The sequence below is a fragment of the Rhinolophus sinicus genome, linkage group LG01, assembly GCF_036562045.2.
Source record: "Rhinolophus sinicus isolate RSC01 linkage group LG01, ASM3656204v1, whole genome shotgun sequence".
In the NCBI taxonomy this organism is placed as follows: domain Eukaryota; kingdom Metazoa; phylum Chordata; class Mammalia; order Chiroptera; family Rhinolophidae; genus Rhinolophus; species Rhinolophus sinicus.
The window spans coordinates 180,578,857-180,867,214 of record NC_133751.1 but is presented as its reverse complement, the minus strand read 5'-3'; the positions used below and the strand labels follow the sequence as shown (position 1 = coordinate 180,867,214).

The 288,358-nt window shown below is 35.6% G+C and overlaps 3 protein-coding genes and 1 pseudogene across 11 annotated transcripts in view; 2 read left to right on the top strand and 2 right to left on the bottom strand.

Annotated features, from left to right (window-relative positions):
• The window catches only part of ICA1L (islet cell autoantigen 1 like), a 59,983-nt gene extending 31,694 nt beyond the window's left edge, over window positions 1-28,289 (top strand). For all 7 annotated transcript variants that reach the window (XM_019726840.2, XM_019726842.2, XM_074340354.1 and 4 more), the window contains 4 exons: window positions 3,223-3,300; window positions 13,515-13,769; window positions 15,536-15,625; window positions 23,428-28,289. In XM_019726840.2, the coding sequence (XP_019582399.2) occupies window positions 3,223-3,300; window positions 13,515-13,769; window positions 15,536-15,625; window positions 23,428-23,543 (539 nt within the window). In that variant the 3' untranslated portion in view covers window positions 23,544-28,289. The remainder of the gene's footprint in view (window positions 1-3,222; window positions 3,301-13,514; window positions 13,770-15,535; window positions 15,626-23,427) is intronic.
• A 2,827-nt stretch (window positions 28,290-31,116) lies between these two features.
• Window positions 31,117-96,119, bottom strand: FAM117B (family with sequence similarity 117 member B). Of its 2 annotated transcripts, XM_019726839.2 has the most exons (8): window positions 95,322-96,119; window positions 61,707-61,858; window positions 53,023-53,115; window positions 51,948-52,061; window positions 44,519-44,662; window positions 43,043-43,268; window positions 40,581-40,701; window positions 31,117-35,046 (listed from the first exon to the last, which is right to left on the bottom strand). In XM_019726839.2, the coding sequence occupies exons 1-8, from the start codon at window positions 95,923-95,925 to the stop codon at window positions 34,728-34,730; spliced, it is 1,773 nt and encodes a 590-aa protein (XP_019582398.2). In that variant the 5' UTR covers window positions 95,926-96,119; the 3' UTR covers window positions 31,117-34,727. The 2 variants fall into 2 exon arrangements, with proteins under 2 accessions (XP_019582398.2, XP_074196431.1); XM_074340330.1 differs by lacking the exon at window positions 53,023-53,115 and having other exon boundaries at window positions 34,585-35,046; window positions 95,322-96,062.
• A 30,829-nt stretch (window positions 96,120-126,948) lies between these two features.
• Window positions 126,949-262,176, bottom strand: BMPR2 (bone morphogenetic protein receptor type 2). Of its 2 annotated transcripts, XM_074340314.1 has the most exons (14): window positions 260,961-261,097; window positions 260,779-260,856; window positions 191,741-191,911; window positions 190,455-190,625; window positions 160,283-160,393; window positions 159,414-159,505; window positions 157,374-157,604; window positions 156,556-156,670; window positions 152,504-152,664; window positions 151,401-151,548; window positions 146,818-146,954; window positions 135,992-136,164; window positions 132,514-133,793; window positions 130,850-131,178 (listed from the first exon to the last, which is right to left on the bottom strand). In XM_074340314.1, the coding sequence occupies exons 2-14, from the start codon at window positions 260,852-260,854 to the stop codon at window positions 130,928-130,930; spliced, it is 3,117 nt and encodes a 1,038-aa protein (XP_074196415.1). In that variant the 5' UTR covers window positions 260,855-260,856; window positions 260,961-261,097; the 3' UTR covers window positions 130,850-130,927. The 2 variants fall into 2 exon arrangements, with proteins under 2 accessions (XP_019582395.2, XP_074196415.1); XM_019726836.2 differs by having other exon boundaries at window positions 126,949-131,178; window positions 260,779-262,176.
• LOC109445081 (calmodulin) lies at window positions 176,243-176,616 on the top strand (annotated as a pseudogene).
• Window positions 262,177-288,358: the final 26,182 nt, after the last annotated feature.

The following is a 288,358-nucleotide window of genomic DNA, read 5'->3' as shown; positions in this document are numbered from 1 at the left end:
GTCAAGTACACAATACAGTACTGTTAACTATAGTTACCATCTTCTACATTAGATTCCCAGAACTTATTCATAACTAGATATTTGTACCCTCTGACCAATCTCCCCATTTCCCCTACCCCCAGACCCTAGCAACTACTAATTTACTCTGTTTCTATGAGTTTGGCTTTTTCAGATCTCACATTGAAGTGAGATCATACAGTATTTGTGTTTCTCTAACTTATCACTTAGCATAATGCCCTCCAGGTTTATCCATGTTGTCGCAAGTGGCAGAATTTCCTTCTTTCTTTATCGCTGAATAATATTCTATTATTTGTATATATGTATTTTCTTTTTCCATTCATCTGTGACAGACACTTAGGTTGTTTCCATGTCTTGGCTATTGTAAATAATGATGCAATGACCATTGGGTGTAGATACCTCTTTGAGATACTGATTTCATTTCCTTTGGGTATATACCCAGAAGTAGGATTGCTGGACTGTATGGTAGTTCTACTTTTAAGTTTTTGAAGAACCTTCATACCGTTTTCCACAATGTCTATACAGTACACAATCAACAGGACACAAAGTTACCCTGTTCTCCACATCCTCACCAGCACTTGTTCTCTTATCTTTCTAATAATAGTCATTCTAACAGGTGTGAGGTGATGTCTCTCATTTTCTTTTTCTTTAACTACAGCTTTTAGTTTAGAAGTTAGTAAAAATGCCATGGTGGTAAGCTTGGCTTATGTTTGTTTGGAAATATTGTTATTTATCACTTTTTAAAGACAGTTTTATTCAATAAACAATTTTAGATTGGCTTTTTCCTTCAGCACCTTGTAAATATTATTTCTGCTTTCCATGTACTGTTGAGAAATCTGTTAATCTAATTATTGTTTCTTTATAGTGAATTTTTCTTTTCTATCTGTCTGCTTTTAGGATGTGCTGTTTGTTTTTGGTGTTCTACTGTTTCAGTACAGTGTATCTAAATGTGTGATTTTCTTGTGGGTTTTATTTTTTTTTCATAGTATAAGTTGTGTTTCCTGTATCTGTGTCTTTTACCAGTTCTGGAAAATTCTCAACCATTACCTTTTTTTCTTTTCTTTTTTTGATGTGATAAAATATGCATAGCTCAACCATTATCTTTTAAAATATTGCCTCTCCTCCATTTTCTCTATCCTTTCCTTCCAGAACTCCAATAAGGTTATGTTGGACCTTTTCATTAACCCTTCATATCTTTTATCCACTCTTTTACATTTTCTATCTCCTTTCCCTCTATGCTGGTTTCTAGGTGAGTTCTTCACTAATTTTCTTTTTTGGCATTTAATCTACTGTTTAATCAGTATGAATTACTTTTCCTCATCAACAACTTTACTTTTTATTTCTAAAAGTTCTATTAATTTCTTTTACAAATCTGTCTAATCAGTTTTTATAATCATTTGTTCTTTCTCACCTTTTTGACTCAATCTGTATCTAAAATTGTAAGTATTTGAAGTCCTTGATGGGGATGTCTTTATCTATTATTAGCTGGATTATCCCAATTATCTTATGGTAGTTTAGAAGCTTGTTTTAGTGATTTCTGATTATGACCTAATATTTGTTTGCTCTTAATTTGTGGGAATCCTGGAGGCTTAGAAGATTTTTCTCTAGTTAAAATTCATTTGCTTCTTTCCATAGGGAACAGTACCAGTCTGGTGACCCCTTTAACCTCCTTCCAGAGCCTTTAGTTCAATGTAGGAATCCTGGGCTCAGCTTAGTTTCTTTATGTTTGCTGAAGGCTTTGTCTCCAGAGAGCAGTGTGGTATGGGCATCTGCCCACAGAGCATCTCCCTTTCCTCTTCGCTTGCTATGGTTTCAGCTTAGTGTTCGTTTCTAACAAGTCCAGCACTGCATTAAAAGTATATTTCATAGTTTTAACAAGGATTTTTTTGTAAAGGAGGGTGCTTCTGAGTATCTAGTCCATTATATTTACAGGTATCATTTTTCATTGGTCATATTAATCAGAAAATTTTGAAAATATTCAGTGTCCTTGGGACCAAGATAATACCATCACTACTTATAGAGTGGAAACTGGAATAACCTTTCTGAAAAACATTGCCATCCCAAACTTTAATTGAATAATGTAACTTTTAGAACTATCTTGAAGTAATTTGAAATGCCTTCAAGCATTTTTTTATTCTCTGAAATATTTACTCAAGTGGTATTTCATATAATGCAGTAAAACTATGCATTCTGAGCTAGCCGTTTCTCATATGCCTATGTTGATCCCAATCTCACATACATCTGTAGATTAAAATAAACCTAAACCCCACACGAATCCATATCAAATGCAAAGTGGAGTAAAGCAGATCATTGTTAAAGCTCTCTGGGGAAGAGAGAGGGGAGGTTACCGTGCATCTTATACAGCAACAATTCCTTAAAGGTCCTTTAACACAATCCTCTATTCCCCAAGCTCTATTTCTGTCGCATAACAAAACTTTCCATGGTGTGACTCTGCTTGTCTGTCTCCCCCATTCCTGCCCTCAAACCCTGGTTCTCCACCTCACTTGTTTCTCTAGCCATCTCTAGAATCTCTTTCCCATTATCTGATTTGCCATCCACTTTTTTCCAATGTTCAACTGAATTCTTTACTAATAAAGCCCATTTTTTCTTTATCTTCTGTACTTTTCACCATCTTTATACTAACTGTATTTGAACTTAGAACTTGATTCATTCTTTATCTTTCTTATCTTAAAACTAAATAACCTTGTGTTCCTTGTATTCCGTATACCTTTCTCTTGAATTTTTCCTTTTGATTACTTTAGTTGAATTAAACTTTTTAACTTTTTTTTTGTAGTATCCCAAACTGAGCATTGCATTTTAATAAGAGTGTGATAGAGACATTACTTCCCTGTCCTTAGATGTATTACAGCCTCTAAGGTCTCCATACAGAAACACTATCCACTTTTGTATGTAGGATACATTTACATTTCATTTAACTTTTTTAAAATTGGCCATGATAATAGTTGAAGATATGAAAATCTTGGATTTTTTTTTAATCTCTGCATCTGTATTGGGTATATGTGTACACAGAGATATACACACACAAATGTGATTTTTATATTTGATTCTTTAAATTTTTACATCTCCCTTCTATAATCTGATTAGGTTAATTGAACATTTTGTTCAAATTACAAAATATTACAGTAAATAAGCATGCTAAATTTCTTCTTGTTCAACTTATCTTTTTATGTGCTTTTGTTTCAGCAACTGAATATCACAAGGAAAAACATTTTCAAATAAGAGAATGTGGAGCACCTCAGTTTTCTAACTCTGAAAAAAATGGTAAGAAATTATACTTTCAACTATATATGGATAATTTATTTAAAATTATTTCATTTTTATTTAATATTTATTTCTTTAACCTTAAAATCTGTATAGGTCTCTATACAAGTATGCAATCCTGTATTTCTACTCGGTAGCACATCACAATGGGAATTAAGTTATTCTTTTTTTTGTATTATTTTGGCCTTGTCAGAATGTATCTGTATCACTGAGGACAGGTAGGACTTACAATTTGATCTAACTCCACTATCCAGCAGTGTAGGCGTTCAGTAAATACTAGCTTGAATATCTTCCCCAAGCAATTATGTTGGAAACATTTTCTCCCAATCTGTCATTTGTTGACTTTTCATATAATTTCTTATCAGATAAATTTAAAAAAAAAGTTTTTATGTAGTCAAATTTATTACTCTTTTCTCTTATTGGATCTGGATTTTTATCATATGCAAAACCCAAGTTAGAAGAATCCACTTATGCTTTCTTTTAGTATTTGTATAGTTTTAATTTTACATTTAGATCTCCAATTCATTTGAAGTTTATTCATGCATATGATGTTAGCAATGGATTAAAAGTTATCTTTTTGCAAATGGCTATACTTTATATCAAATTTTTTAATGCCTTCTTTGCCACAGTAATTTGAGATAACTTCCAATCACATGCAATATTTCTATAGGTTCTTAGGACTATTTTTGAACTTTCTTTATATTTCATTGATATTTGCATGCACCAGTGAGTGCCACAGGGTTTTAATTATGGCTTTCTTGCATGTTTTTGTATTTGGTAGGTCTATATCCTCCTTTTCTTTTCTTTTTCTTAGCTATTCTTGCATGTTTATTTTTCAGTAGGAACTTTACAAGCATATCAAATTGTCTAGATCCATAAAAAAGCTCATGGATACTTTTATTGCGATAACATTAAATGTGAAAACTGACAGCTTGATGATGTCGAGACAGTCTAACCAAAAAACAAGAAACAGCTTTCTATTTGTTAAAGTTTACTTGTATAGCTTTCAGATGTAGTTTTTTTCAAAGGTTTTGAACATTTTTTATCAAGGTTATTTCTCTGTACTTATCTTTTTGGTTACCATTTTTGAAAGGTTTTCTTTTCCAGTATATCTTTTAACTGGTTATTGTTTTGTATACATGAATGCTATTGATTTTTGCATGTTATTTTTATGTCCTGCTACCTTGCTGAATTTTTTTATAGTTTGAGGTTTATCATTGGGTTTTCTAGAGTTTTCCAGGTATACCATCATGTCATCTGCAAACAAGATAGTCCTGTTTTTTCTTTACCAATTGTTATGACTGTAATTGATTTCTTTTGTTTAATTGCATTGGTTACTACCTCCAGAACAATGTTAAAATTGTAGTGGGCATTTCAGTTATAAGTCCATCTTTGTCATTGTGCATTAGCTCAGTGATATTTTATTTACTATTTTTGCATTGCTGTTAATTTCTATGTGAAAACATGTAGGCCTGGTTCTTTTTTGTGTTTTCTTCTCTATGGAAATTGGTCTTTTTAAGCTTTCTATCTGTACTGGGATCAATTTTAGTAAGTATATTTTTCTCAGCTGTTGTTCATTTTCTCTAAATTTTGAAATTTATTTGCAGAGTTGTATACAAATCTCTTTTGATTGTTTAACAGCTTTATTGAGGTATAATTTAAATGTTGTTAAATTCACCCACTGTAAGTGTAAAATTCAGTGATTTTTAGCAAATTTATAAACTTGTGCAACCAGCACCGTAATGACTATTAGAATATTTCCATTACCCTGAAAATTATCTTATGCTTGTTTGCAGTTAATCCTTGCTGCCACTCCTTGCACTACGAAATTGCTAATCTAATTTCTGTCTCTATAAATTTCCCCTTCCTTGACATTTCATGTAAATTAAATTATACAAAGGTAGTCTTTTTTGTCTGGCTTTTTGTGCCTTTCATTAAGTATAATGGTTTATCGATCCTCTATGTTGTTATAGAGAGCAGTAGTTCATTACTTTTTTCTGAAATCTTAACTTTTTTTATATGGTAAAATACATATAACATAAAATTTACCATCTTAACCATTTTTAACTGTACAGTTTTGTGGTATTAAATACATTCATAATGTTGTGCGACCATTACAACCATCCACCTCAATAACTATTTTCATGTGTAACCTGAAATTCTATACCATTAAACAGTAACTCCCTATTGCCCGCTTTCCCCAGCTTCTGACACACACCATTCTACTTTCTGTCTCTATGATTTTGACTACTCCCAGTACTTCATATAAGTGGAATCATACATTATTTGTCTTTTTTACTTAGCATTGTATCCTCAAGGTTCATCCATTTTGTAACATGCTGCAGAATTTCCTTCTTTTTAAGGCTGAATTATAAATATATACTTATAAGTATAATTTCTATTATTATACCACATTTTGCTTATTGTAGTTCACTACATTTTGTTGATGAATAGTATTCTCTATTATAGATATTAGATATATTGTATTTACCCATTGATGGACATTTGAATTGTTTCCAGGTTTTGGCTATTGTAATATTGCTGCTATGAATATTCAAATATTTCCCCTTTTATGGACATATATTTTCATTTTCCTTAATCAGATTTCTAGGAGTGGAATTGCTAGATTATGTTATAAATTTGAATTTAACTTTTTAAGGAACCCTCCAAACTGCTTTTCAAAATGGCTGTATCATTTCATTGCTACTTACGAAGTATGAGATTTCTAGTTTCACCACACCTTTATCAGCATTTGGTATTGTCTGTCTTTTTATCATATACATTCTAGTGCTTTTAATTTGTGGTTTTAATTTGTATTTATCCAGTGACTTATGATGTTAAGCTTCTTTTCATGTGCTTATTGGCCACTTATATATCTTCTTCATTGGCAAATCTATTAAGACTGATTAACGATTTTTTAATCAGGTCATTTATCTTATCACTAAGTTGCAATTTTTAAATATATTCTTAAAACAAGTACTTTTTCAGATATATGACTTGTAAGTATTTTATCTTTGTCTTATTTTCTTAGTTTTGCTCTAAAAACATAAGTTTGAGAATTTTATGCCAAGCAACTACTAACAGAACTAAAAGGAGAAATTGACTGAAACACAATTATAGTAGGGAACCTAAATACATCATTGACAGCTATGAATAGATCATCCAAACAGAAAATAAATAAAGAAATATCAACCCTAAATGACACATTAGGTGAAATGGACATAATTGACATATATAGAGCACTTCATCCTAGAACATCAGACTATACATTCTTTACTAGTGTACATGGAATAGTCTCAAGGATAGACCATATATTGGGACATAAAACTAGCCTCAGCAAATTTAAGAAGATTGAAATCATACCAATCATATTCGCTGATCACAAGGCTTTGAAATTGGATATCAACTGCAAAAAGAAAGCAGGAAAACCCACAAATATGTGGAGATTAAACAATGTACTTTTAAAGAATGACTAGGTCAAAGAAGAAATAAGAGGAGAGATCAGAAGATACATAGAAACAAATGACAATGAAAATAAATCCTACCAAAATTTTTGGGATGCAGCGAAAGCAGCTTTAAGAGGGAAATTTATATCATTACAGGCCTATCTCAAGAAACAACAGAAATCCCAGATAAATAAACTCATTTTACTTCTTAAAGAACTAAAAAAAGAAGAACAAATGAAACCCAAAGTCAGTAGAAGGAAGGAAATAAAAATCAGAGCAGAACTAAATGACATAGAGAACAAAATACAATAGAATAAATTAATGTGACAAAGAGCTGGTTCTTTGAAAAGAGTAATAAAATTGACAAACCCTTGGCTAGACTCACTAAGATAAAAAGACAAAAGACACAAACAAAATCAGAAATGAAAGAGGGGAAGTTATCACGGATGCCACAGAAATACAAAGGATCATCCAAGAATACTGTTAAGGAAAACATACCACCAAATTTAGTATCCTAGAAGAAATGGACCAGTTCTTACATAGAAACATATAGCCTTCCTAGGTTGAATCATGAAGAATTGGAAAATCTAAATAGACCGATCTCCAGTAAGGAAATTGAATCAGTCATCCAATACCTTCCCAAAAGCAAAAGTCCGGGACCAGATGGCTTCACTAGTGAATTCTACCAAACATTCAAAGAGGATCTAATACCAATCCTGCTCAAAGTCTTCCAAAAAATTGAAGAAGAGACAGTACTCCCTAACTCATTTTATGAGGCCAACATTACCCTGATACCAATACCTGGTAAGGATAACACAAAAAAAGAAAAGCACAGAGCAATATCTCTCATGAATACAGATGCAAAAATTTTTAAATTCTAGCAAATCGAATGTAACAATGCATTAAAAAGATTATACATCACAACCAAGTGGTGTTGATCCCGGGGGCACAAGGATGGTTCAACATATGCAAACCCGTCAGTGTGATACACCACATAAAATAAAGGACAAAAATCATATGATTATATCAATAGATGCAGAAAAAGCATTTGACAAGATACAACATCCATTTATGATGAAAACACTTAATAAAATAGGTATAGAAGGAAAATACCTTAACATTATAAAGGCCACATATGATAAACCCTTAGCTAATATCATAATTAATGGTGAAAAACTGAAGCCCTTTGCTCTACGTTCAGGAACACAACAGGGCTTTTCAACGTAGTATTGGAAGTCCTAGACAGAGCAATCAGGCAAGAGAAAGAAATAAAAGGAATCCAAATTGGGAATGAAGAAGTTAAATTGTCACTCTGCAGATGACATGATGCTATATATAGAAAACCGTAAAGACTCCACCAAAAAGCTATTCGTAACAATCTATGAATACAGTCAAGTTGCTGGCTACAAAATTAATGTACAAAAATCCATTGCATTCCTATATACTAACAATGAAATCTCAGGAAAAAAAATTTAAAAAAACAATTCCTTTTGCAATTGCAACAAAAAGAATAAAATACCTACGAATAAACTTAACCAAGGATGGGGAAGACCTATATACTGAAAACTATAAGATATTTTTGAAAGAAATTGAAGAAGACACAAAGAAATGGAAAGACATTCTGTGCTCATGGATTGGAAGAATCAACATAGTTAAAATGGCCATATTACCCAAAGCGATATACAGATTTAATGCAATCCCCATCAAAACCCCAATGACAATTTTTAAAGAAATAAAACAAAAAATCATCAGATTTGTATGGAACCACAAAAGACCCCAAATAGCCAAAGTAAACCTAAGAAAAAAGAACAATGCTGGAGGCATCACACTCCCTGACTTCAGCTTGTACTACAGGGCAACAATAATCAAAACAGCATGGTATTGGCAGAAAAACAGACACACAGACCAATGGAATAGAATTGAGAACCCAGAAATAAACCCACATAAATATGAACAGATAATTTTTGACAAGCCAAAAACATACAATGGAGAAAAGACAGCCTCTTCAATAAATGGTGCTGGGAGAATTGGAAAACACGTGCAAAAGAATGAAACTAGACTGCTGTCACCGTGTACCAAAATTAATTCAAAATGGATCAAAGACTTAAGCATAATACCTGAAACAATAAACTGCATAGACGAAAACATAGGTACTAAACTTATGGACCTTGGGTTCAAAGAGCGTTTTATGAATTTGACTCCAAAGGCAAGAAAAATAAAAGCTAAAATACATTAATGGGACTATGTCAAACTAAAAAGCTTCTGCACAGCAAAAGAAACTATCTATAAAATAAAGAGGCAACCAACCAAATGGGAGAAGATTTTTACAAACAATGCCTCCGATAAGGGGCTAATATCCAAAATATATAAGGAACTCATGAAACTCAACAACCAAAAAACAAACAATCTAAAAACTGGGCAGAGGACCAGAAAAGACATTTCTCCAAAGAGGGCATACAAATGGCCAATAGACATGAAAAAATGCTCTATATCCCTAATTATCAGAGAAATGCAAATAAAAACCACAATGAGATATCACCTCACCCCAGTTAGAATGGCTATCATCAACAAGACAAATAGTAACAACTGCTGGAGAGGCTGTGGAGAAAAAGGAACCCTCATACACTGTTGATGAGCTGCTATGGAAGGCAGTGTGGAGGTTCCTCAAAAAATTAAGAATAGAATTACCATATGACCCCCCAATCCCTCTCCTGGGTATCTACCCAAAAAATCTGAAAACATTTATCCATAAAGACATATGTACTCCAATGTTCATTGCAGCTTTATTTACGGTGGCCAAGACATAGAAACAACTAAAGTGTTCTTCAATAGATTAATGGATAAAGAAATTGTGATATATATATATATATGTACAATGGAATACTATTTGGCCATAAGAAAAGATGAAATAGTACCATTTGCGACAACACGGATGGATCTTGAGATTATAATGCTAAGCGAAATAAATCAGACAGAAAAAGTGGAGAACCATATGATTTCACTGATATGTAGTATATAAAACTGAAAACAAAAGAACAAGACAAACAAATGAAGAAACAAAAACTCATAGACATAGACAATAGTTTAGTGGTAACCGGAGGGTAAGGGGGTAGGAGGAACTACAAGAGGGTAAACGGGGTCAAATGTATGGTGATGGAAGGAGAATTGACTCTGGGTGGTGAACACATAATGTGAGATGTAGATGTAGTACAGACTTGTACACCTGAAATCTATGTAACTTTACTAACAATTGTCACCCCAATAAACTTTTAAAAAATTTTATGAAGTCTAATTTACTATTTTTTCTTCTCTCGATTGTTCTTTTAGTGTTATATGTAAGAATTCTGCATAACCCAAGGTGACAAAGATTTCTCATGTTTTCTTCTCGACATTTTATAATTTTAGCTCTTACATGTGAGACTATAATTTTGAGTCAACTGTTGTATATGGTATCTAAGTTTTTTAAATTTGTTTTTGTTTGTTGCATATGCACCAGTTGTTCCAGCACCGTTTTTTGAAAAGACTCCGCTATCTCCATTGAATTTTCTTGGCATTTTTGTTGAAATCAAGTTACCAAAACATGTAAGAGTGTACTTCCTGATTCTAAATTCTGTCCCACTGATCTATATACCTATCCTTGGTCAGTACCATACCATCTTGATTACTGTGGCTTTATAGTAAATTTTGAAATTAGGTAGTGTAAATCCCACAACACTGCCCTTTTTTCAAAATTGTTGTGACTACTCTAATCCCTTTGCATTTCTATATAAATTTTACAATTAGCTTGTCCATTTTTACAAAAAAAAAAAAGCCTACTAGGATTTTCATAGGTATTATGTTAAATTCACCCATCAATTTGGAGTTAATTGCCATGTGGACTATATTGATCCTTGCAGTCCATGAATGTGGGGATTTTGTCTTTATCTTTGGCTTTCAATAGTTTGTCAGTGATGTGTCTAGATAAGGATCTATTTGTATTGATTCTATTTGGGTTTTTTAAAGCTTGTTGGGTGAGATTGTTTTCAACAAAGTTGGGACATTTTCCATTATTTCTTCAACGCCAATCCCCCATCCTTTTGAGACTTTTATTATGTGTATACTGGTACTTTTGATATTGGCCCACCGTTTCTCTAAGGCTCTGTTCATTTTTCTATATTCTTTTGGTCTCTCTGTTCTTTGAATTGCATAATCTCTACTAGTGTGTCTTGAAGTTAGCTAATTCTTTCTTACGCTACTTCAGATCTACTGTTGATCCTCTGTAGTGAATTTTTCATTTCAGTTACTGTACTTTTCAATTTCAGAATTTCTATTTGGTTCTTTTTTGTGATCTGTTAACTGTTTATTGATATTCTCTATTTGATGCAACATTGTTATCATACCTTCCTTTTTTTAAGATTGCTTTTTAAAATTTTTCTGCTTTATTGAGATAAAATTGTAAATTATTGAAAGTATACATTTGTGGATATATATATACATTGTGAAAAGATTCTCTCCATCTAATTAACACATGTATCACTTCACTTCCTTAATCATATTTTCCTTTAGTTCTTTGAATATGTTTATAAGCACTACTTTGAAAGCTTTGTCTGTTAAATCTGACATTCGATTTCTCACACAGGCAGTTTCTGTTGCTTGCCTTCTTGCTGTTAAAATGGGTCATACACACACACACACACACACACAATTTATTTATTTATTTATTTATTTATTTATTTATTTATTCATTCATTCATTTTTTGCATGCCTTGTTATTTTTTGTTGGAAACTGGACATTTTGGATGATACATTTTCACAACCTTGGCTACTAGTCCTCCCTTCTGGGGCTTGTTATTATTTGTATATTTGTCTGGTGAAAGGCTGGATTATTTCAGTGGAATCCGTTCCTCCACTAGTGGAACTCCTCATGGGATGCAGGCTTAGTTATACTTAGTCACCCTGGAGTGACAGTGGTTTTGGAGCAGTTCTTTTTAAGCCTCTTTCCCTGATTACACCCAGCAGTTAAACTCTGGTAATTTCCAGCTGTTTGTTCTATTGTTTTCAAAAATGCCCTGGACCTTAAATTGTTCTACAGACAAAAATCAATCAAATTTGGACTTCTATGAAAGGATAGTTCCTAAGGTAAATGTTTGAGATTTGTTATTATAGGCATGCTCTTCCCTGCTGGCTTTTCCCCCTAGTTCCTCAGGTAAACTGGTTAGCCTACAATAAATCTAATTCATTGTCCAGTGAAATCTACCAATCTCCTCCCAATTGCCTTGCACCACAATTTCCACTGTTTTTGAGAGTATCCGTAAGCTTGAATTTCTTCAAACTCTGTTGCAAGTGAAGTCAGTTCCTTTGGGAAAAGATTAGGAGCTATCTACTTCGCAGTTTCTCCCTCCAGGCAAAATCCCTGAGTCATGCCTTGATGCAGGGGTGGACACATATTTTTCTTTGAGTGACATCCTGTTGTAGGAGCTGAGTGCTAAGTGTGGAGGGTGACAGTAGTCTTAGGTATTTGGGGCTTGCCTCTTCCTGCATGAAACTACCACCTATGGGCAGGGTCAAGTGATTGGGGCCTCCAGAGTTTCAGCATGCCACACCCAAATCAGTCTCCAGCCCATGACTGGGGTCTTGGTGTCTTGGGAAATAAGAGTTTCTACCTCTTGACTGTACTCCCCTGGATTTTGCCTTAGCGACAGGTAACCAGGTACAGGATATGAAATGCTGACATCTACCCCTCCTGGGAAGATAGCTCTTGGCTGAGAGCTGTAGGGAAAGGGAGCCCTATGTTCTTGGCTGCACTAGGCTAGAGCGGAACTTCCATCTTCCTGAACTGCGAGTTGGAAAGAAGAGAGTGGTTCTTAGTTTACATACCAGTCTCTCATTATTGCTAAATATTACTAGACTTCCTTGAACAAACATTTCTTCATTTGATGTGTGTCCTTGGAACAACTTCTAAGAGACTTTAAATGGCTGTTTTTAAAATAATTTCCACCAGTTATTTAAAAACTGGTGTGCAGGTTCATAGACCTCCTCACTCTATCATATTGGAAGCCCTTCTCTTTTGTTTTTACTTAATAAAGGTATTTAGGGTCATTATTTTTCCTCTGTTAATTGCTATTTAAGTATCCCATGGATTATAATTTGAAATGTCTTCTTTATCACTATTTTTCAGAATTCCATTTCCCTTTCAACCAAGAGTTAATACAAGGTATTAAAATTTACAGGTGGAAGAGCCTTTTAGATTTTTTCATTTTTAAAATTATTTCATTTTATTGCATTGTAATCAGAATATGTTGTTTGTAATATTTCTTCAAGAAACTCTGACATTTTTGTGTGCCTTAGTATAATTAATTTTTGTGAATTTTCAATGTGTGCTTGAGATGAAGTTATATTTTCTATTAGGGTTTGTATATATTCAAAATATCTTATTGATTATGCTGTTTAGATCTCTTACATCTTTACTTTTCTCGTGTTTTTTTTTAACTGAGTGATATATTAGAGTTTCCTATAATTAATTTGTTTGTATTTCTCCTTGCATCTCCTGTAGTTTCCATCTTACATAGGTGGTTGTTTATTTCTTATGTAGATATTCATATATCTTCATTGTTTACTGTGGTCATTTTGATCCATAGCTTACCTAATTAGAAGTAATTTTCACATAAACTTCCAGTTTATTAAAAATTAATAAAATATGAGAGCAATCAAACAAATTTGATTTGCCCTATATCCTACTCTCATTTCCTCAAAAAGAAAAAAGCCATTGTTTTTATTTTCACTCAACAGTTACAAGAGATTTACCTGAGGATTCATTGGAAGACGATTTTGAGAAGGAATTCTCATTTCTGAACAATCTCCTAAGTCCTGTTTCTTCAAGTACTAGTGAATTTACCCAAGAATGCCAGGCTGCCTTTGGGAGCCCCAATGCCAGTCTCATGTCCCACGAGCAATCTGTGGGATCTGAGCCTCTTGCTCATTCTGCACGATTCCTTCCTTCACATCTCTTTGACCTTGGCCTTCATGCTGCTGGAGCTTTCAACAGTAAGTGTCTATGAAACACTTGGACACCGTGACTTATTTTGTCCTTGTGAATCAAAACTATGTTCATGTGGATGCTAAAATCAGTAGGATTGATTTTAAATACTACTAGATAAAACCTGCAGTCACACAAATCAACTGGAAAAATAAAAACTATTATCACCCTTGGAGTCTGCCAATGATAGTATAACAAGGGCTGCTTTCCTGCCACCTCCACCAAACCCCACATTTTCTTCACTGACTTTACCAGGTGTCTTCTCTACACAGAAAATCAGTGTCTTGTCTGAAATTCTTGACCTGCTGTTACCCCTACCTAGGACAGGCAGGTAATACTGTTTCTTCTGCCTAGCAAAACTTGGTGTGTTTTCTTCCTGTGGGTTCAGAGTTGACAAGAGACGGAGTTCTATGGCAGCCTTCTGGGAAAGGCTGCAGGAGTGGGGACTAAAGTAGAAAGCCAAGGGCAGGGTTTTTTCCTGAGGAAGGGGTCATCTTCTTTGTTTATATGTCAAGGACTCCCTCTACTCACCTGCTGTTCTACCATCCTGTGTCCAACCCAGCACTTTGGGAGTCATTTTGCTCCCCAGTTCCATATTGGTTACTAATCCTGTCAATTCTTTTTCTAAAACGTCTCAAATTTCCCACCGCTCCTCTCTGCCTCCACTACCAGAGCCATTTAGAGCCTCATTTAGGGTCCTGGGTTGCTGCAAGAGTCCACTTTACAGATCTCCCAACCCCCAGTTCACCGTCTAAGCTTCCTCCAGAGTTTATTCTCCAAGCAAATTCTGATGTCAGCACCCTGGTTACATTTATTAAAAATGAAGCACCATGGGCTCAAGGATATAACCTGCCTGTCCCTGCATTTCTATCCTTATCGCCTACCTTTCTTCTACATACTTACCATTTTCTATAACCATATTGAATATTTTCAGATCTCTCTGAGGAATCTTTGCTTGTGTCACTTTTTTTTACTTATGTTCAGTATTGGAACTTGGGCTGGAGCCTGAGTATTTTAGAGTCCCAATCCAGTTATTTCCTTAAAATAAATTTGTAGGAATTGGATTTCTGAGTCCAATGGCATAAACATAATTACTGGTTTCAAGATTCTAATTATCAGGTCTATTTCCTCTCTGATCCTTAGAACTTCTTCTCTTTCTAAACCTTATCCATTTGCAGTTGTTTAAAAAAACTTGTGTTTGCACTCATGTACCCATTAAACATGGGGAAATGTTCAGAGAAATGTGTCATTTAGGCAATTTTGTCATTGTGCAAACACTATAGAGTGTATTTACACAAACCTACAGGTTATATAGCCTACTACTGCAACTTATGTGCTATACTTTTATACAACTGTCTGTGCAGGTTTGTTCACACCAGCATCACTACAAACGTGGAATGCATTGTGCTGTCACATTACGTTAAGACAGCGAGGATGTCAGCTTGGCGATAGAAGTTTTTCAGCTCCATTATAATCTTATGGGACCACTGTCGTAAATGCAGTCTGTCATTGACTGAATCTTCATTATGTAATGCATGACTGTGTTTCAAAACCACTTTGAAACTGTAAGGAAGTCTAATCTAACTCTAGTTGGGACTAAACTGATATAATTTGAATAAAATACATAATTGCAGATAAATTCTAAGTGTTTTATACCTCTATACTGTACCCTGGTACAAAGCTTGGAAGATTTATTAGATACTTTTCTTGTTTTTCTGATGCTATTTCTTATTTGATTAACAATGGATAATTCATGACTTCTCTCCCCCCCTAGGCTGGGCCTCCAAAGGGGGATTCGAACTTCCCCTTTCACACACTGATAACCAGCCGGTGCCTTCACAGAGTCCAGAGAAATTAACAAAGTGTAAGTTGTTTATATTCTTTGCCACTATGTTAACAATCAGTTGAATTTAGATAAATTTAGAAAAGGATCATTTTAGAGTCCTTGTCTCACATTATCCAGAAAAATATTTTGTTAATAATGAATTAAAATGAAAGCTGTACCTGGCTCTCCCTCAGCATACAAAGAATTGGATAGAAATTGTGAGCTTGTCATAGTAAACTAAATTCTGTACTTTAGTCTTTTATATTTTGTGTTAAGGTCTGTTGATAGTGGATAATAGCACTGGGGATAGAAGATGCTGCTTGACTACAGCATGACTATACACAAACAATGCATTCAGGCACTTAGCATGGGCCTGGGACATGGTAATTACTAACATATATGGAATATTCACCATATTGTCTGCAGAGCTGGTCCATGTTGTAATTACCATGTATAGTATACATAGAAAATAGATACATTCTGTCTTGCAGTATTTTAGATACATATTAATCTTGGTCACTGATGTTGATTTTTTTAAAACTTTTAATTAGAAAGAATTTCAAATGTACATAAATATTGCATAAATGAAAATAGCACAAAAAACACTAGTATACCCTTTACCTAGGTGGTATACCCTTTACCTAGATTCGCCGATTGTTAGTATTTTACCCCAATCGCTTTATGCAGGCCTCTGTGTTCTTTTGTTCTGAACCAATTGAGAGTGAGTTACATACATCATGACCTTTTACCCCTAACTACTTCAGTTTGTGTTTCCTAAGAACAAATATATTCTCTTGCATCACCAGAATATGATTGTAAACTTTGGGAAATATAATATTAACATAACACTTTTCTATAATCTACCATTTATTATTCCAATTTTGGGAGTTGACCCAGTAATGTCCTTTATAGCACTTTCCCCCTCTGGTATGTCAAGTCTAGGGTCATATGTTGTATTCTTTTGCCATGTCTCTTTAGCGTCTTTTAATCTGAAACTGTTCCACTGATTTTTTGTTTTTACTAGAATGCTCCTTATTTCTGTTTTAGCTGAAGTCTCCATGTGATTAAATTCAGGTCTTTTTTTTTTCTTTTGTTCTTTCTTTTACTAAATTCTTTTACATAAGAATAGCTGGTATACAATATTAGTTATATCAGTTTCAGGAGTACAATATAGTGATTTGACATTTTTATACCTTACAGTGTGATCATCCCACTAATTCTAAAAACCTGTCATCATACATACTTATCACCATTTTATTGTCTAGAATCCCCTTCATCTTTTCACCCATCCTCCTTTTCCCTCCTCTCTGGTAACCATCCCTTTGGTCTCTGTTTGTATGAGTCTGTTTTTGTTTTGTTTTGTTTTTTTTAGTTTCCACATAGTATTTGTCTTTCTATGTCTGAATTATTTCACTCAGCATAATACCCTCTAGATCCATCCATGTTGCAAATGGCAAGATTTCGGTTTTTTATAGCTGTATAATATTCCATATTGTGTGTGTGTGTGTGTGTGTGTGTGTGTGTGTACACGCACACACCACAGCTTCTTTATCCATTCATCTATTGATGAAAATCTAAATTGCTTCCATATCTTAGCTATTGTAAATAATGCTATAATGAACATAGCGGTGCATATATCTTTTCAAATAAGTGTTTTCAGGTTTTTTTTTTATAAATACCAAGAAGTGAAATTGCTAGGTAGTATGGTACACCTATTTTTAATTTTTTGAGGGATCTCCATACTGTTTGCTGTAGTGGCTGTAACAATTTGCACAAGGGTTCCCTTTTCTCCACATCCTGTTATTTGTTGACTTTTGGTAATAGCCATTCTGAATGGTCTGAGGTGGCATCTCATTGTGGTTTTGATTTGTATTTCCCTAATGATTAGTGATGGTGAGCACCTTTTCATGACTGCTGGCCATCTTTATGTCTTCTTTGGAAAAATGTCTTTCATGTCCTCTGCCCATTTTTTTATCAGATTGGGTTTTTTTCATTACTGAGTTGTATGAGTTCCTTATATATTTTGGGTATCAACCCCTTATCAGATGTATCACTTGCAAATATATTCTCCCTTTCAGGAGGTTATCTTTTCACTTTGTTGATGATTTCCTTCACTGTGCAGCAGCTTTTTAGTTTGATGACATCCCATTTGTTTACTTTTGTTTGTTTTCTTTGCTTGAGGGGACATATCCAAAAAGATATTACTCAGACTGATGTCAAATTGTTTATTACCTATGTCTTCTTTTAGGAGTTTTATGGTTTCAGGCCTTATATTTAAGTCTTTAATCCATTTTGAGTTTATTTTTGTGTATGGTGTAAGGCAGTGGTTCTTTTTTTTTGCATGTATTTGTCCAGTTTTCCCAACACCACTTGTTGAAGAGACTATTGTTACTCCATTGTAAATTCTTACCTCCTTTATCCTACATTACTTGACCACATAAGTGAGGACTTTCTATTCTGTTCCATTGATTTGTCCACGTTTGTGCCAGTACCCTACTGTTTTGATTATTCTAACTTTGTAGTATAGTTTGAAATAAGTTAAGTGTGATATCTTCAACTTTGTTCTTCTTTCTCAAGATTGATTTGTCTGTTTATGGTATTTTGTGGTTCCACATAAATTTTAGGATTATTTGTTCTAGTTTTGAGAAGAATGCCATTGTATTTTGATAGGAATTACATTGAATCTGTAGATTGCTTTCAGTAGTATGGGCATTTTAATGATATTAATACTTCCAGTCCATGAACACAGTATATCTTTCTATTTATTTGTGTCCTCTTCACTTCCTTTCTTTAACGTCTTATAGTTTTCAGACTTTTACCTCCTAAGTTGAATTTATGCCTAGGTATTTTATTCTTTTGATGCAATTGTAAATGGGATTGCTTTCTTAATCTCTCCTTCTGATTGTTCATTATTAGTGTACAGAAATGCAATGGATATCTGTATATTAATTGTGTATCTGGCTGCTTTACTGAATTATTTTAATTCTATTCGTTTTTGGTGGACTCTTTAGGGTTTTCTATAGATAGCATCATTCCATTTGCAAATAGTGACAGTTTACTTCCTTTCCAATTTGATGCCTTCTATTTGTTTCTTGCCTGATTGCTGTGGCTAGGATTTCCAATACTATATTGAATTACAGTGGTGTTATTCAGTTTTTCTCTTATATAATTACTGTTTTATTTTATCCTCTCTTGCAATTACTAAGCAGTCTGTGGAGAGACACTTTGTTGTGACCATGCACAAGTCTTCTAGCTCTTCATCAGAATTTCCACTTAGATTTAAGAATCATTGTTGCTTTTTGCCTGATTCAATCTTTACTGTAATGGGTGAAAAATGATTTTTCCATTCTTGTATTGTGGTAGAAAACATATAACAAAAATTACCGTCTTAAAACTATGTTTAGTAATGTTAAGTATATGCAAATTGTTGTGAAACAGATCTCCAGAACTTTATAACTTTTAATTTTTACTTCTTTAAGTAGAAAAGATCAAAGATATCAATAAGAAAATATACAAAAGAAAAAAATGCTCACTGACAAAGGCAAAGAGTAAAAGCAGTGGATCAACCAAATGTAAAGCTAGTACAAAGGTGAAAAGACAAAAGTGTGAAGACCATGTGTAATTACAACAGTAAATTAAGGGATAAACACACACATATGAAATAAAAAAGGACAAAAACATAAATGTGGACAGGGTGAGTAAAAATGTTAGTAATTGTAAAATGTATTTGAACTTAAGCAACTATCAAAACAGAATGCCGTAAACAGATTGGTATATATGAAGCACATGGTAACCACAAACCAAAAGTCTATGAGATTTACAAGAAATAAAGAAAAAAGGAAATCAAAATAACACTATAGAAAATCATCAACGTACCAGAGAAGAGAGCAAGAGAATAGGAAAGGAGCAGAGAACTACAAAAATGATCAGAAAACAGTTAATAAAATGGCAATAACTACATACCTATCAATAATTACTTTAAATGTAATGGAGCAAATGTTCCAAATGACATAAGGGTGGCTGAATGGACAAAAAAAAAAACAGACTCTTACATCTGTGCCTACAAGAGACTCACTTCAGATTGAAAGACACACATGGACTGAAAATAAAGGGACAGAAAAAGATATTTCATGCAAACGGAAACAAAAAAGCTGGAGTAGCAATATTTTTAACAGACAAAATAGACCTTTAGCCAGACTCATCAAGGAAAATAAAAGAGAGCCCAAATAAATGAAATTAGAAATGAAAGAGAAGTGACAAATGTTACCACATAGAACTCAACACCAAAAAGAACCAAAAAATCCAATTAAAAAATGGGGAGAGGACATGAAGAGACCTTTCTCCAAAGAGGACATACAGATGGCCAACAGAGAAGTGAAAAGATGCTCAACGTCACTAATCATCAGAGAAATGCAAATTAAAGCCACAATGAGATACCATTCACTCCTGTTAGAATGGCTGTCATCAATAAATCAACAACAAATGTTGGCGAGGATGTGGAGAAAAGGGGAACCCTTGTGCACTGTGGGTGGGATTACAAATTGGTGCAACCACTATGGAAAACAGTATGGAGGTTCCTCAAAAAATTTAGAAATAGAACTACCTGTGTATGACCTAGCAATTCCACTCCTGGGTATTTATCCAAAGAAATCCAAAACACTAATTCAAGAAAAATATATGCACCCCTATATTTACTTCAGCATTATGCACAACAGCCAAGATGTGGAAACAATCAAAATGCAGATCAACAGATGACTGGACAAAGAAATTGTGGTACATTTATACAATGGAGTATTACTCTGCCATAAAAAGAATGAAATCTTACCATTTGCAACAACATGAATGGAAGTGAAATAAGTCAGAAAAAGACAAATGCCATGTGATTTCAGTTATATGTGGGATTTAAAGAAAAAATAAATGAACAAACAAAGCAGAACAGACTCATAGATACAATGAACAAACTGATGGTTGCTAGATTGGGGGGGGTTGGGGGAATGGGTGAGAAAGGTGAAGGGAATAGGAAGTACAAATTAATAGTCACAAAATAGTCACGGGGATGTGAAATACAATATAGGGAATATAATCAATAATGTGAAAACTATGGTGTCAGATGGACATTAGACTTATCAGGGAATCACTTTATAAATTACACGCATGCCTAACCATTGCACTGTACACCTGAAACGAATATAAAATGTCAAATGTCAAATATATATATATATATATGTATTGATATGTATGGGATGTAAAGTACAGCATAGGGAATACAGTTAATGGTATTGTAATAGCTATGTACGATGTCAGATGGGTAGTAGACTTCTTGGGGTTATCACTTTGTAATGTATTTGAATGCCTAATCATTATGTTGTTTTTGTACACCTCAAACTAATAATACAAAAATTTTTTAAATGTAAAAAATATATTCAGAAATCAGTTGCATTCTTATATACCAATAACAAAATATGAGAAACAGAAATTAAGAAAACAATCCTATTTACAACTGCATCAAAAAGAATAAAATACCTAGGAATAAGTTCAACCAAGGAGGTAAAACACCTGTACTTAAAAAAGTATAGGAGGTTAAAAAACAAATTGAAGAAGATACAAATAATGTAAGAAGATATTGTGTTCATGGATAGGAAGAATTAACATCATTAAAATGTCCATACTATCCAAAGCAATCTACAGATTCAGTACATCCTTACTAAAATACCAATGACATTTTTCACAGAACTAGAACTAATAATCCTAAAATTTTTATGGAACTGCAAATGACCCCGAATAGCCAAAGCAATCTTGAGAAAGAAGAACAAAGCTGGATATCAAACTGTACTACAAGCTATAGTAATCAAAATATAGTATGGCACTGGCATCAAAACAGACACATCAATCAATGGAACAGAATAGAGAGCCCAGAAATAAACTATTGCCTATAGTTAGTTAATCTATGACAAAGGAGGCAAGAATATACAATCATGTAAAGACAGTCTCTTTCATGAGTGGTGTTGGAAAAACTGGACAGACACATGCAAAAAATGAAACTAGACCACTTTCTTATACCATATACAAGAATCAACTCAAAATGGGAAACCATAAAACTCGTAGAGGAAAAAGAGGTAGCAAACACTCTGACATTGTTCTTAGTAATATATTTTTTTAGATATATCTCCTCGGGCAAGGGAAACAAAAGAAATAATAAACAAATGGGACTACATCAAACTAAAAAGTGTTTGTACAGGAAAGGAAACCATCAGCCAAAGGAAAGACAACCTACTGAATGGGAGAAGGTATTTGCCAATGATACATCTGATAAGGGGTTAACATCCAAAATTTAAAAAGAACTCATTCAACTTAACACCAAAAAAACCCAAATAATCCAATTAAAAAATAGGCAGAGGAACTGAAAACACATTTCTCCAAAGAGGACATACAGATGGCCAACAGACATATGAAAAGATGCTCAAAGTCACTAATCCTCAAAGAAATGCAAGTCAAAACCACAATGAGATATCACTTCACATTTGTCAGAATGGCTATCATCAGTAAATCAACAAACAAATGTCGAGAATGTGGAGAAAAGGGAACCCTTGTGCACTGTTGGTGGAATTGCAAGGTGGTACAGCCACTATGGAAAAAGTATGGAGGATCCTAAAAATTAAAAACAAAACTACCATATGACCTAGAAGTTCCAGTTCTGGGTATTTATCTGAAGAAATCCAAAACACTAATTCAAAAAGATAAATGCATCCCTATGTCCCCCTATGTTCAGTGCAGCATTTACAATAGCCAAGAAATGGAGGCAACCTAAGTGTCCATGGATAGACAAATGGACAAAGATGATGTTGCACATATATAAAATAGAGTATTACTCAACCATAAAAAATAATGGAATCTTCCCATTGTGACAATGCGGATGGTCCTAGAATGTATTATGCTACGTGAAATAAGTCAGGAAAAAACAAATACCATATGATTTCCCTTATATTTGGAATTTAAAAAAACAAAATAAATGAAAAAACAAAATCATAGATACACAGAACAAAATGGTGGTCACCAGATGGGAGGGGCTTAGAGGGGTGAGTTAAAAAGGTGACGGGATTAAGAAGTACTAATTACCACTTATAAAAATAGACACAAGGATGTAAAGAACCACACAGGAAATATAGGAAATAATATTGTAATAAATATGTATGGTTCAGGTGGGTACTACACTACTAGACTTAATGGGGGGATCACTTCGTAAGATAAATGTCTAATCATTATGTTGTGTATCTGAAACTGATATAATATTGTGTATGAACTGTAATTGAAAAATAAATATATGCATATAAATTTGTAAAGCACACAAAGAAAACAACTAAACCAAAATGACAATTGTTAGTATGTTAATGGATAGAATTAGGGAGATTTTTTTTCATGTTAGCATTTTAACATTGTTTTTATAACATAGATTTTAAGCACCAAGTTTACAATGTAACATTTCTACTTTGTAGGAGCAAAGGTTACTTTTAATTTTGAACCTTATCTGAGAGCCTTCTATAAATTATCTTAGTGTTTCTAAGAAAACTGTACTACTGCCTGCCTTTTCATGTCTAATCAAGTCCTTTCTCAGAGAAACATGTAATTACTTAGATATTAGAGCCTCAGCAAAGCACAAGGTATCTGCACTAGCTTTAAAAATTATTCTCATGGGGATATAATTGATAGTTAATTCTTGTCAGTTGTCAGAAATTTTTTTTATTCAAAAGAAGCATCTATTTTAAAATCATAAAAGAGGTACAATAATATGAATTCAGAAATCTGAGACTCTTTAACGTGTTTTTTTTTTTTTTCTTTAATAGCTCCCAACAATGGTAACCAAGACATGTCAGCTTGGTTCAATCTATTTGCAGACTTGGATCCACTTTCAAACCCAGATGCTATTGGACACTCAGATGATGAGCTTCTTAATGCTTGACTGAAAATATGAAATAACTTCAATGGCCTTGAGATATCAGTTTTGTAACATATTGCCTGGGGGAAAGTTTATATTGTAACCCATACTCAAAAGCATCGTGTTTGTGAATATAACACTTGTCAGCCAACTTTAAACAGATGGCAGTGATCACAATGGAATAGATTAAGTGTCTTTTTAATATCTTAGATTTGCAGCTGTTGATAATACATGGAAAATTTTAGAAACTGTTGAGTCTGAAATAGATAAAATTTCAAAATAACAACTAGGAACGATTCTGTCAATAAGGAGTTGGGCTTATCTTTTTAGAAAGCCTTTTATGTAAGAGTTGCTGGCTATGAGAATCTTTATGTGGATAAAGGACAGCATGTAAATTGGATGGTGATTTGGGGTTGGTTTTTAAATAAAATAGTGGCAAGCAGAATGTTCTGTTTTGGAAAATAACACTAGAACCAGTCCAGTTTCATCTTTAGTTAGAAAGGTAGAAAAAGATTTGAGAACCCAGTTTGCTTTAATGAAATCAGAGAAACAGAAACCTGGTGCTTGTTTTCTCCACTTAGAGGCTAAAATGTTATACAAATATTACTCAGTTTTTTTTCCTTTATAGAAAATCATGGACCCCTCCCCCCCAATTCCATTATCAAATTTTCATGAAGTAGCAGGATGGTGTATTTGCTAAGCACATCCTCCGTAGAAACAGAAAAATCTCTTCCCATTTCACAAATCAGAAGAATATCTAGTAATATTCAAGACATTGTACAGGTGTTTTCAGGCTTGATTTTTCACATTGCTACCATAACTTACAGTATTCATATTCTTCCTGAAGAGTGTGGGGGGACACTCCCTAAGCAATTGTCAATAGCAGTCCTGAAATTACCCACAAACTTCCATCTTAATGAGGGATAAATTCTAAACACCTTATGCATATTTGTATAATTACCCATATTTCTTGATGTGATTTAACCCAGAATACTTCCTGGCAGAGTTACAGAAAACTCGACATGATCAATAAGGAGTGTCTTATTTTTCCACTTTTCCCTTTCTTTGGGTGACATCATCTGAGGCTCTATTTGGTTACTAAGGAAAAACTGTTAACCCATAGAGGGTTTTGAATCTGAGTACTAGGGGGGGTTATATAACTGAAAATAGTGCAAGTTAATGAAAATAGCCACTGTATACACACATCAATCACTCAATTTCCTATTTGTTTTCCCTGCCCACCCCTTCATTTTGAGGCAGTTCTCCAGGTGTCTCATTTTTGTCATCCAGCCCATGGCATCTCCATAATAAGCATTTTAACTTAATTGTCCACAATAGTTTCCATGTGCTTAGTTCTAAACAGGCTTATTATTTATAAGAGAACTGTTTGTAATGTCTGAGTCATTGTATGTAGAAAAACATTTTTCAGGAATGGATCAGAGTAGGTAAAATGTAGTCCACCTCCCAGCCATAGCAGGCCTGCCTAACTACAATCTGAACTGCCCACAAGTTCTCCAGAAAAGCACGACTATGGCCAAGTTCTGCATACGTTGGAAAGACCTTATCTGAGGGTCAGAAACACAGACCCACGAAGTCTTTCCTTAAAATCTTTTCAATGCTTATTATTTTTATTTGGTTAACCCTTCAGAAGCATTTTTTAACTCTTGCTTTTTATTCGTGAAATTCCCAAGAATGCAATATTGTCTTTGTTCTGCCAAGATGCAATCACCAAGGGTATCGATTATGACTTGCAATCTAAGTTCTATACCCAAGGTGACTCTCCTGTCAGCTTTGAGTACCTCCAAAAATGCTGACTTTATACCATTGAGTTTGTGCCATTTTTCTGTTACTAAGTTCTTTCATTAATGCATTAGTTCAAACTATTTATCTCCTTGATATGCATGCAAAGCAGTCCGTTATCTCAGATAAACAAAGACACCATAACTCTCAGAGGAAAACCATAGTCTCTCCAAGCAAGAAGTATGAATCCCAGACTATGAATGTGAAGGGATACTGCCCTCAGTTTTCCAAGAGCAAAGGGTTTCAAAAAATAGAAACAAACAATGGATTTTTATTATTCAGTTCTCAGTGTCTCTAACATTGTCTTTCAACAGAGTATGTAGTTGCCCATTTAACCCAATGCAGCATTAAATGCCTTTAGCAAGTCTAGTTAAGTACCGTGTTTCCCCAAAAATAAGACCTAGCCGGACCATCAGCTCTAATGCGTCTCTTGGAGCAAAAATTAATATAAGACCTGGTCTTATGTTGTGTAAGACCCGGTCTTATATTTTAGTAAAATAAGACCGGATCTTATATTAATTTTTGCTCCAAAAGACGCATTAGAGCTGATGTCTGGCTAGGTCTTATTTTCGGGGAAACACAGTAATAACTTCAATAAGTCCAACAACTTCATTTAAGAGTACATTGAAAACTTAGTTATTAAAATTAAGGCAACCATTCATATTTTCTCAAGATTAGTTATTTGAAGCTCATTCATTCATTTAGGGACCAGATACAAAAATTTGGCTATTATACACCTAGATTGCTAATACAGGAAACCAACCACATATTCAATAGGGAGTGAAGGATGGGACAGAATAAACAGAACAAAAAGGTGACCAGTTGCTATTTGTCTATATCTAGATCTTCCATTCAATAAAAAGTAAATTAATTAACCTTAAACAAAGGTAGGCTAAGAACTCTTTCAAATAGATGCTTTTTATATTCAATGGAAATACCTATCTTTTACCTTTTAATAGCAAATATGAATGCATTTAACATTAGAAAAGCCCAGTTCTAAAATCTGCCTAATCTTTCTACAACCACTTCACTTGAAAGTCAGGAATAGCAGGGCATATTAAGATAAGTGTAACTTTATATTTTTGAAATTTTTCATTAATTGTAAAACATAGCTTTGATATGGTTAGAAACAAACTGTATTTTAACAAAGTACGTTTCAGTATTGCACAATGAGAAAAGTGTATTTCAACTGTGGATATTTATTTCACATAACTATCTTTACAGACCATCTGGAAATGTAGAGTTCTTACAGCATAAGAACAAAGGAAATTTGAATGTGCTCTGTTTTTCTGGGCCTTTTTAAATAAAGATTACAAGATGGCATAAACAAAAAAGTTTATTTCTTAAAGTACTCAATACAAATCCAATTGTTTCCCTATTAAAAAACTTGGGTTTTACCTTAGGAACATAGTAGTAGTGAGGAAGGTAGTTTGAATTGATCTATTAGGTTGGTGCAAAAGTAATTGCGGTTTTTGCAATTATTTTTAACCTTTTAAACTGCAATTACTTTTGCTCCAACTAATGAACATAAAACCAGGGCAATTAGTATCCTTGTGAGACTCATTCTTTCTAATTTACTTCTTACATAAAGGACTCTGTAAGATACAGGAAATAACAGAATGTGTGTTCTTTGTGTAAATACTCAGTAACAAAATACAAATTATCAAATATCAAAATGTGGTGCCTAGAAGCAATAACCGGTGAAATATAAGCCATAGTATTTAACCTGATTTCCTGAAGGCAGGAATAAAAAGAAGAAAGTCAGAATTGATCCAGCACATTGGCAGGGCCCTGCATTTCCTTTCCTTGAGCAATGAAGCAGCCCCAGAATCTTCGGATATAGAAATTAAACTAGGGAGGAAATTCAAACTTGTTTAAATACGGCTAAGAAAACCTATGGCATAGGATGGGAATAAAAATGTGTGTTGGTCAATATGGGTCACATCCATACGCCCAACATAAAATTTCTCTTTCCATTGTTAAGTGCCATTTAAAAGGAGACTAAAGAGTTCAATAAAAACAATCCGTGGCATTAATAGGTAAGATTTTGAAGTGCATTGTTTTTACATTAAAGAAAGTTGTTTGCTTTTTCCCATTTCACATTAATACCCTCTCATTTAAAAGTCTGAACACTAAAAAGAAGAAAAAGAAATTGTCTGCAGCCCTACCAACTAGGAAGAACCACTGTTAACATTATATATTATTTTGTAGTGCCTTTGAGCTCACGTATGATTTAAATTGAGATCCAGGTGGTTTCGTTTTGTTGTCTTCTCTGTCTGAAATGTGTATAACCAAGTTAGTTAGAGATTGAAGAAATTACTTTTGTTAAACATTTTCCTCAAAAATTAAAAAAAAAAAAAAAAAACCTACCAAAAATGTAACTGCAGTCACTTTCTGCCTCTCTAAAAGATGCACTCTCCACATTAAAGAAAATATTTCTCTTGAATTTCTACACCTATAACAACCTTAAATCCAGAGCGTGAGGACTTGTGTCACTAACTTGCTTGGTCAGGAACTGGTGTCTGACCAGCTTACTTTCTCTTTGCTTTCTGAACCAAGCTGCCAGCAGCTGAAGCAAAGACGTCCACACAGGAGAACACACAGGGCAGTGAGTAGCAGTAAGGTTTTGTGGTTAAGTTTGAGTTCTCGAATTGTTCTTGGTTCAAAGCCAGACTTTGGCATTTCCCAGATGTATGACCATGGATAATTCCAATTTTCTCATAAGATAGTAAAAATAGCAGTACCTGACTTCAATAGGGTTATAAAGATTAGGGTAAACAGTAACATATAATGTGCCTGGCACTTGGTAAGCTACCAGTAAGTGTTACCTATTTTTATTATGATTTCAGCTTAACAGTCTTGACTATAATATACTTGACGAGATAAAATTAATCCAGTGGGACTATTTTCTATGACCAAACACTGGCGGCTTTCCTAAAGAATGAATAAACTTACCTAACAAAAAAAGGAGGTAAGTGTTTGCTTCCAGTTTTGTAAGTTAAGCTATTTTCATATTTACTAGCCATTTAACTCATAGTATTATCATCAGTACTTCCTTCATCATATAATTAAGAAAATAGGTTCAAAGAGGTGACTTTTTTACCCAATATTCCATGACCATGTACTAGCACCAGAACTAGTACCTAAATTGTAGCCCTAAATCCAGGGCTTTTCTGCATCTTGGACTCATCCCAATGATCTCAAAAATAAATGCTTATTAATACATGGAATTGAGACGAATGCTTATACTCCAGGTTTTCAACCATCAGAACCTCCTAAGAATCTTCTATAAAATGTTTAGCAGGAGATAAATTCTCAGTTTGAGGAAGATGCAAACTGTTGAAAAGACCAAGTACTTTATTTTTGATAAAACCAGCCATTTGGAGATACTTATTAAAGGGATGTAGTAACAATGTCTTAAAAGACTCCAATCTCATCTTTGTGTTTGTGTTAAGATACCAGACTATCCCAAAGGCACATACACAAATTATACCTAACAGTACTTTTCAAATCATTTTGTTTACAACACACAGTAAGAAATACATCTTACTTTACTACCTAGTATGTATGTAGTCACACGCTGCTTAATGACAGGGATACCTTCTGAGAAATGCGTCTTCAGGCGATTTCATCATCGTGTGAACACCACAGAGGCACTTACACAAACCTAGTGGTACAGCCTACTACACAGCTAGGCTCCATGGTACAGCCTGTTGCTCCTAAGGTACAAGTCTGTACAGTAAGTTACTGTACTGACTACGGGAGGCAATTGTATTATACAATGGTATTTATGTACCTAAACATATCTAAACCTAAAAAAGGTACAGTACAAATACAGTATAAAAGGTAAAAAATGGTATACCCATATAGGGTACTTACCATGAATGGAGCTGGCAGGACTGGAAGTTGCTCAGGGTGAGTCAGTGAGTGAATGTCAAGGCCTGACTACTGTACAGTACTGAAGACTCTTTATAACCACTGTACACTGAGGCTACACTAAGTTTATACAACATGAGATTAAATTAAGCACAAGAGATCATGCAATCAAAAGGCACAGTAAACAGGAGATGTATGAAGTTGTTACATGTAACACGGCATACTGTTTTACAGAAAACTTCTATAATAAGGAGAAATACTCTAAAATAAGACAAAAAGTGTATTCTAGCAAATACATAAGCCAGAGACACTGTTATTTATCATTATCAGGTATGTACTGAACATAACTGTATGTGCTACACTTTTTGTGTGTGTGTGCTACACTTTTATATGACTGGCAGCATAGTAGGTTTTACACCAGCATCACCACAAACACGTGAGTGATGCACTGCGGTAGGACATTGCAATGGCTAAGATGTCACTAGGCAAGAGAGAGTGTTCAGCTCCATGACACGCTTATGGGATCACCGCCATATATGCCGTCCATCATTGACTGGAATATTGTTATGCTTTGCATAACTGTATCTCTTTGTCTAGCAGAAGTTTTACACACAAATACTCTCATATATGAATATACTTGTTTTCTATTCTGCTTCATATTTTTTTAAAAAGTTGGCTGGGCCCATTTAATTCATTTCAATACCCAAACAGTTTGAAAAACACTGAACCAAAGAGATACAAAGGCTATTTATATTATCATACCATGTTCTGTAAGTTTAAAATAAAGATATTTAATAAGCACACCTAACCTTAGCAAGAAAAACTGGTACTGACATACAGCAGGTCCTTGAATAACATCAAGTCATTATAACTTAACTCATAGGAACTTAACTCTTATTTGTATCAGCCTATAGTAAAATTGGTTTCGTTATAAATCATTTCTCTGAAGTCACAGAGCCTTTTGATGACAGTAAGCGAGGAGGACCTTACTGTACATTGCCAGGAAACGGCTATGAAGAGAATACTCTTAAGTATTTCACATCCAACCACTTAACAGTAATTGAAGGGAAAGGATCATTACAGACCTAAAAACTTTTGTTTGGTATTATTTAATACTAATGCAAAAAAACAATAAATGAGGGAACACTCAGCTTGAAATCTAAATTTGCTCCTTTCAATCTCTTTCAAGGTGGGAGGGATAAAAAAAAAAAGGGAGAAAGTTTGAGCCAGTTTGAGATTCTCTCTGCATTTGATGTTATGTTAAATATAAATATATATACATTAGTTATCCCCAAATTCTGGTTAATCTTTTCCCCCAGAAATAATTTTTTCAAAGTAATTGGTGACCACTTTTTATGACTGACAGCTGTGATGACTTTTAAACTTAACAGGTGTCCCTGCTTTTTAAAGTGGTTATCCTGCACAAAGTCTTCACTGGGTCATATCTGATTGCGTCTGTCGTGTGCATCCAGACTAAACCTCTCAGCCTGAACAACTGTCTTGCATAAATAAACCACTGTCACAAAGGAAGAATATGGCTGGGTTACCAAGAATGAACTACCAACACAAAGGGAAAAACAATCCTCTTCTGTGTTCCTCAGAATGAAATTAAGTGACTGCCCAGCTAAATCGCTTAAATTTCAAAGCACTGAATTACTTATAAACACACATATCCTTCAGTGTACTTGCTTATACTTCAATGTTTGCTTAGCATTTACCACAAAGATCAGGAACTTTAAATTCTGGAGCAAGTAAGGAGGTAGCATGGAAATAACTGACAATATTATATATCCTACTTCACACGCTCATTTTTCTATCAGTTTGTGAACAAAGAATATACTATTTATAAGTTATTTCAGGTTAGATGTGTCTGGAAAAAATTTGAATTTGAGGCAAGTCATAAAAATACACAGCAAAGAACTCAAGAAGAACAGACTTTATTTTTAACATAAAAGTTCTATTTTCTTGTGAGGCAGCAACAAGTGTTCAGATACAGGGAATACATAAGTACATAGTAACAATATTTATCACCATTGGAAATGCTATTTGGGGGGAGAATTCTGTTAGAAAAACAAAATTTTTAAAAATTGCATTTTAAAAAGATTTACACAGCTTCAACAGAGATGAAAGATACAGACTTTAAAAAAACATAAATTATATTCAACAGGATTGTATAAACAAAATATTGTTCAGGACTGCTCTGCTTATCATTCATTTATGCAGAGTAAAACTTAAACCTTAAAGTGCAGAGTTAAGTATTCGTAGCTTAATGCAAATTCAGCACTTCCACTGGTCCGGTTTTGAGACATTAAAATTCCAAGTATTAAGGAATGAATCTTAAGTTTAAAACAGTAATGTAAATTCAGTAGCGGCAATTTTTCTTTTATTTCCTTTAACAAAAGAAAATCTTGACAACCCAGGCCTAATCTTGCACATACAAAAGGCTACAAATTCTGCCATTTTTTTACCTTCCAGTAAAGGCTAACCATTAAAAAGAAAGAAAGAAAAGCATTTCTTGTTGCCAGTAATTCCACAGCTAGCAATAGCACCTTCTAAAAGGCTGATTTGGCTTGTCATAAGTGTAAGAAATATTTTAAACAAAATGAAGAATCAAGATCAAAAATAATTTTGGCATCCATGCTCACCATATTAACCAAAAACGCAAAACAGGGGTTTTTAAACCATAATTGCTCACAAAAGCCATGACAAGTAATAGACTTAATCATGATCACAACCAGTAAATTTACATATTTTATCATCACAAAGAAGGAATTGTTTAAGGGCAAAAAAATAACTTAAGACTGACAAAGTGAATAACCACAGACTAGCTCCTTTTCCCGAAATATACATGTCACCTATTTCTTTCTTTTACTGCAATGGAAATAAATTTATTTAAAATTAAAAAAAAATTAAATTATATTCCCATTGAAGCTATTCTAATTTATTTACCTTCTGTACAGTTTTCTACAGAATAACAAGATAATTATGGAATGCAATTTTAGAAAACAGTATTATGTATTCTACTGAGATCCATCTTAAAACAAAAACAAAAAGTCCAACCACCTGTGAACTAAGGGTTAAATAAAAACTCTGAATGGACCTATGGTTAATATTTTTTCAAGACTGCGATAAAGCTCATATGCTTAAAAATTAGCCCTTTGGCACTGGCAGTTAGAGTTATTTGTACCTTGTACCATTTTTTTTTCCTTCAAATCTCAGGCTCTATTTCTCCCAAACCCAAGGGATATGTTTGGTTACCATACAATTCATTTATCTGCAAATTCACATTCTCCTTGTAACCAAGCATTAGAAGTTCCATTTATAAGACTATGTAAATAATAAATCTTAAACTTGTTCTCCCATTCTGATTTTAAGTTACTTTAGATTAAGGATATATGAAATTCTACACAAAATGTGAATTAGACAAACACACACAACGGAGTAAAAGGAAAAACTGTTAAGAAAGTGGTATTCTAGTTGTAAAATCCCCTTGTGACTTATAGGGATGGAGACAGAAGAAACTAAGTGTAAGGCAAAGAATATAATATAGATTTAACAGAACTCAGGTAATCCAAAAACTGAAGGTTTTCATTTTAAATCTTGTTTTAACTTCCTTCTCCTACCATTCAAACCAACTCGTCTGATTTGTTTTGCCTTTTCTTCTTCTGTACTTTTGATGCAGCAGTTCTCAGTGGTGAGATGGTCAAGCCAAAGGCATAACAAAGGCAAAGAATCAAGATTCTCAAGAAACTCAGCAGAAAAGTTGATCCTGAGTAACTGAGCTTTTACTGACTTAGAAGCCACAATGTACTAATTCCAGGTAAATTAGTTCGGGACAAAAAAGTTACCAAAATTTATCGGTCCCACCAACTGAAACCTGACAGACTTATTCAAGTTTCAATTTATCTAACTTGCCTAAATATACCTCCATTTTAAACTTAACAGGACACATTTTTGATTACTTACATGTTTTAAAGGTGCGTGAGTATAAGAAGTCCTTTCAGGAGATTTATTGCTACCACTAAGTTTTCTTTGATGGGATATGTCGGGATAAACTGATATATTAACCCTCTAAACTGTATCCCTTTTACAAGTATTTAAATTTTTTCCTCCCTTTAATATGTAGAACATTAAATTATTGCATCATAAGGTAGTATATGAAGATCTTAGAAGGATGCTTTTTTATCAACACAGTTTGCTGAAACTCGTTTTAAAAAAGAGCTGCTCCTTAAATTTCATGACCGCATAACCAGACATGAAATACTGCTGTCATGTGATATTGGCAGTGATTTTATTAGCATGAGCCTAAATCCAAAACTGTACGGATTTTTCAAAGGTTCCTGTTGTTTATGCTCCAAAGCTCCCCTTGCCTGTTTCCCCACTGTGTGGAATGTTGGAGAGACAACTAGCAAAATCTGTAGGCAACAATGTATCTCAGTGCCAACCACCAAAAAGAAAAGGTCAGTCACAAGATTCCGTGACTTCGGATTGCTATTCAATGGGTTACACTCCTGGCAAACTACTAACCCTGACCAAATCCACAAGACAACGACATCACAAAAGCAAAGGAGGAAATCCATGCAGTCATTTTAGGATCTCTTGGGACTATGATACAGCAGTGATTAAAGACAGAATGACACCTGTGGTAAAGGGAGATCGTGTGATAAATACTGCGCAGAAAACCAAAAGGGCTCCTTACTCCTAGCTATCAACATCTACTCCTAGCTTCCTTTTGGCTGACTTTTAAACCAACTTCCAATGATGGGTGAGAACATATTAAGCACTTGTCTCCATATTTTTCTGACCACATGGTGAAATGTGTACAGGAGTAGTGAAGAAAACAGCAGTTTTACAAATAGTTCACCCAAAGCACAAACTTCTGACATCAAAAAACATAAATCACATAATGTACTAATATTGCTTTTTATCTCTTTTTATATATACTTGTTCAATGCATTTACCTATCAATTCTTGTTTGGGAGAAGAACACAGTCATGAGATTAAGATTGCTGGGAAAATGTCAACAATCCCTTTGGTCCCAAAGCTGAAAACAGCTGAGAAAAGCACACATCTAGAAAGGGAAACAAGAAACAGAGGCCACCAAAGAATCTTTTGAACATCCTGTTAACTACGTTTCAGAAAATGTAACATTGGTAATATAAAATAGTCATCTTCATATAAAAGATGGTTCTTGCAGCATCATTCATGTCTCCAGGAATCATGTTTGTAGGGATCAGGTTTTTGTTTCTAAAGTTTAATTTGAAAACAAGCCCTCCAAAAGTAAAGAATGAGACCTTCTTTGTTTCAACCAGCGCTTTAGGAAAATGCAGGCTAAGTACTTAGGGCAGGCCTTCACAAGTGAGCAAAGCCATCAGAGGGGCTGCTTTCTTCCAGAAGCTGTACTGTGACGTGTCACTGTGGAAAGCTGGAGCACGTCACAGCCAACTGGGAGTGCACGATGCCATCCATCACAGTCAAGTAGTCTGAGGAGGTTCCCAGTTGCCCAGAACAATGGCTATGCAGCACTGGGATCTAGCCTTCAGCTTCCTCAATCGGTTCTGGTGGTGTGAGGAGAGAGGCCGATGGCATGACCGTACTTGTTCCTCGAGAGACTCGGTCTTGCTCTGTGTTTGTAGATAGGGAGGCCACAGCGATAGGCTGCAGTAGAGTGGTTGTCATGCCAGTAGTGACTGTCAGACTGTGGCCAGAGCCCTTGAGGGTAAGATCTGGGGTGGGAAGGAGTGGCTTGAGGATGCTGACAAGGCAGAAAGCAGAACCGCTTTTAGGAATGAAATTCACCTTGTTTTTGTCAGGACAGTAAAAAGCTGGAATTTCGTGAAGTTGTTTTGGCCTAGACAGAACAGACAACCCAGTACTTTTAAGTCACGGAACACTGGAAGGAAGCTCTTTTATTTTTTTTTGATACATAAAAGGAATACAAAATTCAGGCTATGTCAGAAGTTTTAAATGCTATGAACAAAAGTAGAATTAGACATATGATTCAAAACACGTATCTTAGAATGCCAGAAGGCCACCACTCGCTACTGCTGCTTTCAGGTCCCTGGCGAGCCCTGGGCTCCACATCGGCATCTCAGGCTGTATCAGCGCAGCTCAGTAAAGATCAAAGATGGCCAATATAAACAAACTTTCCTAAAGCCAAAGAACTTCTAGATGTTCATAGACAAAATATGTCCACTACCATGATTTTCCAAAGTTTGTACTATTTTGAATGGAGAAGGCAAAGAAATTAATGACATACAATGTCCATCTTTTGCTAAGTTCCACCACGGCATGACTCAACTTTGGTAGGCTCTAGTTTTCTCTTGAAATGCACTTAAAAATCTCTGATTGAAACAATTCCTTGAGTTAAACATGATGGTTTTCTGAGTAATGTAACAAAAATGTGAAATCAAAATAAAACTTTGCTCTGAAACTTCTATAAAAGCCAAATCCTTTCTTGTCCCCGGTAGCTCGAAAATTAACCCACGTAAGTTGCAAAATACTAGTATTAACTGTATTCTATGAACATAAAATATAAAACAAATGTTAAAGTAACATGGAAGTGCCACAAAACGAAAAATAAATTAAGGTGGGGAACCTAAATAAATCAAGATTCAGGTGGAAAAACGTCATGTGATCATCATATAATAAAAGTATGGTTCTCATCTTCCAATGAAACAACAAAAGAAAAAACCTGCGTGTGCCAGGTCTGCACTAGATTCTGGGGACCCAAAGATGAAACAATCTACAAAGAGACAGAAGTATGTAGATTTTGGGGGGAGGAGTACTAAGGACTGAACTATATTTCAACAGTTAGTCTTCTTTGTAATCTTGTGTGTTTTATACATTTAAAAACATAATTCAGAGAAACTATAGATAACTTCAAAGAATCCATAAGCTTTACCAGATAGCCAAAGGTGTCCACAGCACAAAAAAAGTTAAGAACTCCTGCAAGAGGGTCTCACAAATGTGATAAAATTGGCTTGTAAAAGGTTTAGAAGTAGCACAAAGGAGGGGATAACCTGTACAACAGAGGAAGAGGGAGAGTTTGGTAGGAAGAAGCTTTCCAAAGAAATCACATCTGAGCTGAGTTTGAAAGAATGAATAAACAACAGACCTAGGGAGTGGGTGCCAAAAAAAAAAAAAAAAGTTTCAAGTAAACAATGCTTTAGGTGGGCAGATTTTACTGATTAATAATGAATACATGGACAACTTTGACAAATATAATAATTTAGGATCAAAGAAATTACACCATTTGAATGTTTTATCTGTACACTATTCTTTCTTGACTGCAACAGAAACTTAACACGTTGAGTACTTTTAGGGCCACAAGTGAATTTGGACTTATGACTGATAAGAGCACATATCCCTCTATTTTTCACTACAAGTATGGTTTTCAACTGCATAAAAGCAGACAGGAAGTTAAATAATGCCTGAATTTTCTTTTGAAGACACAATTATTAGAAATAACTTTCTTATATTAGGAAAAAATGGTTAATCAATTTTTACACCCTCCTCCAAAGAAGGCCTAGGTTTTTAATTAATTTGTTTGAGGTTAGCATGTTAAAAATGACATGTGGCTGCTAATGGAGCTTGAGAATAAAACCTCACATTTCTGAAATACAAATCAACTTCCTGACTCTGACATATCTTAATTACAGAATCTAAAAAGTTGAATTTCTTTGCCGTTTTCATGAAAACTTATTAAAATTTCTCACACAAACTATAAACAGTAATAACTTGTCTGACTAGCACCCAGATGAAGAAACAGAACATTAACATAAAGAGCACCAACACTGCCCCACCATCCCCACAGCCAGTCATGACCCCAACCCACCAAGAGGAATTACATTTAACCTCTAACATTTAACTTCTAGGAGTATATTACCCAAGAAACACATTACCCACCCCTAGGGTGTATGATCTCTACTTATGCTAATAGAATTTTCAAGTACTACTATTACTTCAAAGCTTTCTTCAACTTAAAAACCATAAATTAAAAACAAAAAAATCTCAGAACTAGTTTTAAAGTTTTTTTTTATTTTTCCTTATGAAGCTATTCCAAAAGGATTGTGTTTCAAAATAGATGTAACTGTTTGCTAGCTGACTTTCTGAAAAATGGAAGAACAGGCTGGATAATTATTATAGGTATTTTTATATTGATGCAAGGAATTCTTTGGCATTATTTTTTTAAAGACGTAACCTTGTCTTTTTTAATTCAGGCATAAATTATCAGCAAAGAAAATGGATCCAAGTTACTTATAATGGGGAGGGAGAGAGGAAAGAAGGATGGGTCATATTAATTTTTTTAAATACCTCTATACTGCAAAAAGGCCGTAATACCCAAAAATCTAAGATAACTGAGGTCAAGGAGTTCATTAGTTGGCATCAGGAAATAGCATATCTGACTTCATTAAAAAGGACTAAATGCAGGTGACACAGTTATGGTATACATGTATCAAAAAGAATACAGAGACAGAAGTGTAAAACCTGGTCTTGCCTTTTCTGAGCTCAAATCCAACTACTTATTTCCTTTCAGGTAAATATATACACATTTCTGGAAAAGAGATCATCCTTCATTCCGCTCCTACCTCTAGTTCAAGTCAGAGTTAGTACACTTAAACCAAAAGTAAGACTTAGAAAAGTATTCTTTAAAGAATAATTAAAAAAGCTAAAAATTTTAAATTAGGACCAATAAGCTACCTTTGCTTTAATGCCCATGAGTTCAGTTGATTTTGCTCTACTTTTGACATAGCTTGGGCAAAAGAGACTAATTTTTTTTTCAGACTTTGAGTAATTTGTTGTATTGATAAAAGGTTAAAAACACCTCTGAGAAATCCACTCTTGGGTAACTGCTGTTAATTTGTTTTTGAACATAGTGAAAATTTTAAAAAATGAACAGGTTTTTGTGTGCTACATAGCCTTTACATCACTAAAATTTATAATAAACTATATACATTTAAAAAAGAACAGGTTTACCTTCTAATAACAGATAGATGAACCATAAAACATGTTAGGGTTTACCTTATGTATCTTTTATCTATCTATCCATCCATGCACATGCACGTACACACACACACACACACACACACACCTGTCCTTTCTTCCCTCCTTTTTAGATACAAATAATGTAGTATATGTATAGCTTAGATATTCAGTCTTGAGAGAATTTCCAAATGCTATAATAATCTAAGGCAGGTACCACAGGATACCAACCTACACAACATATTCACTCAAAGTCATTTATAAAAGAAACTCAAATTGCTTTTGAGCCAATTAACCATTTCTCTGCATTTAGACAAATATTAACTATCATTAAGTAAATCAAAAGAGCTCAACTCCAAAAAGGTCCACTTGGACCACCTGCTTTTTACTTCATAGAATGACTCTATTTCTTAAGAATTCTCTTGAGGTTACTAATTGCTTTCTAATCCCCTCACCTTCCCCCTTATCCCCACCTCACCCCTCCCATCTAGCAACCCTCAGTTTTTCCTCTATGTCTCTGAAACTGTTGCCATGGGGTTACGAAAGTTAATTTGGGGAATGTAATCAATAATGTTGTAAAGATTTGGTGGGGTATCCAGTGGACACTTGTCTTATTAGGGAGACCACCTCAGGGATGATGTAGATGCCTGATCACTGCACTGTACACCTGAAGCTGAAGCTGAACAATAATGAATGTCAACTACAAGTTTATATACATACATACACACACACACACACACACACACATATATACACACACACACACATATATATGTATAAACTTACAAGAAGCGGAGTACAGCATTAGGAATAGAGACAGTGGAGACGTAATGGCTGTGTGCGATGTCAGAGGAGTAGTAGATGGGGGAGGGGGGTTGACACAGTGTGAGGGATATAAGTGATAAACGTCTAAATATTACATTGTTTTGTGCACCTGAAACTAAAAAAAAAAAAAAAAAAGAATTCTCTTGAAAAAGTCTAAGCCAGCATTTTCAAAGTGAGCGTAAAACTCATATGAAGTATTTGTTAAAGATGCATAATCATGGTCCTACGTCCACATTTACCCTGTAGGCCTGGGAATTTGCAGTTTCAACTAAGATCCCAGATGGTTATGATGCCAGGAGTCCAAGAAACAGATCCGGGGAAATACTGCTTAAACTCTCAGCTAGCACCAGTCAAGTTTAAGACTGACATGGTGGAAAAAAACCAAAATAAGCAGTTGCTAAAACAGAGTTTTCAGTTACTGTCAGAAAAACAGGAGGATGACAACTGGGATTTCCTAGTAGAGAAGTAGAAAGGATTCAAAATCAAAACTACTCTTTGTGTAGCAAGAGTATTCAGAATTTAGGTTAAAGGAAGCACTGACAAAACGGGCACATAGAGGAACAAAAGGATGTCGTATTTCAAAATGATTCTAAGATTTGCCTAAATAAAGAAAAAAATTATGTGTATCAGACAATGTAAGACAGTATCTACATCGTATTTTAGGTTTCATAGTGGGAAAAGGCCAGAAGCGTGGCTCTTAGACTTGCAGCCATAGTGAGGAAGGTGAAGGCTAACTAAATACGATCATATCCTTAAATGATGTTCACCACTTAATTTACACAGTCTCATATACACCTACAGCCCTGCAGCTATCGCTTGTAAAGGAACCACAGCTACTGAAAACACAAGGCTGTAATATTTTCTAAACAAATCCTGAGTCTAAAATTGGAGTACTTGACTAGAGTACCATCCAACAGAAGTATATGAGCACAGATCACATACCAATGGTACTAGACACTGTTTAAAATCCCCTTCTTATATTATCTTCATCCCAGTAACATGATTCTGCGAAGTGATAGAATTTTGTTTCCTACATTGGCACACAAAATATATCTTTTATAATATTTATAGAACTGGAGACTAAAAGCAGATAAAACCGGAAAGGAATTCGATCCTTAGAAGAAGAAACCACACTAGGTGAGATCTGTAGTCTATCATGAATAAATATACTGCTAAATTCCATGTGTGATGTGAACTGCATACAGGTTCAAAAATAACAGCCACAGATGATTATGTTGGAAACTGAGGCAATGTGAGCAACAAATGGATGTTAGTGGACAGTAAGCATTGCTGCTAATTTTCTTTGGTGTGATAACAGTATTGTGGTAATGTAGGAGTACTATGGTTACTTTTAAGAAACAAAAATTGTATTTAAGGTTAAGTGTCATGTCTGCTACCTTACTTTCAAACGGTTTAGCAAAAACTACCACCACACCACAAACAAAGAAAATATGGCAAAACGTTAACTATAAAATCGAGGTGGTTGTTATATGGGGAGGTCACTGAATTGTTCCTCAACATACTTGAAGATTCGCATTATAAAAGTTAGGGATTTTTTTGGAGGGGGATACTTACGAGCATTCCTCAAACACTTTGACCCTTTCACAGCCCTCAGGAGGTTCTCTTTTGAACATGTAACTGTTGTTAGGTTTTGGTGAAGTTGCATATTTGGGTAAAGGAGAGTTGTTCCCATTCTCTGCAATAAATGACATGCTGGGTTACCAAGAAATACTACTACATAAATGTACAGTCATTCTGTATTTAATTGTTCTTGGCCTCCCCCAACTCCATGAACTGTCTGAGGGTAGAAACAGTGTTTTACTCATCAATATCTAACACAATTCCTGGTAAATAATTATTATTAGAGAAACAATTGTAAGATAATTAATTTTTTTTGTTTCTTCTCCACTTACAATTACCACAGCCGATCACTTAATCCGCAGTACTGAACACTGAACTATCTCACTGCTTTATTTCTATTCCATGCACAGTGAACAGATTCAAACGTCACTTCCATTGACCCCAATACAAATAACTGAGATGGTTCTTCACTGGTTGCTTCTCATTCTCTTGGTCTGCCCTTCAGAATTTCTCAATTTGATTTCTCTGTTCCTCAGAGTTTTACTCTCTGCTCCAGGTAGTTGGAGCCATATACGCGCTGGACGCCAAAGACTTCCTTTTGCCTAAGAACATCTCCACACCTAAAGGATCCTTCTCTGTTGATTTCCCAAAACTGCCTTTAAAGTATGACTCGAAGTTTTTTAAATCTTTCTGAATTAACCCTATCAAAGGTTACTCTGATATTCCTGTTCAGTGTTGAGATCCTCAGTTTATATTATATTAACTTAAAATTCGCGATATGTTACATAAGTGTTCTAAATTTTCAGTCTGACTGTGACAGCTAAGCTACAAATTCCTTGGTGGCAGTAGCACTGTGGCCCTATTTTCTCATAAAAGAAATTCAGAGAAGCTAGCCAGTCACTAGTCTCCTAAAGTCAAATACAGCAGGACACAAAATTTATGGAGTTCCTATACACTATTGAAGTAAAACTAGAAAGTACTGGGAAATCAAGGGCAGATTTAATAGCCATGGTTTTTTAAATTGGGGGGGGGGTGTACTTCTGATTGAGCTCTAAGTACCAGCAGCTGTGCTAAATGGTATGCAATGACTACCCCTTTTAATCCTCCAGTAAATACAAGAAGTACTTAATTATGCCGATTCCTGACAAGAAACACAAAGGATTTAACTGAGTAGGTGTTAAATTTGTATGCACACTGGAATCATCCTGGAGCATCAGAAACTCCCACCATGTTTCCCTGAAAATAAGACCTAGCCAGACAATCAGCTCTAATGCGTCTTTTGGAGCAAAAATTAATATAAGACCCGGTCTTATAGTAAAATAAGACCGGGTCTTATATAATATTATATTATATTGTCTTATACTAAATTATTATACTAATTTTTGCTCCAAAAGACTCATTAGAGCTGATTGTCCGGATAGGTCTTATTTTCGGGGAAACAAGGTAGTGCCTATGTCTACCCCAGGGGTTGTGATTTAATTGGTCTTCGGTGTTGGCCTGAAATAGCCATGTGTTACTTAACCTAGAAGCTAGTAAAAAAAGGTCCAAATAATAACATTTTAATGGCCCATAGTTTGCGGTGACCTCTTCAGAAAATCTTATGTTCTCTACAAGTGCTAGTCTCAATAATTTAGGTGATTGGTAGCAATGGCCAGTTGTAACAAAGGAAGATGAATACTTTAGGATGTTCAATACAACGTATGAGATCCTAAGTAAATAACTAATGAACTGAGCTGTAGAATTTATACGTATATGCATCTCACTATTGTTCTCTAGTACATGTGTAACTAGGATGAGGCTAACAAAATATTGCCCTGATATAGACAGATGAAAAGTCCTACTTGTTTTAAAAATTAAGAATATTAGTAATCAATATTCAAACTGCTTATGTCTCCAAGTTATTTTTTTAAGTTGCATAAATAGTTTAATACTATAAGTATCCCTCCAACTTTTTACTCCAGGCTTGCCTTGAATACTCATTTTATATTCATATAAATCAGCTTAATTCTAGTTAGAAATACCACAAATATAGATCCTAAAAATCTTTAACTTGAAGGTTTCACATTTAATTAAAAACTAGTAAGGCAGTAAAAACATGGCAACTATGGTGACAGACCAGTCTGTCACCATTTTCAGGACAAATGGTCACCTCATTTATACCAAAAAGAATGTTTCTCACTAATAAGGAACTTGTATTAACAAGTGCAAAAAAAAAAAAGTTATAGATAAAAGGTCCTAAACCCACTCACCAGACCATCACCTGAGCACCACAGTAAACTCTACTGTTTTGTACTCCAATTTTTTTAAATCTATGTTTTGAAACATCTCAAATTAACTACCTTTGTAGCCTTAAGTGTGTGTTAGAAAATGAATTTATGCTAGAAAATGAACAGAGAGACAGATAAGCTAGGTGGTATTCCCTTATCATCTGGTAACAAAATGCTCCTGCACTGTACCTTTATCCCTGGGATCACCAAGCAGGTCATCAGCTGAACAAGGGCTTTCCTCGCTCCCTTCATTGGATATCGTAAGGAATGACGTGGGGGATACAGACTGCGAGCGGCTGCTGTTGTTGCTTCCCCTGTCTGCCCCGCCAGGGGTCTGCGTGTCAATGCTGCGTGTGCTGCTACTTCTCTGTACCAGCGGGGGAGGTGCCCGATGGCCATCTGGAATATCTTGTGGCTGTTAAAAAAATTTTTTAACAAGTGTATATTTACCACTGATTTTGAAATTCACCCAGAAATAAACCCAATGTCAACTTTCCCTTGTTGTTCCGGAAGACTCATAAATCAGAATATCCCTATTTATTAGGCCTAACAAGAAAGAAGCTTCTCTATTGTTGCTCTATTAGTGACAACTGTGTTTAATCACCTCCCCCTCTAGACACCGAGCAGCATGGGCAAATACTTTGTATTTCCCGGGTCTGGCAGGTGACAAGTGGTCAATGCTTCCTGAATGATGAACTGCACTGATTTACTTATATGGTAAATATTATTTTAAAAATTATAAAGAAGAGGAGAAATCTAGCTATAACACTAGGTTCCATATTAGAAGAAAAGATTATCCACTGTGGGAACTCATGATACTTGCTGTCGGGCCCTATTACCTTCTCCTGCTGCCAATTTCCCCATAAAGGGTTTTTTCAAAGAAACTTTCCTTCATGAGGAAAAGGTTAATCACAGAAGTGCTAATTATGGGGGTGATAAAGGAGAACAATCCGTAAAAAGCTTGTGTGGCTCACTTAGCAGGGAAACCAGCCCCCTATTCACCTTTGGCTCATTTACCTTTATTACATCAGGGAAAGTGTCCCCCATCATGCAGCACGGAGATGGAGAGGGCGTGGGGAGTCCTGTTTTCTCTAATCGAAACCAACTTTTGATCTTAAGGGAGAGGATCTTAAACGTCAACAAAATACTACATCAAACTACTCAATTCTTCTTTCACTGAAGAATGAAGCTTAAATATACTTTGATGTGGTTTTAAATATAAACAGGAAATTTTCTCATTGTATCTTACATGTGAATCATTCTTATGTGCATTATAGGTAAGCAGAACTGCACTTCATGATGATACAGTTAACCAAATAGTAACTCACAAGTAGTAATAAACAGATTCATGCTTAGAAAGTATCTGATGTCATATCCATCCCACTCCAACAAATTCGCAAGCTAAACTTTTGTTAAATGGAGTTACAGCAATTAGAAGTATACCACCTGTCTAGTGCTTTTAAAATACAGATAAACAAAAAACAGTTTCTGTTCAAGGATCCAAATTTAAGTCATATCAGTTGTCTCTATGAGATGTACAGAAAACTTCATTTTCTCTCAACACGAAGGAAGAAATCTAAGTAAATATTGAAAACAAAATTGTGAATTTTTAAAAAATAATTGCAAGAGTTAAGTGTAAGGATGATTTTAAGATACATTACTTACTATAAGTTGCTCTTCCTTTTCCCCAGTCTCTTTAATTATTATTTCAATCTCCTGATTCAATCCTTCCACACTATTCCGGAACCGGGAGCCTGTTGATTTGGTGATAGGAATTACTGGAATAAGTGCACTCTTTGGAACAGGAGCCTTGAGAAAAAGTGGTGGAAGGGGGAGAAGAGAGTTTTAATATTACCTTTTAATTCTCTAAATTAAAACATAGTTGACATGAGTAACTCAAACAGAAATCAACATAAAGTTTATAGGCCGTGCAAAAAATGTGAATAACCAAACCTATTGCTTGGTAAACATTAAATATAATTTAAAACCAAAACCCCAGACAATGAAGGCAGACTTTCAATTTATTCCCATCTATGAAGGACTGTAAAGGGAGTAGGGACAAAGGAAAACACTTAAAGAATGTCTATCTCAGAAATTTTTTATGATTCTAACAGAGTTCAGATTTCAGAATATAACTTTAAAGTCCACTAGTGCTATAATTAACTAACTATACTCCAGTAAAGAAACAAAAAGAATTGACTTATCAAAAAAAATAATATTTTGGTTGGAAAAATAAAATTACTTCCAAAATCCATATATAGCAGCAAGACTGAAATAAGAGTAAGTCTATAAAATATAATTATTTACAGTTTCATTGTAATGATTTTAATATGTTTTGTTCAGTAGTGAAAATGACATAACTCAGTTTTGTTTTTTTCCAAAGCCTATCTCTAATTTTTTTAAATACTTTTTTTTTCACTGACAGTATTACTTTTGAAATTATGTAATTACAGGATATTACTTGGTTTCCTGACAAAATACTGAAAATAAAACATGAAACAAGAATTGCAGAGGTAGCTGCCAAAGTTAATAGCAACAGTGCCAGAAGATCACCTTGTATATGGTCCTGCTGTCTGGTAAAGAAATGTGATTAGCCCACCCTTCATTTAGGGAGGTTTGTAAAACCTCACTTAGGGGTAAGGTGGGCAAGGGAACAACGGTAACAGGGCCTCTAATCATTTATCACTAGTTTCATTCAATGGATAACCTTGTCATCTGATAGAGAACTTAGTGTTAAACCTGTATGTCTCCTCTTTCATTCCTGCTCAACTTTATAATTGAAAAATTTTTTAAATAAGCATAACACAACAACAATATTTGGAAAAGGCAAGAAATTTGTCCGAAAAAAGCCAAGGGAAAGCTTCAGTCTGGAGTGCTGAGGCGGCACTTCTTCACTACTAAGTTATTGCTGGGCCCCTGGGAGTCTCACTTTCCTCACGTGGGAAAGTGGGAACACAAAGACCTACCTCAGAGAGTGGCCTTAATGAAATGAGAGAACACGTGGCACAGTGCCTGGCCCGTAATGGGTGGATGCTTCCAGTAAACAGCAGCTACAATTTTTATTTTGTGTTTTCCTATCATGTGTTTTATTCTTAAAATAATCCTTTGTCTTTCCAATTTTTTTCAAGTATCATTTATTTTCTTCTACATATGTCTTCTAATTTCCCCCTCTTTAATCACTCTGCCATACCCTCAAGCTTCTCATATTATTATTTATCCCCTCTTCAATTCTATCGTTTCTTTCTGTCCCCTTCTCTAGTCTCAATATCTATTATATCAAAGGAAGAAATATGAAAAATCTTAAGTTTAGATATTCTAATAGTTGTTTTATAGAGAAAATTCATATAAAAATTTTTTTGAAACCCACATCTTTGAGCCATTCTCTACAGTATAGATCCTCAGGGCACTGATATACCATTTCCGAAATTGCTCAGTAACTCTGAAGTTGTTTGAGATAGCACCTTAATATAAAACAAGTAAACCAGTTGGGTTTTCCACCAGGCTTCTCTGCCATTTTCTTATTGAACTTATTTTTTAAAGTTATTATTAAAGTATTGACATGCTCATTACAGAAATTTTAGAAACAAAAAAAACATCAATTAGAAAAATTATATTGAGGAAAGGTGTTATTAAAAAAAAAATCAAATAGAAAACAAATCATCCAGTGTCATACCCTCTAAACACAGCTGTTCGTGACATTTTTTCTTGTGGTTTTTTTTCTTTGCATTTCTTGTTGAGATCATACCATATGTTAGACTTCATATTCGTGGGGTTTTTTTGTATTTAACATGGTAAATATTTATGTTATTACAAACGCTTCAGGAACATTTTTAGTGTTTGGGATTCTGTAGGGTATTTCCCTATTTTGACCATTTAGTTGGGTCTAGTTTCTGTGTGCTTTTTTAGGGATAGCTTTTCCATTATTTGGTTAAAAAGCCATTAGAGAATGTGTATCTGGTCACATATCAATCTCCCTCTGCATTTTAAAAAAATATTTCCCTGGTGCCTCTATGACAAAGTCAAACTTCTTAACAACTGAGACATGAAGACTTTCAGGTTTGACTATTATTTACTTCTCTAGCATAATCTCTTACTACTACCCCTATCTGGAGCCATGATTTCTTCTCTAGAAGACTACATAAATCCTACTTATCCTTAAAGGATCAGCTTAGATACCACTTTCTCTGAGAGGCATTTCTAGATGGCTCCACAGCCAGTAAAAGGATAAATACCTCTCTATAACACTCTCAACTCTCCCCTATTCATATACTCATTACACTAGGTAATAATTAACTGTTTATTTATATCTATCTGAGACTTGGTAGGGGGCAAGCCCCAATATTTTCTTTTATCACTGCTTTCCCTAATGACTACTACAGCACCAGCCATATGGTAGGTATTTAATAAAAGCTATGTAGATGGAGGAACAGCCTCCAAAGTACACAAAGTGGTACTTCTCTCCACAAGACAGAGAACCCACTAAAACAAAGCCACATCCATGAGTTAATGCATAGTATTTTCATGTTCACAGTCTGAAAGTCTCAATTACACATGAATACCACTGTCATAGCTATCATGATGCACATGTGCCCAATCTCCGGTTGGCTATTAAAACTCAATAAAATAAGTCAAGCAGTCATGATGGTGTACAAAACTCAAGTTACATGAATTTATTTTTCAACTTAACTCTATTTTCTAGTCCTTCCCCTCTCTGCAAAGAGATGTTTTAGAATTAAACAAACATGAACGTTATGCAAACTCCAATAATCTTTATTACGAAAATTCAACTTAAAAAATGAAAATTTTGGATTTTACTAAATTGTTGATTTTAAAGCTACTTAAGAAAAATCACTTCAGAAATTTATAAACTCCTAAAACTTATCACTTAATTCAATTAATTTCAATCTTGAGCCCTATTCTACTTGAAGTAAAAATATGGGTTGCGAATAAAAAGTGGCCTTATCTCTTAGACATACATATAAATTATTTATGGATAAACAAGAGGGAGTCGAAAGTTGGTAAATTCACCTGAAAAACCAACTGGGTCTGTCGCCTTTTTAGAGTGAGAGAGTTTGGTTTTTAATCAGCATGCCAATTTTGATAGTTATTCATCTATTCAAATATTTCGTTTCTTATTTTGCCAATTTTACACTTTCTATTTCTCCACATATATATCCACTTTGTTTGGGTTTTAAAAATACATTTATGTACATTGTTATTTTATAATTAAAATGCCTTATACAGAAAAAAGCCATTGGAAATTACAACCGAACTATAATTATATGAAATCCAATTGACCCATGCGTCAATATTTTAGGAAAAAATTAGTTTGAAAAAATATATACCTCTACCAGTACAATCTCTTAAAAACAAGTCACATATACTTGGCAATCATCAAAAGCTATCACCCTATAAAGAGGGTTAGCAAAATTTTCCATGCTCTCTCTTTGCCAAGGGACCCTATCCAATTTCTTTTTTTTCCCCTTAAGGGATTTCTTTCTTTAATTTTTCTTTTTCTCAATTACAATTGATAGCCAATATTATACTATTTTCACGTGAACAGCACAGTGGTTAGACATTTATGTAACTTAAGAAGTGATCCCATTAAGTCTAGTACCTGACACCATACAGTTATTACAATTGTATTGACTATATTCCCTATGCTGTATTTTACATCCTTGTGTCTACCGTTTCCCCGAAAATAAGACCTAGCTGGACAATCAGCTCTAATGCGTCATTTGGAGCAAAAATTAATGTAAGACCCAGTCTTATATTATATTAATTACATTATATTATAGACCCAGTCTTATGTTATAGTAAAATAAGACCAGGTTTTACACATTTTTAATTTTTGCTCCAAAAGACACATTAGAGCTGATTGTCCGACTAGGTCTTATTTTCTAGGAAATATGATATTTTTGTAACTGGCAATTTGTACTTCTTAATCCCTTCACATTTTTCCCTCACTCCCCCAATACCCCCCGATCTGGTGACCATCAATTTGTTCTCCATATCTATGAGTTTGTTTCTTTGTTTATTCATTTATTTTGTTTTTTAGATTCCACAAATAAATACAATCACATGGAATTGGTCTTTCTCTGAATTATTTCACTTAGCATAATATACTCTAGGCCCATCCATGTTGTCACGAATGGCAAGGTTTCATTCTTTTTTAAGACTGGGTAATATTCCACTGTATATACGAGGTCGGACAATTACGTTCACAAACTCATCCTAGAAAAAGTGCCAAATGCCTCATTGCTGACTAGCACTGTGGTCACCTTTGAAGTACTCCCCTAGGGAAGCTACATACAACGCCAGCACCTAGTCCACCCTTCAAAGCAATTTTGGAACTCTTTTTCAGGAATGGCCATTAGTGCTGTCATCCTACTACCCTTGATGTCCTGAATGTCATCAAAATGTCTTCCTTCCAGTATTTCCTTTATCTTCAGGTAAAGAAAGAAGTCACTGGGGGTCAGATCAGGTGAGTAGGGAGGGTGTTCCAATACAGTTATTTGTTTACTAGCTAAAACCTCCCTCACAAATAATGCTGTGTGAGCTGGTGCGTTGTTGTGATGCCAGAGGATGAACTGTTGGAGAAAAATTCAGGTCGTCTAACTTTTTCCCACAGCCTTTCGAGCACTTCTAAACAGTAAACTTGGCTGTGTGTCCAGTTGGTACAAATTCATAATGAATAATCCCTCTGACATCAAAAAAGATTAGCAGCATCACTGCAACAAGTTTGCGAACTTAATTGTCAGACCGAATATGTACCACCTCTTTTTTATCCATTTGTCTATCGATGAACTTAAGTTGCTTCCATATCTTGGCTATCGTAAATAATGCTGCAATGAACATCGGGATCCATGTATCTTTTCAAATTAGTGTTTTTTATTTCTTCAGATAAATACCTATAAGTGGAATTACTTGGTCATAAGGTAGTTCTATTTTTAACTTTTTGAGAAACCTCCATACTGTTTGCAATCACAAATAACGGCTACATCAATTTACAATCCCAACAACAGTGCATAAAGGTTCCCTTTTCTCCATATTCTCGACATTTGTTTGTTGATTTACTGATGATAGCCATTCTGACAGATGTGAGGTGATATCCCATTCTGGTTTTAAGTTGCATTTCTCTGAGGATTAGTGACTTTGAGCATCTTTTCATATTGGCCATCTGTATGTCCTCTTTGGAGAAATGTGTTTTCAGGTCTTCTGCCCATTTTTAATTAGATTATTTGGGGTTTTTTGGTGTTAAGTTGAATGAGTTCTTTTTAAATTTTGGATGTTAACCCCTTATCAGATGTATCATTGGTAAATACCTTCTCCCGTAAAGTGGTTGTCTTTCTTTTCCTTTCTTGTGCAAACACTTTTTAGTTTTGGGGGGTATTTATTTATTTATTTATTATTTTATTGGGGAATACAGGAGAACAGTGTGTTTCCCCAGTACCCATCAGCTCCAAGTCGTTGTTCTTCAATCTAGTTCTGGAGGGGGCAGCTCAGCTACAAGTCTGGTTGGTGTTTTCAATCTTTAGTTGCAGGGGGCGCAGCCCACCATCCGATGCGGGAATTGAATCAGCAACCCTGTTGTTCAGAGCTCGTGCTCTAACCCACTGAGCAATCCGGCCTCCCCAAACACTTTTTAGTTTGATGTAGTCCCATTTGTTTATTATTTCTTTTGTTTCCCTTGCCCGAGGAGATATAGCCAAAAAAATATTACTAAGAGCAATGTCAGAGAGTTTGCTGCCTCTTTTTCTTCTAGGAGTTTTATGGTTTCAGGTCTTATATTTAAATCTTTAATCCATTTTGAGTTGATTCTTGTATATGATATAAGAAAGTGGTCTAGTTTCATTTTTTGCATGTTATCTGTCCAGTTTTTCCAACACCACTTATGGCAGAGACTGTCCATAGATTAATTGACCATAAGCAATGCTTTATTTCTGGGTTCTCTATTCCGTTCTATTGATCGATGTGTCTGTTTTTATGCCAGTACCATGATGTTTTGATTAGTACATCCTTGTAGTATAGTTTGATATCCAACTTTATTCTTTTCTCAGGATTGCTTTGGCTATTAAGGGTCATTGGAGGTTCCACAGAAATTTTAGCATTATTAGTTTTAGTTCTGTGAAAAATGCCATTGATATTGTGATAGGGATTGTACTGAATTTGCAAATTGCTTTGGATAGTGTAGACATTTTAAAAATGTCTATAGCATAGTGGTTAGACATTTATATTTCAATCTTCTTAAATTAGTGAGACTTGTTTTGGCCTACCATGGGGTCTATCCTGGAAAATGTTCCATGTACACTTCAAAATAATGTATATTCTGCTTTGGGGTGACATGCTCTAAAAATAGCAAAGCCATCTAGTCGAATATGTCATTTAAAGCCACTGTTTCCTTGCTGATTTTCTGTCTGAAGATCTGTCCATTGATGCCAATGGGGTATTAAAGTCCCCGACTATGACTGTATTACTGTCGATCTCTCCTTCTATGTGCGTTAATATTTGTTTTTTGTGTTTAGGTGCTCCTATGTTGGGTGCATAAATGTTTACAAGGGTTATATCCTCTTGTTGGGGACCCCACCCAATTTCTATTCAGTTAAAGAGAAATGCTCCCTGCATGAGCCATCAAGAGCAGCTCGTAGGGTTCTATCAAGGAATCAAAGCAGCTAAAGGTTTCCCTACTGAAAGACTTTAATGAGACAGGTTATCTTTATTATCCTCAATCTTCAGATAAGGAAACAGAAACTTAGAAAGAACAGGTTACTTGTCCAGAATTTGGTTCCAATGATTATGTCTCTATATTATTCTGCCTCCAATGTACTAAACTGATAAAGACAAAAATATGGTAAATCAAAATATGTAATTAGCTATATCTCCTAAAAGTTGTATCACACGTCACCAAAGGAAAATACCCTTTTGTCAGATTAATATTCTCTTCTTTTTTTTAATGAAGGCTGTGATTCAGTATTTAATCATTGTTTCAAATATGCTTTTGAACATTTTGTCCTAAACAGTTACCTATGAAATAACAAATCACCAAGAAAACAACAAATCCCTTGTCTGGATTTTGTGGTATCTCTGCTCCTACCTGACACTGGTTAATAGCTGCATGGTTGCCATGGAATGGAGACTGTCTTTCTTTATCTCGATGATGCCGACTGCTGTGTTTACTTCTCTGCAATTGCTGGCGTAATTTTGCAATCTGAAAAGCGGAAAAATAACAAGTGCATCAGAGTGTCTTCCACACTAAATAAAACATATCTTTGCTTAATAAAAACCAGTAAAATTCACTTTGAATAAATCTTTTGAATTTTGAAACCATAACACAATGTCTGATTTACTGTAAAAAATTTATATTTATATACATATACACACATGTGCATGTTTATATCTTTCTTTAAAAGAGAAACAAAAGTATGTTCCAACACTGTTCTGAGACTTCAAGCTTTCCAAGCACTAAACAAATGAAGTTTTCAGCATTTAGAATAAATTATAGCTTTCACAAATTCAAAAAGAATATTCTCTCATTGCCTTTACAAGCCACATTTTATTTAGATTTAGATTTCTTTATCAAACACCTAGCCTTTCAACAGCTCCAAAAAAATTAAACATTATTTAAAAATCTATTCAAGTCATGAATAGTATTCACAGATATAATCTTTATATAACACAATTTTGATCCATATCCCATATTATTCCTTGACTGAATTTTTCTGTTTTATTTCTACATTATGTGTAAAATGAAAATGGCATAATTATAGGAGCGAAAATCACAATCACACTTAGTGGCATAATCAACTTGGTTATACTGGGTTACTGAATTTCAGAAACATTACACTATATATAGAAATAATAAATGTGAATTTGTTGTATCACTACAAGTTCATACAGCAGGTATTTATATTATAGTAACACGTACAGACTCATTTAAAAAAAAAAAGACAAACACATAATCAGATAAGAAATGAGGACATTCAAATCTTTACCCACTCGACACATCAACTGTTTTTCTGTTATTTCTCAAGTAAACAAAACAACTAAACACACACACACACACACACACAAATGGAAATTGACTAATTCCTGCTGCCCAGAATTTCAAGGAAGTAGCCAACGATGGGCTCAACCTTCCACACCCACTTTCTTGGAACCATTTTCCTGACCTCCTTAAGTTGATCTGTACTGCCCCAGGATGCTGAACGCTTGTGGGACCCTTTCTTCTTTTCAGAGTATTCTTCAGCCCATGCACTCTCTGTCTATAATGGGAAAAAGAGGTAAGGGGTATTTTAATAAAATAGTCATTTAACAATAATGTATACTATACTTCAAACAACACAGATGGAACTTGAGGGCATCATGTGAAATGAAATAAGTCAAAGAGAGAAAGGCAAATACTGTATGATCTCATATATGTGGAATATAAAACAAACAAACAGAAATAGAGATCATATTTATGACTAGTAGAGCCAGGTGGTGGGTAGTGGAGGAATTGGATGAAGGTGGACAAAAGGTACAAACTTCCAGTTGTAAGATAAATAAGTACTGGAGCTGTAATGTACAACATGGAGGTTATAATTAACACTGCTGTATGGTATATTTGAAAGTTACTAAGAGAGTAGATCCTAAAAGTTCTCATCACAAGGATTTAAATTTTTTTTATAACTGTCTAAGGTGATGGATGTTAACTAAATTTATTGTGGTAATAATTCTGCAATATATGTATGTCAAGTCATTATGTTGTAACACCTTAAACTTATACAGTGCTGGGCTCGCTTCGGCAGCACATATACTAAAACTTATACAGTGCTATATGTCAATTATACCTCAATAAACCTAAAAAACATTCCCTTTCTTAAAAAAATAACATATATCATATTTCCCCGAAAATAAGACCTAGCCAGACGATCAGTTCTAATGCATCTTTTGGAGCAAAAATTAATATAAGACTCGGTCTAAGACCAGGTATTATATTTATTATATTATATTATACCCGATCTTATATAAGACCCAGTATTATATTATATTATACCCGGCATTTATTTTATTTTATTATATTGTATTATACCCTGTCTTGTTTATATCATATCATGTCATATCATATCATATCATATCATATCATACCTGGTCTTATAGTGAAATAAGACCAGGTCTTATAGTGAAATAAGACCAGGTCTTATATTAATTTTTGCTCCAAAAGATGCATTAGAGCTGATTGTCTGTGTAGGTCTTATTTTTGGAGAAACACGGTACCATACTTTTCTATTAGAAAACATGTTCCCATTACAGAAAAGTTAGATACCAGAAAATATTTAAAATGATACAAATAACCCATAATTCTCCAAGCACAAGTTTCCTAATTACAACATTTTAGCCTATTTCATTTCTATAACTAAAAATTAGTTATATTATTTTTATATAATTATAAGTACAGCACTTATTGAACAAATGCTTATTAGTAATAGCTAACATTCAACACACAATGTGATAGATGATGGATTACAGAACTGTACACCTTAAATCTATGTAACTCTGCTAACAATTGTCACCCCAATAAACCTTAAGTAAAAAAATAATAAATAAATAAATAAATAAATAAATAAATAAATAAATAATAGCTAACATTCTTAGTATCTTATTGTGTGCTAGGCACTGTGCTTTATAAAAGCATAGTGAAGGGTCTTCTTGTATTATCAGATTTAATACATACAAAAAGTTCTACAAGTTCTGCACATAAAGAAGCTGTGACAATGAGAGGTTAGGTCAGTTGCCTAAGGTCTCACAGCCAAGAAATGGCAAAGATGTAAACCAAAGTCCAGAGTTCATAATCTTAATCCCTATACTGTGTCTTGTCTTGCTTTAAAATATTTGTAGAGTACAATATAGCTTCAAAAGTGTTAAATCATTAGTGGTTATACAAAATCCAGAATTTAAAAACAGTGTATCAGAAAAAAAATACAAATGAGTTCTTGGCACATGAAAATATGCTCAACCTCACCCATTATAAGAAAAATGCAAGTTAAAACACAAATACTGGGTGATTTGATAACATACACTCTCCTACACCGCTGGTGGGAGTGTAAATTAGGACAGCCTTTATGGAAGGAGATTCAACAACTGTTGTCAAATTTATAGATGCACAGAGTAACCTCTCTTTTGCTAATTTATCTTGTAGATGTACAAACTATATATTGTTATCACAAAATGATGCATCATATGTTATTCCCCGTAGCACTGTTTTTACAAGTAAAATATTAGAAGAGTATAAACAGAAGATTGGCTAAATAAATTACGGTATATCTTTAGAACAGAACACTATGCAGCTATAAATAAAACAAGGAAATTCACAATGTAATGATACAAAAAATAATCTCTATGAGATACTGTTCAGTGAAAAACTCAAGACTCAGTACAGTATGTATAGCAACTACCTTTATATAGGAATGCTAGAAAGAATACATACATATGTAAAGTATCTCTGGAAGAATATACATGGTAACAAAAGAAACTGGTATCAGTGGCTGCCTTATGGGAGAAAGATCCTTCACTGTATACTCTTACATACCTCTTGAATTTGTGCTATATGAATGAATGCATAGCTTATTCAAAACAATACCTCTATATAAGAGGGAAAGAACCTTTTAAGATAATGGGGAATGTTTCTATATGAATAGAATGATGTCCATAAGAGGAAAATAAGGTTGCAGAAGATTGTATAGAATGTATGCTATCTTGTGTTTAAGGGAAAGAAAAAATTTTTTTTTTCTTTTTTTGCAGCCTCTAAAGAAATAACTGATTTAGGGGAGGATCATCAACGAATACTAAAACCATTAGGTGAAAAGTTACTAGGGAACAGAATATTCATGTGGAGCAAAAAAGTACTCCACAGATTACTTGCTAATTGCAAAAGGAAAAAGCATCTCTTTTACAAATACATGAGATAATTCATAAAATAACTTAACGTCATTAAGACCAAAAAAAGAAAAAAAAGTATGAGAATAAGCTCTTCTAAACTAACAGGGACTAAAGAGAAGTACAAGGCATGAATATCAGATGGGATCCTGGTTAAAAAAAAGAAAGAACTCATGGGGAAATTTAACATGGACTGGAAGTTATATGAAATTATGGAATTATTAATTTTCCTAGGTGAGCTAATGCTGTTGTAGTTAAACAGAAAGGAACCTTTTTATTAGAAGATATATGCTGAAGAATCTAGGGATAAAGTGTATGACATATGCAACATACTTTCAGAAAGAACAGTAAACACACACATACAAACACAAAGACTGGTAAAGCAAATATGGCTAATGTTCAACACTGTTGAATCTAATAGCAGCTCTACTATTCTTTCAATTTATTTGTATGTTGAACACTTTCTTAGGTAGAAAGAAAAGGGAAAAATACAGAATATGAAGTCGTATCAGTTGACGTTTATAAAATCCACTTCAGACAATTCTGTAAGAAATACTTCTATCAAGTAGTATTAGACCAAAAAATAAATGCAGAAAGAATGACAGGAGAGTTAGAAAATCATTGGGAACTACTACAGTAATTGCTGATTTAAATAAGAATCACCAATGAATGCTAAAACCAATGGGTGAAAGTGTGTTATGGAACAGGATATTTAGTTTCAAATATTTCCCCATGTGTTATTGACTAGTTACAAAGGAATGTGGCAGATCAAACTTAACATCACTGACAACATGCACCTGTACATGCACAGAGAGAAACACACATCACATACAATATTCCTGCCAAAAATGTGGTAACTTGAATCTAAACGTGAAAAAAACAGATAAACCCCAAATGAGAAGATTCAACAAAAATATTAGCTTATACTCTTAAAAAAGTATCAATGTCGTGAAAGAGAAAGAAAAGTTGTGGGGCTGTTCCAGATTAATGAACACTAAAGAAACATGACAATCTAAATACCATGTGTGCTCTTTTACTGGATTCTGGCTTACAAGAGAAACTGCTACAGAGAATATTACTGGGGAAAATGAAAAAAATTGTGTATGTACAACATATTAAATGGTATGTTATTTAATGCTAAATGTCCTGAATTTGGTAATTACATTGGCAATATTTTGAGTACTTCTTCATATACATGCTGAAGTATTTGAGAAGAATCAGAATGTCTCTGCCTTACTAATGATTAGCAAATAACAACAATATTAATAATAAGTATATATAAACAAAGAAATAAAGCAAAATATGGAAAAATGTTCTTGCAACTTCTCTGTAAACTTGAGACTTCTCAAAATAAAGATGTTTTAAAAATAGGGATATTATTAAAGATATTAATTTTAAGTATAAAAATTAATTTAATTTTAAGTATAAAAATTCAAGGAAAAACAAAGAAACTGAAAGTTTCCTATAGATTTGTTAAGAACAAGAGTAATTAATAGGTTAGAAAAAGTAGCTTAGAGATACAATCTGCAACATGGATGAATCTTGAAAATATTGTTAAGCAAAATGAGCCAGATATACAAGAACAAATATTTATTATTGCACTTACATGAAATATCAAGATTGGGCAAATTCATAGAAACAGAGAACAGTGGTTACCAAGGGCTGGAAAAGAATAGGGAATTAGAGTTTGTGTTTGGGATGATGAAAAAAGTTTTGGAAATAGATAGTGGCAACGGTTGCATAACATTGTGAATGAAATTAATGCCATTAAACTGTATACTTAAAAATGATCAAAATGGCAAATTTTATGGTACATATATTTTACCAAATTTTAAAAGTTGACATAATTAACTAGCATACATATATTAGGGAATCCAACATCTACAAATGAGGAATTTGAGAATGTCTCATTAACCACGCTGGTGCTAAATTCACTTGCCAAAGGCAGGGGCCCCACATGTGAATGAAAGACTAGAGTGCCCAAGTATTACTGCACTATGCTTAACGAAATTCTATCCAAGCTTTGAAAGCAAGATTAACAGTATGACAATTACAAATTTTCTTTACATTTGTACCCTTACCATTCCCATTTGGGGGACATTTAGAAGAAGGTGAAATCATGTTGAATAACTATGGTGTACACCTGAAACTAATATAATATTGTATGTTAGCTATATTTTAATAAAATCTTTTTTTAAAAGATGATGAAGAGAATATGAGACTTATACTTTAATTCATTGAGGTCAGAGCTACATTATAGAAACTTGCTGAAAAGACTTACTAAACTGCCTCCACAGATCAATGGACTCCCAATGGCTTATCTGCCTACGGTAGTACCTCAATTTTCGAACATCTCATTTCAGTTTACGAACGCCGTAAATTTTATGGATCTGTGGTATCATTAGATAGCAAAATTCATGCTAAATCTGCAGTTTTAGGGGTTGGTTTTAAAGGTCTGAAACGGATTAATCCGTTTTGCATTACTTTCTATGGGGAAACCGGGCCTCAGTTTTTGAACGTTTCAGAACTCGAATGGTCTTCCGGAACGGATTGCGTTCGAAAACCAAGGTACCATTGTATATATTCCTTCTAAGACAAAATCTTTGAACTCACTGAACCTGAAACCGCAGAGAAGATAAATAGGGTTGTAGAAATGTTCAAGGAAATACACTGACACTAATTTAAATATGACATGTAGATTAAGCAATAAAGCAAGTAAAGACTGTACTCATTCTCTATACCACGTCCTATTGTCAGCAAAGTTACAGATTTTGAATAAATGCGAGTTCTATAGAAGTCTTTGGTTAAAAAAGTCACAATTTCTAGGTTCCAGTCAAAATGGCAGAGTAGGTAAACGATGTGCTTGCCTTCTCTCATGATCACATCAAAATTACAACTACAAAACAATCAGCATTGAGAATTCCCTGAAGTCTAGCTGAATAAAAGTCCTGTAACTAAGGATACACAGAAGAAGCCACACTGAAACTGGTAGAAGAGAAGGAGACGTGATGTGGAAGGGGCTGGTCCCACACTCATGTGTGGCAGTTAAAAATTGGGAGGCGTATCTCGGCTACACAGGACCCCCTTAAGGAGCTAGGGGTCACAGCCCCACAAAGGCTCCACAGTCCAAGGTTCCAGTGCCGAGAAAAGAAGTTCCCCCATAACTTCTGTCTGTGAAAACCAGCAGAGATTGTGGCTAAATGATGCAGAGGGCAGATGGAGTCTCAAGCACTCCTCTTAAAGGGCCAGTGTGCAGCCTTACTGATGGACTCACTCAGAACTCCAGCATTGGTGCAGGAGCTCAAAAAGCACCAGGGACATATGGAGAGGAAATGAACTGTCTGGCTTTACTGCAAGGGCTGGAGCGGCAGCTTTCTCCCAGACAGAAGTGCTAGTAGAAGCCACTGTTCCTTTGCTGAGCCCTACCCCACACACAGCACACAGATGCAGGCGGGCACTATAACTGAGTCTCCATATCTGAGTCTGCATCACCTAGCTAACACTGTTTGTCCTGCCCTGGTCATTCCCTGAGACCCCTCCCCACCCAACTTACAGGCCCACCCAAGCTGCTTCCAGTGGCTTTTTCAAACAAACAGCGTGTTTCAGCTCATACTGAGGTCTTTCCCAAAATCTCTCAAAGGTTCACAAACCCCAAACAAGCAGAATTTGGCTTAAGTATGCCCCATACCTCTTGCTAAGCAGAGCCTGGCACGAATGCCAGGCCCAGTTCACAGCTTAACCTCTCCCAGGCACCTCCAAGCCCAGCAAAAGCGGCAACCACCTGCAGATCACTTTGTAGCTCATACCAAATGGCTCCTGGAAGGGCACAGGCAGCAGCTGATCTTGGCCAGCAAAAGAGCCCCTCGTAAGAGGCCTTAGAGCCAATATACCCAGTGGCCAGCTTCAGACCACACCAGAGTACCACCCAACCATCTCCACAAATATTATAATATACCCAAAGGGCAGATTGGGCAGACACCAGAGCCCGCTAAAACAAGTTCTGCTCCACAGGGACAGCCCCTGAACAATAGCTCTTCCACTGTAGTCAGGGCCAGTTCTCACAAACAATCTAGAGTCAATCCTTCCCAATGACATGCAAACAGCAATCAAGGCTCAACTACAACAGGAGGGCCCACACAACCCACACAAAGGACACACCTGCAGAACCCAGCTCAAGTGACCAGGGAGCCTGCACCACTGGACCCCACAGGACACCTACTACATAAGGTCACTCGACTAACACCAGGAGATGTAGCAGCTTTACCTAACACACAGAGACAAACACAGGGAGGCAGCCAAAATGGGGACATAAAGAAACACATCCCAAATAAAGTAACAAAGCTGCAGAACAAAATAATGCCAAGAGGATATTAGACTAATTGGGGATCACTTTGTAAATTATATAAATGTCTAACCACTATGCTGCATATCTGAAATTGATTAAAAAAAATAACACTGAATGTCAACTATAATTAAAAATAAAAAAAGAAGGGTTTCTCAAAAAATGTCACAATCTCTAGATTCATTACTTTTTAAAAATTTACTGGGGTGACACACAGGTTAAAAAGATTATATAAGTTTCAAGTGTACAATATTCATAACTTTTACTGAGTACAGACACTGTATTTTCGACTCTGTAGTTGCCACTGGAGTGTAAACCTCAAGGTAATCTCAAATCCCAAGCATCTACCCTAACAGTGGGGCTCAGTTTGAAGATTATCAAAACAGAAAGCAAACTAAACCCACCAAGAACACCTGAAATTTTGGAAACCAATATACAAATCCAAAAACCACTGCAAAATGTTTTCTTGGTTCTGTAAAGGGATGGTATCTCAAATTGCTGGGATCAAGCAACCATCAGTGATGTAAATTTAAAGTCTAAACTGAGATGTCCTTAGCTTATTTTCAACAATCAGTATAAAAAAATCTTTTAATATTTTAAGTGATTTTCATTCTTCACTAGCAATAAAGCTTTAACTGTTCTGCTCACTCATTCCTATGCAAATATTCCTTGAATGTGTCTTCTGTCAGGTAAAGTATTAAGTCCTGGGGATAAAATACAGAAATGGACAAGCCCGCACAGTTCCTGCCATCTAGTATGATACATTAAATAAATGAATATAAAAAGTTAGTTAATTATAATTGTAGTAAATGCTATGAAAGAAACTACACCTAACTGAGATGCAATCATCAACTGGCTTTATGATCTTGGATCTCAGCTTCCTCATTTGTAAAACTCGGAAATAGATCTAAACGATTTCTTAAGATCCTTTTAATTAAAATATTTTACAAATCTAAAAGTATAAAATTTTACTTCCAGAATACCTTTGTCAGGATTATTTACATTTATAGAATCTATTACCAATGTAATATAATCCCTATTTTCCAACACATAAAGATTTTTTGGCACAAAAATACAGTTAAGTCTCCACTTAACGTCGTTGATAGGCTCTGCGACCTTAAGCAAAACTATATATAACGAAACCAATTTTACCATAGGTTAATTGGTATAAACAAGAGTTACATTCCTATGGCATCTCATCAACAATATAATGAAAAGACAATATTCAAGGGCCTGCTATATAAGGTTAAGTGGAAAGTAAAGTAATCCATACTGTTATAAATTTTTACGCACAAATTCCATATATTAAACATACTGTGATGTTCTACACTATAGAGAGTAAGTGGGAGAAAAGTATATACAGAAATTACACGTATGTAGGGGAACTACTGTGGGAACTATTTAAAATGCACACTCCCATGCCTCAACCAAAATCTACTACAGTACATATGTACCAGCAATCTGCACTCTTGGTAAGCTTCTCAAGTTATTCTTACACTAATGTTTTAAAAATCTGAGCACACAGTAGAACAAATAATGTTATGAAAAACGGTTTCAGAGTAAAGCACTTCAGAAGAAGAACTGTAATAAACCTACCTGTGTAGCCTTGTCCCTCATGCAAGGAGCAGCCTGCCCATGACTCTCACGAGGCCAATGCCCTGCAAGGTACGGAGCAGCAAGCGTATCCAGAGAGGAAGTGCGGCGGATGATAGCAGAGGGGCTGGAGGAAGGTGGTCGCGTTTTGTCACCTGGATTTAAGACAAATATATTTATGTTAAAAATAGATTAGAAAGGAAACAAGGTAGAAACTATGTTTTCAACTATGAAGTTCTCTAACAAATATAAAAACAAGTACAAAAGGAATAAGCTATTGATTCATACAAACTTGGATGAATCGCCAAGGAATTACACTAAGTGAAAACAGCTGACCTCAAGTACATGATTTCATTTATATAACACTTTTGAAGTGACAAATTTTAGAAATGGAGGCAAGACTAGTCATTTCCAGGGGTTAGAGACAGGCAGAAAAAAATAAAGTGCTGAGAGAGAAGCAGGTGTGCTAAAAGGGCAACACAGAGACCTCTGTGATAAGGTACTATTTAGTATCTTGACAAAGTGGCAGATATACAAATATACAAAGAAAAAGATTAAACAGGATAGAATTACACAAACACACACACACGAATACAAGTAAAACTGAAGAAATCTGAGTAAGAGCAGTAAATTGTACAATGTCGATATCCTGCTTGTAACTTTGTAGTATAGTTCTACAAAATATTGTCATTGAGGGAAACTGGGCAAAATGTACAAAAGATCTTTCTATATTATTTCTTATGATTACAATTATCTCTACAGAAAAAAAGAGAAAATAAGACAAACGTATATCTATCCATTTTTAAATGATCATTTTGGTTTTAAGATTACAGAGGTATGATACGTAAAACACTCATTTATCACTATACCATCTATACTCAAAAGCATATAAGGCAGCTAAGATAAAGTTACTGATAAAATTCCACTGTAATCGGCTCTATGACACACGTATCTTAGTGAGATTTTGTTAAAATAAATAGACTGTAAGAAACCGTATTAACCAGGCTATAGGAGCTATAACTAAGGCCACATATGCAAAAATCTTTTCCATTCCAAGCTACATGCTATGTACTCAGATGTAAGCCAAAAATAAAAACTGAAAAAACTAGAGGTAATGGGAAGTTAGAGATGATGTAGAAGAACCACCCTCATATCTTCTGTTTTGGATAAAGGAAGGTAGTAGGCTTGGCTAATTTATGCTATAAAATAAAATTTTAAAAAAATTAAAGTGCTTTAAAAAATATTGAACATAAATATATGCGTAAGTATGATTATACTGCCATCATTCTAGTTCTATACAACAAACACCTTGCTCTTCTTAGCCACATATGAAAACACTTTAAGACACCTCTCTTCCACTTGTATTACATTATGTCTTAATAAGGGTCTTGCATAGCTACAAGTATAAAAGTTCAGTTGCTGTTATGTGACCCAGATAACAACAGATTTAATTCCACTAAGATTAATATTTACAGCAGCTGTTGCTGATAATCATTAAAGCTGCTTTACAGCTGTGCCTCAGATTTGCTTTTAAAATGGCACAATTATTTCAGTAAAACAATGCCTAATTGTTGCAAACACTAGCCATCTCTGCATAGTCTTCCTTTTATAGTAAACAGAAAAGAAATGCAGTACATACCTATTAACTTCAGAAAGAAAGCACGCACCCACATTACTGTGATAAGTGAAAAGCAATAAACATTCACGTTCACAGCTTTTCCTCTAAAAAAATTAATCTCTATTGGGACAGCCACAAGAAGACTGCTCTAAGCTAAGGAGGGAAAAGGCATACACACTATGTAAACTGATGCATATTCATTAAAACCAGATTGCTAAAAGTTGTCTGGTACTTTTCTTCCCTAACTATAATGCTGTTTCTACCACTATAACTAATCAAACATACCTTACTAATGGGTCTGATTCAACTTTCAAGATTTTTATTTATTTAAAGTTGACCTTTCAACTAGGCACTAAGACTATTAGATTTTCTATAACGAAATGGAGAATAGAAAAGTTATACATAGTCATATGTAAAAATACTAAACATTTTCTGTTTTGAACTCCCTTCCTGTAATTCATTCATTTAAACATTTACTAAGGGTCTGTGAGCCAGCACTAAGCCCTAGAAAGTAAACAGACTAAGTTACAGTCTGCTGTAAAGAATAGTCTATGTCTATAATAGCTTGTCATTCCATTTCAATCCAAGTTCCCAAAATTGATAGGATTTGGTGCCTAACAATGAGGGAGAAAAGGAGGGAAGGGAGTCTTAAGAGTCAAAGATGACTCAAAGATTCCCAGCCTACATGCACAAAGGCTATACTCTATTTATAAGGAAGTCCAGTGGAAGAGATTCTTGGACAACTGACAAGACCCTTCATGCTCTGGCCATTCCAGCCTCACTTACCTGCACTGCCTCAATCCCTACCATGCTGAACAACTTGCAGTTCCTAACATGTGCCATGCCCTTGCATGCCTCCAGGCCTTTGTCTCTACCTAGATTACCTTCATATTCCTTTCTTTGGTTTGGCTAATTCCTCTTTAAGAAACACATCAACATCTACGTTAAAAGCCCTCCTGTGTGCTGCCGTAGCGTGGTTCACTGAAATGGTTCCTTGACTGTTCCAGGGCTCCACTAGAGAGTGAGATATTGGAGAGCAATAATTTGACTTCCCCCCATCCCAAGGATTAAGACAGTACCTGACAGTTGGCATAGAAGAAACTGACTTCTAATGTTATTGTCACTATCAGCAAGGGCAGGTACATGCAATAAATTCATATACTCTCTTGTTAATCCAAAGTAAATCAATAAATGTGGAATCAAAAAAATAAAGAAGTGAAACTCATAGAAACAGAGTAGAAAAGAGGTTGCCAGGAAGATGGGGGGAAATAGGGAGAGGATGATGAAAGGGTAAAAACTTTCAGCTAAAAGATAAATAAGTAAGTCTGAGAATCTGATGTATAACATGGTAATTATACTTAACACTGTTGTATTACTGAAATGTGCTAGAGAGTAGAACTTAAATGTTCTCACCAAAAAATAAAAAACAAAAAAGATAAATATGAGTCTGAATGTGTTAATAAACTAAATGTCAGAAATCCTTTCACAATGTACAAGGTGTGATCAAAAGATACAGTGAATGTTTAAATTTTAAAAAAATTATTACAGTAAAAGACAGATTGCTATAAATCCCCCTCAAAATACCCCCCCTTCACTTTGAACACATTTATCCCATAGTTCTTGCCACTTTCTGAAGCAGTTCTGGAAGTCCTCTTTCGTGAGTGTCTATAGTTGCGCTGTCATTGTGGCCTCAATGTCCTGAATCCATTCAAAATGTTTTCCTTTCATGATCATTTTGACTTTGGGAAAGAGCCGTAAATCAGAGGGTGCCAGATCCAGTGAATAAGGTGGATGAGGACACAACATAATGTTTTTATTTGACAGAAATTGCCGTACCAGAAGCAATGTGTGACACGGAGCCTTTCTGTTGTGGTCACAAAATACAGTGAATGCTTCTGCCGAGTGCCATCCAACAGAAAGGCAGGGACCTTCAATATAGAAAGGGGTGCGTCGAACCTTAGTAACAGTGTATGACAAGTTTCAACTTGTTCTGTGTACTCAGTTGGGTGTGAGCTAGATTGAGAGAAGGTGTGTTTTAAAGTGTGCTTTAAATGATCCTCCATCATGACATCGCTCCATGTCACACACATCGCTTCTGGTATGACAATTTCTGTCAAATGAAAACATTGCAGTGTGTCCTCATCCACCTTATTCACTGGATCTGGCACCATGCGACTTCTGGCTCTTCCCCAAAGTCAACAGGATTCAGGACACTGAGGCAGCCACGACAGCACAACTAATGACACTCACGAAAGAGGACTTCTAGAACTGCTTCAGAAAGTGGCAAGAATGATGGTACAAGTGCATTCAAACTGAGGGGGAGTATTTTGAGGAGGATTAGTGGCAATGTGTCTTTTACTGTAATAATTTTTTTATTTAAACAGTCACTGTACTGTTTGATAACACCTCGTATATGGATATCAAATCAAGACTCTATCTTACAATTTTATTTGTTAATTATACCTCAAGAAAGCTAAAAAGTAAATCAAAACAATAAAACAAAGGTTCAAACTTGACTTTGTTCTTTAAAATCAAATCCTTATAGAAGTTAATAGCAGGGTGTGGCATGAAAAATTTCAGTCAATGCCTTGAGCTCTATCTAGAGTTCAGAACTTCCCAACGATCTGTACCAGTCCAACTGGTTCCCGTGTAGCTCAACAGCAGTCAGCAGAGCATTCCAAACCATGGCCCCTAGGTATTACAAAGGTTCTACAGACCTTGTTAGATTTAGGTGTTTGTAGAACTTGATCAGGTCCTGGCTTAAAGGCTGTCGTTCCTGTTATCCACAGTCATTTAACAAGAAGAAGGGATATACCACACATATTCATTTGTCGAAACAGGGTAGGAAAACACCTTTCCTTCTTGAAGTATAAAAATGATAAATATTCAGTATACAGAAATCTAGCAGCACCAAAACAAACCAAAATCCCAGTAAGGCACCACCCTGAGCTCACCATTTTCATGAATATTTCCAGAACTGTCTAGACTTATACACACGTACAATTTTATACAAATGAGGTCCTATTGGCATGCTATTTCTTATTGTTGAGAAACAAAAAGGGCATGTCAAAGACCAATTTCCATTGCAATAAATATAAATCTATAACACATCACTATTTTTAATAGCTGTATAGTATCCTATTGAATGGATACACCATAACTTAATCCCATGTTGATGGTCATTTTCAGTTCCGATACATATTTTTCTACACTTTAAAAAAACTTCCTAGATGTCAACTATCCAAGGATACACACAGATTAAAAATGTAAGTACTGTCAAATTGCCTTCTACCACAAAGGATTTTGACCTCACAAGAATACACATTTGTCCACATTCTGAAGTGCATTTTATCTCTTTCTGGCAAGCTATAGAAGATGAAAAATACCATTTTATTTGCATTTAAATTAGTGAGTTCTAAAATAATCATAGTTTACTGGCAATTTATGTATTTTTATACATTACCAGTATTTGAAAAATAATACTCCTAATCTCTCTTCTTAATCTTACAGAGATCTTTTCTTTTGATAAAGAAACATTTAAATTGAAGGAAGTTCCTTCAGTTTCATTTTAGTTTCTTTCTCTTAATAAATTCAACTAAAATTAAATATAGTTGATTTTATCTTAAATAGTGTGCATAGTATGATTAAATTTTTATAAAAGTATATGTCTATTTACCCACTATCCAAACTTCCTCCTACATGCCAGGCATGTACACATACACACACGTGCGTGCACACACACAAAATATCTCTGGAAAGAAATACAAAAAACTGATGACACTGGCTGCCTCCAGGAAGGGAAACTGGAAGGCAGGCAGACAGAGCGGTACAAGGGAGGTATTTCACTGTCTTCCCAAATGTATTAATATCTTTTAAATTTGACATGTGAAATTACTGCCTATATTTTGAAAATTCATAATCTTTGATTCAATGATTCTGTATCTAGGTATGTATACAGAATAACCAAATGTGGAAAAGGGCTTTAAATTCAAAGATATTCATTACATTTGCAATAGTAAAAATCATAAATAATGTTCAAAATTGGAGAAAAAGGAAAGTGATGGAAAATACACAACAGAATATTAGATATTAAAATTTACGTTTGTTTTGAAATGATAAACTTACATAAGAAAGAAGATTCAGGAAAAAAGTATTTCCATACTTTATTTATAATTTCATTTCTTCAGTTATTTCCTGTTTCTTTTCAGTTAATTTCTCCACTCAGTTTTCAATAAAACATTAACTAATAACTGATACAGGCACAGTAGCATCTAATTAATAATTAATCCTAATAAGAACTAAATGATTAATTTAGCCAAACTGATTTCCTATAGACATGATATCCAAAAAAAAAGAACTATTCTAGAAATTTAAAAATCCAATTAGTAATTATTATTTTGTTAAACATAAGTTTTCCTTTTCATAAAATAAACGACCCCTTTTTTAGTGTACAATTTAAAGAGTTTTGAGGAACAAATACACCCATTTAATCATGATCACAATCAAGATTTAAAATATTGCCATCAGTATCGACAAAACAAAGAGGCAACCAACCAAATGGGAGAAGATATTTGCAAACAAACAATGCCTCCGATAAGGGGCTAATATCCAAAATATATAAGGAACTCATACAACTCAACAACAACAAGAAAAACAATCCAATTAAAAAATGGACAGAGGACCTTAACAGACATTTCTCCAAAGAAGACATACAAATGGCAAATAGACATACGAAAAGATGTTCAACATCACTAATCATCAGAGAAATGCAAATAAAAACCACAGTGAGATATCACCTTACCCCAGTAAGAATGGCTATCATCAACAACGCAAATTAACAACAAGTGTTGGAGAGGCTGTGGAGAAAAAGGAACCCTCATACACTGTTGGTGGGAATGCAGACTGGTGCAGCCGCCATGGAAGACACTGTGGAGGTTCCTCAAAAAATTAAGAATAGCATTACCATAAGACCCAGCAATCCCTCTCCTGGGTATCTACCCAAAAAATCTGAAAACATTTATCTGTAAAGACACGTGTCCTCCAATGTTCATTGCAGCTTTGTTTACAGTGGCCAAGACCATGGAAACAACCAAAATGTCCTTCAATAGATGAATGGATAAAGAAGTTGTGGCATATATACATAATGGAATGCTATTCTGCCATAAGAAAAAATGAAATAGTACCATTTGTGACAACATGGATGGATCTTGAGATTATTATGCTAAGTGAAGTAAGTCAGAAAAAGTCAAGAATTATATGACTTCACTGATATGTGAGATATAAAACTGAAAGCAACAAAATAACAAGACAAACAAAAACTCATAGACACAGACAATAGTTTAGTGGTTACCAGAAGGTAAGGGGGGAGGGGTTGGTAGAAGAGGGTAATCGGAGCCAAATATATGGTGACAGAGGGAGAACTGACTCTGGGTGGTGAACACACAATGTGATATATAGGTGATGTATTACAGAATTGTACACTTGAAACCGATGTAATTTTACTAACCAGTCACCCCAATAAATTTTAATTAAAAAGAAAAGAAAAATAATATTGCCATCAACCTAAAACAATTCCTCATGCCTATTTGAAGCCACTGCTCTCCACCCTTGGACCTGAGGTAAACTCTGACCTGCTTTCGGTCAGAGGTTAGTTTTGCCTTTTTAAAAAGTCATATAGGGCCAGCCCAGTGGCTCAGGTGGTTGGAGCACTGTGCTCCCCGCACTGAAGTCGCCGGTTCGATTCCCACATGGTGCAGTGAGCAGCGCCCTCTACAGATAGATTGTGAACAGCTCTCCCTGGCGCTGGGCCGCCGTGGGCCGCTGTGGGCTCCCGGCATGAGCAGACGACGGCCTCAGCCAGGTAGAGAGCAATGCTTGTAATACCAACATGTGCCAGAGAGCTGTGTCCTCCACAACTAGACTGAGAACAACAGCTTGACTCGGAGTTGGGGGGAAAGGGAAAAAAAAAAGTCATATGGGGGTCGGCCAGATGGCTCAGTTGGTTAGAACATGTGCTAATAACATCAAGGTTGCCGGTTCGATCCTTGCATGGGCCACTGTGAGCTGTGCCCTCCTAAAAAAAAATGATTCAATGATTCATGTAACTATACATGTAATCACATAGTATGTACTCTTTTGTGTCTGGCTGCTTTCACTCAACACAATGTGAGATTGATCCTTTTGTGTATTAGCATTCCTTTTTATTGCTGAGGAGTATTCTACCGTATGGAAATATGTGATGGTTAATTTTATGTGTCAACTTGACTGAGCCATGGGGTACCCAGAAGATGGTTAAACATTATTCTGGGTGTGTCTGGGAGGGTGTTTCAGGATGAGATTAACATGTGGATTGGAAGACTGGGTAAAGCAAATTGCCCTCCCCAATATTGATGAGCCTTATCCAATTCATTAGAGACCTAAGTAGAACAAAAATGGCTGAATAAGGGGAAATTCCTTCTCTGTGTGACTGCTTTCAAGCTGGGATATTGGTCTTCTGCCTTCTGACTCAGGTTAGAATTTAGAGCATCTGCTCTCCTGGTTCTCAGGCCTTTGAACTCAAACTGGAAGTATACCATTGATAATTCTGGATCTCCAGCTTGCCTACTACAGACGGTGGGACTTAACTACAAGAACTGCATTAGCCAATTCCTTATAATAAATCTCTATCTATTGTCTATCCAATGTGTCAACAGGATGGGGGGGGAGAGGGGGAGAGGGAAAGAAGGAGGGAGGGAGGAAGGGAGGGAGGGAGAGAGGAAGGCAGAGAGAGAGAGAGAGACAGATCTCCTATTGGTTCTGTTTCTCTGGAGAACCCAGACTAAAACAATATACTATAATTTGGTTATCCAATAGCCTATTGATGGAGAGTTGGGTTGTTTCCAGCATTTCCCTATAAAGAGTAAAGCATATAGTCATGCACCACAGAACAACATTTCAATCAATGGGGCTGCGGTTACCAAGGTTCAAACAGAGGAGAATCTGCTTCCAAGCTCATTCATATGGCTAATGGCAGACCTCAGGTCCTTACCATTGTTGGCTGGAGACATCCATTTCTTGGCACTTGTGCTTCTCCACAGGACTACTTAAATATAGCAAGTTGCTACCCCAACAGAACGAAGACTCTGACAGAGAATAAGTGAGGGAGGGCGAGCAAGATTCAAGTTGTTTTTGTAACTTAATAAATGACATCCCTTCACTTTTGTTGTATTCTTTTGTTAGAATTGAGTCACTAAGTCCAGCTCACACTCAAGGGGAGGGAACTAAACAAGGCAGGAACACCAGGAAGTGGGACCAATCAGGAGCATCTCAGAGGCTCCCTACCTACAAGAGGTCACACCTACAAGAGGTATGACCAGGTGCTAGTGATCACAAGTGAAGGATACTCACGGAGAGAGGAAATGCCTAGAAGGACAGAGGTTATGTGAAAGGCGGCATTTGATCCAACCCTTAAATGTGGGTATTTGACAGTGATGGAGCGGGAAAGGGCATGCCAAAAGAACAAAAAAGAAATGGTGAAACATATTCTAAGAACTACATGTACATTGTAATGGCTGAAACAAAAGGACCGTAATTGGCCAGCAAAGGTCGTGAATGCTGTGCTAAGGATTTTGGATTTTATCCTGAAGGCAATGAGAGGAAATGAAATGAGATTTGCATTTTACAAATTTTTAGAAAGCAGTATAGATGGAGAAAAATTGAGTTAGGAAGATCTATTAAGTGGATTATTGGATTACTGCCATGCAATAATCCAAGTGAGCATGGCAACTAGAACCAAGAAACATAAAATATTTCAGAACCATTCAAGAGATCGCAGTATCGGGTCCTCGTAGAGGTGACTATATATACTGTGTTCATGTTGAAGGGACAGAGGCAGAAATGCAGCAGAGAGGATAGAATATGAAATTTGAAACTATCCTGATCCTGTTCAAATCCAACTCTATCAGTTATATTTGCCACCTGGTTAAGTTACTTAACTGTTCTGACTCTCTCTCACTGCATCTATAAAATAATGGGGTTGCTGTTGAGGATTAAGTGAGAAGGTTTATGTACAAAGCCCAGACACGTAAATAGCATCTAGCATTACTGTGCTTTCCCCAAGTCTCATACTTAGGCAATGAGGATATAATTAGTTCAGTTTCAAACTCACTGAGTTTGATACAGCTATAGGATATTAAATTGAGACTTAATAGGCAGTTTTACACTTTCATGTGTGTACAAGAATATCTAGAGCTCTGTGCCAGGAGAAATTTAGAAGTAATCTGTGTTAAACAGGTTAAAGCTAGGTGCTCAGCTGATGAAATGTTAAGAGAAGTGACTACTGAATGGAACCCCAGAAAACAAGAACATTTCAGGGACCTGCAAAGAAAAACAAGTTTGGGAAAGAGGCTGCCTCTGGATTGCTATGAGGATTAAACACAAGGAAAAACAAACATAAAATACCTAGCATGTAGAGGACACTGCACTCCCTTTCAAGAGCATTTCAATAAAGTCAAGTCAACAGCAGAAGACACACTGGATAGTTTGCGGCATGACCAGGAAGTGATAAGCTAGACATCATGACCCTTTAAAGAAGGTTCGTTATTAAAGGAAAAGAAAAAAAGCTTTACGAAATGGGAAGGAAGGAATGATTGGCTTTTAATTCATCACTCTAAAGGAAGCACTAGCAACTTTTTTACACTGAATTCAAGTCTGAAACAGACAGAGGAAATGCTTTGTGATGAAGCAAGGACTTAGCCCTCTAGCACACACATCACCCAGCTGTAACCCAAGTTCATGTTACCTTAGTTCATAAGCATGCTGTATCTCCTTTCTGGGCTCTCCAAAATAGTCTTTCCCATTTCTTGCAAACAATTTTTTTAAAAACTAAAATAAACAGATCCATTTGCAACTAATAAATGCTTGTTAACATCAATCTTCAAAGACTGACAATAAAACAACAAAATAAAAAAGGAAACAATTTAATTTGTTTCCTATTTCAAAAGGTACTTTAGAATTTAAGTATCAATCAGTGCATGCATCAAGCTGTACTTGTTAACATCCACACCATTAGCTTCAATTCTCCCCCGTCCCCCTCCTTGCAAGAGACATAAATTTAAAAATGCCTTCCATATACGTCTAGAAGGTCAGCTACAAGGAATTCTGAACCTATCATTTCTATAATTTTCTTCCTGTGTTGCGAACCTTCCACAAGACTCATGAAACATTTATTGAGTATGTATTATAGATATAGGAATGAACAAAACAGAAAGGTCCCTGATATTGTAAAACATGTATTCTAGTAGGGAAAGTGAGACCATAAAACCAGCAAGTAATATGTTAGATGCTAATAATAACAGAGAAAAACAAAGAAGGGCAAAGAGGTTTGGGGAGCATGTTGTACGGGTTACCATTTTGTACAATAGTTAGGGAAGGCCTTTCTGGTGAGGTGACATTTAGAGACCTTAGAACAGACACAGGAGAAAGGTAAGAGCATGTGAGTGATCCAGCTGGAGAGAAGAACAAGAGCCCTGAGGTAGAAGCACTCTTGGCCTCCCAAAATCACTTACCCTTTCCCCTCCTGTAACCCTCCTAACCAAAAACTGTAACATTCACCAAGACAATAGCTTTCTTTTTTTATTTAACAATTAATTCATTTAAACTATCTATAATAAACCCATTACATGCTTACATAAATAACAAATCTTTAGGAACATTGTTATAAAAAAAAATTTGTCAGAAGACTGGCACAGTTTTACATTTTTGCAAATCTCTTTAATGTCTGGCTTAATAAAAGACAGCTGGATTCTCCTAGCTGCTCCTGCAGTAGGTCTGTTGCGAAATGTTGTTTTGGTTGAAGTAGTTGAACAAAATCTGTCTTTATATAGATATGTAGTTGGAAAAAGCTCAGGAGTCTTTTAATAGCATTCTCAGAAAACTGTGGTTATTCTTTGATACTATAGCCAAATTTGACACTGGTGACTTAAGGGTTAGCTGCAATGTGGAATCTGAAATCACATTAGTGAGTTTTTCATACTCTATTACAATAAAATCTATTCATCCGTCTTGCAATTTATGGATATTCTATTCCTGTATGGTTTTTGTGACATGTATTGGTCATTTGGAAAATACTGGTTCACTGAGTTACGTAGATCTTCCAAATGTTGGTAACATTTCATTAAACAACAGCACAAAATCCTACTTATTAATATCACCACCTAAATTTATTAGAAAATTCTCTAAATGTTGGGAAGTAGTCTAACTCACAACGGCAGATACAAGTTTTCCAAATTTCTGATTTTCACCGAAAAGCTCAAATTTTATCATTAGCAGCAAATACTGTCAGTTGTTTCTCTTGAGGCAACAGGCTCACTTCATTTATGAAAAACCATCTGCCAAACACTCAAGGACAAAACCTTTCTAATCATTCCTTCCTCTGCATACCCATTACTACTGTCCTCATTTCAGATTTGGTTACTTCTTGCTCTGACAACCGCACCAAACGAGTCTGCCTCCCGCTTCTCCCTCCCTCCATCCCGTCCCACTGTTACCTTGTTCAGGTTACTATTTCTCTCAAAAGTTTTCAATGATTCCACAACACATATTGAATAAAATCTATAATCTTCATCTAGCATTTGAAAACTCCTCCAAATTTGCCTCAGCCTGTATTTCCCATTTTTCCTAGTGCTCCTAGGAACAGCCAGCAGAATACAGCGTCTAAAACAGAGCTCTGTCACCAGACTCTAGATTCAAAACCTTGATCTGTCACTTACTAACTGTATGATTTTACATGTTATTTACATGTAAAACTGTGCTTTCAGTTTCCCCATCTGTGAAAATGGGGATAATTACAATACTCCATTTAAGACTTCTGAAGATGGTTTTCTAAAAATCTATACAGAGCATTTAGTATCATTAGTACATTATACATACTTGATAATAATTTCAAATATTAATCTACATATATGCCTCTCCTGCCACCTCAATAAACATGTATTAAATTATGATACACCTACGTAAGAAATTCAATTTCAATAAAATGAAAGAAGTTTACTCTATGTAAGTTATATTGCAAAAAATTAAAAATATAGTCCTTCCAAAAGAGGTAGCTCTATGTGTAAAAATCTCTCCAAGTTTAACAATAAAAATATGTGTCACTTTGTATACAGTATGATACCACTCTACTAAATGTGTCAATAGTTTATAAAATATATGTATGTGTGTGAGATGTATCTATCACTATATAAAAATTCTGCAAAAATATTTTAAAAATTGTTAATAGGGGCCATGGAGAATATTTTTCACCTTAAATCCTCTGAAAGGCATGAACTTTATCACGTAGACATACTATTTTTAGTTTTTAAAATTAAAAATTATTTGAAACCAACATATCCCAGGCCCTATGCTTGTTTACAGTCTGATGGGATAGGCAGGTTCCAAACAGCAACCAGAAACCTAATGGAGAAGGGAGAAGTGCAGACCGCCCCATAAGCTTATGAAAGAGAAGTGTCACCAAGCTGAGACCTGAAGAATGAGCATGAGTTAGTTACCTAAAGAGAAACACATATCCTGAGCTGAGGCCTCATGTTCAACATGCCCTCCTCTACTGACTGTTTTCCTGGACTCGTGTTTTCAGCTGAAACTGAGGAGGATTTTCATGTATTTTGGAAAAAGGTGAGGTGTTCACTTCCTCAGCATTATGTGTTTGAAAATCCGAAGCACACAGGCCTTTTATCTAAACCACCATATGATGAAACTAATGCAAACCTTATTTTAAAAAGAAACTTTAGATTGGATTAGAAAACATACTATAATCCATGAAAATCATTAAAGTTTTATATGAAACTGTACTTTTAGTCATGTAGAATAAATCAGCCACTGGAAAAACCCTTTTGAAAACTTATATAACAAGTGGTGCCAAAACTTTAATTATAAAGAGGAAATTACAGAGGGTAAAGGGGGTGGGGGGTGGGAGATGAGGGTAAGGGGGATCAAATATATGGTGATGGAAGGAGAACTGACTCTGGGTGATGAACACACAATGGGATTTATAGATGATGTAATACAGAATTGTACACCTGAAATCTATGTAATTTTACTAACAATTGTCACCCCAATAAATTTAATAAAATATAAAAAAAATAATAAAAAAAAAAGAGGAAATTAAGAAATTCTGCATTTCTTTGCTAGATGCCAAATTAATGACTTAGGCAAGAATCTTCAATTTTGAGAAAATTTAAATAACTGCCATTTTTTTTTACTGTTTGTGATGTACCCTCAATAAAGGAAAAAGTAATTAATTGTACATGTGCAATATACAATTAAGGAAGAAGAAATGTGATTTACAGGCCTTGGAGACCACCATTAAAATTAATGAAATTTTGAAAGCTGAGTGACAATTCTTCATTGCTGAATGGGTCAAAGACAAGTTAGTGTCTCCTTTTCAGTCTAAAGTGTCACATCCAAAGCTAACGTAAGAACAGGTGGGTAGGTGTACCTTTCTTTCTCCATGTTTTCTCCTGTCTACACAGTAGACAGAAAGAACTCGGAGATAGTGGAGTTTTGGCTTGTGTCTCTGAGTCACTGGTTGGAGGGGAGCTCTGCCAAGCAGCTGCCCAACCTACAATGGCCATAATAAACCTTTGCTTTGTTGAGTGACTGACACATGTTTCAACAGACAGTCTTAACTACCATAATGTAAAGCAAATAAGCTAAACGAGGGTGAGAGGGGCATGGTTAGTATAGGTACTTACGTTGTTCTAGCAATATATGGCATATTGGTGAAAACCAAAGGAAAAACTCGCCTATTCTGAGGATATACAATATCTTTCACCATTTATAGCTAAATCTATCAATCGCCCACCCTACCCCTATACCCATTCAGAGCCACTACGGCAGGCACTTGAAATTTCTATGAAGTTCTCTGGGCAATTTCTCAAGCATCTGTACCTCTCGAAAAGAGAGTTTTCTCTAACTAAAGAAGCACATTCAATTTGGCAGCAGGGCAAGCAGCAAGTGCCTAGGAGTTAACACACCTAAAGCAAGAGATGGTAGAAAAATGCCCTAGCATCCTCGTCCCTCAATGGGACAATTCTGAGATATGTTCTACATGATCTACCAGAGGTGCTCAGCAAGATTGAGCTCCAGCTGCCCACTGTGGTATACCAGTTATTAATGCACCCTAAGGCTTTTATCCCTTCCCTGTCTCTTCCCTACTTATCATCCCTTCCGAGGATCAACCAAAGAAGTCTTTGCGTCAGGATCTTCTTTTAGAAGAACCTAAACTAAAACATCATGTAATCTTAATTTCCAAAACTGTGCCTTTATAATTTACAAGACTACAACTTTCCTGTCAATAAGATAAACTCTATGGGAAACTATGTATTAAATCATTAAGTTATTTGACTCTTTGGATTGAAGATCACAATTACCCTACATTTAATGGAGAAAGACCAATACTTTCACATTTTCAAAATTAGTAAAACGTTGATATGTGTTAGGTTTATTTGAGCATTGAATACAAGGAATCAAACTTCAAAATGCAAACACCAAGGAAGAGCTGCTAGCTTTGTCTAGTATACACTCTTTCCCCACCGCCTCCCTGCTTTTGGTAACAGACTCTGGTCCCTGAACAGCGTGTGTAAATGACTTAGTTAATAACAATACCTCATCCTCTGGGTGCAAGAACTGATTTTGGAGTAGGCACACAATCTGACATAGTCCTTCCCTGGAATTTTCTAGCTGGAATTGGTGGGGAAGAAACCCTCTTGCCTCAGGGGTCTTACAGACGAAAACGAGAATCTGGAATGGTCCAAGGCCTTGTTCCCTGCTATATAAAGGAAGTCCCTACATTAGAAAGTATGCTTCTTAAGGACATAGAATTAGTCTGTCTTATTTCATCACTTGTTTCCCCAACAACTAAAATCATGTCTAGCACATAATAGGTATTCAATAAATACTTGTTGCTTTGAGACAGTAGGACAAAATGAAGCTAACAGATAGAGATGAAAGATTAAGAAATTATGAGAAAGTATCCTGAAGACATCTCATCCTTGTGGGCAGTTCTATCCAAGTTCTTGATAATTCAGAATTTCATCAATTCTATTGTCATTCTACCTAGTGTTCAGTTGGGTTGTCATTTGCAACCATAATTCTAGGAAAGTACTATCTCAAGCAAAGAAAATATCCAAAAAGTGGATAAAATAAATTGGTGCTCTAGTATGTCTTCATTTTTGACCCAATAAAAGCATTCACAGGTAAAAATTTCAAAAAAAAAAAAAAAAAAAAAAGGCAATACTAATCTAGGATTTTTTCTGAAAGATTTAACGAAATATTTCACAATGACACACCCAAAAATTCTATTTGAAACAATGTGAGGAACATTTCTCTTAGTTATGTTCCCTCTTGGCCAAAATATCTCCAAGGATAGTTTTTATAATTTAAGCTTGATTCAGTTAAAGTAACTTTCAACAAAACAATCTGGAGCATTTCAAGAGGAAACATCTTCTGGTTTACACACCCACACACAAATAAGCAAACTTTATCCTCCTCTGACAATTTATTTTATAAGGCTGATATTTTTAATTGTACTTCTAGCAATAAAAACAGATTTCCATAAATAAAAAAACTCACAGATTTCCACACTATGTGAAAACAAACCTGTTGGCAAGTAAGCAGACCCACCCACAATGATATTACATGACATAAAAAAGTATGAATTTTTTTAACAATTGATATTTTTTCTCCTAGAATCACCAATGCTTTACTTCTGAAATCATGTATGTTTCGAAATTTCTAACAGCAACAAAGCATACTTCTGTTTACCAAGTCGTGATATGGATTTAAAACGCTGAAAAATATTTCTACTTAAAATGCCTGTTTTCCAACCTGTTCTACCAATTTTTTTTAGATCACGCTATCCACTGATTTACCAGGGAATTTTTCTCTATGCTCCCCTCAATACTAAAGATAATCCTATACCAGACAGTCTTAGAGGTGCTATTCAACATTCCTCCAACTTGAAGCAAGAGGGAGGAACTTCTGGTACATGAGTATATTATGCCTTATTTTTGTGTTCTTTTAAACCACCCAAGCTTAGTATGATACTTCATAACAGACATTCAGTTTGGGCTAAATTATATTACTAATACTGTGACAAGATTTTAAAAACACAGGCCTCAAAACTAAATAGACATGAGTTGAAATCCCACATTTACCAACTCTGAAATACTAAATTACTTAACTCTCAGGGCCTGAGTATTCTCATGTGTAAAATAAGAATAAATACAGCCTAATTTGGAGGCATGAATTAAAACATTACTTCTCTTTTAAATACATCTTAAGTCTGAAGAGAATTATTATTATTAATATCTCTTTAAAAATGAAAAATAGAACAATTTTAATAAACTAAAGGTTATGCATTTAAGTAAGGTAGTTCTGCCCACTGATGTAACAGGTGTTTCTCAATAAAATTTTTAGTGCCTAGTTGTTTTGATTAGGTGTATATGTGCTTATTTGATAGTGACTTTACTTCTAACATTACTACCTATTATCCCCTCTATTATTATTCTGTAACCTCATCCACTACTCTTCTCTGTGGTTCAGCCATGCCACATGTCCACTTCACTAATAATCCATTATCTCCTCACCAGCCACTATCCCAAGACCTCAAAAGACTGAAATCTAGCACAAATAAAACAGCCAGCATACCTCTTCAGCAAGATAACCCAACTTATTTAGTTTAGCTTGTACTCCCTAAATTATCTAGTGGGGCCCAATGGCTTAGGTTCATCTTGAAATTAGTCTAACACATAACATGAGAAGTACCATCCAGGGGCACCTTTACACAGCTGTTCCTTTGTTAATTATTCATAATAATAACTGGATTCATGAACAGAACATCACTTCTATGAAAACAGAGAACATACACGAGAAGTTTTTTCTGAGCCATCTCAAAAAGAAAAAGTAGGGCCAGGCGGGTGGCTCAGGCGGTTACAGCTCCATGCTCCTAACTCCGAAGGCTGCCGGTTCGATTCCCACATGGGCCAGTGGGCTCTCAACCACAAGGTTGCCGGTTCAACTCCTTGAGTCCCTCAAGGGATGGTGGGCTCCGCCCCCTGCAACTAGGATTTGAACACGGCACCTTGAGCTGAGCTGCCTCCCGGATGGCTCAGTTGGTTGGAGCGTGTCCTCTCAACCACAACGTTGCCAGTTCGACTCCCGCAAGGGATGGTGGGCTGCGCCCCCTGCAACTAGAAACAGCAACTGGACCTGGAGCTGAGCTGCACCCTCCACAACTAAGATTGAAAGGACAACAACTTGACTTGGAAAAAAGTCCTGGAAATACAAACTGTTCCCCAATAAAGTCCTGTTCCCTTCCCCCATAAAAATCTTTAAAAAAAAAAAAAGAAAAAAGGAAAAATTTCCTAAACAGCCCAAATAGAGGCTTACAGCAAGTCCCAGTGCTAACATTTTTACTCTATTTTTAATCCCCTTTTTTACATGTTCCATTGTAAATCACTGCTATACTACAAATGGATGGTTTGTTGTTGTTGTTGTTTTTTTTACTTTTATTTATTTTAAGTGTGTTTTTCCAGGACCCATCAGCTCCAAGTCAAGTAGTTGCTTTAACCTAGTTGTTGAGGGCGCAGCTCACAGTGGCCCATGTGGCGATCGAACCAGCAACGCTGGTATTATGAGCATCATGCTCTAACCAACTGAGCTACCCGGCCACCCCTAGCTTTTTATTATACAAATGAAACATGCTGTTTCAAAACAACTGAATAAAGCAGGAAGCGAAAATTATCAGTGCCATATTCCCCCATTCCATCAGTGAAAACACAGCTAGCAGGTAATACTGCCTGACACTTTTCAGAATATAAACATACATATGTACACTCAGATACAATTTTTAAAAAAAAGTAGATGTGGCCGTGAGCTTATCTGACTCTTCAAGCCTTTGTCCCTCCTGTCCTCATCCAAGGCTATGAGTGTGTATATGATATGTTATATTGTATGTTTGTGAGTATATAACACTAATTAATTTTTTACCAACAAAGTGCAAACTCTATTGAGTTAACTTAATTTTTTTTTTAAAGATTTTATTGGGGAATGTGGGGGAACAGTGTGTTTCTCCATAGCCCATCAGCTCCAAGTCCAGTCACTGTTTTCAATTTAGTTGTGTAGGGTGCAGCCCACTGGCCCATGTGGAAATCAAACGAGCAACCCTGTTGTTCAAAGCTCACGCCCTAACCAACTGAGCCATCCGGCCATCCCAAGTTGACTTAATTTTTTTGATTAATTTATTAAAGACCATAGGTAAACCATTTCTAATTTTTTCAATTTTCATGTTTATTTTGCTAAAATAATTTCTTCTGTTTCAACTGCTTTTAATGTAAAGCTTACGATAAAGATCCAAGTTGCTTTTGACTATATCAAATTTTATCAATTAGAGCCTTTACCATCAGGAGTTTTCCTTTTAACAATTATCACTATCAGCCCAATTGTATACAGGCAAATGGAGCAGATACATACATATGATAATATATATGATCTATATAAGGTTTGCAATGTATAGAAATATAATATACATGAGGACTTCATCATAAAAAGGAGAAGCTCAAGGGATATGATTGATTGTATGATTTGTACATTTCACCTGAATTATTATTTGAAAAGTTAGGTATGTATATTGTAATACCCAAAGCAACCAACAACGAAAATCTATACAAAAAGAGTCAAAAAGCCAATATATATCAATGAAAACAGATTACTAAAAAATATTCTAACATTCCAAAAGAAGGTTGACAAGAAGAGAGGGAGGAATAAAAAACAGAAGGGAAAACAAAGAATAATAGTAGACATATATCCAAACAATAATTTCACTAAATGTAAATGATCTAAACACAGTAATTAAAAGACAGAGATCATCAGACTAAATTTTAAAAAAAAGACCCAACTACATGCTCTCTACACCTTCAAATACTACACACACACACACACACACACACACACACACGATGGAAATATAGGAAGGATGGAAAAGCTAGACCATGCAAACACTAATCAAAGTAGACTTCAGAACAAAGAAAATTATCAGAGATAAAGGAAAATACATAATGATAAAAAGATCAATTCCAAAAACACACAATTCTAAATGTTTCTGCATATTAGGGGAAAAAAGCTTCAAAATACATGAAGCAAAACCAACAGAAATGAAAATAAAATCCACTATCATGTTTGGAGAATTTAACACTCCTCTCTCAGTAACTGATGAAACATGTAGACAGAAAAATCAGAAAGGATATAGAAGACCTGCAAACTACTACCAATCAATTTTACCTAACTGACATTTATAGAACACTTCACCCAACAACATCAAAAAATACAGAGCACATGAAACATTTGTAAAGTAGATCATATACCTTAACAAATTTAAAAGAAATGAAATCACAGAAAGTATGTTCTCTGACCTGGAATCAAACTAAAAATCAATAAGAGAGAGTTATCTGGAAAACCCTCAAATATTTAGAAATTGAACAAAATCCTTCTAAACAATCCATAAGCCAAGAAGAAGCCACAGAGAAAGTAAATATTTTTAACTGAATTAAAATGAAAATACAACATAAATTTTATTTTACGGGATACAACTAAAGAACTGATTAGAAAAAAAATGTACAACATTTAGTGCTTCTATTAGAAAAGAAGGTCTCAAATCAATAATTTAGGCTTCCATCTAAGGAACTAGAAAAAGAGCAAATTAAACTCAAAGCAAGTGGAACAAAGAAAATAATAAAGACAGGAGCAGAAATAAACAGAAAAATAACAATATAAATGAAACCAAAAGCTGGTTCTTTGACAAGATCTATAAAAGCATCTAGCCAGACTAAGGGGGGAAAAAAGAGAAGACACAAATTTCCAATATCAGGAATGAACCCCCCTAAATATCTTTCAACTAGTGACTGAACTAACAAACTGGGGTACATCTATACAATGGAATACTATTCAGAATTAAAAAGGAATGAACTACTGATACATTCAGTAACATGAATGAATCTCAAATGCACTATGCTAAATAAATGAAGCCAGACTCAAGAGGCTAGGTACTGTACAACTCATTTATATAATATGGTTCTGAAAAATGTAAAACTATAGGAACCAAAAACAAATCAGCGGTTGTTACAGCCTAGAGGTAAAGGGAGGGGAATGACTTAAAAAAAGCATAAGGCAACTTTACAGGTGATAGAAATTTTCTATACCTTAGTTATGGTTGTAGTTACACAACTGTGCTCTCTGTCAAAATGTATACAACAATATATCAACAAGGATGAATTTTAGTGTGTGTTAATTATACCTCAATAAACCTGACACCACACCCACTTGTCCAAATGAGTCAAACCTTTTAAAAACAGTAACAGCTAAAAATGTTAGCTACATCGTCAATGAATAAATGGTCAGTTAACAGACTTCACATAAACAGTGAACAAGCATTTAAAAAGAATATTTAACCTTGTTATTAATAACAGCTATTATTTCTTATTAAATGGAATTATGTAGCTACTCTATGAGGTGATTAAATATATTCTCTCAAATACTCACTATGACCCTAGGAAATATGTAAGGAAATACAAATAAAACTATGATGTATGTCTCACACAATGAATTGGTAAAACTAAAGAAAAGGCATGAAATCTAATTCTGACAAGGCTTTACAGCAACAGGTAGACACATTCCTTTCCGTTAACAGGATAAATTGATTCAATCCTTTTTTGGAAAGTAACACTACAAAGCATTAAATTATTTAAAACTTAACCAAATATTCTCAATCCTAGGGAATTTTTTTTTCTAAACTGGATACATATAAATGCACACTCATACCAGCCCCCAAACATATACATTTATAAAGATATTTTTACTAAAGTAATTTATAAGGAGGAAAATTGAAACAAATGTCCACTAAAAAGAATGAGTAAGCCAAAGTTCATAAATTTGATAAAGTACTCAACCCCATATTTAATAGCATACTATACTTTCTTACCTATTGGAGGATTCAGACTCTTTAAAAAATTGTATCACTTTCCTTTTTTTTTTTTCACATGGTTGTAATATGGTCCAAGTGTGACTCTATGTGGGCAAAAAAGCTTTACAGAGAGGAAGTTGTTCCATAACCTCTTGCTATCCTTAGCCTTAAACCCAGTTAGCAGTCAAAAGCATACTATTAATCAAAAAAGTATCAGATAAGAGTGTATAGATGGATCAGCATAATCTCATCAACCATTACTAGAAATATGAAACTTTCCAGTATTAAAGGGATTTCCTACAGAATTTCCATGGATCATTGAAGATACTATATTCAATAGTGAGCTAGCAATATAAGCATAGCTCAATTATAAGACAAGAAAATAGTACTCAAAACAGGCAAAATCCAGTAGTACCCAAGGCCTCCAAACCAACAAGAACAAAGAGACAAGAGAAAGGATGGGGCATGGGTCTTCATGCCCATATATATATATATATACATATACACACACACACATATATGTCTTTTTAAATAGGAAGCCATCCATTCATGCATTTGAAAAATAAATTTTATTTTGACTCATTTAAATCTTGCAAGTTCCCCCTACTCCCACTGAGGGGCGAAAGGGACAGACTAATTATAATTATGACAGAAGCACTGAGTGGGCCACGCAGTTTTTTTTTTAAGAAGTTTAATTGGTAGGCAGATTGTCCAAAGGTGTGGGTCCTAAATCTTCCTTGTACAATTAAGACATAACATCTCAAAAGTAGGATAGGAGCATTCCTGTGACACTAAATCAATTCCCAGGAGTAGACTTTCCAAGAATTCTTAAGGATAGCATTAATGGCAACTGCTTTCTAGAGAAATAAAGGATGTCTATCCTACAAGTCTCCTAACAATTCTGACTGCATACAAAGCACTCTGACTAGAGTCCCATAGGGATATATCAAGCTTTTGCCATTAAGTATGTACTACCCTTCTTAGTAATATTACGTATTTTCTTGTTTTTATTGTTAACCCCCAGATGTTACAAAAATATATTTTTTCTCTCTCTTTAATTCTCAAGTCCATAATGTCTTCTCAATACCTTATAAGCTGCTCTTCACATACTGAACATGAGTTCTAAAATAATACAAATAGACGTCACTGGTCCTCATCTTTACAAATATCAGTATATATACATAATGGGAAAACATATTTAATGTCAAACGGTTTGTCAGAAACTATGAGATAGATCTTAGTAAGTCCTAGTAGAACAACAAATAAAATAAGTTACAATTTTTTAAAGAATAGTAAATTGGAAGACACAAAAACAAAACAAAAAGCCTTTTTATCTTACAAAATTGCCATATTATCATATTATTTTTGAAATGTTAAAAATTTTAGTGCATTATGCCCCAAAAGTCTATGGCCTCTTCTGTATGCATACAGAATAGCATTTATGAAACCAATTATTAATGACATTATTAATTCAACCACCCAAGTATGTTCAAAATCTCAGCCATCATTATGCTCTCATCTCTCTCACCCCTCAAATCTAATCAGTTAACAGTCCTATCAATTTTTTGCTTCTCAAAAGCTCTTTTTCATCCACGTATTACAACCACCCTGTTTCACACGGAGAAATTAAGAGTGCTGAAAATGGTAAAAATGAGGGTAAATATGAAAATTTTTTTATTTTTAATTGCTCTAAAAGATAATTAACCATTTAAAGTAAAAGTAACAATGCATTGTGGGATTTTTAACAGAGAAGCAAAATATTTGACAAATAACAGCACAAAGTACGGGAGGCAGGAAATGAAGGTACAGTCATGCGCCACGTTAAGGACATTTTGGTTTATGACACACCGCCTATATATAAAAGGGTGGTATATCATATAGTCTAGGTGTGCAGGAGGCTAGACCATCTAAGTTTGTGTAAGTGCACTCCATGTTTGCACGACAAAATCGCCTTACAAATTTCTCAGAATGTACCCCCATCGTTAAGCAGTGCATGACTGTATATTGATATGTTTCTAATGTGAAATGTTAGAAAACACAGATACGGAACATTTCCATCACTGCAGTAAAGTTCTTTTGAACTACACTGCTCTAGCACAATCACTAACAGCATAATAGAGAAGTATAACTAATTACTAATAGTGAAGGTAAAATGGAATTACAAAAAATAATTAATCCAAAGGAAGATAAGAAAAAAACCAGGATCTTGGAATTTAAATATAAACTAATATCAAGTCCTGAAAACATATTTGACAAGAGAAAGAAAAATGTACATCTTTGACTAAGAAATTTCATTACTAAGCATTTATCCTACAGATAAACTAATACACAAGTGCACAAAGAAGTATAAACAAGAATATTCAACACAGCGCCATTTAACAGCAAAATGGAAATGATCTAAATGTTCAAAAGAAACCTGATGAAATAATGTAATAAATCTATAGGAACAGTCACGTATGCATAACTGAAATAATAAAGAAACAGCTAACTGGTTTCTCTAAGAATAAACTTAAAGACAAGTAGGGGGAAGACTGCTTATTATATTTTCTTTACCAATTTATAATTTTAATTTTTATCGTGTGTATGTATTACTTGCATAAAAAGAAAAAGAAAGAAGATAGGATGGGATGGAAGAAGGGAGGGAGGGAGGAGGAGGGGAGGGAGCGGAGAGAGTAAGGGGAAGGAAGGAGGGAAAGATGAATACATGCTGGTAGGTAGCCTACAACATTGTTACAGAATCAGCTCCTTGAGGGCAAGAATTCCCCAAAATTTTTAAGTTTACTTCCAACAGAATTTTTACATTAGTTCATAAAGAAGAATTAGTCAATTAAAAATGTCACGTAGATTTTTTTTTTTGGAATAAACTATAGGTGATTTCACCTTGCCCTCATGCTAGCCTTTACCAGAAAGAGTATCAAAGACTTCCTATTAAAATACTACTACAGAAATAAAAATATACCTTGAGGGTATAACTCACAAGGACGACAGACAGGAAAGAAGGCAACTGCAGAAAACAGGTTTCAACCAAGTCTGGGAAGCAGATGTACAAGTAGTAATTTAGCTATAGTCTGATTATAAAGCTCAACTTAAGATTTCCTGATCTGCCCTGATACAAGTTCTAGATTTCTTTGGAAAGAAAAGCGTCTTGCCATTCACAGAAAAGCAACGAATAATTTGCTTCATTTTCAACTTCTTATATGAATAAACAAACTTTTTCTTGTTTAACAAGCATCAAGAACAAGGAAAGAAATGTTTTATTTCATTTGAAAGAGAAAGGTGGTGGTGCTCATTTCAAGTTCAACCCAGAAATGACTATTTGTACAGCAAAAGGAGAAAAAAGAATCCAAGTACATGTTTCACCTTTAAGAAATAAAATTTTTATTTTTTAAAACATTGATTTTTATGTATAGGTGTATAAATGGGGTTCATAAATCAACATATGTGTAAAATAATTCTGCTAGACCTATATATTTGAGACAGATCATGTTACTCAGAATTTTTTCAAATTCTTAACACAAAATTGTGTCTCAGGCTAAATTTTTTTCACATTATCTAGTCTTATGGTTTTATTAGCTTTACTATACAACTTTGTCAATAAATTTTCATACTGTAAAAAAAAATAACTTTATTTAAATTAAATCTACGAACTTACCTTTAGAAAAATTAAATCCCTTTTAATCAAAATGTACTGTGGTTGCCTATGGATTTTTTTAAAAATCTATGAAAGGGGATTAATGTCAAGAAAGGTAAGCTAAGATTACCTACGTTTTTCCCCCAAGAATTAGAGGGGAAAATATGCAAAATGATAGGCTTATAATAAGTTGGCCAAATAAACTGTTCCACAGAAAAATTAAGTCTGTACTCAGAAGAGCATTAATTATTACAATATCACTATATCTCAATTCATAACAAAATTATTCCAAGGGTTTCTCCAGAGCACAAAGATTGGGAAAAAATGCTCTAGAGAGATTAACTAGACAGACTCTGGACTTAAGGACAGAAGACATATCTCAGGCAAAATATGTGTAGGACTCTTCCGTGGGGAAACTGGCCCAAGAGAAGGAAAAAACCTAAATTTGAGAATCCTTGCATCACTGTTTTACAGTAAGATCCTCCAGTCTACCAACCTGACCCACAAGACAGAACTAATCAGCATATATGTGTCTTATTTAAATGTTAATAGAAACTAAAGGAAATTTCCAACATGAAAGACAAAGCTCAAGACAAAAATGGCTCTGCGGACAAGAGGGCAAAAGAACACTTTGAGGGTAGTTATACTTTTTAATAACTATTTTTAGAAGACACTAACAAGGAACAATCAGAGTAAGGTAAGTTGTCTTGAAAGACGAAAATATAATGGCCAAAGGTTAAAAATCAGTTGAAAGGATAGGGGATAAAATAAATCTGCTAGGAAGAAGAAAAAGATACAGAGATGGAAATTAGGACAGAAATAAGTATAGGTTCAACCCAATAGGTTCCATACAGCAGGGGTTCCAAAAGATAAAGCAAAGATAACAGAAAGGAGAAATGATAGAAGAAAATTTTCCAGAAATGAAGAATCTCTAGATTGAAAAATTCCAGCATAACTAGCACACTAAATGGGGAGAAAAATAACAACAACAAAAAAACCCCTGACCTACACCAAGGCAATCATCGTTTCAGAATGGTTATAACAGTTCCATAAAGAAAACCACACACACACACATACACACACACATTACATATATAAAACTTAGAATCAGAATGGCATTAACAGCAATTCTAGAAGCTAAAAGATGAAGTCCTTTCAAACTTCAGTAAAAAAATTATTTCTAACCTAGGAGTCTATATCCAGTCAAACCATCAAGTATCAAGTATAAAGACAGATACCTGCAAACATTCAAGATCTTAATTTAAAAAAAAGAAAAAATACATACACACACACACACACACACACACACACACACACAGAGGATGCCAAAAAAATGTATACACATTTTAAGAAAGGAAAAGACTGTATTAAAATTATGCTGATGGTAACCACTTTGGGCACCTCCTGTAATTGCAGAAGTCAAACACTTGTATTCATCTTTTATCGGTATATATTGAGTATTACAATTTTAATACAGTTTTCCTTTTTTAAAATGTGTCTACATCTTTGTGGCACCCTCTGTATATATCCTACGTACTGTCTCAACCCAGAGCACCGGTGACCGGGTTCTAGTCTCCATGCAAGAAAGAATTCAAGAGCAAGACAGATGCAGGAAAGCAGAAGTGATTTACTGAAAATGAAAGTACACACTTGAGAGAAAAGTGTCGGAGAACTCAGAGAATTAGTCAAATGGAGGAAGTCACAATCGGGTTTTTATCCCTTCAAGGGCGGAAACGGTGACAACCCATAGACGCGGTTCATTCATTTCCTTCCCCTGAGCGGGACCATCGTTACTCGGTTTTTCCTCCTTATTTGGTTCCTCCGAAGTGTCATGGCATCAGATACAAGATGGAAGCCACAGTAACTACAATGTAAATGAGATTATAATGACCTTATAACTATCTAAAAAGGTCAGGTCCCAGTCATAGGGCTTAGCCTTGCTGGATAAAACTGGTTCTTATTTTTCTCCAGCTGCAGTTACTGAGACAGTCACTCGTTGCGTAACCAGTGAGGCACCTCGTGTTGTACCCTGGAGGGGGCTGTCAATTTCCTAGGCTACCTCTCCTACCTCAGTACCATCTCTCAAAAAATTACTGAAGGTTATATGCTCCAGCAAAACAAGATCCAGAGATCACAGAGTATCCAAAATAGAGGTGAAAGAATTCCCAGAGAAGTTTCAAAGTGATACTATACCAGAAACCTAGAGATCAATGAGCCAGTTTGAAATAGGATAGAAGACTCCAAAAGGGATATCTCCAACAAAAAAACAACAAAATACCTGATTTGTTTTAAAATATTTAAAAGAAAGGTTCTGTTACCAAAATTTGGAGGATGAGTTTGTTATATAGGTCTATAGAAAACAAAGTGACAAAAAAACAAAGCAATTTTAATTTCAAGGAGCACAAAAAGTTATAAAGGAAATGTAATTGTAGCATTCCACAAGGTTCTGCTGTAAACAGTATGTACATAGTCATAGTAATTTAAACAATAATGATTTAACCAGAAGAGTGCTACAACTATAAATGGGAAAACTGGGGAAGATGGCAATATAGGAGCTAAGTCTACGTTTTCCATAGCACATATATATGTATATGCATAGAAAGACTAATATATTACATAAAGCTGGGGAAAAAATCTTGAAGGAGTAGTACCAGCATGTTATTTAGAAATATGTAGGTAAACTCGAGGGAACCACGAAGAGTTGAAAGTGATACCTCTATGAAGCAGAAAGTGCAAGTGGAGAGAGATGTGGCAGACAAACATTTTATTTGATTATATGTTTAGTGCTCTTTGACATTTTAAATTACATACAAGAACTTTGATTAAAAAATTAAAGTTTAAAAATAAGACAAACATGCTATTTTTCTTCAAGTAGTTTAGAGATGAAAGTAGCTGACTTTCTCAATGTCCTTCCCTTCTATTGCGGAGTTATCTATCATCTTAACCCACCCTTACCTCCTTCCCATCCTCAGAGAAAGAAGTGTCCTTAATAGTTGCTGAGATTTCCAGACAATACCATGTGCTGGATACCACTTCCTCCCACATTTTCCATGACTTTGCTCCATCCACTATTTCCATCTTCTCTTGAACTTGCCATCATCTTTCATTCTCCTGTAAATCTTTTCCCCAAACCTATAAAGCATGCTTAGGTTTTCCCCATCCTATAAACAAATGAACCTTAGCTCAATAATTCATCCTGTTTTGTCACTTTCCTTCCTTTCAGTCACCTAAGACTAATTTATAATCCATAAGAGTAATTTATAATCATTACCTCTACCTCCTGACCCACCACTTTAATCCGATTTGTGCCACCAACATGCTACTCAAACTACTCTCTCTCAAGAGATCAACTGATCAAAATACCAAATTCAAAAGGCTCAGTCTACTTGTTCTCGTCACAGAATTTGAAAATCTTTAGCATCTATCTCCCCATTGAAATCTGCTCTTTCTTTGGCTTTCTCAACACTGTGCTACCATTTCTCCACCTATCACACATTCTCATGCTTCTTTCCTGGCTATTCTTTCTACCCTTAAAATGCTTGTTTTCTCCCAGAGTTCTATCTTCAGCATTCTCCCCATCATCTCATCCATCCTAGAGATTAGTCATTTCAAGTACTGTTAAATGAATGTTTATTGAATTGAAATCAATGAGTCCCAATTTTTTGCCCCCAGTTCAAACTGTACCTCTGAGTTCTAAAACTGTATTTCCCAAAATCTAGAAAATTACCTGGATTTCCTGACAGCACATACTAAAGTTGTCTAGAACTGAGTTCATTTTCTCTTCCTAAACTTGCATTCCCTGTGTTGCTTATGTACCACCAAACTACTATCTTCAACTCCCCTTTCTCAAACCCTGAATCCAACAGTTGACCATATCAAAGTCGCCTCAATCTCTTTTCCTTGCCATTCCCACCGCCATTGCACCTAAATTCAGGTATCCAATGCCTTTGTAAGTTACTTTCCTACAGTCTCTCCTATCTCAAATTCATAATCTACTCATCCTAAGTATTTATAAACTCTATGAATTCTAAGAATGCGAATTCTTATAACGAATTAACTTTTAATGCCTAAACAATTGGATGATTAGGATGATAAAGATGATATGAAAATAGCTAACAATGAGAGATTCCTATACCCACAGGAAGATTACAAGGATTTTATCCTTTTAACAATCCTCTATTATAGGTACTAGTAGTTACTATTCCCTTTGTAGAGGTGCAGTGAACTTGCCTGAAGTTAAACAGCCACTAAGTAAGTGGTAATGCCAAGATCTGAATCCTGGCAGTCTGGCTCAAGAGCTATCAACCATGGAATACATTCTATTCAAGGCCATTGTGATAACTTACCTTTCTTCTTTTTCCTACTGCCCCTCTTCTCCCCAACATGCTATACTCTACATTTTAAGACATATAGGACTGAATACGATATATTGTTACACCTCCATGATCCAACTATAAAGTTCTGCTCCTCCCTTTCCAACCCAAATCAAAAGCCATCTCCTCTGCCAGAACTTCTACACCCATCCTATATAGAATTATTCACTCTTTATGAGCCTATCATATTATATACTTATGTACCTGTCTTACGTGGCTGCTCTGTGAGTCAGTTCCCTGCTTCTTTTACATTTCTGTATTGAACACAGAGTAATCAAAGCTTACAGAATTGAACTTAATTAAATGTAAATTCTGCTAGCCAAAATGTTGAATTAATAGTAAGGTTCTACTTTACTTCATCTTCAAATATAAAATGCATACATTACAAACCAAAAGGATTCCTTGAAGGTGTGAATTTAGCAGCAATCCTCCGAATGCTGGAGAAACACTGAATTCTTAAAGCTGTGTACTTCACAAAGTACTAAAAAGTAGAAATCTAAGATGCCACAAATATGAAGTTCTGGTACTCTATTCCTGATTGTTAGTCCAAAGAAGGCCATCTCTTTTTGCTGCTCTTGCCACTTCCCCTACCCCAATAAACAACCAAATTCATACACAACATGATACATCCAAAGTAAGGGGGAAATTAGCATAAACACAACTTGCTATCTACATATCAGCCACACTACAAAAAAATAACTGATACATATTAATGCCCTTTCTCTAATGAGGAGTTTTCAAATATTTCCCTTTGGTGCTTTTAGAGACTGTTTTTTTAAATTTAGAGCACAAGAAAATCACAGTGGAGTGGAGTGAGACTTTCAAAGTCTGTACTAGGACCTGGGAACCTGCATTTTTAGCAAGGACACTAAGTGATTATGATACAGATGAACTACAGACCACACTTAGAGAAACAGTTCTAGGTGTTCCCGGGCAACGTTCTCTCCAATGTCAAATGCCATACAACCACGAAAACTAAGCCTACAATTATGTTATAGTCACTAAAACTAGAAGCAAAACCAAAATGATACACAATAGCTAATTTTTATACTAAGGTACTGTGCTGAGTATTTTTCAGTTTTCTTTCATGCAATCCTTACCACCATATGAAGTAGATATGAGGTATATAGATGAAAGTTAAGGGTCAGGAAGTTATTCACTTCCCCATATCACATGGCTTCTAAGTGGTGGAACACAGCCATTAAACCCACACTGTCTACTCAAAGCCTCTTCTCCTAGCCTGCTAATGCCACCTCTCCTTTTACAATATATCTATCTGATAATTTATGAAGACAAACTCAGGTAAAAAGAGGGAAGGCACAAAAACAAACCTCACCTTCTTCACCATTTTATCTAGTTATCACTGTTGCCTAGCTACCTTCTCTAAGCATGTCTTAGTTCCTAATGACAAACCACTTTGCCATGGAAACAACAGGCACTGAACGTGGGAAGTTTGAAATATCTGTCAGGGATGGATGCTTGGATTACCTTATAGTAGTCAAGAGAAGTAAGTTCTGGATCAGCTCTAATCCTGGGGGAACAAAGCAACTGGGTCGGGATCCAGCAGAATAGGGAAGACCCTCTAAAGATCCTGCGACCTTATTAGACTCAGGTACTCTTCGGATACTGGATCCCTAAAAAAGGTTATGACATCCAGTTCATCCAATAGACACCCAGAAGCTGGCAGCCTAATAAACATGAGGTTTACAGAACTAACATAAGGTAGACACTTCCCCTCTACCAGTAAGGATTTCTACATTTCATTGAGGGTGCAAACTAGTAGTAGTAATCTCTCTTTAATCAAAAAGGGAGTCTAACAATTGAAAAGACTCTCCTTTTTTCTTTTTCTCTCCTTCCAGTCTGAGAAAACAGCAAATAGTCTGGTTTGTGCTATGAAGGAAGATTCAAAATCCGAAAACATTTTGTCCCACTCTGCATGGAAGTTCACTGTAGTGAAACAAGAATTAAGTTATGCTAAAGTGGATGTCTTAACTTAATAACCAAGAATTATTAAATTATGAAGTGGATGTCTTGATAGCTTCCTGGGAAGGAAGCTATCAAGACATCCACTTCAGCATAACTTAATAATAGGCAGGATCCCTTTTCACACCTAGTAGTTGAGAGTGCTGCCTAGAGGAAAGAGTTTTTATTTTTCTGGAGATTTTTTTTTTTTTTTTTGGGGGGGGGGAATGGAGATAACAAGAATGTTCATTTTACAGCATGAATACTCTATGGAATGACAGATCTGGGGGAAGGGAGCTTTGAGAAACATGAAAAGTGGGCACATCAGGAGCCCAAGATCCCAGGAAATACAGCCCTTCTAGAGATCAGAAAAAATTGTTATCAGAATGGAGTAACCACCTCCTACCTACATCTCTACTGCCCACTAAAGCAGCTGTCCTACCTACCACACTATGCCAGCTCCAGAAGGTTGAAGGTAAATTGCAGCAATTACCTTCACCAAATATCTCTAAGAGTTGCTTCAAAAACTAAGCACACGTAATTTTGGTGTGTTATGTATTTCCCAGGTTTTATCTCACACATCATAAAGTTATCTCCTTGATAAAATATAAAGGACATGGTTTTGGAGTACCACCCAGCAAAACTCAAGTATCAACTCTATCACCTGTTACTTAACATCTCTAAAACCTATTGTGAGAATCAAAATGAGATCTTGTAGGTAAATCACCCACCACGTGGCAGGAGCTCAGTGATAGCTATTATTTGAGGGAAGAGGGGGGTTCTAGTACTTCTAACAAAGTTTTAAAAAAGCATTTTGCATTTTCAAAAGGTTTAAAACTGTCCTCTTGCTCTAATTAGAAAATACTATTGATCATTTTTCAGGATAATTTTCCATTTTCAGGATAACTTTCCAAAAAAGTTTCCATTGTCTAAATTCTTTGACAAAATACATAGAAAAACTCATCCTATTCCCTGCATTTCTGAATGAACTCTTGAACCACTTCATCTGTTTATTTGGTTAGGAAATACTGTACTGTTTCCTGAAATTCCCAGCCATTCTGCCTGAAAGATTTTAACAGAAATTCCCCAGACAGGGAAAGACAAAGTTATATATTGTCAGTATTTATACATAAGCTAAAAACCACCCATATCTTCCTTCACTAGACTCTAACAGGAGAGCGATCAGATGATAAATTTTATCTCTTTCCATTTCCACAATTTGAATCTCTTTTGAGCTATTCTTTATGAATGACTCCAGTGGAACCCAACAGCGCCATTCAGGACCTTTCCCAAAAAAGCTCCCAGATATAGAGATAAAACAATTTTGGGGTTCCTGAAGTAATAAGAGACAAACTTTGGATTTTGGTTTTCAAAAAAACAAATGAATGGCTTTACATCCTAAACACAAAATCAGTGTATCAGAAATACACCAAGACCCTCAGACAAAGCACATAAACTCTCTCTAAAGGAATCTCGCTTAATATACTTCTCACTTCTTGCTATCCACTTATCAAGTCTTAGGAAATGCTAATACCGTACGCTCCCAGGCTCACGTCTCTTCAGGGATCCAAATAAGCTATGCTGACGTATTCAGTCCCTCAAATCTGGAACTGTTTTGTGGAACAGAAATACTTAGCAGCAGACAGTGCTATACTAAATTAACCATGTCACTAAAACAAAGTGACAAACCACTCCTAGTCTCACCACCAAATGAGGGTAAGCAGTAACCAGCACGCGGCCAGAAAATCCCACGTTTATCATTAACACTTATCAGCCAAAGAACAAGGTTAGCGGCTGCACCTCCACTGCAAGAACAGGCGCGGAGCCGGCTGAGAAATGAATGAGACCGGCGGGGAGATACCGAGGCGGGCACGAGGCTGGCCCGGGGGAGGCGGGGCTGCACCACTCGGGCCCCGCCCCCAGCCCTACCCCGGCCACCGCGGTTCGGCGGCAGCGCCGCAATCCCCGCGCGGTAGCAACGCACGCGCGGGACCCCTTCCCAATACCGCCTTCCCCTCGCAGCGCGGCCCCCAGCACGTACCTGCTTTGCAAACGGGGGCGCTCGGGCTCCTCCTCTCCGGAGAGCATCGGCTCTGCTCCGGGGACCTCCTCCGGTGCCGGACGCGGGCTGGGGGTGGGGCCACGCTCACCTCGCCAGTCCACAGGTGGGTGGGCGACGAGCAAGGCGAAGACACGGTGCCCAGCAGCGGCGGCGGGGGCTGCGGCCGCGGGGGGCTCCCGCGAGCCCCGGCCGCGGCGCCGCGCGTGGGGCTGGTGCCTCGCGTGGAGGTCGCGGACGCGCCCGTCTGCGTGGCCACCGTGGGGCTGGTGCGCGCGGCCGCACCCCCGCTGCCGCGCGTGGGGCTCGTGCTGCGTGAGGCTGTGCGCGGGCCCCCTCCACTGCTGCCGCCGCCGCCTGAGGGGCCTGGGGCGCCGCCACAGCAGCCGCTGTTGTTGTTGCCGCCGCCGCTGCCGCCGTTGTTCCGCGTGGGGCTGCCATGTTGCTGCTGCTGCTTCAGCTGGAACGGAACCGTCGCCCTCATGGGCTGCAGGCGGCTCCCGGCTCCTCCGGGCGTGCCGACCGCACCGCCCCCAAGGGAGCCGGCCGGCGTGGGAGACCCATTACGCCTCACCCGCTGGGACATATCGGTCCACCCTCCCTGGTGACTGAGCGAGACGGGGAGTTTTGTTGTTAGGTTGAAGGGATAGGATGCTGGAGGCCGAAGGGAAGGTCCCCACGACAGGGTGATGAGGCCGGAATCCGGGGGACGCCCGAGCCACGGCCGGCAGCAACGAGGTGGTGTAGCCGCTGCCGCCGCCGCTTCTCCTCATCAACAATAGTGTCTCCTCCGTTTCCCCCGCCCCCGGCGAACGCCCATTGGTGCAGCGTCAGCCGCGCTCGAGCCGCTCCACCGCGCCCATTGGCTGCGAGCAGCTCGGGTCCCGGCCCCCGGGGCCTTAAGAGAGCCTCGGTTTGCGCGGAGACCGTCTGCTCTTTAAAGAGAAAGAGACCCGCCCCTCGGGGGAGGGGGAGCGGAGGAAACAGGCCGTGTGTATGTGTAATGGATGCGCGCGCGTGTAAGTGTGTGTGTGTATACACGTGAGTACGCGCGTTCTTAGCCAAGGCCGTATTTCCCTCCCTACTGCGGGGTGCCCTGGGTACTCAGACTGTGGAATATTGCCGAAGGGAATGTCCTGAATCATAGCGGTCCCCAGGGATGTCTTAAGTCTTACACTCATAACTCATTTCCTTACCTCAGTATTCACTGACAGAAGCCATGAACGTACCGGTACGTCTTTTTGGCTTTTTATTTCTTCATCTTGTTGTGTCCTAATTACATCAATGTTTGGGCAGAGCGCAAAGGAGAAGAAATTTAATTAATCTTACTGGCATTTCACACCTCGTCTCTTTTATTAAGCTCTACAAAGAGCCAAAACTCAGAAAGGTTAAAATTGCTTGTTAGAATGCAGTTTTAGATTGTATCTACAAAGTCCAGTTACCAAATGTTGTTACTGCCCTCCTGTATCTCAAGTAATCAAGAATATGTTTTAATCAGCTACTTCACAGTTCCATGATACCTTTGAAAAGATGTATGCTACCTTACAAATTTGTGAATGCCATAGTTTAGTGCCATAGTTTACAAAGGGCCTTATCTGCTCCTCACAATCATTATTTGAGACAAAACTGGACCAGCCATTCATATTTTTATCTAGTGGAGGAAACAGGGCTCTCTATTATGGGCAAGAACTCAGGAAGGCAGGCAGTAACAGTTCGTTCTGAAATAACCTTAGGGGCTCCTCATATAGACCAAAAATAAAAATAAAAAATGGTGGACCCTTATCCCACATACCTCTCAGGCTATCAACCTCCTGTCCATGACCTCTTTTCCCTTTACTACTTTATTAAATGAACATTCTAGACAGATTGCATCTTATAAAAAGTGGAAGGCACAGAGTGATTTGTTCTGGACCTGAAATTCTACTGGATCCCTGTGTATTCTGGTGGAAAGCCTTTGAAGACTTAGAAAAGAGATTCAGGTTCCCAGATATCCTACTTACTGTGTGGCTTTTTACAGGTCACTAGCTGTAAAATGCAGTTAAACAATGTCATCTTCATACAATTGTGAATATTAACTAAGGGTTAAATGAGAATGTGATATGTAGAGGGTACTCAACAGTTCCAGTCTCCATGTGATTCAGAGGTCCATATCTCTCCTTATCACCTACTCCTCCTCTCTCTCCCACCACAAAGAGAGGCCCCAAGCCCAGGAACTGCCTAGTGCTGTGAATAGACCTGACATCAGGACCCATCCTCATAACCTGGAGTGTTAACAAAAACAGCTTCTTACTAGACAGGACACACAGGAAACTGCCAACAAAATCCATACAGAGAGCTAAGGCTGGTCTTAAAACAATAGGTAAGGGAGGAGATAAGCCTTTAAGTAAGGATGTCATGGAAGCTGTATCTGGCACTTTGTCCTGCACAAAGTAGGAGCTCAATGTATATTTACTGAATTAAACCGCAGGAGTTCAGCAGGCCTATCGTCTTAGGTTTCCTGATCACTTTTGATGTTAGTAGAGACCTATTTGTTGGTGGCAAGAGACTTAATTTTTCTGAGCTAAAGTACTGATTTCAGCACAAAAGTTCATTAGATTAAAGAGTTAAAATGTCCTTGGCTCAATCCTGAGTTCATCCTTTGCTTCAAGTGATGTTTCCTATAGAAACTCAAACTCTACATTTCCAGAACATGCCTGTTTTTCATCTTATTTGACAGCTTACCTCACTCAATCAGTTTAGGGCTTAACTTTAAACAAATGACAGCACATCAACTGAAGCAGGTATTAACCATTTCAGCCTCCTCTGTACTAAAGGATATTTGTGATGACTTGTATTAGGTTGGTGCAAAAGTAATTGCGGTTTGAAAGGTTAAAAATAATTGCAAAAACCACAATTACTTTTGTACCAATCTAATAAATAAAACTTTGAAGATATGAAATCATCAGAGAATGTTTAAAAAATAAAACACTTGGATACCTTAGAATTCTTTGGTCTGGTTTTAAGATTTAATGGCAATGCATAAAAGCATCATTTACATGACTTCATTATCTGTTGTTGAAGATTCAGCATAATGTGCTTCAGGTTGATGTATTGGTTTTCAGTTTGCTAGTTTATCTCTGAAGAGAGTCCTTGTATTTCAGGGATCAATAGAGACATGTCTCCCTCTGATTTAACTTTGTTCTTCTTAGGATAGAATTCAAATTTCTCTCCAAGGTTGAAATGTGTCTATGAAGTTGAAGAAGCAATGTATTAGAATTGGTTTATCTGTATTTAAACTCCGGAAGACAAAATTGATAGGCTCATTTGCTTCTGTGCTTTTATAACTCCTGAAAATGATCTTGTTATGGTAAAGGAGGGTGGGTTTTTAGAAAAAGTTTATCTGTCTGTAGTTTTTTTCTTCCCACAGTTGTAGTAGAATCAGCCATATTCTTTTGTAAATCTCTAAAATATCATTGAATGGAACATTATACAGCTACAAAAATGATAATTATGAAGTCATGAATTCCTTTCATTTTAAAATGAAAAAAATTAATATTATGCATGTTACTGTACAAAACAACACGAGATTAAATCAAGCACAAGAGAAAATGATACAATCAAGAGAGAGGTACTTCATGGACTGTGTAGTTGCCTGACCACTGCACTGTATACCTGAAGCTGAAGCTGAATAATAATGACTGTAAACTATAATTTTATATATATATATGCACAGGGTGTGGAGTACAGCATAAGGAATAGAGTAACTGCTATATACGATGTCAGAAGGGCAGTAGATTGGGAGAGGGGGGTTATCACTTTGTGAGGGGTGTAAATGCCTAACTATTACATTGTTTTGTACACCTGAAACTAATAATAATTTTTTAAAAGAGTGGTAAAAATGAAATATATGAGGCTGCTGCCAGTGTAACACGGGATACTGTTTTGCAGCAAACATTTTTTTTTATACATAGAAAGAATACACTCTAAAATAACAATAGAAAGTATAATGTAGTAAATATAAAAACCGGTAACACAGTCGTTATTATCAAGAGTACACTGTATGTGCTATACAGGCATATGAGGTCAGACAATTAAATCCGCGACTCATCCTAGAAAAAGTGCTCCACACCTCATTGCTGAATATCACTACAGTCACCTTCGGAGTACTCCCCTTGGGAAGCTATGCACCGATACCAGCACCTAGTCCACCTTTCAAAGCAATTTTGGAACTCTTTTTCTGGAATGGTCATCAGAGCTGTCGTCCTATTACCCCTGATGTCCTGAATGTCATCAAAATGTCTTCCTTTCAATATTTCCTTTATCCTTGGGTAAAGAAAGAAGTCACTGGGGGTAAGATCAGGTGAGTAGGGAGGGTGTTCCAATACAGTTATTTGTTTACTGGCTAAAAACTCCCTCACAGACAGTGCCCTGTGTGCTGGTGCATTGTCGTGATGTAAGAGCCATGAATTGGTGAAAAGTCCAGGTCATCTAACTTTTTCACGCAGCCTTTTCAGCACTTCCAAATAGTAAACTTGGCTAACTGTCCAGTTGGTACAAATTCACAATGAATAATCCCTCTGATATCAAAAAAGGTTAGCAACATGGTTGCAACAAGTTCACATACTTAATTGTCAAACATCGTACCTCCGAGATATTTTGGTTTTGGGTTCCAGACATCACAATAAAGCGGGTATTGCAATAAAACAATGTATGCCTGTACTTGTATATGACTGGCAGAACAGTCGGTTTGTTTACACCAGGATTATCACAAACACGTGAGTAGGTTGCCCTCTGACCTTTCAATCACTATAATGTCACTAGGTGCTAGGAATTCTTCAGCTTCCTTATAATCTTATGGGAACATCATGGTTTTTTGGTCCGTTGTTGACCGAACCATCATTATGCAACGCATGACCCATAATGTAACCAATCTCCTACTGATAGACATTCAAGTTATTTTCAACTTTTTGATATAACACACAATAGTGTAATGATATCTTTACATTTACACTTCGAATTCTTTTAGAGTATTTAAAATTTAGTGTTGTATAAAAGCAATGTGTATACACAGATTAACAAATCGAATAGCTTTAGAAAGCTGATTTTCTTAAATAACCACTTGCTTCGTTTTCATTGTCCTTCACAAACCCTCCAAAGAATTGTTAAATCTCTCTGAAAATGATTAGTATTTTTTTGTTTTTTTGGTTTTTTTCCCTTAGGCACATCTGTTCTAGGACTTCTGCATTAGCTGTCAGCCCAGGGTTCCCCTTCACTTCTTCACTGTGCATACATCATGTTCCCTCTACCCAGGGTCTCCCATTTTTGTTTATTTGCTTGTTTACAACTATGTTTTGCAATAGTTTCCGGAGGGTGTATAGCAGATCAATTTTTTGAGACATTGCATGTTTGCAAATGTCTTCATTCCACCCTTAATGATTTGACTTAGAAAGAATGTTTCCTCAGTAATTTGAAGACATTACTCCACTGTCATTTGGCATTCAGTGTTGCTGTTGAGCAATCGTATGGCATTGTGACTTCTTATCCTTCATATATGATCTGGTTTTTTTTTTCAGGATCTTTTCTTTGTTAATGGTGTCCTGAAATTTCATTATGCTGTGCCTTATGTAGGGCTTTTTAAATTTTTTTATTTCCCAGGGATGGACACCAGATGTTTTTCAGATGGGAAAAAGTTATTATTCTTCTGTAATTTATTTCCCTTCACATACTAACCTTGCCCTCCCCGGAGAAAATGACACCTTTGGACTATAGACTGTATCGGCTAATTTCTGGTTTAGGTTTGGGCAATGTGAGATCAGATTGCAGGAAGAGAGCAGTCAGAGTATTTCTTTCTGCTGTATTCCTGATGCAGAGCCACATCTCTCAGACAGTAGTGTATCTTGCACTGGGGAGCCCTTCCTCCTCTACTCCAGTTCTACCTGGGCTCCATTTACACTGCCTCCTCCAACCTTGTCCCTTCAGCCCTGAGTATAACAGCTTCTCATTGTTGCTATCTGGACACTATACCACCTGCGTTTGTTCCCTTAATCTTTCCTGATTGTAATTCCATAAGAGTCACTTCGCAAAAATCTCTTTATCTGAACCATGTGGGGTGAACTGTGTTTGCTGTTGGGACTCCACCTGATACAGTCTGTTCTCTCTCTCTCTCTCTCTCTCTCTCTCTCTCTCTCTCTCTCTCTCTTCATTTTTCAAAAAATATTGAGCTTCTTGGACTAACCCTCTAACTTTTTCTGTTACCCATTTCTATATCATCTCTTGGATCTTCCTCCTGGGAAATTTCTTTGTCTTCATCTTCTAACCCCTCTATGAATTGCTTATTTCAGCAATCATATTTTTCATTTCCAAGAGCTCCCTTTATTCTCTGATCATTTGTTTTTATTTTAGCATTCCATTGTTGTTTATTCATATTTCATGGATCTAATTTATTTATCTTCCTGTATTGTCTTTGTTTTCCCAAAATTCTTTTGTTTTGGTGTCTGCCTTTCATGATGGAGACATTCCTCAAATGTCAAGTGACTTTCACTTAATAGCTGATTGTTAGCTCTGCGTACTCAAGTGTTGCTTGTCCCTTGGTGGGCTTTACTTTGGGGTCATTGAGCAGGAATCCACCTGCTTCATTGTAGGCCCCCGAATGTGATTTCTCTTGTGCTGTTAAATTTTTCCAGAAGAGAATCCACCAACCTCTTGTCTGGCATTCTTGAAGCCAAGTGCAGGAATTAAACTGAGCATCTTCAAATTCAGAATAAACTTTCATTAATGGGAATATTTTTAATGGGAAGAAATTCCTTGAATGAAATTGTGGTATCCAAGAGTATGCATTTCAAAATTTGATGGAGGCCAATGCAATTTTGGAAGGTTCCAAAGAAAAATGCTTAATATGGTTTAAAAGAACAAAGCAAATGCATTTTATAAGTTTTAAATGTCATCAGAACTTAATAAGGTGCTTTCCTTATGGAATTAATGTTCCAAGAGGTAAAAGAGACTAAAATAAATTCTTCTTTTCCACAGGTCCTACTTAGCTTCAGAATTGGTGCTAACGTAAGTTATTTAAAATATTAAATTTCTCATCTTTCAAGAAAACAAAATTAGATTCCCTAAAAATGCCATTTGATTGATATTGAAGCAGAGGCAAAAATGTCAATTGCAGTAGAGGCAAAAATGGAAACCTATAAAGAGGTGCTTGGTCTTATCTATCTATAAGGACCTAAGGAAGTAGCAGCTAAAAATAGTTGCTTAAACCGGATGATTTTTGGTAACTGATATTTGAGTTTATGACAACTGTGGGAGATCAATCTCAGGGTGGTGATTGCTCTGTAGGTTATGAGAATAATTAGGTTATGAGAATAATTAGGGCTAAAAACTATTCAACCATACTCCAGAGAGAGGCATTCCACAGAACATGAGGATAAGTTACTTCTAGACTACCTAAAGTATATCCTGGTTATAACTAAACTGTAGGATCTAGATCTATGCTAATCAAAGTAGGCTTTGCCTTTTTTCAAACTTGCTGATCATCTTACCCCATAAGCTTGCTCCATATTTTGTGCTAAATCCCTCACTACATAGCAGACAGTATGAAACTCTTCATAAACTCTACTCCAGAAAGGCAAAGTCTCAACCAGAAATAGACATTTCCCTTCCAAAATGATTGTAAGGAAATCTTTAAGTTTTCTGACTTTACGGTGACAGCTTGACAGAGATAAATGAGGATGGGTACATGAAATATTCCTTGCCCTTTCAAATTCTGTAACAACCACTCAACATGAACTCACAGATACCAGTTGTTGCTGTGTAATAGCAATCCCTTTACCATTGCTGAACTGGAGCTGGATTTCTTAACAGAGGGAAACAGAAGAGAGAAAATACATGCAATCTACATTGTACCTTATCATTCTTTCTTACCTATCCTTCTACTCTGTAGATGTAGTTGAATTTTCCTCAAAGAAATACAGTTAAATGCTGTCTATTGGCAAATCCAAGCACTGGTTCATAGTCAACAAAATTTAAGCTCCTGCTATATACTAGATACTGTGTTCTATACAGATACCATTGTCAATAAATATTTGTGAATGCATGATTTCAAGAGCACTAATATTACCAATGATTACTGCTCTCTTTTCTCAATATCACTTACCCATGCCAGAATAGAGAGTGAATTCAAAGGGCAGAGTGTCAAATCACTACTTCATGTTACACACAGTGAGAAGTAGCTTAGCCCCCAGTTATGTGTCTCTGGTAAGTTGGGAGAATTAGCTGAGACGTGGTACCTTGTGAGATGACTTAGGCAGCTCAGATGTGGATAAACTTAACCATTTACCCCTCCCAGGTAGTGAAAGCATAGGCCTGCCCAGACTTGGTATCCAGAAAACTAAAATAAGACTCCTTGGTTGACTCAGCTCCTAAATAGTCATTACACACGGAGCACAAAGACTTCTTAGCGATCTCTCTGGGGGAAAAAGACTTCAGATGACTAGCAGCTCTTTGACCTGTATTTGTAGGTCAAATGACAATCACCTATCATGTTATTGTTTTTTATATATTTTTAAAGCAATGTCCTTTTAAAATCTTTCCTACCAACTCCATTTTAAGTACATACCATTCTGAAGGAGACTTGCAGAATAGAGTGCTTCTCAATACATGCATAGTCTATTAATAGTAAGCATGAAAAAGAAGAAACCAAAAGGGAATTTAAATTCATGCTCAATATATAAGTTGATAAAATGGTGATCCTACTCTTCCCTGCCTACAACCAAGAGGCTCCACACTAACCAAAGTCTAAGCTTCCCTCCTTTCCCCTCACTTCTGGCATGATTTTTCTTCAGTGCTCTCTGTGACTGGCATTTTAGTTAATTCTTAGGAACTCTCACCCGTTTCTCATCACTTCCCTCAGTGTGATTCTACTGAACCCTAAATCTTCTGTAATCCAAGAGCAAGGGACTTGTGAGTGGTAAATAACCTTAAACTAAATGTCTCCTTTTTCTTATTCTGGGAATGATATCATTATTCTTCCAGGGTTCCAGATTCTAAAACATAGGATGATAATAACAATTTTATTGATAGTTACCATTTATTGAACATTCACTATGTGTCAGCCTCGAGGCCAAGTACTGTACACACTACAACACACTTATATTTTACAACTCTACACACAGGTACTACTATCCGCATTTTTGTGGATAAAGGAAAGGAGGGGTAATTTTAAGTGTATTTTCCAGGAACGTATAGCTAGTAAGTGCCATAGGCGGGATGAAGTCCCAGGGAGTCTGAATCTAAAGATCATACTCTCAGCCACCGCACTAGGATAATTTTCTTCCTAACTTTGACTTCAGAGACACAGTCTAGCATAGCAGTTAAATGGCTTTGGAGCCAGAGTTCTTGAGTTCAAATTCCAGTTCTCACTTATACTAGCATGACCTGGAGCAAGTCATTTATTTCTTCTCATACAGTTCTGCTGAGATTTGAACACATAAATTCATGTAACAAGCTCTCTATGTGACCAGCACATAGAAAGCACTCAGTGAACGTTAGCTGTTATTGTCCAAGCCTTGGTCACGCCCTGTTAAGTGATTCCATCTAATCCTTCCAGGTCATCTCCACGTCATTTTCACAACTGCAGCTTTAAAAGGGCCCTACCACTAACTTTTCTATATTAGTTTATATATAGCAGGAAGATTAATCTTCCTCAGTTTCATACATCATTTCCATGCTCAAGAACCTCCAGTGGCTCCCTATCACAAATTTTATCAGATCCAAATTCCTCAGTTTAGCCTCCAGGTGTATTTCTACAAATTCCCTTGTTAGGCTTCCTCATTCCCTCTCTACTCAAGCCCTTTTCACATAGCTTGCCATGTGATTTCTTCGTTTGCATTTTTTGTGTTCTCAGGAATATGATTCAGTGGGTTTTATCATTTAAACCCTTTGTAAAATTGTGCCTGGGCTCTCTAGGTAAGTATGTTAATATATTCAATTAAATTTGCAGTGACTATTCTTCTAAGAAGGCTTTTCTGATTAACTCCACCCAAGCCTGATCCTGCCAATTAACTCCTAAACATTTCTGGAAATACTTTGCATTATGTTAATTTGTACTTGTTTGTGTAGTACTTAGTGTTTTTATGCATTCAAGTCTTGTCTCAGCAAATTTTTAGTCCTCAAGGCCAGAGATCATGGTTTTTCTTCCTTCTCAATGCTGTTGAGTAATTGATGGTGTGAAACTCAATGCAAAAGAAAGTTCTGTTAGAGGCAAACAAAGTAATGTGGCACTGGGCCTTATGTTCCTTTAAGTGCAGGTAACAAATACCTTCGCATTCTACAGCTTTCCACATCAAGGTAATTTTCATAATAAGGCAAGCCACTTGCCTCTGACAAATAGGGCATCCTTTCAACAGCAGCCAGAAAGCTGATCTCTTGATTCTCCATTCCTGGGCGTGTAGGCATGTAAGCAGAAGGCGGCAAGGGATAGGCTGCCATAACATGTCTAGAGGCCTTTGCTGTGATAACACAAAGTCAGTAACCCTACAGTGGGGAACGGAGTCAGGTTGCAACTAACTCCATGTCACCTGCTACAGCAGTCAGCACCCTGGCAGCTTCCCTTTCCTCTACTTAGAGAAAATGTTCCCCCTTTCAGGCACCTCCCTGGATCCCTGCTCCGAAGGAGACTCTACACCCTCCCCATTTCCACAAGAAGCAAAAGAAGATAGGATCCATGAATACTGTCCAACTCCAGATGAGTGATAGAGAGAAGGGAGGAGGGCTAGAGGTTTTCAAAGTAACACTTGAAATGGGACCCAAAGGAACTGAGTCATAGATCACCTTTAACCATCATGCCAATTACTTCTTTGGTAGAATGACAAAAGGAAGATAATAACTGAAACCACTGAAATGAAAACTCAATCATCCCAGTACATCAAGCAGAGCAAAGAAGGCTTGTCAACATTCACACAAAAATGTAAGGGTGCTCAAATTCCATGAGGCTTAGGTGTGGCTTTTACTTTAAAGGTGGAAAATTTTTTTTTAATTCTTCATAATTCAGAATTAGAAACAGGTAGAATGATGGGATTTTAGAGATCATGTGGTCTACGTTCCGTATTTTATAAATGAGGAACTGAGATCCAAAGAGGAAAATTAACTGCCAAGCCCACAGGAGTGGTGAGAGAGCCAAGATGAGAGCTCGGGTCTTCTCATGCTCCAGTGCAAAGTACATCCACTGAGCAGTAAAGACATCTGTGCCTGGGCGAGGCTCTCACATTCAAGCATTCTACCAGAAAACATGCGTAAACACAATACATCTCTAGAAAGATAAAGTTCCAAACCCACCATGCTGGGCCACAACGCAGCATGGTTTTGTTAAAAAGTTCCAAGTTCTCTGATTTGCAAGTGAAGGAAATAATGTGAAAAAAAGAGAAAAAGAAGAAAGAGGGAAAAAAACAAAAACCCAGTATAACCTAAAACAAAAGAAGTTTTCTTAGTGGCTTAGTGTTGTTCAGAAGCAAAGTGGAACCGAGGAGGGCCCGAATTCTCCTGGCTCCATCTCTAACACTAACTAGCTTTGAAAAGTTATTTAATATTTCTGGGTCTCAGTTTCCCATGTGCAAAATGAAGGCATTCTACAGCAAATTATTTCTAAGGTCTCTTTCCTCTCTATTATTTTAGAATAGTATTCAAGCCTTGTGACACTAATAGAATTTTATCACATCCAAGATTTGTAATACAAAAATATATATAAAATGAGGGTGGTGGACAAGTAGGTGGTTAATTGTGAATTCAACTAAATGGATATTATTATGTGCCTGCTCTATGTCAGGTCTAGGACTCTCAAGACAAAGAAAATGTGGCCCTACCATGGTTCCCCGAAAATAAGACCTAGCTGGACAATCAGCTCTAATGAATTTTTTGGAGCAAAAATTAATATAAGACCCGGTCTTATTTTACTGTAATATAGGACCGGGTCTTTAATATAATATAACATAAAATAACATAACATAACACCAGGTCTTAAATTAATTTTTGCTCCAAAAGATACATTAGAGCTGATTGTCCGGCTAGGTCTTATTTTGGGGGACACACGGTAGCTCTGGAGAAGCTAGCAGTCAGCCTAGAGGAAAGAACTATAAGCCTCAGTATTCACAGATAATCTCTTATCTAAGTACTATCCTGTCTGACCAAAGATCAAACAAGAAGGGTTTTGCCAGAGGCACCTTGGCAGGCAACTTCCTGGTTTATTTTCCCTTCTTACATCTCCACCAACTCCCAAGTATTACAAGTAATAAGGGCTAACTGGTCCCTGCAAGAACCCACTTGAACAACATTCCTAATTCATGCGTCTGGCCAGAAGCATGATAGGTCAGACACGGTAATAGCTGTTTACTGAGAGTACTGTAAATAATAGATGTAAATAGTCATTAACCCAAATTTTATCCTGGATCAAAGCAAAATGCTAAGAATTTGCAGTGCATGCCCATTACTCTGCTCTGAAAATGGACAAATCAATGTAAGCATCTCTGTTGGAGAAACTGAGGGAAAGAAGTAGTCTATGAAATATGTGCCTCTGTACATGTCTGAAAAGATCAGAGGGGTGAAGCCTTTGTTCAGCAGGAAGGGGGTATGTGAGCTGTTGGGTAACCAAGGGAAACCTTTGAAGGTATGAACAGACAGAGAATCAGGAAGAACAGCTTTGGGTTTAACTTTGGCAGAATTGTGCACAATCTGTCTGCCTCTGTGTGTGTAGGTATGAATGTTCCTTGTATGTGTGTATGCACATGGATACCTCTACTTTCAATACTTTTCCTCATTTCAGAATAATTTTCTTTGAAGCAATGGCAATAATGTCTTTGTTTCAAGGATGTGTACATTTCATTTAACACCAGGTTAGTGTGTTATCCTAAATGCACTGTCCTAGCCCCGTTTAGAAATAAAGGCACCATAAGCAAATAAGAGAGAGAGAGAGAGAGAGAGAGAGAGAGAGAGAGAAAGAAACCTGCTGTGAGCCAATGACTGATGACCAACGACCATCAACCAACTGGGGGGGGGGGGGCAAGGCTCATAATACCACCATGGGCCAGGGAGCTGTGCCCTACACAACTAGACTGAGAAACAATGGCTTGAACCGGAGTGGGGGATGAGATGGGAGAAAGGGGGAAAAAAGGAAAAAGAAAGATGTGCCTCTGAAGAGCATTCTGAATTCTAGAGGTATTCTCAAGACTTGTCAGAGGTGTAAGAAAGGTGCTTAATGCAAGATACCCTCTCCATCATAAGACTAAATTTTCAAGTCCTGCTATTGTTGTATACTACCTCCATATATATGTAGGTATAGTGATGCGAAATCTGTCACTACCCCGCCTACCAACCAGGGGAGTAGCTGCAATCCAGTTCACCAAACAACAATTGCAACGACCACGTAGGTATGTTATGCAAAGTGAAAGCTTAATATGTGGAGACAAGTGCAGCAACCACCTTGAATTACTTTATTTTGTCTTTTTTTTTTTAAGTGTTGTCCTTTCATGCAAACAGCACATAGTGTGTGCATAAATGACCCTAGCTACAGAAATGCGGGGGAGGGGAAAAAGGGCACGTCTAGAAGAAAATAATTGGAGTGGTAGGCCCAGCTTCTGAAGAAATATCAGACGTGAGAAGAAAAATGCCTGCAGTCACTTTTCCCATGAATGAGACATGGTGAGAGGGCGCATGAACAGGCACCTTCTGCCTCCTAAGCTAGAAAACACAGAGACCAGGATTCTGCACATATCTACCCTCCTCTCTTTTTGTGACCCCATCCCATTAAATTTTTTTTCTCTACAAATTTGAAAACAGAGTTCAGTGCTTGTTGGATTATAAGCCCTAAACCAATATGAGTCATTTAGTCATAATGCCACTGGCTTCAGCAATGTCTTCTGATTAAGCAAAAACCTATCCAAACAGCATCTAATAATAATAACAATAACAATAATAATATATTGAGCATTTCATTGCACATTAAATGAGCAGGCCACTATTATATAGGGCAAATAGAAAAAGTACAGAATACTGAATAAGCTTTCATATCCCACTGAAACTCATGGTAGGAGCAGGAAAGCAGAAATGGCTAAAGGAAAACTGTATGACGAGAGAACTGTTCTCTAACACCTGCTTTAGGCATAGGATAGATTTTCCCCTATTCTTTCTTGTTTGGGAGTGTTTATGTCATCAGAGCATTCTTTAAAAATATTGCACAAACTTATTGTGCAAAAAATTAAAATGTATAGTTAACCAATAAATAAGTAAATAGAAAGAAAACAAAGGAAAATCACCCATGTCATCCCCCAAATATAATTGCCATTAACTTTTCTAGCCATTTTTTCTGTGCATTTGCATATGTATTTCAAACATAAAAAGAACAAGAATCCTACTACACATATTATTTTGTAGCCTGTTCAACATACATCGTGAAATTCTTTCCATGTCTTATATATTTCTAGGGCTATTTTTAATGGCAGCAGTAAAAATTCGTACATGACCTAGAATGTATGGATATACCATTCTGTGAATACATCATAACTTAATTCCCAGTTCTTGGATGAGGTTATGTTATGGGCTGAATCATCTCCCCCTAAAATTTTTATGTTGAAGTCCTAAGCCACTGAGTCTCAAAATGTGACTGTATTTAGAGATTGGGTATTAAAGAGGTAATTAGGTTAAAATGAGGTCATTGGGGTGGGCCCTAATCCACTCTGATTGGTGTCCTTACAAAAGAGGAAATTTGGACACAGACATACACAGAGGAAAGACTATAAGAAAAGACTGGGAGAAGATAGCCATCTACAAACCAAGGAAAGGAGCCTCAGAAGAAACCAATCTTGCTGATGCTTTAATCTTGGATTTCTAGACTCCAGAACTATGAGAAATAAAATTCTGTTGTTTAAGCCACCCAGTTTGTGGTGCTTTGTTATGGCAGCCCTAGCAAACTAATGTGGCTGTTTCCAATGTTTTCTAATTAGGAACATCCTTGTATTTAACTCTCTGGGCACATGTCCAATTATTTTCTTGGAATACATTTCTAAACAAGGATTGTTGGGTCAAAGGGTGACTATCTTTTTACACTTCGGACATGTATTGTCAAATTGCCCCGGCCAAGGGTGTGGTTTCTAGATACTCCCAAGGCCACTAATCTTCCAGGTGCCAAAGATTTTTTTATAGGTTTTTCCTCTTTTTTCTAATTATGTGTTTTTTCAAATTTTCCATTAGTAATACATATAGCTTTTATAATAGTAAAATATGTTTATTGTAAAAAAGGGAAAAGAGAGCCTTATATAATATAAAAGATTTCTACATTTGACTGAATTAAAATGAAACTTACATGAACCAGTGGTTTGAAGAGACAAACCTGAAAGCTAATCATGAGAATGAGAAGACAAGCCACAAACTAAGAAGAAATTTATGGGGGGAAAAAAAATCTGAGAAAGAACTGTTATCTAAAACAACAAAGAACTCTTAAAACTCAACAATAAAAGAAACAAAACCAAAACTCAACAATAAGAAAACAAACAACCTAATTTAAAAATGGGCAAAAGACCTGAACAGACACCTTGCCAGAGGAGATATTCAGATGTCAAATAAGCATGTGAAAAGATGCTCAATATAGCATTACGGAATTACAAATTAATACAACAATGATAATTCTACTCTTAATTTTTTGAGGAACCTCCATTCTGTTTTCCATAGTCGCTGTACCAGTTTCCATTCTCACCAGCAGTATATGGGTTCCTTTACCTCCAAACCTCTCCAACACTTGTTATCACTGGTATCTCATTGTGGTTTTGATTTCCATTTCCCTAACACCTAGTGAAGTTGAGCATTTTTTTTCCATATATCTGTTGCCTGTTTGTATGTCTTCCTGGGAGAAGTGTCTGTTCAGCTCCTCCGCCCATTTTTTAATTGGATTATTTGGTTTTTCTGTTGTTGAGTTGAGTTCTCTATATATTTTGGATATTGGCCCATTATTGGAGGTATTGTTTGCAAGGATAATATCTTCTCCAGTTTGGCTGGTTGCCTCTGTTTTGTCGATGGTTTCTTTTGCTGTGCAGAAGCTTTTTAATTTGATATAGTCCCATTCATTTATATGACCCAGCAATCCCTCTTCTGGGTATCTACCCAAAAAAATCTAAAAATATTTATCTGTAAAGATATATGTACCCCTATCTTCATTGCAGCATTATGCAAGGTGGCCAAGACAGGGAAGCAACTGAAGTGTCCTTTGCTAGATGGTTGGATAAAGAAGATATGATACATATACAAAATGGAGTAATACTTGGCCATAAGAAAAGATGAAATACTGCCATTTGGAACAACATGGATGGATCTTGAGATTATCCTGCTAAGCGAAATAAGTCAGACACAAAAAGTTGAGAACCATATAATTTCACTCATATGTGGGATATAAAACTGAAAACAACATATGAACAAGACAAACATACAAACAAAAACTTACACACACAGACAATAGTTTAGTGGTTACCCAGGTAAGGGGAGAGGAGGGTAAAGGGGCTCACGTATATGGTGACGGAAGGAGATTTGACTTTGGGTGGTGAGCACACAATGCAATATATGGATGACGTATTATAGAATTGTACACTTGAAACCTATATAATTTTATTAATCAATGTCATCTCAATAAATTTAAAAAACAACAACGAGACACCACTGGACACCTATTAGAAAGGTGAAAGTCCAAAACACTGATAACACCAAATGCTGGCAATGATGTGGAACAGCATTCATTGCTGATGGGAATGCAAAATGGTACAGCCACTTTGGAAAAAGGTTGGCAGTTTCTTACAAACTGAACATACTCTTACCATATGACCCAGCAATTGTGCTCCTTTGTATTTACCCAAATGAATGAAAAACTTATGTCTACCCAAAAATCTGTACTTGGATGTTTATGGCAGTTTTGTTCAGAATTGCCTTTTAGGTAACCAAGAATTTAACCAAGGATAAACAAACTGTAATACATCCATAGAATGGAATAGTATTCAGTGTTAAAAAACAAATGAGCTATCAAGCCATGAAAAGACATAGAGGAAACTTAAATGCATATTCCTAATGAAAGAAACAATCTGAAAGGCTACATACTGTATAATTCCAACTATATGACATTCTGGGGAAAACAAAACTATGGACACAGTAAAAAAAATCAGAGATGACTAAGGGTTAGAAGGAGGGGAAAAAAGAGTAGGCAGAGCCCAGATGATTTTTAGGCCAGTGAAACTATTCTGTTTGATACTATAATGATGGATACATGTCATAATACATTTGTTGCAACCCAAAGAATGTACAAGAAGAGTGAACCCTAATGTAAACTATGGATTAGGGGTGATAATGATGTGTGAGTGTCAAGTCATCAGTGTTAACATATGTACCACTGTGGAACAGGATGTTGAGAGTGTAAGAGACTGTGTGTGGCAGAGGTGGGGTGTTGTGTCGGGGGCTGTGGGAGAATAAATATGGAAATTCTCTGTATTTTCCACTCAATTTTGCTGTGAACCTAAAAGTGCTATAAAAAATAAATTCTATTAAAAAACAAACAAAAACTCATGGAGAGATAGCATGTTGGATCAAGTCATTATTAAGAAACCTGTCCCCCACAAAACTTCCCATTTATGTAAGAGTCCATCATTCTCCTAGTTACACAAGCCAGAAACCTGGGCGTCATTCTTGACGACTTCCCTTACCTCACTCCTCGCATTCGTTCACTCCTATTGAAAACATATCTTAATATTCTTTCCATCACTGTTGCCACCTTTCGAGGCCAAGCAATCATTATCTTTCTCCAAGACCAGACATAGTCTAAAAGGTCTTCTGGCTTTTATCTTGCCACATTTCAATCTGTTCTCAACACAACAGCCAGAGTAATCTTTTGGAACATAAATGTATGTGATTCCACTGTTTAAAACTTGAATAGATTTTTTTCCCTGCACTTTGAATGAAAGCCCAATTCTTCAAAGCTGGTCAGGGGCTGCCTATCTTCCAACCCTAACTCACACCCCTCTCCCCTTTGCTCATCAAGCACCAAGAACATGAGCCTTCCTTCACCACTTTGCCTAACAGACTTCTTTTTAATCTCTGTCTCTGGATCATGTTTATTTCCTTCATAGACTTTGAATTTTGTCAGTTTTTATTTATTTACTTATTCTCTGTTGGTCTCCCCACAACCTGGAAGCTCCATGAGAACAGGAGTTCTTCTATCCTACCTAACATGGAATGCCAATACCTGAAATCATCCCTGGCATAGTAGGCAGTGGTGTACCAAGGGAGTAGTAACCCCAGCAATGAGGGGATGCGTTTAGAAACAGTAATATTAATAAAAACCAGCTAGGAGTTCGTCTGCTTTTTACCATTACCATGAGTCTTAAATTCTAAAAATACCTATGATAGAATACTCCTCCCTACCAAATTCTTTGGTTGGTTTAAATTCTGTAACAATTGTTGCTATTACTAATTTCACTAAGAAAAGCTTCAAATGAGCACAAATTTGTATTACTCATGCTTCAATAAACACTTTATTTACATTAAAGTTAACTGAGAGCATTTCCAGTTTATAGTAGGCTCTTGAGGCAGAGTCAGCTATACACAGGCATTTCACGAGTACATTCACAACAGTTTAGAATTGTTCTAGCTCATTTTGGGAGCAGTTTGTAGCTCAGACCCCTGTGTCAGCACATATTGAATTTAAACAGTAGATTCGAAATAAATGATAGCACATGATTGTAGAGATTAAGATACAAAATGATTTCTATTCTCTCCTCTATGTGACCATTTAAAGTTTCATTTGTGTTTAAGATATAAAACAGTGAAACAGAGTGCACACTGCAAGATATAACACTTGTGATTAGTGAGTATTTTAGTTCATACATGAAATATTTTACTGAATTTAAATATCTTTAAAAATGAAATTTATTCTTTTAAAATTGTTATTCTTGTTATTTTAATAAGCTAAAATATCATTATTCATCAACAGAATAATATATAGGCATATGTCTTCTCAAATGTAAAAAAATACATTAATGTCAATTAAAAATATCAATTCTTTCCTTTTTTGAACTGATATTTATTTTATTATTCTTATTAATGTCATGATTATATATATATATACACACACATATATATGTATACACACATGGTTCAATAAAACAAAATTTTCACCTTCACATTTTTTTCTGGCCATTATTGTTCATTTCATGATTCTCATTAAAAATAAATTAGTTATATAGAGAGAAGCTAAGAAATTATCTGTTCAAGGTTTTGAATTTGTTGATCACTTACATCATAGATTTGACAATGAGATGGTAGGTGATCAAAAAATATTTGTTGAATATATGAATTAGTCAATTTTAAAAGTCATTAATGTGTAAGGATTTAATCTCCCTCCAAATTAACCAACCTACATACTAACTAAAGACACCAATAATTTTATTTCCACCTGGTAAAACCTATATATTTATAGAAGATGTAAGACCAGGCAAATCAAATTTTTTCAAAAGGCAAAACATATCTATCCAGATTATGACAATGGAGACAAGGTTTGACCTAGACCACAGTAAAAAAGCAACAATTTTCAAATGACCCAAAAATTCTGTGAAGTAAAGCCACCCATTTTGGAAATGAAACCTCCTGAGTTTGCCAGACAAGGGTGTAGAATTGGTGAGGAGCATTGATATCTCCCACAGTTAGCTCCCTGGGAAAAGGTGGGAACAAATTTTTGGATTTTTGGTGTGTGTGTTTTTGTTTTTTTCCCAGCAAAAAACAGTAGGCAGCCTACTCAAACCAGCACTTCCTTTACCCTTGTGACTGTACCCTGCTAAGTTTCTAGGACAGTAAGTTCCCTGTGTTTGCCACTTCTAACTTCTGAATAACAATGTAAGTGAAATGGATTTTCCAACTGCTCTAGGGATCAAAGGGGTTCTGGGCTTTGAGCTTTATGAATTCTACTCACTGTTCCTGTTTTCTCAGTTTTAATGTCTGTTTCTCTGTCACACACACACACACACACACACACACACACACACACAGGCAAGGAAATAGTTTCCTAATCACAGCTACAAAGGGGCTTTGGGTGTTGACTTACACCCAAAGTGCTGCCAAGGGTGGAGCTTATCTGAAAAATTCAAGGAACTGTTTAATTATAAGGCGAGTACTTGCTTTGTCTGTTTTATAGTTAAAATGTAATCTTAAAAAATAAAGAGTCAGAGTCCAAAATCAACTTAATTATTTTGAAATCTATAAAAGAAGAAGATTAATAAGTACTATATTCTTTTCCTTTTTTAAATTGAGGAGTTCGTTTCCTTTCTATTTACCCTCTATCTGTTTGGGGTAGAGTTTATTTACTTAGGCTAGTAGAAATGAAGCCCTTTAAAATTTGCTTTTGGGTGGAGATTTATTAAGAAAGGTGCAGGAAAGACTAGTATAATTTTACACTAAAATTGGCAGTTTTTACATTGCTTCTATTTACATACAGTTTCTTTCTCACCCTCTCAATTTATTCAAGTTCATGTCAATTTGCATGATAAATGTGTTACTGAAAAGACTACTTGTACCAGAGGAGAGCCTATTTTTTAAAAAAACAAGTATTGATGATTCCTTTTACTTGAAGAATCATGTTCTATTCTATACAGCCAGGTTTTGAGGTAGCAGATTTGATTAAAGAGAGAGAGGCACATCAATATGCTATATAACAAAGCATACCTTTTGAATTCCAGACTGAATTTCACTAGAGTTTCGGTCTAGAAAAGCCAGTTTAGCAGAATTTGTCGCATCAATAAACTCACCAAAAATGAAAATTTAAGTTATCTATTGTACATTACAATTGAAGTTACTAAAGGTCTGATTTGGGCTCCCACAATTTAAGTGAAAAATCAGAGAAAGTTTAGCAATAAATGAGGAGAACATCTCAAAATAAGACATATGAAAAAGAGGCTACCATACCAGGAAGGTGGAAGGGGTATTATAGTTTGGAGAAGAAAAATCTATAGGAGAGACTTTACGTTATTTTGAAATTTATCTATCTAATAGCATATCACCAACTGTTTTCTTTGACATGAGTAACTAAAAAAATAAACATCCCAGCGTTACAATCAGAAACATTTTAGGTAAGGAGAGGCCGGATGGCTCCGTTGATTAGAACGCAAGCTCTGAACAGCAGGGTTGCCGGTTTGATTCCCACATGGGCCAGTGAGCTGCACCCTCCACAACTAGACTGAAGACAACGAGCTGCCACTGAGATTCCGGAGGGATGTCCAGATTGCTCAGTTGGTTAGAGTGCGAGCTCTCAAGAACAAAGTTGCCAGTTCAGGTTCAATTCCCGCATGGGATGGTGGGCTGTGCCCCCTGCAACTAAAGGTTGAAAACGGCAACTGAACTTGGAGCTGAGCTGTGCCCTTCCACGGTTAGATTGCAGGACAACTACTTGGAGCTGATGGGCCCTGGAGAAACACAGTTCCCCAATACTCCCCAATAAAATTTATAAAGAAAAAAAAGAAACATTAGGTATGAAACAGTACAAATAAGTTGAGGTGAAGGGCACTGGGGTCAGTTTCTGAGAAGGTCAGCGCAGCACACAGCTCCACACTTCTCTGGTTCACTCTGCCATGAAGCAACAGACTGGACTTGGAGCAAATGATTTCTAATGCCTCTTCTCTGCTCCTACCATCTAAAAGGCTGAATTGAAACTTCTTCTGTCTCACCTTTCCTTTATAAATAGGCCTTCCTTTTCTACTTTTCCTGACCATCTCTCCTACCAAATTTAAAAAAAAAAAGAAGAAAGAGAAGCCTTTATAAAAACAGCCAAGCAGGGCTCAGGAATGGGGTGATTTCTGATTACCCCAATTTTGCTTGGTGATGCTTATGTGATGAGTTTGTTTTTGATTTAAAGGAAGCCATATTGGACAGGATAACACAGCTTTAAAAACATTTTTAAGTAGTCGTTTATCCCACGAGTGAGTACTGGACCCTTATGCAGGTGCAGGTTTCAATAGGAGATGGAGGCAAAATGGAGAGATAACAGTGGACTTTCTATGGAAGAAGAAAAGTGCTCACCAGTGGAGGGAGCAAACCAGCTGCCTTTCTTCCCCATTTTAGCCAGGGCTGCCTCTCCTCTCAAGTTGATTCCAATATGTCAAGCATTTCCTCTACGTCTTATATCCATGTTATGCCTGGGATGGAAATTCCTAGAACAGGAGCACAACCCTAAAGCTTACAAAGATTAGGTAGGTAATATAAATGGGTACATTTTGTTGGGTAGAAGACAGTCAGGAAATGCTGGGTTTGGGGAGAGTCCAGCTCCTACCAAAAGGCATTCAAACGAAATTAAATTTAAAATATTCTGCAGGCCAAGCAAAACACAGCTGGCTGGCTGAGTTCAGCTCTAGGCTCATCATGCTTTTATTCCTTTCCTACAGAATAGGTCTTAAAGTACTGTACTCTCCTTTTGTTTGTAGAAAATCAAAACTAATTAAGAGGAAGATCTAGATAGAGCATGATTACTGAGATTCTACATCCCTTAGGGGAGGTTATTTCCAGAATTTTAGTCAAACTGTGAATTAAAGAAATCCTGGTTCTGAAATCTTATTTTAATTCTTCAAATGAGTTTCGAGCTGGGGAAAACAAAATATTTTTGTGTAAATCTCTTTAAAAGAATGGCGCTTTTTATCCCCATAGATCAAAAGTCAATTACTGCCCATTTTGGTTCTTGCCTACACAGTCTATGTGATATCATTCTTGACGTAGCTAAGAATTTTTATGTTGAAAGAGATCCTGTCTGAAAACACGGGGAAGTCTTGAATTAATGTGTTAAAGTAGAAACAGCCTTCAAATCCAAAAGGATTGCTGTTTGAAAGATGGGGAAAAATAATTTCTCTTTTGAGAACACAAGAAAACAGTGGCTCAGATTTAGGTAAAAAAACAAAGTAATATTGAAAATTATCCAACGTTCCTGAAATTGGTAACCGAAAGTCATATTTGAGTCAAATATGATCTATGATAGCTCAACACTCCCTTGACCACTTGAGGTATTTGGTTTATCAGGATAGGTGTATTGATGTCTCATTCTTCCCTCACTATTTCATTTTCATTGTTCAAAAAGTATCAGTAGCTGCATTTACCACCTAAAATTTCGTAATAAGATCTTAAAATCGGGGAATTGTCTCTTTATACATCTGAAGCACCTTAATGGAAACTTAAAGAACACAAAAGCTTTATAGTAATAGAAAAGTGGTACCTTTTTTTCTTCTTAAGATAATATGCAGAGTAATATTGAAGGCTGTTCAACAATTCTGAAAATTAATAAGGATGCAATTTTAAGGTAGAAAAAATCACAGAAAAGAAAATGAGAGAAATCAGAAATCATTTCCTCAAAATATTAAATATCAACAAAGTCAAAATCAATAATGGTTTAACAAAAAATCTAAAAGCTAAGTTTGCTTATGAAATGCCTTCATAGAACTCTGCTCAACTTTGATAGAAATCTGGCAAATGCTAGCGTTCCATGAAAACGTTCAAAGAATTCTGGATTAGACACCTGTTTCAATGTTTCAGAAATTGTAAATTATGTATCTTTGCAAAACTAAAGTGAAGTCCTAACAAAGTTCTGTTTGTTAAGCCCTGGCTTTGGTATTTGTATTGTTCTGGAGAGAAGGGGTAACCTGTACACTTTCTGCCTCGTAGCTCAAACCTTCTCAGCCAGTGAAAATTACTGGACTTTTCTAATGTAAGTAGTGTTCACAGAGCCTTTCTGCTTATTATTCATAATCAATAAGAAAACATTATGAACCCAATTTGACAAGAGACATCTAGACAGTCAAAAGAATGGAAAGGCCTCCAGTTCTCAGAACATGAAATAAGAGAGCCGCCTGGTGGTGAAAGTGATACACAGACTTGTGACTGGGCACCCGAGGAATAGTGATACTGCAGTTTCATTAACATGACTGAAAAAGTAAGCCCTAAACATACTACAGTCAAAAACAAACAAAAAAAGTCATTTCAATGAAGGACCTGTTTTCTAAACCCATTTACTCTAATTCACTTTTTATTAAAACTATAACTTGAATGCAGCTTGTGAGTAATACTGGTACTCATTTAGTTAAAATTTATACATATATCTCTCTATATATCTATATCTATAGATATAGATATAGATATAGATGTCACATCCACATGTTCTCTCAGTGTTATCATTTTGGTCAATTTTAACCTTAAAGATGTGCCACAAATCTCACAGAATAACATTGAATGACCTACAGTTAAATTACTTTGAAGCACACAGAGAACTCAGATGGACTAAGCTGGTTGATTAACAGAAGTTAAATGAGAATTGACTTTAAAAAATTTTTAAAGACTGTTTTGGTATCAGTATACTAATCAAAATTCAGGGGCAGAAAAAACCTGGTAAGACTCCTTCTTTGATGCAAAAGACTGACAATCTAGTAAGGAGATAAAGGAAACATTAGCTATAAACTATCACTAGAGTGGCAGAAGATAAGGCTGGAGAGGTAAGTGGCTGCTGCATGGTAGACAACATGGAATTTCAAGTTGGGGAGTTCGAAGCATTGGTAACCTGGTAAGAGTACTGACAAGATGACTAGCAGCAGAGTATGAAATTGAAGTCAGGGAGAAAAAGGAAAAAAAGGAAGATTGCCAATTGCAACAGCTTCCAGTGGGGTTTGGGAACTCCGTTAAGAAAGTGCAGTGGGAGTTCAGATTAGATGTAAGAGTTTTTACTTTAAAATTTTATTGAACAATTTATTTTTACTTTTCTGAAGATAAGAAGATGTGACTCCTAGAAGGCATCACCAATGTCATGGATAAGGAAGTTTAAGAACTTTTATTTACTTTAAAAACTAAATAAAATTTTTACTTTAAAAAACTCAAGTAGTTCTGATGTTCTGCATGACATCAAGAGACTAATTTGTTTCCTTACATATATTTTCCTTAAGAATTGAAGGAAATATTCTCCATGATATCTTACATAAATTATTGCCTCAACCTATGGAAAGGTTGCTAAGCAAAGGAAAACTTCACTTCGTAAAAATTAATAAAGAGAAACCTCATTTAAAGTGAAGTAGGGAGGCCAGAAGATGGACCACTCGTGCCGTACATGATCACAAAGCCCAACAGGAGAAACTCTTTGTAACAGCTTTCTGAATTTCCTTCTGCCCGTCTGTAAAAGAGCTCCAGACTTCGCCTGCCATGGCTGCATGTTACAAATTGCAATTCTCTGTTGTTCACCAATAAACGCTTTTTGCTGGAGAAGTACCTGGCTGACTTTTTGTTTACAATCAACACCTTTTATCTGTTCCATTTATCACAATTACCAAGAAAACACAAACACACACACACACACACACACACACACACACCACGATGCTTGTTTCCTTGAATAGGAAATAGTTTCTGTGCTTTTCTACCTTACTTTCTAATTAAATAGGGAAGAAAGAGCTCCAGGGTTGAGAAGTTAAACTGGTTGAAGACTTGATGGAAGAGGTAAGTAAACACTGGGCAAGAGAAGGGTAGCTCTTCTTAGATCACATTTCGACAGTCAGTACAACCTTCTGACTACTTTCCCACCACCCACCACTTTAGGGTATCTTATTGTTGCTCTTGTTCCTTTTAAGGCTGCTCTTGATACTCATTTTCATCCGGCAGGAACAGGGCCTGACCCAAAATGTCCTAATACCATACTATGAGCAACAAACTGGTCTAAGGAAACACTAACTCATCAAGATCAAATCGAACTTACCTAGGGAAGGCTCTGTTCTGAAGCAATTCTACAGATAACACGTGAAGGGTGTCAGCATATGTCTAGAATCAAAAATTTGAACACACGATGTTCTATTTGTAACACCTATGAAGGCAGTCCCCTCTATTAGCTGCACATTTCTGAAATTTTTAATTTCTCTGAAGGATGATCAGTCCTTTGCCAAATTAGAACCTGGAAGTTACAGTATTTACCTCTTCAATGCTCATCTTAGTGGTTCACCGGGTCCCCCTGATTCTCTTTAACCGTGACCCAATCTGCTTTTTCCTCCCTGTCACAACTGATTCAACCTTGGTTTGGGCTCTCATTATCTTTCATCAGCGTCCTACTAGTCTCCTTGTTTCCATTTGCAACTCCCTTCATCTCAATCCATTCTTTATACGACCTGTTGCATTACCTGATTTGAACAACCCCCCCCCCCCCCGTTTAAATTCTTCCATTGACTTCCAGGGTAAATCCAAACTCTTAGCATAACATCCAAGTCCTTCTGTGATATAGTCCTACCCGAGTCAGCTAGGTTTCTCTAGGTCATCTCTTTTTATACTTCCACTTAGCATCCCAAACTACTCTTATCTAACATCCTCCCATCCCCCTGAAAAAGTTCTACCCTCAGGCCTCTAGGGCTTTGTGAGTATTACAGTTTCTGCTTAGAGGGCTATTGTTCATCTCTTACCGAATTGTTACTCATATTTTAAGACAGGAAAGTTATCTCAAAAGGAGAAATTGCCTCTGACTCTTAAGACTGGATTAGGTAGGTATCCTTGCCATATACTTCCTGAATACTCTGGGCTTTCACTTTGTCAGAATACTTGGAATCTGTACATTAATTTTCTCCAAATCAACTTTGAGCAACTTGATGGTAGGACAATGTCTTTTATCTCCTACCAAAGAGCTTGCTACACACTAAGTGTTTGAAAAAGTTTTTTTGATGCTCTTCTGAAAGAGGAACTTGTTGGTCACAATGGAAATTGTATTTTGTTTGCAATTTCTCTCATGCTTCCAGTCCAATCACTGCTTTCTCATCTATCCTGCACACCTCTCTAAACTTCAAATTACTTCTGTCAAGGTCCTTCCTTCTTAAGAAACTTTGGTCTCCCTGTCATTCTGGACAGCAAGTCCAGAAACCTTGGTCTGACTTTCAGAAATCTTACTGTTTGGACCTACTTGTTCCACTTTATTTCCAGTTCCTATTCTCCCTTATCCCTGGTCACATAAATATCCTGCCTTCACTTTTCCTATCAAAATCCTACCTGTCCTTTCAAGACCCTGCTCAATAACCATGTCCTCACTGAAGTTTTCCTTGGCTCTTCAAACACATCGCTTCAAACACATATTGAACATATTGTTTATCACTTATTTGGGCACTTACCTGTCCTCTTGCTTGGGTGTAACCATTTCCTGGAAACGCCTTCTCTCCATCACAAGATGCCTTAAGTTCCTGGGGGGCAGGAATTACAATATGCTTTTTGGTATCTCTCAGTACAGCAATAATGATTCAATTTCAAAACAGTGAATAATAATGCATTATAATAAAATGAAAGCTGCTCCAATATAGAATTTGGCCTTTAATTTGAAAAACACTAGAAAATACAGAGGAAGATTAATTATTAGCTTAAGTTAGTTTGTTGCAGAGAAGGACGTCAACTTGGAAGATTGTCAGATAGGTGTAGGTGCAAATGAGAATAATTTTACTTGTGGTAAGTTATTAAAATGATCAGCAGGTCATTACTACATATTCCACAGGTCATCATATTTTCTCCAAGGACATTTAGTTATCATGTTGAATATAACATAGTGGATTCTGTCAGTCAAACGGGAAAAGGTACCCCAAATCTATTATCTCTAAAATATTATTTAAGGTGACAGCAGAACCTGTGGGAGTAGGCCATTCTTCTCCTCAGCCAAAATTCCCTTGGCATCTAGGTAGGAGTGATCCAGTTCTCTTTTAAAACATAGTTGTCCTGTGAATTGACACAGGATTCTGCTCCAGAACTCTTAACTAATACATTGAATTTATCTAGAGTCAAAAACCATGTGTTGCCTTCACAAACTCATTCCATTTTAACAAGGTCTCCTAAAAATACAAAGATCTAACCAAAAAGATTATTTAGAGATGTGAAGCACAAAGTTAGGCCAATAGAGATACTTGTTTTTACACCTGGTAGCTTTTCAATAACTTCAAATTGCTTCATGTATGTTCTTGGATACTCTATCTAATACTTGTACTATTTTCATTTTTCAGTTTCTCTTCCATAACCAGAGATTGAAAACTGTAGTTCAAAGCAAAATGGAAAATACATTAGAATCTCATCTTTACCAGTTCTGTAGCTTTGGGAAAGGTATTTAACTTCTCTGAGCTAGTTTTTTAATTTATAAAATGGGGACAATAATATGTTTTATAGAATTGCTGTGAGAATTATCAACATATGTTTGGTATATAGTAGGTGTGCAATTATTGTAATGTTAGTGTGTGTTTTTTTGATGTATCATACTGAGTAATGAAAGTAATATTATATAGAACATTTACTCCCCTGATGCAAACTACTCAAAATATCACACTAACAATCTTAATTTCTGATGACCTCATGAAATCCAAAGATACGATTACTGTTGTCATAGTATGATCTTTAATAAATGGAATAATGCACCATTTTACAGCAAGCCTTTTTTAAACCTAAAGAACTGTCTTAAAATCTCCTCCAATGTCTCTGTATCAATACAATCTTTTTATTTAGGTTTACATATATCAAAGCATTTACTTACAATTATTCATAGAAAACTCTTTAGTGGCTTAAATGTCAGCTTTCATAGTGGCATCCATAGATAATACAAAAGAAAAGTGATTTGCTTTATTTCATACACTGATCAATCAAACACAACTTATACAGCATAGCAAGGTCTCAGACGGCTTATACAAAAGCAAAATAAGTGAAATTATTCATAAATTCATATGATATTCTATCTGTAATGTAAGAGCAAAACACACCAACAAAAGATACCCGTTAACAAGGAAGAGGGTTCTGAGGAATTGACAATATTTTTCAGCCTTTCTTATTCCAGAAAAGCATCCTCAGAAATGAATACTCTGTAGCTTATGTTTCTCCTGTCCACTCAGAAAAAGCATGGCAGCTACACAACCCTATGTTTTGGCTACTACAACACCCTAAGTTAGTGTATTTTACAATTATCCATGTATCTTCACTTGAAAAATTATCAACTGAAAATAAAGGATGATTCCAGCTTATACAAACACTTATACAATGTAATCTCCATGGAAACATGATGACAAGGCATACAAAAACTGTTTAAATAAATAAATGTGACCAGAAAAAGCCACAGAAGCCAAGCAATTTAATGTTAAACCAGGGCCTATCTTTGAATTGAATCTTTCAGTAATTTATTTCCTTGTTAAGCTTCTTTAAAAATGTTTCCCTATCATACTTACGAGAATTCATAATAAGGTGAAGAGCCTGAGACAAGAGACTGGTTACAAATAACTTCAATGCTAGGATTTTAAGTATATAGTACATCAATTTGGAGCTTGAACTTGTCTGATTTTAAGAAAATTCCATTTGGATCTGACAATGTGATAAATGGGTTACCATAGGCTACCTTCTTAAAACAGTCCAAGTTATTACTAAAGCTATAAACACATTAGTTAACTTTAAGAAGACAGTTTTGTGTTAAATTACCTCCTGAGAAAATTTATCTCAGAGAGGCTATTAAGTTCTCCCACTTAAAAATATAAGAAAATGAAATAATTTGTCCCATCACATATAACCATTTGACCAAAGAATGGAAACGGTGTGAAGATGGTGCATCAACTCTTAAGACCCAAATATGCCGCAACATGTAGCCTATTAGTTGAGTCATTTCCATCTATTCAGTAATTATAGAACTGGGCAAGTTTTATGCTTAATAAAATCTGATATGTCTATGTAAATTAAGTCAAATTATAAGATGAAACATTAAATGAACTGTGTGCAACAAATGCTAAATATTCAGCTGGATCTAATTGCTTGTTTACTACCAATTGAAATTTTTCAATGTGCAAAGGGATGAAAGGGGCCCTGAGTTTTTAAGTAATAGTATGTCTATGGAGTGAGTCTAAAACATGATGTTTCTGAAATCTAAAACTTACAAATAAAATGGAAAAAACACACAACACCTTTTAAAACATAAAAAAAGTGGTAGTTTAAAATACAGTTATTTGCTTAAAAATTCAGTCGTAAATTGATGCCCTAATGTTGTGATTTCTAAAGATTCCTTCTCTTACCTAGATTTTAAAATCTGGTTTTCAAACTAAATTTTAAAAATAACTGTCACATGTTTAATAGTAACATTACAAACATCACAGTAATAACGGAATTGGTATTTTCAAGACATGATAGATTTATTTGGGGCATAATTTTAATACACAGCATAAATTCTTAAGTATTTGTTTTCAAATGTATCAGCCATAAGATAAAATCCTAAATTTTTCTTTATATGCACACTCAACTTTAACCAGTCACTTAAAAATTCAATGTAAGTTGTTATAGTCTAGACTATGTTGCAAAACAGTAAATATTTCAAAAGTGGTCTGCAAAAATGTTCATAGACAATACCTGATTGTAGAGTTTGCTTTGGAAAGTTAATGTTGCACTTTGTGTTTAATATTTGATACAAAGGAATATGTAAAACATACATATGTTTTATGTGGCTCAATCACAATGCTAAGCTTGCTTCAATATAGGTGAAAAGTTTTTAATGGCAAAATGATATACAATTCTGTATGCATGGCTTTTTAGTTATAACTAATTAGAAGATAAAATCGTTAAACTTCACAATAGAAAATATTCAATGATACAAAACTGAAATTAAGTGATTTCCTGACAGTCTGATGGTTGACTCTCTTGTCAAATGGTAACATCTTAATTCTCAATTCTATCCTACTGAACTATTAACTGAAGTAATTTGAATACGATTATCATTTTAGGTGTTCTTAAAAATAAAGTTATTAAAATAGGAGTGAGGAGAAAATGCTAAAGAAACTAAAGCAATTTTGTCTGAAGAACTGAGACTTAGCTGTTAAATGAGAAGCCTGAAGTATATTGAAGGATAACAATGTTGAAGAGGATAGCCAACTGCTTTTTTTACTACTGGATAAGGGAAGTGGATATAAAATGAAAACAGGAGGGAAGCAGAATAGATATGAAGAAAACTTCCCTGACACAGAAGATTGCAAGTCAAATAACTATGGGACACAGTGCATCAGACACAAACTAAGAGATGATTGAAGGAAAGTAATGTTTAGGCGTACCCGAGTACCCTGGAACTTCCTTTCTTATATGTTAGTTTAATCTGGGGACCTGTAGAAAAGCCTTCTTTTCACAATAACATTTGTATAACTGACACAAATCATGATTTGCCAGATTTACTTAAGGAATATATTTAGGAGCGGGTCATGCAAGGTAGTTTTGGCTAAAGGTTACATAGTTCAGAATCTAAATGTTAAAATACAATTTTATCTGCTGAAGAGCAAACTGACAGTAAAAGGTATGAATATTTAGAAACATCCTAGCCTGAAAAAGACTCCTGGGTTATATGTAGGAGTGTTACACAATTTCTAGAATAACTGGTCTGGACAATCAACTAATGTGCGTGTACAGATTGTAACTTTAAAGGAGTTAGCTTGGAAGATAAAGTAATATGTAAAGCAATCTGTGAAATTATGTAATAACCTGCATTTAACTGGTAATAATTTCAACATATTTATAAAAGGTTTTATACAAATGTAAGTAATTTCGAGTTCTAGGAACTAACCACCTCCAGTGAAATATTCATTGCCATGAGTATGAGAAAAGAAAAAAGTTTATTGAAATCTGTTTCCATTTTAAATGACTTTGGAGAGAGAGTTTTACAGAGAATGAAAAGTTCAGTAAATAGCTACAACCAACCAGGTATTCCATTTGGCTTTAGAAGCAAAATTTGAAAATATTTTAAATAAAAATACTTGCCAAATTTTGTGATAATTCCCACTGAAACATATACTTACTTGAGTGCGCCTACCTTTCTGTAATTATTTTCACATTCAGAACCAACATACATTTTCTGGAACACATGAATACATGTAAGGAAGCTATACAAATTGCATTATCAAAAGGACATTATCCTTGTATACTTCCCATATCCTCCTCAATTAGTTCTCTAGATTAGAACATTTTCTAAAGTCACTAAAAACAGAAATTTTCAAGGTGGAGTCAAAGGATTGATGAGACATAAAATCCATATTAAATTAATTCCTCCAAATCAAGCATGGAATCAAACTAGGAAAAAGACTTTGTTCCCATAAGCCACCTTCACTTTTCCCTTAAAATTTACTTTTCTTTAGTTTTTCAATATAAGAATGTTAGGAGCAAAGAGAAGTGATATGATTTTAAAATTCATGATGGCAGAGGTGGGATTGAATTTTGTCTTGAATTAGTAATTATTTCTCAAGCAACAATCAACACAGATATGTCTATATGTCTTCTTATGGTTGCCTAACTTTTAACGTCATTATCTGGTTTGGCTTATAAAGAAGTCACAATTGTGCTGTAGTATAATGACTGAATTTCTTACAAAAAGTCAGTATTATACATCCTGTCATACAGAGTGTAGACAGTATGGCATGGATGAGATGTGGAGAGAAGCAAACCTAGGTTAAAATCCCAACTTTGTCTATTATCAGATGTGGATTTTGGGCAAATTACTAAGTTTCTCTTAGCTTCAGTTTACCCATCTGTAAAGGGAGAATAGTACCTATAATCCTTATATGGTTATGAGGACTAGAGGAGATAGTGTATGTATATCCCAGCATTCAGTATACAACAAATGGTCAATTAGTATTATTTCACTTCTGCATCTTCCCAGAACTTTTTATACCAATATCAGGGCTTTTTATCCTCCCTCTTCCCCTGCCCCATTATACATTTAAAAAGGGAGAACATTTTTAGGAATTATAATTAAATCACTTTTGTCTACACACAATTCCAATCAGGTTCCTTCAATTACTTAGTTCTGGTATACAATTAGGATAATTAAGGGAATTAAGAATAGACTTTGCCTATTATAATGCCTTTAAGCTTGTAATACTACCTTGCAAAATGAATTTAATATTTTTTCATTAAATGGACTTCTATTCAAAAGGATTCAAATGCTTTTCTACATATGAAATGTATAGCAGTTAAATATTAGCTTTAAGAAACATTTATTATTAGATGAATAAAATTGGCAAGTAAGTATTTTAAGTAATTTTGCTTGCTTGTATATTATAAACAGATTCTAAAAGTAAATCAGTCTGATGTGCAACTTAATTTAAATTTCATTAAATGATCTACATTTTCCACTTCTACTTTTTCAAGAGTCTACTTAAAAAACTGGGGAAATTATTTGTTTTAAACATGCTTGCATGAAATGGGAAATTATAAGGAGTTCTTTTAATTTGTATATTAACTTTTGCAAGTATTTTATTATTAAATATAAAAAAATGTTGGAAAACTTACAATCAACTGGCCCAAACACAAGGTATAGTAGAACATAAGGTAATTCTTCTTCTGTCAGGGAAAGATCAGGTAGACCTCAAATGGTCACTTATCCTCAATACTTCCAATCAGAGAAGGACTATAATATATTTTGACTCAAAGATGTTCTACAAAGGTTTGAAAATAATATCCTAAAATGTGGTTGAAACACACTTAAAAGCAAGGGAACTGAGTGAAAATTTACTGGGAAAGATATAAATAATTTGTTACATAGATAAAATAACTAAAATGGAAAAAATTTTATGCGAGAAGACTGACAAATATTCTAAGGATCTGAATCAAGATAAAGGACAATAAAACATAATAGTTGGAAATCCTGGGCACTAGTAAAATAATCAATTCTAAGAATTCAAAACTGTATTCAGCAATCCAGCTGAATAAATGTAAGTGTTGTAATATCTAACTTTAAGATCATAGCAGATACAAAACAAGAGAATGCTTTTATATACATGTCATAAGTATTTTGGACAGCAAATTGGGAAATTTGGATTGTTTTTAGCTAAACGGTGAAGATAGAGGAATATGAGTGAAAAAATATTGTTCAGGGGATTTTTGTTTCCTCTTAGCTTTTTATGTCCCAGAGAATCTTAAAACTTAAGTGTATTAAGTACTCTGAGAATCTGTAAAAAATAAGCGACAGCATCACTGTTTGCAAATTGATAAAAGTAATTTGTGCTTATAAAAAAAAGTCCCTTATTTGATATAAAGTGCTTTATTTAAAAAAAAAAAACATGCAGAAGTTGTTTTAGAGACAATTATCAGTAATGAAAGTAGGAAAGAAGCTTTAAAAAACCAGTATCATTTGAAGTATACATAACATCTTATCACTAAAAGGTATATTTGAATATAATGCAAATAATAAATGCTCCTCACATATCAGAGATCATGTGAAAATTTGGCAAAAGGAGAAATGATGAAAATAGGATTAGTGAAAAAACACACAGTTTTGAAAAGAGAGAGGTAAGTCTCAGTCTGCTCAAAAATGATAGATTTGGCAGCACTCCTTCCTTTGACAGGGATTTGGCATGCCAACTGAATGATTTTTTCCACACAGTGTTTTAGGTCACGGGAAGAGGAATCATTTTCAGACAGTCACCAGGCTTTGCTTGGGAAGAGGATAAAAAGATACTACAGGTTCAAAACTAAGAATCACTTTTGAAGTTATTTTAAACAGGAAATGTAATTTTATTTGAGTCAAAGATGGCCTATTCAGAGAATGAAGGATATAACACTATATTGTCTTAACCATCTACCTACTTCAAGATTCTTATAAGTATAGCTCTATAAGTTTTCTGATAAAAAATGTGCTTCTTAAATAAATGAAAATGAAACATAACATACATATAAAAATAAAATAAAATGGAAAAAAGCTAGTATTTGACTTCCTCTACTTTGTTCTATGCTCTCTTATGAACTTCCAAAACCAGAACCAAGTATGTTTATTAAAATGCCTGGAAGGAAACATTTAGGATTTGGAAGGTTAAAAGAAGTAGCATTTCAAATTAGGTTTTGGTAGTTCCTTCTTTAGAGCCCTTTGAGACATGTTTCTGCATTCTCCATAAGGAGAGAGAAAGCAAGAAATCAGGTAGCTGCTTTCTCCTCTGCAAAATTCACTGTCTTTGAACAGACTTGCCAAAAGTACAGGGGGTGGGGGAGAAAAATGTTCATATTATGGAAGAATGTATGCTCTGTTAGGAAGAGAGCTTACAAGAAAGCTTATTTGTGGCCTATAGACTATTGCACATTCAAACAAAACACAAGAGAAAAGAATGTCCAACAGACAATATGTTCAGGAACGTATCAACATATAAACTAGCTTGTGCCCAGAAATAAAACATGGATACCAGATACCACTGCACTCAAAACCTGTCTTAATTTGCTTCTGTTTTAATGACCTTTAGAAACTATTTCAAACTGATTATCAGCAATACATTGTTTTTGCTTTTTTTTCTTAAAAAAATATTTTGAGACCACTTTTGATACACACATATAATTCTGTGGTCATAACAGACAAATATAACTTTAGCGAGACTAAACAAAAGTGCAAAAATTAAAAAAACAAAATTAAAAATATGGAAGCATAAGCTAAATTTTTCTGCATAGCTGAAATCTATTTAAAGCAAGTCCTTGTTGCAGGGGTGGGAGGGGGTACTGATAGGAAGATAAAGCAGTTTTGTTTGTTTTTTAAATGTCTTCCGCATGTTTAAATTATGCAAAAAATAATTTCACTCCATGGACTTGAAAACATTTCACAGACAGTTCATTCCTATATCTTTAGACACCATAGTTGTGGCAGTACCGCCTTCTGCAAGGTAAACGGCGGTGCTAGATTTGGAATGAACGGCCCTGTCACTGCCATTGTTGTTGACCTCACAGTCCAGTGGTTCAGTGGAGATGACCCAGGTGGAGGGGCGCCACCGCTTAAGAGAATAGGGAGTTTTCACACGTTTCTTGATCTTTTCACCAGATCCTGATTTGCCATCTTGTGTTGACTCACCTACTGAAAATAAAAGTATAGAAAAATGAAATATACATAAAGAAACAATTTAAAAATAAAACATTAGGGTTATAACTTGAGCACAGATCAAATTATTGCCTGCAGGAGATGCTAATGGACACTTCTTGAAATTCATGATGCCAGGAAATATTTTTCTAGGAAAAACTTAACCAACTTATTTTTGAGACTCTTTATGCCCAAAGTTGTTATAATGGGTTGAATTATTCTATAGGGCAAGGGAGGAAATATTTTAAAAACCACAAAAAACAAAAACAGGGGAGAAGATTCAAAGCTCTCAGCTGTATTGTCAAATCCTTTGGTTACTAAAAGCAATCCTAACTCGGCAAAATGCATTTAATCATTCTATTTAACGCTCAAAGCGGATCAAATTATAAAGGCAGTTGGCATATGATATGTTACAGAACGACATAAATTCTAGAATGCAAATTTTCTAGTAAACCCCCTTCCAATACCCGACAAGACATTTTACTGATACGGAGGCCTGCCATAGGGTATGTCAAGTGGTCTGTAGTACAAACCACTCAAGCAAGGAGCTGGATTCTACTAATTGATTTTTGAGAGCTGAATTGCTTCAGCCCATTTTGTAGTCCTTGACAAAAACCATAAAACATGACTTCGTATTTCTTCATAAGTACTACCTGTCTAAAAGAGAAATCATTTTGTATAATGATGACTGTTAAAGATTGTGGTGAGCTCTCCTGTCTTGTGTTATAATCCTTTTCGGGCCAGAAACCAAATATCAATTTATTTGTTTAAATCGTTAGGGGGCCCATAGCCCAATGCTATAGACATGTTGGAGACTCAACAAATACTCTTGAAAAAGATGACACGAAAAAACCAAGAACAACTTTATAGTTTCTTTATAGTAAGCTTAATACATTTTTTCTGGACCTTTAAGATTTATTAAGTCTGATAAACTATAAATGTGTATATAATAGAAATGAATATCCTCAACAAACTGTTTCAAAAGTTATATTGGCATCATTTTACTTGGAGCTTTTAAACTAATAGTCATTTAATCTTAACTATTCACAGCAAATATGGGAGTTGGTTATCAATCAGTAGCTACATAAGGCACATATTAATAAATTAGTAATTATTCTATTGTGACGTTGACTTTTAAATTATCAACAACAAAAATTACTTTTTCCTTTACAATAGTCTAATTACTTTTGAGGTCCAGCTAAATGGCTTATTTTATTTCCAAAAGCAGTAAAAGTAAATAATTGTAAATTGAAATAATCTGATTCTATCTAAGTAGTTACTTAAATGGTCCCAAAAGACAAGCAGGAAAGATTACAGGATTCCTCCACTTACACTGCAAACTGCTGCCCTCGAGGACATTTGTGGCTGAAAGATCCAAAGAATTAGGCCTCTGTGCTCTTCTGGGCTTTGATGGTCCAGGATCTGCCACTGTGCTTGGAACACCCTGTGTAAGAACATCTTGCTCTGAACATGGGTTACTGTTGTTGTTATTGGAATTAGTTCGGCCACCTTCCAGTGGCCGTTCCCTCCTGTCCACAAGACGATCCAGAATACCTTCATCATGGCCAGCCTGTTGCTCTCGCCTCAATAAAGGTTCGTGCTCATCAGGGCTGGAATTAATATTCAGCCTGGTGTCCTCACCAATGAATTGATTCTGCAGCATTTCTTGGGCCCTGTGCGCCGCTGTGTTGGCTGTCTGGCCAGATGGTACTGCCCCATTGGCATACTGGGTAGGGGCAGCATGGGAATTCACGTTGTGGCTTCTACCTGCCACACCATTCATGGTGACCGTCACCACATGAGGTTCTGCAGCATTGATTGTATTCATCTTGGCAACTCCAGTTTCTACTTGTTTCAAGTTTGATTTGTGCTTGCTGCCAAATTTCAACCGGGGCTCCTTGGTTGAATTTTTAGTGTTTAAAGGCAAACTTGTAGGTCTCTTAGGAAGGTTCTGTTGCTTGGGGAGAGGATAGATCTGAGTGGACGGGACATCAGGAATTAAACATGCTTGGCCATTGGCAGCCTGTGTGAAGTCCTGCTGGCCTGTCACTTCTACTGCAAGCTTTATAAGTGGGTAGAGCAAACTAGAACTGGTACTGCTCAGTGGGTCTGGCCCACTGAACTGTTTGAGAGAATGCTCCATGAGATTCTCATCAGAACTTTCCTTGAGGTTCTTATCAACTTCTTTTGGGTCTAGCTTATTGGTCTCCAAGTCTTCTTCTGTCAGTTGTAAGCAGACAGGGGTTGGCCCAATTGGCTGTGAAACATTTGTGGCATGAAGACTTGTTTCATCTGGGTATGGCATCTCAGATATAGTGGTCATGCCAGTGCTTGGAGTGAGGCCAGTGGTGTTTGTGGTGGTTGTGTTGGTGGACAGGCTGGTGACGCTTGTTTCAGGGCTGGGGATTCGAGCTTGTGCTTGCTGTCGTTCATAGTTAATTGAGTTTCGGTTCTTTTCCCCTGTAGTCAAAGGTGTGCTGGACATTGAATGCTCAGAGGAAATGTTCTTCACAATGCTGTCAGTGTGATGGATAGAGTCTTCAATGTATGAGGAAGAAGAATAATCTGGATAAGGGCCAATCTTTGGCACACGCCTATTATGGGACAGGTTGCTTAAAGAAAGAAAAAAATGCCACATTGAGAATGTACATTTATGATAATCTCACTCTCCAAGTTTAACACCTCTGATTTTAAAGTACAAACTGCTTTTTATTTTATTCCTAACCCGCATCTCTAGAGATTTAAAAATTCTAACCAAATAATCAAGTATCAATTAATAACTTATTAATGTTAGTTACATATGATTTAAGCCTACTGAAAAACCTACATGGAGCTAGATATGATTTTTATAGATGTTCATTATTTTGGTTTACAAGAGTTAATTAAAAATCTCCCCTATAGTTTTGTAACATTACCAAATATATCTTTATGAGTTGTATACTTGTACAATCATAAAAAGAAGAGGAACCATATGGCATATGTTTCTTTTGTACTGTAACTCTAGATACATAGTGGCTGCTCAACACGTATGTTACCAATTAAGTTCCAATGGCCAAATGGTAAAAAGAGCATAAGCTTTTAGGTTGTTCCGAAGTGCTTCCAAGAAGAGGCATAGTCTAGCAATGGAATGTATTTTCCTGGGGTAGAGTTAGCCACACCAATGAAAGTCCTAGAGCCTAGAGTATAAGGCAGAATGTGACACTCAGGTAAAGGATCAGATTCAGAAATTCTTTCGTTATCAAAAGGGTTCTTCACAGTCATCGTCACACCTTGAGAGTGATGGTTCTTGAACATCACACTGTAATATATTTATGTTCTTTAACATAAAAACCAGGGGTAGCTTTAACTAAAACAAAGTATAAACATTGGGAACAATAATAGATACAAGTATTACAGGAGAACAGCAGCAGCTAAGGGAGCAGAACTACAAAGTAAGACGGATGAAGTGATGAAGGGAATGCTCGGAAGGGGAGGAAGTAAAAGGCTGTTGTACTGCACAAGAAAAGGGAGTTTAGGAGGTCTGAAGGGTAAGATTCAACACCATTGTGTTGTGAACCTAGAGTGGAATGACTATGGCATTCAGGGGAAACTATTTAGAAGTGACTACACGTGGGAAAAAGCATGTAAGGGGTAGAGCTGAAGAACCCACAAGGCAAAAGTGGCCAGAGCAGGGGGAAGCATCATCAAGGGTTTCCTCTTATCATTCAAAAAAAGTTCAAAAGCACTTAAAGTAAAAGTAGCTGACTCTTAAGAGAGGTACAAACAGCATACTACAACACAGAAAATACTGAGATGCAACGGAAGCAGAAGACTATCCTTCTGCTTCCATGTGTAAGTGTATGTGTAAAGTGAGAAAATTTATATTTAGAATTGCTAGTCTCTACCTTCTTAGACTTGCTGATATATAAAACATAAGGGTTTATATGCTGAAGTTAACAACCTAAACATAAGTAGTGCGAACCAAATTTGGGGCCTACAGTTCATAACACAAATTGCTCATAGCAATTAGAACAATCGAAAGCAGCACAGAAAATGATTCAAGAATCAAGTGTATTTTTATCCCAATTTTCTCTGGTAACTTTCTCCGGGATGCTTTTCTGAAATTTTTTAACATGTATTAGTAGATAAAATGACAAATTTACGAAAAGATTTCCCCCAAAAAACATGGAACAAAGAAACACAGATGACACAATCTAGAAGTTCCAGGTTTTAGGAATTTTTTTTAAGCCCTTCTATTTAGAACCCAAAATCATAGTTCCAACAAAGAAATGTCTCATAAAATAATGTTCATAATGGAATGTAAAGACCTTATAAATTGCTCTCCTGTAAATGTAGTAGCAGTACATTCTGTAAGACAGAGCATTGGCTAGGAAGCCTGGAAACCTTAGTCTCCCCAGTGAAACAGTGGTTAGACACAAGGAATTTCATAGTTCCATTTCCTTTTAAAAAGCAAACAAACAAAAAGCAGGGGAAGGAGAAATAATAACAAAGGATAAACAAGACAATATATGTACACTTTTAAAACTATGAAAATGTTTCACCTTTACTATAATAGAAAAGTTGGAGCATTAACAGAGAAAGACTAATCTCTTTGACTGTATCTTTAGTCAAAAAACACAGATTACATGTTGCATTTATACAAAACAAAAATCTTCAGTAAAAGAATGGGAATATTGAAAGAAAAATTATAATACCAAATTGGATGAATTAATTATTACACTACCAGACTGGTTTAATAGTATTTATTTCTGGTTCTCTGTTTGGTCAATTTTCAATACTGACTCATAGATGCCCAACCCCTCGGTCTTACCGCTCATTCTGCATAGCAGTAGACATTGGGTTGACTGTTGGGCTCACAGATTTGTTTCTTTCCCATATCATCATAAGTTCAGCCATCCTCTCCTCAGCACACTGTGCAGTAAGCCGAGCCTCGGCATCCTGGTCCCAACAGTCTTCGATTGTCTCCTTGAGTGATCTCACTGCCTGTAATAAAGTACAAGTCAAACAGTGTATCTTTAAAAAAAAAAGTATTGAGTTTTTTAGTTACATGAGGTAAAGAAAAATCAATTTTCTTTAAAAAATATTTCACATAGCTATAATAAAATATTTTAGACTTTAGAGATTTGGAAACTGTCACATTTCTCAAAAGGTGAGGAGCAAGAAAGCAAGCAAACTTTAACTTAACTTCTTGAGGAATTATGCATAAAAGCAAGCAGTTGTAATAAGTTATGTATGTTTCTTCAAGGCCACAGGTTTAAGTCATTGTTGACTTACCACACTGCTATTTCAATCAACAGCCACTAATTATCCACTTCAAAAATAATATTTGTTATGGTGATGGAAGGAGAACTGACTCTGGGTGGTGAACACACAATGGGATTTATAGATGATGTGATACAGAATTGTACACATGAAATCTATGTAATTTTACTAACAATTGTCACCCCAATACATTTAAAAATAATAATAATAATAATAATAATAATAATAATAATAATAATAATTGAGTTTAATGTAATTTGGGCACCAGGCTATCTTCAATCTCTAGGTGAGCTTTTCCCCCATTACTCCTGGAAGAGTACTTCATTCCAACAATAAAATTTGAAGGCTTGACATTTCCATTTTCTTTAAACTAGTTTCAATAAGAGTATCAAAAGCAGTCTCATTTTGATATATATACCCATATATATCAGCAATGAATAATAGTCTCCTTTTTAAACTCTCCTTTAAAACACAGATTTTGTATACTTGGATGGATTGTCATCCATAGTACTTCCAGACTTGTTTTTTGGATTTGTTTTTATTAAGCTTCAAGCTTTTCACCTGCTTTGATATTTACACTTCTTGTGCCTTCAAAACATTACAAAAAAGGAAAAAAAAAGCTAGAGTTGCCAGATTTAACAAATAAAAATACAGGATACCACTTAATTTGAATTTCAGATAACTGACAAATCATTTTTTTTAGTATATTTCATGTAATACTTAACCTGAGTATTTTATCTGGCAAGCCTACTTTAAGCCAAAACCCTTGTTAGTAATCTTGGCAACATTTTTAATGTTTCCTAATAATTTGTGTTCTGTAAAAACAAATCTGAACCTTGAACCTGCAGGAAATTTGATAATGTTCTTTATGAGGATATGCTCACTGCATACCTGCACCAAGGCCCACCCTCAACATCACCTTCCCCAGGCTCTTGGCTCTTCTGAGCTGCCTGCCTGGGAGCAGTACTGCTGGTCCCGATTCTGGTCAGAGCACAGATCAAAGTGTACATCTTTTCAGGAGGAACTTTACATTGAATTTTGAAATCTATTTTAATAAATGTCCCAGGCTCTGACTATTGAGTAAAATTGAAATTCAAACAATAGAAATAAACATCAAGTAATAATCTTCTCAATTAAATAATAGTAATCTATTTCTCAAAATTTGGAAGAACCTGAACACTAAATACTGATCAGGTAGAGTTTGAGGGCAAGTGTATACCTTCCTGAGGTGGAAGTTTGGTGTTTATATTAGAAACACAGTTGGGTCTGTTAGTTATGGTAGTCTTGTTCTATAAAGTTTCTGAAAAAACACTGAATTATTGAACACTGAACCATTGTTCCTAGCGGAAATACAAGGTTAGGTTCCTGTAAATCTCTGGCCACAATTTTTGTCAACCAATTAATATAATCTTGTTTTATTTATGTTGCTGTTTAAAGATACCTTTAAAAATATATTATCATTTATTAACCCTGCATGCCCTAACAAAGCTAATCTAGCACATGTTTTTCTTCTGCGTAAGGCACATCACAGCCTTCTTGTGCTTAGAACAGCAAACAATACTTCAGCATTACACTTGGGAACCATTTTAAACTGTAAAATCACCAACGAAAAGCAAAATAATATGAAAAATGAGGCACTAAATAAATCACAGAAAAGGACCATTGTTGACTGTATAAGAAATTAAAGAAGAAGGCAGAGTGCCCTGTTAGACTTCAGTTGGGAACATGTACATCTGGTGACTCAACTTTTTCACTGCTCTGCTATCCATGAATGACTAAAAGTGTGCTGAGTTCTCATTTGGGGACTACAAGTAAATTTTAGCAAGTAGTTGAATTCCAAATATGAAATCCATGAATAATAAGGAAAGACCAAATATAATGAATTTAAAACTTACTTGGACTTGAAGATAATAGAGGAAATTCAGAAATTAATTATAACTAACTTTTGGTGATAGATATACATCTAAAAACTAGTTATACATTTACCTTAGTTGATTTTGATATTGCTTTGACAAAATGAATTAGTCCCAGGTTATGAAATGAGAATTTTCTCTTTTTATTTTGACATAATTTCAAACTTACTTTTCTTGTCTTTCATAACCTTGACATTTTTAAGATTATAGGCCACTTACTTTTTAGAATGTTCCTCAATTTGTCTGATGTTTCCTCATGATTACATTCAAGGTTTGTATCTTTGGCAGAAAAATCACAGAGGAGAAGCTGTGTTCCTCTCATTGCATCTTATGTAGTACTTCCACAAAATTTGATTTGTCCCATTAGTAGTGAAGTTAACCTTAATCATATGATTGAGTTGGTATCTGCCAGATTTTCCCACTGTAAAGTTCCATTTTCCCCTTTCCTACTCAATCTGTATTGTTTTCTGTTTCAATTAGTGGTTTTTGGTTTTTTCTTTTTTTTGGGGGGGGCGGGGGGGTAGTGGGGGAGGCATGTACTTGAAGCCTCTGTAAACATCCTGTTCTGTCTTCACTTTTTCACCCACTAGCTTTAACATGTCTTGATGTTTTTTGGCTGAGTTAATTACATCTATGATGCTTGCCAGTAACAAGACATTTAAAAAATGATAGTAAATCCATAACAGAAATACGGACAAAGGGCACATAAACAAGAAATGCAAGTGCCTTACAAAATATGTAAAGATGCTTAACCTTATTCACTATGCTGGGGCAGTACAGTATAGTCATTAAGAATATTAGTTCTAGCTCTGCAGTAAGAGTTGTACAAGCTCAGTTAAGAGCCTGGCTTCAAATCTTGGCTCTACTACTTACAAATGAAAACAAGATCCATTTTTACTTATCAGATTAACAAAGAAATTAAAATTTATAACACAAAGTGTTGGTAATGGGAAAATAGGCACTTTATATTGTTGGGCATGCCATTGATTTTGAGGGTAATCTGACAATAACAAATTTTAAATGTACTTATTTATCCTTTGATCCAGTAATACTATTTCCAGACATTTATTCCTCAACTACACGTATACATTTGTAGAAAAATGAATGTGTAAGATGTTCATCACAGTGTCATCTAAAATAGCAAAAGCTGGAAACTATCTACATGTCTTCTTATAAGGATCTGGCTAAAAACTTACAGTACAATGTATACTACACAGCATTAAAAGAACTAGCAGGATGTGTATGTTCCCAATTGCTAAGCAAAACTAGTAAGGCTAAGTTGGTATAGTGATTCCCATCTGTATGTTTGAGGAGTACTCTGCTGTATGAAAACATATAGCCTTATAATGCATAGAAATTTCTGGAAGTCTACAGAAGGAATTTAACATTGGTTATTTCTTTGGAGGGGCTTTCAGATGTTCTAGGTGAGTGGAAGAGTTTTCATTGCATAACTTTTGTATTGCTAAAGAATGATTCTTTCTTGTTTAAACTCTTTGATTTTTTATCACATTCATGAAAAATACTGAATTTAATTAAATAACTTTGTTGAATGGGTAATATCTGTCACTAAATTCAAAAGGACAAAAAGGGAATACAATCTCCCTTCCATCCTTTATCATCCACCACCCATTTTCAATGCCTCTCTGTAGGCATCCAAACACATGCACGCCACATACCACACACATATTTATAGCTCCATTCATGTTCTTAAATACTAAATGTGAAGTGCATGCAACACAGTAAAGTATACACACTGAAATCTTTCTAAAGCAAAGATTTGGACATGTTTCTACACAAAACTGAAAAGGGACCCTTTCCTTTTCAACAAAAATGCGCTATCTATTGTACAGAGTCCAATTCACCAACTGCTGCCCCAGAAGAACTCATAAACACCAAAATCCAAGTAGCTGAAAATTATATGTTGGCTGTTTTCTGTATCTTGAGGAAATAGGGTCATTGAATGAGGACAGATTTGTTAGTTTTCATTATATAGGTAGGAAATAATTTGTTAAAATTATTTTCCAAAATGAGACAGAAAAAAAAAAGGACATTTATCGAGTCATTGTACTGTACGATGAATCCGGTAACCAGAAACCCTGGTCGCTACCTCTACGGAGCTTCCTTTTTTTTTCTTCTAACTTTTATTTCTTTAAGTGTGTTTTTCCAGGACCCATCAGCTCCAAGTCAAATAGTTACTTCAATCTAATTGTGGAGGGTGCAGCTCACAGTGGCCCATGTGGGGATCGAACTGGCAATCTTGTTAAGAGCACTGCGCTCTAACCACGGAGCCAACTGGCTGCCCCAGGAGTTTCCATTTTTAAGGTAGAATCATTGTTGATGAATAACAGTAGTAGTTAATAATATTATCTACTGTTTTCCTTATTCTGGAGTATTTGGCATTGCTTTACTCAGGTTCTGGGACCATTTTCTCTGACCAAATCATGGTTTTTTTTAGGATCCTCAGAGTTCTATTTATAGTTAACCTCTGAATTCTCAATTATTTTTCTAATTTTTCCTTTTCCAATTTCATATTAATAATTTAGTTTTAAATCTTTACTTGTGTAAATGACTTATCAACCATTATTTTAACATTGTTTGGAACTTGTAATTCTTCTAAAAAAAACAATCAATTTACAACTTTTATAACAGAACCCATCTATCCACTAGGAACTGCCTGTGTTCTATCAGCATAGATAATGTATCAATTTGGAGCTACCCTATCTGCCCTTTGTTCTTTGCTTTGCCACTTAATAGCCACATATCCTAACTTCTCCTCTGGGCCTCTCTTCCTGAATATGAAAGATGGGGATGATGGTAGTACTTCACATAACAACTGAATGAGTTAAAACAGAGTCTAGTATATAATACGAACTTGGCAATTGTTAACCACTACAATTAACTCATCAACAAGGATTCTGCCTTAAAAGTGGAAACTTCTGAGAGGTAAGGCCAAGGGTTTCTGGTTACCTGATTTTATTCTCATCTAGTACAATGTCTTGATGAATGTCTTATTTTTCTCTCATTTAAAATAAGTATTTTTAATGAAAATTACTTTCCAACCATATATTAAAAAGTAACAAATATAAAGTCATATGACCATACAAACACTTATACATTGAATGTTCATGGTAACTTTGTTGTATAGCCAAAAACTTAAAACAATCCAAATATCCATCACAATGCAAATGGGGAAACAAATTGTAGCATATCCATTCAATGGAATACTACTCGGCAATAAAAACGAATAAGCTAGTGATACATATAACAACATAGATGAATCACAAAATAATTATGCTGTGTAAAAGAAGCCAGACAAAAACAACTGTGTGATTCCATTTATACAAAATTGTAGAAAATGTAAACTAATCTCTAGTGACAGAAAGCAGATCAGCTTTTGCCTCAGGATTCCTAGAGAAGGAAAGAGGCAAGAGGGAGGGATTACCAAGGGACATAGGAGAACTTTTGGTGGTAATTACATGTTTATAATCACGATTGTGGTAATAGTTTTATGGGGGTATACATGTCAAAATTTATCAAATTGTATACACTAATATGTAGTTTACTGCATATCAATTATACCTTTTTACATGAAGAGAGGAAGAATAGAGAAAACATAAATTTTCTGGCAAAATCTGATGAGTACTTTGACAGGGGCCTCTAATAGGAAATATATAAATGATGATATTCAACATTTGGAAAACGAGATAAAGGTGGTATCATTATTAACAGACGAAGAAAGACAAGCAGGAAAAGAAAAGAAAAAAGAAAGACAAGAAAATTTAAAGATCTTTTCCACCTAATGACAGGAAAATGCAAGCTGGGTCTCATGGGTAGGTCATGAAATCAGCTTAATGGGTTGGGACCAGCATTTAAAGCAAATAACTATACCAATCTCCCCAAACTGAAATACGCTAGACTAGAATAGAAAATACCAGGATGTAGAGGAGATAGTAAGGTTAAGTATTATCTCACAACACTGTATCATGATGTGAACTTATATTTCTTAACTCAGGTTGTGTTAAAAAAAACAGTATGGAAAACGATGAATTCTAGATAACATCAAAAGCTTGCAGATTTTGACAAGAGAAAATGGAAAAACTGAAATAAATATAAAAAGAACTGGTATAGTTTAGAGGCAGTTTATAAGTTTCTAAAATATACAGTACATTTTAGAAGACTGGATTTAATGGGTGGAGAAAGAAAAAGACTAAAGGGAAAAACCACTGAGGAACAATTCAAACTTTTATGTGTCAGTATATTAAATCTATTGAGCAAAAAAAGCTTACGCAGAACTACCGTGTTACCCCGAAAATGAGACTAGTCGGACAATCAGCTCTTACATGTCTTTTGGAGCAAAAATTAATATAAGACGCGGTATTATATTATTTACATTATATTATATTATATTATATTATATTATATTATATTATATTATATTATATTATATTATATTATATTATATTATATTATATTATATTATATTATATTATATTATACAGCGTCTTACAGTAAAGTAAGACCGGGTCTTACATTAATTTTTGCTCCGAAAAACACATTAGAGCTGATTGTCCGGCTAGGTCTTATTTTCAGGGAAACAAGGTAATACTAAGGAATAAAGAGAAAAAGTGATTTTAGGAGGGGAAAAAGAATAAGTCAGTATTCAAGATAGATTTAGAAATGGTGAATAAGAATTTGGAAAAGAATGAAAATATGAAGAATGATGTAACTGAACAAATTAATACCAGACTGTTTTACATATGAAGAAAAAGCTATTAAAAAAAACTAGGGCCTGGGCAGCTAGATGGCTCATTTGGTTAGAGTGGGAGCTCTGAACAACAGGGTTGCCGGTTCAATTCCCCCATGGGCCAATGAGCTGAGCCCTCCATAACTAGATTAAAGAAAACAAGCTGCTGCTGAGCTGCTGGAGGGGCAGCAGGATGGCTCAGTTGGTTAGAGTGAGAGCTCTTAACAAGTTTGCCGGTTCAATTCCCGCATGGGATGGTGGGCTGCGCCCCCTGCAACTAAGATTGAAAACAGCGACTGGACTTGGAGCTGAATTGCGCCCTCCACAACTAGACTGAAGGACTTGGAGCTGATGGGCCCTGGAGAAACACACTGTTCTCCAATATTCCCCAATAAAAAAGAAGAAAAAAAAACACCTGAATTTCAGATCAACAGCAATTTAAAAAACAAAACAAAACTAGGGCCCATATTTTTTGTTTTTCCAATTCAAAATATTTTAATATAAAACAGTCTTAAACTGTGTGTGTGACTCTTACAACAGTACACTTTTACTATAAACTTTAAAACTACTGAGAAAAAAGTTACTCATGAACCCAATATTCAGAAGTAACTATGGTTAACATTTTCATATATTTCCCTCAGACTATTTTTCTATACTTCCATTTTTATCAGGAAACTGTTTATTCTTCCCCATTTATTGACTGATCTATGTTTGGGTCCCTGGTAACTTTTAAAACTAATTTTTACATTAATTAGTATTTGGAAAATTTTGAGCATTGCTAGTATAAAACTTTTTTAATTTTAATGCAACTATGAAGCAAAAGTGACTTGTGTTAGACACAGGGGTGTCTCTCTTTTTATAAACTATATTCTTGCTATCTAACTCTAATACTGGACTGTCATTCCAGAGAAGCAGTTCTAAGGACTGCAGCACACTAAATTTAAACGGATCCGCTGGAAGTGAACCAAGCATTACTTGAATCCCTTACTTAGCAACCTGTCCCAATTGGGAGGAAAAGTTTTCAAGCAAATATGCACATGATGCATATCCCACAATGGTAGGGTTCCCAAGAGATACTTCAAAATGAGTCCAATTTCTCTGGTGAAATAAACAATTTAAGGAAGATGAAGTTGTACTTCAGCAGTTAAAATTTCACAAAGAGATTTTTCTTTGAGGGATGCTGTAGTGTGGCTTGGACATCTGATGAATCCCGGTAAAGGATACAGCCTCTCACCTGCTGTCAGGGACCCAATAAAGATCTGCCCCACTTCCCATGACAGGGACTGCAGTTTGGAGGCAACCTTGGGCGTACGTGCTTGGCAAAAGGTCTTCAACTGCCTTATACTTGAAGAACATTTCAATCTCATTTGAAGCAGAAACCTTCCTTAAAGGTAATTTACTGACAAAGATGTCCAATGAAGAAAATATTCAATCTAAATCTATATGGCAATGTACAATATCTCTCTAGCCTCTCTCTGACATGCCACCACCCCATTTAAGTCATGATCCAGAATGAAAATATTCTAATCCTACCACCTGTAATTAAAATGTGAAAATATACAGTAAAAAGATTTAAATTGCTTAAAGGAAATCTTTTTTCATTTCTGTTCTTTATAAATCAAGAAAATTATTTGTATAAAGTGTCAAAAATTCTAATTACACCCTCAGAGATAATCAAATTCCCATTACAGTCTTAAAACAAGAACAGATTGCTATGGGAAAAGCAAACTAAAAATTTCTAGAAATTATAAAAATGACTGTGCAAAGTAAAGTTTTAATGAACAGATAACTAAAGAATGGTAAAGGTGAAAAATAAATAAGTGACTTGAAATGTAAAGTTGAGTAAATCTTAAACAATGCACAACAACAAAAAAAGATGGAAAATACACACAAAAAAACACCAAACTGAGACCTGGAATGTCAGGTGTTCCTATATTTGTCTAATGATAATTCCAGAAGGAAGAAATAGAAGAGCATAATCTTTTAAATAATAGAGAATTCCTCCGAATTGAAGAAACTTCTGTATTTTCAAGCTGAAAACCTGTTCAGTACAAGCAAAAGGTGTGAAAAGATCCGTGCCTACAAATACTCAGGTGAAATTTCGTAATTCCAATGGCAAAGTAAAAGTCTAAAAAGCTTATAAACAAAAGAAAACAAGAGGATAAAACAGACAGACAAAAAGCAATGGCATGAAACTGGCTGGCACTGTTCTCATGAACACATCTGGATGCTAGAGGACAATGGAGTAGCTAGTGGTTTCAAAGTTGTGGGGAAAATGATTTTGATCTTGAAATGTTTACCCAGCCAAATTATTACTCAAGTGTGATGGGCAAGACAGAAACATTATTGAATGTGCAACGATTCATACTGTTTACTACTTATGCATGTACTAACACACATTACTTAAAGAGGAACTTCATCAAAGAAAATGTGATTTATAAGAAAGAAAATAACATGAGATTTTTTTTTTAAATGCTGCCTCTTAGAACCTATAAAAAAGAAAGAAAAAAGATGATAAAAAAAAAATCAGAGAATGCAGTGGATGGTGACTTTTAAAACATTCTTCCTCAAATGGCAGGGGCTTATACTAACAGGATTTTTACTTCCTTCTCTTTGAGTCCAATTGTGCAGTGGATGTTTACATAATCATAATTCAGCAAAATTCTGATTGTTTTATTTTACTTAAATTTTAGATCAACCTGTAGACAAAACACAAATTACTTAATAACAGACACAATATTATAAAACTAGGAGAGAGTGAGTGAAAAGGAATAAGAATAGATACAGTATTTAAAAGTTACAATGGTAACCTCTAGAAGAGAAAATTAGAAACAAAAACAAAAACCTCAGAACAATGTTAACAGAAATTATTTTTGAAGAGTGGTGGTAGGGGCAGGTAGTCTTTTTCCTTTTACATTTCCTTTTTTATGCCCTTCTATTTAATTTGGTTTTGTTTACCAAACAAAAACTATAGGCATAAATTTTTTTTAAATTGTTTAAAATGAGACATATAGAGTACTATCATTAGTAAAGGTAATTATGATATATCACACAATGGAACACGGACCAAATGGAGAGAAAGAGACACATCTATAGGTATTAAGATGAAAAACTATCTACTGGAATAAGTAAAAAAAAAAGCTTCAGAAATGATAGTGGATAATGAGATGATCCCAGTTATATAAAACAACAAAAAAATTTAATGAGTTAGAGAGTAGGTGTGTGGGGGGATATATAAATGTTTGTTAAGATGTGATGTAGCAACAATTTACTGAAATGGTGGGAGCCTTTGAAGATACTTCAGTGTTGCCAACTGCATTTTCAATAAGCAGAATTTACAGGCTGTACCTAGGTTTCTTTTTAGTTTTGCTTAAATTTCTATTAGCCATTGAATACGTAAGTCTGCACTAACATTTTTGGTATCATTCTAAAGAGAATAAGATGGAATTTTAATAATGTTTAAAATATTAACATGTTAATTATCCCAGCTGTTACCCAATCTGGCAAACTTCAAACACAACAGTTAGGCTCCCTACATAGTATTTTATACTGGGGAAAAATTGAACCAAAAAAGAGGACTTTTAATATTGAAAAAATTTTAAATGTGTAACATCATAAAATTCAAGTAAATTTGATTTCTAGTATTAGACAACCCTAAAAAAACTATTAACATTATTGACAGTCTATCCTCTTTTTAATAATTTAGTTTTTTCTTACCAGGCTATTTTCCTTCCAAGCTTCTGGGAACTTGGGTCTCTGTTTTTCCCTAGACACCAGAACCTGCATATCTTCAAAAGTGGGATGGTTTCCAACTTCTGTCTGAAAAGCCATCTGGTATTCTGGTACAGATTCACCTGTGAATTTTGTAAAAAGAAGGATGAAGTCAAATTTCCAATTATCATAAAATGATAACATAACGGGAGTATTTCTGATACTAAGCAAGCAAAGAAATTGTGTCACAATCTTTTTTTTTTAACCCTTTCAGGCATATGCAGAAATCCTAAAGAGACCCTGTTGTGGGTTTAATGCATTATTGATAAATGCTTTACTTAGAATAGTCTTTGACAAATTAAATGTTTGTTAAGTTAAACAGTGGTTTCAATGATGGACAGCTATTTTTAAATGGTTTCTAGTATTACTACATTTTTGGGGGGTGCGGTTATTATAGACATAGGTGTACTTAATACTTGAAAATATGCCTGAATTCTTACTATACAGGGATCAAGGGTAGTGAATATGAGAAGTCCAGGATCTAGTACAACAAATATGTCTGTTGAACCAAAAATAACCGGGTGGGTTATACAAACATCATATCTTATTATATCATTTTCTCTACTATAGCACAGCCAGATTGTATCAAATGTCACAAAAATTTTTATGATAATGGCCATTTGACAGAAAAATCAATATATTGATTTTTTTTTACAAGTTCCTCTTAAAAGCAGTGTCTAGATCAAGGATTTTTAACTATTATTAACTATTCTACCACTGTTTAATAACCCTATTCAATACCAAAACGCACAATCAGCTGCTTGTAATGAGAGGCTTATGATTTTTTAAAAATGTAATCAAATTAAACTTAATAAACATACTGAGACAGATGACCTCTGGGACCCAACACTTAGAAATCCAATGGTCTAGTCAAACTCCTGTCAAAGAACTCAAAGGAAATAGAGACCTTCCTGTCTCCTTGCTAATCCCCCCATCCATTAAAATGAAAGGATAAATTAGAAGAAAGAACACGAGGATGGAGGATGGAGGATAAGGCATTTAGGTTCTAATCTTAGCTTCATCTCTACCTTGGAAAAGTCGTTTTTAACTATGCTGTGTTTCAGTTTTCCCATCAGCAAAATGGCAACATCCACTCTTCCTAACTCACATGGAAATAATACATAAGTTATAATGACTCTGATAGAAAGTAATTTATAAAACACGCAATTTAAGTTTTATGTTTCAATTTGAATATTCAAAAGAACCTACAAACACTTGTCCTCCACCAATTTAAAAGAGATTTATTCTATAATCTATACAGCATAGCCCAAATTTTTTTGAATATTGCACTTTCTATAAATACAAGTGATATTTTCACATTCTCTAAACATTTAAGTACTTATTTTTTATCAGAAACCATCAACACTGAGCTTAAAAAACAAAACTAAAGGATTTAACTCTGCTAGTTAGCATATCATGGATTGAAGTAAAACCTCAATCCATATCATCTGTGAACTGTAAGATGTTTACTATTATTTTATCTGCCTCTCTGAGACACATACACAACACAATACCTTCCAAGTGTTATTTATTAGTTATTTTTTCTTCAAATGCTTGTTCAGTAAAATAAAAAAAGAAAATCACAATTTTATTTATTTGTTTTAATCGAGTGTAAATTATAATGAGAAAACTTGCTAAATGAAACTGATGTACAATCTTGTTTTGTGAATTGAATGACATTAAGAATTATAAAATTTCTACTAAATCTTCATGGTTCTAAATCTAATTGCTCCATAGATACTTGTTTAGAGCTAACTTCGTATTAGGCAGTGGAAACACAAACAAATGATAATGACATTATCATGGAAGTACTAGTCTTATAGGGTTTCCTTAAAACATTATAATCACTGAATTGCTCAAGGGATGTTTTATAATCCCATTTTCTTACAAACTGTCCAAAATAGATCAAACATCTAAGAATATCATATGCCAGTCCCTGTTTCTCACCTCATTTGCTACTTGTTAATTATGCCTCTAAGCAGTTAGGAATTTTCAGTCCCTTTCTTAAATAACACTTGTTCTCTTTCTTCCTTTTTCTTTCTCTTGCCTTTGTTTTTTCTTCCTTCCTTCCCCCCCTTCTATAAACTTTGCAGCATTTTACTCTTCCTTTGTTATAGATACCTAATTTACTTATTTTGCTATTTTACAGAGAATCAGCTTTCATTACATAGTGTTTCCACTTATTAATAAAGCATGTACTGCATTTGCAGGTGTATCATAGAAATTTTTAGATGTTTTATAAGAATTTTATTATTATTATACGCTATTCTCTAGGCTGATTAGTATGTTTGCGGCATCCATTTTTGTTTTTGTTTCCCAATATCCACCAGATTTCATTGTTAACATTTTTGAGTGGCCTGTATCTTCAGCTTGTGCTTTCTTAATACGCTTCCCTCCTTATACTCTTTAATATTCCTGTCTTCTGTATTCCACAGGAACTCCTCTAAAGATACCAATGACTCCTCCTATTCAAATTCAAAGATCATTCCTCAGTGCTATTTCTTTTTGACTTTTGATTACATTGATTGCTATCAATTTTGGTTCTAACACTGACTTCCCAGATACTATGATTTCTCAGTTTTCTCACTCTTTTTCTATTTGTCTTTATAACTAAACTATTTGAGTGGAGGTCCCCCAATATTCAGTCTTTATTCAACAATTTTTTCTCTTCATGTATTCTTAGGGGATTATATCCTATCTTAAATTCTCAATTATCATCTCGATGTGGACAATTCCCTAATAATCATTTTAATCTTAGTTCTCTCAACATCTTTACTCTTTTAAATTTTTTAAAAAAATTTCTTCTGTTGTCTTATCAGTACCCCATTCAAAAGTCTCCATAATTAACTCATCTTTCCAATGTAAACTAGTATTTTTTCCTCAGTTCCTGGCTGCCACTCTCACTCTTTCTCAGATCTCTGAATATTTCTCAACTCCTTCCACTTCCTTCCACTAGTTAACCAAAACCACAGATTCCTTTTCTACATGTTCTTTCACATGTGCATCTTCTTCCTCATTTCCATATCCAAGATTATAAGGTATCTTAATGCAACTCTCTTCTTTTTTCTTTAATTTTGTTTTTCATTGCGGTTAAATATACATAACAAAATTTACCATTTTAGCCATTTTCAAGTGTACTAAGTATATTCTATGGCACTAAGTATAGTCACACTGTTGCGCAACCATCACCACCATCATCTCCATAACTTTTCTCACCTTCCCAAACTGAAACTCTGTATCCATTAAATAATAACACCCTATTTTTTTTTAACTTCTTCCAGTTTTTTCAATTACAGTTCATCCAAGATTTAACTGCCTGTCCCTTTTCAAATAACTAATATTGTTCTTTATTATTTATCAGATCAAAAACAATAGTTCTTCTTTGAATGCAGTTGTTGAAAAAACATTGCTGATAGCAGTATACTAAAGCTGATACTGTAAGAATCCTTTAAGTCAGACATACTTCTAAAAAACAACAATTCTGGATTAGGATATTTTAAAAAAATCTGTGGCCAAAGTTCCAATAATAGAAATATAAAGTTCCAAAAGTTCCAAAATTCCAACAACACTGATATTACTATAAGTGCTGCTATTTCCAGAAAAACAACTAAATTGAGTACTCTGTACTTCCAATTAACTGGAAAATATACTTCTAAATAAGAACTGACAGACCTGCAGTAAACCTAAACAATTAATTTCATTATATTTTAGAATTATAAACTATTGCTATATGCTGTTTTTAAAGCACAAAAATTCAATCCCACTAATAATCTCTGTTTTTATTAAACAGTTCCATTTCATAAATTTGTCCAATGCTGGTTCAATCGTCTGTTTTTCCTTTTTGTACGCTTTTAATAGTGTTATTCCTATAAAATAGAGACCATATATATCAAATCATTTTGTACATACACCACCTAGAAGAATGCAATGTACATATTAGTAAAGTTTCTATGTGACAATAATGACAGTGATGTATAAAACCCTAACAAAAGGAGAAAAATTATAAACTCATTTGGTTATTTCAAAGAAGCCTCAAACAAGCATTTACATTAAGTGAGTGTTCTTTCATTGCAAGGATGGAAGGCATTTAGGCAAGAGGGAAAACAAAAAAAGGAAGAGAGAATTAAAAAAAGAAAGGATGAAAGAAAGAAAAAAGTATTCCAATGGATAATTCATTGTTTCTGATTCCTTATTGGGTCAATTCAGGAAACAATGTAAATACAGCTTATCAAATGCTCAGAGGATGCATAAGGAAAACTATGACTGCAAAAGCAATCAGAAATCAAACTAAACACAATTAGATAAGCTATTATGAGCAGTTAATTAAATTGCACTCAGATACAAACATGGAGTCCTTTAAAAAAGTTTTTCCTTCTGGCTAACAATGTTTCTGAACACTAGATGGCAATGAACTAAAGGTTTAAATGAAAGTAAAAACATATAATACCTGAATTATTTACTATAGGTAGAAAAAGAAGATGTAACTATTTCACTTCAAAACATTTACCAATTTTTGATAGATCTCTTACCTGGGAAGAGGTCTGTACACCTCATAAATATCTCCCAATAGATTAGTCCAAGTGCATACATGTCTACTTGTTTCAAAGCTGATTCACAGTCCCTTAGGTTCACGGCTCCCTCTAGAACTTCCGGTGCCATATATCTGATTGTGCCAACCTGATCAATTAAAAGTGATAAATTTCAGTAATATAATGTATCATATTCTGAAGGGCATACATTAGACAGAATTTATACATAAATTTCATGTCAACAGTATGCCAATGATTAGTTATTTGACCCTAAGAATGTCCCTGAAACTTTCTATACCTGATTTTTTATCTATAAAATGCCTTTCTTAAATATTTAAACTGTGGTTAAGTCAATCCTACTGAATAGAATCAATCAAAAGGAATGAGCTAGATCTTCCTATGTATATCAATGCAGAAAACCTATAAGACACAGTGGGAAAACTGTAAATCAATTTGTACAACATTTAACATTTTAAAAATTAACACAAAAACATATATGTATACATAAACCTGTGTATGTGAATCTACAGAAAAAGATCAAGAAGAATATGTTCCACATTGGAATAGTGATTATCAGAAGGTGACTGTCCTATCTCAAACTTGACAATTTTATTCTTGCTTCAAAAATCAGTTCCTATAAACTTTCTCCTAATGCTTGTCAAAAATGAGTTGAGGGAAGCTTATGGCTCAGTTGGTTAGGGCGCAAGCTCTCAACAACAAGGTTGCCGGTTCAATTCCCACATACGATGGTGGTAGGCTGCACCCCCTGCAATTAAATACTGAAAACGGCAACTGGACTTGGAGTTGAGCTGCACCCTCCACAACTAGATTGAAGGACAACGACTTGGAGCTGATGGGCCCTGGAAAAACACACTGTTCCCCAATATTCCCCAATTTAAAAAACATGAGTTGGAATGGCAGAAGCCTGCATAATGAATTGATGTACTTTATGCAATGTCTTGGTATTTCTTAATTTTGTAATTCTTAAGATGCTGTAATTGGTAGCATATAAGGATAATTATCCTGAATAGTTAGTGCTTTCTTTAATGCAATTCATTATGTTTTCAAAGTATGCCAGAGTGATACCTTTTGTATACACTCACCTCACTTATGGCTGCATTATCTTCTTCCCCTGGACGCACCAGTCTGTTTCCAGTCAACCTCATGGACAACCCAAAGTCACTAATAACACAGGTTCCATCATTTTTCACCAGGACATTTCTGCTGTTTAAATCTCGATGGGAAATTGCAGGTTTATAATGATCTGTTTGGATAATTTCAAATATTTATTAATACTTAAATAGCACTATTGGACATGAAATGAGCATGCAAGTAATAGGGACTACATAAATATAAAAGATAGTGTTATTTTCTGCCCATTAATAATTTAATAACAAAAAGACATAAGAAATCAAAATTTCAACTCAAAAATCATCATTATTTTCACTATATTTTACAATACAACTCCTGTTGAATGTATACTTAATTAAGCTTTAAACTTCTGCTGCAACTAATAGTCAACATGCTGTTGCTTCTAATTTTAACACAATTTTTTTTTCTCTCTTCATTTTAGGATAGCAAAAGGAGGCAACAGAAAGGGGAATATTTGGTATAAACAAAAAAATGTCACGGTATCCAAAACAAGTATCAATAAAAAACGGACATGGTTCCAAAATGTGTATGCATATGTTACACTCTTCTATGGCTAAACGCTCAAACCTGTGACTGACCGTCAGTTCTGCCCTAGGTTTAGCCATGTCTCTAAGCCCACCTCAGTGTTTCAAATCAAACTAGAAATAATCTTACAATGGTCTGGAATAGTATCACTTGACTAAATATTCCATGAAGGTAGATAGAACATGTTTTACCTGAATTCAAAAGGCTTGGCACAGAGTAAATGCTGGCTGACTGAAAGAATGTATCTAATCTAAGCCTCTCATCAAAAACTCCACCTATTTTTTTCCTCTCTAGAAGGAAACCATATATAAATTTATATTAAGACCATAGCTTTCAAAATGAAAAAAAATTTCTAAAATTTAAAATAACTCCCTAGATATACAAAGAAATTCAGCATTCTGATCAAAGTCAAGGTGTTTATTGAGTGTTTATACGAGTATTTACACAGAAATAGACTCAGTGTTTACATGTTTTACTCTCATTAATACTAGACTGCACTGTCACCAACAATGAAACTAAAGACAGAAGATAATGGTTCCTTTGATATTAAAAAAAAAAAGCAACAGCACCACTGAAAGAAAAAAATAATAGTTACCAAATGTCTTTATCTAAGAGTTTATTTTTCTCCTTTTCTCACCTTCCCATTTCCTAGCTCCCTTCTAAAATTCGTACTAACATGGCTTAACTCGACCCCTAAAAGAGCTACATTTCTTATTCTGCATACACCACCACCACCACCAGTATACATGGTATAATCTCAAGCTGATATTTATATAAGAAAATTTATAAAGACATTGGAAAATGTTTGTGTACTAATACCAAATCAATACTTAAAAGATCTCACACATTAGGGAAACCAGGTTAATAAAGGGGAGGAGAATGTGCAAGGAATCGATATAGCCAGAGGAGAAAATTAGGTAGTCTTCCTGCCACTATTAAAATAAAAAAGAAATGAAAAGAAAAGGAGAGGGCGGGAACAAAGGAGAAAACAAGGGAAAAGAAGAGAAAAGAAGAGACAAGATAGGATTCATTGCCAATGCAAAGGGTAAAACTACAAACTGTCCTTTTGAGACTTCTTTTCCCTTTAAAGATCTCCTCAGTATTCATTTTAACCTTTTTTATTTCAGGGGTAGAGGGTGCAGAGAAAGGAACAGAACATACAATGATTTTTCCCTGGGCAACAGCACTGCACACCAGGCAAGTATCTCAGAGGAAAGCAGGACATAATATTAAATATGGTACAAAAATAAAACCTTAATGAAAAAGAGTCTCTCTGTGGGGAGGGAGAGAGAGAGAGAGAGAACAAGCACAAGAGCAATCAAAGAACATAGAAGGATATACATAAACTAGTTAATAACAATATTATGGTTAGTTTTGAGTGATCTGTATATGTTTTTTCTTTGTTAGATTTTTTTGTGTGTGGTAATAAAAATTCATTAGGAAAAAATTCATACGAAAACCAATTACAAATAAATAAACAGGTTCAATTACAAAATTTCTATGCTAAACAGCAAAGTTATATATGCAGACACTGGGAAGAACAGAGTTCTCTGAAAAAAAGTGAGATGACATTTTAAATGTTTTGAAACAGCATAGTATAGTTGGAATATTAAAATAGGTAAAACAGTAAGTTCAAACAGCCACTATACTTATGGGTTTTTTTTTTGAAATAGCATATATATACTCATTTAAAAAAAGGTTAACTAGTGAAAATATTAAGTAATGTTTAAGAGTAATATCTGTATATAAATAAAAATCATATTTGATGGCAATTATTCTTTTCAACCAATGTTTAAGTTGAAACCTTGCTGAATTACGCAAGCCTTGACAAGCGGGATTAGGATGATATTTTAAATTCTGTGCTAAGCCAGCTCTTTAAGGGAGTTATAATAATATTTAAGAGTAAGGAAACACAGTCCAAATGGTTAATGTGCTAAAGCACTAAAGTGAGTGCATCAAGTTGCTGACATAGGTAATAACACTGGTCAATTCTACATTCAGGAAAAACAAGATGTCAAGATAAATGAACTGATAAATTATTCAGGAGAAATTATTTATATATGAAGCAGCAGCTAGAAAAGATGATGCGTGCTATTCCACAATGGAACAAAGATCTAAGAAATTGATACATTAAGGATTCTCTTCACTACAGAGGTCAGAGAAACTAAAAAGAACAATGTTCTGGACAACAGTTATGACAGGAAAACACTGTAAGGGATGAAAGCCTGAGAAAGCACAAAGACAGATCTTCACAGCAAAGCTAATTTAGAGGTGACTGTGATCTGAGGTATATTTTGAAACAAAGTAAGAAAGCAAATCTATTAAAGAGATGCTATGAACAACTAGCAAAAATGTATTGTACATAAAAGCTAAAGAAAACTGCAGTTATGGCAAGGAACATAATCACGCTGTTCTGAAACACTGGCAAAAACTGATTCCCCACCATGCATTTTTGTCTTCCTACTTAGTAACAGAACTCAGTATTATTTGAGCAGCAGTCCACCCAGCTAAAACAAAACACAACAATATTCTCAGCATCCCCTGCAACTAAGTATGGCAGCTAAGCGTGAACTAAATTCTGGGAAACAAAACGTAAGCATCAGACTGGGACTTCTAAAGGCAGAAGGGGGCAATTGCTCCTTCCTTTTCTCTGTTTATTAGAATGTAGCATAATAACCAATGAGTGGCCTTGAAAATATAAGCCATATATAAAACATAATGGAGAAGCAATATAGGATCCTGGTGCTGCCAAACAAATTTTGACTGTCTCTGTCTAGATTCTTACATGGGAAAGAAAAAACATTTCATTCTTATTGAAGCCTTTATTTTTTTCCTCCTGAAAGATTTGACCAAACCTAATTCTAGCTAAGAGACACACTTATAAAAAGATACATTTGAGTTTTATACTAAAGTCCAACCTACCTATGGAATAAAGATCCATGTGAAATTAAAACTAAAGAAGTGATAATGCATTGCAATTCAGGTAAATAAGCAAAAGAAATACAATGAAAATATAATAAAGCCTAGCTAAGAGGTTCTTAAACGAATAGATGAACTTAAAAAGGCCTTAGAAGCCCTAGAATCAAAAGAACACTTTTTAAAGTATGCCCACATGAAGGGGATCACTTCTTAAGTTATAGAAATGTCTACCCAGTATGCTATACACCTATAACTAATATAATGTTGAATGTCAACTGTAACTGAAAAAAAAAATTTAAATAAAGTATGACCTTAAGAGAAGATTTAATCAAATACTCAGTGGTATCCACGATCCCTCTAGAGTCTTCAAGTTTTTTTTTTTTATCCTTCCTGTCACATTTCAAATACATTTCTCATGTCAGATCTTTCAAACATCTGGCTAATAATGAATCTGCTATAATATAAAATATACTTTTACTTTGAAGATATGAATAAAAATTCCCTTTGTTAATTCTGTCTCCAGATGAGTGTCATTCATCTTCTACTCATTGTCTCTTACCTCCTCGTGGTAATTCTGTATGAAGATAAGCCAGTCCTCTAGTCACAGAATGAGCCAGACGGCAAGAGCTTACCCAGTCACTTGTATGGAGACTCAGATACTTGCATAGAGATCCCTATATAGAGGAAGTAATATTCACACAAAAAAAAGAAAGAAAGGGGTGGAATTAATTTACTTGAGAAGGTAAATGAGCAGCCTTATAAAGGATTTGTATAGGTTAGGATTCCATGGAGATCTAAAGAATTATGACATTTCAGAATCTCGAAAGAGTTGGTGAGACATTTCTGTGGGTAGAGACATGGAAAAAAGAATTTAAACATTATCAATTTTTATTTTTCCAATATTAAAAATTATGAAGGGCTATTTCATTTTAAACACTTTGATTTATCAAATTAAGGCAGAAAAAACGTCTTTAGACTCCTTCTTTATACTGTTATCTCTTATTCGCACAAACACAAATTACATTGTTATGTTTTACAAGCAGAAAACAGGAGGTTTTGTAAACATGTATGTGTCAGTGCTACTCAAACTGCTCATCCACAAAGTATTTAGTACCACCCAGGGATTGTTGGGATAAGGAGTTTGCACCAGAATGAATGTTAATCAAAGCACTGCTTCCTTCATCAAGAAAGTCAGTGGGGGGATTAAATGGTTAACTAGTGACTTAGCTGATTCACCTTCTGGTGTAAGATTTTATCTCATTGTAGACCCCTAGGAACCAGTTTGCAAACCAGTAATGTTCTACATAACAGTGGTCCTCTTGAACACCTGACTGACTGCTCATATAAATGTCAGTTTATTTTTTATGAAGAACTTACATTGGGATAATATTCCATCACAAGCAAATACTCCATGCGTCCATCTGCTGTGACTCTCTCATCTCCAACTATGAAGCGAGCAATGTTGTCATGTTCCATCAAAGGCACTCTGTAAATGTTCTTCTCATTGATAAAATTCTGACGGTTTGCAAATGAAAACACTTTTACAGCAACTGGACGCTCATCTAAGGAACCTTTGTATACTGCTCCATATCGACCCCGGCCAATCAGCTGCAAATTTGTTTTGAAGAAAGCAAGGTTTTAATTCATATCACAACTGAACAATCAAATTTACTAAATAAAGTGTAAGTCTATATGTGTGTTACAGCTCTCTATTGCTTAAAGTTTAAATTACTGCATTATCAAGGAACTAATAAAATCCACATCTTGTATGGCTCAGGAAGCTCCTACTAGACTCAGGCCTCCCACAAATAGCAACTATAAACTCTGAACAAAATTGTAAAAAAAAAAAATCTAAAAGTGCTAGAGAATGAACAAAAAGAGGTAGAGTCTGAGGGGAGTCAACACTTAGAAGAAAGGAATGGTACAGGATGAGCTACCCATTTTTATAGCTTTTCGCCTGAGAGCAGTCAGAAATCAGCACTGTGCAGTGGAGCTAAAAATGCAGTAGAAAATCCATAATGTTTCTGGCCCCAAGAACCAGAGGGCAGAATTTGGCGCAACCAAGGTTGCTGGAAAGTGAGGGGAGAATTCCAGAATGGAGAGTCAAAGAGTGGGGAACCCAGTGAATGCATGGGACAAATTCCAACTAAACCCGACGAGTCTGCAGTATGTCCAACCAAGACAACTGCATACTAAAACAAACATTGAAAATGAACACACTTCAGAAGAAGCTAAATAACACAGGGTCTCCACAATATAACACTCACAATATCCAGGATACAATAAAAAAATGCTCAATACACAAAGAACCAGCAAAATGTAACCTGTTATCTTCATTTTTGGTCTCTGGGGATTTCTCTCACTTTTTACTGAAAACAGGTTAGGCACTTACCACCACTTATTTCAGGACATTTGTTATATTTCATTCACTATTTCTAGGTTAAAATTTAAGAAACAGGTAAACTGCCCTTTAGAAAGGTAACAATACATATTAAATCAGCAATGCTCGGGAGTGTTTATTTTACTCAGTCTAGGATGAAAGCCTATGGTTTTAATTAGTAATTTTTTTAATGTAAGTAACTTGGACATCTTATTATACATTTATTAGCCACACTTACTTCTGTGAATTGGCAGTTCATCTCTTTTGTCCATTTTTTATGGATTATTTCTTTTATGTTGATTTATACTAACTCTTTTTCAATTCTTTGTTTCTGTGTTGAAATACTTATTTTGCATTTGGCTTTTAACTTTGCTATATTTTTCTCCCAAATGGAAGGTTCTTAAAATATTTTATATATTTAAATCTACCATATCTATTATTTAACATTCTCTGGTTTGGAGATCATAGTTTATTTATCCTATTGATCACAATAAAACTTTCAACATAGGTTCTGAGAAATTACCAAATGAAAATTAAATTCTATGGAATGTATAATAGTTGTATGTACCTATGAAAAATAGAATATATTCACACACAAAGAATATTTATTTGGCACCTACTATGGATTCCTTGCCTGGCACATTCTTCTCAGCATTTCACATATCTTTATTCCCATACTCTGTTCAAGTCTGTATTCAAAGGTCATTTTCTTTCTAAATATACTTTCTTTAACAACCCCCTTTCCATAACTTTCTTATCGCCTTATCTGTTTTACTTTTCTCCATAGCACTTACTACTACTTGACATAATATACATTCATTTACCTATTTGTAGACTCTCTCCCACTAGACTATAAAACTCCAGAGATATCTATATTGTTCGTCTACATTCTCAGTGCCTAGAATAGGCCTTGGCACTAAACTGATACTCAATAAATGCTGGTAGAATAAATGAATGAATGATTTAGTGAGCGAATGAAGACACTGTCTCAGATTATGGGGCAGAAAGAATGGTCCATAATCTAAGAGCAATCTTACCTCCAACAGTTTCAGATTATCTAGGTCAAGAGAGGGCTCTGATGCTGCTGCCTCCATCATGTTCATACTGTGAAGACCTTGTTTACGGTCTCCTATAGGAACAGGGAAAAGAAGTTATTAATGTGTGCTTCTCTTAAAATGAAGATCTTTATTACACATTGTATTATATTACTGTTAAAAAGAAAAGCTACCGAAGGGTAGATAGCAAGACTTACGCCTGATGTAAATAGAAGTAAAACTATTAACTAAACTAGGAATCATCTATAAACAAAGATGAATGATGAATAACATAAAGCTGAATTCTGGCAGATGACTGCAGCAACAGACCTAGTGTAAAACCTTAAGAAATACTGCCAAACATTAAAGATAGTTTTATTAAAGTTATTCAAGTTAATAAATAAGTTATTCAAGTCAAAAATGATTTCCTAAAATGCTCATCACCCTGAATTTATTAGAACCAACTGAACATTTGGTGATACTGAGGAATTACTGTTCTTTTTTTGTAAGATGTGAAAATGGTATTGTGGTTATATATTTGTGGTTATATATATTGTGGTTATATAGTACTAAAGTATTTATAAATAAATGAATGTTATCTGTGATTTCTTCAAAATAATCCAGTGGCACAGAAGGGTATAGTGAGTGGGTTATAGATGATACACAGATTTGGTAATCACTGAAGGTAGGTGATATGTATTTTGTATGTTTGAAACTTCATAAAAACTAGTGGAAAAAAGTTTGTTAAAACAGAAGATGGGAGCTACTGTAGCACAGAGATTTTTTTTAGCATGGAGATTTTTAAAGGAGAAAATAAATTTTGATTAAATGGCATGTTTAATAAACAATAGGATAAAAAGTGGTATTTTTACCTGTCAGCATCCTGTATCCGAAGCATAAGGCAACTATCAAAACAGCTAATACAGAGACTGATGCCAAAGCAATGATTATTGTCTCATCTCGGTTAAATGAATGAGGTGGACCTAAAAGAAAACGAATTTTAAAATGCAGTTATCCTTAAAGAAGATGTGGGCTGGCCTGGGCCCGGTGGCTCAGGTGGTTGGAGCGCCGTGCTCCTAATGCTGAGGTCACCAGTTCGATTCCCACATGGGCCAGTGAGCTGCGTCCTCTACAGCTAAGATTGTGAACAACAGCTCTCCCTGGAGCTGGGCTGCCAGCGGTTGGCATGCTCTGCCGCAGGCTGCTGTGTGCTGCCATGAGTGGCTGGCTGGCGACCGACTGCCTCAGCTGGGGGGCAGCGCAAGGCTCATAATACCAGCATGGGCCAGGGAGCTGTGTCCTACACAACTAGACTGAGAAACAACGGCTTGAACTGGAATGTGGGGGTGGGGGACAGGAGGAAGAAAGGGGGGAAAAAGAAGATGTGGTACATATATACGATAGAATATTACTCAGTCATAAAAAAAGAATGCAATCTCACCATTTGCGACAACATGGATGGACCTCGAAGGTATTATGCTAAGTGAAATAAGTCAGACAGAGAAAGGCAAATACCATATACTTTCACTTACATGTGGAGTCTAAAAAGCAAAATAAATGAACAAAACATAAACTCAAAGATAGATACAGACAACAAATTGATGGTTGCCAGATGGGAGAGGGCTTGGGAGACTGGATGAAAAATGTGAAGGGATTAAGTATAAATTGGCAGTTACAAAATAGTCATGGGGATGTAAAGTACAGCATAAGGAATATAGTCAATAATACTGTAATAACTATGTATGGTGTTAGGGGGTACTCGACTTACCAGGGGGATCACTTCATAAATTATATAAATGTCTAACCACTATGCTGTATACCTGAAATTAATAAAATATTGTGTGTCAACTGTAATTGAACAAAAATTTTTTAAATATGGTTATCCTTTTTTTTCAGTATTTTGTTATATACTGACAGAAAGTCTGTATCACTATATAGTGAAATCAGCAATGTTTTTACATCAAAGGAAATAAACATAATAATAAATTTGTGATAACAGCAAATTGTATATTTCATCATACAGATTATCTTATATAGATTTAACACTGAAACACCTGTTAGTTATGCTCCTGATTATTAAAATATCAACTTATCATGGAACAGCATAGACAGAATAGTGTGATATAAGTATAAGACAACAATCTTTGGAATCACATTTGGTTTTAAGAGTTAACATCACTCTCTCTATGGCTTTTAGTAAGTTTTTTGACTTTTCTGATCTTCAATGCTCCCATTTATAGAAATAGTACTCTCTACCTCACAAATCTCTGTGAGGCTTAGATGGGAGTCTAAGTACTTAGTACAGTCTTGAGTATACATTATCTATGCAATAAATGGTAGTTATGTTTATCAAAACTGATATTACCATTATTGATGAAAAGAGCATGGCTTTGCAGGCAGTTAAATCTGAACTGGACTTGTATCTCAGTTCTTCTACTTACTGTATGACCTTCGAAAAATTTCTTCACCTGCCTGAGCCTGTTTATATACTTGCAGAAAGGGAACACACATATCGAAATCACAGGCCTATCATGAGCATGTAATTCATTTCATGTGTTAGTTCCATTCTATGGATCAAATCAAGTCTAGAGAAACAACTTTTAGGATGGATGTCCACAAAGGGAGTACATCCAGAAGACATAAAAGTATGAGAACTCTGAAATGTGATGGGTAGAAAAAACTAGAGCTGTGCGGTATGTTAAAGGAGAAAATTTGAGAGCATATGATAGCTGTCTTCATGTGGAAAAATGACTTGAAGCTACAGAATAACAAGATCCAATTAGTGTGTTCACAGACAGCGGTTTTTATTAGCTCAGCATACAGAAGAACTCACGGCTTACAAAAAGTACTGTCTAAAATGGAATGAGTCACCCTATGAAATAGCTGTTCATCTTTTTTTTTTAACTAGAGGTATTAATGCAGTAGTTGGTAATAATGACCAGAGGCTGGGCTTGGTAACTGCTAAAATCCTTATTTAATCATTATTTACACTCAATCAAAATCAAGCATATTGTATTTTAAGTGTTTCTCACTTTGGACATTATAATTATATGTTGTATCAAACTAGAAGCCTCCATGGCAATGTCAGAAGCTTCTATGGCAAAGAGTTCCTCAGATGGACATTCCTGTTCTAAATGAATGTATCTGTCTCATTCAAGTCAAGCACATGAATATTAAAATGTCAAAACAATATTTCTATTGAAGGATCTGTTGAAGCACTGTAATGCTCTTTTAACTTGCAGGACATTTAATGGATTTTTATAGACTTTACCATATTGATCACTGTACCTACTTTTAACATATAGAATAAGCTATAGGAAGAAAGCTGCGTATAAAAACTCATTTTGTCACTAGGCATCACCTCTCACAAACTAGGATGGCTATAATTTCAACACACACACACACACACACACACACACACACACAAATAAATAAATAAAAAGTGTTGGCAAGGATGTGGAGAAAATAGAACTCTTGTATATTCCTGGTGGGAATGTAAATGGTGCAGCTGCAGTAATAAACGTTTTGGAAGTTACTCAAAAAGTTAAATATAGAATTACCTGAGACCCAGCAATTCCACTCCTAGGCATATACCCAAAAGAACTGAAACCAAGTGTTCAAACAAAAACTTCTATAGGAATGTTCTTGGCATCACTAACCACAATAGCTAAAAGTGGAAACAACACAAGTGTTCATAAACTGACAAATGAATAAACAAAATGTGGTTTACCCATACACTGGATACACTAAAGGTCACATATTCTATGATTCCATTTATATGAAATATCCAGCATAGGCAAATTCAAAGAGACAGAAAGCAGATTGGTTACCAGAGGCTGGGTGATGGGAAAATCTGTAGTGATGCTCATTAGGTATGCAGTCTCCTTTTGGGTGATGAAAATGTTTTGGAACTAGATTGAGGTGATGATTGCACAGCACTGTGAATATACAGAATGTCAAGCTTTAACATGGTTAATTCTGTATTATATGAAATACAGTATACATTTTTCATTCCTTCTTAAACTAAATATATTGGAGTAAATTTTTTTTTCTATGTGACTGGGGACATAATTTTGAATAGCAATCTGTGGTGATACTCTAGGGCATCTGAGGAATTCTCAGACCATTAAGTGTTTTTAAATGATTGCAACTGATTTCCAATGTTTCCACCTTATCCTTTGTCTGCTAGCTCTTTGTGATGTTGTCAATGTGCTTGCCTTAATGTTTGTTTGTTGTTTTTTTAATCTAGTTTGGGCTTTAAAAACAGATGGCCTAACTTGTTATAAGTGAATGTAAAGTGTAAGAAAACAGACTAAAAGATGAAGGGACTTTTCTAAAACATTATGAGTTTTAATACAAAAATTTTGTAGTGTCTATTTGTGGCTACTTGTAGTGAAGAAATCTCAGTTACAGGCCTGGTACTGCGGCAGTCCATGAAATTAGACATTATCAGAAATCCACTGAAATTGATTTCCCAAACAGCATTTGGTGTGAGAAATTGCTCAAGATGTCAAAAACAGATCTGCTCTCCCATAGTGCAGCTATTGGTGCTTTGCAGGGGGCAGGTGAGGCCTGTCTGGCTGGCCTTTTTTGAAGACACCAGCCTGTGTGCTATCCATGCCAAATGCGTACAATGATGCCAAAAGACATTCAACTAGGATGCCACACATGTGCTTGAGAGAGTCCCCTCTGATGGGAAAAACTGCATTCTCCAAAAAAATTCTTTTTCTCTTCTTGTTATTGGTAGTTCTGAATGTTAGACAATTTTTCCCCATATGGTAAAAAGGTACCTACCCAAATATATGATTGTGAGGGGAAAAATAGAGAACAGAAATCAGGTATTGACAGTTTTTTCCATTTTTATTTGTATGTGAATTTTTAATATAAATGAGGGGACATAGAGCGTTAATGCAAGTCAAAATGTTTCAATGAACAAGTTTCAAGAGTTCAGCTTTATAACAATTATAAACAAACCAGTTAAATGTTTCTGAACAATGCCCGCGTCTGGGTATTTTAAAAACAAGTAAATTTCTTAATGACAGCAACTAAGTGGTATTTCTAGAATTTTTATCATAAATTCTGTCCATTCACTGTACTGTTCTGAGTTTTCCTGTATGCAAGTACATTTTTAATGTTTGTTTTCTATGCTATTCCTATAACTTTGCTATTAAAATACATTAAATTATTTTTTAAAGAAGTGGTTATACTAGGTGACTTTTAAAGTCCTTCTAATTCCAAAATTCTGTGTGAGTCTTCTAATGTTTATTGAAGGCTCAGCATTCTCTTTGCCTTTATTATCAAATTTACAAACGGCAACATATTTACATAAAATATTCATTAACCCAAAATCTGAAATAGAAATGATTAATTCATTTAATAGAGAGGATGAAAAAAGTATTAAATAGATTTTTTAAACATGTTAAAAACCATGCTAATAGTTAAATATCTCAAATGGAAAACTTTCTAGGATATGTCCCATGGTCTAAAAATATGAAATCCCTGAAAAACTGCCAGGAAAAATATTTCAGCATGTGTACTCACATATGTGTGCAATAAGAGGCCTTTAACAGAATAGTGCTTTTGTTTGTTTTTTAATCCTTTTTTTCTTTTTATATATTTATGCTATACCTGAAATTGTCTTGTTCCCCTAGCCCTAATAAATCCTCTTCTTCCTCCCTATTAGCTTTCTCAGTTCAATACTCAGCCAAATGTAAACACTGCTATGTATGCCTGCGTGCAGTGGCTAGGATTGTACAAGCAAGTGCTTCCTGAATGCAGAACAGACAGGGAACCCCTGTCTGCCTCATTGGAGCCTGGGATGTTTCTGTTTACAAAGCCTGGAGCCAGGCAGGGGCCACTACTGGAGGCGTGCTGTCTGCTTCCTTGCTACACTCAGCCTTTGTCTGGGTCTGTGTCAAAGAAAGAACAACATTGTTACATGTGCAGCAAGCAACAAAGGAAATCTTAAATATAACGCTGGTGGTTATGTTGGTTCCTAAATCTTTTACAACTCTGTATGAAAAGGCAAATTTAGGGATTAGGTTGTTTTTAACATTTTTTTAAAGCAATGTACTTTTCATAAAAGCAGAGAAAAGCATATAAAATCAAAACAGTTAATGTGATCAATCAGTTAAATTAATTCCTTACAAAATAATTCAGATCGCTAAACATTTCTGTAATGATACATTAGGCAGCTCAATGTTTTGAACAAATATTTTTGTAAGGAATAAACAATGTTGGTTTAATATGTTTAGAATGGCAACTATACAGTAATCATAATCAGATTAATGTTTATGTTTAATGTCCTAAAAACAAGTTGAGAGGAGGCAGATTTCTTGATTTTTTTTTCCAAGTTGGTATTTGACACTGATTATTTAAGACTATTTTAAATTTAACTTGCCTTAATCATTGTGAATAGACTTAGTTTGTAAGAAACAAACACGACAAATAACAATAAACAAAAACAATCCATACTTTGCTGAGTCCAGGCATTTTATGGCTAAATTATAAAAGGAATAGTGGAAAACTAAGGGAGAGAGAAAGAAAAACAATCTGAATTAAACAAATAAACAAAAAAGGTTTGAAAAGAAAATAGGAAAGACAGCCAATGCCTATCTTTCTTAACTTATTTCTTTAATTAAAGAATTAAAACAGTTAATTACATTTCATTGGAATAAAGTCATTAAGTAAGTGGAAAAAATAGCATTTAAGTAAATAGATTAAGAATTTTTAATAAATGCAAGAAAAAAGAAGATAAAGATTAATCTGCAGACTTGCTACATTTTTTTAAAAATCCATTAAAAGTATAATGAAAACACCATTAAATATGTTCTCAAAATGTTTTTGGTATAATTCTACCAAGCATTAATTGCCTCTATTCGGATCAGAATTTATTTTTCAGCTTTATACATAGACTAAACCAAAAGGTATTATTACTCCATGTAACAGTTTTGAAAATAATCACTTAAAACTTCTTAGAAAGCACCAATCAAGATCCCAAAAGCCTCATTGAGTAAGAAAAGTGAATTTGGGCCTAAATTAACATTAGAAAAATGGAAATCTAATCACTTCAATATTCGTTATTTAAAACAAAACCACATAAAAATTCTCACAATACAGAATCAAACCTAAGAATCAAATCACTCAGAGATCCCTACTCAATTTTCCTAACTGGTCTACAAATGATACTTCTAAATTCACAATACACACCTTGTTCTCAGAAAATGACCATGAAATAATTTAACTATAAAAATGGAAGTTATTTATCTTCCAGCGTTTTGTGCCTTGTTTCTTTGTTCAATAATATGTTTTGAAGATTTAACCATGCTGTTGTGTACAGATGAAATTCATTCAGGGTTGCTTTTCTATATAACAAATACAGTTATTTTCCCCTGTAATGAGTCTAGGACTTATTATAATTATAATTAAAAGATCACTGTAGGGTAATCCCTATGAAGCATCACAGAAACATTCCTGAAAGGTATACATTTGGTGTTTCAGTTCTATTTAGTACTTTTAAAGTGTCCAGTTTTGTTGGAAAGAGAAAAATATTAAACAAAGCAGACAAATGAAAAGGCTGCACATCCTCTTGCTGTTGCTAATTTTTTGGCAGCAGAGGCAGTAGTAGCTAGCAACCAAGAAAGCCAGAGTTAATCAAAGATGCACTCTAGGTTAGGAACAGAGCAGAAAGAAAAGCGTGGAGATTGAGAGATAGGATAGAGGGAAATAGGCATACTAAAAAGGGCTTTATGAAATTAGCACTTTCAGAAACCATCCTTAACACTGCAGGTATTCCCCCACTCTCTGAAAGTTCACTTTATGCCACACCATTTTTTACAAAAGATCTACACGAGTACCTGTTTTCGCTAACCAAAGAAATCTGAAGAGGATTTTCACTCTTACAAAAAAAGGAGGAAAGCAAAAAATAGCATTCAACGTTTCTTTTGCAGCGAGCCATCAGAGAGACAGCTCGCAACCCGAGCACTGCCAAGCTTTTGCTGCAGGAACTACACTCAGTATCTTAGTATCAAGCTGCCATAGCTTTGAACTGTGACTGTGAACATCTGTGCTTTTTATCTCGATTTATTTTGTGCATCTGTTGGCAGCAAGATGCGTCCTAAGGTAATTGCCTCTCCTTTACACCATTTTGGCTTACAAAATAATTTCATAGGAATGCTCTGCTTCGGACAGCAGACGAAACCTGTATCTGTAACGATTGGAATCCTTGAGATTCATCTCTTCAAGAGTTCCCAGGCTGTTCCTTTATCCCCTAACCTCACAAAGTACCTACTGTACCTTATTTGACAATTCTTTAAGAGGGACCTTCTAAACATGCACATCTGGTCTTCCATGAAAGGGGAGTAAAATGAATAGTGTCTCCATCAGATCAGCATTGATTATTCTCACCCAAACTGTCCATAAATGTTTGCTCAGTTCCTACAAATTCCACTCCTTAGACAGTGAGAGTAGGGAAGTAAATTGACAGAAAACCTGGGGCAGTGATGAGGCCATCGGAGTTTAGAACAACTGGTGCTGGTACTGTATCATTTTCCAACACAGGCACTTTTTCCCATCTCCTTAGCTTTGCTTTCCCCAAGCTCTCTCTTGTTACATTTTCTTCTCTTTTATGTTCCTTTCTTTCTTCCTGTACATATTCCTGTCTGAAAACCTGTCTTAGAGGCATTCACATGTCCTGCTTAGAAGCACTAGTGACATTCTGGGCAATACAGAAAATTCTGTTTAGTCCAACTCTATCATGGTTTTCAAACAAAGACAATAAAAACCTTAGCTATGAATTTTGTGAGATAAAAGCAACTTAAGTTTAAATAGTATTTTAGTATTGTATCAAATTGCAAAACAAACCACATTAACCTTTTTAAATGAGTGGTGGTTCAGTAGCTCAATTCTTTGATAGATCCAACTTTAAAAAATTCATCAACTAAAAACTCTGATGTGACAAAAAAGAAAAACGATTGATCCTTATAATAACAGCCAGGCTATATTAAACAATGTAGAAAATTATATAATGAAAACATTTGTATTAAAAGCTAGCAGAGTGGGAAATAATTTTGATTTATACCATTTGTGGGTACATTTTGGATGTCCATTCTTATATACAATAACTGTTGTTTTAAAAGGAGTGAAGAATTTATACCATACAAAAAAGAGTTAGTACTAAATATATAGGTGCTAAAAGAAATCTGCCTTTTAAATTTAGAAAGCTTCCTAAAATTCTCACTTCCTTGTAAGAGAACTACATCCACATTCTTGCCATGGCCTCATGGTAGATGGAATGTATCCCCCAACACACCTTGACTTCAAACTTTGCCATGGGACTTGCTCATACCAATGGGAAATTGGCAAATATAAAATTAACAGTGATCTAACATACGCATGGGTAATTGTGTTTGCACTCCTTGTGATCAAGTAATACACTATGAGAACTAAATATGAGTTCATGCTTTCCCTTGATACTGAGCCCCAGAAGGAGAAGCCCTGAACTGACCCTGCAGCCTGGGGCTAAGTCCAGCCTGTAGCAGGCAAACTCCCAGCTGATCTAAAGACCTGTGATCATGAGGATAAATTCTTGTTGTAAAAGCCACTGAGCTTAGAGGTGACTTATTGATGAAGTATTATTGGCAATAACTGACAAATATATGAACATACCCACTACTACCCATGTAACGTTTTATGGAGATATGTGCAAATGTATACTATTTTCAGTTATCTAAAAATTAGGTATTTTGGAATAGTTTAGAATAAATTTTTTTCTAGTTCTGCCCATACTTTTCCTCACAATTGTAGACTCAGCATCCAAACAAAAGAGCCTATAATTAATACCTATAACCCCACTATTGGCTATAGAATGAATTTTTAACATTGAAAAATTAACTGTATTTTTTTATTTAAAGCATAGCACACACTTCGGTGTTTTGTGGGATAAGACATAATACAAAGATGAACACTTTATTTCCCTTTTGTGAACTCTAGTTTTGCAAGATGAAAAGTGTTCTGGACATTGGTTGTACAACAGTGTGAATGTACTTAATACTATTGAACTATATATACACTTAAAAATGGTTAAGATGGTAAATTTCATTGTGTGTGTTTTACCACAATTTAAGAAAACAGTCTAAGAGAATGGTTTACACCTTTTTTAGATGACTTTTTATTTTTAAAATATCAAGGATATTACATATACAGAAAAGCCAGAATTCTGTAATACGATTTCCAGTATTTACATATGCTTTATAGATACTGTTAGCACTTATTTCAGTGTATTTTTAATGTATGAAAAATGAAATAAAAATGTTAATTTTCTTTTCCTTCATTTCAAAACACTGACCTCTGGTCAGTAGCTTTAGCAACTAGATATTTCACGTGACTTGTTCAGTGTTTTTGCACTGAGATGTGTTCGATTAATGTTTTTAAAAGAGATCTTTTTACTTCTTTAAAACACACTGCAGTACACAAAAATCTTCTAAAACATGAAATGAAGAGGCTCAGAACAGATTCATAAAAAGGAGTCCATGGTAAAGAAATAATTGCAAACTATTGTTTGCGTGCACAGAGATAGAGAGAGAGAGAGAGAGAGAGAGAGAGAAATCTGTTAAAACTGCTTTTAAAATCTCATATAAAAATTCTATTTCATGGTAATAAAAAGAAAATCCCAGGCAGAAGAAAAATACTTCAGAAAGTCTGAAACAGAAATTAAAGAACACCATTTCTTTTCTCCATCTTGAAATACTTCAAAACAAGTCAACATGAGTTTCTCTTAACACCTAACCATTCAAATGTTGCTTTATTGTGACACTAAACCAGTAAATCTTGTTGAGGAAGCCATTTGCACCAAGCCTGTTCTAGCTACATCAGTCTTCCTATCAATCAATCATTAATTTATTCATTAATTTAACCAATTATTGAACATTCTGGAAATGGCTGGGAATGAGTAGAAAACATAGGGATATGTAATACAATAGGTTGACACCCGTGGAATGATTCTAGGATTGAAAGGTAACCAGATGAATTGGTAAGAGTATGAGAAAGTTTAAATAATTTCAAAAATTTGGGGCAGCCAAATGGCTCAGTTGATTAGAGCGTGAGCTCTCAACAATAAGGTTCCCGGTTCAATTCCCCATGGGATGGTGGGCTGTGCCCCCTGCAACTAAAGACTGAAAACGGCAACTGGACTTGGAGCTGAGCTGTGCCCTCCACAACTAGATTGAAAGACAAATGACTTGGAGCTGATGGGCCCTGGAGAAACACACTGTTCCCCAATATTCCCTCCCCCACAAAAAAAATTTGTTAAGACTTTATAATACTTAGTAAATGATTGAAGGATTGAATAAATGGGAAGTGAAGTTAGCCAAAAAATGATCCACTGATACAAATACTAGGGTGACTACATCCCTGATAATGCAACTTCTCCGTGCTACTTTAATAAATGCCATAGTAGACTTGAGGATATGGATGGAATTTGGAACAGAACTGTAAAGCTGGCAAAGAATGTCTGGAAAATACTTCTCCTCTCCATCTTTTGCCCCACTTCTTACATATGGAGTATAAACTCCAAAGCCCCCAATTTTCTCTGCCCACCAGCATTCTACATTACTGATCAAATTAGCAAAGAAACAAACCAATGAACAAAAACATTAAAATAAACAAAAATAATAATAACTTATGCCCTTGTGTACCACTCTGAATTTCAAAAAAAATGTTGAGTACCAAACCATAAACAAAGATGGTGAAACTAATCAAGGAATCACAGTAGTTAAAATAAATTAGGAATCACACTTTTCTTCAAGCACAAGAAAATATCTTTCAAAGTCTTAGCTTTACTATGTGCAACTAAATCTTCTACAAATGCCACTCTCTGGTGTGCAACACTATTTACCTAGAAAGTCAGGACTTGATCTGTTCTGCATTAATGCTACCTCTGAAGTTTAAGTATCTTCTTTATTTTTCATTTTTTGAACAGGTAACACATGACATGAATATCTCAAGATATTCACTGAAAAGTCTCCTTCATACTCCTAGTCCCCCTTAACCCACACTCCCCCATACACATACACTCATATATATAGAAGTAATTAATATTTGTACTTTCTTGTGTGTCCTTTCAGAATTTCAAATATACGAACATGCATGCAGAAGCAAATTTGAATATATGGTTATATCCACCCCACACCCCCAATTGCAATACTTAACAATATACCAAGGAGATCTTTCTAAATTAGTTCAGAGAAAGCTTTAAATTCTTTTTTTTTAAGCTTCTTACTATTCTGTTATACTGCCGTACCAGAATCTTTTAACCTGTTCTCTATTAATGTATAGTCATTTCTATTATGTTACTATAACAATGCTGCAATGAATGATTTTGTTTACAATCATTTCAAAAATGTGTATACATCTGTAGGATAAATTCTCAGAAATGGAATTATTGAATTTGGAATTTAGGTATTGTAAATCCAAAAGAGCATAATGATTAAAAAATAAAAAAGTTCAACACAGTTCCAATTATCTTCTGGATGCATTCTCTGGTTTGTTTTCTTTCCCCATTAAATGGACTAAGGAATGAAAAATATAATATGCTGTGCATATCAACATTTAAAGTAGTCATTACCCACAAAACACATAAATGAACAAGAATGATCATATGTGTATTACAACCACAGTCCTGGGAGATCTCTGTGATTATCTGTAATCTCTGTTTCACCAGTTTGTAATCACACAGATTGTGATTCTGTGACATTACCAAACAATCTGAACACCCTGCAAACCACATCATTACCATACATTGTGTCTTAGCCAACTGTTTCTTATCTAATACCATAGCACTATTTTTAAAATGGATAATCACTTTTAAAAAAATCATTTTAGAATAATGCAACGGTTGAATGCTTTGGGTGCTTAGATTCTCAAATACTCAGGCAGCTGAGTGAACTCAGGCTATTATACATATGGATTATATTATATTATATTATATTATATTATATTATATTATTATATGCCATTCAGAGTAGGCTAAGAGAGTTGATTTATTTCCTAGGGGAAACTACATAAACAACAGTTCTTGAGAAACGTTGCTCAGAAATTTTGAGGCTGCCAAAGCATCTTCTAAAGATCTCATGCTGCTGCCCCTAGAAGTAGATAACCATGCTGACAGGCAAAGGGGTGGGCAAATGAAGTAGTGGGAAAAAGGGAAGTCCATGACAATATCCTGAGGATGTTTGTAAATGTGCTTATTAAGAGACCGTATCACTACAGTCCAGGGACTAGAGGTACTAAAATATGCTTGAAAGAACGCACCAGGGAGCAGGTGGCAAAGAAAGATCAGGGAGCTGAAGGGCAGTGGCACAGCTGGGCTCTATCGGGTTCTTGGGAAAAGAATTGAGAGAAAAGATTTCATATTGGAATAGAAATACCCTTTACCATTCATTTTATTTTTTTGTCCTGGTTCCCTTATTGCCTCAGAAAGTTATATTGTGTAGCTAAGAAAAAATAATGTGAGACACACTGTGATACCTATTGCGATACTGTAATAATGTGATGATCATAATAACGGGGCGATAGGGAGCTAAGACCCCCTTAACTAATCCATCCACTCTGGCTTCATTCTAGTGTGCCTTCCTGAAACACAAAGATAGAAAGCAAAAGGCCTTTTGCTAGACTCTTCTGCAGCTAGCAATTCAGATCTGATGTAGCATCAGCCAATTGACTGCACTAAATGAAAGATCTGGAAGGCAGAGGTGAGATGGATCTGTTCCTCTGCTGTTTATGAAAGCAAAATGGCTGGTGGAAACTTTCGATTTTCCCTTTAGGGACCACCCAGATGTCTTTTTCTACCTGAGGGCTTTACTGCCTGGAGCAAGGGCAAGAACATTTCTCAGTAGGGCTTCCATTGGCATTTTGGGTAATGCCTCAGTTGTGCAAGACTAACCCAAATGTTGAGGGATTTCAAAATCTCCGGTCTATGACACTCACTACATGCCAACAGTCCGCCCACCCTAGTCATTGTAACAGTCTTTAAAAATGCTTCTAAACATTTTTAAGGGCTTCTTCCAGCTGGAGGAAGAACCCTTGTCTTGAGAAAGAAAGGATATTATATATAGTACATATATTCCTTTAATTCTCCACGTAAATGGTCAGCTTAACATCATACAAAAAAAGTAGAAAACAGGCAGACAAAGAATTGGTATCTCTCTTTGGAAATTGTCTGAGATATTTATATTATTTTGAAATACCAAATAAAGAAACATATATGGAAAGTTTACTACCCACACTGTACACCTTAATTCCATTTTCTACTCATTTTGGGAATGAGGTACATGGGCAATTCTATTTAGAATCAAGAACATTTAAAAGTGTTATTATGGACTGCCATGGTTCTTATATTTGAAAGAGAGTGTACCCTACAAATTATACTTATCATAATTGATTTCCCTATTTTTACTAATAAAGGAATATACCTGCCTAATTAGAGCTTTTAGTCATCATGAAATCAAACTATTTTATGTTCTGTAAATAAAATCTCACTCAAGTAAAAAGATTCTGACGTACGTAAACCTATGAAGTCTTATTAAGCATAAATATTATTTTCAAGAGGTTTTTTTTCCCTCAACATCGACAATTACTTACCCTAGGAACTTAACAGTTAAAGACTCTGGGTCAGGAGCTTCTAATAAATTTGTAGACTGAAAACTGAGAATTCTATATAATCGCAGATTCATACTTTAGAGTTACTACCAACAAGAATTTAAACACAATAACTTGCCTGTGATAGTCAGAAAGCTCAAGCTAAATTGTTTCTCTGGCCTAGTGGGAGAAGAGGGTAATACTACAGAACTTCTACACTTTTTATGTTTTGTATATTAAAGACCTCTGCAGGAATTTGGGTACATCTTCAAAATAGAAAGAACTTACACTTTGAGTAGAAATAATCAATACTTTTGGAGTAGGAACACAACTCTAAGTCCACATGTGCAAATATAGGAGGCTTAGAGATTCCTAAACTTTTAGAGGGAGTTAGCCTTCAGCAATGACCAAAATCGTAAGAAAAATGCTGCAATGCAAGTTGTAATGCATCCCCAAAAAAGTCACTTAAATTATTTAAAGTGTGTTATTTTATCAAACTTAAAAAAATGCCCATATTTAACAAGGAAGGAAATGTTACCATGTGCTTTATAAAAAACAAAACAAAAGAAACTTTCTAGTATATAACACCTAAAGAACCTGATTAATTTTTAAGTCAAAATTTACTAAGAAATGTCTTCTACTGCTTATCATTTCAGTGTGTTAATTACATCTGGAGTATTTTTTAGAATATAAAATGAAATTGAAATTTTATTCAAGTAGCTATACCTATCTATGGATATTTCCTCCTCAAATAAGACATAATCAGGGGAGTTAGGAAACATATTTGGAGGAATGTAATCACCTTGTATCTAAGTTATTGTTTAAACAATTAAATCAAATAACTAACTAAAACACAGTCTATCTGGATTTTAAATAATGTGCTTCCTCACAGGTATTTACTTTTCTTAATTAAACAAAGGAAACTTATTCATTTTCCCTGATTATGTGCATTTCTAAGATCTTCTATAGCAAAACAATGTCTTACACATACTAGGAGAGAATTTTCTGACTTGAACTGAATAACATTTATTGAATGTTATTCAGTTTACTACTGAATTGAATGTTATTCAGTTTATTGTCTACTACTATGTAAACTACCCAATACTGACAGAAAAAAACATGGTTATGCAGCGGGCATGAAAAATACAAATTTATGCAAAGAACAATGTTTTCCATTTTTGCTTAGTATAATGATTAGATATAGATGTAAAAAACAGCAGTGATGGAGCGTAATAAAGTCAGGAATGGCAACACTGGGCATCTGATGGGTGCTAAACTTCCTAAATCTAAGTTCCAGATTTATACCTAAGTATAATGGAAGTGTAAGAAACAGAATCACAGAATTTTGGGTGAGAACTTATTCTATCTACTATAGTTACAAATAAATATCTATCAGATAGCTCCTGAGAATACCTAGATTACTCAAACCACAATTTAATATTATTATAATTTCTCATTAATTTCCTGTAGTAGGTTGAATTATGGCCCCCATAGGGGCATGTAGTCCACTCTCTACATGCCAGAATCTGTGAGTGCGGCCTTATTTGGGAAAAGGGTCTTTACAGATATAATTAAGGATCTTGAGATGAAATCATCCTAAATAGGATGGCTCCTAAACCCAATGACGGACATCCTTATAAGAGAAAGGCAGAGGGAGATTTGAGACAGAGGTGAAGGCCATGTAATGACAGAGGCAGAGATTACAATATGCAGCTACAAGCCAAGGAACACCAACTGCTGGCAGCTACCAAAAACCAGGAGAGACGCATGGAACAGATTTCCCCATACAGCTTCCAGAAGAAACCAATTCCACCAACATCTTGGCTTCAAATTTCTGGCCTCCAGAACTGTGAGAGAGTAAATTTCTGTTGTTTTAAGCTATGTTGTTTGCAGTAATTTCTTACAGCAGCCCTAGCAAACAAATACACTTCCATAGAATATTTCCATAGAAAAAAACATTTAGATGAAACCAGTCATACTTAGGATCATTACATACATCTTAGAGCTGTGTAATTAAAACACATGGAGGCGAGTCCCAATGGAGCCAGCAAGCTAAGTACTTGTGTGGTTGTTTCTTGGAGACTGGCAGTGCTTGCAGCAGGGCTGACCAAGTGACTGGAGAGCAGATTGCAGAATTCAAAGCTTTTTCACTGTGTGACAGGATGGTGACAGAACTAACAAAGGAATTGGGAACCATAATGAGGTCTCTTGGGTAGAATCCCACTTAAGCAGAGTTATAGAACATGATTAATGAAGTGGATGCTGATGGTAACGGTACAAAGGACTTCCTGGAATTTCTGACAATAATGGCAAGAAAAATGAAAGACACAGACAATGAAGATGAAATTAAGGAGCATTCTGTGCATTTGATAAGGACGGCAATGGCTGTACTAGTGCATCAGAGCGTCACCATGTGATGACAAACCTTGGACAGAAGTTAGCAGATGAAGAGTTTGATGAAATAATCAAGGACGCAGATATTGCTGGTGATGGTCAAGTAAACTATGAAGACGTTACACAAATGACAGCAAAGGGAAACTACTGTACAATATGTGCTCACTTTCTCGTATAAAATTGTTTGCCTTTTCCTTGTAACTTATATGTAAAAGGTTTCCCCCTACTGTCAAAAGACAAATATGCATGTATAGTAATTAGGACTTCATTCCTCCATGTTTTCTTCCCTTATCTTACTGTCATTGTCCTGCCTTATTTTAGAAAAGTGATCAAGTAACATGTTGCATGCGGCTTACTCTGGATAAATCTAAGCCCTTCTGCACATCTAACTTAAGTGGAGTTGGTCAAACGAGGGAACAACTGGGTTATGCCTTTTTTTAAGTTTTCATTAAGAACTATTAGCGTGTTGTTGTTGAAGTATGGAGTTGCAACTTGCATGGACTATGGACAGTCAACAATATGTACTTAAAAGTTGCACTACTGCAAAACAGGTAAATTAACCAGGTACTCATACACTATTTTTTTGTACTGCTGGTCCCATACCCAATACATTTTCCTTTATTGTTACTTGCTTTTTAAACTTTGTTTATCAACTTAAAGAAAAATCTGCTTGTGGCACAATTTGCCTCAAATCCATTCCATGTTATATATTTGGTTTTTTTGTTTTTTGTTTTTTTTTTTAATTTATTGGGGTGACAATTGTTAGTAAAATTACATAGAATTCAGGTGTACAATTCTGTATTACATCATCTATAAATCCCATTGTGTGTTCACCACCCAGAGTCAGTTCTCCTTATATTTGTTTTTTAATAAAAAAATTTTTTTACCCAATTTTACCAGAAAAAAAGGAAGAGAAAAAAGAGGCATTTTATTCCAGGGATACAAGGATGGTTCAACATCCACCAATCAATCAATGTGATATGACACATTAATAAAATGAAGGATAAAAATTATATGATCATCTCAATAGATACAGAAAAAGCAGTCGACAAAATTCGACATCCATGTATGATAAAAAGTCTCAATAGAGTGAGAGGAAATGTATCTCAACGTAATAAAGATCATATATGAAAAGCCCACAGCTAACATCATACTCAATGGGGAAAAGCTTAAAGCTTTTCCTCTACGATCAGAAACAAGACAAGGATACCCACATTCACCACTTTTATTCAACATCGTATTAAAGTCCTAGCCAGGGCAATTAGGCAAGAAAGAAAAAGGCATCCAAATTGGAAAGGAAAAGTAAAACTGTCTCTGTTGGCAGATGAAATGATAGTAAATATAGAAAACCCTAAAGACCACACACACACACACACACACACACACACACACACACACATACACACACGAGTTAGAAGTAATAAATGAATTCAGTGAAGATTCAAGGATACAAAATCAATACACAAAAATCAGTGTTTCAGTTTTGTGAGATGAAGAGAGTTCTGGAGTATGGTTATACAATAATATGAATGTATTTAAAACTACTGAACTTATTATACATTTAGAAATATTTAATATGGTAAATTTTATTCTTGTTATCTGCAGTAGTTGTGTTCTATAGAGTCGTTGCAAACACAGAATTAGCAAACACTGAACCACTGCTCCTACGGGAAATACTGGGTTAGATTCCTGTGAGCCTCTAATTAAGACATTTTCATCAACCCATAACCTTCTTGTATATGTGTTTCTGCTTAAAGATACCTTATTTACTATAATGCATAGTGTTGATTCATTAACATTGAAGTCAGGGCTGATAGCACTTTAACACATGCCTGAAAGAAGCTTATCTAACACATGTGTTTTCTCCATAAGGCACATCACAGCCTTCTTGCACTTAGGAACACTAGACAGAACTTCAGCAGTAGGGGCCCATTTTAAACCAAAAATCACCAACAAAAATGCAAAAAAAAGTGGCACTAAGTAGACTGTAAAAAGGACACTTGTTTATAGTATGAGAGCCGCAACAAGAAGGCAGAGCATAGCCTTGATCCGCCTTAGCTGGGAACATGCAGCTCATGTGACTCAAATTTTTTGTTATTCTGTGCATGTCTCTGAACGACTGAGATAGCACCACAAGTATTGATTTCGGGGTAACAAATAAATTTTAGCAAGTAACAGAAGTCACAAACATGGAATCTGGGAATAATAAACATCAGCTGTATTTTATTCATCGTAAAAACCTTTAAAAGTATACACTTGAGAAAAATACAGAATATCCATTGTTTCAGGAATAACTTCTATAGGTCGTTTTTGGGGAAGGGGTATGAAAGATGCATAAAATATATTGAAACAGAAAGATATTGAAACAGAATTATATCTTTGTTCTATTTCTCAACTAGAAGGACATAGGAACTTGACATAGGAATATTTCATGGGAAACACAACAATACTTCCTTCAAATTAAAAAAACAAATCACAGAAGATAGGCTGTCATATAAAACATAAAAATCAGCAGAAAGTGTCCTTCATGATAAAAGGAGAATTAAATGAGGGAGGGTGTTTATAATAGTTGGTTTCTAAAAAGACTTTAGGCCAATTCTATCATTTATTGAATGTTTACTATATGCTAGACACTTTACATACATTATCTTGTTTAATCTATACGACCATATAAATTAGACTACTATTCTGCATATGAGGTAATTGTTACATAGAGAGACTAAGTTATGAGATCTAGGTTATGTTTAGCAAATAGAACAGCAAAGTTTTAACCCATGCTCTGAGATTGAGAGCCAATGCACTTAATCATTATGTTATATAACCTCCCAAAGAATCAAATGAATATTTTTGAAACATTTTACTTCCCTCCCTCAGATGATCCTAATTTTTTTAGCAGTTGAATAGACTAATTTAATATTATGGCTAGAAGAAAATGAAATCACTACCTTGAAGAGGTATCTGCAGCCCCATGTTCATTGCAGCATTATTCACAATAGCTAAGATAATGGAAGCAACCCAAGTGTCCACTGATAGATGAATGAATAAAGCAGATGCAAGATAAACACACACATGAATATTATTCAGCCATAAAAAAAGGGAAACATTGGCATTTACAACTATATGGATGAATCCCGAAGGCATATGCTAAGGAACATAAGTCAGACAAAGAAAGACAAATACCATGTAATCTCATTTATATATGGAATGTCAAAAAAAAAAGAGAAAAGAAAAAGAAACAATCCCATGAATACAGAGAACACATTGGTCATTGCCAGGTGAAAGGGGTGAAGAGAGTCAAAAGGTACAAACTTTCAGTTATAAAATAAAAAAGTTATGAGGACCTAATGCATAGCATGGCGACTAGAGTTAGTAATACTGTACTGCATATTTTAAAGTTGCTAAGAGAGTAAATCTTAAAATTTCTCATCACAAGAAAGAAAATTGTAACATTTATGGTAACAGACATTAACGAGGCTTATTGTGGTGATCATATCACAATATATACAAATAGTGAATCATTATGCTGAATACCTGAAACTAATAATGTTATATATCAATTATGCCTCAGTTAGAAAAAACAACATATTAAAGACAATTGCTATTCAAATAATGGCTAGTTTCATCTTGGTTTTGAATGTATTTGAAGTGTTTTAAAGTATCTATGACTCTACTTTTTATGGTAGGGTGACATCTGAAACCACTAAATATTTACCAGATGGATAATCAGTTTTTAAATATGAAAATATGCAGAAAGTTCTCAGTAATCAGAGCTACTAGAAGGAAATGAGACAGTTAAGGCAGATAAAGAGGAACACACATGTAATGGGAAATCATAAAAGACAAGAAACATTGCAGATGTTAAAATAAAGACATGTAAATTATTTCTTGATCTACATCTAAATCTTTCTAGTATTTCAGAAGACAATTTATTTTTAAATACCAGTCAATTCCAGCATACATACTTGGGACTTAGATTTTACAGACCAAAAGCTTCCAAGGAGGTTGTCAGTAAATCCAGGTTAGTCTATAGGTTTTACTTTATTCATCAGGACAATCAAATAATATAAATTTTAAAAACACCAACATGAAGAGGGACTACTTTCTTGAGAAAATAGGGGCAAAGCAGGTAAGTATAGAGTGGGATTGACATTTCGTAGGGCAGAGCTAGCAAAGCTTCAGAGTGAAAACTATCTGACCATCACCACATAACATGTGTAAATAGAATCTTGTTACTATTAAAGAATTAATATTTTCTAAAGGATACATACTTTTCTCTATTTCACTTGTGCCGTTCCTTCTCCTCTAATATTTTAAATAACTTTATAAGGAACAACAAATTCGTTTTGCCTCTTGCTAAAATGCTTCATGAAATATTAATACTAAGCAAAGACTTTTTAGTCATCCTTATGTCCCATTTTCTGTTTATTCAATTACTTTAATGCTATCACAGAAGCAGTAAAAACTGAAAAATCACAATAAATTCACAATAGCTAAAAACCTACCTGTGGCTCTATGCCAATGTCAGCTTCTTTGAATGTAGGTTTTCTTTTCTAGCTTGGTATGAGATAAAGACATTTGCTGCCAGATACTGAAATTAGAATTTCTAATCTTAACAGCACAGTATAAATTAGAATGTGATTTCTTAAACCTAGTTCTAGATGCAATTCAATCTTTCTCATCAACTTGATCCAACCATCAACCTAATGAATACTGTAAATAAAAGTATTCTTGCATTCTGACATTCATGTAAGAGCTTCCTACACTATATACAATGAATTAGGTTTAATATTTTTAAATGATTAATTTTTGCCTGCTTTTCTACTAATAATGATTTATTCATAGTTACGGAGATTAATTATACCAACTCCAGAAATCTTATTAAGAAATTGTTATAAAATAAGTGTCCAAACATTGCAATAATTATACACTTCTTTCAAACTCTAGGAATTTACAAACACATTAGGATGAATTAATCTTATAAGACAGTGAAAGAATATGGTAGATAGAAATTCATTTATTTAAAAACTAACATTCTTTTTAAACAAAGAAGATACTGCCAAGTTCTCAAGACTGGAAGAGACTCAGAATAATACCAGGCATGGCAAAAAAAATGTATACAAGTAGACACTTTGGTCAACATTGCTCAAGCAGTAGTTCACCGTAATCAAAAGTGTCTGGATGCTGATGGAGACCACTTTGAGCACGTCTTGTAATTGCAGAAGTCAAACGTAACTTGTATTCATCTTCTGTTTTCGGTATATATTGAGTATTACAATTTTAATACAGTTTTCCTTTCTTAAAATTTGTATACATTTTTTTGGCACTCTCCGTATATTTCACTTTCCCGAAGTGTCAGACTTTGGGTTTTAGATAGTATGTGGACATGTATTAGTGAAAGTTAGTTTTCCTTGTCTGCTTTTTAAATAAGAAAATCTCAACTTGGTAACAGTGTATCTCAAACACTTGCTATCCTCTTCTTTTAACAGAGAAAGCAAGCTTCAAGTATCAGACAATTTGGGAACAATATCTAATTAGTAAATAATTTGGTTTTGTTTTCTACTTAACTTATTTTTAAATAAAAAAATTTTAAAGTTACCCTCTACTTATGATACTGGCTTTACATTTACAGTAGTGATGAAAAGTTTCCCTTCAAAATACATTTTTTAAATGATTAGAACAAAAATATTAAATAATGATGTTTCATGCGAATATAGAAAACATCTGCAATATGTACTTAGTGGTATACAGATGCTATGAAAAAAATCATGAAGGGGTTCTTGAATTTTAGGAAATATGATCAAGTATTTTCAAAAAAATATTTTCTTTCCCCCTCTCAAATGAACAAACAAACAAATATAAATAGGCCCCGTTTCAGTATAGAGAGTAACACTTAATAAAAATTGAGTATAGAAAGTAGTGGGTAAAACCAATAGAAAGTAATGGTTAATAACACACTCTCTGGAGGCAAAACACCTAAGTTTCAATCTTGGCTCTACTGCTTATTAGATAAGTGACTTGGTAAATTACATTATCTGTGCCTCGGTGTTGTCAATGTAAACTAAGAATATGACAGCAACCATTTCAAGTTTCTGTAAGGGTTAAATGCAAAGGTTTAATACAGATAGAGCACTTAAAACACTGCTGGCACATAGTGTGTACTCAAAAATGTTATTTAGCTAGTTTCAATTTCACTATACATTACATATCTGAATTCCCTTTATGTTTACTGAAAAGACTGCTCAGTCTGTCTAATAACTATAATCCTGGTAAAGTGAATTAAAATTTCACAGCTAGATTTATCCCATCTGGAATAAATTCTCTACAAATCTTAAAAGCAAGACACATTAAATATTAATCTAACACTAATATCTTAAGGCCAGAGGGAAATAGAACTAAGAACAGCTTTTGTTGATAGTGAAAGGAACGACAGTGCCTGAAAAAGTTAACGCATCATATTGGGTACAACAGAGGGAGAGTTTCCTAAGAAAAAATAGAGAGCCTCAAAAAATAAGCTCTCAAAGGAAGTACCTAATCTTTCTCAATTCCATAATTCTGTCCAGAGCCAGGTCTACTTACAACTATGTACTAAACAGGCACAGAACTACTGGCAAGTATTTTATAAGGTTTCCATATAATGAAAGAATCAAATATGGTACCTATCCCCATATAAAGAGACAAACTACTGAAATATAGACTCGCCAATAGAACAGAAAAAATAATAATTGAGGTACAAAGACCTAGAATATGAGTTATCAACCCATAAATCTCATCTTTAGCCAGTTTGTCTTGGAGAACTATCTAATAATAATGTGTTTCTAGTTGAACACATGCTATTGGCCTCTGATGGCAACCTCAGATCAGGGGTTACAGCAAAATAACTGACATGGATTTCTAAATATCAATTCTTTTTCCTTTCCTTTCTTTCTTTTCTTTTTTTTTTAAAGGTAACAATTCTTCTTCATGGAAGAACACGACATGTATGCTATACTTCAGATGCTGGGATTGGAAGGAAAAGGGTGTTTTTTGAGAACAGAGGGCTCATGTCCTTACTGGCCAGAAATCATTGGTGATCTGTAGTCTGAACAGAACTTTAATTTTTATGGCCTGTAACAATGTTCACATCCCTTTTCCCAGCATTAATAATTAACTATTTAATTATTTTAAAACATTTCATTCATGTCTCAATGAAAAGCATCAGTAGGCTTCCCATTCTGCTAAATTTTCTTTCCAGAATGAACAGTCTGCACAGATTTCACTTATTTGTGCCCTATCTCATTGCCTCCAAAATACTATGTAAAAGCAGTTTTATAAGACTACACAAAATCTGTAATTTTTAAAAAAAAAAATAAGAATTAGAGGGAAGTAATCTTTCTGAAATCCCCTAACTCTACATCAAAGTAATCCTTGAATGATTATAATGAGAGACTCTGTAGCTCAGCAAAATACAGAAATTCATTTATGGTCATATGGTTTTTAGTTTGTCAGATTTTTCCCTGACAACCCATCCCTCACATTATATTCTTCAAGATTCACTGCTATCATACATTTTAGTTTCTATCGCTAAGTACCTACTGGTCTTCACCTGCAACTGACGGTGGGAAAAAACAAGATTTTTCTGAGGAAAGAGAGCTATATGTTGTTATTCTCAGTCATCCATACATTCCTTTACCACTGCTGGTTCTAACCATACTCAACGTACAAGCTATAGCTGTAAGAAGGCAAGCGAATGTGGTTGAGGATATTGTGTAAATGCATATTTGATGAGACAGATATAATTCCAGTAACAACAATGAATGGTTTGATGTCAGGAAGTAAATTGCTCAGCTGAAAACAATCTAAAAAGAAATGAGTAAGATTAATAGAGAACATTAAGTACCTTCTGTTGTTCCCGAGAGCATAACCTCACTATGTGGCCTTTCAAAAAGCCATAACCAACTCGTTCACCATTTTCTTTATCAGTAGGAAAACACACTACAATTGTACTTTTCAAGTAAGCTTCTTTGAAAGTAAGATCATGTAATAGCATCAACTTGGGAAAAGTTTTCTATATTCCTGCATTACTTTAAAAATGAAAATCTGATGTTTTATTTTTGGGAAAGTAAAAGAACAGGAACGACTATGGCTTTTTTGCACTTTCACTATGATGAATGTAACAATAAGGGAGTTAACAATTATTTTTGTTTTTTTCTGCTCTTGCTATCCCATGAACTACTTTGCTACCTTTGTGCTTTTAACTGAAAGTAGCAACCACTTTTCAATGAACACCTTGTCCATTAATGAATGCATCCATTAAATTCATATTTGACCATATTAAAAAAAGAAACAAATCTCATTCCTTTCAAACATTTGACAATACAGTCATGTGCTGCATAATGATGTTTGGGTCAACAATGGACAGAATAAACGATGGTGGTCCCCTAAGATTATAATAGAGCTTAAAACTTCCTATCACTTAGTGACATCTTAGCCGTCAAAACATCACAGCACAACGTATGACTCACATGTCTGTGGTGATGCTGGTCTAAACAAACCTACTGTGCTGCCAGTAATAAAAGTATACAGCACATAAAATTATGTACAGTACATAATACTTGATAATGATAAATACTATGTTACTGGTTTATGTATTTACAATACTATGTTTTTAATTGTTATTTTAGAGTGTACTTTTTCTACTTATAAAAAAAATTTCACTATAAAAAAGTGTGCAGCAGCCTTATACACCTATTTACCATGCGTGTCTCTTGACTGCATCATTTCTCTTGTGCTTGATTTAAGCTCGTGTTCTTTTATAAATTTAGCGTCGCCTCAGTGTACAGTGGTTATAAATCTGCAGTACTGTACAATAGTCCTAAGCCTTCGCATTCACTCACCAATCACTCACTGACTCACCCAGAGCCACTTCCAGTCCTGCAAGCTGCATTCATGGTAAATGCCTTATATAGGTATACCACTTTTTAAATCTTTTATACTATACTTTTACTGTACCTTTTCCGTGTTTAGATACAAATGCTTACCACTGGGTCACAATGGCCTACAGTAGTCAGTACAGTAACACGCTGTACAGGCTTGTAGCCTAGGAGCAACAGGCTATCCCATATAGTCCAAGTGTGTTGCAGGCTATACCATCTAGGTTTGTGTCAGTAAGTACCCTCTACGATGTTCACACAATGACAAAAACCACCTAATGACACATTTCTCAGAACATATCCCCATTGGTAGGTGGCGCATGACTGTATGTCAGAACTGAGACATTAGCACATATCCCTTTGGCTATCAAATTATTCATTCAGCACGTATTTCCTACACTTCCACTATGTGCCTGACACTGCACTAGTCACTGTGGAGACAAAGGGGCATTAACAATAAGTCCCTATCACCAAAGACATTAGAGTCTATTAGAAGAAACAAAGAAACAATTGCAAAATATATGAAAATTTAGGTATATCTGAAACTTATTTGCAAAAGATTTCACAAAAAAATAGTAATCTGTATATGTATATATAGAGAGGGAGAATAATAAGGCAAATATAGCAAAATGTCAACAACTGATGAATATAGGATAAAGGATATAGAGGAGTTTTTGTAAATTTCAAATAATTTAAAAAAAATTTTGTTGGGGGCCCAAAGTATTAACACTTGACATGTACTGTCTACCAATACAATGAGAGGCAAAAAGTTAAAGGAAGATAAGCTATAAGTCAAATCTGCTAGAGAAAGACAACCACCCAAATAACTCATCCTTCTGAGTAGCATGGTTACTCATTAGGACAGAGGGCTCTATTTTTGACTGAACTACCTAAATAATAAGGAGACATCATCAAAGTTTACAGATGTGACAAAGTTTAGAGTGTCTTTAGTTGCACTGTTGTGGCTGCCTAGATATCCTGAATCGATTTAAAACATTTTCCTTTCATGGTCATTTTGACTTTGGGAAAGAGCCAGAAGTTGCACGGTGCCAGATCTGGTGAATAAGGTGGATGAGGACACACCAGAATGTTTTTTTACCTGACAGAAATTGCCGTACCAGAAGTGATCTGTGACATGGAGCACTGTCACGATGGAGGATGAAGTAAAGACACTCACAAAAGAGGACTTCCAGAACTGCTTCAGAAAGTGGCAAGAACGATGGATTAAGTGTATTCAAAGTGAAGGGGGTTATTTTTCAGGGGGATTAATGGCAAAGTGTCTTTTACTGTAATACATTTTTTTTATTTAAACATTCACTGTATTTTCGATCACATCTCGTACAACTATTAAAACTGACGGTTATGAAACATGGAATAACCTGGAAAATCCTTATTATTTATGTTAAACAAAAAAGCAGAATCAAAAATGCATTTATATCACCCATACAACTATATAAAAATTAAAGAAAAAATACTAGAAACAGTCAAAATATTAAAAGTGGTTGTATATAGGTAAAGATTATTAAAGATTATTTTTCTCCTTTCCACTTATACAAGTAATACTCAAATATATTCTTCAGTATAACATATAACCTCTCCCATCAACAGTTACCCCACACCCCCTTATCTATCTTTAATAAGTTTGCTGCGATGTTTCTCTTAATTTTTAAACATAAGTACATTATTTTATTTGACAAATATTTAAGTTAAATAGTAAATGGTATTTTTATAATAAAAAAATTTAAGGAGAAAAAAATCACCATCACCAAACTTCTACTTGATGTACTATTATATGACCATGAACAAAAAGTTCTGTTTCCTAATTTTATATTTTAATTAATTTATTTAAACTTCAACACCTACAACTATTTTTGTTTTGGTTAAACACCTAGCATTTACAAACTAACTGTTTGACATTCTATATAATAGGGGTTATTTTTCTTGAATGCGAAAGCCAATATTCATCTTTCTTGCTAATTTCAAATTTACTTAACTTTGTTGTTTGAAAAACAAAATACATAAATTGGGTTAATGTTCCCAAATCAGGGCACTTCACTTAAAACACTTTCCCTTTTTATTGTGATAACATGACTGATTCCTAGTGGGCAATACTGCTTTTGGTTCAAAAGATCCCAGTAGACCAAGATCCAGGTAACAATCTGAAATGCAGCTTTAAAGATCTTTGAGAAGTTATGCACAAATTCACTTCTCTTTCATCTAGATAGATGTACAGTGAAAATTAGAGATCTTGTTTTCTTTGCTTGTTTGTGAAACAGCCAATTCAGTATAATTCCTCACAAAAGCTAATGACCTTGAGTAGACAGAAAGACTACATGAAAATACTTTCTACTGCTTTCAGTTTAATGTTTAATCAACAAATCAAACAAAATAATCCAAAACTGAAGTATGGACTGATAAAATCTGTTGACAGAGCGAGAATTCTTGAGAAGTGCTCCATTTCAATAAAACAACATATTTTTTAATTTTTAAAACTTTTTATTTGGAAATAATTTAAAACTTACAGAAGAGCTGCAAGAATAAGAACAGTATAAAGAATACCCATATACCTTTACCCAGATTCACTTATTGTTACCATTTAACCCAATTTGCTTTATCATTCTTTCTACACATACACACGCGCACGCACACTTGTGCATACATGCACTCATGCACATAATTTTTGAACCATTTCAGGGACAGTCATATACATATATCATGGTCCTTTATTTCTAAAAACTTCTTAGAGTATTTCCTAAGAATACGGATATTCTGTTATTTAACCACAGTACTGTTATCAGCTTCAGTAAATTTAACATTGTTTAATCACCTATTTTGCCAACTGGCCTAAAAATATCCTTTATCACATTTTTTTGTATCCAGTGTAGGAGTTTAGGTACTGCTTAGCTGTGAAGTATTTTTAGCCTTCTTTAATCTAGATCATTCCCACAGTTTCTTTTTCTTATATGACATTGATATTTTTGAAGAATACAAATCCTCTTTATGTACTAGAACATTCCTAATTTAAGGTTTGTCTCATGTTCCCTCATGATTAGATTCAGGATATGCATTCTTGGCTGAAATACAGTACTACATTAGTGATACTGTGTCCTCCTCAGGGTATCATGTCCATCTGCCCACCATGAGTAATGCTCCTCAACACCTGGTCAAGGTGCTGCCCAGTTTCCTCACTTTATAATTACTAATTGTTCCCTTGCAATATGTGGAAGACACTTTAGAACAATGCAAATATCCTGGGGCTCTTTACTGAAACTGCCCCAGATTTAGGATCCTTTGATGATTCTTGCCTGATCCAATCCTTATAGTGATGGCTGCAGAATAATAACTTTCCAACTGCTGCACGCCTACATTTATCAGTTGGCATTTGGCCAACTGATTCTACTTTACACAAATGCTCTTTCTTCTCCCTTCTCTGCTATCAGTACAGACTCATGAATTCATTTTCCCTCCAATCATTTACAATTTATTACTGTCATTTTTTAGCACTCAAATTGTCTTGAATTAGCCAGTGAGAGTTCATTCAAGCTGGCTCCTATGTCCTAGTAACAAGTTTCCATCCTATTTTGAGACATTTTTTCCCTTACTTTCTAGTGTTAAGAGATGTTTCAGTTCTTATCTTGAATCTATCCTGCTCCAGTCCTAGAATAAGTCATTTTTCCAATGAGTTCAAATTCTTTTGAGTAGGGAGTAGTATCAGAGACTAAATTTGGGTGTCACGTATGCTCATTGCTACTGGGGTGCTTTTGCTTCTTATGCTTTTCAACAAAAAGAGCTAAGGAATATATGTAAGTATATTTCAGATGTATATAAACACAAATACGTACATACACACACACACACACATACACACATATATATATAATACACACATATGTATATTTTTAAAGTCATAAGTCCATACCGATACCTTGAATTACAATCTATTCACATTAAGATTCTCTTGCCTTCCCCCATACATAATTGTGTTCCTATTCCTTCAGTACGAACACTGGTTCCCAATATCATCAACACATATATTCATTTTCTTAATCCTATAATACAATACACCTATAGTTGTTTCAGAATTGTTTTGTCTACACTACTAAAAAAACAAACCTTCTAAAAAGAGTTCAGTATTTGTTCACGATTCTCCCCCCACATCTTACATCCCATCTCACCCAAAAGAGTATGTATACGTAATCAAATACTGTGTTTGTAAAATCCTTAGATTAGTTCTGTCTTTTTCCCTTAAGTGTGATTACGATATTTATATGAAATACAATTGGGCTCATTTATTTCAGTTTGCTTTTAGTTTTGGTTTTTTTCACTCCTTCCCAGCCTTATTTATTTAATTTTTCTTTCTGCATGTGTATAACAGGATCATGATTCCAAAAGTCAAAACTACATGCAAAAGGCTATATATATACTCAGTGGACTGTTGCTCCTTCCTATATCCTTTCCACTCCATTCCCTCTATGAATTATAAGGAATCAACTTCATTATTTTCTGGTTTATACTTTCTTTGATTTTTTTTAGATAAGTTTCCTTAACAAAAGATAGCACACTATATATGCTTTTTAGTTATCTAACATCACCTCTAGAAATCACTCCATATCAGTTCAGAGAGATCTTACTCATTTTTCTTCTTACAGCTGTATAGTTACTACTCCATTACATACATGTACTATAGTTTATTTCAATTAACTTCCTTTTCTTGGACATTTAGGTAGTTTCAAATAGTATGCAGTTACAAATAATACTGCAATGGATGCATATGTATTTTCATACTGTTGGAGGTGTAGCATCAAGATAAACTCCTATAACTGAAGTGCTGGATAAAAGAGTAAAAACAAGTGTAGTTTTCTTGGTATTGCCAAATTCCCCTCCATGGGGGTTGGAAAATATAGTATTTTGATTTACATTCACTTGGTAATATATGAATACCTTGCAAATCCTGGTGCACCTCTTTTGGATTTCAGGTGTTGGCTAGATGTAGTCTCATGATGCTGGAACTCTCCTTCTCATTCCTGCCAAACCTGAATGTTCTTATATTATTTTTAATTTTGCAAATCTTTGGAGAAAAAAATTACGAGTTACTTTAACTACTTACTGAGTGGTGTTGTATCTGGAGGTGGAAAATTCTCAGTGAAGTTGACATTACACAAGTCTGTGCTACAGCAGCAGAAGCGGTATGTTCCATTCTGAATTGAGGGAGGGGTGGTGGTTACTACACATTCTTCATAGTGACACTCCTGGGGATCTCCAATGTGAGACCAACATCCTACAAATTGATATGAATCTAAATAAATTAGGAGTCAATACTATAAACAAAACTAAAAGGAAAACAACAAACTAAGGAATAATTGCAATCTATGTGACAGAGAGTGTACACATAAGTTCTAACACATTTGCAAACCAATAGGAAATATACATTTTTTAAATAAAAGAAAAATGGCAAAGTATAAACAGGCATTTCATAGGGGAAAGAAGCCACAAACAAAATGTTTAACTTCATCATTAATAGAAGAATTATTATTAAAACAACAGTAAGATGTCATTTCTATATCTATGAAATTGTTCTAGGTTCAAAAAATAACATTATACAGTTGTAACAAGGATTCAGTAACACCCTCATACACTGCTGGAGGAAATGTAAGTGTATATAGCTCTTCTAGAAAGGCACATGGCAGTTTTTATGAAGAGACTTTAAAATATTCATGTTTTATAATCTAATAATTCTAACTTGAAGAATCTATTCCAAAGAAATAATCAGATAAAAACAAAGATTTATGTAAAAAAGATCTATACTGAAACATTATTTATTACAGTGAGAATCAGAAAACAACACACACAATGTTCAACAACAGACTAATGTGTAAGTAAATCATGATATGTATATACAACAAAATACTGTGCAGAGGATAAGAATGTTTTCAAAATATAATAAAGACATGGGGAAATGTTCATGATATAATTTAAAATAGAAAAAATTAGGTATAAAATTGTTTATACAGTATTACCCTAATTTTGGGAAAAAAAAGTACACACACCTATAAACACAGAGGTACATAGCAAACACATCTGAAGCGAATAAACTAATATAGTAAAAAGTTTTCAAGAGTATGGAATTGCAGACATTTCTTTTTCTTAGTTTCTGTATTTTCTAAACTTCATACAATAAGGATGCATTAGTAACATTACACTAAGAAAGATATTATTAACATAAGCTAAAAATCAATTACCCTTTACAAATTCGGTGTTTGTGGGTGATTATATAGATATTTTTAAATGTACGGTTTTCCAGGAGAAGGTTGTAATTTCCACCATGTCTTTTTTTAGATAAACTTCAGTTCCACGAAATACAAAGTTATTTCATGTAGAAAAAGTATTACTTGCCTTGTTTTACAAGATTTATGTCCCCTTTTGATTTCTCCCAGAGGCCATAGCAGGTGCTACCTTTTGAACATAGTATTGTTCCATTTTCATGAGAAATTCGACTCTCACCTATCCCAAGGTCTTGCTGATAAGGATCTTTAAACGCACATAGACGTTCTTGATTCTGAGAAGCTAAAATAAAAAAATAAAAGAATAACAAATTAATTTTACGATAATCTTTGTAAAACATTATTGATAAAATCTTAAGAGTTAATTTGAAAGGTATTGTAAATTTCCCTACTAAATCCCTAAAAAGGCTCAAATAAATTTGTGATTTTGTATTTATTCAGTAACTTCTTTCTCTTCATTAATTAATTTGTAACCTCCAAAAAAGAAGCAAACTTGAATATTCATTTCCCAAAAGCAATTCCCCTCTTACACAAATTATTCTTACCACTCTTTCTCCTATTAAATAATTTCATGTCCAAATAAAGAAGTAACATCATAAAAATGTCCATGCTCTAAATTATCAAACCTCCAAAACAAACTAACAAACATACAGGGCTAGATAATTTGGGGAAATTCTACAGTACTCACTTTTATTATATTTTACACTCAGTTGTACAAAGCTAAACACACATTAGGCCCCGTAAATTAAGGATGTCCTCATCCTTAGTGACTATAAGTGGATACATGGTTTCCTTTGGGGGGGATGGCAATGTTCTAAAATTAGATTGTGGTAATGGTTGCACAACTGTAAATTTACAAAAAAAAACTGTTCACTTAAAATGAGTGAATTTCATGGTAGATAAATTATATCGTAATAAACCTGTTTTTAAAAACTAAAGCTGTAAGTGGGGAAAAAGAAAATGACTTTCTGTTATAAAAATATCAATATAATGGCCAGAAGAAGAAATGCTCAATAATCCCTTATAGTACAGGGACAACCCAATGTATGAGGTGTGATCAAACAATACGGTGAATGTTTAAATAAAAAAATAATTATTATAGTAAAAGACACATTGTCATGAATCCCCCTCAAAATACCCCCTCTTGCTTCAAACACATCCCATTGTTCTTGCCACTTTCTGAAGCAGTTCTAGAAGTTCTGTTTCATGAATGTTTTTAGTTGTGCTGTTGTAGCTGCCTCGGTGTCCAGAATTGATTCAAAATGTTTAGCTTTCGTGGTCATTTTGACTTTGGGGAAGAGCCAAAAGTCACACGGTGCCAAGTCCAGTGAATAAGGTGGATGAGGACACACCGTAGTTTTTATTTGACAGAAATTGTCATACCAGAAGCAATGCGTAACACGTAGCCTTTCCATTGTGATCATAAAATACGGTGAATGCTGCTGAAAAATGCCATCCAATGGAAAGGATGGGGTCTTCAATACAGGAAGTGGGCTGTCAAACCTTAGTAACAGTATGTGACAAGTGTCAAGTTGTTCAATGTAGTCAGTCGGGTGTGAGCTACAGTTGAGAGAAGGTGTGTTTTAAGGTGTGCCATAAATCATGCATCACAAACAACACATTAACATGAAATTGGCAAACGGTTTCATCCTCCATCAGGACAATGCTCCATGTCACACATTGCTGCTGGTACGGCAATTTCTGTCAAATAAAAACACTACGGTGTGTCCTCATCCACCTTATTCAAAGGATCTGGCACCCTGCGACTTTTGGCTCTTCCCCAAAATCAAAATGACCATGAAAGGTAAACATTTTGAATCTATTCAGGACATCAAGGCAGCCACAACAGCACAGCTAAAGAGGCTCTCGAAAGACATTCACGAAAGAGGCTCCTAAAACTGCTTCAGAAAGTGGCAAGAACGATGGGATAAGAGTGTTCAAAGTGAGGAGGAGTATTTTGAGGGGGATTAATGATAATGTGTCTATTACCATAACAAATTTTTTTATTTAACCATTCACTGTATTTCTTGATTACACTGTGTACTTTCAATGTCAATCTTTCTCCGTATACATAATCTAATTTAACTAATTTTAAGAGAACATTTGCCACATACTTTTTCAACTAACAAATATTTACCAATATTGCTGAGAATAAGAAAGAAGTAAAAGGTTATCAAAAGCAACAGCTGATCTTTGTTTCTTAAAGTAGACTTTCCTAATGTGTTTGACTAGCCATAATAATCGTATAACATACTTGGTCAATATATTCCTCATGGGCTTCTGATTTATTTCTTCATTTTGGGTGTGTATCTTATTTACCGTGTTTCCCGGAAAATAAGACCTAACCAGACAATCAGCTCTAATGTGTCTTTTGGAGGAAAAATTAATATAAGACCGGGTCTTATTTTACTACAATATAAGACTGGGTCTTCAGGCGGCCTGGTAGCTCAGGCGGTTGGAGCTCCGAGCTCCTAACTCCGAAGGCTGTCGGTTGGATTCCCACATGGGCCAATGGGCTCTCAACCACAGGTTGCCGGTTCAACTCCTTGCATCCCACAAGGGATGGTGGGCTCCGCCCCCTGCAACTAAGTTTGAACACGGCACCTTGAGCTGAGCTGCCTCCCGGATGGCTCAGTTGGTTGGAGCCCGGGCTCTCAACCACAAGGTTGCCGGTTCGACTCCCTCAAGGGATGGTGGGCTGCACCCCCTGCAACTAGCAACGGCAACTGGACCTGGAGCTAAGCTGCATCCTCCACAACTAAGACTGAAAGGACAACAACTTGACTTGGGAAGAAAAAAAAAAACAAGTCCTGGAAGTACACACTGTTCCCCAATAAAGTCCTGTTCCCCTTCCCCAATAAAATCTTAAAAAAAAAAAAAAAAGAAAGAAAGAAAAAAGAATGGGTCTTATCTAACATAAGACCAGGTCTTATATTAATTTTTACTCCAAAAGATGGATTAGAGCTGATTGTCCAGCTAGGTCTTATTTTGGGGGAAACACGGTAGTATAGCTAATTCACTAGCCCCTTTGCACTGGAGATGATTTATTAAAATAATGTTTCTGAACCTACAAAACTAAGACCAAATTCTAGAGAAGAAATGAAAGAGCCAATAAATGTGTACCCAAAACCATTTAATACTCATAGACCTGTCATATTTATTATAACAGAAAGCACCTCACAGTATTGGGCTAGGTAGATAGCATGTTCACAAGTAGGTAATACAGATTTCTACTCCTCAAACATCTTATACATAGTCTGTTTGGACATAGTAATTACTGAATTCAGTAATCACAGATAATAATTACTGAAAAATAAATGTGACTTGATTTCTACAATTTAAAACCACTCCAGCTACTCTTCTAGACAGTATTTACTAATATCAATTAAATGGCCAGAAAATATAATATAGCCTATTTATAAAAACTAATTCTAGGATATTAGCCTAATTGTGATTATACCATTTTTTATCCCTGTTGGGGAATATTGGGGAACAGTGTGTGTCTCCAGGGCCCATCAGCTCCAAGTTGTTGTCCTTCAATCTAGTTGTGGAGGGCACAACTCAGCTCCAAGTGCAGTCGCTGTTTACAATCTTAGTTTCAGGGGGCACAGCCCACCATCCCATATGGGAATTGAACTGGCAACCTTGTTGTTGAGCGCTCATGCGCTAATCAACTGAGCCATCCGGCCACCCCTCCAGCAGCTCAGCGGCAGCTCGTTGTCTTTACTCTAGTTGCGGAGGGCGCAGCTCACTGGCCCATGTGGGAATTGAACGGGCAACCTGTTGTTCAGAGCTTGCGTTCCAACCACTGAGCCATCCACCTGCCCTGATTCTACCATATTTTTACCACATGTAATCACATATTCAAATTCCTTTAAAGAAAAAATTAATTATATTTACTACATTATCTTACATATTTAATACTAATATTTCCTTAGATTATGCCCTAATTTGCAAACTTTACCAATTAGAGATTAAAACCAAATCAATTTCTACATATAAAGTACATACAACACAAAGATTCATACTTCAAACATTCAAACTACAAACAAAAACAAAGTTTTGAATTATTCATAAATAATATAGGAAAAAACAGGATGAAACTAAGACTAAACTAAGAAACAGTATAGCCTAGCATTATATTGTCACAGATCACATACAGAGGACTGATCATTTACATGTAAGTGTTCTAAATTTGTCAACAGCTAGACAAAGTTTGATCAGTCAAGTATGGTCAATTAGCTCTTTTAAGGGACATTCTTAACCAGGTATAGTACTAAGACAAAAATCTTAAAAAAAAGTTGCTCTCCTCATTTTAAACAGGTGATATTTGGTTATAATAACACTAAAACAATTTTTATTAACATAACCACATTAAACTGGAAATAATCTCATCCAAACTGCTGACAGAGGCATCTTCATAAATGACAGGGCTGACTGTGGTTATTAAAATCTATTAGCTCCTTGATGCTCCTAGAATTAATCCAAACTCTTCAGTTCCCATAGAAGGCCCATAATAATCAAGACCAGACAGGGCTGCATGGTAACTTTTGTGGGCCTTAGGAACTTATGTTTTCATTGGCCCCTTCCTCCACCAAAAAAATTTAGAATTATATTTTACAACTGCATTGTAGAAAGACAATATATTAATATTAGATATTAAAACATGTCCTTCAATCTAAAATATTTCTTCCTCATTTTAAAATAAATTAAAACATTTTCATGGGCCTCCACAGTTACTGTGGGTCCCAGGCCCTGCGCCTTCTGTGCCTAATGGGTAAGTCGGCCCTGGGAACCAATCTACATTTTGCCGTTCATCCCACTCACCCATTCCCAGTTCCCACCATACTAATATGCCACAGCCTTTCCTGACCTTTACACATACATCATGTTCCTGCTATCCTGAATGCCATTTTTCCTATTTTTCACTGAAGTCTCTAGACTGTTAAATGATGTGCTTCACATCCCCAAAGCTCTCACATATCTGTTTTGACACTGTATAGCATTATATTGTCTGTTTCCAGGTATATCTCTCCCACCAAGCCAGAGGCTGACTTCACTTGTTCCTATAGCGAGATCAGGTTTATTTAACTCATTTTGTACAGCACCAATCCCCAACGCATTAAGGGAAGACAGTTTTCACATTTATTAGGTTGGTGCAAAACTGCAGTTTTTGCAATTATTTTTAACCTTTTAAACCGCAATTACTTTTGTACCAACCTAATGCATGGATTCTACTCAATATTGTATTCCCATTCAAAGATTACAAAATCTAGGTAACAATCACCTTATCCTTATACCACTCTACAATAAATGAAGTAAAAATAGTATGACTAGAGATGCATACTTGTTTGGGTGGTAGTTACATGACTATGCATTTGTCCAAACTCATAGGACTGTACATCAAAAAAGAGTAAATTTTAAAAATAATTAGGTACAATTATTGAATATGTATCAGTGGATTAATATATCAATTCATTGAATATATAATTGAATTTTTAAAAGAGACTTCTCTACCTTAGGAAAAACTAGAAAAGGGTAAATTAAAACCAACCTAAGCAGAAGAAAAGAAGTAATAAAAATTACGGCTGAAATCAATGAAAGTGAAAACAGGAAATCAATAGAAATAAGAAATCAACAAAGCCAAAAGCTGATTCTTCGAAAAGATCAATAAAATTGATAAGCCTCTAGCCAGGCTAACTAAGACACAAAGAGAGGACACAAATTACTAATATCAGAAATGAAAGAGGGGACATTGGTACAGAGCCTTGTGGACATTCAAAGGATACTATAGAAATACTGTGAAAATCTCTTTGTTCAAAAATGTGTTGACCTAAATGAAATGGACCAAATCCTTTAAAGATACCATCTGCCAAAACTCACACAAGAAAAAGATCATTTGAATAGGCCTATATCTATTGAAGAAATTGAATCAATAATTAATAACCTTCCAAAATAGAAAGCACCAGGCCTAGAAGGATTCACTGGCAAATTATATCAAACATTCAAAGTTAATTACTTCCTGAAAATTGACAGGGCAAAGCTTAAAAAAAATTAAGCCTATATAATAACCCTAGAATGTCAAAATCAAATCAAAGTTGAAAGTATTTCTATACTACATTTCAAAATATGTATCTTGGTAAGTAGAAATTTTATAGCTTTGGTCAAAACTTTTACCCTTCTCAAAAACAAGCTAAACTCCCTAAATTATAGCAAACTTTTGCTGTCTTGAGAAAGAAAAACATTATACATTTAACTGTTAAATGGAATTATAATTGGTTTCTTGGTGATCCTCCCAATAATCCTAGGAGATTATCATTTCAATTTTCACAAAGAAGAAAACTAAGTCATACATAGGGGTAAGGAAGTTATCCCAAATCACCCAGTTATTAAATATCAAGGTAAAGATTCAAACATATACATGTCTGATTCCAGAATGCCGGCCAATTAGATATTTGGTCAACTTAGAAAATTTTAAAATTTTATTTTGATTCTTTTTTCTTTCGAATTTCAATTTTTGAAATTTCACAGTTTACAATTGCAAAAAGCCAAAGATATAAAGAGTAATCATCTCTGGGTGGACAAGATTGAATTAATAACAATAACTTACAATAAATAAAAACAATTATAACAATATATACTGTAATAAAAGTTATGTGAATGTGCTCTCTCTCTCTCTCTGAAAATATCGTACTGTACTATGCTTACTCTTCTTGTGATCACGTGTGGTGATATGCCTACAAGATGAGAAGTGAGGTGAAGGGCGTAGGCATTGTGATGTAGCAGTAAGCTACTAGTGACCTTCTGACAATATGGCTACTAAGTGACTAACAGGCAGGTTGCATATACTACATGGATAACCTGGACTGGGGATGATTTACATCCTGGGTGGGATTGAGCTGGACCACGCAAGATTTTATCACGCTACTCAGAACAGCGTGCAATTTAAAACATACGAATTGTCATTTCTGAAATTTTCCATTTAATATTTTCAAACTGCAGTTGACTGCAGGTAACTGACACCACAGAAAGCAAAACCGTGGATTGGGGGAAGGGCTACTGTAATCAACAGAATTAAAGATGGCAGGTAGATTTTTGGAAATGAAGAGATTATGAAGTACTTACTAAAAAAAAAAACAACAAAAGAAAAAACTGACCACAGTATAAACTAAACTGAGATCCACAATTGGACTATGTCATTTCCTTGTTCGATTTTCATTTTCAAAATCCTTAGGATGGTGTATAAAGACCTGCACAATCTAGCAATTGCAAATCCCTCTAGTTTCATGCAGACAGCAGGCATACAGTATCATTCTCTTTCTCACGTGAGAGCCTTCATGCATTCTCTTCCCTTTACCTAGAATGCCTCATTTACTTAACTCCTATTCATATTAATATTTCTTCTTCGAAGATTCTTTCCCTAATCACCCTAGACCAGTGAGAGGGGAATCCCTATCCTATGCTCCATAACATTTTATATTTCACGCAATTTCTACACTTCTTATTACTTACAATATGCATGGGCTTATTCACCAAACTGTAAGCTATAAGAGCAGGGGTTGAGTTCTTGTTCACCACTATGTCTTCAGCACATTCAACATATGTTTGCTGAATAAGTGAATGACTGATGAGTTATCTTCCCCTATTTTTGGCCAAGGCCTGGAAGTATTATTTATTACCAGAACCCATCTTTTTTTTCAATGCAAAAAGGTAGGGCACACCAGTGAAACGAAACACTGTGTCCATGCAAAACCTAATATTAATATAATAGTAACTTTATTGACAATAGCCCCAAAATGGAAACAATCCAAATGTCCATAAACTGGTGACTGGATCAACAAAATGTAATATATCTATATAATACTACTGAGAAGTAAAAGGAATAAACTATGATACATGCAACAATATGGATGAATTTCAGTATCGTTGTGCTAAGTGTGAGACACTACACAGAACATACATGATTCCATTTATATAAAATACTAGAAAATACAAAGTAATCTGCAGAGCAGTGGTTGGCTGGTGCTAAGAGCAGAGGGCAAAACAGACCACAAAGGGGCAGGGGCACAAGGAATACTTGTTGTGTGATGAAAATGTTTTATCTGCTGGCTGTGGTGGGGGGTTTTCACAAGTATTATCAGTCATAAAAATGTATCAAATTGTACAGTTTAAACACATACAGTTTATACCTCAACTAAGTCCATTTTTAAAAAGGCAGGAACACAGCATAAAGCTGAACAAGAACAGGACAACACAGTACAGAGGAACTTTCATGCATGTTGTGAACAAATGATACATGCAGATGTTTAACTGAGTCACAGAATCTTGTGCCGAACCTATAATCCTCTTAAAAGTAGGTTCTAGAAATGAATATAAATTTTCCCTTAAGTTTTGTTGGCAGGAATTTTTTTAAGACCTTCACTGTTTCTCTAAACAACTTAAGAGTCACATAACACCCATTTTTCAGTAGCTGTAATACATTTATCTGTACTGGAGAAGTCTAAATGCCTTATCTTTACCCTGGAACAAAGTTCAGGGACTAATTCTGGGTATGCTGTGTGTTAGGCTTCTGTTTATCTAAGTGTCAAAATGAACTATCTAAAATAAACAACACAGGAACCTTGCAGTAATGGGGCAAATAACTGAGTAACTGAAGCAACAGTATCCCTTTCCTAGAACACAAGTTTCTTAGGATAAACACAACTGAGATTTCAGAGTATCACTACAATTCTATTATGAAATTTACAAAGGACAGAGTGTCTTAACCTAATAGAAATGTCCCTATAAAATTGGGTGTAAACTCAAATTTTTAAATTCAATTATAATATATCAGGCAGGGAAGTTCCTTATTTTTCTAATCCTTTGAAAAATGAAATAATTATCCCTTAATTTATATATTTCTACATCCAGATTACAACAGATTAAACTGTCTTTCTGCTGAGCATTCCCATAATGTCAAAGAGAGAGCAGAGTGGGAAGAAGATTACAATCTTCATAAAGTGCCTCTTTAGGATGTTTCTGAATTTGATCCGATGTCCCTGAAACCTCCCTAGGGTTGAGTGATTCACTGGGAGAACTCACAGGACTCGGTATATCATTGTGCTCATGACTATAATTATTACAGCAAAATAACACAAACCAAAATCAGCAAAGGGAAAAGCCATATGTAGCTATGTCCAGAGAAAACCAAGTACAAGCTTCCAAGAGTTTTCTCCCCATGGAGTCACACAGGATGCACTTAATTCCTCCAACAGTACATTGTGACAACCCGTGTGAAATGCTGTCTAACCAAGGAAGTTTATTAGAGACTCGGTGTCCAAAGTTTTTAATGGGGAGCTGGTCATATAGGTATCCTCTGCCTAACACATACCAAAATTCCAGACTCTCAGAAGAAAAGGAGATGTTTGACATAAACCATATTGTTTATATAAACAGTTTAGGCATAGTAAACAACTCTTATTGGTTATGAAACGGTAGGAACACTCCCAAAATCCAATTTCTCAGATGCCAGTCAAAGACCAATCTTGCAAGCAGATCTTTCTAAGGGTAGAAAACTGCTGTGTTAACTCTATTTGTAGAGATGCCTAAAAAGAAAGGCAACCAAAAGCTGATTAAAACACACACAAATACACATATACTCTCAACAATTTTGAGCTGACAAAATATATCAGATAATCCAAGCTCTCCCAAACAGCAATGAGATACATCGTTCTCCCCTAATTCACAGCAACAATAAACCATAGAAAAGCCCAGAAGTCAGGCCCAAGCCTCCAAGAGGCTTACATATCTTGGGGCCTGCTACAAGCAGTCACTGAAGTGTCAGTCAAATATTTATTAAATGCCTTTTATAAGCCAGGCACTGTTCTAAATCTGGAGACATGGTGGGAATAAGACACAGTTCACATATATATAACATAATAGACAGTGCACCGAGTCTCAAAGTTCTTACATTCTAGTAATAGAAAGAGACAAGTTATAAAACTGAGCGGGGAACTGAGTGAGTCTCCACAGTGTCATCCTGGTATGCAGATTATTTTGAGCTGAAAACAATTAAACCTAACAAACTCAAGAAGAGTTTGTTAACTCCCTCTTTCCTTCTTAAAGAGTCACATAAAAAAACCTGTTTCGGGAAAGGAAACTTTAAAAATTACTAGAAATTAAAAACTATTGTAAAAAAGATAAAAACAAATTATTGTGCATACTTAATTATGTAGAATTCTCTCACCTGTGTATTAATTTTCAAGTTTAAAATTCTTTATATAAATTATGTTTGTGTATCTTAAAGGTTATTTATAAAAAAGACTGAGACACTATCTTGAAGTATTTGGTGATGGAATGTAGCAAGGATGTCACATTTATTTTTAAATATGTCTAATTCACTAAAAAAGTTATTTGGTTTGTTTTTTTTAAATATTAAAAGCATAAGTTACACTTCTAAATGGAGAGTTAATTCTAAGGGTAAAGAGGGCGAATAAAAGAATGGATTGCTTGATCCAAAGTTATATTGATCACATTTCTAGTGCTCTAAAAATACACTGACAACCTCCACAAAAACATTTCTACTCAAATGAGTCTCACACAGAACACACTAACTAAAGTTACACACTAACAAAAATCATGATAAAATTACATATATAAACATAAACACAAAAAACAACCCAGGCAAGCATGTGGAACAAATGGAATTCTCACACAATGCTGGTAAAAATGGAAAACAGTACAACCACCTTAGAAAAGTTGGGCAGTTTCTTATAAAAGTAAACATATAGTAACCATGCTACTCAGTAATTTCCCTTCTAAGTACTCCATGAAATGAAAACATATGTTCACACAAAGACTAGTATACAAGATATTCATTCATAGCAGCATTATTCACAATAACCTAAAAAATACTACTCAACAATAAAAAGGAATGAACTACAGATAATGCAACATGGGCAACTTTTAAAAAACATATGCTAATGAAATGAGTCAGACAAAACACTACACACTGTACAATTTTACATACACACACACACACACACACAATAAAACATGGTATAATGGGGGAAACACTGAACTGTGAATCAAAAAAAGAACAGGTCTTCCTAATGCTATAATGGAACGTAGGTTTGTTTTGTTAAAAAGCAAAAAGCAGGGCCGGTAGTTCAGGTGGTTAGAGCTCCATGCTCCTAATTCCGAAGGATGCCGGTTCGATTCCCACATGGGCCAGTGGGCTCTCAACCACAAGGTTGCCGGTTCAACTCCTCGAGTCCTGCAAGGGATGGTGGGCAGTGCCCCCTGCAACTAAGATTGAACACAGCACCTTGAGCTGAGTTGCCTCCCGGATGGCTCAGTTGGTTGGAGCACAGGCTGTCAACCACAAGGTTGCCGGTTCGATTCCTCGACTCCCGCAAGGGACGGTGGGCAGTGCCCCCTGCAACTAAAAATTGAACATGGCACCTTAAGCTGAGCTGCCACTGAGCTCCCAGATGGCTCAGTTGGTTGGAATGAGTCCTCTCAACCACAAGGTTGACGGTTCGACTCCAGCAAGGGATGGTGGGCTGTGCCCCCTGCAACTAGAAAAAAACGGCAACTGGACCTAGAGCTGAGCTGCAGGGCGCCCTCCACAACTAAGACTGAAAGGACAACAACTTGAAGCTGAACGGCACCCTCCACAACTAAGATTGAAAGGACAACAACTTGACTTGGAAAAAAGGCCTGCAAGCACACACTGTTCCCCAATAAAGTCCTGTTCCCCTTCCCCAATAAAATCTTAAAAAAAAAAAAAAAAAGCAAAAAGCAAAACTTATATAATGTTACTCTATCCAGGTTTTCTTTTTAGTTTATTTTACCATCACACTAAATTTCCAGAGATTTGATGTATTTGCTTCTTTTTTAAAAAATGTTATTAGTTGTATTTGCTTCCTTTTTAAAATTTTTATTAGTCTCCCCCTCCCACACTTTATAAAGACTACTTTTTAGAGCAGTTTTAGGTTGACAGCAAAATTGAGAGGAAGGTACGGAGATGCCCCACATACCTGCTGTCCCCACAATGTGTAGCCTCCCCCTATTACCAGCATCCTCAGCGGAGTGGGACATTGTTACAAGTGATGACCTGACACATCACAGTCACCCAAAGTCTACAGTAAACCTGGTGCACATTCTACGGGTTTAGACAGACATATAATTAATGACATGTATTCATCATTATACTATCACACAGAGTATTTTCACCACCTTGAAATGTTGGCTTCTACTTTATTCTATTTTCTCCTTGCCCGACTTTTTAAAACTATTTTATTTTACTGTTTTTACTATAATCCATCTGTCATTTACTTGTCTGTATGATATGAAATGAAACTTTTTAAACTTTTACTTAAAAGCAAACTAATTTTTCCATTGCCATATATTAAATAATCTTATCTTCACCACAAAAACAAACAAACAAGCAAATCTGCCTCCAAAAAAAAAAAAAAAACCAACCATAAGTCTTCTGGTCCTATCTCTGTCACCAATCAGGTTACAAAGTTACTTGAAATAAAATACGTAATTTCTCCAGGTTTCACTCTAAAAATAAAAATATCTGCTAAATTAAGCTTTCTGTAAAATATATAACACAATATCTAGGATTATATAATTCTAAAAATTTATTCAAGCATACAAGTCATATGTGCCCCAAAAATCTATTTCAAAAGTAAACTTTCTAAAAATATATACATAATGAGACACTTTGCCTCTATTTTAGGAATCTAAGTTCAACCTTACTGAGGAAAAACTTTCCTGAAAATTATTTAGCAAGATGTTAAGGCAATAACCCATTTTTCTTATTTGAAAGATTAAAATTTTGCTGAGCAAAGTTAAATATTATTGCAAATAAAATAACAGCAAAAATCTAGACTGATTAAAAAAAGTATATGAACATAGAATAATAGTGTACTTCTTTCACTAAAGCAGTCAAGTTCTCAACCAGGGGTAATTTTATCCCCCAGGGGACATCTGGCAATGCTTGGAGACGACTTTAGTTATCACAACTGCCGGTGGTCATGCCACTGTATCTGTGGGCAGAGGCCAGGGATGCTGCCAAAAATTTTACAATGCACAGACAGTTCACCCTACACGCAAAAAATTATCTGGCCCAAGATAGCAATAGCGCCAAGGTGAGGGTGAGTGAGAGAGTGAGAGTGAGAGTGAGAGTGAGAGTGAGAGTGAGAGTGAGAGTGAGAGAGAGACAGAGAGAGAGAGCGCGCTGCTCTAAGGGTATTACAATGCAATACATCTATCAACAGTAGAAATATCTCCTGTTTGGAAATACAAGTAAACACAAAGGCATAGTCTTTCTCGCACCAATCTTGAAAAATCTTTTTATGTGATACATCCAGGAAATTACAACAGTATCCACTGGGATGGCTATAATGAAAATAAAAAACAATAAAAAGTGTTGACAGGGATGTAGAGAAATTGGAACGCTCATATATATTGCTGGTGGAAATATAAAATAGCACAACTGCTTTCAGTCTGGCAGATCCTCAAAAGGTTAACTCTATGTTTAACCTTTTGTAATTGTTCATAGCAATTGCTATTGCCCAGCAATTACTCTCCTAGCCATATATCCAAGAGAACTGAAAACATATATCCACATAAAAAATTGTACATGAATGTTCAAAATAGCATTAGTCATAGGGGAAAAAACTTGGAAATGACCTAAATCTTCATCAACTGATGGATAAATAAAACGTGATATACCCATACAACAGATTTTTGGACAATAAAAAAACAAAAAACAAATATATGGTGATGGAAGGAGAACTGACTCTGGGTGGTGCACACACAATGAATGGGATTTATAGATGATGTAATACAGAATTGTACACCTGAAATCTATGTAACTGTCATGCAGGGCGGCCTGCGGGGTCTCTGCTCCCGCTCCCCACATAAGAACGCAGGATATGGCGAGACCAAAAAGGAACACCCACGGAGCCATAGATAAGGGAGTCATACCATTATATTCTCTCTGGTAGCCAGGCAAAACACACGCAGTAGTAGCCACATGATCCGCAGTCTGCCATTCACTTCTCTGCCTGTCAACCAACCAACCAATTAACACAGCCCTGCAGTTACATCAGTAGCCAATTGGCTAATCGGTTACAGCTGATGGCCAACCAATCACAGTTGATGGTCATTCACTACCCGAACCAGCACCTCCCCAGGCGAGGCCGAGAGCCTGGAAACTGCTCTCTGGGACTCTGTCCCCACAGTAACTTTACTAACAATTGTCATCCCAATAAACTTTAATTGAAAAAAAAAATGAAGTACTCATATGGTCTCTCAAAGGACCCCAAATAGCCAAAATAATCCTGAGAAAGAAAAACAAAGCTGGAAGCCTCAAACTTCCTTATTACAAACTATTGCAAAGCTACAGTAATCAAAACAGTACGGTGCTGGCATAAGATAGATATATAGACCAAAAAGACAGAATAGAGAGCCCAGAAATAAACCTTCACATATGTTGTCAAATGATCTTGAGCAAGTCATGCCAAGACTACACATGGGGAAAGAGGAGTGTCCTCAATAAATGGTGCTGGGATAACTGATTCTCCAAATGCAAAAAAAAAAGGAGTTGGACCCTTCCTTATCTTACACCATATACAAAAATTAACTCAAAATGGATTAAAGACCTAAACATTAAGGCTTGAAACTATAAAACTCCTAAAAGAAAACAAAGGGGGAAAGATTTGTAACATTCGATTTGTCAGTGATTTCATACATATGACATAAAAGAACAGGCAACAAAAGAAAGTATTGACAAATGAGACCACATCAAACTAAAACTTCTGCCCAGCAAAGGAAACCATCAGAAGTGAAAAGGCATAAGAGAAACAGAATGGGAGAAAATATTTGCAAATCACATATCTGATAAAGGTTAATATCCAAAATGTAAAGAATTCCTACAACTCAACAACAACAACAAAAACCCCAAATAACCCAATTTAAAAATGAGACAAGTATTTGAATAGACATTTTTCCAAAAAAGATATACAAATGACCAACAGCATTTGAAAAGATGATCAACATCACTAATCATCAGGGAGATAAAGATGAAAACCACAAGACATCACCTCACACCCAGTATCAATAATACCAATAATAACAATAAGTGTAACCAAGGATTTGGAGAAATTGGAACTTGGGAATTGTTGGTAGGAATGTAAAATGGTATATCACTATGAAAAACAGCATGAACTTCATCAAAATTAAAAACTTTCATGCTTCAAAGTACACCACCCAGAAAGTGAAAAGACAATTCACAGCATGAGAAAAAAAATTGCAAATTATGTACCTCATAAAGGACTACTATCCAGAATATGAAAAGAACTCTATGAATATGACCCAGCAATTCCACTCCTAGGTATATACCCAAGAGATATAAAAATATATGTTCACATAAAACCTCATACATGAATATTCATGACCACATTATTCATAACAATCAAAAAGTATAAACAACCTAAATGCCCATCAATTAATGAATGGAAAAACAATATGTGATACATTCATAATGAAATATTAGGCAATAAAAACAAATGTTACTAATACATGCTACATGATGGATGAACCTTGAAAACCTTATGCTAACTGAAAGAAGCCAGACGCAAAGGTCATATATTCTATGATTACATTTATATGAAATGTTCAGAATAAGCAAATTCTTAGAGGCAGAAAGTAGATTAATGGTTGCCAGGGGCTGGGGAAGGAACAAATGAAGAACTATGGCAAATGAGTATGGAACTTCTTTCTTGGGGTGATAAAAATGCTCTTAAATTGTGGTGACAGCTGAACAACTCTGTGAATATGCTAAAATCAACTGAATTCTGCATTTAAATGGGTGAATTATAAGGTATGTAAAATATTTCTCATAAAGCTGTTACAGAAAATAATGTTACATGTGAATAGAATCTGTAATATACAACAAATTAAAATTTATTTGCAACAATTGAAAATAAAAGAGGAAATTACATGAACAATCAGTTGAAATTCCTGAAGAGGTAAATTTAAGGCTTTTGAGGGAAGCCCCAAAAGAGATATTAATTTACTAAAAAGAAGAATTCTCCATTTGGATAATATAGGAAAGCATGGAAATAAGAAAAAGCAAACTGAGTGAAGCACAATTCCTACTACAAGATAAAATATTTTGCAAGGGCTAGTAAAGAATTCTATAGTCATGTTCTTTACAAAATTGCCAGGTTCAACAAAGCCAATTCAGGCTGAGAATATTTTTAGTACAACTGGAGAAACTGTACAAAAAGAATACACCATTTTCTAGGAATAGGACCACAAATAAGTTAGAATTACAAAATATTACTTGGAAAGAATCAGAGAAATCAAATTTTCCATAAAAAAGCAAGAATTCATGCTTCATGAAACATCTCTAATAAACGATCTATTATACTTAACTGTTTTCAGGAGCTTGCTAATTCAAAAGATAGGCCATGCACTGTTGCAAATCACAAGGCCAAGAAGCAAATGAGATCTCTTTATCAAGATAAAATAGATTTTTCATGAAAATGGCCAACTTCTTATCACTATTACCAATGATGTGCCATTTTATAGTTAACTTACAATAGTGGAAGAAATGTTTTTTGAGTCATAACCTAGAACACACATACAAGAACATATAAGTGAAACAAAAACTTCATGAAACAATACTTGTTTTTATACTATGTGCAATGTACTGATAATTTCTATTTGTTTGTTGTTTGTTGTTGTTGTTGTTTCACAGCCCACAGATAAATCAGAAGCTCAGAGACAAAACTCTCCCAAACCACAATAAAAGTAGAGCTCAGTATAAATTTTATCTTTTTTAATGAAAGCACAGTTGTTAACATGGATTCATATTGTTCCCAACACATTGGCTAGGTTCATTGCAACTGATTTTGCACTTACACTCTTTGGCGCGGTAGCTGTATTTTGTTATTCAATTACAGTTGACTCCCATCCCAGTGCTCATTGCTAAAGAACTTGGTGAGGCAGGTAAGGGTGTGGGGAGTGATCTTCCATTCCCTGCACACAGACAATGCTGACACATATGCCCAAACACAGGCTGGATGATGGACTAGCACTGGTACTTCTTTCAATTAATTTGTACATATCTGCTGTCTATGATCATAGCTATAAAATCTGTGTAACTATGTCTACAAATGTTCCTGAGAATGACTGCAACTAGTTATCAGTTTGGGAAATACAAGTTCACTTATAAATAATTTCTCTCACTTATATTTTCTCCCTATTTGCAACATCTTCCCTCTGTCTCTAGATTACTTTTCCTCAGAAAATGATAAATTTTAGCCTTTGATAAAATTCAATGATTTATTCTAACAGGAAAAGAAATATTAACAACAATTGAAATGCCAAGACATTCATTAAGGGTAGGCCCAGACCCTACAGTAGAAAACCTTAGGACCTAAGCCATCCCACTCAGGAGAATGTTACCACAAGAGCATCTCTGCTATTCCCTTCCAGAGCTGCTTCCTGTTCTCTGCTCTACCACAACCATAGAACTAGACAATGCCTGTCATGAAATGAGCTTTAGACTTAATCTGCTCCAGGGGTTCTAAATCTAAAAGCTTCAAATTGTGACTCAGGTGAATATGTACTTTTTTTAATGGGAAATGCCCATAACTTTCATCTCAGAGGAGAAATTGTGGAGGCATGGCAGATACTGTAAGGAAACCCAATGGATATCTTATCATCTAGCAAAGCTGTCTGCTGTCCAGCAACCACACCATTTCCTCAGGGAAAAGAACTAAGACTTTCATCCAGTTAAAACCACTGCAACTTCCTCGAAGAACATTTATTAGGTAGAACATACAATATCAATAAAGTTGACCATGAAACACACAAAAAAGAAGCAGCAATTCAGGCTAGAGATAGTTCATCTAAAAGACAAAAGTACTGGGACGGCCAGATGGCTCAACTGGTTAGAGCGTGAGCTCTGAATAACAGGGTCGCCGGTTCAATTTCCCACATGGGATGGTGGGCTGCGCCCCCTGCAACTAAAGACTGAAAACGGTGACTGGACTTGGAGCTGAGCTGTGCCCTCCACAGCTAAACTGAAGGACAACGACTTGGAGCTGATGGGACCTGGAGAAACACACGGTTCTCCAATATTCCCCAATAAAACTTTTTTTTAAAAAAATTAAGTAAGTAAGTAAATAAAATATGAAAGCATTGTTCATAATACAGATTACTGGATGCACCAGTTGAAAGGCAATTTGTCTGACTTATAACGCCGCCATTATTGAAAAGACCAGTCTCTCACTTGCCAGGAATTTAGGCAAGTCCAAAGACATTACTGGATTTTGACAAGAACTTTAGGCAACTCTGTTCAAAAGACTAGATTTTTTAATAATTCAGAGTTACCTTCAATCCTATTAAATTTCTTCACTGCCATTAAAGATATTGATGTGGATGACTATTAGTTTCCTAAGGCTAGCATAACAAATTACTACAAACCGAGTAACTTAAAGCAATGCAAATTTACTGTATCACACTTCTGGAGGCAAGAAGTCCTAAATCAAGGTGTGGGCAGGGCCATGCTCCCTCTGAAACCCGTAGAGGAGAATCCTGCTCTGGCTCTTCTAACTTCCAGCCAGCAGTCCTTAGGTGTTCCATGACTTGTACGTGACATCACTCTAATCTCTGCCTCTGTGATCACACTGCATTCCCTCTGTGTGATTCCATCTTCACTTTTTCTTATAAGGACACCAGAGCCATATTGGATTTGGGCCCACACTGATTCAGTTAGACCTCACCTTAACTTGAATGATTACTTCAGCAAAGACCCTATTTCCAAATAAGGTCACATTCACAGGTACCAGGGGTTAGGACTTCAAAATGCCTTTTTGGAGATACAATTCAACCCACAATAATAACTATCTACTAAAATTATCATCCACAAGTTTAATTCTATTTGTAATTAGATGTTTATACGCCCGTTTTCCTACAAGGATTACAACATAAGATTGTATAATTCTGCATGCAGTGATCACTATCCCTATCCCTAGCACATTCATGCCCTTTATAAGACAGTAACCAGAATTAAAAAGGAAAAATTACCCAATTTTCTAAAAGGTTCCTAAATTAATGAATATTTTAAGAGTAAGTAGAAGCTTATCTATACATCTTTAATGTAAGCAAACTGTGCTCCAACAAAACATCTTAAAAGAGTGACTTTCAAATCCAATTCAATGGATATTTTTTAGCCCTAACTTCCATTAATTGCCCCTAAGACATTTGTATTAATAACCACACATTCCTCCTTGACTTTTAACCTGAATTTTAAATCTAAATTTTCTTACGTCTGGCCACTTTAGTCTATTTTTCAAGCTCCTCTACCACCTCTGTGGACTTCCTAAATGTTGGTCATCTCCAGGGTTCTACTCTGAACTCTTTTTCTATTCACTTTACACTCCATACCTTGAACAACTCACTAGCTTCAAATACCAGCTGTTCACTAATGACTACAAATCTCAAACTGAAACCTTTTTCCTGAGCTCCAGATTAGTATATCAAACAACTGTCCAGGTATTTTAACTTGATAATCCTCAACCATCTCACATTCAAAATTTCCCAAAATGAATTCATCATTTACCGTCTCTCTCCATTTTCTAACCTGTTCTTCCTCTTGCAAATGGAGGAGGGGATGGCCTGTGGGGAGGTAAGAGGGAGGATGGTAACTGAGAAGTAGTACAGTGTTAAGATTAAGAGCACAGGATTTGGAGCCAGATGGTATGGATTTAAATCTTGGCCCCAGAGTTACAAGTTGTGTGATCTTGTGGTTTTAGCAATATGTTTCTAAAAGCAAAAGTTAAGCCAACTTTTATAATATGATATCACTAGTCTCTACCTGTCTATTCTCTCATCTTCCCCCTGAAATTCTCATCTTCTTGAAACATTATTACTCAATCCAGAGATGTTCATGTTACCTACTCCTCATGATTTCACTTCCACCAGGAACCACCTTCACCATCTAAATGACAATTCCAATGAAAATTACATTACCAATAGCCATATAGAGCCTGATGTTCTAATAAAAAATGAAATTTACACATAAACCTTGCTTTGGTCCAATCTAGCAAAGCCACACTGGAACACCCTAGACAGCTGCTACCTTACCAGCTGGCAGATGGCTATAATTTCAGCCTCGCTGCGCAATGGAATACGGTCAGGTCAAACTTCAAAGCAGCAAAGTACACAGAACAGTTAAGAATCACTTTATCACTTTAGTTTAAGAAAAAACAGATCTGCTGCCTTTGGTGTGTTTTTAATTACGGTGAAAACTTGCAAAGCAAATGCCAAAACTGTATGATAAAATGACTTTGAATACTTTAAGATTAGAATCTGAGAAACAGAACAGATGTACACATCTGCTGCACATTAGATAACATTTAATCTAGGATCATGTTAGATTTAAAATTATAAAAATCACAAAACGAATAGTCAACATAGACTACAATTACAGAAAGAATGAGAGAGGCCATGACTTATACTCAATTCATAATTATTTATGGTGATGCAATGTTTTTCCGTCTCAGCACTTCTGGCCTTTGGGCCAGATAATTCTTTGTTGTGGGGTTGTCCTGTGCACTGCAGAATGTTTGGCAGCACCCCTGGCTTCTATCCAGTAAATGCTAGTAGCATCCTCTAGTTGTTACAACCAAAAATGTCTCCAAATATTGCCAAATGTCCCGGTACAAAAATCACCCCTGGTTTAGTAATACTGTGCTAATAAAATGAAACATCATGATATAGAATAACCTAAAATAACCAACAGGAAATAAGTCATTACCTGATGTTAGGTATTACTTTCCACTTATCTGTGAATTTGGGGAACATTTGTGATCTGAAAATTGACAGTCTTTTAAACTATAAAATGACAACAAATCCTAACATAATTTTCTGACTGCATGAACACTTAACAAGAACACTTAACAAGCCATCTCTTCCTGAAAGGAAGTGGAAGGAAACTAAAATTTGCATTGTAAAATCTACTATGTTGTATTGCATCATGCTAGTTATTTTATATAATTTATTATCTTTAATGACAAAAACCCTGCAGTGATAAATATATATAATACTTATATATAAATAGAATACTTCTGAAAGGATATTAAGAAACTCATAACAATGGTTGTCTTGAAATATGAAGACGAAGAATGAGGACCTGGATCAGAACTAGCAGTCATAATTAGTTTTAGGCACCTATCTGACTTAAATAACACACCATCAATCTCATTCTATAATGCAATTAACTTAGCAATCAGTCAACAGCTCTTGAAAATCTACATATCCAAAGTCCAAGGAATACAAAAATAGGAAACAGTCCTCTCAAGAAATGTATAATATAATGTGAAAGACAATCATGTAAACAATAAATCATAAAATAAAAAGAATTAAAGAATTCTTTCAACAAATACTGAATACTGCTATGGACTGAGGTAAATCCTCTCAAAATTCAGGGTAACCCCCATTGTAACTGTATCTGGAGATCGGCCTTTTAGAATGGATTGTTACAGGAGGTCATAAAGGTAGGATTCTAATCCAATAGCACTGGTGGACTTAAAAGAAGAGGAAGAGAGAGAGAGATTTCTCTCTCTTTCCACACACACATACCAAAGAAAGACCATGGGGGCTCGCGGTGAGAAGGCAGCTGTCCTCAAGTCAGGAAGAGACCCCGCACCAGAACCTGACCTGCTAGTACTCCATCTCGGACTTTTACCCTCCAGAACTGAGAGGAAAATAAGTTTCTTTTGTTTAAGCCACCCAGTCTATGGTTTTTGTTATGGCAGCCTAAGCAGATTAATACAAATACCTACTGCGTCAGATACTACATTAGGGATCAAGTTAAAAAGATACTCATCCTGAGTTCAAGAAAAAAAATCTGCTTTCAAGGCATTCCACGGCCTAATAGGTGAGAGAAACAAAGTACAATGTGATAAATGCTCTACTGGAAGCAAAAAAAAAAAAAAAAAATTAAACAAGACAAGCCTAACACTGCCTTATCCCTCTAGGGAATGTCAAGGACTATTTTCAGATGTCCACACCACAAAAATGTACTGTGAACTGAATTAGGACAGATAAGTAAGGATTCACAAGGCAGACCAGGAGAGAAGGAAATTCCAAGCAGGGGAAAATTCCAAAAGTAAAAGCTTGGAGAGAAATGTTAAGTTCCAGTAACCATAAATAATACTTCAGTGTGGCTGGAATGTAGAGTGGGGAAGAGAGAGTAGTAGGAAATGATGCTGAAAATGTAAGCAGGAACCAGATGATGGATGTGCCATGATAAGGAGTTTGAACTTCATTTTGTGGGCCACAGGGAACCACTGAAGAATTTTAAGCAGTGGGAATAAAATGAACAGATTTGTATTTCAGAAAAGTACTCTGGCAGAGTATGAAAAAGAGATTGGGGGACGGAGAGAAGAGCAGCATTGTACCAGTTAGAAAGCTATCACAATAATCCAAAGAGAAAATGATAAAGGGAAGAACAGAGAGAAATAAGGAGAAAGGAATGGATTAAAGAAATACTCATGGGGTCAAATGGAACTAACACAGACCCTGAAGTCACAAAAATTTTAACATTTAACCTTATAACAGTTAGTCTCTTTGAATTTTAGTTCCCTCACAGGTATAATGGGAAGTTTTTAAATTCCTCAAGGGTTATTGTAATAGTTACAAAAACAATTTCTGAATGCTACATATGCTCTAGCTGTTTCTAGATAATGTTAATTTCCTTAGAAATGATAAGATTACCTTGGTATCTAGTTGGATGCTCTGGTGGAAACAGGCATAGAAGTTAAGAGAATAACCCAAGATCACCCTTGTATTTCTGGCCTAGGCAACAGGGTAAATAGTCGTGTCAATAACTTATTCAGGAAATAAAGGAAGAACCGTTTCGGAAGGAAACATGCCATGACAGAAGTAAATAAAATGCTTTGGGCACATGCAAAAACTTCTACTAGCTAGAGGCATGAGGAAAGATGGAAGATTTGTGATGGACCTAAAAAGGCCAAGTAAGATATCAAGAAGTACAAAGGCATTCAAGAACATTATGAAAAGAACCACAGGATAGGAACTATAAATTGCTATGTCCTAATGAAAAATAGTGAGTTAGTGAATGTGAGTGTCTGTGCATGCACGAGCTAGGGAAAATGTAACCGGAAATGGTAAGGTTAGTGAGGAAGAATGTTATACTCTGTCCTCTAAACTTTGGTCTGCAGATAGGAGGCTGCTACAGTTCTTGGACATGTAAAATGTGACACTGCAATTATACCTGGGGAAGATGAGACTGCTCAAAGTATGGAAGAACTGTAGTAGGAATAAACAGGAGATGGGTGAAACAATAAAAGATTATTTCTGGGGCCGGCCCAGTGGCTCAGGCGGTTGGAGCTCCGTGCTCCTAACTCCGAAGGCTGCCGGTTCGATTCCCTCATGGGCCAGTGGGTTCTCAACCACAAGGTTGCCAGCTCAACTCCTCGAGTCCCGCTAGGGATAGTGGGCTCCACCCCCTGCAACTAAGATTGAACACGGCACCTTGAGCTGAGCTGCCTCCCAGATGGCTCAGTTGATTGGAGCGCATCCTCTCAATCACAAGATTGCCAGTTCAATTCCTCGAGTTCTGCAAGGGATGGTGGGCTGTGCCCCCTGCAACTAGCAACAGCAACTGGAGCTGAGCTGCACCCTCCACAACTAAGACTGAAAGGACAACAACTTGACTTGGAAAAAATATATATATTACACCTGTCAATACTGTTTTGGGAATAGAGACACCTTTGCTAACAGTCCCTAAACTATCATGTGGTGCTCATATTTTTGTTAACTTTCTTGCTAATATCTAGCTCCTTGTATTTATTATTTTTAACAATATACAAACTTCACTGATGATCAGATACTGGAAATGGCATCTTAACTCTGTAATGAGTACCTCAAATTAGCTACAGAATAAGATAAATAGCAGCTGTCATTCACAAGTTTCTTTGAAAGTGATTTATGCTTTTTGAAGTGAGCTTAAGAAAAACATTCAATAAACCTTAAAATGACAGTACATGTTATTTACTGTACCTTTCAAATTCTGGAGTTCTTTTCCTCACCCCACTCCACATGCATAAAAATATCAAGTTACCCCTGCTTCTGCTTTCCTAACACTTATGAATTTTTAAACAAAAAATTTTAACTTCAACAGCTAAAAGTATTTTGAAAAGGAAGGGTTTATTAGGCCATTGCCAACCAAAAAACGAAAACCAGTCTTGAGGCATGGAATCTAAATCACCAACAGTATGGCTAGGTAGCAAAGACAATGTATCTGCCATCCCTGAGTTTTGCAAGCAGTTTTATACATTGAGTGAGGAAGTGGGAGATGTAAGACATTTTGAAAGGATTTACATTAGCTATAGACAAAGGGAATTGGAGACGATGAAGTGGGGCTATTTCTGGGGTAGGTGCAGCAGAGTCCACAAGGAAGAAGTTTCTGCTCCTATGGATTAGCTGTGAGCAGCAAATTGGAAAGTTCATGTGTGAATAAGGAGAGGAGGCTCCTGGGTTCTGTGGAGTCTGGTTAGTCTCTCTTTTGGATAAATGGAAATAGCCAACTGGAAATTAATCCTAAATTCCAACAGATATATAGGAATGTAAGCAGTCTTTTGTCAGAGCTGGTCCACAGCTATTAATAGGTTGACTGTTCTATCTCTTTCACTCTCTGACCACTGCAATTTTAATTTAGAACATCTCAGATTTTTTTTCACTATACTGTTCTTAGTGGAACAGTCTTTGGTGGCAGGGGTAGGTGGCAAGGAAGTGCAAGTTTCTTATCTGTGGCTGAACTCTGGTGCTACTCAACCCTCTACCTCCAAATACCTAAACTTATTCTTTTCTGAGACCTCTCAGTCTTAAATCACAAAAACAAAACAAAACAAAAACTTATTTAAAACCTTGTTAAAAGGGGGCAGCTTTACTACCAGATATGAGAGAAAATGCTAACAGCATTAGTTATATAGAAGTAAGATTCTGGGGAGGGGGACCTTCAGTGATAGGTTAACTATACATCTGGAACTATACCAGGGCCTGGTTTTAAAATAAAAACACTACTCTCTTTTTATTAAGTAAAGCTCGGTAATTTTTTTTTTTTTCAAAACTGGACCTCATGTATAAAAAAATAATCATTAAACATTACCTTAAAAACTCTACACCCTGCTACAGATGTTTTCATACTCCAGGCAGGATGTACAGGGTTACAAACGCATGTTCAGGAATGCTAGCAGGCCCCATCCTGCCACTTAAACTCAGAAGCCTTAATTTGAAACAAAGTCTGAAAAGTGTGGATGTGTAAAACAAAGCAAGGAAACTCATGACCTTGAGAATTTTTTTTTAAAATGTTATTTTATAGAATGTTCCTCAATTTTGGTTTGTCTCTGTTTTCTCATTATTAGACTGAGATTAAGCTTTTCTGGCAAGAATACCAGAAAAGAGGTGATGCTGTGTCCTTCTCAGTTCATCTTATCAGGAAGCATATGAGACGTTAATGTGTCACTTGGTTAAGGTGGTGTCACTTGGTTAAGGTGGTGTCTCCCGGTTTCTCCAGCATAATTAAGTTTCCTTTTGTAATTAAAAATATCTTTTGGAGACTATGGAAATATCCTGTTTCTCACCATACTTTCACCCACTAATTTTAGCATCCATTGATTGTTTCTCGCCTGCAACAAGAAACTGTATGGTGTTTGCCTACTGATGATGTTTTAATTTCCGTCATTCATTCTCCATTTATTGACTGGAATCCAATTTAAAAAGAGCTGTCCCTCAGTGTTGCTGTGAGCTTAAAATTGCTCTAAAAATAAAGTTCATTAATTAAAATAAAATAAAAAGAGCTGTCCCTTCTCCATTACTTGTTGATGTTAGTATGAACTCACAGATATTTTATTCTATGGATTCTAATCCAGCGCTATCATTATTTTGTCCAAGCTTTGGCCAGTGGAAGTGTCTTCAACCTAGCCATACCCTTCTGACATAACCTCATTACAATTTTTTTTTTGAGCACTTTCTAACTTTATGGTACCACTAAATATTCCAGATTCATCTTGATTTCCCTGCCCAGATCTGGAACCAATCATTTTCCAAGGTTATTTTTATTGGAGAATGTTATTTAGAAACCAAGATCTGGGCAGCAGTGTGTCTACTGCTACTATAGTATCGTTACTTCTAGGTCCTCTCAGTGGAGAGAGTTAAGAAACTAGCTCTCATTATCCGTAATATTTTTTCTTATTTGTTCAATACAATATACATTAAAGTAGAATTGCTATCGCAATTCAGAGATGCTAACCCTTGCTTCTATGAGAAAGAAACTAACTACAGTACAATATTTGTGTATAATATTTTGTCTTTAGCTTTATGATTTTTCAAAGTTAACAGGCTAGTTCTTTTCTTCTCAACCTTCTTCACATTACATCATTCATTTATAATACAATTAGGTTCATTTGTTATTATTTATGTAATTTTTTTAGTTCTTTCCACATACTGTTTAGTCTGAGTAATTTATTTTTGGAATCACATACCTGTTTTAATGAACATTCAAGAAAAGTGCTTTGTTTCTTTGACTAATGAATGAGAATGGGAAGAAAATTTATTATCTCCTTGACAAAGAAACACTGTTCCTGATACTAATGAATCAATTCACGACAGTCAAGACATGTCTAGACATAGGACACTCTATTCCCAGTATCCTAAAATAAAAATATAATACAAAGCAGATAAAAAGATAACTAAAAAGAAACAACAACAAAAAAAAAAACCCTTACACAACCATTGTTTGATGCTTTACCCTGTGTTTCCAAGATAGTTCAAGTGGAATGTGAATAAAAACATGGGCAGACTTCCTGTTTCCTTGTACGTCCTACGCCCTATTTCCTGCTTCTTTCAAATCTCAAAGATAGAAGACTGATTGCAGTGCCTGAAAATCCTTAAGATAATAATACCGGGGGTTATCACTGTGTGAGGGATATAAATAATAAATGTTTAACTATTACATTGTTTTGTACACCTGAAACTAATAAAAAAATTGTTAAATAATAATAATAATAATATTGATGGTTACAAGAATCTAAACTTCTATTTATCTTAAAAACAATGTCACATCCGCTGTCTCAGGCATAGTGATAAGTGCTTTACATACATTTATCTAATTAAATGAGAGCCTTTGGGAAGACCCATTAATTCTGCTATGGTTCATGTTGATGTTTCCTCCCTAGATATTACACACTATTGTGTCAGTACAATCAACATCTAGTGATAATGAAAAGCTAACACCAAAGAATTTGTCAAGACCAATATTTTATGGGAAGCAATTTAACCTACTGGTGCAGATGGGTAAATACAGGTATTTGATCGTTAGAACTAAGAAGAAACCATACATATATGGTTTCTGTGAGGAAATGAGCGTGTGAAATTATTTTGACAGTAAAATAGCAATGCTTTATAAAGCACTTCGTAGAAGGCGTTTTATATAAGATAACCCACAAACCTTTGGACATCAAGACCTAGCCATTACATCTTTTAGCATTTTACTTAACATCCCAATATAGTTATAGTCAAGAGTTGTCCTCTATTTTTATACAATAGAATAATTTTTCTCAATCAATCCTGTTTTCTTTATGAAATCCTGAGTTAAAAGAATCTCTTCAAAAAAAACTACTGGTTGCTCAAATCCAGGGTATAATATTTATAATATTTATGTACTCTGGTACAATGTAAATACAGAATTATTAAGATATACCTGAACTAGATTGATCACATCAATATTTACAATAACCAACAAGGTGCCCCCTATGGACAGAACAAATACAAGCATGGAGAAGATGCCTCACAGGGCAGCTCAAGTAACTGACCCAGAACTCAGCTACTACTAATATCAGTTACAGCATCACCACACCTCGAACTTATGAGACCATTCTTGTCATCCCTGCATAGCAGCCAGGGAATAGCAGTAATAAAATGAAACACATGAATTACCAAGTCACAACCTCTAACATGTGCTTAACTCCAAGTTGGAATGACACCACAACCCAAGAAGTCTGCCAATCTCCAGCACAAAGGTTTATTTATTCATTGATATTCAACTTTGTATGGTTTCCCCCTTAAAACCAGGGTCAAACCATAATGGATTAGTTAGCTGTAACTAGAAAGCAATTTTAACTTGCTAAAAATATTCCATACTCATGAAACTATGTTCATGTCCCAGAAAACAGAACAGTAAGACTCCTGTTCTGGACTGGTTTTTAAATTCCTAATAAACAATTTAATTCTGTGTAAATGGTTAATAACATAAACCAATTTCCTTAACTCATCAGTTACAACATGGGCTCCTTTTGAGGACGATCTACAAAAGGACTAGCAAGGATCCTCAGAAAAATAACAGTCTCTTCCTCTACCACAAAGTACAAAGAAAATTATTAATTAATTCCTATCTGAAGTGGAGGACGTTCAGAGTCCCAAGGGGCCACAACTTTCTTGGAACAAAGAAGGCAATGGTATTCTAAGAAACATTAACAACAAAGGAAACCCTATCATATCCTTTGTTACTCCAATTACTTGCCCATATTACGCAACTGTTCAGGCTGAATATGATTACACTGAAGGAAAGGTAAAGATAGGGAAACTCATAATTCGTTTTCCTCTCAGTCCTTCCTTATTCATCAGTAGGCCAAAGGTAGAATGCTGGTAAAATATGCATGTACCAAGAAGTAAAATAAAAACAGTCCAATTAGAGGCTGAATAATATGTTACTAAATAGTGAATAGGTCAATAATGATATCAAGGAAGAAATCAAAAGATACCTTGAGACAAAAGAAAATGAAAACACAACTACCCCAAATCTATGGGATTCATTGAAAGCAATCTTAAGAGCGAAATTCATAGCAATGCAGGCCTAGCTCAAGAAACAAGAAAAATCTCAAATAAGCAGGTTCTCTTTATACCTAAGGGAACTGAAAAAAGAACAGCAAAACAAGCCCAAAGGGAGTACAAGGAAGGAAATAATAAAGATCATAGCAGAACTAGAGACCAAAATAAATGAACTAGAGACCAAAAAAATAATCCAAAAGATCAATGAAACCAAGAGCTGGTTTTTTGAAAAGATAAACAAAATCGACAAACCTTTATCCAGACTCATCAAGAAAAAGAGAGAGGACCCAAATTAATAAAATCAGAAATGAAAGAGAAGTGACAACAGATAGCACAGAAATACAGAAAATTTTAAGAAAATACTACGAGCAACTATATGCCAACAAATTAGACAATCTGGAAGAAATGGATAAACTTCTAGAAGCATACAATCTTCCAAGATTGAATCAAGAAGAAACAGAAACTGAACAAACTGATTACTACCAAAGAAATTGAATCAGTAATCAACAAGCTCCCAACAAGCAAAAGTCCTGGACCAGATGGCTTCACAGGTGAATTTTATAAAACATTCAAAAAAGAATTAACACCTATTCTCCTCAAACTATTCCAAAAAATCCAGAAAGAGGGAAGGCTCCCAAGCACATTTTAAGAGGCCACTATTACTCTGATCCCAAAACGAGACAAAGACATTACAAAAAAGAAAACCACAGGCCAATATCCCTAATGAACATTGACACAAAAATCCTCAATAAAATACTAGCAAACCAGAATCAGCAACACATTAAAAAGATCATATACCACGATCAAGTGGGATTCATTCCTGGTAAGAAGGTTGGTTCAATATCCATAAATCAATTAATGTGATACACCATCTTAACAAAATTTTAAAAATCATACAATCATATCAATAGATGCAGAAAAAGCATCTGACAAAATTCAGCCATTTATGATAAAAACTCTTAGCAAAGTGGGAAAAGAAAAACCATATCTCAACATAATAAAGACCATATTTGATAAACCCACAGCTAACACCTTACTCAACAGGGGAAGGTTAATACTTTTCCCCTTAAGATCAGGAACAAGACAAGACTGCCCATTTTCACCTCTCTTATTCAACATAGTTTTGGAAGTTCTACCCACAGCAATCAGACAAGAAAAAGAAATAAAAAGTATCCAAATTGGAAAGGAGGAAGTAAACTTGTCTTTATATACAGATAACATGATGCTATATGTAGAGAACCCCACAGACTCCACCAAAAATCTATTAGAACTGATAAACGGATTTAGTAAAGTAGCAGGATACAAAATTAATATTCAGAAATCAGTTGCATTTGTATACACCAATAATAAACTATAAGAAGGAGAAATCAAGAAATCAATCCCATTTACAATTGCTTCAAAAACAATAAAATGCCTAGGAATAAATTTAACCAAAGTAAAAGACCTGTACTCAGAAAATTATAAGATACCGAAGAGAGAAATCAAAGAAGATACAAATACATGGAAACACATACCATGTTCATGGATAGGAAGAATTAATATACTTAAAATGTCAATACTCTCTAAGGAAATATATAGATCAACTCAATTCCTATCAAACTACTAATGACCTTTTTCTCTGAAATAGAACATATAATCCTAAAATGTATATGGAACCATAAAAGACCACAAGTACCCATGGCAATCTTGAGAAATAAGAACAAAGTGGGAGATATCACGCTACCCAACATCAAATCATACTACAAGGCTATAGTAATCAAAATATGGTACTAGCATAAAAACAGACACATAGATCAATGGAACAGAATAGAGAGCTCAGAAATAAATCCATTCATATATGGTCATTTAATCTATGACAAGGGAAGCAAGAATTTACATTGGGGTAAAGACAGTCTATTTAATAAATGGTGCTGGGAAAACTGGACTGGCACATGCAAAAAAATGAAACTGCATCACCTCCTTACGCCACATACGAGAACAAATTGAAAATGGATTAATGACTTAAATGTAAGACCTAAAACCATAAAACTCCTAGAAGAAAATATAGGGAGTAAATTTGCAGACATTACTCTGAGTAATATTTTTACTGATTTGTCCCCTCAGGCAAGGAAAGTACAAGAAAAAATAAACATATGAGATTACATCAAACTTAAAAGTCTTTTCGCGCCAGCCCGGTGGCTCAGGTGGTTGGAATGCCGTGCTCCTAAAACGAAGGTCGCCAGTTTGATTCCCACATGGGCCAGTGAGCTGCACCCTCTACAGCTAAGATTGTGAACAATAGCTCTCCCTGGAGCTGGGCTGCCGTGAGCAGCCAGAGGTTGGTGTAAGCTGCCATGGGCTGCTGAGTGCTGCCGTGGGCTGCTGAGAGCTGCCGCGGGTTACCGTGTGTCGCCGTGAGTGGCCAGCAGCCAGCATGAGTGGCTGGCAGCCAGCATGAGCTGCTGTGAGCGGCAGACCGAAGATTGGTGACCGACTGCCTCAGCCAGGGGGAACGCAAGGCTCAGAATACCAGCATGGACCAGGGAGCTATGTCCTACACAACTAGACTGAGAAACAACGGCTTGAATGGGAGTGGGGACGGGGAGCAGAAAAAGGGGGAAGAAAAAAAAAGATTTTTCACAGCAAAGGAAACCATCAATAGAACAAAAAGGCAGTCTACTGAATGGGAGAAGATAAATGTCAATGATACATCTGATAAGGGATTAATATCCAAAATTTATAAAAAACATTCATTCAGATCAACACCAAAAAAACAAGCAACGCAATTAAAAAATGGGCAGAGAAATAAGAACAAAGTGGAGGTATCACGCTACCTGACGTCAAATCATACTACAAAGCTATAGTAATCAAAACAGTATGGTATTGGCATAAGAACAGAATAAAGAGCTCAGAAACAAATGAAGAGGGCATGAAGAGACATTTCTCTAAGAGGATACTCAAATGGCCAACAGACATGAAAACATATGCTCAACCTCACTAATCATTACAGAAATACAAATAAAAACCATAATGAGATACCACCTCACTCCAGTCAGAAAGGCTATCATCAATAAATGAACAAACAACAAGTGCAGGCGAGGTTGTGGAAAAAAGGGAACCCTGGTGCACTGCTGGTGAGATTACAGACTGCTGCAGTCACTATGGAAATCAGTATGGAGGTATCTCAAAAAACTGGAAATGGACCTACCTTATGACCCAGAAATTTCACTCTTAGGTATCTATCCAGACAAATCCAAGACGCTAATTTGAAAAAAATATATGCATCCCTATGTTTATTGCAGCTCTGTTTACAATAGCCAAAACTTGGAAACAACCGAAATGTCCATTGGCAGACGACTGGGTTAAGAAACTGTGGTAAATTTATACAATGGAGTACTACTCGGTTATAAAGAAGAATGAAATCTTACCATTTGCAATGATATGGATGGACCTAGAGAACATTATGCTAAGTGAAATAAGTCAGTCAGAGAAAGACAAATACCATATGGTCTCACTTATATGTGGAATCTAAAGATAGGAATAAATGAACAAAGTAAACAGAAATAGTCTCAGAGATATAGATGAAAAACTGATGGTTGCTAGAAGGAAGGGAGGTGGGGATGAAGAAGAAGGGGAAGGGGTTAGACGGCATAAATTGGTAACTATAATATTGCCACGGGGATATGAAAGACAGTTTGGGGAATATAATCAATAATATTGTAAAGATTTTGTATGGCATCACATGGGAACATGTCTTATTAAAGAGACCACTTCATGGACGGTGTTGAATAATATTGTATGTCAACTATAATTTAATATATACAGTCACAGGATAGGGAGTACAGCATAGGGAATAGAGTCAATGGAATAGCAATAGATATATATGATGTCAGAGGGGCAATAGATTGGGGGAGGAGGGTTATCACTTTGTGAGGGGTGAAATGTCTATTGCATTGTTTTGTACTCCTGAAACTAATTAAAAATAAAAAAACAGTCAAGTTAGCTTTTTGCATAGTGTTTCTACTGTTCTGGTAAAAACAAACTACGTATGCAAGTACAAGTTACAAAATGCGTAACTTCAGTAATTCCACAAATGAGTTAAATATTCTTATATTTGCCATTTAAATGAACATTGGACAATATAAAAATGAATGATAAAATTCATGCTGGTTTAAATTTTTAATTTTTCTTCACTTAGCCAACCAATCAAGAGGGTAAACAAACAATACTCTATATAGTATACTGCGTTGTGAGCATTTTTTGGATATTTTGTTTTGTGTTTTCTCATCCCATCATGTCTACAAAATGCCCATCTATGTCTCCTAATTCTCGTGAGAAGAAAAGGAGGAAGGCAATTACTCTTGAGATGAAATTCAAGATAATTGCCCAACTGTAGGCTAACAGAAGTGTTCTGAGCCATATAAGGTAGGCTAGACTAGGCTAAGACTAGGCTAAGCTATAATGTATGGTAGGTTAGGCATATTAAATGCATTTTTTCTTTTCTAATTTTTATTGGTTAACAGTGTGTTTTTTCCAGGACCCATCAACTCCAAGTCAAGTCATTGTCCTTCAATCTAGTTGTGGAGGGCGCAGTTCAGTTCCAAGTCCAATCGCCATTTTCAGTCTAGTTGCGGGGTGGGGGGAGGTGTGCAGCCCACCATCCCATGTGGGAATCAAACCGGCAACCTTTTTGTTAGGAGCTCCTGCTCTAACCAACTGAACCATCTGGCCGCCCACCAGCAGCTCGGCAGTAGCTCAGCTCAAGTTGTTGTCTTCAATCGAGTTGTGAAGGGCGCAGCTCACTGGCCCACGTGGGAATCGAACCAGCAACCTTATTGTTAAGAGCACGTGCTCTAACCAACTGAGCTAACCGGTCACCCCTAAAGACATTTTATTTTTTTAAGATTTTATTGGGGAAGGGAAACAGGACTTTATTGGGGAACAGTGTGTACTTCCAGGATTTTTTCCAAGTCAAGTTGTTGTCCTTTCAATCGTAGTTGTGGAGGGCGCACTTCAGCTCCCGGTCCAGTTGCCGTTGTTAGTTGCAGGGGGCACAGCCCACCATCCCTTGCAGGAGTCAAACCCGCAACTTTGTGGTTGAGAGCCCACTGGCCCATGTGGGAATCGAACCAGCAGCCTTCGGCATTAGGAGCACAGAGCTCCAACCACCTGAGCCACCCAGCTGACCCCCTTAATACATTTTTGAATTATGATATTTTCCACTCATGGTGTGTTTATTGGGACATACCCCCATCATAAGTTGAGGAGCATCTGTAGTGCCTGGCTAACACTCAACCTTTCCATTTCTGGACTTCTACTAAATGAATAAAAACATGAGAGCAGAGAAAATGACATAACAGCTAAACAGTACTAACTACTGTATCTGATTTTTCTCTTCAGGCTTAAGGAACACAAAACTTCACTGGTATCCCAGTTATAGTATAAGAAAACGCAGGGAACCAGTGCTCTAGATGGAATTCACTCAGTATCCAGACATAGTCTGACATGATAAAAGGTAGCCAGGAAGAGAAGGTGACAACGTTAGACACAGGTTGAATCATAACAGTATTTTGCTACTTTATCAGTATTATTAGAGTAAAAATTGTCATGAAAACTCAAGTTCCATGAAATATATCCATACAAGCAGTTTTATGGAATATATGACTAATCATGCAATAACAGAAACATTAAAATATACCAGATCAATTCTTAAGTTAAAATACAATCCAAATAATTTATCAAGTCAGATAGGAGTATCTTTTAAAATTACAAAGAGCCTTTACGTTCAACTTCTCATTTTAAATGAATAAAATTGAGGCCTAGAAAAATTAAAAGACTTGTCAAGTTCATTTGGTAATGATAGCCTTGCTGGGTAATCTTGTTTGTAGGGATTTGATTTTCATCACTTAGAATAGTTCATGCCAATCCTTTCTGCCCACAAAGTTTCTGTTGAGAAATCAGCTGACAGTCTTACAGGAGCTCCCCTGTTAAGTACTAACTGCTTTTCTCTTGCTACTTTTAAGATTCTCTTTGTCTTTAACCTTTGGCATTTTAATTATGATGTGTCTTGGTGTGGGCCTCTTTGGATTCATCTTGTTTGAGACTCTCTGTGCTTCCTGAGCTTGTATGTCTACTTCTTTCACCAGATTAGTTAAGTTTTCCATCATTATTTCTTCAAACAGATTTTCAATTCCTTGCTCTCTTTCTTCTTCTGGTAAATAAGTCATTTTATTAGGTTTTAAAATTGTATTTCTAATCACAATAGAGACAAATTTGGCAAAAAGAAATTCAAGAACCACACAAATGTAAAAAACAGAAAATAAAAGCCCTTAACATCTCACTCTTAAGTCAGTGTATATCCCCATGAATATAGAATAAGTAAAATAAGCAGTAGGCTCAAAACTTTTTTTAAATCAAAAATATAAAATCTAAGGACTCTGAACAAATAATCTTGTTTGAATCTTGATTTCTTAAAATGAGTCAAACATTAACTTTCTAGAGGTATCATTTATAATCATATTTCTAATTTAAATTAATAAATATTTTTTCAAGACAATAAAAGAAAAATGCACATCTTTCTATCAATATTGTTTCTCTTAACTGAAAAAATTGAAAAGCCAATAGTAGGAATGCTAGTGTAGAAAAAGTTTAGAGGACTTTAAAGATTTAAATTAATTTCTACAAGTCTGCGAAATCCATTTGACATAATAAATACATAAGTTACTGTGTAAAAACGTCCATTCCACTTCCCATTCCCACCTCACTCCTTTTCCCAGCTACTCTTCTTGGGTATCAGAGAAGGCTGGAGTCTTGACCAACTGTATATCTGGCTGTAATCCAACATTAGCTTAATGAAGTCCTGGCAACTTTTAGGCACTACAGACTAAAAGAGAGGATCCACAGGCAAAATGGTGCTAACAGAGCTCTTTACAAAAAGTATTCTTGAATCCTTTTTGCTGCATGTTAATTTTAAGCAAACACTGTGATTTCCAACATTTTACTGTATTATACTTACAGAACAATCCTAAAAGGTAAATGTAGATAGTCTTGAAATCATTCAGCAACAAAACTTAAATTATATCTATTTATTAAGAAGCTGGGTTAATGAATATGTTAAGAATCCTTGGCTACTGCTACATGATACCTTAATCTGGTACCTCAACAAAATTTTATAAACTGTGTGCTATATATATTGATAACAATTAACATTTTAACTCACCTTTTTGTTTTAAAAATAAAACTGAAAATACCGCTCATTTATATCAATTTAAAATGTTACATAATGAAGACTTATCATCTTATTGACTTGTATCTATTCTCATTTCGGAGTATCTTTCCCCTGAAATGTTTCAGCAGAGTTCTTAGTACACTGTAATTGTTTGTATCAGCTACCAGAAAAATTTGTACCCACTGTAGTAAAAAACATCTACAATTAATTTTTTTAAAAAATATTTTTAATTCGCTTTTAGAACCATGTTCCTTTTAGGTATTGCCACCACATGCCATCCAACTTTATGATTACACATAAAGGGGAGATGAGATGTGAGGTCCCATTGGCAGTCTTCACCAGTTCCCCACCTCACTCACTACTGCTGAGTTGGGTGGCAAGCAAACAAAGATATTTGCATATTCAATAGGTTGAGTGACATCTAATTGAAAGAAAGCTGCCAACCTTTGCCTTGCTTAGATAATACTGTTATAAAATGTTCATTTCATTGTATACCTTTTCATACAATTTGAATTTTTGATTACATACGTGTATTATTTTGAACTAGCTGTATTTTTTTAAGTTATAGTTTAAAACTATTTTATCCAAATCAAACATAATTAAGGAGTTCACAATTCAGTATTAGAGTTACACATTGTGAAGCAGAATTAATTTAAATAAGAAAAAGTCTCAATTGATTTACATCAATAAATGAGCACAAAAAACTAATCAAAAATAAGTTCCACAAGTAGTAGCTCAATTGAAAATTAAGAGAATTTCTAGTGATAAGGTTAAAGATTTTAAAACTATGCATTTTTAGCTAATTCATGTTGAGGCCTGAGCATAAGTATCATTTGTTATGAAAATCACAATGTAGGAATAAAAACAAATTTAAATTTTCTCTTTAGATTTAGTATAATCATTATGTTCATTAATCATGAAAAAACAGCAATGTGTACTATTGTATTCTAATAAAATGTAAGACTACTTTCTCTGTTAGTACTCTGAAAAACACTTTTCAGTCAACGTAGTTAAAATCTGTCTTTGTATCATTCAATTTGAGTCTAACACAGTCAAAGAATACTACATTAAACATTAACTGAAGCGAATAGGCAGCTGAGCAAAGGCAGGATATTCAATATTCTATAGCTGCATTAAACTATCCTTTCAACTGTCCTAAGTGAGCAGAGTAGAAAGACACTATACATTAGGAAAAGCAGCAGGCTCAGCATTAACAGGGTGAAAAAAAATCACAAGGAATTTGATCTCTCTAATTATATTTAAAATAACACAAGAATGTACTTGATAGCAAAGAAAATGCTGGGGTTTCTCCCTACTTTGCTCTTTAAGCACATGCTGATAAAACTATTCTTAATTGTGTTAACAGTCATGGTTAATAGTATTATAACTATTAGCATCAATTTTACCAACTAAGTAATAATAGTTGGTAATTGAAAATATACTTACAAATAAGTAGGACCTGTATATAGTATTATATGAAACCCTTATAACCAAATGTGTTTTAAATTCTGATTTTCCAGATTTTAGGAATGTATCATGTACATATGCCATGTACCATACAACATTCCCAGCAGAGTCTGGCAAAGCTCCCAGGAGTTAAATCTACTAGTATTTTTTTAGCAAAAAGTATGAATATTCATACTTAGATAAAACCTGTAAATAACTTTGTATCAGACTAACGAAAATCAGTTTTGCTACCAAATGAGTATGCTGCAAGCTAACAAAATACTTCTAACACTCAGTTTTAAATTTCAAATTTTCCTAAGAGATTATAAGCCTATAAATACTAACATTTGACTAGCATTTTCACATCTTTAGTTGTATTTTAATTATTATAACACCTTAGGAACTGGGAGCTTAACAAAGTTAAGTGAACATCACACACATTTAGTAAGAACCTAAAAGGCAGGTCTCATCCCTCACTTAAGAAATGCATAACTAAATTCATTGAATAAAATAAAAATCCACTAGTCCACACTGACATAAACAAATAAATGAATAAAATAAATGGGGCCAAGGAAAGTTGTTCCTTATGGTAGAATGATAATTAATAAATGTATTAGAAATATTAGGTTAAAAAATCAGCATTTGGCAAGAATCATCAATGAATACTGAAACTAGTCTGATGAGAAATAGGATATTCACACAGTCTCAAATATCACTTCACAAGTTGCTTTTTAATTACAAAGGAAAAAATAGTAACTTTATCTAGCAGATATCACTTTAACCAAGTGATTAAAGTTAACATCAACAGTAATGAGGCAAATTGACATCATGAGCCCCAGATACAATGCAGTGAAAAGAACCCAACATTACTTCTGTGATATTTCTACTAAAAATTGCATTACCAGATGGCTCAGTTGGTTAGAGCGCGAGCTCTGTACAACAGGGTTGCCAGTTCAATTCCAGCAGGGGGTGGTGGGCTGCGCCCCCTACAACTAAGACTGAAAATAGCGACTGGACTTGGAGCTGAGCTGCGCCCTCCACAATTAGATTGAAGGACAACTACTTGGAGCTGATGGGCCCTGGAGAAACACAGTTCCCCAATATTCCCCAATTTAAAAAAAAAAATGCATTATCTACCTCTACGCATAAGGAAATATCATATAAATTCAAATTGAGGGACATTTTACAAAATAATTGATCTGTCAAGGACATTAGAGACAACGAAAGATTGAGGAACTATCACAAATTAGAGTATAAACAGACATCACAACCAAATATAATAAATGCATGATCCTGGATCTTTTTCCTGGACCAGAAAAAAATTTTTTTTATTTGGCTATAAAGGACACTATTAGAACAATAAACAATATTTGAAGGCCTCTAGATTAAAAAATGGTATCGTCATATCAACGTTAACTTCCTGATTTTGGTAATTGCATTGTGGTTATATAAGGAAATGTCTTCATTTTTCAGGATATACACTGACATGTTTAGGGGTAAATGGATATCATGTCTTCATTTACTCTCAAGTGTTTCAGAAAAAGACAATATGAAAATACATAGAAAATGACGACAAGGCAAATGTAGTAAAATATTAACATTTGGGGAAGCTAGGAATTCCTCTGCACATATGCAGGAATTCTTTCTATTATTCTAGGAATTTTTTTATAAATCTAAAACAATTTCAAAACAAAAAGTTTCAAAAAATGTTACTGCCAACAACAGTGTTCTAGCTCATTAGTCCAGAAAGACTCCATGTCAGCAGAGAATCCAAAGACCTATTTTATGGTAGGATAAAGCAGAATAAAAGCATGTGGGAGAGTAGGACTGTTGAGGGTGCAGGATGTTTAATGAACACCTTCAAGCAACATTTCAAACTCGGCAGTAATTATGGATTATGGGTACTAAGAGAAAAGTAAAAAGGACTGGCTTAGTGCCAACTAGAAACAATATATTTTACTGAACGTAAAAGTTTAGCTAGACAAATAGTAAGTTGCAAAAGAGTTCAAATAGCAAAGATATGGCAAATGATTATAGCTGAAAACCTTTTTGTTTAGAATTTGGAAAGAGTATGGCATCTTGTATTGGACTCTGCAGCTCTCCCCATCTAGGTCCTGAGCACACAGTGAACACGGTGTGTGAGATCTTCAAACTTGAAGTCAAGTCAAAAGTCAAAGTTATCAAACTATCTGGGACCATCTTACCGCTCGTAGTTATGGAACCAAATGGACAAACATTTAATGTCATCAGGCCAAAAGTTCCTAAGTGGAGCTTCTGTGCCCTCCTGAAGGAAGACACAGATTAATTACTACTCTTTGGAATATATGGAGCACAGATGGCAAATAAGACTAAGAACTCTTGAGTTTTATAGAGTATTTTCAGGGTCAAAAAAACTACTTGCCTTAAAAAGGAAGAAATTCTGACATACGCTACAATAGGGAGGAACCTTGAGGACACTATGCTACGTGAAATAAGCCAGTCACAAAAAGACAAATACTGTATGATTCCAATTACATGAGGTACTTAGAGTGGTCAAAATCAGAGTCAGGAAGTACAATGGTGGTTGCCAGGGGTTAGGAAGGGGGGGGGGAAGGTGAGTTATTGTTTAATAGATATAAAATGTATTTTAGTTTGTTTTGGTTTCATAAATGAGTTGCGGAGATAAATGATGGTGATGGTTGCACAACTTTATGAATATATTTAATACATTTAAAATGATTAAGACAATAAATTTTAAGTTATGTGTATTTTACCACAATAAAGATAATGCAGGAAGGGGATAGAAGGGTATACTGATTCAAAATGACCAATACGATGGGTGGCCTGTTAGCACAGTTGGTTAGAGCATGTGCTAATAACACCAAGGTTGCCAGTTCGATCCCCACATTGGCCACTGTGAGCTGCGCCCACCTTTAAAAAAAAAAAAATGACCAATAGGATAACCAGTCAAAAAGAGTATATATCAGAGTGAAAAAATAAGGTAAGTTTGAAGTACCAACTACCCTTCAAAATTTTTATGTATATAATGCAGATGTCTTGGTAATACTGGTATGGTAATAGTTCTACATCTCTTGCTGACTGAAAAAAACGGAAATGTATAGGAAATCCTCTCAACTTGGCAAACATTTCAGTTCTTTATAAACTACTTCAAGCTTTTTTTTTTAAAAAAGATTTTATTGGGGGAGGGGAACAGGACTTTATTGGGGAACAGTGTGTACTTCCAGGCCTTTTTTCCAAGTCAAGTTGTTGTCCTTCCAGTCTTAGTTGTGGAGGGTGCAGCTCAGCTCCAGGTCCAGTTGCTGTTTTCTAGTTGCAGGGGGCACTGCCCACCATCCCTTGCGGGAGTCGAACCAGCTCCCGCCATCCAGGAGCTATCCGGGAGTTCAGCGGCAGCTCAGCTCAAGGTGCCGTGTTCCATCTTAGTTGCAGGGGGCCGAGCCCACCATCCCTCACGGGACTCGAGTTGAACCGGCAACCTTGTGTTGAGAGCCCACTGGCCCACGTGGAAATCAAACCGGCAGCCTTCGTAGTTAGGAGCATGGAACTCTAACCGCCTGAGCCACCGGGCCGGCCCCAATACTTCAAGCTTTTGATAACTCATTATAAATCAACTTGCATATAAAATATGCCAAATACATTTCTCCAGAGAACTATCAATAACATTATATGGCTTTTTTCAGCAAGTCTGACTTCAGTGAACTCTGCTTGGCTGAAATCCTAAGGTTGTTTGGTGAGCAGTACACGTATGTAGTGACTTAATGGGATACTTAAACCATGATGAAATATTATTTTGAGACTGAAATTAATTACTGCACGTTGGAGTCTGAGGTCTTTTTTAAAACTGAGAATTAGGGAAAAGTCACCTGACGAAAGTAAAAATTTTGAAACAGAAAATATAAGCTGAAGGACACTGGCAAAATTGACAGATTTTACACCTGCTAGAAAATGTAAAAATGTTGCCATTGTTTTTAAGTAACACCTGCCTACTTACATGTCTTCTTCACTCTCATTCTTACCCTCTCATTTCCCTCTAAAGTCTCCCAAGTGTGGATATCTAGGAACATTGAAGGTATGAGAAATTTAAGAAATGGGCTTTTCTCCTTCTACTAATCTTCAGGTTTTAGTTCATTCCTTCAAAAATATCGAATAGTCAATTCTGCCCATTTAGTTTTTTCTTTCAGTAAAACTTCTGCACAATCACAATTCATGTCCCTCATCCCCAAGAGAAGGGCCAAATGATATGTTCAATCTTTAAGTAGACACAGTCACTGCAGTAATTGCAGGACTAATAGAAAAATAAAGGAAGTTATCAGGAAAAGAAATCTTGGCTAACAAGTCAATATTATCTTAAGTTTAATGAAAAAAGTGATTGCTTTTCCCTATTAAGACAAATTCACATAGAATTTTTAATTATGAGATTAAATTAGTAAAAAACCTACACAGTAATACTTCAATAAGCACAGTCCAGCAGGATGAATATCAAACTTAAAAACTAATATTCAGCCTGTATTCAATACTAATCTATGGCATTATAAGTCAGAATGGTGACCCCAAAAAAGGCACAATACGGCTTCCAGAGTTCTGTTAATGCACAGGGTACTGGTTATACATGTGTTTTACTTTGTGAAAATTCATCATGCTATGTACTTAGGATTTATGCACTTACCACTACCTTAAAAAGTCAAATATGAGTATAATTTGGCTCCTAAAGGCTAATTTTCAGTTTATTTGGACTTAATTGTTTTTCTTTATGAGTCTATAATATGTAAAATAACCTTTATTTTTCAAAATTAAAGGTCTGAGAAATGAATAACAATGCTACTCCCCCCCAAAAGAGGGGGCTAATTATAAATAACTCTCTTAAATCAAGATAATTTTAAAGGATATGAAAATTTCCTGTAAAGAAAACAATAAAATAATTTTAATATATTGGGATATTGCAGGCTAGTGAAGCTTCTTCGGAGAGGCTACAAAGGAAAACTAATGGAAAGCCTTTCTTCAAATTTATACTCTCTGTACGTCTACTAGTTTTTAAATAATAGAAGATAACAAAGCCACTAAAGCTACATCTCTTGTGAATATTTAGAAATCTACAATTAAAACAGAAAACTGTAAACTTCTGCTGCTGAGGTATCAGATTAGGAAAACAGACTCTGCCAACTACATCACGTCTTCTGGCAGTTAGCCATAAAAACCTTTATTTCACTTAAATTTCGCTCTAATTCTGCCCCCATTATTCCACTGCCATTTAGAGCTTTCATTTACAATAAGAGACCTTCACTGGTCAAACTCTGTTATTGCTCATAATTTAAGGTCTATTTAGAATTTTTGTTTTTAAGGAGGGCACAGCTCACAGTGGCCTATACGGGGATTGGTGTTATTAGCACCACGCTCTAACCAACGGAGCTAACTGGCCACCCCTAGAAGAATTTTTTTGATGAGATATTAGAGACTGCAGTCCAAGTTTGAAAATGAGCAGCCTCCAATATTATTTGAAAGTAACTAAGGATGAGAAAATGTTGCACTGATGAAACACTACTTAGGGATATATGAATGAGTTCTTTGTGATATGGAAGGAAAGAAGACTATCAACAAAAAACAACAAAAATCTCAAAGTGATACACTGAATATGTGCCTACATAAAGGAAGAATAAAAAGGCTACATGTGCCTTAAATGAGAATACAAATGAGACATGACCCAAGTCTTCAAACATTACAATGAGTCTTTTAAGAACAGGACAAACAGGAAAGTCCTCATCTACAAAGGGCTGTATGACTAGAAATTATACTTGTGGTGTGTATTCTCTGCATCATAAAGCGAGTTCAGGGAGATGACTCTACCCCTACTCTTTGAATTATTCCTTGAGGCAAAATATTTTCCATGTTTACATTTTTCCAAATTAAAAAAAAAATACAGATAACATACATATTTGTAGTGCTTACTGAAAACTTTAAAAAAATAACATAGATCTCTAAAATAAACATCGAGGGAAATAGGTTTTCAAAACTAATTCAACTATACATCCTAAATTCAGAAATAGTACTTGCTATTTAAAAAAAACAGTGTATCACAGAAATAGGTATGTAATGATACCAAAATGTTACCTGACAGTACTAGGGGGAAAAACCAACCTTGTCCATCTTGACTACAACTGCCTGACCAGGCCTCCTGTTTCTCCTATATCTTCTCTCTGATCCTTTTCTACCTATAAAACAAATCTTGGAAAAATGAAAATTAGATCATGAAATTACCCTGTTTAAAATGTTTCAACAGGATTTCCCATTTTCTCAGAATAAAGTTCAAATTCTTCATCTTTCTACCATGGCCTAAAAGGCCCCCCAAGATTTGGCTCCTGCCTGCAATCCCTGGTCATGCATCTCTCTCCCTAGCTCTTTATACTCTAGTCATACTAGCCTCCTGATCCTGTAAAATACGAAGCTCTCTCCCATCTCCCTTTATACTTTTATTCCTCTACCTGGAATGCTCTTCCTATAAGTATTCACATCTGGTTCATTTTAGTTCTTCAGATATCACCTCGTGAGGAAGGTTTCATTGATTACTTTAACTAAAGTGGCCTTCCCAATTCCCCTCTAATATAGCCCTGTGGCATTTATTATAATCTCTATTACCTTGTACATTTATGTATTTACTATTTATTTATGATCTGTCTGCTCACCAAGAATGTAGGTGCCATTGGAGGCAGAGGTCCAGATGCCTTGTTCATGACTAAAATAAACTATGATATTCTCTTAACCTAATGCTAATTTTCATTAAAAAAAAAAAAAAAAAAGTGAAAGCTAGAGTACAGAATGTAAGGGCTCCTACCTGTTTTTGCTTCACATCTCCTTACACCACCACTAATCAGTGTCCAAAATGCCAGAAGACATAGGAAAACCACAAGAATATTCAAAAATCAGCAAGTATTTTATCTTAGTTCGTTTCAGGAGTGTTACAAACTTGCCTTCTTTCTCCTTAAACTTAGGATGTCTTCAAACTTATTTCAACTGCTTCCCTATAGAAAAGCACTAGGTTGAGTTGCCTCCCCGCCTCCTTCATGAAGTGTACTTGGCAATATTAGGTGCAGTACAGCATATAATTTGCTTCATATACAGTCCTTTTTTTAACAGCCAGTTTTTTTCACATGTAAATTCTTTTTTTTTACCTCCGGGAATTTTATTTATTTATTTTTTTAAGATTTTATTGGGCAAGGGGAACAGGACTTTATTGGGGAACAGTGTGCACTTCCAGGACTTCTTTCCAAGTCAAGTTGTTGTCCTTTCAATCTTAATTGTGGAGGGTGCCGTTCAGCTTCAAGTTGTTGTCCTTTTAGTCTTAGTTGTGGAGGGCGCAGCTAAGCTCCAGGTCCAGTTGCTGTTGCTAGTTGCAGGGGGCGCAGCCCACCATCCCTTGCGGGAGTCGAGGAGTTGAACCAGCAACCTTGTGGTTGAGAGCCCACTGGCCCATGTAGGAATCGAACCGGCAGCCTTCGGAGTTAGTTGCATGGAGCTCTAACCTCCTGAGCCACTGGGCCGGGCCCTTCACATGTAATTTTTAAAGAGCTAAGAAATTTCCTGCAAAACCCTGCAAAAGAGAAACTCTAAACATGACAATATGAATAAGCATTTTTAATTTAAATTATCTCTATTATTCCCCAAGATATGCAATCATAAAACACTGAAACCAGAGAATCATTTTCTATTATTACTACGATCTGCTTAAATGAGATCACAGATCAAAAGTTCTCAGGTTTAGGGCCCACATGGGCCAGTGGGCTCTCAACCACAACGTTGCCGGTTCAATTCCTCGAATCCCGCAAGAGATGGTGGGCAGCGCCCCCTGCAACTAAGATTGAACATGGCACCTTGAGCTGAGCTGCCCCTGAGCTCCCGGATGGCTCAGTTGGTTGGAGCGCATCCTCTCAACCACAAGGTTGCCAGTTCAATTCCTCGACTCCTGCAAGGGATGGTGGCTCCGCCCCCTGCAACTAGCAATGGCAACTGGACCTGGAGCTGAGCTGTACCCTCCGCAACTAAGACTGAAAGGACAACAACTTGAAGCTGAACAGCACCCTCCACAACTAAGATTGAAAGAACAACCTGACTTGGAAAAAAGGCCTGGAAGTACACACTGTTCCCCAATAAAGTCCTATAAAAAAAAAAAAAAAAAGTTCTCAGGTTTAGTGAAACATGGTATTTTTTAGGGGAAAATCCTGTTCCCAACTTAATATACTAAAGATTTAAGATATCAATGAAAGTTGCATGCTCTAGAAAATTATAAGGTACTCACATCAAGGAAATGTATTGTTGCTCAATCTGTAAAACCCAGAAAATTCAAGCACACAAAGCTCTGAACTATTTAATATATATCATAAAACACATTACCTATAATTACAATGGGGCTTCCTTTCCTACATCTCTTTATGATATTCTCCACCTTCTTTTATCAGCTGCTTTGCATTTCAAGTGTTTCCTCTTACCTGATTTAAATTTTGTGGTCAAAGTAGATATGACAAGATACTCCCAAAATTCCAATAATCAAGCATAAAAGTAATGAGAGGAATGTGGCTTGTAAATACAACCCTAAACAGTTATCAGCAAGCTTTTACATGTGTACCTCTGTTCTGGACTGCTACTTTTATTGCTACCTCCTTAACTAGCTATACCGCCCTCACAACCCTTTCCCAAGAAAGAATGATACGCCATTAGCCAGATCTCAAGTCTTCAGAGCTGAGTAGAGCAAGTGAGCCAATCTTAAATAAAACAGAATACACACACACCAAATAACCTCAGCCTTCATCACCACCCCAGATCATCCACGGGCTCAGTAGGATGACTGTCAATCAGACCTAAAACTCTGTGGCCATAAAAATGACAGAGGAAAATTGCTAAATTTTCCTCTCCTCATTTTTTGTACAGTCAAGCCCACTTGAGTAGGCCTCTCAGCCTCTGTCCCTGCTCCTTAGGGTCAGCTCACATCTATATTACCACACATTTGATTACCGTGCCTTGGCCACAAAGAATACCTCCCAAAGCAGGACAATTCCCTTAGCCCAATCTCAAGAGAACTGTGAACTCTACTCCATGCCTGTCCAGCCACAACGACTTATCTACTGCCCAAATTATTACTATCTTTTCTTGTTATTGCCTATAAGCATTCTGTATATCTTATTTCAAATTTTAATTTTTTTAACACATTTAGCAGTTGAGCATGCACTGTTGTTTTTATGGTCTTGTCCAATAATAGGGTAAGTTTGTCAAATACTGGCACCATAATTCATACTTCAATACCCCAGTCTTTCTGCTAATGAATAAAACACTCTTATTACACAACTGGTGTGAAGATACTAATTTATCTTAACTTTATTACTTTACAGAGAATAATTCCAGAATTTCAAAGTTGAAAGGCATCTCAGTGTGATCAATTCTCTCTTATGACATAAAAAAGTCTTGAGAGGAAATGTGGTTAAGAAGACAGACTTTCAGAAATCAAGAAGACTTTGACTTGAACTCTAGTTCTGCCACTTTCTAGGCGTTATGATTTGCGGTGATATATGAGGTATGATCAAGCGATGTGTGACATGGAGCCTTTCTGTTGTGATCAAAAACTATGGTGAATGCTGCTGCCGAGTGCCATCCAATGGAAATGCAGGGATCTTCAACACAGGGAGCAATGCATCGTGTCGAACCTTAGTAACAGTGTGTGACAAATTTCAACTTGTTCGGTGCAGTCAGTTGGGTGCGAGCTATGGTTGAGAGAAGGCGTGTTTTATTTTTTGTTTCAAGGAAGGCGCAGCTCACAGTGGCCCATGCAGGTATCAAACCAGCAACCTTGGTGTTATTAGCACCACGCTCTAACCAACTGAGCTGATGAGCTAACCGGCCACCCCGACAAGGTGTTTTAAAGTGTGCTGTAAATCATCCTCCATCATGACAAAGTTCCATATTACACATCTCTTCAGAAAGTGGCAAGAACAATGGGATAAGTGTGTTCAAGTAAGGGGGAGTATTGTGAGGGGGATTAATGGCAACATGTCTTTTACTGAAAAAAATTTTTTTTATTTGAACATTCACTGTATTGTTTGATCACACTTTGGATTTAACCTCTGTGCATCTCAGTTGCTTCATCTATGAAAAAAATAATATCTATTTCAGCAAAGCTGAAATATGATATAGGATCATATGAAATAAAGTAAGTGCCTGTCATAAGGAGATATGCGATAATTCAATAAGTAATTAGTTATTGTTAGAAGTAAACACCACTAGACAAAGTACTTAATCTCTTTCTGTTTTCCTAATTCTAAAATAGGAAAAATAGCTACCTTTTAGATGCTTTGATTAGAGAAAAATATACATAAAAACACTCTGTATTACACTTTATACACAGTGGGCATTCATAAAGAGGGATGTTAATGTTATTAAACAATAGCTACTTCACTTTGTTACTAGCAACAGCATCTAATATAGGCCTCTGTATTCAAGTATTATTTTACTAATGTCACATATTTTTGGTAAACCTTTTATATAACAGGTTCCTTTAAACAATGAAATATTCATTAGCTGCAGAAATCCACTGCTCCTCCAACACAACTCTCAAGATAATTACTGAGGACACGCCAGTTGAATCTCACAGGAATCTCTTTCCAAGCACCTTAACTAGATACCATCTTCTAAGTAACAAATTCCCTAATTAGTGACTTAAGTAAATAAGTAAAATGAGCTGGAATCAGTTCACTTAAGTGACAGGATGATAAATGCAACCCGCAGTAATTTTAGTACTCCTGACTGGATAAACTTCCTTCTGATAATGTCATTCAGTTAATTATTCAGAGTTCTCTTTCAAATATAATTCTTTGCTTTAAGTAATAGCCCCACAACTTTCCAATATTAAAGTTACTGTTTAAAAATGTCCAAATTCACAAACCTACAAGAGCTTACACAGTCAAAGAAAGGTATGCTTCTTTGGAGCCTACACCTGTACAGAGTTCAAAAGCAAGGGCAACAAGGCCAGACCAAGCTGAGACAGTTTGGGTGGAGAGCGACAGACAACATAAAAGAAAATTAAGTAAATTACTTTTTCTACCTCCTCCTTCAGACTTCCCCGAACTCTGTCCCTACCTTTGGCTACCATTATTCTTTCCTACATCTATTCCACTGCGTGTGAAAGGTGACCACTAGAATGGACAACTAGGATGACAAAAGTATTCCAGTTAAAGTTATGTGTTCCCACACACTAAGTGCAGAGAACAGGTTCTAACTCAAACTTGTTTTAAATACATTAAATGAATATACATACTCAGGCATTTTAAACCATTGGTATTAGTCATCTATTTACTTATCTGATGCTCCTCCAACTTTCGTAAGCTTGAAACCTAAATAATCAAGGTTCTTGGAAATTTTTAAATTAAAATAATAGGTAAGCCACTAAACAAGAGCTAAAAATGTCTGAATTTCCATGATCAGGCATTTTAAGCGATTGATATTAATCACCTATTTACCATGACAAACAAAAAAATCTGTGACATGTTATTAGAAGTATATTTTATGCATTTCAAATTAACTGCCCCTAAATGACACTTTTCACTACCCAAATAGGACACTTTCTCTACCTGGAATTCAGTGATTAAAAGACAACTTGGTTATATAAGCAGCAGTAAAGCATATAGCAGTTAAAGAGCATAGATTGTGTGTGTCTATTGTTACAGCTCTGCCTGGGTCTGTATACCAGCTCTATTAGCTATGTTGCCTTGGGCAAGTTTCTTAATTCCTCTGTGCCTAAAATTCCTCCTCTGTAAATGAGGATAATAGTATCTACCTCATATTATTATTATGTTAATATATGTACAACACTAAGAACAGTTCTAGGTAGTTAAATTATCTAAACATTAAAAAAAAACTATAGACTTACTTTCTATAAGATGGAATTTTTTATAATTATAGATATGATGAAGGCTTTTCTAAGAACACAAAACCCAGAATGCCATAAAGGAAAAGAAAAAATTTTAATTGGCAGAAATAACATAGTATGTAAATATCACCTTCAAATCAATAAGAAAAAAACAAATTAGGAAAACTAACCTGATATATGAACAGGTAATCCAGAGAAATACAACTGGCCAATAAGTATACCAAAAAAATCTCGGTTTCACCAATAATTAAAGTACTGCAAACTCAAACAAAATACAATGGTTTTGATTTGGCAAAAATTAAAAAGACTGATATTATACAGTATTTGGAAAAGATATAAGAAAATGGAAATTCTGATATACTGCTGGTGGAAAAGGAAACTGGTACAATCTTTTGGGGGGAAATTTGGAAGTTCATATCAAAATTTTAAATGTGCAAACTTTGACCAAAGGATTTTACTTTTAGAACTACCCTGACGTGAATAATCACAAATTTTGTGTATGATATAGTGATTCTACCTTCATTTAAAAAACAAACTAATTCCCTGTTTCCCCAAAAATAAGACCTAGCCGTACATTCAGCTCTACTGCGTCTTTTGGAGCAAAACTTAATATAAGACCCAGTATTATATTACATTACATTACATTATATTATATTATATTATATTATATTATATTATATTATTCCTGGTCTTATAGTAAAATAAGACCGGGTCTTATATTAAGTTTTGCTCCAAAAGACACATTAGAGCTGACTGTCCGGCTAGGTCTTATTTTCAGGGAAACAGGATTGTACACAGATGTTTGTTTATAGTGCGTACAAAAAAGTACAAAAGGTTATACACCAAACTATTAACAGGGCATACCCTTCTAGGATATGGGATTGAGAAAAAGTAAAGAAGGAATGGGTCTCTTTATTTTCTATACTTCCTTATCATTTTAACATCTTTTTTACAATGATCTTGTATTACAACTTTAGGATTCTAAATACAAAGATTTTTAAAAGAAATAGAGACAAAGTCTAAAAGCAGAAACAAGTCTTAAAACACAAAGCAAAGTCAATACAAGTTTATCTTATTACTTCCTGCAGTCATCATACTGTGTTTCCCCGAAAATAAGACCTAGCTGGACCATCAGCTCTAATTCGTCTTCTGGAGCAAAACTTAACACAAGATCCAGTCTTGGGGCGGTCGGTTGGCTCAGTTGGTTAGAGCGTGATGCTCTTAACACCAGCGTTGCCAGTTCAATCCCCACATGGGCCTCTGTGAGCTGCGCCCTCCACAACTAGATTGAAACAACTACTTGACTTGGAGCTGATGGGTCCTGGAAAACCACACTTAAAATAAATAAAAGTTTAAAAAAAAAAATCAAAGATCCAGTCTTATTTTACTATAAGACCCAGTATCATAATATAATACAATACAATACAATACAATACAATACAATACAATACAATACAATACAATACAATACAATACAATACAATACAATACAATACAATACAATACCGAGTCTTATATTGATTTTTGATCCAAAATACGCATTAGAGCTGATGGTCTGGCTAGGTCTTATTTTCGGGGAAACACGGTAGGTCCTGTTTCCCAAATTCCTTTGCTAAATACTTGGAAAGATTACATTTACTAGAAGTTGGGGGTGATCATGAGACTGAACAGTGAATTGTAAGTAGAAATGATGTGAATCTCTTCTAGGCAGAGTATGTTACTGCCATGAAAGACTTTCTTATACTTTCTTTTACCTCTGGCACAGCAACCAGCAACTTATAAGGTGGTGGCACTCTATCAGCCCAGATCTCTGAATGATGAGCAGAGTACCACTGCCAGTCTTCTATGGACATATAGCATGAGCAAGAAATAACCACTGCTGTTTTAGAATAACCTAGGCTATCCAACTGATACACTTCCATAGTCCATGCCTTAACACACTGGCCTTTAATTACAAATAACTAGAATTTAACCTACTTTCAGTTAATGAATGTAATCTATGTTTATTAACAGGGTGATGTGAAGGATGAAGCCTATTGGCTGCTTAGTGTACAAATCCAAGGTGACTTAGTACAAATCTAAGACTATTATTTGGCTCTTAAAAGAGGGACTTAGCAACAAGGAGCAGTAAAACTGAGTTTCTCATAAACCTAAGAAAATTGATAAAACAATGATTCCTAGAGAAGAATTGGATAAATGGAAAAAGTTGGTGCCAAAAGCTACACTAAATTTATAGATCAACATTTTTCATAACATTTCATCAAACTAACACCTTGGTTTAGCCAAAGGAAAAAATAATTAAATATCCAAGAAAAGTTATCTCTCATGAAAAACTTTGTTTCAATAAGTAACATGAATAATTGCATCTCCTGATATCATTTGGCTGTTTCTAATCTTGCCCTTCTTGTCACCACAATACCGTCCTTTGTGTAGTAACTAAATATAAAAAGTTACTCTTCACAGTAGACTGGCCCCTAGGGGTTCTAATCACTAACAACAGATGGAAACATTAAAAACTTCTCCTCAACTAAATATGTCATCATCACTCTTCTGATCTAACTAGTGCCCCTTCCCGAAAATGAAGTTTTTAATCTCCCATGAAAAATTTTATTACCCATCAACATTTGAATATACCTGCAAAACCTAAAACATCTGTTGTCATTTATAGCAAAATATGAGACCATAACTAAGACACAGTTCAGTCTGGGCAATTATTCCTGAATGATTGAAGTGCCAATATTTTCAGATGCCTAAAATATTCCAAGTATATTATACCTTCAGGTTAACACTGTATATGTTATATTAATGCTTTGCTTTGGAGTTATAGAGGCCTGAAACTGAATCCCAAGTCTCCCTTTTTCTGTTCACTCATCTGTGAAATAAGGAAAAGAAATAGCATTGATCAATCTGTTTAGAGGTTAATGAGATAACAGAGTAAATATGTAAGGCACTTATGGATATACTTGTACGACGACAGCTCTGATATCCATTCCAGAAAACGAGTTCCAAAATTGCTTTGAAGGGTGGACTAGGCACTGGTGTCAGTGCATAGCTTCCCAAGGAGAGGACTTCTAAGGTGACTGCAGTGATATTCAGCAATAAGGGATGCAAGCACTTTCTCTAGGATGAGTTCACAAACTTAATTATCAGACCTCTTATGTGTATATATAAAACCATTTTAAAATGTGTATATGGAAAAGTTTAAAAGAAAATCAAGGTATTAAGGGTCCTTACTTCTGGGTGAGCAGGATCCTGAATCTTTTTATTTTCCTTCTTGTTTGTTATGTTTTTATGAAATAAGCATGTGCATTTTTCGTAAACTTTTATTTAGAATAGTTTCATTTTACAAAAAACAACTCAAAGAGGGGAGTCCAGATGGCTCAGCTGGTTAGAGTGTGAGCTCTTAACAACAGGGTTTCCCGTTCAATTCCCAGGAGTCAGTGAGCTGCGCCCTCCACAACTAGACTGAGACAACAAGCTGCTGCTGAGTTGCAGGACAGGCAGCCAGATGGCTCAGTTGGTTAGAGCGCGAGCTCTCAACAAGGTTGGTCTATCAATTCCCGCATGGGATGGTGGGGTGCACCCCCTGCAACTAAAGATTGAAAACAGCGACTGGACTTGGAGCTGAGCTGCGCCCTCCACAACTAGACTGAAGGACACCAACTTGACTTAGAGTTGATGAGCCCTGGAAAAACACACTGTTCCCCAACATTCCCCAATAAAAATTAAAAAAAAAAAAAATGCAAAGATGGTACAGAAAGTTTCCTGTATGCCCCTCACCCAGTTTCCCTGATTATTAACTTTTTACATGACTATGATACATTTCTTATGACTAATGAACCAACATTGGTACATTACTATTAGCCAAACTCCACGGTTTATTCGTATTTCACTAATTTTCACCTAATATCCTTTTTCTGTTCCAGGGTACCATCTAGGATATCACATTGTATTTAGTCCTCATGTCTCTTTAGGTTCCTCGGACTAAGACAGTTTCTCAGACTTTCCTTGTCCTTGACAGTTTTGAGGAATACTAGTGAGGTATTTTGTCAAATGTCCCTCATTTTGAAACTGATGTTTTTCTCTTGGTCAGTTAGACTAAGGCTGTGGGTTTTGCAGAGGAAAACCACAGAGATGAAGTGACATTTCTCTCACATTACATCAAAATACCATCAACATGACTAATCATTGATTACATTAATCTTTATTACTTGAGGCAGTTTGCTTGCCAGATTTCTCCACTGTAAAGTTACATTTTCCCCTTTGTACAGCTTTTGGAATAAGAAAAATTTTAAGTAAATTTTTCTTGCTTTAATTTCATATAAGTTTTTTTTTTCTTTTTTTTATTAGTTTCAGGTGCACAAAACAAAGTACTACTTAGACCTTTATCATTTATATCCCTCACACTGTGTGAACCCCCCTCCCCCATCCACTCTCCCTCTGACATCACACACAGCCATTACAGCTCCACTGTCTCTATTCCTAATGCTGTACTCCACTTCTTGTAACTATATACATATACATATATATATATATATATATATATATATATATATATATATAAACTTGTAGTTGACATACATTATTGTTCAGCTTCAGGTGTACAGTGCAGTGATCAGGCATCTACATCATCCCTGAGGTGGTCTCCCTAATGGGACAAGTGTCCATCAGATACCCTACAAAATCTTTACATTATTACATTCCCCAAACTGACTTTCGTAACCCCGTGGCAATCTTGTGGTTACTGACTGCTTTCTAATCCTCTCACTTTCCCCCTTATCTCCACCCTCCCACCCCCGCCATCTAGCAACCCTTAGTTTTTCCTCTGTGTCTCCGAAACTGTTTCCGATTAGTTCATTCACTTATTCTCTTCTTTAGATTCCACATATAAGTGAGATCATATGGTATTTGTCTTTCTCTGTCTGACTTATTTCACTTAACATAATATTCTCTAGGTCCATCCACGTTGTTGCAAATGGTAAGATTTCTTTCTTCTTTATGGCTGCATAATACTCCATTGTATAAATGTACCACAGTTTCTTAATCCAGTCATCTACCGATGGGCATTTCGGTTGTTTCCATGTCTTGGCTATTGTGTATAGTGCTGCAATAAACAGGCATGCATAAATTTTTTTGAATGAGAGTTTTGGATTTCTCCGGATAAAACCTAGGAGTGGAATTGCTGGATCATAGGGTAGTCCCATTTTCAGATTTTTGAGATATCTCCATACTGTTTTCCACAGTGGCTGCACCAATCTGCATTCCCACCAACAGTGCACAAGGGTTTCCTTTTCTCCACATCCTCGCCAGCACTTGTTTGTTGATTTATTGATGATAGCCATTTTGACTGATATGAGGTGGTATCTCATTGTGTTTTTTATTTGCATTTGTCTGATGGTTAGTGAGGTTGAGCATTTTTTCATATGTCTGTTTGCCATCTGTATGACCTTTTTAGAAAAATGTCTCTTCATGTCCTCTGCCCATTTTTTAATTGGGTTGTTTGTTTTTTTGGAGTTGAGTGTTTTTTATAAATTTGTGATATTAACCCTTTATCGGATATGTCATTGGCAATATCTTTTCCCATTCAGTAGGATCCCTTTTTGTTTTATTGATGGTTTCCTTTGCTGTGAAAAAACTTTTTAGTTTGATGTAATCCCACATGTTTATTTTTTCTCTTACTTCCCTTGCACGAGGGGATATATCAGTAAAAATCTTATTCCGGGTAATGTCTGTAAAGTTTCTTCCTATATTTTCTTCTAGGAATTTTATGGTTTCAGATCTTACATTTAAGTCTTTAAAACTCATGTAAGTTTTCAATGGTTAATACATTCACGTGATCCAAACTTCAAAAGGTGCAAAAATCGCTGAAAAGTCCCCCTCCCTCCCGTCTCCCAGCTTCTAAGTTCCAGCCCCCAATGAACCAATGTTAATGGATTTCTTAATTTTAAAAAATGCACTTCTAGTGAGGGTTCAAACATGATGAACATATATTGAGAAGTCAGTCCGGTTCAAGTAACATTTTTTTCAGTGATTTAGGAATATCTTAACTATATAGGTTCCTACTGAAAAAAACAATTACAGTGGTACCTCAGTTTTCAAACGTAACCCATTCCAGAAAACCATACGAGTTCTGAAATGTTCGAAAACCGAGGCACGGTTTCCCCATAGAAAGTAGTGTAAAATGGATTAATCCGTTCCAAACTTTTAAAATCAACCCCTAAAATTGCAAATTCAGCATGAATTTTACTATCTAATGAAACCATAGAGCCATAAAATTTATGGCATTCGTCAACCGAGATGTTCTTCAACGGAGACATTCTGTATATGCTTCCAAAATACTTCTATCACTTTTCTCCCCTCGTATACACATGGAAACATATCTTGTGTCTTTTATATAAGAAAAGTGAGTCATACCAAGAAATTTGGTAGAATTCAGACAGTGTCCAAATTACTTATCGATCCATTCCAGCATTCCCAAAATAGAATATATTAACATATTTCACAAGCACCAAACCAGTGGTTGCAACAGGAGTTACCTATTAGAATCACCTGGGCAGCCTTTTAACACTCATATATCATAACCCCATAAGACCTAATGAATCATTTCATTCCTCAGGGTTGGGAGGAGGACAGGCACATCTACCGTGTTTCCCCAAAAATAAGATCTAGCTGGACAATCAGCTCTAATGCGTCTTTTGGAGCAAAAGTTAATATAAGACCCAGTATTATATTTATATTATTAATATTGTATATTTTAATATATTATATTATATTATACCCAGTCTTATCGTAAAATAAGACTGAGACTTATATTAATTTTTGTTCCAAAAACGCATTAGAACTGATTGTCCGGCTAGATTTTATTTTCGGGGAAACAAGGAATGTTGAAAAAAGCTACCAGATGATTCTGATATAAATCTCTAATTAAGACTAGAGACTCTAAATTATTTGTATACATCATTGGCTTTCAAACTTTAAGGTACATCAGAACCTAGAGGACTTGTTAAAATACGTATTGCTGGGTCCCACTCCCAGAGGTTTCAATTCAAATGTCTGGAGTGGGGCCCAATAATCTGCATTTCTAACAAATTCCAAGGTGATACTGAGGCTGCTAATCCAGGGACCACCCTTTTTTAACTACTGGCCAACAACAAATAAACCAGTACTTTTAGAAAATCTTCATAAAATCCCCACAGTTATGGGAAATTAGTCCAAGAACAGCATCCATAACCAATATGTGTTGGTTCAACCAGTATCATTCAACAGACATTTATTATGGCTGTGGTCTCAAAGTGTAAAATTCAAACCAACACTATTAGCAATTCCTAGGAATTTGTATAAGTGAATGAATAGAGGACGCTATCAGAAAACAATTTTATTTATGAGACATTTTATACCTCACAATAACCACAATTTAAAAAAAAAAAAAAATCTAGAACTGAGACATGAGACATAAAAAGAAGAAATGGAGGAAAACATCATTAAAAACCACCAAACTAAATTACCAGACAGAAACACAAGAAGAAATGGAAATACAGAGCAATGAGAAAAAAAAGACAAAATGGCAGTATTAACTCCTTATATATCAATAATCATCCTCGATGTTAATAATTAAACTCACCAATCAAAAGGGACAGGGTAGCTGAATGGATGGAAAAACAAAACTGAACATTTGCTGCCTTCAGGAGACCCATCAGAATACTGATGACAAACATAGGCTCAAAGTAAATGGGCGGAAGGTGATACTCCAAGCAAACGGCATTGAGAGAAAAGCAGATATGGCCATCCTTATATCAGCAAAATAAATTTCAAGAAGAAAAGGTAATAAGAGACAAAAATTGACATTTTATAATGATAAAGGAGATAATCCATCAAGAAGACATAACATTTAATAATACATATGCATTGAACCTAGGAACACCAAAATATATAAAGCAATTATTAGTAGTCCTAATTTTAAAATACACAGCAACACAATAATACCGTGTTTCCCTGAAAACAAGACCAGGTCTTATATTAATTTTTGCTCCAAAAGACACATTAGGGGTTATGTTTAGGGGATGTCATCCTGAAAAATCATGCTAGGGCTTATTTTCCAGTTAGGTCGTATTTTCGGGGAAACATGATAGTAGACACTTTAACACCCTACTTATACAAATGGAATGATCAGCCAGACAGTTAACAAGCAAATATCAGCCTTAAATGATACATTAGTCCACATGGACTTAATTGATATTTATAGAACTTTCCATCCCAAAAATTACAGAATACACATTCTTCCCAAGTGCACATGAAACATTCTCAAGGATAGATCATAGTTGAGACACAAAACAAGTCTCAATAAATTCAAGACTATAATCATATCAAGCACCTTTTCTGACCACAATGGTCTGAAACTAGAAATCAACTACAACAAGAAAACTGGAAGAATCACAAACATGTGAATAGTAAACAACAAGCTACTGAACAACTATTTGGTCAATAAAGAAATAAAAGAAAAAAAATAAAAAGATACATTATGACAAAGATACATAAAGATCAAAATCTTTGGGATGCAGCAAAAATGTTACCAAGAGGAAAATTTATAGCAATACAGGCCTACTTCAACAAACAAAAACCACAAATAAATAATCTAACATTACACCTTAAGGAACTAGAAAAACAACAAACAAAGCCCAAAGTCAGTAGAAGGAAGAAAATAATACAAATCAGAGAAGAAATACTTGAACAAAAAAAAAAAAAAAATAGAAACAATGAAATAAAGAGCTGGTTCTTTGAAAATATAAACAAAATTGACAAACCTTTAGACAGACTCACTAAGGAAAAAAGAGAGGACACAAATAAATAAAATCAGAAGTGAAAGAGAAGTTATGACGCACACCACAGAAATACAAAGATTTATAAAAGAATACTTTGAAAAGCTAGACACCACCAAATTGGACAACCTAGAAGAAAAACACAAGTTCTTAGAAACATGACCTTCCTAGACTAAATCATGAAGAATTAAAAAACCTGAATAAACTGATTACTATTATTGGTTCAAAAGCAATTGTGGTTTTTGCAATGATTTCTTTTTTTTTTTTTATTGGGCAATATTGGGGAACAGTGTGTTTCTCCAGGGCCCACCAGCTTCAAGTTGTTGTCCTTCAATCTAGTTGTGGAGGGCACAGCTCAGCTCCAAGTCCAGTTGCCATCTTCAATCTTTAGTTGCAGGGGGCACAGCCCACCATCCCATGCAGGAATTGAACCAGCAAACTTGTTGTTGAGAACTCGTGCTCTAACCGAATGAGCCATCCAGCCACCTCTCTGGAAGCTCAGCTGCAGCTCATTGTATTCAATCTAGTGGAGGGCGCAGCTCACTGGCCCATGTGGGAATCGAACTGCCAACCCTCTTGTTCAGAACTCGCACGCTAACCAACTAAGCCATCCAGCTGCCCTGCAATGATTAACCTTTTAAACCGCAATTACTTTTGCACCAACCTAATAACGAGGAAATTGAAACAGTAATCAAAAACTTCACAAAAAATCAAAGTCCAGGACCAAATGGCTTCTCTAGCACCTCCTACAAAACATTCAAAGAAGAAATATTTAACACCTATCCTTCTCAAACTCTGCAGAAAATCGAAGAAGAGAGAATACTTCCTAACTTATTTTACAAGATCAGCATTACCCTGATACTAAAACCAGCCAACGATGTCACAAAAAAAGGAAATTACAAGCCATCTGTGATGAACACAGATGCAAACATCCTCAACAAAAACACCAACAAGTCAAAAACACCACCACATTAAAAGGATCATACACCACAATCAAGTGGGATTCATTCCAGGGATGTAAGGATGGTTCAATACTGCAAATCAACATGATACACCACCTGAGCAAAATGAAGGATAAAAATCATATGATCATCTCAGTAGATGCAGAAAAAGCATTTGACAAGCTATAGCATCCATTTATGATTAAAAACTCTGAATAAAATGGGTACAGAAGGAAAGTACATCAACATAATAAAGGCCATATATGACAAACCCACAATTAACATCATACTCAATGGTGAAAAACTGAAAGCTTTTCCTCTAAGATCAGAAACAAAAAAAGATGCCAACTACCACCATTCTTCTTCAATATAGTACTGGCCGTCCTAGCCAGAGGAATTAGACAAGAAAAAGAAATAAAAGGTATCCAAATTGGAAAGGAAGAAGTAAAACTGTCTCTATTTGCAGATGACATGATATTATATGAAAAACATGATATTAAAACCCCAAAGACTCAAAAAAACTATTAGAACAAATCATTAAATTCTTCAAAGTTGCAGGAGACAAAAAGCACATGATTTCATTCATTTGGTATATAAAAACAAAAATGTAACAAACAAAACAAAACAAAAACCAAACTCAAAAATACAGACATCAGAATGGTGGTTACAAGAGAGGAATGGGGTAGGGGGAAGACAAAATGGGTAAAGGCGGTCAAATATATGGTAACAAAAGAAAACTAGGCTTTTGGTGGTGAGCATTCAATAGAGTATACAGATATCAAATTACAATGCTGTACACCTGAAATTTATGTTATTAACCAATGTTATCTTAAAAATATTTTAAACTTTTGAACATTAAAGTATATTATTAGGACAGTTTAAAAAAATAAAAAAATTTAAAAAACAACCTATAGAATAGGAGAAAACATTTGTTGTCTTACTCCATTCAGACTGTCATACAAAATACCAGACAGTGGGTGGCTTATAAAAAACAAACATTTATTTCTCACAGTTCTGGAGGATGGGAAGTCCAAGATCATGGTGCCTGCAGATTCAGTAACTGATGAGATCCCATTTCCTTTATGGCCATCTTTTTGCTGTAACCTCACAAAGTGGAAAGAAGGAGGGATTTCTGTTGGGTCTCCTTCAGAAGGGTACTAATTCCATTCATGAGGGCTAAACCCTCACAATCTAATTACCTCCTAAAAGCCTCACCATCTAATACCATCACCTCGGGGGTTGTGATTTCAACATATGAATTCTGAAGGGGATGTAAGCATTTAGTCCATAACATCTGGAAATCATCTACCTGAGACAGAATTAGTGCTAGGAATATATAAAGAACTTCGACCACTCAACAACAAAAAGACAAACAACCCAATTCAAAAATGGAAAAATGTTGTTTAAGGGTACCAACTTGCAACCAGTAGATAAATAAGTCCAGAACAGTAGTAATTATAGACAATAATATTATAAACTTCAAAGTTGCTAAGATCTGAATTGTTCCCACCACAAAAAATAATCATGTGACATAATAGCAGTGTTAGGTAACAAAATTATTTTACAATATATGAATGATCAAATCAACAACACTGTATATTTTAAACTTACACAATGTTATATGTCAAATGTATATCTGTAAAATCTTTTTAAAAGAAAAAATGGACAAAGGACTTAAATAGACATTTCTCCAAAGAAGATACACAAATGGTAAATAAGCACATGAAAAGATGCCCAACAGCAAAAGGGAAAAGCAAATAAAAATCACAATGAGACACCACTTCACACCCATTTGGATAGCTATAATAAATAATTTTTAAAAATAATACAGAAAATAAAAAGTGTTGGTGAGGATATGGAGAAATTAGAACTGTTGTGTATTGCTGGTGGGAATATAAGATGGTGCAGCCATTATGGAAAACAACTTGGTGGTTCCTCAAAAACCTAAACCTAGAATTACCATATGGTCTGGCAATATACTCCCAGGCATACACCCATAGGAATTGAAAGCAGGGACTGGAACAGATACTTGTACACCAATGTTCATTGCAGCATTGTTCACAATAGCCAAAAGGTGGAAACAACTCAGGTGTCCATCAACAGACAAATGGTTAAAAAAATGTGGACTATATGAGGTCAGACAATTAATTTCGAGAACCCATCCTAGAAAAAGTGCTACATACCTTATTGTTGAATATCACTATGGTCACCTTCAAAGTACTCCCCTTGGGAAGCTATGCACCGACGCCAGCACCTAGTCCACCCTTCAAAGCTATTTTGGAACTCTTTCTGGAATGGCCATCAGAGCTGTCATCCTATTACCCTTAAAGTCCTGAATGTCATCAAAATGTCTTCCTTTCAATATTTCCTTTATCTTTGGGTAAAGAAAAAAGTCACTGGGGGCCAGGTCAGGTGAGTAGGGAGGGTGTTCCAATGCAGTTACTTGTTTAACAGCTAAAAATTCCCTAACAGACAGTGCCGTGTGAGCTGGTGCATTGTCGTGATGCAAGAGCCATGAACTGTAGGCGGCGAACAGTTCAGGTCATCTAACCTTTTCACGCAGCCTTCTCAGCACTTCCAAATAGTAACCTTGGTTAACTGTTTGTCCAGTTGGTACAAATTGATAGTGAATAATCCCTCTGATATCAAAATAAGGTTAGCAACATCATTTGTCAGACCTCGTACATACAATGGAATATTATTCAGCCTTAAAAGGCAATGAAATTCTGACACATGCTAAAACATGGCTAAACTCTGAAAACATTATGTTAAGCAAAATGAGCCAGTAATAAAAGAAGAAAGATTGTATGATTTCATGTGACATATAGAGGTTTTAGGTAACGCAATTATTGAAATATCTAGAGTTACATGAAATACTTAAGTAGACAAATTCATAGAAACAGAAGATTCGAGTTTACCAGAAGCTGGGAGGATGGGAGAGTGGGGAGTTATGCTTAATGGTTACAGAGTTACTGTTTGGTGTGATGAAAAAGTTTTAGTGATGGTTGTACCACATTATGAATGTAATTAATGTCACTGAATTGTATACCTAAAAATAGTTAAAACGGCAAATTTTGTTATATATGTTTTTATGATAATTTTTAAGTTAATAATGTAATATATCAAAAACCACTGAATTGCACACTTTTAAATAGGTGAATTGTATGGTATGTGAATTATAGCTTAATAAAGCTGTTTACAATTTTTACCAACCTAACGCTAAAATGACATTAGTTAGATCTCACTGATTTAGAATGTAAGATAACTGGGTCAAAGGCTGAGCTGAAACTGACCTTGGTATTATTTATTCTTAAATTAAAATGAAAGATAAGATTGTAGTTTTAATAAACTTCTATCTATGTAAGTTCTACCCTAAGGTCCTTTCCAACTCTAAAATTCTAGGATTCCAATAATTTTAGAAGCACTCTATATTTACAGATTTTCTTATATTTTCATTCAAGCATTTCCTTAAAGAGCCTTTATTTACAACATTTTTGTGGTCCTAATTCAACATAATCAAGATATAAAATGTATTTGCAAAAAATTAATTTATATTTCTTTCAAAGTAGTGCTTTCACAATTTCAGAATACACCCACAGTTTTCCCCAACCTAAGTTAAATTCAAAGTATTATATACTCAGTAATAACAAAATGTATCACTCAAAAAGTTCTATTCACTTACTTACTAGTAACTAAGTATACCACTGGCTTTTCTCAGACCACAAGCCAAAGTGCTATAAGTACTGTAAGCATCCTGCAGGCCTACCGCCTCACTTTACAAATGAAGATACGGAGAACAAAAGACATTATTTGCCCAAAGCAAACAGCTACTGGCACCACTAGCAAGAAATTCAAACCTTTCTAGCTTCTTATTCTGGTTGTCTGTTTGAATCAGAAATCATCTAATTTTAGGGATAATTAAAGCCTGGGAGAGGAGTGGCAATAAGAGAAAATCAATAAGGGGGTGGAGTAGCAATAAGATAAAAGACCATCTAGGGAGACTTAAAACACCACAAAACAAAAATCAGTAAGGGAGAAGAGAGTATGGAGAAGATACAGAATCACCGAAAGGAGAGTTTCAAGGAAGGGGTGACCCAAACTGTCAAATTCAGCAAAAAGTGAGAGCACAAGATTGAAAAGTGACTAGATTTAGCAATCAGGAAGTCACTGCTGACCTAATAATATATACCGCACAGAGGGGACAAGTAAGGAGTTGAGGATAAAGGAAGTCAAGAAGTAGTTAGTGTTCTTCCAAGAAGGCTGGCAGAGAAGAAAGACATAAAAGGAGGGTGGAGATTAGTTGGAAGATGCCACAGAAACATAGTTTCTTTTCCTGTGTTGCAGAATACCTACTGGAATTTCTCATCCTGAAAGATAGGCTGAGAGAAAAAATAATAAGGGTTTGCAACATACATACCCTTGCTTCAAACAGCATGAGATCTAATTCTCTTTCAGAAAGTGATACATAGGCTATGGCATGAGACAGTTGGGGGAGGAGGTGCAGTTCTTATCTTTCTTTGTATCCACCAACATTTAAAAGAGAACTTTGTACAAAGAAAGCACTAATAAATATTTGTTGATTGGACATTTTAGTTCTTCCATATATCTATCCTATTATGCCTCCCTACCCTTCCAGCTGCTCCCATGGGTGCACATTGGAATAGAAACTGGATATGGTCAAACGCTTACTGCATTAAGTGCAATTAAGAGCAAACAATAAATGTAGTTTTCTAATAGTTCTTATAAGGCAATATATTTTAAAATGTTCATGTTATTTATAAGCTTATTTCTAATCTCACAAAGACTATATGTATTGTTATAATCCAGTAGTCTTAGCTGTCACATCCATCTCATAGACAAAAAGAAAAGTTAAAAATAAATCAATTCTATTGCACTCAAAATTCTACCAACGTCTTCGTTGCTTTTGGAAGGGATTCAAAGACTAAACCATTTAACTGGAAAAGGGAAATAATTTGGTAATATAAGAGTCACCTCAACAAAAATTCATGAATTCCAAGATATCACAGCACTCATATTTATTTTTTTCCAGCAGACATCAATCAAATCAGAATATAAATTATACCTGAAACTAATAAAAAAAATTGAAAGAACAAAAATCAGAATACAATTCTTCTTTGGTGGATAGAAATTTAATATAAGTAATTATCCACCTGAAGGGTTCCATGGAATATTAATTTGTAACTAAAACCAAAACAATGTTATCTAGTCTAGTTTAGTTTAGCACTAATTCTATTATCTATATTTCATAAACAATTCTCATTCAAATTTACTAAAAGTAAAACCACTTCTTTCTACTTACAAGTAATTATTCTTTATGGCAGAAGGAAGAGGAAAATAAAATGGCCAAAGTAAAAGTACAAGCTAAATGAACATATGTGTATACGACACTGATTGAGCAAAGCACTTTTCATTAAATAACATACCCTGTTTCCCCTATTACCTTTATGACCAAGAATAGGCAAGAAAAAAATTGTGCAAATTTTAATAAAGAAAAAGGTTTGGGGTAATTACTTAAAGCATAAAATAAGAAATGCTTGGTACCAATGTTGACTGAATAAAAGATCCAGTATAGGTTATAATTAGCACAAAAGGTTTAAAAAAAAATAAAGTAAAACCTCACATTTAGAAGGAATCTTAGATCCAGCAGTTCTCAAACTTTAGGGTACATAAAATTTAACTGGGAGATGTGTGCTTACATGCAGATTCCCAAACTCACCATCCAGATATTCAGATTAAGTGGGTGTGGGGTGGTGCCCAGGAGTCTGCATTTCAAACATAATCTAGTCCAGTCCCATAATATTACAATTGTGAAAACTATGTTAAGTAATCTATTTGCCCAGAATCACATAGAATCCAGGTCTCATTAACTCAAGGCAGTAGTCCTCCTACTATATCACTTAAACTACCTTGTTATAATTGAAGAAACTGGGACGCAGAAAGAATAAATTCCTAATACATCATTTGGGTAAGTGAGCAATCTTAGAATACTTGCTGGCTCCAATTCCTTTTTATGATTCATTCATTTAATATTTCTTAAACATCTATGTGCATAGCAATATGGTTGATTATAAAACAATTTAAGATACAAACCCTGTCCTCTAGAAGCAATTATCAGTTGAGAGGACAAGACAAATACATAAAAATGCTATTCAACAGCAAGGCAATACATGAGTAAGTGCCAAAATAAGGGGTTTGGTGAGTTATAAAATGAACTGATTTAAACTGACTTCACTCTGTACTTTTTATATGTAGTTAGAATATACCCATCAGAAAGCAATATTCAGTTTCTTCTCTTTCACTGTTAATAAAGTTTGCCTTTAATGAAGGAAAGCTGTTGTCCTTGCGTGGCATATCTCTCCCCACCTTTCACACCCACCCCAACACCAGCACCACTACCCCACATGCCAGGATAGCTTTTGTAGAGATGAAAGTTCCTAATAGGTGTATGTAAAACTGAAATCTAGTCAAGTGAATTATTTCAAATGCAGGAAGAATCTGTGGACACTGACCAGGCAGGAGAGGCTGGCACTGATGCCAGCTCAGCCACGCACACATCTGCGCCAGCCCAAGAGGATTATGTGATGCAGGACCCTGAGTTCCTAGAGAGTGTCCTGGAGACCCTTCCAGGTGTGGATCTCAACAATGAGGCCACTCAAAATGCCATGGGCTGCCTGGCCTCCCGGGCCACCAAGGTCGGTGGGGAGGTCAGAAGTGAGTCTCCCCAGAATGTGCCACCCTGACATGCCGATTATTTCTAGCTGAAAACAATTCAAGACCAACAAACTCAAGAAGTTTGTTGCCTCCCTCTTACCTATCTAAACAGATTCAGACAGAAAATTCTGCTTGAGGAATGGAACCTTAGCATACTCACCTTAGCACACAGGAATTGCCTACCTCCCCGGAGTTCCTTGGTCCAAAATGATATATACAGAGGGTGCCAAAAAAAGGTTTTACACATTTTAAGAAAGGAAAAAACTGTATTAAATTGTAATACTCAATATATACCAATAACAAAAGATGAATACAAGTCATGTATATACATTTTGGGGGCACCCCCGGTATACCTTATTTTGCCTCACTGTCTTTGGAATTTGCATGCTTATATGAATTCCCCATGCGCACATATTAAAGTTTGATTTTCTCTTGTTAATCTGCTGTATGTCACTTGAATTATTCCACCAGCCAGAAGATTTGAAGGGGTAAGGGGAAAGTTTCCCTGGCCCTGCAAAGGCAAGAAGGACAAGGAGAAGGACAAGAACTAAGACTGGAGGCGAAGGGGCGCTAAGCCTGCTCAGGGGGTTACACAGGGTGTGGTGGGATACAGGTTTGATACCTTATGTGGAACCATTAGAACCTAAATAAAACTTGGCAACTTTTTTTTTTTTTTTTTTAATCTTTTTTACAGAATCTGACCTTTAAGTAAGTATGGCATTGTACTGTGTCCTTTTATTAAATAATTCATTTATAAACCAAACACAAGCACATATTTTTATAAATTCTTATTTTCTGCATACCAATTGTTCTTAGAATTAAAGAATTCAAGAACTAGATAAAGTGGGAAAGAGAGATTCAAAAGAAATAAAGGATTGAACCATGACCCCAAAGAGGGATGTGGTATCAGTCAGTCTTTCCTTTCAGCAGCAGTACTTGCACCTGTTTGGTTATATCACTGCATCTATGTATCCCAAATCTACACAGGCTCTCTTTAGTCACCTTGCACTTAATGAAACTGCACTAGCCACTCCAATATTGGGCAAAGCAAAGTTTTACACATTTAGAACCATGACATTTGCATAACCAGTGAGGTACAAAGATCTTGTCAAGTGTCTGCTTCTTTGCAAAGGCTGATCTGGTGAAGGCACTATTCTATCCCATGTTCCCAATTAAGAGTGAGAAGTTATTGTTACCATTAATGTTGTCAGTAAGGGTATAGGCTATAATCCTGGCTCCTCAATTTATTGACTGTGTGGTGAGTTAAATTCTAAAAAAAAATAAAAATAAAAAAATAAATTATCTGTACTTCACTTGCCCTCTCTGTAAAAGGAGCATAATTAAACCTGGAGTATAGAACTGTCATCAGGATCAAATGAGAAAATACATACAACTATTGGATAGTTGCTGGCACATAGTAAGCACTCAATACCAGCTATTATTATTATTGTTGTTACAGCTCTGAAATCCAGCATCACAAATTTTTGCATCTGGTGCTACGCATACTAAAGAAAAAAGAGGACTAAACTTTTTAAGCAGTGACTCTTTTAACCCATCCCTTTTAAGGCACAGTATTCTAATGTTTTATTTACCAAATAGAAATTGTTTATTTTAAAATCAGTGTTCTTTCTCTTTTATCTGATCACAAAATAATAAGCCTGTCAACTAAAAGTGAGAATCTACATTCTAAAAAGGGCAAAAATAAAGAACACTGAAAAGTCTATACTCTGTGAGATTTCTGCTCTTAGAATAACTGCGTAAGCTTAAGGTCTTTTACTCTCCTCATATTTTACAGGAACCACATGACTTATGGCTAAAGAATTTAAATAACTAACACAATAAAGTAATTAGTGAAAATGCATTCATTTTTAGCCCAAAAGAAATTTTGATGATTAAGAATATTAAAATGCAAGTTTCCAAATATATTCAATTCAGAAGTTCAAACTGTTTTAACACTACATAGATTTATCGTAAACATAATAGATATTAATCAAAAATATCAAAAACACAAAAGGAAACTTCAAATTTTCTGTCAGTATTTTCCCAGTGCAGACTTTTTAAATGGAAATAAGCAAGCAACTTCTGTGTTTAACACAGCAATGAGAAACTTATTTTATGTGAAAAGTACACACTTACAAAAATAAAAATTGAAAAACTGTCATGGTGTTCTTTACTTATTTTTAAACGTATAATCTATTTGGCCATCCTAAGCCAAATTTAAGAACTGTATGTACAATTCACTCCTGAAAATTTCTAAAAGCATATTATCACAAGACTGCATGAAACACAATTGCAAAAGAAACATAAGGTTTTTACTAAGGTGGCTGAAAACTAAAAAGAAAATCTTCTAAGGAAAGGATGACTACCATTTCTCTTTAAGCTTCAGTAAAACGACAAAGAGCCTTCAGGACTCAGATCTTCTAGAAATCCGATGTGAGGTCAAAGTTGTCTCAATGACAGGACAGCCAATAAATGCCAGATGATTAAATGTAAAGTGATCGAAAATACTTTTAAACACAATAGTAATTCCAAAAACATAAAATACCAGTGTCCATATTGAAAAAATGGAAATATAATTACAAAATAATAATGATAATAATTAACAGTATTATACAATGTATTAAGAATCTCTAAGGATCTCACAGTTCTTGCATCCTCAACATTTTATTCAATTCATTCAGTAACATTTTTGAATAATGAAAGGAATATGGATTCCCAAGGAGTGATCTAAATCTAAAAATAAGGTTCAAGTGTGTGTTCTATAGTTGATGTTCTTTTTACTGTAAGCCAAATACGCTTCTTTACGTTAAGAAAAATCTACACCTCTGTCTCCAAAGATACCATAATAGACACTGTTCAGTGGTGATTAAAATATTATTTTAATCCTTGCATTACCTCACAGCTAAAAATGTCAAGATACCACACCCAATATGTCTTTTTTTCCCCTGTGGGGGGTGTGGAAGGTGGGGAATATGGAAATGAGGATTGGAAACTACACAAAAACATGAAAGGTTATTTCCCTGGCAGGGTCGGGACAGGAACGCAGGTACACGTTCGTGGTTCCCTATACAGTGATCGGGGGACGCATCCAAGGGCGAGCGCAGGCCTGGGCCTCTGCGGGCTCACTCCCTCGCCACCCGCAAGGGAAGTGGCCGGGACCCGCCAGCCGGGACTACTCACCGGCCGCAGTGCTGACCAGCAGAACGGTCCATAGCAGCGAGGGCACCCGCCAGGGCCGCTGCAGCGAGGAAGTCATCCCTGGGCCAGCCAAGAAGCAGGAGAGCAGAGACAAGAAATATGGAAAGTAAACACGGGCGGAGAAACACGGCCGCGAGGCTTGTCTTCTCTCTCGTCTGACTTACCCAGCCCGTATTACAATGCAGTTTGAAAGGACAAATGGCAGATGAGAGGACTTAGCTGCAGAGCTTTCATTCCGCTGCAGAAATTCCCTTCATTTCTCTCCCTCGCGGCTGGAGGGGGTTCATTCGCCTAGGACCGGGTGCCTCGGCCCCTCAAACTAAAGGCATGTCCGTGGGAAGAAGCAGGGAGACAAGAGGAAAGCCCCGCAGTTATTTCCCTCGTAGTTTCACGATATCAAAGAAATATCCAGGTCTGGGAGAAAACATATCCAGGGTGCACAGGGGTGGAGAGCGGGGATTCGAGTAGGGGGCCGAGGATCAGAGCAAGTTCCCGACTACCGGGGAAGGGCGAAGTCGCGCGGGCGGCGGCGGCGAAGGCGCCCGGCAGCCCGAGTCTCATCGCCTGTGGCTCCGGGAGGACAGGATTCCTTTTTAAGTTTCGCTTCGGTGCTTCCTTCACTCCGAATTGGAGAACAACAAATCCTCTTCCTCGACCGAATCGAAAAGGGTGCCTGTCTCCATGGACAAACCCACAGCCTTCACGCTTTCGCGGAACAATCCTGCGAGGGTCCCGCGGGGTCGGGCCGGAGGGTTGAGCAGCGGTGGGGAGCGGGGGAGGGTAGGCAGGCTGGGCCCGGTGCTCCCCAAGACAGCGGGCGGAGGGGAGGTGCCGGGAGGCTGCTCTTTCTAGCCCTCCCGCGTGCGCGTCTCTCTCTCTTTTTTATTGCAGCTGTTCGATCTCGCCAGAGGTAAATTCCACCATGAAAGCCTCGTCTTCTCCCGTCAATGGCTCCTGTGAGCGAATCACAGCCCCCCTGAGGAAGCCACCGCCGCCGCCGCCGCCGCCGCCTCGTTCTCCCGCAGCTCTGGGCTCCGGGCGGAGCTCCGGCGTCGCGGGCCGAGGGCGGGGGGCGGCGGGAGGGTGGATGTAGGTGGCTGGGGAGGGGGTTGGCTAAGAGGCGGCGAGACACTCAGCGCCCCTCCGGGAAGCACTTCCAGTGGCTCCGAGCAGACCAGACACAAAGGGGGGAGTCGCCGCAGCTGCCAGTCTGCGGCGCTCCCGGTCACCGGAGTCGCCCCGCCTCCGCCTCCGCCTCCGCCTCCTACTCAGTCTCCGGCTCTTCCCGGCCCTGTCTGTCTCGGGCCTGTGGTGCAGCGCGGGCGGCTCTGGCCGCGGCGACGGCGGCGGCAGCGGTGTCGGCGCGACGAAGCCCACACTGCGCCTGCGCACTCGCGACCCCGCCCGGCCCTGCCCCTCTCTCCCGGGCTTGCTGGGGCGGACTCCGCGGGCCTTGCGCCGAGTGTCTCACCCGAACCGGCGAGGGCAGGGTGGGGCCGGCAGCTGAGGATGGGCAGAAATGGCCTTTTTTCTCTATACACACATATGTTTCATACGCGCACGGTTGGGAGTTGTGTGTTTGAGCGAGCGGCCACACATTTTCCTGCATTCGGCATACTCTTCCGAGCTGGGTAATTTAGCTCCTGACGGGGCGTCGCGGTCTCCTCCGCGACCGGGAGTAAAGCCGTAAGGGGCCGAACTGCCTCTATTGTTTCTTGGAGCCAGAGCCAGCCTCTCCGTAGCCTAAGAATCCAGACGGACACGCCTTTCCCAGAACCGGAGACCTTGACCTCCTCGGCCTCCCATCACCGACTGAAATAAAAGCCGGAATTGGAAAGACCACCCCTAAATTGATGTTTTTGCTCTTAATCGGCATCTGCTTTCCTCAAGCACCCATTCCTGTAACCCTTCTTAGCTGACAGGAATAGTGAACATTTAAGATGAAAAGCCAGAAAGAAAACTTAAAATTCTATATATTGTCCTGCTGTTTATGTGCATATCTGTCTATGCATCGCAGTTTCCACTTCGAGGGTGGGCCTTTATTCACAAATGTTGGGGACCTTAGGGGATTTTTATAGGACTCGTGAAAGGAAAACTACAGTGAGGAGTTGCTGCTCAGGGTAAAGAGTGGGATGAGTCTTTGCAAACAAGGAAATCAGAAGGTCCTGTTGGAAGCTTTCTTGAATCTGGAAAAGATCGGTTTAGTCGGGTTTTTCGAATTGCAAAAACCCAAGCAATCAGGATAGAGGAAGGGATTCCATTCCCACCTTACCCTGCTCTGCAACCCTTACAGACCCTTGTGGGATCAGGCCGACTTGAGTGGGATTTTGCTTTGGGAGATGGGAGAAGGTGAAGTGCGTGGCGCCACGATCGGGAAGTCTGGGTTTAATTCTTAGCTGTGAAGTGAAAAATTTGCGTGGGAGGGAGATCTTAGAGGTGAAGTCTAGCTTTCCTTTCTCCTGCTAAGCAGAAGGGTTATTCTGAAGGCTGGTTTTGCTGGTCTTTCATTTTGGCTAAGGGCAGTTCCAAAGATACATTCATAGATACACTCCTGAAGTCATGCTCTTTGCTAGTTTATTCAAGTCCCCTTTTATCTTTTTATCTGAAATTGATGTAAATAAATCTCCACATTCCTTAAACTAGTTGTTGTCATACTGAATATCTTCTATAATTACCACGTGTGGTAATACCAGCCCAGGATTCTCAGACTCTAATGGAAATATTTTTATACTGTATACCCTTCAGGCAGAGAGAAATTATTCTATGTAGTAAAACCCCTTTTTTAAAAAAATTAAAAGGAGCATATGCTTTGATTCATTAGCTTTTTTACTATAATTTGTTTTGCCTAAGAGGCCTAAAATAAGAAACTGGTATTGTTTTATCATTTGACTTTCAAGAAATAAGATCTAGTGCTCAGAAAAATAGGATTTTAAGTACGTTAAGGTACACGAAATTTATTAATTGGTAGTATACTGGTTTTCATTCTCAAATTGGGATCAAGTATTTGATTGTTTTTATTTGCATAAAAATTTTCCTAAGAAACAATAAGTACCCTTATACATATTATAAATAAGCGATAAATTGTATAGAAAAGAAGAAAGGGTCCTAGGAAATTCACATGAAAAAAATTTTTGCCACTGACCTGGTAGGAATAATTTGTAGACAACTAGGTAGGCAACCTCTTCCCTCTTCTGTTGCTCCCATAGGACATGGCTATTAACTCATTATGAGAAAGAACATCAGAGAACTAGAATTTGGAATCGGTCCACTAGGACAAGCCAGACAGTAAAAGACAATCTCAGGTGAGAACAAAGAATTGGCAGGGCAGGCAAGGTTTGGTACCTGTACTTGTCAGGATATGCTAGGTTTTAACAAACATTTCAGTGGCTTATTGCAACAAAGGTTTATTTAGTGCACATGTTACATGTTTGATACCAGTGTAGGGCCTATCACAGTGGGGTTCACTGGGGAACAGACCTTGAAACTCTGGGATATGCATGCAGGAGGTTATCGGGTAGTTCTCTCAAGAACATTCTCTGGAGACAGGGTCACAAAATCAGGCAGAGGAAGAAGTTGAAGTGCAACACAGTTGCAGTTGAGGCTTTAACCAATTCTCCAGGGAGCTCTAGGGGATGGCCCTTCAGCATTGACCTAAATTGAGGCAGAGGACCAGGTCTCTGTCCCCTTACATCAACCAGTCATTGCATATGGCCCTCACCTAGGGTAGGGAGGTGGTGACGTTGGGCTAGAGGGCTGTCTTTAGCCAAGAGCAACCACAGAGGGCCCAGCTGAGAGCCACCAACATTTCCAGAATGTGGGAGAGGTTGTGCTTCAGTCCTAAAGCGTGGATCTGGGGAGCTCAGCACAACATCCACCAAATGGATTCTGCTCACTGTAGTCACCGAAGTCCCCACACTGATGGAGGCTTCAAAGAGATACATGCTTTCAAGATTGCCACTGTAGGGATCATGAAATTTAATGACTAGTGCTGCAGTGTCTTGGTATGTCTGAGGAATGTAAAGGAGGCCAGTTTATTGGAGCATAGCAGATTAAATTAAAGAGGTAGGATGTGCCACATCATACAATGCTAGTAGGCCATAAGAAAAGTGTGCATTGTTTGCAAATCTTAATACATGCGAATAGGGAATTCACATTAGCATGAAAATTCCAAAAACTGAGGTAAAATTGGGCATATATATCATTTTGGACAAAAGAGAAAGGAGGGGGCAAAGGTCTGAGATTTCAAAGAAAATAGGCAATTTTCAGGTAGTTGAGGAGGAGTGGAACATACATAGCAGGCAAATTTTTGCTAGGCAACCCAGAAACAATGGGACACAAAGGATGTTTTAGTTAACAGTCCCCTGCTTGGTGCCTTCCTATCTACCATACTTAATTCAAATTAGGCTAAGGTGAACAAGCTAAGATTTCCATCCTGGAGCAGGTCATTCCATCTGAATCTTTTGGGCAAGAAAGGGAGAGGGTCAAACTTGCTTTCTAAGTCTTTTGTTTCTTAATAACCAGCTTAAAATCAATATCTCAAAAGGCAGTTTTAGGGTAGCAAAACTTTGGTCCCCTTCACCACCTAGTCCAGCAGGAGAGAACGTCTTTTTGTCAAAATAAGAATTCCCTTATACCAAGAAAAATTTGGATCCAGAAGTTAATAAAAGAACCAGTAACTCGTAGCTATAGATAATGGTTAATAACCAGCAACATTTTCAGAGATATTTCAGTTCTAATTTAGACTAGTTCTTTGCATCAGTCTCAAAGGTAACAAATCTCAAAATTACCAATTACAATAGGAACTCAGGCACAAGGAATAACATATGGATGAAACGGGCACAAGGTGAGCTGCTGTACTTTCAGAAAGAGACGGAAACCTAAAACTGGAGTGAGTTTTAACTCAAAGGTTAAAATGCTAAGCCTTAGAACTATCATTGCATAATCCTTTTCTAACTATGATCATGGGAAAAGGCAGGACTAGGCTTGTAACTGGGACCCAGGGAAATTGTGACGAGAAAAAGGATGCAGAGTCTGGACAACAGGGCACGGCCCTACAGAAAGTTTGGGTATTTTGACATGTGTGGCAGAGACATGGGTGCTCCACAAACTTATGACCTGCTCCTCAATTTTTCCAGCTCCTTTGTGGAGCTGTAGTAGAAGTAATTTGTGTCATTTCCAACCAAAGCTCGGAAGAGCCAGTATTACACTCCGGCTGTCTTCTTCCCTGTCACAGCAATAAGAAGGCCAAGTACTCCAGGTAGTACAGCTACAGATGGTGCAGCCTCCATTAGCTTGGGACCCTGATAACTGAGCAAAACCCTTCACTGGACATGTAGCTTGAGTGAAAAAATAAACATATTAATATATATATATATAACATATAAACTTTATATTTATATATAAACTTTATATTAAGCTACAGAGATTGAAGGGTCGTTATTGAGTATAATCTAGGCTATGCAGACTAACAAACGTGTTACTTTCAACAGATGATGTACCCCAAAACAGTCAACATCAGTGTAAGGTTATTATTATATCGCCACATTTTTATAAAACTGGGCCATAATTCACAAATGAGAATCATGAAGGAGAATAATAGCGAAGTGTTCTTTTTCAATTGTGGAAACAAATCAAACTACTGGACATCCCATTAAATAATGTAAAGATTTCATGAGAATCAACATAAGGGTCTGGAGCACCTGAGCTTAGTCCTGGTACCAAGGGTACACCAGACACAAGGCAAATGACAAACGCTGACCATTGGAAGAAAATCATCTGCAACTATGTATAGTGCTTAAAAGAGTCAAAGTGGGAAATGGAAGAATTTGGGTATGGAATTTTTGAGTTGTTTCCCAGTTTTAAGATTTGGTTATTTACATAGTAGGAACCACAAGTTAATAGATCAATTCAAGAAGTACCTTTTTTTAACCAAAGCAGAATGGCAAAATTCAGCATCCACATAGTACTTGCTTATGTCATTAAATCATCTAACTCTCTACCATTTGTGATTAAAAGAAACAATTAGGTGTAGCAGAGAAAAAAATACTAAACTAGGAAATCAAATTTTTAGGAACAGCTCTGCTACTGATCATGTGATTTTGAGTAAATCATTTCACTTCTCTGGGCCTCAATTCTTCATCTGTAAAATAAGTTTGGACTAGCTATCCCTGTGTCCTTTTAGCTTTAAAACTCATTTATTTACATCACTGACTTTCCTATATTAAGAAAATTACATATAATGACAGGTTTCATTTTTACCCTAAAGAACACAAGTTGAAAACAAATATTTGAGGAAAAGTCTTTCTATAGAATGTAGTGACTCTTTGTTTAAAATTATTTTGTGAAATAGTTGAAGCTTTTTCTATAATTTTGAGTCCTGAGGTATACAATTTTATAGAAAAGAAATCATTGGTTTCTACATTTTTTTCTTAATGTCATGATTCCCTCTGTTCATAGCCAGAATATGGAAGCAAGATATTTTTCCACTTACATTCTAATATGTGATCAGAATATACAATTTACCCTTTATGATTTACCCAAGTCAATTTACCCAAAAAGAGCTGAATCAGACCTTACAACTTGTTCAGAAATGTTATGACTTATAAAAGTTATTAATCAATCAAGAAGTATTTATTGAGTCCCCTCTGGGTATATAACTTTGTGTAAATGCTATATCAATATTAATTTTTAAAAGCTCTGTGTTTCAGTATGATGAGTGTAATGTAGTTACCTAATGTGTAAGTGATAAAAGCATAAGCATTTTTCTCTAATTACTTCATGCACAATTATGTAATGTCTGAAAATCTTATTTCTGCAGAAAGATTTATAATATCAGAGAGCAGTGACTGAATCATGTGCTCAATAAATGTTCAATAAATAGCCACTGAAGTGAAAAGCCAGGTAATTGAGGACCCAAAACAAGGCAAAAATATTTGATCCTGCAAAGGCTTATTTGCATCTTGACAGAAAAAAATTATAATGAATATTTTTTCTTACTGCATATTCTACAAGTGTTTGAAACCTTTTCAATATTTTTTCTAGTTATTAAGCATGTCAACATTTTTCTCATTTAGATGCTGAGGTTGTTGCATAAACATGAAATGCACAGAAGTTAGAAAACAGGACTGTTTTATGGCCTTGCATTCTAGCTTTTCTGGCTTTTGATAAATATTTATCTGGCCTCTCATAATGACCTCCAAATAACTGCACTAGACTATCTGCTTGCGGAAATTACACAAATAATTTCAAGAGCAGCTGAAACTACTGTAATACCCATCCTCACAACCTTTACTCTGTGTAAGAGAAGTACATATTCATTCTTTTTAGAGGCTTTTGAAATACAGAAATGTCTACATCAAAACTTACTTTTTTCTTTCTTAAGCTAGAATTTTTCTGGTTAAAACTGATCAGAAATTTAGAGCTAAAATGTAATGTTTTTATTTTCTAAACACAAAACTAATCATGCTTAAAAAATTTCAACCTCTCCTACTTGAATGTATTCTTTTTCCTTTCAACTAAAACCAATTTTAAAACCCCGTTTGCAGTAGAAAATCAAATCATACAACAAATTTAGGATAAAATCTTTGTCTAAATTCGGTCTCAAAAATGTTCAAAAAGCAAGATGACAACCCACTCTTTTTTATGGAGAGAAATCTAAGTTCCAGTTATAAAAATAACAATTTAAAAGAAGGCCAATCATATCTGGCTCATCTCAGAGCACATCCCTATTTCATCCAGCATGAAGGTTACAATATCTCTGGCATCTTTAATATTCTTTTGCTTCAGAACCATCATTGCCTTCCATTGACTAACTCATTCTCCAGGGAGAATCGTCTTCCAGTATATAGTTTTCTTATTATTCAATTTTTTCAGTGTATATCTGCTACTACCCAGAAATCAGCTCTATACATTTACTCTTCTTAAAGCACAGAATAAAAAACATTGAACTACCAGATTTCTGGGGTGTTTTTTCTCTTTCAAATATTACAGAATAATCTTTCCATATACCAAAAATAAATGCCTTTAGAAAAAGGCACCAAACAAACTATTCCTAGGATGGTTTCACAGCTAAGGATTACTCATACACATTCTGTTTGCCAAGTTTTTATGTAAGACATCTGTAAGAAATCTTATTTACCATTGTCTCTCCTATATCTCCCTCTAAGGATTTTTTTTTTTCTCTTGGCCACAAAACTTCACTAACAGAAAAATAGGGGTGGAGAGGAAAATCTGGTGGGGTGATTAGGTTAAGTAACAATTTCTAATTAAAAGGCTAATGATCAATATCACTTTTTCAATTGTCCATTACCTCACTTATCTCTAAGGAAAATCCTACAGGATGAAGGGTAACTCCTTAGCTTTATGAACAAAGGTCTTCACAGTGTTTCCAGGCTTTATCCCCCTTTTTTCACCTCCTAGAGTCCAAACACACTGAGCCTCTTGCAGTTTGCTGAACATACCAGACCCTTTCCCAAATTTCACCTTCTTTCTAACTAAAAAAAGGGGAGGGGGAGCACTATAATTTCTTACAGATTATTCCCTTCCTCTTCAATGCCTTTCCCTGCACCGTCTCCAGACAACCTCCTATTCCTTTTTCAAAACCCAGCATAATTGTCACCTCCTTGCATTCTTCAATTCCCAGGTCAACATTACCCGCCTTGCCCTCTGTGTTCCCAAAAAGCTTTGTTCACATTCTAGAGTAGTGTAACATTCCTCTTCCATTTTTATTGGTCCTGGTTTTGATTTGGGAAAGGAAGGGATTATGCGTAATTTTTAATTTTATTTTCTTCTTCATACTTTTCTGTATATTTTGACTTCCTACAATATACTATTTCTTGAATTAGAAAAATATAATTGTTTTTTTCAAATAGTAGTTCAGGACAAAGAAAATAAAAAATAAGTAGTCTTTGGTATCCAGAACAAAAATAATACTCAAATGCAAAAAAATTAAGCAAAGTCTGCATATTATCAAAAAACAAATTACTTCACAGGTGACACTTTATCATTGACACTATGTCCTAATATGTATTAAAATGTTATGGATTTGTTAATATTCTATTTACTACTCTGGTTTATTACGTTGGATTTGTGACTGTCTTTTTTTATTTTTTTCTATTTTATTGTATTATTCATATAAGCCTCCTCAAGCCCTTGGTGGCATAGAATGCTGTAAATGAGCAATTTGGGCACTAGAATTTTAACTGTCCCTGGCAGGTTCCACCAGATCCACATCTATAGCTAGAATGAGAATGCTTCCTTAGAGCAAGACATCATGAAGACAGCAAAACAACTAACCAAGTGGCTAAAACCCACAGTAAAAAAAAGCTACCATATGTCATCAACACAAGCATGTCTATATGCAACAAACCATAAATGATATGCAGAAGATTCTGATATTTATTGTCATCTCTTCTTCACTATAGAACTGGTGAAAACCCTTAGCTACAAATGGCTAAGTTGTGTTTTCTTAAATTTTGTTTTATTTTCTTGTGTAATGCAGTGCTGATTTTCTATGATCTGCTCTGTTCTTGCACAATGCAGATTTGGCTAGGAGGCAAGGTGGCTTCTGAGATCAGTGCCTTTATTATTATTTGTAAAAGCAGTGATGCTTTCTAAACCTGTAATTTCTGAATGATCATTTCAAGAGACTCTACCAATTGTATTGTGTAGGAGGCTTGGCCAGTGCTCTGCCCGCTAACTCTGCTCTATCCCAGGGTCTCTTACTCAGCTGTCTCCATGCCTGAGGTGGTCAGTGTTGTCTGTACTATGTTGACTGATAAGAAATATAATTTATAAAAAAAAATTTTTAAAAAAGAAATGTAATTTATATACTTTGACTTTTTCCAACCTTGTGCAAAAACATGGACTCCCTTGTGGTTCCTTGGTAACATTAGTTAAAACCTTCATATCTATATCCCTGCAAGGGTTTTGCTGTTGAGCCATTTAAATCTCCCACTGTGAGGTCAGCAGTAGCATCTACAGCATTATATTGCAAATTATCTCCTTAGGAAACCAGGAGATAATGAGTTACTTAAGACTGAAAATTTAGCCTCAGGATTTATCATAAGTTTGACACATTAGGTCTTCAATAAATGCAGTGCTTATTTAAATAAGAAAATGAACAAACACAAAGAATACCTTTTAAGGATCAGAATAAATTTTAAAATGAATTTAAGACATAAAATTAATTTCCTAAACTAAAAGTAAAACCCAGTTTAACATTTGGCATCCTGGGGGCGGCCGGTTAGCTCAGTTGGTTATAGCGCGATGCGCTATATATTGAAGTATATTGAGTTAGTGTTTTGGGTTTCTTTGAATACCAAGATTGCCTGCTCGATCCCCATTTGGGCCACTGTGAGCTACACCCTCCACAACTAGATTGAAACAACTACTTGACTTGGAGCTGATGGGTCCTGGAAAACCACACTTAAATAAATAAAAAGTTAAAAAAAAACAAATGGCACCCTGGCTTTCTCGCAGACAGAGCTAGAAAATCTATATCTATTCTTCCATCAAGCTATCTGTCATCTGTACATATATTCTATTTTTTGAAATAGTTTGTAATTCTTCACTTAACAGTTAATATACAATAGTATATTAGTTTCAGGTGTGTAACATAGTGATTAGACATTTATATAACTTATGAAGTGATCATCTCAATAAATCTAGTAACCAGCTGACACCATACATAGTTATTACCATATTGTTGACTATATTCCCTCTGCTATATTTTACATGCCCATGACTATTTTCTAACTACCAATTTGTACTTCTTAATCCCTTCCCCTTTTTCACCCAACCCCCAACTCTCCTCCCATCTGGCAACCATCAAATATTCTCTGTATCTACGAGTTTGTTTCTGTTTTGTCTGTTTATTTAGAAATCATATAGTATTTGTCTTTCTCTGTCTTACTTATTTCATTTAGCATAATACCTTCTAGGTCCATCCATGTTGTTGTAGATGGCAAGATTTCATTTGTATTTATGGCTCAATATATATATACATATACATATATACATATGTGTATATGTATATGTATATATACAAGGTGTGATCAAACAATACGGTGAACGTTTAAATTAAAAAAATATATTGCAGTAAAAGACACATTGCCATTAATCCCCCACAAAATACTCCCCCTTGCTTCAAATACAGTTATCCCATCATTCTTGCCACTTTCTGAAGCACTTCTGGAAGTCCTCTCTTTCGTGAGTGTCTTTAGGTGCACTGTTGTATACATGTATACGTATATATGTTAATATGTAAATGTATATACGTAAATATGTATATGTGTATGTATACCACTTCTTCTTTATCCATTCATCTATTGATGGACACTTAGGTTGCTTCCATATCTTGGCTATCATAAATAATACTTCAATGAACATATGGATGCGGATGTCTTTTTGAGTTAGTGTTTTGGGTTTCTTTGAATAAATACCCAGAAGTGGAATTACTAGGCCCTTCTTTGTTTCTTGTTATAGCCTTTCTTTTAAGTATTGCTACTCCTGCTTTTTTTTTTGTTTCCATTTTCATGAAATAATTTTTTCCATCCCTTTACTTTCAGTCTGTGTATGTCTTTCAATCTGAAGTGAGTCTCTTGTAGGCAGCATATTTAAGGGTTATGTTCATAGCAACACTACTTATAATAACCATAAAGAAGAAACAACTCAAATGGCCATCAACAGATAAATGGGTAAACAAAAGTGGTATATCTATGCTATGGAATATTATTTAGCCATAAAAAGGAGTGAATTACTGATACATGCTACAACATGAATGAAATTTGAAAACTGTGTGAAATACGCCAGTCACAAAAGACTGTAAATTGTATGATTCCATTTATACGAAATGTACAGAATAGGCAACTCTAGAGAGAAAGATTAGTGGTTGCCTAGGGTTGAAGGGAGGGAGGGGTTCTGGGTAAATAGGGAGTGACTGGTACTGGAGAAGGAGTTTCTTTTGGGGATGTTGAAAATGTTCTAAAATTGATTGTGGTGATGGTTGTACAATACTATGAATACACTCAAAACTACTGAATTGTCCATTTTAAATGAGTGAATTGTATTCTATGTGAATCACGTCTTAATAAAGTTGTGAATAAAAATAAGGAACTGAAAGACATTTTGCCAGTAAAAATCAAATTGCTAATCCTCAAACTTTCACTTCGGTTGCAGGATACTTTATATGAATAAAACCATACTTGAGAAATGCAGCATATTCTTAAAGAAAAAAATTCTGAGTCCTTATATTAACCTTAGGAGCAGGACAAAATCAAGATTATGAAATTGGATCCCTCCTTTCCCATGGATTTTCACCTGATAGTATCAGCATATTTGTAAACAATTTAGTTTGTTGAAAACAATGCCTGAAATCTTAAGCTGTTTTAGGATATATGAAAGGAAAAATACCCTTAACCTGTAAACTTCAGTCCATAAAGTGGATACTTGAATTTGTAAGCTTTGCTTAGATTACCAGTGGCCTTTTTACTCCCTTCAAAACTCTTATAAAGCAAGTAGTGTATTAAGCAAGAGACAGAGCTGTGATAAGAAGAGAATTTCTTATAATAACACTGCACCTGCACCTCTGCTGAGATATCATCTGTTTGGTAACAGGCTTCTTTTAAAATTTCCCAAAGAACTGCAAGCCAGTAACACTATCAGTCAATCTCATGCAACAATGACAGCAACCAAGGTGATGAAACTGATAACCAATAGTACGAATCCATTACAGTGCCATAGCTGGTCTCTACATGACAGAGGATTTCAGTAGTAGGATTAGAGAAGGAAAAATTAATGAGGTCAGAATGGAAAACAAATGACAAGAGAACAGTGAGTGAAGTCACTAGCATATACTTAGAAAATCAGCTGAAGTTTGCAAGCATTTTTGCAAGTAACCCCACAGCAGGAATAAGACGGTTCTTGCCTTCTAGAACAGTTCCAGGAGGACGAATTTACATGATTCGTTGTCACCATCAGTTAAGTGACTTAAATTTTACAGATTACAAAGCACTTTCACATCTATATTTGTACTTGAGCCTCCCTCCTGTGAGGGTATTACTTGTCTCATCATCACTATCACAAGAAATGACCTATATTGAGTTCTTGTATCACAGGCAAAAAGCGCTATTTTGATCCAACCACCTTAACCAAATGAATGTTTTGACTGAGTCGCAGGGAAAGATAAAAAGAAAGCGCACCAGAGCAGTAGTTAAAACTGACAGAATTTATGAGGATAAAAACCTGATGACTGAAATGAATCTCCTTGTAATATGTACATGGGAAAAGTTGATCACTTCAGTAAAATAAAAACAAGAATAGAAAAAAATTGGAAATAGTTTCACTATGACTGATATTTGATCAAGAATTAAATTAGTTCAAATTGTTTAAATGGATATGTTCATAAATAAAGGGTTCAACATGGCAGGTTAAAAATATGCACCTGCTTCAAAAACAAAAAAAATATGCACCTGCTTCAAGTGGGGGGCATAAAAAACATGAAGGAGAAAATGGCAGGATCAAATTGGCATTATTGACTTGATTTTTAGAATCCTTCCTGACTTCTTACCATCATAACATGACTATCAGGCTCTCTCTTTATCTGTAAAACAGGAAATATAATGATAGGAACTACCTCGTGTTGTGGTTTAAATGAGATAATGTTTCTAAAGTGCAGCATAGTAGTCACACAAGTGAAGGGTGTTTTAACCTTGCCTTTTCTAAGAATTTATTGTATCTTTTCAGTGCACCAGGCCAGGATCTTTAAAAATAGGTATCCTAGTCACTAAACCACAATATTTCATCTGTAAGTTCATTTCTTATACATGACAAAACACCCAGCGAGATCTCTGATGAAGCTACAATGAAGATTTACCTCTGACTACCTATATATTTTAAAACAAAAATTTTAACTTGGTAAATATTGTCCCAACCAATTACTGGGGAATAGAGTTCATTAAAAATACTCCAGATTGTTTAGAAAGTATAAAAAATAAAAATACCTCTGTTTGTTTTTATTTGATGCATGAATAGTAATTATTTTAGTTTGGCTTATCCACCCCAAAATCGCTTTTTCTCTTTTCAAGAAAAAAAATAGGCCAGTGAAGTACTGCATTCTTAGTTTCACTAACAATAATGAGATATAGAAAACTGGTAAATCATTCAGCCTATCAGTCTTCTCATATGGAAAACAGACATGATAAAAATACTCCCGCTTCAGAGTTGTTGTGAGAACTAATTAATATCTCTAAACTGCTTTGAAATTCCCATATGAAAGACACCTAATTTGATCTTTACCTAGGAGAGATGGGTAAGACATATATGGGAAAGCACTATTCATGCAGAAGCTAAAATTGGCTCTTGCTTGTATAACTTGAAATTCTACTTGGCAAAAATGTAATTTAGCAGAGGAAATGCTGTCGTACAATTTTTAAAGTGCATGTCTCAAAACCATATAATATTCATTCATTTTTTTCATTATCTCTTTCTTCACACAGTAGCTATATGACATTAACCACAGTACACAAAGGGCTCAATTCAGCACTCAAACATATATAGCACAAGGAACTCTTTTGTGTGGTTATTCTTGTTAAAAATCTTTCTTGCTTTTTCTGCAACCAAAAATTGGTTACAGAAGTTGTTCATTGTTTTTTAACAGAAAATTTGAGAAGTATATGACTGGAAAGTGAAAATTCCTGATTGTCCCATGCCCCAGAAAAATCACTGCTAATAATTTGGTATATAGTCTTCCCTTTTTTTCCCTTTAACACACACACACACATACACACACACATGCACGCACACTAATATATGTAATATAACTAATATATATTACATGTGTATATATTAACATGTATATGCACACACATGCATTTTTTGGAGTTTATGCCCTCCAAAAAGTTTGTACTAATCTACATAATTATATATATTTATATATGTAATTATTGTTTACAAATAGGATTATATTATACATACTATATTACAGGGCTGCGAGAGAGGAGAATGACTAGAATGTAAAATTTAAGGAGGTACTTACTCTCAGGGGCCAACCCTGCACTCCTACCACCCTAGCAGTGAGTGCGTCCTTAAGTATTGTTCCCTAGGCGGAGGCCTTGCCTCCCTAATCCCACTCCCTCCTGCAACTTGCTTTTGATTTTTCCCAATTAATTTATCTTGAATATCTTTCCATACAGAACTATCTCTTTTCAGTGGCTCTTTAATCTTCCATTCATTAATAGATCATAACTTATTTATCCAATCACCTTTTTTTTTTAAACATTTTATTGGGGAAGGGGAACAGGACTTTATTGGGGTACAGTGTGTACTTCCAGGACTTTTTTCCAAGTCAAGTTGTTGTCCTTACAATCTTAGTTGTGGAAGGTGCTGTTCAGCTTCAAGTTGTTGTCCTTTCAGTCTTAGTTGTGGAGGGCGCAGCTCAGCTCCAGGTCCAGTAGCCGTTGCTAATTGCAGGGGTGCAGCCAACAGGGCCAGCCCCTCCATTCACCTTTTGAAGGACATTTGTGTCTAATTCCCAGTGAGCATCCTTGTTATATATACCTTGTTATATATGTGCCTACTTGTGTTAAAATTTCTGTGTTGAATTTCTAAAAGAGAACAACTAAGTCAAAGTCTAGTATGCACTTAACTTTTTTTTATAACTAAAGACATTTTGCCCTTGAAAATAATTGTACTAATTTACATGCCATCAAAAGTACCTGTTTCCTCACACTCTGACCAACACTGGGTATTATGAATTTTTAAAAACTTTGGCAGTTGGATAGGTAAAAATAATAAGCTTATTTTAGTTTTAACTTGCATTTCTTTAAATGATGTTGGGCATTTCTTCCTTTTGCTTAACCATTTGTATTACTTCTTTTGAGGATTGTCTCTTCTTCCTCTTTGTCAATTTCCCCACAACACTGTTTTTTCATGAAATTTTATGAGCTCTTTCTATGTTAGGGATTTAAATCTTTTTGGAAATATATTTTAAAAATACTTCCCTCGGATTTTCCCATCCAAGCACTAACCAGGCCAGACCCTGCTTAGCTTCCGAGATCAGGCGAGATCAGGCACATTCAAGGTGGTATGGCCATAGACTTCCTCAGATTTTCTTGAGTCATTTTTTCTTTTGATGTTGCTCAATTATCATTTTTTGTTTTTTTTTTGTTTTTTTTCAGTTCTATTATTTTTAGGCAGTCTAATATGTCAGTCTTTTCTTTTATGGCTTCTGCATTACATTACATGTCTGTCTCTCATTCAAACCAATTTTTGCATCAGCTTTAGTGAGATATAATTTATGTATCATAAAATTCACCCATTTAAAGTATACAGTTCAGTGGTTTTTTAGTATAATCCAGAGTTGTAACCATCACCACTATCTAATTTTAGGACATTTCACTACTGCAAAAAGAAACCCATACCAATTAGCAGTCACTCCTCATTGCCCCCTCCATCCAGCCTCTTGACAACCACTAACCTATTCTGGACATTTCAAATAAATGGAATGGTAACATGTGGCCTTTTGTGTTTGACTTTCACTTAACAAAATATTTTCAAGTTTCATTCATGTTGTGGCATGTGTTAGCATTTCATTCCTTTATGTGGCTGAATAATATTATTTACACATATATCAACTGATGGACATTTGGGTTGTTTCCACTTTTTGGTTATTATGAATAATGCTGTTATAAACATTTGTGTATATATTTTTCTTTGAACACCTATTTTCAATTATTTTGGGTATGTACCTAGAGTTGGAATTGCTGGGTCATCTGGTAACTCTATGTTTGATATTTTGAGGAACTTCCTGTTTTCCTAAGCAGCTGTATCTATTTACAATCCCACCAGTAATATATGAAGCTTCCAATTTCTTCACATCCTTGTCTACACTTGTTATTTTAGCCATTCTAGTAGGTACAAATTGGTATCTCACAATAGTTTTGATTTACATTTTCTAATGGCTAATAATGTCAAGTATCTTTTCACGTGCTTATTGGCCGTTTATGTATTTTCTTTGGAGAAAAGTCTATTCAGATGCTTTGCTCATTAGTTAATTGGCAACAAAGTTTCATCACCCCAAAATATGCCTTTTGGGATATTGATTTTAAGCTGGTTATTAAGAAACAAAAGATTCAGAAAAAACTTTGACCCTCCCCCCTTACCTGCCTAAAGGGATTTGGGTAGAAAAACCTGCTTACGGGAGGGGAAATACCACCTTAGCATCATAATATAAACTAAGTGTGGCAGATGGGGAGAAATCTAGGAAAGCTTGATTAGACTCTCCTCTGTGTCCTCTCTTTCTGGATGGCTCAGGAAGAATTTGTTTAGTATGTTTGGTCTTTCTCATCTACCTGTGTATTGCCGACTTTCCCTTTGAAATCTGGAACCCCTGCCCCCTTCTCCTTTGTACAAAATGACAAAAACCTCAACTGCCCAATGCATCTTCAAGTCTCATTTCTTATGTCACCCTCAAATGTACATCCATAATAAATTTTGGACATTTTCTCCAGTTAATCTGTCTCTGTCTGTTTGATTAATAGTCCAACCAGAAGAACTTAGAAGGTGGGAGGAAAATTATTTTTTTGCATTCCCACAGTTGTTGTTATATTGTTGTTGGGTTGAGTACTTTATATATATTACATTCTGGATACTAGAACCTAATCAGATATATGACTTGCAAATATTTTTCCCATTATGTGGGTTGACTTTTCTCTTTCTTGATAGTGCTCTTTGAAGTACGAAACTTTTAAATGTTGACAAAATCTAATTTACCTGTTGTCTTGCTCGTGCTTTTGGTGCCATATCTAAAAAACTATTGCCTAATCCAAATTCATGAATATTTCTTCCTATGTTTTCTCCTAAGAATTGTGTAGTTTTATCTCTTACTCTTAAGTCTTTCATCCATTTTGAGTTAATTTTTGTATATAGTGTGAGCTAGTGGCCCAATTTCATTCTTTTGTAGGTGGATATTCATTTGCCCCAGCACCATTAGTTGAAATGACTCTTTTCCCATTGATTTGTTTTGGCATCATTGCCAAAATCAATTGATCTTACATGTATGGGTTTATTTCTGAACTCTCAATTCTATTTCATTAATCTTCATGTCTATGCTTGTGCCAGTACCACACAGTCTTGATTCACTGTTACTTTGCAGCAAGTTTTGGAGTCCAGAAGTGTGAACCCTACCACTTACTTCTTTTCTCAAGATTGTTTTGGCTTTACTGGGTCTCTTTCATTTCCATATGAAATTAAGGATAAGCTTGTCTATTTCTGCATAAGAGAAGCAAGTAGGATTGCTCTCATTCAATTTTTATTAATATATTTAGTCATGTTTTCTTTTAGAACTTTTTCTATGCTGATATTATCAACAAGTCCCTCTCAAATCCACTTTAAGACTTCACTCTTATGATCTAGAAACAGGCTGCAAAAGAATGAAACTGGACTGCTGTCTGTCACCATGTACCAAAATTAATTCAAAATGGATCAAAGACCTAAGCATAAGACCTGAAACAATAAACTGCATAGAAGAAAACACAGGTACTAAACTTACGGACCTTGGGTTCAAAGAGCATTTTACGAATTTGACTCCAAAGGCAAGGGAAGTAAAAGCTAAAATAAATGAATGGGACTATATCAAACTTAAAAGCTTCTGCACAGCAAAAGAAACCATCAACAAAACAAAGAGGCAACCAACTGAATGGGAGAAGATTTTTGTAAATAGTGCCTCCGATAAGGGGCTAATATCCAAAATATACAAGGAACTCATACAACTCAACAACAAAAAACCAAACAACCCAATTGAAAAATGGGCAGAGGATCTGAAGAGAAATTTCTCCAAAGAGGACATACAAATGGCAAATAGACATGAAAAAATGTTCAACATCACCAATCATCAGAGAAATGCAAATAAAAACCACAATGAGATATCACCTCACCCCAGTTAGAATGGCTATCATCAACAAGACAAATAGTAACAAGTGTTGGAGAGGCTGTGGAGAAAAAGGAACCCTCATACACTGTTGGTGGGAATGCAGACTGGTGCAGCCGCCATGGAAGACACTGTGGAGGTTCCTCAAAAAATTACGAATAGAATTACCATATGACCCAGCAATCCCTCTCCTGGGTATCTACCCAAAAAAATCTGAAAACATTTATACATAAAGACACATGTACTCCAATGTTCATTGCAGCTTTATTTACGGTGGCCAAGACATGGAAACAACCAAAATGTCCTTCGATAGATGAATGGATAAAGAAGTTGTGGTGTATATACATAATGGAATACTATTCAGCAGTAAGAAAAGATGAAATAGTACCATTTGTGGCAACAGGGATGGATCTTGAGATTACAACACTAAGCGAAATAAGTCAGGCAGAAAAAGTAGAGAACCACATGATTTCACTGATATGTGGTATATAAAACTGAAAATGGGCGGCCAGTTAGCACAGTTGGTTAGAGCACAATGCTCGTAACACCAGGGTTGCTGGTTTGATCCCCACATGAGCCAGTGTGAGCTGTGCCCTCCACCACTAGATTGAAACAACTACTTGACTTGGAGCTGATAGGTCCTGGAAAAACACACTTAAAATAAATATAAGCTTTAAAAAAAAAAAAAAAGAACAAGACAAATGAAGGAACAAAAACTCATAGACATAGACAATAGCTTAGTGGTTACCAGAGGGTAAGGGGAGATGGGGGCTCTAGAAGAAGGTAAACAGGGTCTAATATATGGTGATGGAAAGAGAACTGACTCTGGTGGTGAACACACAATGTGAGATATAGAAAATGTATTACAGAATTGTAGACCTGAAATCTATGTAACTTTACTAACAGTTGTCACCCCCAATAAACTTTAATTTGGAAAAAAAAAAGAAAGAAAAGAAAAAGAAACAGGCTGCAAAAAGATACGGAATTTTCAGGCTCTCTGAACATTTGCCTTCTCTGCCCAATTAGGTATAAAAGATGCCAAACACCATAATATTTGATTACTACCTACAGGGAATCATTAGTTTCAAATATAAATGTAGCTTGGTGCTGTGCCCACATCCAGAAACCAGATTGTGAATCAGATGTTGTAGCACTTGATTCACCATCACCATCTTGAAAACCTTCCTCCCATCTTATGTCCATGTGCCAAATGACGGAAACTTTAACCCATGTCTATCTGTACCCTGCTCGTTCCTGCTCATTTATGCCTCATAATATGGTGCAAAGTCAGAAAGCAAGACATTTTGGTTAATAAGCAAATTCTTTATCTTATTTTGTAAAACGTACCTTAATGTAATACAAAAATGAATTTATTGACTTGACTATAAATTCATTTTTGTATTACAACTTATTGACTTGACTTAATTGTAACTGCCCTGGGCAAAATTATAATTCTGAGAATTACTTTCTATTATATCATCTAATACCAAATGCAGACCATACATCTAGGATTCAATTTAGGATACTTGCATTACACAGTGTGAAACATTATAAAAGTAGTACCTTAGAGTCCTTGGTAAAATTAGCATTTGGATACTCATTTGATGGGGTTAGCTGGAGTTAGCTGACAATATATTTTTATGAAAAGCACTTTCCTTTCTTTGCAAACTATTCTAGTATATATGTTTATTTGCTCCATTAGTGTATGTCTTCCTATGTTACCATTAATGATGTACCTTTCTAACCAATTGTTTAAATATAAAAGTTAATCCAATCTTATATGTCATGTATTTTGTCTTCCAATCCATGAACTTTTTCACCAGCCAAAAAATCAACATGAATGAGTATCTCCAAACGTCAGAAACAAATCCATCAGTAACCTGTAGAGTCAGGTAGAAGCCTGTCACACTACAGGGGAAAGATTTACCAACCAAGTTGTAGGAGGATACAGTGCTTAAGAGTTAATTGCTTTCCATTTTTATGTTCTGTCCTTTAGATGAATTTGTCCAATTTCAAGGAAAAAAATATATGTACTCCACTATCCAATGGGAGGAGTTTCAAAAAAATTTACGTGCAGTTTTAAAACCACCTGTCTGTATATACATGGCATCCTCAAAACCCCCTTTTAGCTCTCTGTTAATGGTATAGTATTTCCAAATTGTGGTGGCCACTATTAAATCTGGATTCCTAGATTTCCTGGTCAGCCTAGATGTAGCAACATGGTGTTGAACTTTCTCAACTGAGTTTAAAAGTTGTTTCAATGGTACTTTCACAAAAACTCAATTGAGACAACATAGATTAATGACATAGATTAATGGTTAAGAGTGTGGGCTCTGAAGATAAGTCACCTGGATTAAAATCTCAGCTCTGTCATTTTCTATTTGTGTGACCTTGAGTAAATTAACTAACCTGTCAATGCCTTAAGTTCTTTATATGAAGAATGGGAATAATAATAATAATAATAATAATATTACCTTCCCCATGGGGTATGATAAAGCTTAAATTAGTTAATATGTATAAACCTTTCAGAAGAGTGACTACATAGAAATTACTTAATAGATGTTAGTCATTATTATCAACACTCCTTAACTTGGAATGTATGGAGGAACTTCATGAAATCTTTTAAATTTTGTAGCTATTTTTATACTGCATTTTCTGGAGAGTTACTTTATCATATTCTCAATGAGGTTCCACAGCTGCAAATCTTAAGAAGCACTGTCTTTCAATTAAATTGTTCAGATTTTAAAACGATTAGAATTGTGTACAAATTCACATAACTTTCAGTTTCTCTATTGTATGTAATTATAAGTATAGTATTATTTTACTTTATTTTTGGTGTATTTTTAATACTAGTTATGTAGGTTCATTGGTTGTTTTTAATTTTCTTTAAATTTTCTGTAATCTCCAACCTTACTTTTATAATCAGATTTTTTTTTAAATTTAAGGATGGAAAAAAGAAATCTGACAAATATTGAGACATTTTACTAAAAAGCCTACCTCAAAGAAAATGAATCATCACACTTCTCCTCTTTAACACCAACTACAGAACACAGTGAAGTAATACTCACAAAATTTGAGGGAAAATTATTGTGATCCAAGAATCCTATACCCAGCTAAGCTGTTCTTCATATACATGCAACAAAAAGTATTTCCACACATTCTTCATTCTATCAAGACCCAGAAAATATACTATTCATGTATACTTTGTAGAACAATATTAGTCAGAGAAGTACTCTAGCTGACCTCCAAATGATTTAACTTAGAGAACTCCTAGAAAGGAAATGCTACGACAAAATAAAAGGAAATAAACAATAATCAAATAATGCAGAGTTTAACCCAAAATAGTTACAATTTTTTAAAACTTCAACTAAATTTTCCTACTTATTTACTCAAAAGTTTCTTAAGAAAAAGAAACTAGGACTCTTGCTCCCTGTTAAGCATTTTTAAGTGAAGTTCCTTCTTGGCAAATAACACCTACTCCCTTGAGAAATTTTCATCACAATGCAGAGGTGGGAAGAAATCAGCCCTCAGGTGTTTGGGCTGCAGTATGATCAACTGACTTTAGTGACTCAGGCCAAGTAATAAACAAAGTGAACCTAAATGTCTGTGCAGGACCCAACTTGATGGGGAATCAAGGGAATTCAAAAACAATCATCCAACAGTACATGGTTTGGGCCTTTGTTTTTCAGAACACTATAATTTTTCATAATTGTTGCCTTGAACTTTCTGTTATTGGATATATCTGTTCCTGTGGATTCTTTTGAAAGTCTCTCATCATGTCACCCTGAGGGTCAGGTTTGTTCCAGAAGTGCAATGAAAAGAATGCTAGACCGAGTCAAGATGCCTGGATTCTAGTCTAGCTCTGCTAGTCAGGAGAGTGATCCCTGGGCTAGTGATCAAAACACTTTCTGAGCCTTAGCGTTTTTATTCCTTACTAACTTGGTCATGGTTGAAAAATTAATGGACACAAAAATGCTTTAAACATTTTCAGATGTTACTGTAAAGGTAAAATACTATCGTTATTCTTTTACTTTGAAATCATCATTATTAAATCAGTCTTGATTGCTTTGCATCCTTCATTTGCAATAAGATTACTATCAATGTCAGTTCTATCATCACGTATTGAATAAGTAAGACATTTTCTGAACTTTAAGCTCTTACCTGAGATAAGCAGTTATCTTTGGCACTCCCACCTCTAACCTTCTTTCTCATTTTTGCAGGAACCTAGAATTCTAATGTTACCCTGGAACCTTCAGTCAATCAGTAAAATGAACCAATAGACTAACTTATCCCTAGTGTTATCCCTAGTGATATATTCTTATTTCAAATGAAGTATCTTATAATTAAAGTGCAAGCTATTCTGTCCATCTGGAAAAAATCTTCTCTTTGTGTTTACCTGGCAAAATTCTATCCATCCTTCAAATCCCAGTTATCCTGCAATCTTACCAGTGAAACCTTTCTAGATTTTCTAAGAGTTGCCATTCCCTCCTGTGAATCCCATCACCCTTTGCACATACCTTTGCTATATTTGTCACTTTAAGGGTTAGCATATGTTATGATGAGAAAATGTTATATGTGAAACAGTTGCACCAGTAATCCTGGGGGTGAAGAAAGAAGGGGATTTAGGAGGTGAGATTCTGAGGGAAGTAAGTGCAGGCAGAACTGTTGTACAAGGAAAAGAGTGTATAGTAAAGTTGACTCCAAAGAAGGGAGGCAGATAAAAGAGATACTTTTAGATAAGAAAGCATATCAGGTGCTCTTCAAATCACATTGCTGAGGACTGTCCCTACATAATGCCACCCCTGCCTGGAATCCTCTGGGTCTTCTATGGGGAAAAATTAGGATATTCAGAACCAAGAACTTCAGAAAAATATCTAAACACTTCCCTCTTTTACCAGTCGTGCTTCACATACTTAGCATGGAAATCACATGAAATAGAATCAAAGAATATTAAAGCTGTAAGTACCTGAAATACCACCTAGTCCCGCCCTACATTTTACCGATAATAAAACTGGGGACCACAGAGCTTAGGACATGTCAAAGTCTTAAGGATATGGAAGTGGCTGAGGAGGTCTAGAACACAGATCTGGCAGTTTGGCACTTTTCTCCTATAGACTTCATGGCCTTATAAGCAAAGTACAGTGGTACCTCGGTTTTCGAACATCTCCGTTGATGAACATTTCGGTTTATGAATGCTGTAAATTTTATGGATCTATGGTATCATTAGATAGTAAAATTCATGCTAAATTTGCAGTTTTAGGGGTTGATTTTAAAGGTCTGGAGTGGATTAATCCATTTTGCATTACTTTCTATGGGGAAACTGTGCCTCGGTTTTTGAACATTTCAGAACTCGAACGGTCTTCCAGAACGGATTACATTAGAAAACTGAGGTACCACTGTAATTCAAAACTATATAGCATCCTAGCCAAGGTTCTGTCTTAGCCAAGGGTAGTTTATTATAAAGATATAAGGACAGGATATAGTCAGGCCTCAGGAGGAACTGGAACCAAGAATTGGAAAGGTATCAAGAAACAAGATATCTACTTAGTCCATCATGCTCTCTCTGTATCTTTCTGGAGCCATGTGGTCTCTGATCCATTTAATTTCCCTTTATTTCTGTGGCTTCCTCTGCCTCTCTATGCTCTTAATGGAAAAGGGTCGCCAGACACATATTAATTTACTTAACATTCTGGTTCAAGCACCTAATAGGAACTAATTAGATCTTAGTCCAAATTTTCAGAAGAAAGAATATGATTGATGCACGTCAAGTCAGGTGTTCATCCATCTCTGATCCAAATAGCCATGGCCAAGGCAGAAGGGTCAGATAGTATAAATTTAACGATAGCACCCTGTCCAAGTTTAGTCAAATTGTGAGGGAACAGTCCCCACAAGAGGGTTCTTGCTTCTAATACCAACCACAAGTTTAGAGATTCCCATAACCACCGCAGGTTTGATAATTCTCTAGAAGGACTCACAGAACTCAATGAAAACTATTACACTCACAGTTATGGTTTACAGAGAAAGGATACAATTAAAATTAGCCAAGGGAGGAGACACATAGGGCAGAGTCAGGAGAGGTTCAAACGCAGTGCTTCTGGTCATCCACTCCCTTGTAGTCATGGACAGGGTACCCTCCCTCTAGTTTTTATTGGGGCCTGATAACATACTGCCTGTGTGGCTGACCTTTAGTCTCTACCCCTCCCAGAAGTCAGGCTAATACCTTTAGTCTCTAGTCCCTCCAGGAGTTAGAACTTATACAGTGTGGCCCAAACCCTCATCATAAATCACACTGACAGACTGTCCAGTGGCCTACCCTCACAGGCAGGACATTCCAGAAGCCTAGAGATCATCTTTGCTCAGGGCGAAGATCAGACCTGTTTAAGAAAGGTTAATGCTTCGTTACACGGGTCCACTACCATTTGTGCAGAAGAAGTGTTCTCAAAAGAGTAGGACATCTCAGTTAGGGAACTACCCCAAAAGGTATAATCCACTGTATATTAGATAGGCAAATAACTCCAGTTGCAAATAACTCCAGTAAACCTTGCAAGTCCGGTAGTTTAACATAATAAAGGTTTATTTCTCCTGTTTACAGTTCAGTGTGAGTTGGTGGAGGGGTTGGGAAGAGACAGAAAAAAAGAAAGGAAGAAATGTGAAAGAAGAAAGAGAGAAAGGAAAGAGGGGGAGAAGGAGGGAGGACAAAGTGGAGAAGGGTCTCTGCTCTGTGTAATCATTCAAAGACCTGAGCTTTTTCCATCTTGTGGCTTCACTCTTTTCTTTGTCTTTAAAGTCCTCTCTATGCAGCAGGAGAATGGATAACAAAAGAGTGAGGGTTGTGTCTGAGCGGTTTTGATGGACCTAGAAGTAGTGCCCTGCCACTCCTGTTCACATTCCATTGGCCGGAACCCAGTCACATGGCCACACCTAACTGTACAGGAGGCTGGGAAATGGCTTCTGTCTATGGGCCAGGAAGAAGAGAACATAATTATTGATGAGCACCAACAATCTCTGCCACCTGTAAACAATCGTGGTACCAACATTAGCTAAGTCAGATATTATTTTCCTTTCTTTGGAATTCTTTCAACATTTACATACCCCCTATATCATACTTTGTCACAATATTTAATTACATATTGCCTTAGATTTATGTCTTCTGCCTTCATTTTTACATCATAAGCATGGGTCACTCTTCAACTGCTTTGATATTTACCATAGTTCAGGCTATACAAGAGGCACTGTAAATAATATAAAATATGCTGAATGATTTCAGTAAAGACCTAGGAACCTGGAATTTGCAAATTCTTAAAGTCTGGTAACAATTAAGTTTGATTTAGTTGCTATAGTACAAATTAATGAGCTATATAGACACACACACACACACAAATACATTTTTAAAGTAGAATTTTAAATGATTTCTTTTTCTTTCAATTTCAAATAAATTTTCATGTCCATTCAAATAGAATCGCCTCTCAAAATCTAGCTTGGGTTCTGAAAACTGACATGGTGAATAATCTGAAAAATATTTCTATTTAAATAATGAGTAAACAAACAAACTCTTGAAACCGTCATGGGGTATCATTGCTACAGCCTCTTTGGGAAACTCTGTACCCATTAATCAAATATGAGTACATCAACTATATTAGAAATCACCATTAGAAAAAGGCTGATTTTATATAAATAGTTCTGGGAGGACAAATTCAGTGCTGAGAAAAATATTATGCCCACTTTTAAAGTTCAAGTGACCATTTTTTCCCTTGGTACCTTAGCAAAGCCGGAAGAGAAAAAGTAAGTGAAATTTTCCTCACACTCCAATAAAAATAAATGTTTTCTGATTTTGAAAATAAATATATAAATAAAACTATATACAAGGATATTTGCAATAGCAAAAAAGTAGAAAGCAAGTTACATATCCATTAAACACATGTAGTGACACAAGAAAATACTGGTAAGTGATACACATACATACACATCCTGGAAAGGAAAAAAGTACAGCAAGACATTAATAGTAATTATCACTCGATAATGAGATAATGCGTAATTTCTTCTGTTTCTTATCTAAATTTTCTAATTTTTCTACAATGAACTCAGATTACTAGTGTACATTTTTTAACAAATGAAAAAAAAGGAAGTAGTTAAAGATAACCATGAGTCACTTTAATAGCAGCACAATCAGATTAGGAAAACATTGCCTTTAAAATGAAATCTTCAGTCTAAGGACATACCACTCTGAACGCGCCCGATCTCGTCTGAAATGAAATCTTCGGGGCTCACTGGGGGATTGCCGAGTCCACGTATATGCATTGTTAAGAATAAAGTGCCTCAGAAGATAAGAGATTACCATTCATTTGTATGTTTTAAATTTTGTATATAGACAGAAGCGTGTCAAAGGGATACAGGGACCAAACTGAAAGAACACCAGATAGCCAGAACTGGAACAATTTGAGTAACAAAATAACACAGTGTTGGATTATAACTCAAATTAAAATTTAATGTCCATGAGTCCACACAGACATAGATGAATTAATTAATAAATAAATGGGGCAGAAGAAACAAATCTTCCTGATTAGCTTCCAAAGAATAGATTTTAGAAAGGGAGAAACAGTAACTTTATAGTGAAGAAACCTGACAAACACTACTTTA

What these genes read in the sequence shown, in the direction of transcription:
- FAM117B (XM_019726839.2), bottom strand. Translation starts at nt 95,925, where the DNA reads ATGTCCCAGCGGGTGAGGCGTAATGGGTCTCCCACGCCGGCCGGCTCC. An exon ending in CAGCTATTAACCAGTGTCAG is followed by an intron (nt 44,663 to 51,947) that starts GTAGGAGCAGAG and finishes CTTTTTCTCAAG; the next exon opens with GCTCCTGTTCCAAAGAGTGC. An exon ending in AAAGTGTTTGAGGAATGCTC is followed by an intron (nt 35,047 to 40,580) that starts GTAAGTATCCCC and finishes TGTTCTGTCTAG; the next exon opens with GCCAAAACAACTTCACGAAA.
- BMPR2 (XM_019726836.2), bottom strand. Translation starts at nt 260,854, where the DNA reads ATGACTTCCTCGCTGCAGCGGCCCTGGCGGGTGCCCTCGCTGCTATGG. An exon ending in CATAAATCTTGTAAAACAAG is followed by an intron (nt 190,626 to 191,740) that starts GCAAGTAATACT and finishes ATCAATTTGTAG; the next exon opens with GATGTTGGTCTCACATTGGA. An exon ending in CTTGGAAGGAAAATAGCCTG is followed by an intron (nt 136,165 to 146,817) that starts GTAAGAAAAAAC and finishes ACTTTATTACAG; the next exon opens with GCAGTGAGATCACTCAAGGA.